General features: G+C 37.5%; 2 pseudogenes; both read left to right on the forward strand.

The window, feature by feature from the left end:
- Positions 1-2,737: 2,737 nt before the first annotated feature.
- On the forward strand, positions 2,738-5,897 carry LOC111152811 (annotated as a pseudogene).
- A 9,097-nt stretch (positions 5,898-14,994) lies between these two features.
- Positions 14,995-153,466, forward strand: LOC111152814 (annotated as a pseudogene).
- Positions 153,467-288,358: the final 134,892 nt, after the last annotated feature.

Here is a 288,358-nt window from a genome sequence, read left to right on the forward strand (position 1 = left end):
TTTTTTGACAGAGATCACAAGTAGGCAGAGAGGCAGGCAGAGAGAGAGAGAGGGAGGAAGCAGGCTTCCCACTGAGCAGAGAGCCCAATGCAGGGCTCGATCCCAGGACCCTGAGATCATGACCTGAGCCGAAAGCAGAGGCTTTAACCCACTGAGCCACCCAGGCGCCCCATCTTCTAAGTTTTTTTATCCTTCCCCATTAATCTCAGAGTGACTCAATTTTAATAACAATTTTCATGGGAATATTATAAAAGATCTCCAGGCATTTAATGTCAAGATAACTCTTATGAACATTCCTTCCCCACAAAATGTATTAGCTTCTTATTTTAGATATCTTGTGATCATTTACATGGTGGTCTCAGCCTCTATTGAACCTTCTCTATAATGCATTAGTTTTGGTCCTGACTGTTGATGTTGTCTGGAATGTTTGATTTTAGGAGTGGAAAAGGAGCAGTAGAGTGTAGTGGTGGCCAGTAGGTTTAGAATATTTTAAAATTTTGAATTAATTTCTGAAATTCATATGTTGGAGGATTTCATACAAAATATTTACATTTCTGAGATTTGTATCTTCTCTCGAACAATTAGAAGAGCTGAAAACATTTGCTTTGCATCCCACATGTCAGTAGTCTGTCAGAACTCTTCAGATGGGCCATGTGTTACACAGTTTGCCTCAGTCTGCACCTTGTCCCTTCAACCTTCTAGGTTACCTGTTTGACCCAGGTGGAAGCAAATATAAAAGGCTTAAATCCATATTAAGTAATTCTGAAATTCTCATCTCTTTATGTGTATACACCTTTAAACATCAATTTTAGTTCCTTCAGTCTCTGTTATTAATAAAATGGGACACAGAAAGCTAACCGGTAACCAAGAAAGGTGATGAGAGTTCAGAGTTTTTGAGTCTCCAGGTAAGGAGAGCCAATAACTCTCCTCTGCAGTCAAGAGAGGATACTGTTATAAAAATTGCCACGACCTGCTTTTTGCATTCATGACTGTGATAGGAAAACCATATTAAATCCATGAGCTTGTACAGACCTTTGTTTTTAAATGCTTCTTTCTTTTATGCACATATTTATCTAAAGATATACTAAGAATATTAAATATTAAACATTAAGAATATTATACATTTTGGAAAAGATATACCAGTCAATGAAAGGACCTAGTTATTCAGATTACATAGAGCAAAAACTTTTATACATGTGCTCTGGTCATGACAGGACTTCCCATGGTATGGAACGTGCCCTACCACCATGAACAATTAAAAAGTTAGAAAATTGAGACAGCAGGCAATCCAGGACAGTGATCCCTTAGAAATATATGAGCCCAATGAATGCTCTGTCTCTAGAGACAGTTTTCAAACAGTGGCAGAGGGAGAAGGAACTCAAGCCTAGCACATGATAACTTACTGATTTGAGGAGATAGAGACTGGGGGGCTGAAGCAGCTTGAATTCGAAAACAGAGTACAAGAGAAGAAAAAGCTATGGAGAGCAACATAGCTTCATGAACCTGCATAGGAGGTCCCTAAAGTCTTTGAATGAACACCTATCAGTGCATTTGTTTATGAAGTAGAAAAAGAAAATGTGTCATAAGAGGGCTATAAAATTAGAAACTTCAATAGCTGACACAAGGCAGAGAAATGACCAAATTCCACCTAGCCAGATTAAAGAGATCTCATTGAACACTTGGGGCAATTAGTAGAAACCTCAGAGGGGTCATGCCTCAATAACAAGGCTAAATTAGTCTGAGAGTAAAGTTCCTAAACCTGCCTTAACAAAACTGAAACAAAAAATCTTAAAAGGGGTAAGCTATCATTTCTGATTATTAAGACAAATTTCAAAACCAAAATTACCCACCACTTAACAGTATAATATTCACAATGTTCAGCATCAAAATTAGTAGATATGTGAAAAAACATGTGTGACCATAACCATGACTAGAGGATCAATCAACAGAAGCAGAGCCAGAAATGATAGAGATAATAGAACTAGTAGACAAGGACCTTAACATAGCTAGTATAAATATTTTTAAAGAATATAATAAAAGACATTGGGATGCCTGGGTGGCTCAGTTGGTTAAGCAACTGCCTTCGGCTCAGGTCATGATCCTGGAGTCCCAGAATCGAGTCCCACATCGGGCTCCCTGCTTGGCAGTGAGTCTGTTCTCCCTCTGAGCTCTCCACTCTCACACTCTGTCTCTCGAATAAATAAATAAACTTCTTAAAAAGAAAAGAATATAATAAAAGACATGAACACAATGAGGTCAGAAATGGAAGATATAAAAAAACAAAATGGAACTTTTGTACATTAAAAATATGTCGGCCCTTGAAAAACAAGGTTTTGAACTGTGTGGTTCTGTGTATATGTGGATTTTTTTCAATAAATTCAATAGAGTACTGAAAATGTGCTTTCTCTTCCTTATGATTTTCTTTCTTTCTTTCTTTTTTTTTTTTTTAAGATTTTATTTATTTATTTGACACAGAGAGAGAGAGATCACTAGTAGGCAGAGAGGCAGGCAGAGAGAGAGGGGGAAGCAGGGTCCCTGCTGAGCAGACAGCCCAGTGTGGGCTCTATCCCAGGACCCTGAGATCATGACCTGAGCCAAAAGCAGAGGCTTAACCCACTGAGCCACCCAGGCACCCCTCCTCATGATTTTCTTAATAACATTTTCTTTTCTCTAGCCACTTTATTGTAAGAATACAGTATACAGTACATATGAGATACAAAACATGTGTTATTCGACTATGTTATTGGTAAGGCTTCTGGTCAACAGTGGGCTATTACAGTTAAGTTTTTTGGAAGTTAAAAGTTACATATGGATTTTCAACTGTGTAGGAGATTGGTACTCCTCAACCCCTGCATTGTTCAATGGTCAACTGTAGATTTGAAATAAAAAAATCTGCAGGATAGGTTTAATAGGATCTTAGGTGCTGTGCTGCGTATGAAAAATTAGTGACCTTGAGAACTTGGAAATATAAAATATTTAAATTATAAAATGGAGAGAAGAAAATATGGAAAAAATGCTAAATAAAGTTACAGTGAGCTATGGAACAATATTGAGAAATCTAACATGCAGAGTGCCTGGGTGGCTCAGTCAGTTGAGCAGGTACCTTCCACTTGGGTCATGATCTCGGGGTCCTGGGATAGAGCCCCGCATTGGGCTCCCTGCTCAGTGGGGAGCCTACTTCTCCCTCTGACTGCCTCTCTGCCTACTTGTACTCTCTCTCTGTCAAATAAATAAAATATTAAAAAAAACCCTCCTTCTTCCCTCCCCCAGAAAAGAAATCTAACATGCATATAATTGGAGTCCAAGAAGAGAATGGGACAGAAGAAAAATTTAGAGAAATGATGATAAAGAATTTTCCAAATTTGAAGAAATGTACGGACCCACAGATATAACACAGTTAACAAATGGTAAGTAAAATAAACATTAAGAAAATAATATCAAGGCATACTATAATTAAAATGCTGAAAACCGGGGCACCTAGGTGGCATAGTTGGTTGATTTTCTGACTCTTGGTCTTGACTCAGGTAGCGATCTCAGGGTTGTGAGATGGAGACCTGTGTCAGGCTCCATGCTCAGCACAGTCTGCTTGAGATCCTCTCTACCTCATTATCTGCCCCTCTTGCTTGTGCTCTCTCTTTCTCTCTCTCTAAAATAAAATAAAATATGGGATGCCTCAGTGGCTCAGTTGGTTAGGCATCTGCCTTCAGCTCAGGTCATGATCCTAGGGTCCTGGGACTGAGTCCCACATCAGGTTCCTTGCTCAGCAGGAAGCCTGCTTCTCTCTTGGCCTGCTGTTCCCCCTGCTTGTGCTTGTTCTCTCTCTGACAAATAAATAAAATCTTAGTAAAACAAAATAAAATAAAATGTTGAAAACCAGTGTCAAAAAGCAAACTTAAAGAGAAACTAGAGAGCTAGATCACATTACATAGCGAAACAAATATAAAAAAGACTGTAGATATACAGCATAACCAAGTGGGATCAATCTCAGGTATACAAGGCTGATTCAACATTCAAAACCAATTAATGTAATCTATCACATCAGGAGACTAAAAAAGAAAAACTGCATGATCACATCAATGGATACAGAAAAAGCATCTGACAAAATACAATACTCATTCAGGATAAAAACTCTCAGAAACCTGGGAAGAGAAAGGAACCTCCTCAACTTGATAAAGAATATCTACAACAAATCAACAGCTCACAACATACTTAGCAATGAGAAACTAGAAGTTTCCCACTAAGATCAGGTACAAATAAAGGATGTTTCCTCCCACCACTCCTTTTCTTTTCTATTTTTTTTAAAGATTGTATTTATTTATTTTAGAAAGAGAGAGAGTGCACAAGCAGGAGGGAGGGGCAGAGGGAGAAGCAGTCCCCCTGCTGAGCAGGGAGCCGGAGAGACTCTGGGATTGATGCCAGGACAATGAGATGGTGACCTGAACTGAAGGTGGATGTTTAACCCACTGAGCTAGCCAGGCACCCCCCACAACCACTGGAAGTTATAGCTAATTCAATAAGACAAAAAAAAGGAAATAAAAGACACACTGATTCAGTAGGAAGAAATAATTCTGTCTTCATAGATCACATGATCATCTGTTTAGAAAATTTGAAAGAATTGACAAAAACCCCTGGAATAAGTGGTTATAGCAAGTGGCTATATAGCAAGGTTACACAGTACAAGGTTAATATGCAAAAGTGAATTGCTTCCCATACACTAGCAATGAACAAATGGAATTTGAAATTAAAAATATAATGCCATTTACTTTAGCACTCAAAGAATGAAATACATCAGTATCAATCTAACAAACTATGTACAAGATTTATATTTGGAAAATTACAGAACTCTGATGAACAAAATCAGAGAACTAAATAAATGAAGATACATTTTCATGTTCATGGACAGCAAGATCAATATTGTGATGGTATCAGTTTAACCCAACTTGATCTATAGATTCTCTGCAACTCCAGTCAGGTTCCCAGAAAGTTATTTTGTGGATATTGACAGACTGATTCTAACATTTATATGGATAAGCAAAAAACCCAAACATCCAACACAATAATGCAGGAGAAGAAGAAAGTCAAAGGACTGACACTACCTAACTTCAAAACTTACTAGAGCTCTTCCAACTGTGCTTGTCAGTAGGCTACCACCATGAGCCAGAATTCTGGAGGTAGAGAAAAGGTACCAGCTCAGTGTTCTACACCCATAGGAAGCTCTGCCTGTCTGTGCACTGGACTTTGCAGAGTGGTCAAGCTACATCAAGGGCATCATGAAGAACATCATTCATGATCCAGGCTGGGGTGTGCCACTCACCGAGGTAGTTTTCTGAGATCCATACTGGTTTAAGAAGTGGAGGGAGCTGTTCATGGTCGCCAAGGTCATCCACACCAGCCAGTTCATTTACTGTGGCAAGATGAACCAGCTCAACACGGGCAATGTACTCCTGGTGGGCAAATATGCCTGAGGGCATCATTATGTGTTGCTGGAGGAGAAGACTGGTGACTGGGGCAAGTTGGCCTGAGCCTCTGGAAGAAATACTGCTGTCATTTCTCACAACCCTGACACCAAGAAGACCCACGTGAAGCTGCCCTTTTGGTTCAAAGGAGGTTTTTTTCTTCAGCCAAGAGAGCTATGGTTGGTGTGGTGGCTGGAAGTGGCGGCACTGACAAGGCCATTCTGAAAGCTAGCTGAGAGGAATTGCTGGCCACACATGTGGGCCATGGCTATGAAACCTGTGGAGCATCCTTTCAGAAGGGGCAACCACCAGCACATTGGTAAACTCTCTACTATCCACAGAGATGCTCCTGTTGGCCACAAAGTGGGTCTTATTGCTGCCTGCCAGAACAGGGGTCCCTGGGAAACCAAGACCGTGCAGGAGAAAGAAAATGAGGGCTAAAGGACTCAATAAAGTCTGTCTTTCTGCCACTAAACAAAAACAAAAACAAACTGCAACAACAACAAAACCAACTTACCAGAAAGCTACAGTAATCAAGACAGTAGGGTATTGATAAAAGAATAGACAAATAGACCACTACAACAAAATACAGAGCTTGGAAATAGACCCACATGAACAGAGTCTACATCTTTGACAAAGGAGCAAAGGCTGTACAATAGAGCAAAGACAGTCTTTTCAACAAATGGTGCTAGAACAACTGGACACCCACATGGAAGAAAAAAAAAAGAATCCAGACACCAACCTTACACCCTTCACAAAAATTAACTCAGAATGGATCACAGGCCTAAATGTAAAATGCAAAACTACAAAACTTCGAGAAGATAGCATTAGAAAAAACCTAGATGACTTTGGGTATGATGATGACTTTTTAGATGCAACACCAAAGGCATGATCTGTGTAAGAAATAATTGATAAGCTGGGCTCCATTAAAATAAAAAATTTCTGCTCTGTGAAAGACAATGTCAAGAGAATGAGAAGATAAGTCATAGACTAGGAGAAAATACTTGCAAAGAATCCATCTGATAAAAGACCATTATCAAAAATATACAAAGAATTCTTAAAACTCAATAAGAAAACAACTTGACTAAAAAATGGGGCAAAATCCTTAACAGACACTCACTAAAGAAGATGTACAGATGTTAAATAAGCATATGAAAAGATACTCACATCATACGTCATCAGTGAAATTGAAATTTAAACAACAATGACATACAATTACACATCTATGAGAATGGCCAAAATCCAGGATACTGACAACACCAAATGCTAATAAAGATGTGTAGCAATAGAAACTCTTCTTCTTCTTCTTCTTCTTTCTTTTTTTTTTTTTTTTTAAAGATTTTATTTGTTTGTCAGAGAGAGAAATAGAGAGCACAAGCAGGGGAATAGGGGGCAGAGGGAGAAGCAGGTTCCCCGCTGAACAAGGAGCTCCATGGGGGACTCCATCCCAGGACCTTGGGATCATGGCCTGAGCCGAAGGCAGATGCTTAACCAACTGAGCCACCAGGTGTCCCATAATAGAAACTCTTAATTCATTGTTGGTGGGAATGCAAAAAGGTACAGCCACTTTGGAAGACAGTTTGACAGTTTCTTACAAAATTAAACATACTCTTACCATAAGATCCAGCAATTACACCTTTTGGTATTTGTCCAAAGGAGTTGAAAACTTATGTTCACACAAAAACCTGCACATGATGTTTATAGCAGCTTTATTCATTATTGCCAAAACGTGGAAGCAAACAAAATGTCTTTTAGTAGGTGAAAGTATAAATGAACTATGGTATATCCAGACAATGGAATATCGTTCAGTGCCCAAAAAATGAGCTATCAAGCCATGAAAAGACATGGAGAGAACTTCAGTGCCTATTATTAAGTGAAAGAATTCAATCTGAAAAGGCTGTATACTGGATGGTTGCAGTTATGTCATTGCAGAAAAAAACAAAACTGTGGAGACAGTAGAAAGATGAGTGGTTTCTAGAAGTGGGGATGGAGGGAAGGATGAGTAGATAGAGCATGGCGGGGATTTTTAGGGCATTAAAAACATTCTGTATAATACTACATAACGGATACATGTCATTATGCAATTGTCTAAATGCATAGAATGTATATTACCAGGTTAGAATGTGAAGGCATCAGTCATAACAAATATACTACTTTTGATAACAAAGGAGACTATGCATTTGTGTGGGCAGAGGACATATATGAAATCTCTGTACCTCCCTCTCAATTTTGTTATGAACCTGAAACTACTTTTTTTTTTTAAAGATTTTATTTATTTATTTGACAGAGGGAGATCACAAGTAGGCAGAGAGGCAGGCAGAGAGAGAGAGAGGAGGAAGCAGGCTCCCTGCAGAGCAGAGCGCACGATGCGGGACTTGATCCCAGGACCCTGAGATCATGACCTGAGCCGAAGGCAGAGGCCTAACCCACTGAGCCAGCCAGGTGCCCCACTACTCTTTTTTTTTTTATAGACAGCATTTTTTCCCTTATTAACATATAATGTATTATTTGCTTCAGGGGTACAGGTCTGTGAATCATCAGTCTTACATAATTCACTTCAGTCACCATAGCACATACCCCTCCCCAGTGTCCATAACCCAGCCACCCCATCCCTCCCCACTATCTCCCAGCAACCCTGTTTGTTTCATGAAAATAAGAGTATCTTATGCTTTGTCTCTCTCTCTGGTCCTATCTTGTTTCATTTTTTCCCTCCCTCCCTTGCCAGACCCCTCCCTCCCCTCCCCCCCAACTCCTCATTTCAGAGAGATCATATGATAATTGACTTTCTCTGATTGACTTATTTGAACTTGAACCTATTCTTTAAAAAAAAGTCATAGGGATGCTTGGGTGGCTCAGTCTTTAGGCATCTTTCTTTCTCTGGGGTGGTGATGGGATTGAGCTCCAACTCTGACTTGGGCTCCCTGCTCAGCGGGAAGCCTGCTTCTCCTTCTCCCATCCTCCCTGCTTGTGTTGTTGCTCTCACTGTCTTCTCTTGCTCTCTTTCTGTCAAATAAATAAATAAATTTCTTAAAAAAAAGTCACAAAAAAATGAAAAGGGGGCACCTGGGTGGTTCAGCCAGTTAAATGGTTGTCTGCAGCTCAGATCTTGGTCCCTGTGTCCTGGGATTAAGCCCTGGGGTCATCAGGGCTCCCTGCTCAGCGGGGAGTCTGTTTCTCCCTCTCCTCCCTGATTGTGCTCTCCTGTACTACCTCTGTTGCTATCTCTGTCTCTTTCTCAAATTAAAAAAAAAATCTTAAGAAAAGAGAATTTTTATTTTTATTTTTTTAAAAGATTTTATTTATTTATTTGACAGACAGAGATCACAAGTAGGCAGAGAGGCAGGCAGGGAGAGAGAGGAAGGGAAGCAGGCTCCCTGCTGAGCAGAGAGCCCATGACCTGAGCCAAAGGCAGAGGCTTAACCCACTGAGCCACCCAGGAGCCCCAAAAAAGAGAATTTTTAGAGTGGACATGTGTGATATTGCAATTTAAAATAATAATGTATTTGGTCTTCTATCTTTTCAGTCACAGAACTCCTACGTCCTTTGGAATTTCCTAAGTGTGGAAAGAGACAAGGTGTCTTTTGTTATGTTAATTTGGAAAGCCCTAAGAATGGGGGTTGGCAGCCAGTGGGGACCATGTGATTGAAGGGTTGGACCTTTCAGTCTCTTACTCTCAACCTTCTGAGAGGGGAGCGGAGCTGCAGATTGAATAACCAATGGCCCATCAGTTAATCGGTCACACCTTTGTAAGGAAGCTTCTATTAACACTCAAAAGACAGGAGCCCAAAGAGCTTCTGGTTGGTGAATTCAAGGGGGTGTTGGGAGAGCTGCCTGGTTGAAAGGGCTTTGGAGCCGGGCCAATACCCCCACCTTGCCCTAGGCATCTGTTCCATCTGCTGTTCCTGAGTTACATCCTGTTGTAACAGATCAGTGATCTAGTAAGTAAACTGTTTCTCTCAGATCTGTGAAATGCTTTAGCAAATTAATTGAACACAAAGAGAAGGTCCTGGGAAATTTTGATTTATAGCCAGTTGGTCAGAAGCCCAGGTAACAACCTAGGCTTGCAACTGGCATCTAAAGTTGGGGGAGTGGTGGGCAGTCTTGTTAGGACTGAACTCTCAACCTATAGAATCTGATGCTATCTCCAGGTAGATAGTATCAGAATTGAGTTAAATCGTAGGACAGCCAGCTGGTATCTGAAAATTGCTCATTGGTGTGGCATCTACCCCCTGCCTCCATATTGAAATTGGTACCGATTTAACATGGTTCAGAACAGCTGTGTTAGGAGTTAGTAAAAGATGAATTAATATACTATATCCCCAACTTGTTTCGTAGTATAGAGAGATATGGTTGTACTGTGAAAAAGTGGTTCCTTAGGCAAAAATTTTGAGAAATGGTTCATATGTAACCCCTACCTGGAAATCCCCACTTTATGTCTGGGTCTACTAAGTTCTGCAGAAAAGAGCTTAGCTTCATTTAAACCAGTGGTTTTCAAGCTTAAATGACTGTGGAATCTACCACTCACACCAAAGACTCATCAACATGTTCTGAGAATGCTTTACAGAAGCCACTTTGCAAAACATGCACTTAAGTATTGCTGAACTGTATAAAGGGCCTATCAAAGTTAGACAAGGTAGGCAGTATGATAGACTGTGTAGGTGGGTGTGTGACAGACTCTGTCAGCATCATGTTCTTCTACTTCCTGGTAATACTCTGCCATCCAGGATTCAGAGATGAGGAACACTGGCATGGTCAAGTGTAAGCAATTCCCAAAGTGGGAATGGTCATCTGTAAAATGAAAATGTCACTACCCCTTAGTGTCCATGGAATTGAAACAGGGTAGAGAGACAAACTAGATAGTAACGAGAAGCAGGAAAGCAGGGAGGCTGGTGGCCTTTATGAAGATGGAGAGCAGGTTTGGTAGAAAGGAGGGAGTGGGAAAGGTAGAAGGACCTGGACAGAGAGGGAATTTTGAGAGTTTGAGATCAGAAAGTAGTGACACCCTGAGTCCCATTCTTTAGATCCCACTGGAATTTTTAAAAGCATTGAAGTTGTTTATTTCAATATGCTATCAAAAATCATTTCTGTTGTCATTTTTATAGGGATGACTAGAAGTTTGCTGTAGAGACAGATTAGGCGGTTTTCAATGTGTGTTTGTTGTTGCTGTATCTTTAGCAAAGACCAAATGACATCTAGTCTGAGGAGGCTGACAGCAAACCTTAAATTATTTTGCAATGTAGGATCTGTGTATCTATAGACTGAGGACAATTGCTCATTACTCATATTGATTTATATCAGGCAGTGCAGTGAACATACAATTAATAGTTGACTTCATTGGCAGCCAGCTGTTAGTGCCATAATTTACTATGAGAATGGTTCGGTCCGGGGATGAACAAGAATTATACTGGGAACTGTATTTTTTAGCATTTTAAAGGTCAAACTCAACTCTTATTAATTTAGTCAGAGGTTTTGGTTGATTAAAAAAAAAGATTTTTGCTGATGCAGGTTCTCTCACATGCTAATGTGAGACTAAGCTTAGGAAAAGTCTCTTATTCTTTGATTAAAAGTTGCCTTTGATTTTAATGGCTAAAAAGCGAGATTTGGAGTAGGTGCAAAATATCTGTGCACACTCATGTAGAAGCTTTCAGAGTCTCAGAAATTCTGAAGTCCTATCAGAGCAGTCATTTGGCAGCACTAAATATTTTTTGTTTCGTTTAAGAAACACTTAAAGCTCCATCAAAGAGATGATCATAGCACAGGTGTGGCTAAAGTTAAAAATCACAAGCAGAGGTTTTCTGCGACCATCCTAATACTTTTTTGAAAAAAATCATATTTATTGTGTGCCTACTATGTGTCAAGTTGCCAAGCCAAGTGCTCTACCTGTGTGAACCCTTTCAATTCTTAAAAACAGTTCTGTGAAGTGTTCTTATTACTACTTCTGTTTTAGATGGAAAGAAACTGAAGCTTGTGGAAGGCAAAATCATACTACTTGTGAATGGAAGAACATGAATTAGAATCTAGGCAGCCTCACTCTAATTTCTGTGCAGAAGGAAGTTTGAGGAAGCAGCCATTTGAGTGTTTATCAAGTAGGGTTTCTGCCCACTCTTTAAGAATCTAAGACTTAGAGGCTCAGAGGATAAAATCTCCGGAAGCAGATGACCTGGGTTCAAACCCCAGTTTTCCCATTTCTTGGCTACTTAACCTCTGGGAGGTTTCCCCAGTTGTAAAATAGGCATTATAAAAATACTATATGTTTTATGGGTTTATTTTTTAAAGATTAAATGAGGTAACACATGGACAGTACTTAGTAATATGCCCAGAACACAGAAAATTCTTAGTAAATTTAGCCTAAAATTTATTATTAATTTTGTGAATGCACACCAATGACATATATAAGAAAGAACACCAGATATACAGTCCACACGGTAAGTTCTTTCAAAGCTGGGATTGGACAGGGCTTTAATGAGGGGTCACACACTATACCATTTTTGGGGATTTATTATTGTATAAAAGTACGATATGGCTCCTTCTGGGACAATCTGAGCATTTTAATGATCATAATGACTTTTACCCCTTGAATTAAACAGGTATTCATGAGACCACATTGATATAAACAAATGGGAAAAAGGAAAACTTCATTAGAGTAGAATGCCAAATGACACATACAAAAGGAATGATGGAGTTAGAAAATCACCATTTGCCCAATGTCATGGTAATATTGATTCCTGTAAGAATCATCAATACATGTTACAACTAGTTGGTAAAAGTTTGATGATGAACAGGATATTTATGTAGCCTCATAGTATCTTTCTACAAAGTAGTTACTAATCTTGAAGAAAAGTAGCTATTTGTAGTGGAGAAACCAAGTGATGAAAGTTAATGTCACAGTAATGGTGCAGACAAACTTCGTATACTGCTTAATATGATGCACTGAAGGGACTACAACACTACTTCGATATTAATACTGCAACATAATAGAGCTTTAATCTGATCATGAGGAATTCTTGGATAAAACCAAATCGAGAGGGCTTCTTCAAATTAATTTGCCAGCTTCATTAAAAATAGACTGGTAAAGAAAGAAAAATAGATGGAGGAACTATTGCAGATTAATGAGACTAAAGAGACATGGCAGCTAAATGTAATGTGTGACACCTGATCAGAGATTTTTTTCCCCTATAAAGAGCATTATTGGGATGATTGGTAAAATATGAATAACTTCTGCAGACTACATATTAGCATTGAATTAATATTATTTTCTGGGTTCTGATACTTGGTTACACCAGAGAATTTCTTTGTTCTTAGGAAACACACACCAAATTATTTATTTGAAAGGGACAATAAGTTACATTTAAGACCTGTGTCTAAGTTACAATGTTCCATGGGAATTGGATAAGCAGATCTTGAACTTAGAGGATGTTCCAACACAGACTTTGGAGTCATTGGGATACAGGTGTTTTGAAACCATAGAAATGGATGAGATTTCCTGGGTAGCAAGAATATTGGGTAAAGAAAGTAAAACTGGGAATTTCATTGCTCCAAAGTCTTTTTAACTAGATATATTTTGTGCTTCCATTCTTCCTTTTCTCCATTTTAGGCTCTGAGGATTATTTAACAGGAGAAACAGGTTGTGGGACTGGAGGAAGTCCAGCCTTTCAAATTGGAGTTGTGTCTGCTCTGATTTTGGTTTTAGAAACAGTAGTAGTTACTATGAAGACATCCAGAATGGCATTGTTTCCTGATTTCAGATTGGAGGGTGCCACAATCAAGAAAGAAAAGATCAGAGCTTTTAAAATTTTACTACACCGAGAAGAGACAATCTATTTTTATTGAGTAGGTGGAAGAATAACATGAGAAAACTGAATGATTCACACTGTCGTCTAAAAATCATTGTAACCAAGAGCCTAACAACAGTCTGGCTCGGCAAAAACAGAACGGGGCCAAGACAAATACCACCATCCCCCTGCCTTCTCTTCCAAGTGTAGGAGGACTCAGGAAAAGAAGGTGAATATGTGCAGAAAGGAAAACTCTGTTTTTACTTATCCAGAAATAGTTATGATACCAGGCAACAGTAAGATATTTCAAACTCCACCAGTTTAAAATTCCAAATGCCTTCATTGTTTGACTGAGACTGCCTTTCCATTACACTGCCCCTTAGGCACTTTTGATACCTGGCTAAAGGGAAGTTGATTCGGGAAATTGTTTAATTTGAATTTAATGGGATACATGTTGAGATTCAGAGTAACTTCCATGCATAGCTGAGTTATTCCTAGCAGTTCTGGGATAGGAAAGGATTCCAGGGATACTTCTACAGTCTATTAAATGGATATATATTTGGTGATGGGACGGTACAAGGCCAGCGATCATATGTCAGTTTGACCCATCCTACAGACCCTGCCTCGGGAAATATGTGGGTAATGAGGGAGAGAGAAGAGTTAAAACGTGCAGAACCAGAAGCCAGTTTATGGAAATTCTTCCAATCATCAGTTATGTAAAAGTCTAAGTGGGAATCTGGTTCTCATCAATGCCCAATCAAAGTGGACGTTCTTCCTTGTCAGAACTGTATTCAGTAATACAGTGCTCACAATTATAAACACACCATGACATATATTTTTTCTTTTTGATGGGAATTGTGAAAAATAGTTTTTCACAGAACTCTTGTTTACTCAGATATAAACTGTAGCAGAACTTCAGGCAGCAGGTACCTATCTGTGTGAAGTAGCATGTTTTATGCACCTGCCATTGATTGGATCATGTCTTAGCATATGTCACACATCTTGTACTGACAAAGTCTGTTGGTTCCAGATTAAATGGCACACAAAACAACGATCAGTGAAATAGCCTGATGCTTTTAAAATATTACCTCAAAAAAATATATTGTCTCAATAAACGTATACAGTTAAAAAAAAAAGAGGATCAGCCGTTTTTATTAGTGTGATTCCTAGATATTTTATACTTTGGGTTTCTGTGTATGTGTTGGTTTGTAAACTGGTCCCCCTCTACAGAAGGCAAGGAGAGAGAGAGGAAAGAGGCGGACCAGTCCAGTTTGGTAGGTGGCAGGTTTAATGTGGAGGGAACTTACTTACCAGGCTTGTTTTGGGTGGCGGCAAGACGAACAGATCTCCGCACCCGCCTGCCAGAATCGTAAACGTTTATACAGAGGCCTGAACCAGGGGTTCAGTCACGTATGCCGTACAGATGGTCTGAGCAACACATTACTCTCTCAAGGCTGCATCCTTGGAAACGATCCCCACTGGGGGAATGATGGGCAGAGCATCCATTCCAAGGACGGGGGATGCGGTGAGGAGACTCTGACTGCCCAGGTCCAGCTTGAGGCTCAGCCAGCGGTTACGTCTTTTCTGAGACCTCCTCAATCAGTACGATGGATGTCTTTTCTTCCACTAAACGGTAGTCTCCCCTTAGGCATGGTTTCAGCTCTGCCTTCCGCACTTTCGGTGACTCGCTGGCTGTCGACGTGGGAGGAAGCGGATGATTCTAACGAATCAGCTGAAAGCCAATAGTAGCCTAACTCTGCGCCAGGATGCAACGTCATTCCCCTCGCTTCATCTTATCAGGTAGGCTTTTTTTTTTCTTCTCAGGTGAGCCCAAGAAGTGTGAGTACCACAAGTTATTTTGAGAGAACACATTCATATAACTTTTATTACAGTACATTGTTATAATTATCCTATTTTATTATTAGTTGTTGTTAAGCTCTTCCTGTGCCTCCTTTATCAATTAAACTTTATCATAGGTATGCGGTACAGAAAAGAACATAGTGTATTTATTTGCTCAGCTCTCGGGTTTCAGGCATCCACTGGGGATCTTGGAATGCCTCCTCTGTGGATAAGGGGGACTACTATAATCAGATGTTTATTGTTAGTACATAGGCAATACTAATTTTAAAAATATCTAGCTACTTTAGCAAACTCTCAGACTGATGTTATCATTCTTTTTAACTAATTTTCTTAGGTTTTGGAAGTATTCACACTGTTGTTAAATTTGTAAATAGTAGTAATTTTGCTTTCCACTTCTGACTTTCAAATAGTTATAATATTTAGCTTTCACACACAACTCAATTATTGGTGGTGACAAGGATAGATTTACTTAAAACTTAAAAGTAATTTTAGCCTAATTTGTAAAGTTTTCTACCAAAATCTTTTATAATAAGTAAACAAGCCATTTATTATTTTGTCTTTCACCTCATTTTTTTTTCTAAGCCTAAGATAGGTTTCTTTCTTTCTTTCTTTCTTTCTTTCTTTCTTTCTTTCTTTCTTTCTTTCTTTTTTTTTCCTTTAGAATTTTGGACAGAAGAGATAGAAAGTTGGGATCAAAATCATAGAGAGAGAGAGAGAGTCAGCGGTGAAATGTGGCACTGTGCTTTTATCTCATAGTGCATTATTTTCTTTGTTGTATTGAGTTATTCATGAATATGTCTTCTTTTTCTTACCAGACTGTGAGATTTTCAGACTCGTTTCATATGTTTCTCTCCTGTTCCTGCTGTGTTCTGCAAAACATTTTGCACAAATAATGGGTTTATTGAATGGATTTTGTTTTCTTCCAACTGCTGCCATTCACCGTGTTTTTCCTTCCTTGTCCCTTGCCATCTTGGGTAGATTGCATAGCCTTTTAAAAAATGTTTTCAATTTTTAACTAATCAATTAATTAATATTATTATTTTAGTATTGTTCAATTATAAGAACACTGATTTTTAGTAAACCTAGTCTGGTATACACTGGAACTTTCATTTTACATCCAGTCCCAAACTTGCCCATTTCTTCTTGCTCAAGACTGGTTTGTGGCATAGGCACCTGAGTGAGAAGAGAGACTGGCATATTATTTCACTGTTCGTCCTGGCCCTGTCACGCCAGCTGTAATCCTGGTGCTGCCACTGCTGCTTCTGTGGTTGGATGGGGAGAAAAGAAGAAAGATAAAAGGAGCACAGGCAGGGGTAAGGGTTTGGTGGCATAATTTTGTCATGGTGTCCTGGAGTACCTGGACCCACATGCTGCGTCTCTCCTGGGGTGCGTTATGGGCTCTTTGGAAGCCTTCTGCGGGCTATCTACCCATTTCTCTGATGGGAACTAAGTATTTCCAGGCATTGTTCATGTAGCCTTCCCTTCAATTCTTGCTCCCAAGTTTAACTCCTGCAGGAGACTCTTCTGGAATCTGCTCACCCAAAGAGGCCACAAATAAACCCAACTTCTTTAATGCCATCCAGTTAGATTATAGGAAGTATAAAACTTTTCTCATGTAAATCCCTAAGAGTGTAGTTTGTCCAATTGCTGCTTCCTTTCCTTTCCTTGCTGTGGTTGCATATGTTGATTACTTTCTCCCTTCCAAATTTGCCAGGTAGGAAACTGATACCAGTCTAAATGTGCAATTCCTTAAATATGCTGATTTCTTCTTAGAGATTTCTCAGTGGGCTTTCTTTTACCCTTGTGTCATGGCTGAGGCTAAAAATACTGTACCTGGTAAAGGTCTCTCTGGGTGAGAGTAGGTTGTTCTAGTGATAGGGCTTGACAGTACTGGTTGATAGCAGCCTTTTAGTAAGGCTGGCCTTGTTATGATTCTTTGCTCTTTTTAGATTATGAGGGTACTTATTGCCTGTTCTTTTTAACTTTGGGGCTTCAGTTAAATTTTATGACTACAGAGATTAACCTCTTGAATGTTCTATATACAGTATTCATTCAATCAATATTAAAGTTTAATTATTGGTTGATTATGAATCAAAAGGTAAAATCTGTAGACAAATTTTGGTAGTAACTAAATTAAAACTGAAGTTTTGGTGTGGAATTTGATCTTTCTGGGGTAATAAGTTCATGTCTTTGTACTCCTTATTTTTATTAGAAAACTTTAAGTGACTTTAGGGGACTTCAGCTCTGTATTGAGGATACTAAAAGGTAAATCAAGGCATATTAACTTTTCTTTCCTTTTTTTTTTTTTTAGTTTAGTTGAATATGCATCAATTCAAATTGGGTAGTACCAAACCAAGGGTGGTTAGGAGCACTTCACTAAGAGGAGCTAGGGGAAGCAAAGCAAGAAAATTACTTCATTGGCTATAGCTTAAGTGATCATTTTATTTGGGAAAGTTTGGTTGACTGTTTGTGACTGGTTGTTCTTAGGTTGAATTGGAGTACTTTGATTCTGGCTTAAGTTTTGGTTTGCTTATGTAGACTTGAATTTTCTTGAATTGGAGTACTTTGATTCTGGCTTAAGTTTTGGTTTGCTTATGTAGACTACCAAAGCATCAGAGCCATCTCAGTCCAGTGGCTTCCTTGTTTAATTACATTAACAAAAATCTGCACATGTGAAAACAAGCTGAGAATAAAGCTCAGCTCATGAGACTCACACTGAGTCTCATGGTCTACACAAGCTAAGTGAGTTGCTGCATCTTACTCCCTCAAAAAAGTTTGATTCAAGTGCTTGCTTTAGCAAAACTTTAAATCATTGTAGATCTTAGACTGGTGACAGTTCTATAAAAATAGTCAGAACCACAACTGTCAAAGTCACTAATGTTAAAGTGAGTTTATTTTGCGAGTCTACTTTTTATTAACCTTATATTATAAAAACACAGGAGACATTTAATTTTAATTTATAATTATAATTTATATTATTTATAATATAATATTATATATATAAATATATAATATATAAATATATATTTATAATATATATTATTTTATAAATTATAAATTATATAATTTATAAAAAATTTATAATTTTTTCAAAAAGACAGCATAGTGTACCACTTATTACAATGTAATTTGAAGTGTTTAGAAAACATAGTTTTGCCATAATTAAACTCCTCTTCAAACAATCCTGTATTTTATCTTAGTATGAATAGCCAGTTGGTTGAAAATTGTAAGGAAAATGCAGATGATTTTGAAAGGTTGTTAGCAATGAATCTGATGAAATGTTAGAACAGTCCTGGAAGGAATTTTTTTTAAAGATTTTATTTATTTATTTATTTATTTATTTAAGGAGTGTGAGCAGTGGGGAGGGAGAGAGGGAGAGGGAGAGAGAGAATTTCAAGGAGACACCACATGGAGACCGATGCAGGGCTTGATCTCAAGACCCTGAGATCATGACTTAGGCTGAAATCAAGACTTGGACTCTCCACCGTCTGAGCCACCCAGGTGCCCATGGGAGGAATACTTAGATATGTCTTTTAAACACTCTTCAAATCATATTAAGTTGTCATGGGCGTACGGGTTTTGCTGTTCCTTGAGGCCTTCAGGCAAGAGACTATATTTTTGTGTTTAAAACTATTTTTTTTTTAAAGATTTATTTATTTATTTTAGGGAGAAGGATCAAGGGGAGAGGGAGAGAGAGAATCTCAAGCAGATGCCCCACTGAGCATGGAGCTCAACATGGGGATTGATCCCATGACTCTGAGATAATGACCTGAGCCAAAATTGAGAGTCAAATGCTTAACCAACTGTGGCACACAGGTGCCCCCCAAACCATTGTTTTTAAAAGTAGCTCAAAATTCAGTTGTTTTCTCCATGGGAATTTTGCCCACGGATAATGCCTGACTGTTATTAGGTCAAGAGAACTCCAAATATAGAAAATAAAGATCTTATGAATCAAATCTAATTTCTTAAGGAGGTTTGGCTCTTTAGGCCCTTTATTCAACAAATTAAACAAATATATTTATTGAATGCTTATAAATATTAGTATTTCTATCAATTCCTGGGACAACGAATGGATATCACCTTTATTCACTGCTAAGATTATTGTATTTTATAACTTGGAAAGAAGGCTTTTCAACCTTACATGCTGATTTTCCAAAATTATCCACTTGGCCTGACTGATATTTTCCCCATTTGTTCCTGCAAAAAGAGAAGAACCATTGCCTTCTTCAATCATTCGCTCATTCCTTTTTACATTTTCAGCCCTTAAATTTCATTGCCCTTCAAATATTTCTAAGTTAACAAGTGAAAACAGAAAAATTAGGATTTTAGTTTTGAACCTGATGGTCAGGTACTCCAGCCACTAGGAGGAGCTCCATATTCCCAACAGTTTATACACACACACCCACACCCACACACCCCCTGTCAAAAGAAATGCAGTTTGGCAGTTAGCTGGAATTTTTAGTAGGAAGGATAAAAGTATTATAAATAAAATTAAAAGCAGGCTGTGCCTTCTCCTTAGACCTCTCTTTGAAATTTTCTTTTCTTTTAGCCCAGTGAAACTTGTGGGTTAAGGTAGAGCTTCCAGGCATCTCTTACTTGGGCAATGCCTCCACTCTTGGAAGGCTAAGCTAGGCCAGTCTGGGGTTCAGAGAGAAGAGCACATTGAAGAGAAGCTTTGGCATTTTCCATTCTAGACCTTTGGAAGAAGGGATGGTGCTATTTTGTATACCTGCCTTCTTATAATGTTGCAGGTAGGTGGCCAAGATAAGCTATGTGTGCATGGGTGAAACTGGGCAGATGATTCTTTGTTCTGTTTCTGGGCTAGATCTTAAGCTAAAGTAACTGACTAAATCTGCAGGCTCCTACATGGTCCAGCCCAGTTCATCATAATAGGAGCCCCAAAAGCTTTGGTCTAAGGTCTACCTAGTAATAAATATCATGCACATACTTAGATGACTTTTTGTGCTTTACATCTCTCCTCAACCTACTGTAGTGGAAGACTACTGTTCAGTTCTGGAGTGTTCTATCCTAGCATCTCTTTTTATTAGGACACGCAAATAATAGACCTCTGTGCATTCGATTGAGCAATGATGTTCAATCATACAGGTGTCTATGGATAGCTAGTCTACTTTATGTTAGCAGTATGACATCAGGATATAAAGAGCATAAAAAATATATAATAAGTAATAATAAATGCCTGATAAGCACATAATGATTAAATCCTGGGGCTTACTCCTTTATAATTTATTCTAGTTGCGAAGGTAAATATGTTGCTGTAAATAATTTAGACAATTTAGAAATGTTATAAAAAAGCAAATGACCTCCATAATTTTAATTTTCACATTTTGGTATATGTATACATATATATTAAATATATATTATCTATATGAAATAAATAACAATGTTAATAATATATCTTGGACATCTTTTCATATCAGTTCACATGGACCTGCATCATTCTTTCTAATAACTGCAAAGTATTCCATGATATGTAATTAATTTTTTACTCATTATTTTAAAAACATTTTTATTGTGAATTTTCCTATATTATCATTATACGTATATATTTATACACAAATATTTAAGTATATTTGTATGATTAACTACTAGAAGTAAAATCACTGGGAGGCCCAGGGGTTAGCATATTTAAAATTTTAATAAATTTAACCAAATTTCTTTCCAAAAGGAAATGTAAAAATGTTTAACTTTTCTAACCCACAACTACATGGTCAATTTATTTTTGACAAAGCAGGAAAGAATACAATGGGATAAAGATATTCTCTTCAACAAATGGTGTTGGGAAAACTGGACAGCAACATGCAAAAGAATGAAACTAGACCACTTTCTTACACCATACACAGAACAAATTCAAAATTGATTAAAGACCTAAATTGGAGACCTGAACCCATAAAAATCCTAGAGGAGAACACAGGCAGTAACCTTTGTGACATTGGCCATAGCAACTTCCTTCTAGATATGTCTCCTGAGGCAAGGGAAACAAAAGCTAAACTATTGGGACTAGAAAGCTTCTGCACAGCAAAGGGAACAGTCAACAAAACTAAAAGGTGACCTACTAAATGGGAGAAGATATTTGCAAATGACATATCTGATAAAGAGTTAGTATGGAAAATACATAAAGAACTTTTCAAACTCAACACCCCAAAACCAAATAATCCAATTAAAAATGGTCACCCCCCCCCAAAAAAAAGCAAAAAGTGCAGAAGAGCATACCAGACAGTTCTCCAAAGACGTGCAGATGGTCAACAGACACATGAAAAGATGGCGGGAATTTAAACTGATGCAGCCACTGTAGAAAAGAGTGTGGAAGTTCATCAAAAAGTTAAAAATAGAACTACCTTACAATCCAGCAATTGCACTACTAGGTGTTTACCCAAAGAATACAAAAATACTAATTCAACAGGATACATGTGCCCTGATCTTTAGAGCAGCATTATCTACAATAACCAAATTATGGAAATAGACAAGTGTCCATCAATTGATGAATGGATAAAGAAGAGGTGGTGTTTACACAATGGAATATTACTCATCTAAAAAGAATGAAATCTTGCTCTTTGCAATGACATGGATGAAGTTAGGGAGTATTATGCTGAGTGAAATAAGTCAGAGAAACACAAATACCATGTGATGTCACTCATATGGAATTTAAAAATATATAATAAGTGATAATGATAAACACATGAACAAAGGGAAAAAAGAGAGGCAAACCGAGAAACAGATTCTTAACTATAGCGAACAAACTGATGGTTACCAGAGGGGAGGTGGGTGGGAGGTTGGGTTGAATAGGTGATGAGGGTTAAGGAGGGCACTTGTGATGAGCTCCAGTATAGACAAGTGTTCAGTCACTATATTATGTACCTGAATATGACACCTGAATATGGCACTGGATGTTAACTAAATGGAATTTAAATAAAAACTTAAACAAAAACAAAAATGTATATTTTTTCTGATAGCAAATGAACATTTTCTCATACCTTTAGACATTTTAAAGCTTTAAAAATTTAAAAATATTTTAAATAAAATCTCAAGTATTTGTTTTAATTTACATTTTAAGTAAAGTTGAGCCATTTAGTTGACTGTAGGTCTTTCTCTGACTTTTCTGGTGATGTCCTTTGCCAGTTTATACATTTTATTTTATCTTATTTTTGCTGCTTTGTATTAGGAAGTTTACTCTTTGATGTATATGTTAAATATTTTTCTCCCAATTGTCATTTATCTTTTGGCTTTGTTTATTTTGTCATTGCTATTGTTGTTATGTTGTTATTAATTTAAGAATTTTACTTTGTTCTTAAGTCTACCAGTCTTTTATCATTTTATGATAAATATGTCAGTCTTTTATTATTTTTAGCTTTCATGAAATGTATATAAAAAGGCTTTCCTTATCACCTTAAGATTATAAAAGAGCTTACTCACATTCTGTCCTATTATTTTTAGGATTTCATTTTTTGCATTTCAATCTTTGATTCAGTCCAGAGAGCAAGTTCTAAGAGAGCAGGACTCTTGTTTCTTTTATTTGCCTCTGTATCTCTAGTGCCTAGTTGTCAAGTGACGCATGAATGAGTTTAGTGGAAAAACAAATTAAATTGGCTTTTGGAAAATGAACTTTATGGAAATGTGAAAGGTTTAGAAAAGTTCTACTTTTATATTTCTGAAAAATATTTTTTTATGTGATCAAAAAAATGTAGTCTTTAAGGGGTACAGAAAATAGGATAAATTATTGGTAGCTTGAGAAGGAGGGACATCAATATAGACATTGTACTTCTCCACTGAGGGGCTATGTACAGGTTCTGAAACCTTATGGTTTCTTAATCACAGGACTCAAAACTATTCCTGAGGTATTCTTTGCTGGTGGTGTAAATGGTGAGGATATCACCACTGGTTTGAAACTAGGGCTGCTATTCTTTTTTTCCATTTTTCCTAAGTTTGTGGCTCATTCTTTAGGTGTGTATTAATGTGAAGTATTTGTGTAGAGAAATAGGAATCAAAAGTTGAAGTTTGACTACTCATGCTTTAGTCTTTCATACAGGAGATAGGTCACTTCTGTGGGAATTAGCCTGTTTCTGTCTGTGGATAATGCTGACTTTGAGGAATTCAGGCATAGTTGCATGCCTCCAGGGGAAAATGTGGGCCACTCAGTTTCCCAGTGAGAGTTGGATATTGGTATTCTGTCATACAAATGGATTTTAGAACTTGGGATATTACTTAGTGTGTATGTTTATATTTACTTTTTAACACACTTGAGTTCTTTACTACTGTTGGAGGAGGTAATCAAGAGGACATGACTGTGAGCTGGACCCAGGCAGAGGCTCCTCACTCCCTCCTCTTTTCTTGGAATGTGTGTACTACATGTCTTTCCCATGCCAGAAGCTGTCCCAAGGATACAGTCTTGAGACAGCAATATGTTGTTGAGACCATCTGGACAATATATGTGACTAAACACTATTAAGGCCCCTATATAAACTTTTAAGATTCTGGCAGATGGGTGCAGAAATCTACTTGTCTTGCAGCTGCCTAAGGGAAACCCTGTAAGTAAGTTCCCTTGCCTACTAATGTGCTACCTACAGATCTGGAGTGGTATGCTTCTTTCTTTGGTCTCCCTGCTTTCCATGGTTGGGGGCCAATTTAAGAACCAACAACTACCTATATAGATTTTTAACCTTATTGCTTCTAGGAGTATTATGTCATTACCACTTCTTGATGTTGTCAAGTATTCTTCAAACAGAATCATTTTTAATGCCTACATAATATTTCACCACACAAACCTACCATAATTTATTTAGGCAGTCCCCTATTTTGGGGGATTTAAATTTTCAGTATTTAACTTTTTCAGTAATACTTCAGTATACAGCCTGTACATAAATCTCTTAGCCATTTCTAATTATTTCCTTAGGATAAATTGTGAAATTACTAGGGCAAAGGTAATAGACATTTTAAATTCAATCCATAGTTTTTCTCCATAATGTCTTCAGCTGAAAACAAAGGATAACAATAACTGTCCTGTTGACTTAACTGATGTTGCCAGATGGTTTAAACTAATGTATGTAAAAGTGCTTTGTAAAACATATGGTGCTGTGCAAATACCAAGTATTTTTTTTATTGTAATGTATATAGGTGTTGCTCTCAGAAGTACCATAAAACACTTCTTTGGAGGCTAGGCATATTTGGATTATGTGGAGAAAAAGAGTATTATTTTCATTTAGGTATGTAACTGTGAAATAGGAAAGTATGGATATTTTATTCAAAGTGTCAAAATGTTGATAGTGTGTTATGTGATGATATTCTAAAGTGCACACCTTGTCCAGAATTCTTTATCCCACTTCCTCTTTTTAGTGCATCTGTACCAGATTGTAGACTTCCCTAAAGGTCTTAATGAGTGAATCACTATCTATTTGCAGGCATTTTGAAAGCTCTGGAATAAAGGGATGTGGAATTGCCAAAAGGAACTAATTCTAATCAATGTTCTGTAATTAATGCAGGGACGTGTTCCTCCATTCTTTTTGGTATTGATGGGGGGATCATGCTTAGTAATTGGAGAGATGGATGAACCTCTTTAGGTGGTTCTGTTGGTGGTGTCATAGATATTTCTGATTTCTGGTTATGCCCCTTTCTTTACATAGCAACGCATCTCTGAAGTTTTCATCATCAGGTGACTAAGCAAAGTGACAGCAAAATTCTTCACTTGGCTAGATTGCACCACCACTATCTCATGACAGTACTTAAGAGCCCCCCTTAGTCTCTCTATTTCATGCACTCGTATTATATATCTCCATTGTTATCAGCTCTATTCCCAAAACCTAGAATCCATCTACTTTTTTTTTACTGCACTGCTCTCACCCTAGTCAAAATGGCCTCATTTCCCACCTGGGCATTGCTGTATCCTTGTCTTGTCTTCCTGATTCCACACTCATTCCTTTATAATCCATTCTCTACTCCTTTGTGACTGGTCTTTTAAAAACATAAAACAGATCACTTCATCCTCCTGCTTAAAGCCTTCAGTGATTTTCCATCACTCTTCAAATGAAACCAAACCTTATAAAATGGCCTGCAACATCATGAGTGCTCTGGGTCTAGTCTCCCTCTGTAACCTCATTTTATACCTCTTTTTGCCTTTCTCACTGCATCCCAGCCACACTGGCCTCTCTTCTGGCCTTCTGATCCACCTTGCTCTTTTGTGCCATGAGACTTTCCTGCGTGCTGTTCTCTCAGCCTGCAACACTCTTTTGCAGCTTGTTGTATGTTTGCTTATCTTCACATTCACTTCAGTCTGAAGACACATACTTAGTTTTCTCTGACCACCCAACGTAAATTGGTTTCTCCTAGTGACTGCCTCTGACTTTACAACACTTGCCTTCATAGCACTTATTATAATGTGTAGTTCTACTTAAAACTTTTGTTTACTTGCTAATTACTCATGGTGATGACCCAAATGCTCAGCTAAGTACATGGCATGTAGGAAGTGCTCAATGACTGAATGAATTAAATTCAAATGTCTCTTATTCAACCATCTAAATTTGTTGAATAGGAAGGTAGAAGCAATAATAAGTGATAATTAGCTAGAATTTGTGAGAAAACAACGTGGAAAAGTAGAAAGGTTTGTGGATAGATTTGAGCTCTTGTTTGTAGTCTTGTAAATTTCGTGACTTCTATAAGCCCAACTTTTTACCTGTGGAAAAACGGTTTCTATGGGGTTTTCAAGCTCTCGTATTTATAAGGTTTTTTTTAAACAATCTTAAAAAAAAAAAAGATTTTATTTATTTGAGAGAGAGACACAGGAGAGCATGAACTGGGGGAGGGTTGGGGGGGCAAGCAAACTCCTGGCTGAGTGGGGAGCTGATGTGGGGCTGATTCCTGGATCCTGAGATCATGACCCTGGCCCAAGTTAGATACTTAACCAACTGAGGTTTTTTAGATACCTTAGGGGAGATCCATCTGATTTAGATACCTTAGAGGAGAGTCTTAAAGCTCTTAAGCTTTTGCAAAGAGGATACCCTTAGAATTTTGTGGTGACCATTCTGTGACCTTTAGAGGGGGAAATCCTTTTCAAAAATCCAGAGGTATAGTACAAAGGCTGGGATGGGGGATTTCTAAATATTATTTCCAACTTCAATCCTTTAGTGATTGTGAGGAAGAGATAATATCTCTGTGAATTATTCAGGGATTCTGAGGAATGAGAGTTACACATGCTAAATGGGAATGGAGGGATTGCCTGGAAATTTGGTTATCTTTTTGACTGGCTTTCTTAGTGTACATATAGAGAGTTTTGAACAAATTTCTTAAGAGAACTGCTCTCTGAAAGAATTTAAAACCATTTTTGTTTGTGTAATGTGGAATTTGAGTGTGAGGAAGAGAGACATCCTCTTCTGGCATTCTTGACATCTTAGATGATGAATTTCAGGAAAAAAGTTGAAATATGCTATAATAGTATTCTGAGAATATCTCTAAAGGGTGTATCAGAGTAAGATTTTAGGAATACTTGAACGTTATTGCTTTGCCAATTTTGCTCTCTCATTAGAAATGTGGATATTTCTCTATATCCTAGTTTAGATTTAATAAACTCTTTGAAAACAACCCAAATTGATGGCAAATAATTTCATACAGCTCCTGTGGTATTCTTACCTAACTAGACATTTTATGGTGACTTTATGATGATTGGTAAGGAATTGGTACATTATATACAAAACCAAGTTCCAAATATTTAATTGCCCATTCTTTGCTAGATCTTTCATTATCTCATATCTATTAATGTTTCCCCTGGGCTAATAAATTCTTAGATTACTAGCATTAGCTTTAATCTTAAACATCTTAAAGTCTCAAAGCAAGCTTTAGTCTCCAGATTAGATCTCAACATAATCAGTAATTTAATTCTGTTGCTCCCACTCTATGAAAGAAGAAATTGAGGCAAAGAGAAGGATGATGACTTTGTCATGCCCTTGAATGTGTCAGAAGTTAGGTGACTTTAGGTGACTGAGTTGCTCTTGTCAGATTTCAGATATTTTACACTCATACAGTGAGGAATTAATTGTTTCACCAGGGAAGACTATTGATTTAGATTTGTGGTCAGGATCAGGAGATGAAGTAGGAGAAGGTGTGGGCAATGGTGTGCTCCTTCAAACAGCCATGATTAATCTTGGAGACAGAAGAGTCCAGAGGGAATTGTTAAAGAAGAAGTAGAAGAATATGAAGTAAGGCTTGAGGGGCGCATGGGAGTCCTTCTTAATAACAGCTTTGGAATTTCTGAGTTATAATGTAAAAGGCTATATATGCATGCGCCCGCTCAAATGCACATACTCCCTTCTGCACCCTTCAGGGGTTTCTCTCTCTGTTCTATACTCATTTCGGTATGTTTTTGCCTCCTTAGCTAGTAGATGTGTACCCCGGGGGTGTCTATGCTTGTCACAATGTAGATGTCAAATACATGGTGTATTGTAGAAAGGATAAAAGTTCCTCAACAGGCCCAAGACTAAAGTAGTTTTTCCTGGGTCCTTTGGTGATAACACAGCCAGATTAAATAACTTGATCTGTTTAAGAAAAACCTACCTCATACCCATTACCATGGCTATTAATAAAAAAAAACAACAACAACAAACAAACAAAATAATAAGTGTTGGTGTGGAATGTGGAGAAATTGGAACCCTTGTGCACTGCCGGGGAAAGTAAAATGGTGTAGAGGCTATGGAAAATGGTATGGTGGTTCCTCAAAAAATTAGAAATGGCATTGCCTTATGACCTAACACTTCCACTTCTGGGTATATGACTCAAAGAATTGAAAACAGGGAATTTAACCAAGGAGATAAAAATGTGTATACTGAAAATTGTAAAACATTGATTAGAGATATTGAAGAAGACATAAATAGAAAGATATTCTGTGTTCATGGATTAGAAGAATTAATATTGTTACAATACTACTCAAAGTGATCCACAGATTCAATGCAATGGCATTTTTAAAAAATAGAAATAGAAAAAATAATCCTAAAATTTTTATGGAACCACATAAAAATTTTATGGAACCACAAAATACCATGAGTAGCCAGATCAGTCTGGAGAAAGAACAAATTTAGATGCATCACATTTCCTGATTTTAAACTATATCATGGAACTACAATAATCAAAACCAGTATGATATTGTATAAAAACAGAAACACAGATCAATAGAACAGAATAGAGATCCCAGAAATAAACTCATGCATATATGGTCAATTAATTTAAGACAGAGGAGCCCACAATATACAATGGGGACAGATAGTCTCTTCAGTAAATCGTGTCAGGATAACTGGACAGCAAAAGAATGAAACTGGACCACTATCTTATACCAAAAATTAATTGAAAATGGATAAAAAATGAATGTAATACCTGAAAATGCATGAAACCTGTAGAAGAAGACATAGAGGTGAAATTCCTTGATATCTGCCTTGACAATGATTTTTTAAATTTATTTTTTATTATTTTTTTTTAAAATTTATTTTTTAAATAAGCATATAATATTTTTTATCCCCAGGTGTACAGGTCTGTGAATCGCCAGGTTTACACACTTCACAGCACTCACCATAGCACATACCCTCCCCAATGTCCATAACCCCACCCCCCTTCTCCCAACCCCCCTGCCCCCAGCAAACCTCAGTTTGTTTTGTGAGATTAAGAGTCATTTATGGTTTGTCTCCCTCCCAATCCCATCTTTTTTCATTTATTCTTCTCCTACCCCCTTAACCCCCCATGTTGCATCAAAAGAAATGAAATCTTGCCATTTGCGACGACGTGGATGGAACTAGAGGGTATCATGCTTAGCGAAATAAGTCAATCGGAGAAAGACAACTATCATATGATCTCCCTGATATGAGGAAGTGGAGACAATGATTTTTTTGATTTCATAGCAGAAGTAAAGTCAATAAAAGCAAAAATAAACAAGTGAGACTACATAAAAAATTTCCGCACAGTGAAGGAAACCAACAAAATTAAAAGGCAACCTGTGGAATGGGAGAAAATGTTTGCAAACTACATATCTAATAAAGAGTTAATACCCAAAGTATACAAGGAACTCATACAAATCAGTAGCAAAAAACCCAAAGGACCTGAATAGACCTTTTTTCCAAAGAAAATATGCAAATGGCCAACAGGTATATGAAAAGGTGCTCAACATCACTAATTATGAGTGAAATGCAAATCAAACACAATGAGATATCACCTCATACATGTTAGGATGTCTGTTTTCAAAAAGGCAAGAAATTACAAATGCTGGCAAGGATGTGGAGAAAAGGAAACTCTTGTGCATTGTTAATGGGAATGTAAATTGATGTAGCCACTATGGAAACAGTACGGGGGTTCCTCAAGAAATTAAAAATAGAACTATCATATGATCCAGAAATCCCACTTCTGGGTATAAATCCCAAAGAAACAAAAATCATCTTGAAGAGAGATCTGTATTTCAATGTTTGTTGCAGCATTATTCATAATAGGCAAGATACAGAAACAACCTAAGTATCTGTTGATGGATGGATCAAAAAAGAAAATATGATTATATATAAGTATACACATATATACAATAAAATATTATTAAGCCTTGAAAAAAAGAAATTCCTGTTATTTGTGACAACATGGTTGATCCCGGAGGACATTATGCTAAGTGAAATAACCCAGACAGAGAAAGGCAAATACTGCTTGCTATCACTTATATGTGGAATCTTAAAAAAGAAAAAGAAAACTATTGAACTCGAAATAGAGGGTAGAAAAGTAGTTGCCAGAAGCAGGAGGGTAGGGGAAACAGAGGTTAGTTATAATATGAGTGGGGTCTGAGGTTCTAAAGTATAACATGGTGACTAGAGTTGATAATGCTTTATTGGATAACTGAAGTTTGTTAAGAGAGTCGTTGTTAAAATTCTCCACCGGACCAACCCCTGCTGCCAAAAAGGGTAACTATGTGAGGTGATTGATGTGTTAATTAACTTGATGAGGGGAATCCTTTCACAATGTGTATCTATATTAAATTGTCACATTGTACACTTTAGATATCTTTCAGCTTTGTCGGTTAATCAAGTTGAAAAAAAGAATTGAAAGAAGGGATTTGAATAGATATTTGTATATACTTATCATCAGAGCAGCATTATTCCCCATAGTCAAAAAGTGAAAGCAACCCAACTGTCCATCAGTGATGAATGGTTAAAAATGTGGTATATACATACAACGGAATATTATTGTTCAGCCTTAAAATAGGAAGGAAATTCTGACACATGCAACAACATGGATGAACCATTATGCTAAGTAAAAAGGAAAAATACTGAATGATTATACTAATGTGAGTTCCCTAGAGGTCAAATTCATAGAGACAAAAGTAAAATGGTTTCTCAGAGATGAGGGTAGAAGGGGAACAAGGCATTGTTCAATGGGTATAGGCTTTCAATTTTGAAGGATGAAAAGTTCTAGAAATGAATTGTGGTAATGGTTGCATGACAATATGAATGTATTTAATGCCACTGAACTGTACACTTAAAATGGTTGAAATGGTGAATTTTATGTTATGTGCATTTTACCAAATTAAAAATAGAGAAATTTAAAAAGAAAAAAATAAAAGGAGCTGGTGTGAGAGGAGCTGTTTACCTCTCCTTTTTAGGCTCTACATCTGATTACCTTTGTAATAGCAAAAGACTGGTGTTCCTACTAGACGGGTAATGTTAAGTGTACAAGGGGAGCCACACTTTGAGAACTGGTGTTCATTTTTGTTTCTGAAGAGGGATCCTGCTCTGGGTATTCAATTGTCATCCACGTTATGGTAAAAATCTCTCTCCAGCGTGGTTAAAATTGATCATAGCACTCAAACCCATCATGATCTCTATCACCCTTGCTCTGACAAAATCTGCCTTTATACTATTATTACAGAAAGTACTGATTTTTAGATCTTTTGTTTCTTTTTTTCCCTCTTTCATTTGCCAACAAAAGAGTTGTCAAAAGTAATGTTTATAATAATTTAACGGATTATTTGCTTATTAGATATTAATCATTCTGCTATGCCTAGGGCCCATGCTGGTGCTTTGCTGCTAGAACAGTGATTCTGATCTCAATTAGATTATGTCTCTCTCCTTTACCTCCCCATAAATCATTCCGGCAAACTGAAATTAACAGCTACTGGAGCGCATTAATAATCTGCCTCACACATTGGAAAATGCATTAGCCGGAACCCTCCCATCGCTCTGACTGTTAAGCACATCATTTTGTTTATGAAATATAAACATTTCATGGAAGAGCTCTCCCACATTTCTCTGGGCCTGTGACAGCTAAAATGATTGCACACAATTGCCAGTCAGTCATGCGCCCAAATAAAGTTTGTTTAAAGTCATGGTTCTATGACTGCCCCATTTTCTCAAGCATTTAAAACCTACATTTAAAAAAAAATCCCCTGTGATCATGAAAATAATAATAAAAATACTTTAAAATTGATACCTCACATGTGTATGGTCCTTTGCATAGTTTACAAAGCGCTTTCACTTTGTTTTGTTTGTGATCTAGCAGGATGCTATCATTATTCACATTTTATTTTCTCCTATAGGGAAACTAAGGCTGAGAGGTGATTTGATCAAGGTCACACAGCAAGCGTTGGATGAAGGTCTAGAGTCCAGGATTTGAATGTAAGTCTCATGTTCTTTTTAATGTTCTATGTACTTTACTATAAGCCACACTCTTTGTATATCTATGTTTACTCTATTTCTGTATGTTAAATATGTAATGCAGCTGTGTGTCCTTTCTAGAGAAATAAGTGATCTGCTTCTGTTCTTACAGATTAAAGAGCAGAATGAAGAAAAGGCAGAGGTAAATGGACCATTTTCTTTATTTTAATTTGCTGCAATTATGTATTTCTTCAGTTCTATCCTGCTGTACAATTTAGTGATGATGTACACAGGCACAGTAACATGGAGATTAGACACATTTTAAAGAGAAGTTTTTACTCCTATAAATAGCCTCTCTGGGTGATTCAAGCACTCAAATACCCTCTTTGCCTCAAGAGCAGATATCATGGTCTTAATTTACTTTGGTGGCAGGAAAAGGCAGATGGCAGTAAAGTTGATCTGTACTTTTTGTTGCTGTAATGCCCAAGCAGTCTTACTGTGAAGTTAAACTGATTACTATCCAACCAGTGTCTAAGATCATCAGAAATATTGACTGCAGTATGTTTTGGCTGATTTAATTGTGGCTGGTGAATGACAGTCTCAGGTACTGAATGGAAGAAACAAAAATATAAATTTTTTTTTTTTTTAAAGATTTTATTTATTTGACAGAGAGAGAGATCACAGAGAGAGAGAGAGGAGGAAGCAGGCTCCCTGCCTAGTAGAGAGCCCGATGTGGGACTCGACCAAAGCATCAGAGCCATCTCAGTCCAGTGGCTTCCTTGTTTAATTACATTAACAAAAATCTGCACATGTGAAAACAAGCTGAGAATAAAGCTCAGCTCATGAGACTCACACTGAGTCTCATGGTCTACACAAGCTAAGTGAGTTGCTGCATCTTACTCCCTCAAAAAAGTTTGATTCAAGTGCTTGCTTTAGCAAAACTTTAAATCATTGTAGATCTTAGACTGGTGACAGTTCTATAAAAATAGTCAGAACCACAACTGTCAAAGTCACTAATGTTAAAGTGAGTTTATTTTGCGAGTCTACTTTTTATTAACCTTATATTATAAAAACACAGGAGACATTTAATTTTAATTTATAATTATAATTTATATTATTTATAATATAATATTATATATATAAATATATAATATATAAATATATATTTATAATATATATTATTTTATAAATTATAAATTATATAATTTATAAAAAATTTATAATTTTTTCAAAAAGACAGCATAGTGTACCACTTATTACAATGTAATTTGAAGTGTTTAGAAAACATAGTTTTGCCATAATTAAACTCCTCTTCAAACAATCCTGTATTTTATCTTAGTATGAATAGCCAGTTGGTTGAAAATTGTAAGGAAAATGCAGATGATTTTGAAAGGTTGTTAGCAATGAATCTGATGAAATGTTAGAACAGTCCTGGAAGGAATTTTTTTTAAAGATTTTATTTATTTATTTATTTATTTATTTAAGGAGTGTGAGCAGTGGGGAGGGAGAGAGGGAGAGGGAGAGAGAGAATTTCAAGGAGACACCACATGGAGACCGATGCAGGGCTTGATCTCAAGACCCTGAGATCATGACTTAGGCTGAAATCAAGACTTGGACTCTCCACCGTCTGAGCCACCCAGGTGCCCATGGGAGGAATACTTAGATATGTCTTTTAAACACTCTTCAAATCATATTAAGTTGTCATGGGCGTACGGGTTTTGCTGTTCCTTGAGGCCTTCAGGCAAGAGACTATATTTTTGTGTTTAAAACTATTTTTTTTTTAAAGATTTATTTATTTATTTTAGGGAGAAGGATCAAGGGGAGAGGGAGAGAGAGAATCTCAAGCAGATGCCCCACTGAGCATGGAGCTCAACATGGGGATTGATCCCATGACTCTGAGATAATGACCTGAGCCAAAATTGAGAGTCAAATGCTTAACCAACTGTGGCACACAGGTGCCCCCCAAACCATTGTTTTTAAAAGTAGCTCAAAATTCAGTTGTTTTCTCCATGGGAATTTTGCCCACGGATAATGCCTGACTGTTATTAGGTCAAGAGAACTCCAAATATAGAAAATAAAGATCTTATGAATCAAATCTAATTTCTTAAGGAGGTTTGGCTCTTTAGGCCCTTTATTCAACAAATTAAACAAATATATTTATTGAATGCTTATAAATATTAGTATTTCTATCAATTCCTGGGACAACGAATGGATATCACCTTTATTCACTGCTAAGATTATTGTATTTTATAACTTGGAAAGAAGGCTTTTCAACCTTACATGCTGATTTTCCAAAATTATCCACTTGGCCTGACTGATATTTTCCCCATTTGTTCCTGCAAAAAGAGAAGAACCATTGCCTTCTTCAATCATTCGCTCATTCCTTTTTACATTTTCAGCCCTTAAATTTCATTGCCCTTCAAATATTTCTAAGTTAACAAGTGAAAACAGAAAAATTAGGATTTTAGTTTTGAACCTGATGGTCAGGTACTCCAGCCACTAGGAGGAGCTCCATATTCCCAACAGTTTATACACACACACCCACACCCACACACCCCCTGTCAAAAGAAATGCAGTTTGGCAGTTAGCTGGAATTTTTAGTAGGAAGGATAAAAGTATTATAAATAAAATTAAAAGCAGGCTGTGCCTTCTCCTTAGACCTCTCTTTGAAATTTTCTTTTCTTTTAGCCCAGTGAAACTTGTGGGTTAAGGTAGAGCTTCCAGGCATCTCTTACTTGGGCAATGCCTCCACTCTTGGAAGGCTAAGCTAGGCCAGTCTGGGGTTCAGAGAGAAGAGCACATTGAAGAGAAGCTTTGGCATTTTCCATTCTAGACCTTTGGAAGAAGGGATGGTGCTATTTTGTATACCTGCCTTCTTATAATGTTGCAGGTAGGTGGCCAAGATAAGCTATGTGTGCATGGGTGAAACTGGGCAGATGATTCTTTGTTCTGTTTCTGGGCTAGATCTTAAGCTAAAGTAACTGACTAAATCTGCAGGCTCCTACATGGTCCAGCCCAGTTCATCATAATAGGAGCCCCAAAAGCTTTGGTCTAAGGTCTACCTAGTAATAAATATCATGCACATACTTAGATGACTTTTTGTGCTTTACATCTCTCCTCAACCTACTGTAGTGGAAGACTACTGTTCAGTTCTGGAGTGTTCTATCCTAGCATCTCTTTTTATTAGGACACGCAAATAATAGACCTCTGTGCATTCGATTGAGCAATGATGTTCAATCATACAGGTGTCTATGGATAGCTAGTCTACTTTATGTTAGCAGTATGACATCAGGATATAAAGAGCATAAAAAATATATAATAAGTAATAATAAATGCCTGATAAGCACATAATGATTAAATCCTGGGGCTTACTCCTTTATAATTTATTCTAGTTGCGAAGGTAAATATGTTGCTGTAAATAATTTAGACAATTTAGAAATGTTATAAAAAAGCAAATGACCTCCATAATTTTAATTTTCACATTTTGGTATATGTATACATATATATTAAATATATATTATCTATATGAAATAAATAACAATGTTAATAATATATCTTGGACATCTTTTCATATCAGTTCACATGGACCTGCATCATTCTTTCTAATAACTGCAAAGTATTCCATGATATGTAATTAATTTTTTACTCATTATTTTAAAAACATTTTTATTGTGAATTTTCCTATATTATCATTATACGTATATATTTATACACAAATATTTAAGTATATTTGTATGATTAACTACTAGAAGTAAAATCACTGGGAGGCCCAGGGGTTAGCATATTTAAAATTTTAATAAATTTAACCAAATTTCTTTCCAAAAGGAAATGTAAAAATGTTTAACTTTTCTAACCCACAACTACATGGTCAATTTATTTTTGACAAAGCAGGAAAGAATACAATGGGATAAAGATATTCTCTTCAACAAATGGTGTTGGGAAAACTGGACAGCAACATGCAAAAGAATGAAACTAGACCACTTTCTTACACCATACACAGAACAAATTCAAAATTGATTAAAGACCTAAATTGGAGACCTGAACCCATAAAAATCCTAGAGGAGAACACAGGCAGTAACCTTTGTGACATTGGCCATAGCAACTTCCTTCTAGATATGTCTCCTGAGGCAAGGGAAACAAAAGCTAAACTATTGGGACTAGAAAGCTTCTGCACAGCAAAGGGAACAGTCAACAAAACTAAAAGGTGACCTACTAAATGGGAGAAGATATTTGCAAATGACATATCTGATAAAGAGTTAGTATGGAAAATACATAAAGAACTTTTCAAACTCAACACCCCAAAACCAAATAATCCAATTAAAAATGGTCACCCCCCCCCAAAAAAAAGCAAAAAGTGCAGAAGAGCATACCAGACAGTTCTCCAAAGACGTGCAGATGGTCAACAGACACATGAAAAGATGGCGGGAATTTAAACTGATGCAGCCACTGTAGAAAAGAGTGTGGAAGTTCATCAAAAAGTTAAAAATAGAACTACCTTACAATCCAGCAATTGCACTACTAGGTGTTTACCCAAAGAATACAAAAATACTAATTCAACAGGATACATGTGCCCTGATCTTTAGAGCAGCATTATCTACAATAACCAAATTATGGAAATAGACAAGTGTCCATCAATTGATGAATGGATAAAGAAGAGGTGGTGTTTACACAATGGAATATTACTCATCTAAAAAGAATGAAATCTTGCTCTTTGCAATGACATGGATGAAGTTAGGGAGTATTATGCTGAGTGAAATAAGTCAGAGAAACACAAATACCATGTGATGTCACTCATATGGAATTTAAAAATATATAATAAGTGATAATGATAAACACATGAACAAAGGGAAAAAAGAGAGGCAAACCGAGAAACAGATTCTTAACTATAGCGAACAAACTGATGGTTACCAGAGGGGAGGTGGGTGGGAGGTTGGGTTGAATAGGTGATGAGGGTTAAGGAGGGCACTTGTGATGAGCTCCAGTATAGACAAGTGTTCAGTCACTATATTATGTACCTGAATATGACACCTGAATATGGCACTGGATGTTAACTAAATGGAATTTAAATAAAAACTTAAACAAAAACAAAAATGTATATTTTTTCTGATAGCAAATGAACATTTTCTCATACCTTTAGACATTTTAAAGCTTTAAAAATTTAAAAATATTTTAAATAAAATCTCAAGTATTTGTTTTAATTTACATTTTAAGTAAAGTTGAGCCATTTAGTTGACTGTAGGTCTTTCTCTGACTTTTCTGGTGATGTCCTTTGCCAGTTTATACATTTTATTTTATCTTATTTTTGCTGCTTTGTATTAGGAAGTTTACTCTTTGATGTATATGTTAAATATTTTTCTCCCAATTGTCATTTATCTTTTGGCTTTGTTTATTTTGTCATTGCTATTGTTGTTATGTTGTTATTAATTTAAGAATTTTACTTTGTTCTTAAGTCTACCAGTCTTTTATCATTTTATGATAAATATGTCAGTCTTTTATTATTTTTAGCTTTCATGAAATGTATATAAAAAGGCTTTCCTTATCACCTTAAGATTATAAAAGAGCTTACTCACATTCTGTCCTATTATTTTTAGGATTTCATTTTTTGCATTTCAATCTTTGATTCAGTCCAGAGAGCAAGTTCTAAGAGAGCAGGACTCTTGTTTCTTTTATTTGCCTCTGTATCTCTAGTGCCTAGTTGTCAAGTGACGCATGAATGAGTTTAGTGGAAAAACAAATTAAATTGGCTTTTGGAAAATGAACTTTATGGAAATGTGAAAGGTTTAGAAAAGTTCTACTTTTATATTTCTGAAAAATATTTTTTTATGTGATCAAAAAAATGTAGTCTTTAAGGGGTACAGAAAATAGGATAAATTATTGGTAGCTTGAGAAGGAGGGACATCAATATAGACATTGTACTTCTCCACTGAGGGGCTATGTACAGGTTCTGAAACCTTATGGTTTCTTAATCACAGGACTCAAAACTATTCCTGAGGTATTCTTTGCTGGTGGTGTAAATGGTGAGGATATCACCACTGGTTTGAAACTAGGGCTGCTATTCTTTTTTTCCATTTTTCCTAAGTTTGTGGCTCATTCTTTAGGTGTGTATTAATGTGAAGTATTTGTGTAGAGAAATAGGAATCAAAAGTTGAAGTTTGACTACTCATGCTTTAGTCTTTCATACAGGAGATAGGTCACTTCTGTGGGAATTAGCCTGTTTCTGTCTGTGGATAATGCTGACTTTGAGGAATTCAGGCATAGTTGCATGCCTCCAGGGGAAAATGTGGGCCACTCAGTTTCCCAGTGAGAGTTGGATATTGGTATTCTGTCATACAAATGGATTTTAGAACTTGGGATATTACTTAGTGTGTATGTTTATATTTACTTTTTAACACACTTGAGTTCTTTACTACTGTTGGAGGAGGTAATCAAGAGGACATGACTGTGAGCTGGACCCAGGCAGAGGCTCCTCACTCCCTCCTCTTTTCTTGGAATGTGTGTACTACATGTCTTTCCCATGCCAGAAGCTGTCCCAAGGATACAGTCTTGAGACAGCAATATGTTGTTGAGACCATCTGGACAATATATGTGACTAAACACTATTAAGGCCCCTATATAAACTTTTAAGATTCTGGCAGATGGGTGCAGAAATCTACTTGTCTTGCAGCTGCCTAAGGGAAACCCTGTAAGTAAGTTCCCTTGCCTACTAATGTGCTACCTACAGATCTGGAGTGGTATGCTTCTTTCTTTGGTCTCCCTGCTTTCCATGGTTGGGGGCCAATTTAAGAACCAACAACTACCTATATAGATTTTTAACCTTATTGCTTCTAGGAGTATTATGTCATTACCACTTCTTGATGTTGTCAAGTATTCTTCAAACAGAATCATTTTTAATGCCTACATAATATTTCACCACACAAACCTACCATAATTTATTTAGGCAGTCCCCTATTTTGGGGGATTTAAATTTTCAGTATTTAACTTTTTCAGTAATACTTCAGTATACAGCCTGTACATAAATCTCTTAGCCATTTCTAATTATTTCCTTAGGATAAATTGTGAAATTACTAGGGCAAAGGTAATAGACATTTTAAATTCAATCCATAGTTTTTCTCCATAATGTCTTCAGCTGAAAACAAAGGATAACAATAACTGTCCTGTTGACTTAACTGATGTTGCCAGATGGTTTAAACTAATGTATGTAAAAGTGCTTTGTAAAACATATGGTGCTGTGCAAATACCAAGTATTTTTTTTATTGTAATGTATATAGGTGTTGCTCTCAGAAGTACCATAAAACACTTCTTTGGAGGCTAGGCATATTTGGATTATGTGGAGAAAAAGAGTATTATTTTCATTTAGGTATGTAACTGTGAAATAGGAAAGTATGGATATTTTATTCAAAGTGTCAAAATGTTGATAGTGTGTTATGTGATGATATTCTAAAGTGCACACCTTGTCCAGAATTCTTTATCCCACTTCCTCTTTTTAGTGCATCTGTACCAGATTGTAGACTTCCCTAAAGGTCTTAATGAGTGAATCACTATCTATTTGCAGGCATTTTGAAAGCTCTGGAATAAAGGGATGTGGAATTGCCAAAAGGAACTAATTCTAATCAATGTTCTGTAATTAATGCAGGGACGTGTTCCTCCATTCTTTTTGGTATTGATGGGGGGATCATGCTTAGTAATTGGAGAGATGGATGAACCTCTTTAGGTGGTTCTGTTGGTGGTGTCATAGATATTTCTGATTTCTGGTTATGCCCCTTTCTTTACATAGCAACGCATCTCTGAAGTTTTCATCATCAGGTGACTAAGCAAAGTGACAGCAAAATTCTTCACTTGGCTAGATTGCACCACCACTATCTCATGACAGTACTTAAGAGCCCCCCTTAGTCTCTCTATTTCATGCACTCGTATTATATATCTCCATTGTTATCAGCTCTATTCCCAAAACCTAGAATCCATCTACTTTTTTTTTACTGCACTGCTCTCACCCTAGTCAAAATGGCCTCATTTCCCACCTGGGCATTGCTGTATCCTTGTCTTGTCTTCCTGATTCCACACTCATTCCTTTATAATCCATTCTCTACTCCTTTGTGACTGGTCTTTTAAAAACATAAAACAGATCACTTCATCCTCCTGCTTAAAGCCTTCAGTGATTTTCCATCACTCTTCAAATGAAACCAAACCTTATAAAATGGCCTGCAACATCATGAGTGCTCTGGGTCTAGTCTCCCTCTGTAACCTCATTTTATACCTCTTTTTGCCTTTCTCACTGCATCCCAGCCACACTGGCCTCTCTTCTGGCCTTCTGATCCACCTTGCTCTTTTGTGCCATGAGACTTTCCTGCGTGCTGTTCTCTCAGCCTGCAACACTCTTTTGCAGCTTGTTGTATGTTTGCTTATCTTCACATTCACTTCAGTCTGAAGACACATACTTAGTTTTCTCTGACCACCCAACGTAAATTGGTTTCTCCTAGTGACTGCCTCTGACTTTACAACACTTGCCTTCATAGCACTTATTATAATGTGTAGTTCTACTTAAAACTTTTGTTTACTTGCTAATTACTCATGGTGATGACCCAAATGCTCAGCTAAGTACATGGCATGTAGGAAGTGCTCAATGACTGAATGAATTAAATTCAAATGTCTCTTATTCAACCATCTAAATTTGTTGAATAGGAAGGTAGAAGCAATAATAAGTGATAATTAGCTAGAATTTGTGAGAAAACAACGTGGAAAAGTAGAAAGGTTTGTGGATAGATTTGAGCTCTTGTTTGTAGTCTTGTAAATTTCGTGACTTCTATAAGCCCAACTTTTTACCTGTGGAAAAACGGTTTCTATGGGGTTTTCAAGCTCTCGTATTTATAAGGTTTTTTTTAAACAATCTTAAAAAAAAAAAAGATTTTATTTATTTGAGAGAGAGACACAGGAGAGCATGAACTGGGGGAGGGTTGGGGGGGCAAGCAAACTCCTGGCTGAGTGGGGAGCTGATGTGGGGCTGATTCCTGGATCCTGAGATCATGACCCTGGCCCAAGTTAGATACTTAACCAACTGAGGTTTTTTAGATACCTTAGGGGAGATCCATCTGATTTAGATACCTTAGAGGAGAGTCTTAAAGCTCTTAAGCTTTTGCAAAGAGGATACCCTTAGAATTTTGTGGTGACCATTCTGTGACCTTTAGAGGGGGAAATCCTTTTCAAAAATCCAGAGGTATAGTACAAAGGCTGGGATGGGGGATTTCTAAATATTATTTCCAACTTCAATCCTTTAGTGATTGTGAGGAAGAGATAATATCTCTGTGAATTATTCAGGGATTCTGAGGAATGAGAGTTACACATGCTAAATGGGAATGGAGGGATTGCCTGGAAATTTGGTTATCTTTTTGACTGGCTTTCTTAGTGTACATATAGAGAGTTTTGAACAAATTTCTTAAGAGAACTGCTCTCTGAAAGAATTTAAAACCATTTTTGTTTGTGTAATGTGGAATTTGAGTGTGAGGAAGAGAGACATCCTCTTCTGGCATTCTTGACATCTTAGATGATGAATTTCAGGAAAAAAGTTGAAATATGCTATAATAGTATTCTGAGAATATCTCTAAAGGGTGTATCAGAGTAAGATTTTAGGAATACTTGAACGTTATTGCTTTGCCAATTTTGCTCTCTCATTAGAAATGTGGATATTTCTCTATATCCTAGTTTAGATTTAATAAACTCTTTGAAAACAACCCAAATTGATGGCAAATAATTTCATACAGCTCCTGTGGTATTCTTACCTAACTAGACATTTTATGGTGACTTTATGATGATTGGTAAGGAATTGGTACATTATATACAAAACCAAGTTCCAAATATTTAATTGCCCATTCTTTGCTAGATCTTTCATTATCTCATATCTATTAATGTTTCCCCTGGGCTAATAAATTCTTAGATTACTAGCATTAGCTTTAATCTTAAACATCTTAAAGTCTCAAAGCAAGCTTTAGTCTCCAGATTAGATCTCAACATAATCAGTAATTTAATTCTGTTGCTCCCACTCTATGAAAGAAGAAATTGAGGCAAAGAGAAGGATGATGACTTTGTCATGCCCTTGAATGTGTCAGAAGTTAGGTGACTTTAGGTGACTGAGTTGCTCTTGTCAGATTTCAGATATTTTACACTCATACAGTGAGGAATTAATTGTTTCACCAGGGAAGACTATTGATTTAGATTTGTGGTCAGGATCAGGAGATGAAGTAGGAGAAGGTGTGGGCAATGGTGTGCTCCTTCAAACAGCCATGATTAATCTTGGAGACAGAAGAGTCCAGAGGGAATTGTTAAAGAAGAAGTAGAAGAATATGAAGTAAGGCTTGAGGGGCGCATGGGAGTCCTTCTTAATAACAGCTTTGGAATTTCTGAGTTATAATGTAAAAGGCTATATATGCATGCGCCCGCTCAAATGCACATACTCCCTTCTGCACCCTTCAGGGGTTTCTCTCTCTGTTCTATACTCATTTCGGTATGTTTTTGCCTCCTTAGCTAGTAGATGTGTACCCCGGGGGTGTCTATGCTTGTCACAATGTAGATGTCAAATACATGGTGTATTGTAGAAAGGATAAAAGTTCCTCAACAGGCCCAAGACTAAAGTAGTTTTTCCTGGGTCCTTTGGTGATAACACAGCCAGATTAAATAACTTGATCTGTTTAAGAAAAACCTACCTCATACCCATTACCATGGCTATTAATAAAAAAAAACAACAACAACAAACAAACAAAATAATAAGTGTTGGTGTGGAATGTGGAGAAATTGGAACCCTTGTGCACTGCCGGGGAAAGTAAAATGGTGTAGAGGCTATGGAAAATGGTATGGTGGTTCCTCAAAAAATTAGAAATGGCATTGCCTTATGACCTAACACTTCCACTTCTGGGTATATGACTCAAAGAATTGAAAACAGGGAATTTAACCAAGGAGATAAAAATGTGTATACTGAAAATTGTAAAACATTGATTAGAGATATTGAAGAAGACATAAATAGAAAGATATTCTGTGTTCATGGATTAGAAGAATTAATATTGTTACAATACTACTCAAAGTGATCCACAGATTCAATGCAATGGCATTTTTAAAAAATAGAAATAGAAAAAATAATCCTAAAATTTTTATGGAACCACATAAAAATTTTATGGAACCACAAAATACCATGAGTAGCCAGATCAGTCTGGAGAAAGAACAAATTTAGATGCATCACATTTCCTGATTTTAAACTATATCATGGAACTACAATAATCAAAACCAGTATGATATTGTATAAAAACAGAAACACAGATCAATAGAACAGAATAGAGATCCCAGAAATAAACTCATGCATATATGGTCAATTAATTTAAGACAGAGGAGCCCACAATATACAATGGGGACAGATAGTCTCTTCAGTAAATCGTGTCAGGATAACTGGACAGCAAAAGAATGAAACTGGACCACTATCTTATACCAAAAATTAATTGAAAATGGATAAAAAATGAATGTAATACCTGAAAATGCATGAAACCTGTAGAAGAAGACATAGAGGTGAAATTCCTTGATATCTGCCTTGACAATGATTTTTTAAATTTATTTTTTATTATTTTTTTTTAAAATTTATTTTTTAAATAAGCATATAATATTTTTTATCCCCAGGTGTACAGGTCTGTGAATCGCCAGGTTTACACACTTCACAGCACTCACCATAGCACATACCCTCCCCAATGTCCATAACCCCACCCCCCTTCTCCCAACCCCCCTGCCCCCAGCAAACCTCAGTTTGTTTTGTGAGATTAAGAGTCATTTATGGTTTGTCTCCCTCCCAATCCCATCTTTTTTCATTTATTCTTCTCCTACCCCCTTAACCCCCCATGTTGCATCAAAAGAAATGAAATCTTGCCATTTGCGACGACGTGGATGGAACTAGAGGGTATCATGCTTAGCGAAATAAGTCAATCGGAGAAAGACAACTATCATATGATCTCCCTGATATGAGGAAGTGGAGACAATGATTTTTTTGATTTCATAGCAGAAGTAAAGTCAATAAAAGCAAAAATAAACAAGTGAGACTACATAAAAAATTTCCGCACAGTGAAGGAAACCAACAAAATTAAAAGGCAACCTGTGGAATGGGAGAAAATGTTTGCAAACTACATATCTAATAAAGAGTTAATACCCAAAGTATACAAGGAACTCATACAAATCAGTAGCAAAAAACCCAAAGGACCTGAATAGACCTTTTTTCCAAAGAAAATATGCAAATGGCCAACAGGTATATGAAAAGGTGCTCAACATCACTAATTATGAGTGAAATGCAAATCAAACACAATGAGATATCACCTCATACATGTTAGGATGTCTGTTTTCAAAAAGGCAAGAAATTACAAATGCTGGCAAGGATGTGGAGAAAAGGAAACTCTTGTGCATTGTTAATGGGAATGTAAATTGATGTAGCCACTATGGAAACAGTACGGGGGTTCCTCAAGAAATTAAAAATAGAACTATCATATGATCCAGAAATCCCACTTCTGGGTATAAATCCCAAAGAAACAAAAATCATCTTGAAGAGAGATCTGTATTTCAATGTTTGTTGCAGCATTATTCATAATAGGCAAGATACAGAAACAACCTAAGTATCTGTTGATGGATGGATCAAAAAAGAAAATATGATTATATATAAGTATACACATATATACAATAAAATATTATTAAGCCTTGAAAAAAAGAAATTCCTGTTATTTGTGACAACATGGTTGATCCCGGAGGACATTATGCTAAGTGAAATAACCCAGACAGAGAAAGGCAAATACTGCTTGCTATCACTTATATGTGGAATCTTAAAAAAGAAAAAGAAAACTATTGAACTCGAAATAGAGGGTAGAAAAGTAGTTGCCAGAAGCAGGAGGGTAGGGGAAACAGAGGTTAGTTATAATATGAGTGGGGTCTGAGGTTCTAAAGTATAACATGGTGACTAGAGTTGATAATGCTTTATTGGATAACTGAAGTTTGTTAAGAGAGTCGTTGTTAAAATTCTCCACCGGACCAACCCCTGCTGCCAAAAAGGGTAACTATGTGAGGTGATTGATGTGTTAATTAACTTGATGAGGGGAATCCTTTCACAATGTGTATCTATATTAAATTGTCACATTGTACACTTTAGATATCTTTCAGCTTTGTCGGTTAATCAAGTTGAAAAAAAGAATTGAAAGAAGGGATTTGAATAGATATTTGTATATACTTATCATCAGAGCAGCATTATTCCCCATAGTCAAAAAGTGAAAGCAACCCAACTGTCCATCAGTGATGAATGGTTAAAAATGTGGTATATACATACAACGGAATATTATTGTTCAGCCTTAAAATAGGAAGGAAATTCTGACACATGCAACAACATGGATGAACCATTATGCTAAGTAAAAAGGAAAAATACTGAATGATTATACTAATGTGAGTTCCCTAGAGGTCAAATTCATAGAGACAAAAGTAAAATGGTTTCTCAGAGATGAGGGTAGAAGGGGAACAAGGCATTGTTCAATGGGTATAGGCTTTCAATTTTGAAGGATGAAAAGTTCTAGAAATGAATTGTGGTAATGGTTGCATGACAATATGAATGTATTTAATGCCACTGAACTGTACACTTAAAATGGTTGAAATGGTGAATTTTATGTTATGTGCATTTTACCAAATTAAAAATAGAGAAATTTAAAAAGAAAAAAATAAAAGGAGCTGGTGTGAGAGGAGCTGTTTACCTCTCCTTTTTAGGCTCTACATCTGATTACCTTTGTAATAGCAAAAGACTGGTGTTCCTACTAGACGGGTAATGTTAAGTGTACAAGGGGAGCCACACTTTGAGAACTGGTGTTCATTTTTGTTTCTGAAGAGGGATCCTGCTCTGGGTATTCAATTGTCATCCACGTTATGGTAAAAATCTCTCTCCAGCGTGGTTAAAATTGATCATAGCACTCAAACCCATCATGATCTCTATCACCCTTGCTCTGACAAAATCTGCCTTTATACTATTATTACAGAAAGTACTGATTTTTAGATCTTTTGTTTCTTTTTTTCCCTCTTTCATTTGCCAACAAAAGAGTTGTCAAAAGTAATGTTTATAATAATTTAACGGATTATTTGCTTATTAGATATTAATCATTCTGCTATGCCTAGGGCCCATGCTGGTGCTTTGCTGCTAGAACAGTGATTCTGATCTCAATTAGATTATGTCTCTCTCCTTTACCTCCCCATAAATCATTCCGGCAAACTGAAATTAACAGCTACTGGAGCGCATTAATAATCTGCCTCACACATTGGAAAATGCATTAGCCGGAACCCTCCCATCGCTCTGACTGTTAAGCACATCATTTTGTTTATGAAATATAAACATTTCATGGAAGAGCTCTCCCACATTTCTCTGGGCCTGTGACAGCTAAAATGATTGCACACAATTGCCAGTCAGTCATGCGCCCAAATAAAGTTTGTTTAAAGTCATGGTTCTATGACTGCCCCATTTTCTCAAGCATTTAAAACCTACATTTAAAAAAAAATCCCCTGTGATCATGAAAATAATAATAAAAATACTTTAAAATTGATACCTCACATGTGTATGGTCCTTTGCATAGTTTACAAAGCGCTTTCACTTTGTTTTGTTTGTGATCTAGCAGGATGCTATCATTATTCACATTTTATTTTCTCCTATAGGGAAACTAAGGCTGAGAGGTGATTTGATCAAGGTCACACAGCAAGCGTTGGATGAAGGTCTAGAGTCCAGGATTTGAATGTAAGTCTCATGTTCTTTTTAATGTTCTATGTACTTTACTATAAGCCACACTCTTTGTATATCTATGTTTACTCTATTTCTGTATGTTAAATATGTAATGCAGCTGTGTGTCCTTTCTAGAGAAATAAGTGATCTGCTTCTGTTCTTACAGATTAAAGAGCAGAATGAAGAAAAGGCAGAGGTAAATGGACCATTTTCTTTATTTTAATTTGCTGCAATTATGTATTTCTTCAGTTCTATCCTGCTGTACAATTTAGTGATGATGTACACAGGCACAGTAACATGGAGATTAGACACATTTTAAAGAGAAGTTTTTACTCCTATAAATAGCCTCTCTGGGTGATTCAAGCACTCAAATACCCTCTTTGCCTCAAGAGCAGATATCATGGTCTTAATTTACTTTGGTGGCAGGAAAAGGCAGATGGCAGTAAAGTTGATCTGTACTTTTTGTTGCTGTAATGCCCAAGCAGTCTTACTGTGAAGTTAAACTGATTACTATCCAACCAGTGTCTAAGATCATCAGAAATATTGACTGCAGTATGTTTTGGCTGATTTAATTGTGGCTGGTGAATGACAGTCTCAGGTACTGAATGGAAGAAACAAAAATATAAATTTTTTTTTTTTTTAAAGATTTTATTTATTTGACAGAGAGAGAGATCACAGAGAGAGAGAGAGGAGGAAGCAGGCTCCCTGCCTAGTAGAGAGCCCGATGTGGGACTCGATCCCAGAACCCTGAGATCAGGACCTGAGCTGAAGGCAGAGGCTTAACCCACTGAGCCACCCAGGCAGCCCCACAAAAATATAAATTTATTGGTATGGTAAAAAGATTTGTTGGCAATCCAAACTTCAGAGAGATTTGCATTTAAGCCTCATTATTACTATTTCTTATTGTTTTTATACTTCTGACTAGTCCCAGAATTGTCACTTCCTAACTGTGTGGTTAACCTCTCCAAACTTCAGTTTCTTTATCTAAAAATAAGGATAGTATACACCCTCCATATCTCAGACATAATGTGAAGATCGAATGGGGAAAAGTATGTGAAAATGCATTGTAACCAGAACATTCTTCAGGATTATATATAATTTTTAGCAATTATGTTATGGTCAAGCAGTTGAACGGATTCTCACAGATGTATTTTTTTTTTTTTCCTAAGGAGTTCAGATAGCTGAGGAAACATAGAGTCTCTTGACAGGTTATTGACTGACGCTCCATGCACCTTTCTCCCTTTGTTCAAACCCTCCCAAAGACACACATTCAGTTGTTTGTTGAGCAGAAACAAGAACTGAAATGTCTTTTGTCAAAATTTTGTAGTTTCATGAGTACATGTTACAGGCATATGATTAAATTTGAATGTTAACTTAAAAGAATAAAAATGTATTGATTGTAGGTGATAAAATCTTTGAGAACATGACTGGTATCTTTGTGATCCCCACACCCAGCACAGTATTTGGCCTGTCGTAGGCATGGAATATTTATTTCATGAATTGAAAAAAGTCACACATTCCCATCATGGTTCCATTCCAAAAAACATTTTTCCATATTCTGTTTTTTTTTTTTAATTTTTTTTTCAGCTTGGGCTTAAGGGCCACAGGAAAAAAGAATAACCCCCCAAACCAAGCCAGTTTTATTAGTTTATAGCTGAAACCAAGTTCGTATGCTAGCCTTATTTACATTTCAAAAGAGTTTGTCTACAATGGTCCCTGCACTTGTGGGGAGCATAGCATAGCATAATGTATAGAGTAGAATTACTAATTGTACACCTGAAACTAATATAACTTTGTGTGTCAAGTATATTCAAATAAAAAAATTAAAAAAATATTTTGTCTACTCCTAAAAGGCTTTGGATTTGTCATAGAGGTGATATTCAGATGACTTTGAAAAAGCTTTTTGATCACACATTCTAAACACATTTTGTTAAATGTGTGTTTTTACCAGTGTGTATTTTTACCACCATTTTTGTTAAGGGAAAGAAATACCATGTAGGTGAGAGTCAGAATGAATTAAGTTTTATTTTAAAATGAGCCTATTTAGACTTCATTGAAACCTGTATGTTTTTAAATATGTTGTAGAGCATGTGCAATATAATGTCTTCTTTGAATGAAACTATAATGGCTCATTCCTTGAGTGCTTATTAGACATTATCCTGATCCTAATTATTTTCTTTTATGCCTCTAGACCCTGTGAAGAGTTACCATTGTGGTTTTCCAAAAGTCTTCAGTGGCAGGGTATTTAAGGTCTTTCATCTAATATTAATTTGTAAGTAAATAATTGCTTTTAGAATGGTGCATGAAATTCAGTAATTTTTGCCTAATCTATGCTACTCTCAGTCAGTCTTTAATGAGTACAATATAATAAAACAATAATTGAATTGGTAATTTATTTGTCGTTCTTATTAAAAGCTATTTCCTCCTCCCAGCAATAGGAGAGGGTCATTTGGAAAGTGGGCATTAAGTATGCACGATACATACAATATTGCACAGTACTGCCAAGTATCTTTTGGAGAAGCAGCTTCTATGCATGTGTAATAACCAATCTTTAAATGTCAAAGTTGCAGCCATTTTAAGAAAGAAATCCATATTTTGGACTAAATGTCATTTCAGAAAAGCAAGCTATTTGAAAGCTCCACGAGGGTTTTTTAAAAAAAGGGGGGAAAAGCCAGATCCCTGTAAGCTTTGACTTATTTATTTTTGCATTTCCATAACTTGATAATGACCAAGCCAAACTTCCTAGAAAACTGAAAGCAAAATTGTGCTTTGAGCTGAGACCTGGTGATTCTTGTTTCACCCTGAAGGAAATCTTCAGTTTAGTTATAAATCCCTGAAAATCAGGTTTTATAATGGAAATGCTGAGAGGCTTTCTGCCATTTTAACAGCCAGAGCTAGGACTGCTTTAAAAGAATGTATATGCATATAATATGCATATATCAGGAGGTTGTACCTATTCTACCAGCGATAAAACATAATAACAGTCATACTCAAATATTACAACATAGTCACAGTAACAGTCATTAGTTTCATATAGTACATGTAGAATAAATTTAAACTGTTTCTCTTTAGACTAACTTACCTCCCAACAGGAAGGAAACAAACATATTTTCTTTTGCACCCAGGACTAGAACTCTATGGGCAGAGTCTGTGGCTTTCCTGCCTTATTTTTGTTTCATAGAGCACTTTATTAGATACCTGCAAATATCGATGCAGACTAGGACCCACCCAGCCTCTTTTTTTCTTTGTTTTATTAAACAGTAATTGCTTGGTATTTTATGAGTGAAATCTTACATAATTTTTTCTTAGAGTACATTCAGTGCAAATCCATATACAGTATGTCTCATACGTGTGGCAGATTTATGCACACTACATTTAAAGAGGAGGGCAATCTAGTGACAGGGACTATTGACAGTGTGGAAAGAAAACTTCACATAGGGAGAGGATTTGACTTTTAAATGTATCACCTACCATAGCCCTACAACATGACTGCTGTTTGCTTCTGTCTTCAAATTTTATTTAATTTTATAGAAAAAGATTCACTGTATTTTGGGACCAAAAAGAATTAAGAATCTAGTCAAGTAATGCTTTTCTATAAAGATGGGCAATGGGAAAGAAAAAACCCTTTTTTAATTCTTTTTATTTTATTTTATTTTTTTATAAACATATAATATATTTTTATAACCCTATTAATTCTTATTTCTAGTGCATCCCTTGTCCTTTTCAGGAGAGGCAATAAATCTTTGCTCCCCAAATGAACACAAAGAAGAAAAAATAATGTTAGGAGTACCTACAACTTGTCAAATCATATGTTAGTGAATCATATTTTGGAGGAAAGGATTTGCTAGAGAAGAGCTTCCTTCTTTCCTTCCTCCCTTCCCTTTCTTCCTCCCTTCCCTCTCTCCCACCTTTCCTCCTTCCTTCCTCTCTCCTTTCTCTTTCTCTTCCCTTCCTTTCTTCCTCCCTCCCTCTTTCTCTCTTTCTTTCCTTCCTTCTTCTTTTTCCTCCCTCCCTTCCTCTCTCATTCCCTCCCTCCACCTTCCTTCCTCCCTGCTCCCCTTCATTTCTTCTTCCCTTCCTCCTCCCCCTCCTTCTTTTTTCTATCCTTCTTGTTTTAAGGGACTTCAGAATAACAGTCATCATTGTCATGTTGTTTATGAATTTCATATTTCTCTTCTTCCCCTGTTTTCCAACACATAGACAATACTTGGGGATTGTAGACAAGTGGCTTCTTCGGGGAGTTAGGAACAGGCATAATGACAGTACCTACTCTGTGATGCTGACTGTGTGCCATGTATCTTTATGATGTCTCCAAAATCTTGCAGCTGGAATCTTGTGCCCTTGAGCAGAAAACAAAGTCATGATGGGACTTGGTATTTTTTCCCCTTTATTACTTCATGAGCATTATCTTCATTAACTAAATAGCATAACCCATTACTTCAAATGGTCAAGATATGGGGACTTACATGATTTGAAATTCAATTTTTTCACTTCCTTGCAATGCAGACAGCCCATTTTATTTTTTCATGAAGAAAGGGATGCCTGAAGGTGAATGATGGATGAATGTTAAATGGGTGGTGTCCAGTTTGAAAAAGCACCTGGAAGTTGGGCTGTTTTGCTGCATTCATATAGATCTTTATTATTACTTAGCATTCATACAGCATTTGGTATTTGCAAAGGGTTTCGCACTCATTTTTATAAGCTATTCTTCATACCAATCCTGAGAGGCAGGTTCATTTTCCTCAATATGTGGCTGAGGAGACTTGGCAGAGGAATAATTAGCCTCTTGTGTTAGGCATACGCCACCCTAAACACTGCAGGGTTTAAGACTGAGTACTCTATGCCATTGCATTATTAGGGCATATTGGCAAGTGCTTATTTTCGTAGCTGAATTTACTCATAAAGGACATTTTAATTTTACTAAGGCACAGCTTCCAGGGATGGAAAGGTTGATACATTGGATATTGTACTATGATAAAGTAAAGCATCATTTCCTTGGAATATTCAAGGATGTCAGATATTTACTGCTATGCCTAGGGCTTAAAGAATACTGGGAGACAGTGTAGGTGAAATAGGTTTTAGAGGACGTCATCTTTTTATAACCCCCCTTTTCACCTCTTTTCTTCTTTCCCTGTTTCTCTCTCATTCTTTTCCATTCCTTACCTTTTGGCCTGACCCGACCATTAATTCCTCATTTCTAAAATGTTTCTGTAAAGCCCTGCCTGAGATAACCCTGGTGAAATGCCTGGTAGATTTATCGGCACACAGTCCATTGGCATATCTCATTATATTGGTGATATTGTGTGTTCTGAGATCAGTGTTATTTTCAAATCTCTGGTCCAAATGAGGCTTTAAGCAAAAATAGGTATCCAAGATTTGCACAGAAATAAAGGGGAAGACAGGGTAGCTATCTTGGTAGATTAGGTATGTTGCTTCGTTTTCAGTTGTCTAGGTGATTTAGGCAAAAATCACTGCTAGAAGTTTCCATGAATTAATTTATTTTGGGGGCGGGGGTGGTTTGCTGGAGAGAGGAAGACTGAATTGCCTTTGGCATTATGAAGTAAAGAATGAAGTCTGGATGTGGAGAAAGCATCTTATGATACGGCTTCTAATACATCCATTGCTTTTCTGTCCATACGTTCAGCATAAATTTTATCAAGTGGCCATTGATCAGCACTTACTTTTCCTTCTCCCAATCCTCACTGTAACAGGAAGCATTTGAGAAATGACCTACAATTTATGATGCTTTATCAATGTTTTTACTCACTATGGAGGAAAGTGTGAGGAACATATTTCATGATGAAGTGGGTTTCTAGTTAACAGGACAAAATGAAAGCAAAGTCATAGATCAGTGTAATATGTCAAGCATGGAAAGGATTCAATTTATTGTAAATAATACGCAAGTTGCAAAAGAAATACAGCAACAGAAATCAGTTTATTCTATATGTGAAAAAGGAAAATTACCAGTAAGAGGTAATAGGCTCCATTTATTCCTTGACAGAAATTCATATTGTTTGTGCTTATCCCCTCTGGGAGATCAAGGACTCTATCTATCTTTTGAGATTTTAGAAGGGAGACAAACATATTAGACTTCCCGTGGCAAAGTTGTAATAACTAGCACCTTTAAATTCAAAACATTTTGCAGCTGGCATAGAAATGTATATTAGGGAACAGTCCACCATTTAAGATATGTTTCTCAAAGTGTGGTTTCAAGTTGGACTGAGATGGAATCTTCCATTGTGCTTACTTAAAAAGTGAGATTTTCTCATGATAGAACTATCATGAGATAGATATCATGAGAACCCATGATAGAACTATCAAATTCAAGTCTATGTTGTTTGGGGACTGAGAATCTACATTGTAAACATCCAAGTAATTCTTATTTCTAGGATTGCTACATTTAGCAAACAAAACAAAACATAAAAAAATAAGCAAACAAAACCCCCAAGATATTGGGGTGCCTGGGTTGCTCAGTTAGTTAAGCAGTTGCTGTCTGCTGAGGTCATAATCTTGGAGTTTTGAGATCAAGCCCCAAATTGGGCTCCCTACTCTGTGGGGAGCCTGTTTCTCCTTTTCCCTCTGCTCCTCCCTCCTACTTGCATTCTCTCTCTCTCTCTCAAATAAATAAATAAGATCTTAAAAAGAAAAACCACAACGCAGGATACTCAGTTAAATTTGAATTTCAGACAGAAAAACATGTTAAAGGATAAGTATATCCCATATAATCTTTGGAACATATTTGTACGAAAAAAATTATTGTTCTGAAATTCAAATAGAGGCTAGCATCCTGTTTTTTATTTGGCATCTTATTTTAGACACATTGAGGTTTGAGAAACAGTTATTTAGGGGATATCCATGTTCTGAGCTAGTGCAAAGCTCTGGCTCTAGCTGAAAACTTTTGGGGAGGTGAAAAGTGGCAGGGTTTTTGCTGATCTGACCCTGACTGCCTCAGAGGAGCTTTGTAAACTCCTAAAGTGTGCACATGTGGGGTCACTGAAGCTTTGCTTCCACCGTGTTTTACAAGGTAAGTATTTTCCCACAGGAAAAGCAACAACTTTAAAAAATCTGAGTGTTATTGGCACATACCCCATTATCTTTTTAAACCTTGACCTTTCAGCATTGGGTGGGGGTAGTGGGGAACAGGTGCTTCCTAGATGGGCATTTTCACTACCTTCTTTGAGAATCTAGGATGATTTTCTAAATATTGGGCCATACAATTTGCTCTTTGTTCACTTCTTTCCATGTTAGGGGAGTGAAGTTAATTACTTGATAAAATTAGGGTATATCTTTTTAAGGAAAGTTAATAGGACAAAATGAAAACAGTTTTGGAGTTTGGAATTTTAGAATTCTTTGTGCAAGTTCTAGTTTCTTTTAGAGGAGAATCAGGTTAAATGATTTTTCTTTTTTTAAAATACCTAACAATTTAAAGAATCTTTCAGGCCAAAAAGTGTGCAGAGTTATGAGAGAGTGTTTTCCTGGGTTATCTATGCTCACAGGATGTGCTCTCTCTTCAGGGGCTTGCTGTGATGTGACTCTGTCAGAGTGAGGCCATCTTTTAACTGTATGTGTTTGTATGATATGTGCTTAAAAGCATACTTTGTGAATGGACCGGAAGAAAATCCAATAAAGTCTGCTCTATGGTGGGATCAAGAACATTGATAGAACATTCCTTCTTTCGACCTCATTTTATTACAATTTCTTTCTAGTTGAAGGGAAGGGTTTTCATTGATTTTGACTGGCTGGGAGCATATTTCTAATTTACATCTCCTGAGTTTACAATTCACTGCAAAGAAGCTCAGATAAAGTGGAAGCAAACAGAGCCTGCTGGAGAAACCCTCAGCATGAATAATATACTGTTTACCTTAATGAAAGTGCTATCAGAAACCAGAGGGCTGACTCTTTTGTTGTTGCTAAACACAAACGGTCTGAAACCTGAAGGAATAATTGCTGCTCCATGTTCTGTCTGAACCTTTCCTAAATAATTTCAATTCTATTGACTTTTTTTGGCCTTTTAGCCAAGCCATCAGCTTTCTAGACAGCTTTGCCTCCATTTCTAGAAATCTATAGCCTATGGAAAGAGTGAGTGGCCCAAGACATTTTATAAACCTTACTTCATTAATCCTTTTCATAGCTTTGAGAGATAAAACGTCTATGAGTCCTAATGGTCCCAATTTTCACATATGAAGAACAAGGTACAGAAAGCCATTAAATGACATAGAAGCAGAGAGTCTTCTGAAGAACTAACAGTCTTCATACATTAATCTGTGGCTGTTAATTATAAGCATTGGGTGGCTCTAGTACTAGGATCTGTGAATAAAATAAAACTGCCGCTTTCCTGGAAAATATGTAATATATTATGAGATTTCATTTTGAGTCTGTATTCTTATCATGTTAGACTGATGCACAGAAACCAAGGTCTGCTGTCAATATTGCGTAAGTACTTTGACTTTCTCAAATGTATGTGCTACACTTATAAGGTGTGTATACAGGAGCTTTGGTAAGGTGAGTGCTTGTAGCCAACTGATCTAAACTTTCTTTGTCTTTCTAGGTCTGATCAAAGGGGTTTTAGAACCTAAATGATCAACGATTGTACAGTCTTTTCTGTTATTTGGATCCCTTGGTGGGATGGCAAATATTTCCCAGGTTAAGATAGATATCCTCTGAAACTCATACACTGGGTCCAAACCCAGATCTTGACCCCTTTGATCTAAAAGTCACAAGTAAAATTGTGGATTGGATGTTGGTGATGGTAGATCAGGGAACTGGTGAAAAGAATAGAAACAGAGAGGAATGCATGAACCTATTTGAATAAGGTGACACATGAGCCCTCCACCTCTGGAGGTTTGCAATGCACCAGTCTCACAGTCAGGGGTAGTTTAGTGGGGAGATATATGTGTCAACAACTTTTACGACTTTTACTCCTTAGTGGTAAAATTAGAGGACTTTTACTACTCAGTGGTAAAATAAGAAGGGTTAACGGTTGAGTTGCAGAGAAGGTCAGTAACTATGAGCTGTCTTCTGAACTCTGCTGTGTTTATTGTCTAAGGAAGAGACCTGTGTCTATTAGACACCTTTTGGGGAAAAGTGACAGGTCAGATTAGATGGGCTTGAGAGAGAGAGGACTGGAGGACTAGATAGAGAGAAATGGAGAAGGCAGGCTGTGTGCAGCCCTAGCAAGATTTATTTTAGCGCTTATAAATAAAAACATGAGCAGAGCCTGTCTGCAGAATTATTTACAGAAGAATTTTAAGCTACGGGCCCTTTCCAGGCTAAGCACTGAATGCCAAAGTTTATGATGTAGAATGACTTTGGCTACTGTGGCCCCAATTTGGACAAATCTGCCATTAACACCGGCATGGCAGTTATTTTACTGGGGGTGACAGATTGTGAGGTAGGGAGAGTAATTCAGACTATTACCCAGGTGAAGGCATGAAAGCTCAGTGATATATGAAGACCACTTAAATTCATTGTATCTTGTACATCACATCTTTGATAGATTATAGCTGTGGCATTAAAATGGAAATGGTTTCTCTGAGGCCTGACAGGGGCTGGGGTGACCTGTGACCTCCCTCTGAGGAATGTGACTGACCGAATTATCAGTTAAGAGAAAAATCTACGGGGAATAGACTCACAGTGATGGCGAATCCACCATGCATATATATCTATATTTTTTAAACCTTTGGTTTGATTGAAAGGCTCAGTACTCAAACCTTGTTTCCACCTCCTTTCCTTTGCCCTCCCCCAGTGCACCCTCCCCAACCCATGCTAACTTTCTCTGCCCAGATTTCAAACAGCAAGGCCCCTAATATTGATTGAAAAATTGTTATTAGAGATAGTAGGCCTCCTGCACACTGCCTACTGATTTAATTTGGAAAACATTTAATTTTATGAAGCGGTAAATGATGGTGCCACGCTCCCCTGTGTTAGGGAGCAGCTGGCTCTTTACCTCCTCACCCGCCCAAGTCCCAGGCGTCCTCTTGGCAATCATGTGCTCCCTTCCCCTTTGCTTAACAAGTTATTTCAATTTCTAAACGAAGGCTGAACAAGAGAAAGACAACATGCAAATTGAGATCCAAGCCGCCATTCACACGTGAAAAAGTTCCCCTGGAATTCCCTCAACTCAGCCCACCCCCCCCTGCATCTGTCATGAAAAAAACAGAGCCCTTGTTCTCCTCAGATTGTTTTCACCAATGACCTGACACCACCATCTATAATTAATTACATCATTTACATTAGACTATTGACTAAACAAATACATAAATCATAGGCAGAGTCAATAGGTGCAGACATATTTAATCATGTTCTAAATAATGATTACTGCTCCCATAATGCAATAATTATTTTCAGCAGCTGACTTGAATTAATCTTCTGTCAGTGTGCCATCTGAAAAAAGCAGAGACGAAGATGAAGAAGGCAACACTGATGATGGGGGAGCTGCTCTGTTTCTCTGGGTGTCTCTCCTTTTCATCCTTCCCGGCAGGCACCCTCTGTTCTCCCTCCCTTTTTCCATGACCCCTTCTCTCCTTTTTTCCTTTTCCTCCACTTTTCATGTTCCCCTTTGTCTTTTCCCTTATTCATGCCTATGCCTCATACTTTGTTCTTTTTGCCACCCGTCTCTGTTGCTTTTTCTCTTTATCTTTCACATGTAACTTTTCCATTCTTCTGCTTTTCCATTTACTGTGGGGCTACATGGTGCCCCTCGTGGCATCCAGTCCGGCTCTGTAGCCTTTCCCTGCTGGCCCAAGCCCCCTGCCCTCCCATCACCTTCATTTCTTAAACTCCAAGGACGGTTTAAATGCGAAAGACTCAAAGAACCAGTTTTCTTAATAACTTATCCAGATTAGATTTTCTTTCTCGTCTGTTTGACATCTTTTCCTAAATCATTTTTTACTTTGGAATGGCAAATTGATTAAAGATGTGGGTGTAGTTATAACACAGGAATACTATACAGATGTAATACTCATAATTTTTAGACTAATTTAGCTTTTGCCATCAGAGAGAAGAGAATAAATCAGTGTTTATAGGTATACATGGGTGGTTTTTTTTTTTTTTTTTTAACTTAAACAAAATCAACTCTCTGAAGTATTTTATTTGGGACAGAACATACTATAGTTAACGAATGCTTTGTAAATAAAATAATGCCTCCTGTTGTACTTCATATTTGGCTTTCAGTAGGCAGGGCCAGTTATTAAGAAGTGACAACTTGAGGAAAATATAACCATGCCACAATTAAAAAAAAAAATACGAGTAGTTTGTAATATTGACTCTAAGATACCATGTTAAAGATAAATGCAGAATAAAATGATATATACCATCTTGTTTGTAGCTATCCCTTGGTTTCTTTGTAAGTTTATAGATAATTGTTACATAGAAGGAAAAGTCCTTTGGGTCAAATAGTACGAAAGAATTGAAAATGTTTGTTCCTTTTAGCTGTAGTTAGTTTTAATGCCCTCTTCTGAAAGCTCTTCTGCAATGATCTTTTTAATGATTGTCCTCAGGGATTTGTGACCCAAAAAGTACTGGATCACTCTCCATGAAATAGGGAATACATTTCCTAATCTCTTTTTTCTGTTCTCATCCCAAAGGGTAAGTTATTTGTGATCCTGTGGACATTCATGTGATGTGTCTGTCTGGCCAGGCCCCTTTTAACCTTTTAAGCAATGACATTCTTTCTGGTTATTGTACATACTTGCTAATTTAAGGACCCTGTAATAGGACCGTAATTTGTCCTGATCAGTGGTATAAGGGAAGACTGAATTGGCTGGGAATATTTAGAATCAGAGGTAATAGAATATTTATTTATTAAAAAAAGTATTTACTGAGTTCTTATCTCTATCAGGTACTGTACTAGGTACTGGTTATCCAGAATAATCATGGCTCTGTAGTCATTAAAGCTTTTTTCTTGAGCTCCTGGTTAAGTTCCATACAGGTAGTTTTAAATGAATTCCTTTTACAGTAGCACACTGTCCAATTGTAATTATTGAATATGCCTGCTAAGATGAACTTTTGTGGTGTGCAGTGAGCCAGCTATGTTCCAAATAGTTCAACAAATGTATGAGACTAATGTGAAACTCCGTGGAAAAAATATCTGAAAGGGACAAATGTGGGGTTTGACTTTTTCCCATTTATCTGCCTGTTCCCTAATAAAAAAGTCAAAGAGGGTCAAGAAGGAGAGAGTTAAGAGAGACCTACTAAAGAGACACAGAATTTATAGTAAGAATAAAGTAATTCCCTACTGTTCAAGGACCAAAACCATAATGCAGTGTGAAGTGTTTACATTGAATAGGTAGCTTCTACTCCTGAAATAAGAGCACTAGTTTATCATTTCCACAGGGAACAAGGGGAAAGGGGACACATACCTTACATGAATTGTTTGAAATACCTATTTCAAACAATTGTTTGAAATCGTTTGAATACCTTTTCAACATAAACACTTCACACTGCATTATGGTTTTGGTGTCATTTGTATTGCTTATGGAGAACAATAAATAACTTATAAAAAAGAAAAGCTTGCAAAGCAAAATACAATTTCTTTATGTAAAAATAAGCAATATCTGCTTCATGGGGGACATTGTGAAGTTTAAATGGCAACATATTTATGAGAATGCAACGCACTTGGCAACAAGCCTTACACATGGTAAGGTCTCAGTTAACTGCCACTGACATTGTTATTACAGAATGGTCAAGAATGGAGTCCTAGGGTACTTGTAATTAAAGGATGGGTTGGTTCTTTTGAGGTAGTTTTGAGTAGAACAATCCTTTGCATGGTTCCGATTCACCAACAGAATGTTTTCATACATAATAATCCCATTGTTAGTGACTGGGTCTTTGATTAGCTACCAGACTCATTCCTTCAACACCTATGCATATTCTTTGTGTTAAAGAAATTCACATTCTATGAGTGGAGACAAATGCAAAAACATATAATTTTTATAAAACTATAAAATCTAACGTAGACAGTGTTTAATAATCATTGGTTCTTCACGTGATTGGAATTTGCCATCTCTATAGTGGTTCTGTATAGTGCTTAGATTGAGTATACTGTTAAACCAGATTTAATGTCAACATGGAGGTAAAAACCAGATTTTCCAAATTGGCATGGCAGATACTTCCTCTGCTTGTTCTGTGACTCAGCGGTTTTCTCTAACACACTAACCGTGGGCATCCTAGTTTGCTTGGGGAGGTCTGTTCTTGGTTGCAGTATAATCAGTGACATAGTTTCTATGTCTGAGCATCTTCTTAAGTGCGAAGACATTTGGGGAAGTTATAACAAGCACTTCTTCCTGTAGCAAAGAATTTGTAGTACTTTATAACCTAAGCCCATCAAGGAGCTTATACAAAAATGGAGGAATTGTGCATTTTGGCTACCCATTTGAAATATTTACAAAGGTAAATGAAACAGGAGCTCCTGTTATAGCCTGGTTAATATTGCATGATGAGTGAGCTATAAATAAACAATAAATAGAAATAAAAATAGTGAATATAAAAATAATTATTGATATAAATAATAAATGAATAAAGCATAAGGTTGGGGCTGAGATGGAATGGAACTAGATGTGAAATTTAATTGAGCTTGATTTTGAGTTTAAGAAGTCTTTCAGAACCAGTATTTCAGTAAGCATTTCAGGATTTTTTTCCTTTTAATTTTAAATGAATGTGCTCACAGCTCTTAGTTCGTTGGGTCAGTCAACCAAAGATAACTATTACTGTAATTCCAAATAGCTGCATGGGGGAAAGTATTTGGCCTTTGGATGGGTTTAGACCACAGGGACCAGAGATTCCTTTTTTTAAAAGGATCATCCCCTGCTCAAACATTTTTACCTGTCTTTTTAGAAGTCTTTTGGGAACTGCACATTAACTGCTTTTCTCAAGGAGAAAGCCGCAGGAAATTCTTTTCTTCAGGGTTGAAATTAGCCTGCTTGAGAGAAAGACTTCCAGATCATTAACCAAATGGGTTGTCAGAACCAAATTTTCTAAAAGAACTTGTTCAGGGGCGGGGAGGGGGAAGAAATTTTAGTGCTCTACCTGCATGGATTCATTTATTTAATGCTCCTAACAGTTTGATTCATTGAGACAGGCTGTAGGAGTTTACATCCCTGCTTTAGAGGTGAGACCCAGGTCGCTTAACAGATACTTGCTGTAGGTCGTTAAGTGATGGAACTGGCCTTGAGTTGGGCAGTCTCCAGGTGATACACTGAAAGAGGCTGGACACATGGGTGGGCAGAATCCAAATCTTATGGGGAATTCCAAGTTTGACCACCAAGAAACCTGAGATATAACCAGAGATAGAACTCTATTTTTTCATTTTCCCAATTAACTGACACTTCCCAGCCACCTTCCTCTTCTGCTTCTTTCCTGTGTTTTTTGGGATCCACTCTGCCTGCTGCCTGATGCTCAGTGCCCTTATGTCTGGAGCCTGGCATGGATTCTGGTATATGGAAGACAGTAAATATTTACTTCATGAACAAATGACTGATAGGCATGGTGCTTCTGGGTGTAGACATAGTGGTCAGACTTCTTGGGTCCTAGTTCCACCACAGTTATGCCTTGTGTCCTTGGCCAAAGTTTCTTCTTGTGCCCCATTTCCTTACCTATAAAATGGAAATAGAAGAATCCTGAGATCATAGGATGGTTGTGAAGACAAATTGACATTACATAGCAATAATGATTAAAGTGATGATGGTGATGACTCCTAATAGTTAAAAGAGACCTCAGGAAGAGAGTTCAGTTTGGTCCCCCCTCCCCCCAATTTTTTTATGGTAGAATTTTAGGAATTGTAAAATATTTTTTGGGTAGGAAAACCTACCCAAACTATATAGGATGTACTTAAAATTAGGCACATAAAACTATAGCTTATAGTATATTTTCTCTTGTGAGAACTGCTACTCAGTAATGTGTTTACTCAGTGCTTATTATAACAGCTAACATTCACTGACTGCTTACTATGCAATCAAGGTATAGAGAGGTTAAGTAACTTAAATAAGGTCACACAGCCATTACATAGTAGTCCTGAGATTTAAACCTAGGCAGTCCAGCTCTAAAGCCAGTACTCTTAACCCCTCACTGCTGAGCATTGTGGGTCTGAACAAGAACCTATTGTATCCAGGAGCCCATTGTGCTGCCAAGAGAAATGAGACTCTCCAGCCGATGAGACATTTCAACAAGTCACCAACAGAATGCTATCACTGACTTATGTAAGGCTATTTTCTTGCTTTCTAAAAAACCAAAAACTGGAACACCATATTGGGACAGGGTGGTATGAGATGACGGTGATAGGGGAAATTTTTATGTAATTAATGGATTTTGAATTTTTTTTTTAGAATTTTGTTAAGTAAATTTTTTGAAAGAAAGCACACTTATGAACTTTATTTTTTATTTTTAAGTTGGAGTAAGAATTTCTCTCTGCTGGATATACTATCTTCTTTACCAAAGACTCCTAATAATTATTCATTCAGATTTCAAAATGACACCAATTATGTACAGCCACACAGAGAGGTAGAGTCAATGTCATGAATATCTGGTCTCCCATTTTCTAGTACCTGATTTATCCAAAACCTTTTAGTGTGGCAGTGGCAAAAATAGTCAATTTAATTCAATTTAACAGTCATTTATTGAGTACCTACTGTGTGTCAAGTACTATGTGGTAAGACCTTGTTCCAGTTTTCAAGGAGGATAGGGAAGAAAGCAAACAAATTTATACATACATATATTGTTGACCCTTGAACAATGTGGGGCTAAAGGTGCCAGCCCCCAATGCCATAAAAATCTGCATATAACTTTGACTTCCCCCAACTATTAATAGCCTGCTGTTGCTCTGCAGTCTTATTGATAACACAGTTGACAAACACATATTTTGTGTTATACGTATATATACTGTATTCTTACATTAAAGTAATCTGGAGAAAAGAATATGTTAAGAAAATAAGGAAGAGAAAATAATATTTACATTGCTGGACTGTATTTATCAGAAAAAATCTTTATATAAGTGGGCCTGTCCTGTTCAAACCCATGTTGATCATGGGTCAACTGTATATACATATATATATGGATATAAGAATTTATACTTAGCTTAATAATATAAAATAATATATGATATAAATTTTATACACACATACATATTTTTAAATATATAATAAGACTGATAATAGGTACACATGTAGCTTAGAGTCTGGATGGTTGACTTCTCTTGACTTGAGAGGCATGAGAGTAAGCTTCTTGGTAGAGGTAATGTATATGTCTTCTTAAAAGTTTACCAGGTAAGCATTCCAGATGAAAGAGGAATAAAATAGAGGTATAAGAGCATTGTCTTGAAGATTGCAAATCAGCTGACAACTGGAAACTAGGAATCTGACACCTGTTCACATAGGTGGGGATTTTCACCATTTACTCTGCTGCATGAGTATAAAGCTAGATTGATGATGAGAGATTATAAAACTAATCTGTTGCTGGATATTTGTCAAGTAAATTCCAGAGCAAAATTTTATGTGGGATGTTAGTGAAAAAATAGTTCGAGTGATTGCTCATGGAATCTAGGTTAGAGAATTCCATACAGTCAATTCCAACAGGTCAATTTAGAGGTCTACAGATTAATCTTACCTATCACCTCAGAATCAACCCAGAAAAGATCAATCAACTCAGAAAAGAACACTGATATATATATATATCTTATATATATATATGTATATATATATATATACATATACACACACACATGCACATACATATATCAGTATATATGTATATGTATGTACACATACTCATACATACATACATGTGTATTTTTTGAATAACCTCATTGAGATATGATGAACACTAAACTTCATATATTTAAAATTTATACTTTGACAAATATATGCACCCATGAAACCGTCACCATATTCAAGATAGTGATCATATCCATCATGCCCTGAAGTTACCTGTGCTCTTTTAAATCCCTCTGTTCCTGTCTTCACCTTGGTAAACAGTCTGTGAGCACTTGACAAGAATGAGTATTTGTTGTTGAGGGGATTATTTTGTAATTGTCAGTTAGGTCAATTGATAATATTATTCAGGTGTTCTAGATCCTCACTGATTTTTCTGTGAGCTTGTTTTATCAATTATTGAAGTAAGAATATCTGACAGCTCCAACTATAATTGTGGATTTGTCTGCTTTTTATAGTTCTGACAGTTTTTGTTTTATGTCTTTAGAGGCTATGTTATTAGGTGCATAAACATATAGCATTGCTATGTCCTGTTCTTGACTTGACCTTCATCATCATTTAATAAGATTTCAATATAAAATTATTATAAATTCAATATAAAAATATTTTATCAATATTTTTTCTCTGAGATCTACTTTGTATGATACTAATATTGTCATTCTAGCTTTTTTTTTTCTTATTTAAGCGTGGAATACTTTTTTGATCTTTTTTTTCTTTTAACTTGTTTATTTCTTTATATTTAAAATATGTTTCTTTTAGCAGTATGTCATGGAGTCTCCCCTATTTTAATGCCGTTTGATAATCTCTGCAGTGTTTAGACCATTTACATTTTATACTGTTATTTATACGATTAGGTTTAAGTCTGTCATTTCACCATTTGTTTTCTGTTTGAACTGTGCTTTGTTTGCTTTTTTCCCCTTTCTTTTTCTGATTTATTCCGGCTCACACATTTAAAAAAATTATATTTTATTTCTTTTTTGGTTTATTAGGTATAATTCTTTTGTTTGTTATTTTAATAGTTGCTTTAGCATTTACAACAAACATGTTTAACTATCACTGTCCACCTTCATGTGATATACCACTTCATGTATAGTGTAAGAAACATACTCCCATTTCTCCTTTTCCTACCTTTATTCTATTGTCAGAATTTTTACTTTATCAACAAAACTAAAAGACAACTTATGGAATGGGAGAAGATATTTGCAAATGACATATCCAGTAAAGGTTTAGTATCCAAAATATATAAAGAACTTATGAAACTCAGCACCCCAAAAATAAACAATCCAGTTAAGAAATGGGCAGAAGACATGAGAAGACATTTTTCCAAAGAAGACATACAGTGGCTAACAGACACATGAAAAGGTGCTCAACATCACTCATCATCAGGGAAATGCAAATCAAAACCATGATGAGTGGTGCACCTGGGTAGCTCAGTGGTTAGGTGTCTGCCTTCAGCTCAGGTCATGATCCCAGGGTCCTGGGATCAAGCCCCTCACTGGGCTCCCTGCTCAGCAGGAAGCCTGCTTCTCCTTCTCCCACTCCCCCTGCTTGTATTCCCTCTCTCGCTGTCTCTCTCTCTGTGTCAAATAAATAAATAAATAAGATCTTTAAAAAAAAAAATGAAATACCACCACACACCTGTCAGAATGGCTAAAATAAATAACACAGGAAACAATAGATGTTGGCAAGGATGTGGAGAAAGGGGAACCCTCTTGCTCTGTCAGTGGGAATGCAAGCTAGTGCAGCCACTCTGGAAAAACTATGGAGGTTCCTCAAAAAGTTAAAAACAACTATTCTATGACCTAGCAATTGCAGTACTAGGTGTTTATCCAAAAGATACAAAAATATGGATTTGAAGGGGTATGTGCACCCTGATGTTTATAGCAACATTATCAGCAATAGCCAAACTGTGGAAAGAGCACAAATGTCCATCAACTGATGAATGGGTAAAGAAGATGTGCTATATATACACAAAGGAATATTACTCAGCCATCAAAAAGAATGAAATCTTCCATTTGCAATGACGTGGATGAGCTAGAGTGTATTGTCCTAAGCGTAATAACTCAGTCAGAGAAAGACAAATATCATATGATTTCATTCATATGTGGAATTTAAGAAACAAAACAGATGAACATAGGGGAAGGGGAAAAAAAAAAGAAAGAGAGAAAGAGGGAAGCAAACCATAAGAGACTCTTAACTATAGAGAACAAACTGAAGATTGATGGAGGGAAGGTGGGTGGTCTAAATGGGTGATGGGTATTAAGGAGGATACTTGTTATCATGAGCACTGGTTGTTATATGTAAATGATGAATCATTAAATTCTACTCTTGAAACCAATTTTACCCTATATATTAACTAACTTGAATTCCAATAAAAACTTGAAATAAAAAAGTTTTATTTTGCAATAACTCGACAATACATGATTTTTATATTTTGTTTAAACAGTTATTTTTTAGCATAATACTCTCTGGTTCCATCCACGAAATTGCAAATGGTAAGCTTTCATTTTTTGTTGGCTGAGTAACATCCCATTGTGTACGTATACACATATATCCATACACACACACACACGCACACACACACATACACCCCACATCTTCTTTATCCATTCATCTGTCAGTGGACATCTGGGCTCTTTCCACAGTTGGACATTGCTGCTATAAACATTGGGGTGCAGATGCCCCTTTGGGTAAATACTTAGTAGTGCAATCGCTGGGTTGTAGGCTAGGTGAAATAAGTCAATCAAAGAAAGACAATTATATGATTTCACTCATCTGTGGAATTTAAGAAACAAAACAGGGGATCACAGGAGAAGGGAGGGAAACATAAAATAATATGAAATCAGAGAGGGACACAAACCATAAGAGATTCCTTAACTATAGGAAACAAATTGAGGGTTGCTGGAAGGGAAGTGAGTGAGGGGATGGGTTAACTGGTTGATGGGCATTAAGGAGGGTATGTGATGTTAGGAGCACTGGGTATTATATTCAACTGATGAATAACTGAACTCTACCTCTGAAACTAATGATACAGTATATGTTAATTTGTCAAATTTAAATAAAATAAAATTTAAAAAATAAACAGTTATCCTAAGGGGATCTATATCACAAGAAAAGTCACATATTTACACATATAGTTATCACTTCTGATGCTCTTTCTTCTTTTATGTAGATCCATATTTTCAATGGCTATCATTTTCTTTCTGTCTGAAAGACTTCCTTTAACATCTTTTTTTAAAGTGTGAGTCTGCTAATGATGAATAGTTTCAGCTTTTATATATATGAAAAAGTGTTTATATATATGAAAAAGGTCAAACACTTTTTCATATATATATATTGATATATATATATCATATATATATCAATATATATATATATTTCTTAGAAATAAGAAATTTCTTATTTCTAAGAATATAAGAAAATATATTCTTACCATATATTTTCCTGGTAAGAATTCTAGGTTGTTGTTTAGTTTTCTTTGAATACTGTAAAGATAGTGGTGGCTTCCTCTTTGCATTGTTTCCTACAAGAAATCACCTTTTCTTCTGAATGGGAAGTGACTTTTTTCCTCTGGGTGCATTTTTTTTTTTTTAAAGATTTTATTTATTTTGACAGAGAGAGACACAGTGAGAGAGGGAACACAAGTGGGGGAGTGGCAGAAGCAGGCTTCCTGCTGAGCCGGGAGCCTGATGTGGGGCTTGAATCCAGGACTCTGAGGGGATCATGACCTGAGCCGAAGGCAGATGCTCAACAGCTGAGCCATCCAGGTGCCCCTCCTCTGGTTTAAAGTTTTCTCTCTATGGCTGTTTTTCCACAATTTGGTTATGATTTGCATTGGTATGTTTTCTTCATGTTTCTTGGGCTTGTGGTTCTTTGAAATTCTTGGATCTGTAGATTTATAATTTTAATCAAATCTGGAAAAAATTTTTTGCCATTATTTCTTCAATTTTTTTCTACCCTCTTCCTTAGCCTTTGGGCTTCCAAGTACACATATATTAAGCTGCTTGAAGTTATTCAAGTTCATTGATAGTCTTTTCATTAACAAAAAAATCTTTTCTCTTTGTATTTTCTTTTGGGTAGTTAATTTTACTATGTCTTCAACTTCACTGATATATCCTCTGTAATAGTTAATCCATCATTACTCCCATCAACTCTATTTTCTTCTTACCCACTATCGTTTACATAAGCTTCTAGAGATCAAATTTGGGTCTTTATAAAAAGTCTTCTATGTCTCTACTTAAATTTTGGATAATTATACAAACTGTTTTAATGACCTTACCTGTTAATTTTAACATATAAGTCAGTTTCAGGTAACTTATTTTTTTCTCTTATTATAGAGAGAATACATCATACTTTGTGATATCATTTTTTTGTTGTATCAATATATATCATATTTCTGTGCTTTTTTTTTTTTTTGCATGTCTGGTACTTTGGTTGAGTGCCAGATATGAAAATACTGTTGAACTTTATTCTGGGATACAGTTAAGATACCCTTGGGTCTTGTTTTCAAGATTTGTTAGTAGGACAAGAGTCATGTCTAGTCTGGGGCTAATTATTCCTCACTACTGAGGCAAGACCCTTCTGAGAACTCCACCTAATGCCCTATGAATTATGAGGTCTTTTTCTAGTCTGGCTGGTAACTACAAGCACTATTCTTGGCTCTGTGTGGGCACCAGGCACCGTTACATCTAACAGTGAACAAGGTAACAAGGGAAGACACAGTGCTATCCCTCATAGTTTGTTAGGAGTTAATGCTGAGTGGTAAGTGCTGAGTGATGAGACAACTATGGTGGTATATTGGAGGGAACCATAACCAAAGTAGAAGTACTAAGGGAGTTTTTTCAGAGAAAGTGGTATCTAAGTCAAGTTCTAAATGCTAAATATGTGTTATCCAGGCAAAAAACAGGGAAAAGAGCTTTCCAGTCAAAGGAAGTGATATATACACATGTCTAAGCAAAATAGAGCAGGGTCAGTTTGGTTTGAAGGATTGAAACAAGTCCTAGATAGCTCTAGTGAAGGGTGTGAGGAGTAAGGGCAGGAGGCTGGCATTTCAGTTGCTCTTAATAAGCAATATTCCACTAACAATAGAGGCTCCAGAGTCTGACAACCTTGGTTCAAATTTCAGCTCTGCCACTTACTAGCCTCAATTTCCGAATCTCTATAATGGGGTTGTTGATAACATTTACCTCTTATATGAAGATTAATTTGGGTTACATATAATAGAAAATCTAAAACATCAGTAACTTACAAAAAGATGGAACTTTATTTCTCTCCTTGTAAGAGATCTCATCAGAACTATCTAGGCTCCTTCTGTCTTTCTCTTCTAATGTCCTAATGCAAGGCCCAAGAATGGCTGTTGGAGCCTAGCCGTCGTATCTGTTTTTCAGACAGAAGGAAGGAAAAAATACAGAAAGGGCAAAAGCAAAAACTCTCTTTAAGTAACTATCTCTGAATCCCGAAAAACTCTTCTTCCTAAATGTCATTGGTTAGAAATTATTTCCATGGCCATTCCTAGTTATAAAGGAAGCTGAAACTATCTTTTTAGTTGGCAATGTTGTCACCATACCATGAATAAAATTAGTGTTTTGTTGCTGAGGACAAAAGGGAGAATGGATATGGACAAGCAAGAAGCAGTTTTCTCCCAACCTATATTATAGGTATAATGTAAGAATTAAATAAAAAATGCACATTAAACATGTGACATGATGTCTGTACTGTGTTAATTGCTCAGTAAATGTTATCTTCACCAAGCCAATTCAAAACACAACCCCTTTTCGGAAGCATTGTATAAGGGCAATTACCTGTAAACTAAAGGGTCTCTTACCTACACTCAGATGAACTGGTTTTTCTCCCTCATTGCTGTGGTGTAGGTGGAGCCTATGATACCACGCATATGACTAACAGCACAGGATCAAATAATAAGTCTCCTTCACACTGTATTGGTATAATGTACCCCACATCTAATTGCCCTTTGTTGACCTGAAGAGTTATTAATCACTGTTAGAAAGACATACTAATTGAACCTGATCAACCTGACAAAATAAGCAAATCATAAAGCCAACCAAGTAGAAATCAAACAGAGAGAAAATGAAATTTTTTTTGTTTGTAAGACTACCATATTTATTCATGATATGAAGTAAACAGTCATTTATTGACTCAAGTTCCTTCATTGACATCTTATCTCAGGCTGTTTGCTTTAATAGTTTAACACCCATCAGTAAGTAGAGAAAGCTGTCTGAATCTCATCTCATATGCTAGCATCAGCATCATCATCATCATCGCCAACATCATTACCTTCCCTGTGCTCATGATTACCCTCATGCAAGAACATTTTCACTAACCTACAATTAGCTTAGCCAGAGATGGTAAACAAAGAGGCACAAGCACAATTCCCCTTGGTCTGCCTGACTGGGGATGGATCTAGCTGGAGTGTTAACTAAGCACTGGGAGATAAGGCTATCACCAGCTGGGGAAGTGAGGCTGGGAGACAAGTCCATTAAAAACATGGGAGACTTATCACTACACGTGACTATATGCTTTTAAATGTCGACAACTTCTATAAAAATTCCATCTTCCTCACATGTGGTCAACTTGACTTACTGAAGTGAAAACTGGCAAGGTTCTGACCCTTCACATTTATCTCAGTCAGAGCCAGATAACCTTGCCCTGTAGTCTAAAAATACCCTGCTCTCCCTGGTTTTCTTTTTATCTCTCTAGCAATCATGACAAAAATGAGCCTGGGCCTTGGAAACGACGTGTAGACTTGGAAAACTGTGAATTCCCACCCCTACAAACCAAACACACTAGACCTTTGTTTTCAGGAATTGTGAGCACAGAACCTTGTGCCAAGGGGTGAGGTGAGGACACCTGCAGGTTTTCTCAGGCTCCTGCCTGTGCCCTGGATTGTAGCTGCTCCTTAGGTCTGCAGATCACGCTGCAGCTTGGCGGCACTTTCAGTAGCTTGTTCTTCCTGCATATTGTTCACTGGGGTAATAGAATTAGGAGTCAGAAGTCCTTGTTCTAGTCCAATTTTGTCACCACAGCCTGCTGGCCTTGAGAAAGCCACTCAGATTTTGGGTTCTCCACTTGCTCAAATGTAAACGAGAACAATTAATAAATCATTTACAGAATTTTCCAACCTCTACATTAATTGAGGTTGTATAAACTCCCCTACTGGTGGCTTTCCTTATTTAACACCTTCTTATATTTTCTCCTCTGTCTCCATCTGGGAAGCCAATTACACATACTCTGGGGTGGTCGGTAATTCAATGTGGTGAGCACCCATATCCTCCATGCTGAATATAAGCCTCCTGCAGTTTCATTAGTTTCCAAGGGTTAATCTGAGATAAACAAAATGGTGTTTTTGGCATAAGGTGGTTGGGACTACTGGTATGTTCCTGGCAGTGTACAAAATTATGGGAACAGAAAAGCTTTCCAATGTGGTCTTAGTAAACATTCCAGGAAACACAAAGCCAGCAGAAAGAAGCCTAGGTGCCTGATTTTGGATGTAATAGTGAGGCTTGGGACTAATCACCCAGACAGTCCTTTCAGTCGTGGTGAGAAGGGACAATCCACACTGTGCTTAGTATAATATGAGATTTAGGCTTTTGGAGGCACTGTGCTTGTTTGACCAACCCAAGTTCGACACTAATTTGGTTCTGGGGAGTGTAGTATTGACCTGACTGATTCGGAGTGTGTCTCCTGAATTTTGTTCCTCTGGTCAGAGCTGATGCAGGTTTGAAGTGAGCTGAATTTGGCCTCAAACTGATACTGTAGATGGAGCCCGAATGTTTTAAATGGTCCACAAGCAGATTGTTATTAATGAACTTTGTTAATTATCACCTTAAGCTGTATTTAAAAATGACCTTTTAAAGTGATGCTTCAGAAGCACGATCCATACCAATGTGAGCAAGCCTTTGACTTGATTAGATCCCAATACCTTTCTCTTGATGAAATTGCAACTTATTAACATTCTCAAATGAGATGGAGCTATAAATGTAAGTGGGTTTTAATACAATCATTTTTGAGGAAATGTCAAACTTCATTGCACACCTCTCCCTCCCGCCGCCTCCTTTAATGGCAGAGTTCAGTGAAGGACTGAGCCAGATTAATGAGCGAGGGACGGAGGGGATTTTGGAGCCAAGGAAAAGACCACATGGCAAATCAGTCTTTAATTTAATCATCTCAGTAGCCTATTCAGTGAGTTAGCGTTATTGAACTACCCTGATCGTATTTATGTACCTGTGGAAGGAAAAATGAGGGAGAAACTAGGGCTGTGTTTATGGACATAAGGGAGACAGGAAAAGAGCAAAATTGTCAGCCTGAGAAGTCTGTGATCTGGAACGAAAAAGCATAATTGGCTAAGTAAATCCACGTAATTGAATTAAATATGAGTAGCCACTGATTGAGAATTGCACCATGGACAGAATATGCTTGCTGTTAATGACCCACGATTTATTTACACCTTAAACACCGTGTTTCCTTACTGCTCTAAAGTAGTAAAATTGCCTTCTTCCTGGTGAAATTTATTGCCATTTAAACATGCCAAAAGGCCATTCTGGCAGTCATTACAATAATCTATCATTTCTGCAACTGCTGGTATCCTGTTCTGTGGTCAAATTCAATCTGAGAAGGGTCAACAGAATTTTTCCACCAAATGCTTCCCTCTTGACTATCATCAATTTACTTTTGTCAACAAAAAGGGCATTACTATGGAATGAAATAGAAGATCCCCTTAAGACCTCTGGCAAACACCATGAGCTTCTCTGTGTCCAGTGTCTTTTCAGTCTGCAGATCTGTCTTTTTGCATGTGCCTGTGTGCACAATTGGACCACCTGGTGCAGAGGCATGAGCAGGAATCCTGCCACTTATCTGTTTTTCTCTCCACTGACCAAACAAAACAAAACAAAACAAACAAACAAAAAAAACCCCCCAAAATCCTGACAGTAGCTGACGCTCTTTATAGTTTCTGGCTTCCAGTGGGACTGGCATTTTCTCTGCAGGAGGAACTTTTTGGGCTTTAAGGATGAATTGTTGCCATCGTTAGTCACACCTCTCTTTCATACTGTACCTCCTAACTCCTCTTTTTATCTTGTGTTATATGACAATTCTTGTTCAAGTCTCAGGTCACAACATTCCAAACACTACACAGCAGGGAATGCTGGCTCTGTAGTATAGAAAGGGAAAAAATTCCCTCTGGTGTTGAGGTAAGCATTGAGATTTTCTCCACTCAGAAAAAATGAGGTGGAAAATTAAAGAAAAAACTACAGTAAATTCTGGCAGTCCCCTGTATTTTCTCTGACAAACTTATTTAGAAAGGGTGTTGTTTCTTTTTATGGAAGCAAGGCGAGAAACCCTTTCTGTATTTTCTCTCTTGGTTAATGTTAGAAGATTTAGCTCCCATTCCAGCTTTTCTCCCATGAGGTCAGTTGTTGCCTTTTCTATGGATGGGAGGAAGCAGTAAGGCAGAACAAGTGACTCCCCTCTACATTATAATTACATAGTGTGACTGCATCACCTCTCAGCCATCACCCCTTCACATAGACTGGAAATAGGTTATGATTTATTATCACCAAGCTTAATCCTGAATGGTCAGACTGCAAACTTGAGGATGATATGGTGTTTACAGCGGGGAGAGAGGGGGTATAAAAATTAACTTTTTCTTTTTGTTGTTCTTAGTAGCAGCTTTTTATTTCTTTGGTTATATAAAATGTACTTTCACAGTTTATCACTTATCTGTATTTTTACAAGCCCAAGTAGCCTTCTTCTTTCTAAGAAAGGATTCCCCCCCCTTAGTTTTATTGGGATATAGTTGACCTTTTAATTATGTATAAGGACGTTAGAAGCAGAGGGTTGCTCTTTGGCCTTTAACACTTTTTTTTTTTTTTTTTTTGCCATTTATTAGGTTTTGGTTTATGTATCGTTTGTCAACTTCTGACTCTATATATTGTTTGGGAAAATTCAGAAATTGCGTTAATCCAGATATGCCCATTACTTTTGGTTAAAGTCTAGCTTGAATTTAGGCATAACAACAAATTCATGAATGTTCTATAATTGGATTAAGCTAAACTTAATGAGATATGGTATTTGACAATTCTCATTATCTAAAACAGTGCCAATCTCCTATTTTTAAACTTCTTTTTTTAAAAAAGTTTATTTTGTTTAGTAATCTCTGCACCTAATATGGGGCTCAAACTCACAACCCCTGAGATTATGAGTCACATGCTGTACTGACTGGGCCAGCTAGATGCCCCAATCTCCTAGCATTTTAGAAAATATTTATGTAACATATAGTGTTATAGTAGTTTCAGGTGTACTGTATAGTGATTCCATACATCACCCAGTGCTTATTTTTGATAAGTGCATTTCTTAACCCTATCACCTGTTTCACCCCCCATCCCTTATAATCATCAGTTTGTTCTCTATAGTTGAGAGTCTGTTTCTTGGTTTGTCTCTCTTTCTGTCTTTTTTTTTTTTAACTAGTTTTCCTATTACAAAAAATACATATTTATTGTAGAAAAAAATGGAAAATATAAATAAGAAAAAGAAGAAAATCATTATAAAATATCATTAAATCATTAATAATCCCACAATATAGAGATAATTACTATTAATATCTGAGTGTACATAATTCCATATTTTCCTATCTCTCTACCTAAATATATATATATTTTTTTTCACAGAAAAGTATATAGGTACACTATGAGTTTTATGGAAGATGTTTATGGGAATACTGTTCATAATAGCAAACACCTGCAGACAACCTGAATATTGATCAAAATAAATTGTATTTCATTTATATCACAGAATATATATAGTAGTTAAAATGAATACATTGAAGCCAGCAGCAAAAATAGCTGAATCTCAGCAATAGATTTTGGAGCAGAAAATATTAGTCCCCAAAGATTATATACAGTGTGATACCCTTTCTGTCATTAAGTCACAAACAACAAAATAAAAAATATTTTTACCTCTGCTTTAGGAATACAGAGGGATGTAACAGAAGTTGGAGGGTTTATGCAAAAGTGGGAATATAAATGGAGTAGTTGCCTGCTGTCCAGATATAGGGAAGAAACTTGGGGACTTTCAAACCAGTTTCTCTCTTTCCAGTTCCAATTCTCATCTCTGCTTGCAGGCTATTGGTATCTCAATCTTGGCACTATTGACATTCTTAACAAGATAACTGTGTGTTATGGGGGGCCATCCTATGCCTTGTAGGATGTTTAGCAGCAGCCCTGGCCCACAGGGTAGTACCTTTTCTCTGGTAATGATAATAAAAAATGTCTCCAGACATTGCCGTAGGTCTCGTGCTGGGCAGAATCACCCCTGCTTGAGAACCACTATGTTAGGAGAGTACCTATCAATTGTTATTGGCTCAAGAAGACTATAAATGATAAAGTAGTTTTTAAAATTAAAGTAGTTTTTAAAATTCTAAAAAGTAGTTTTTTTAGAATTCTGTGCTTTTAAAAAGTAGTTAGTCATCACTTAGGATTATTCATGCTACAAACACTACAAAATTTAGTTCCCCATTTGGTTTATTTTAGTTTGGTAGAGCCCACTGAAATAATATAACACAGGCAACTAAAATGACATGGACAGAAATGGATTTTATTGTCTTATTAAAAAGTCCTTTGTAAAACCCTCTGACATATTTTTGTTGGCTCCTATGGAGCTGCATTCTGCAACATCATTGATTCACTAGGCAGTATGGAAACTTCTGGTAGGGACCCCGTCCTGCTGGGTGACCTCAGGAAAGCCACTGTGCTTCATCAGTCCCATATGAGAGAGGAAAGAAAAGAGCAGTCATAACAATTAAACTGGCTAGCCTAGAAGGCCTTCTGAAGAAAGGTCTATGTGAGGACAAACTTGTAATATTTATTGTGATTATCAGCCCCTCAGGGGCCTTTTGAAGAATTCTGTCTGATTTATCAGGCAGCTGCCCCATGGATATACATGAAGCGAAAGGGGAAGGGATGGGGACGGGGAGAGAGATGGTGAACATGACCAGGTTGATGGCAGTGCTCCAAGGGTGACCTCATATTTACCCCCCAGATGTTCAGATCATTTCTAAATATCATCACAGTCCTGGTGTGGCGCCATTTTCTGTTCTTGCTAAACTTTGGGAACCAAGGAAGACTTCGGAATTTTAATGCTCACTTTAGCCTGTGAAAGACATGGTAATGCTCAAAAGCAGCCTGACCTTTTCATTGTTCATTGCTGATTGGTTGACTGACCATTCCTATTCCCTATTCCAACTGCTTCAGCAACTTCATTGTCTCCTTCCCTTCTTAGCACCAGGTTCATAATTCTGTTGAATTTTCAGTATATTTCTGGCCCTTTTCATATATTTCTTTGTCAAGATCTTGTTCATCTTACTCTGGCCCATGAATTTTCTTCCAAGGTGAGAACTAAATGGTGGAATTAAAGCTTAGCATAAAAGTAAAAATCAGTGAATGCCAGTATCTGAAATTACCCACTCATCAGGGAACTATGTGATAGGCTAGTTTATATTAGAAGCTGAGCATTGTCCTTACCTTCTAAGTAATTAAAATGGCTTTAAGGAGAAATACTCAGATTCTAACTAATTCCAAACAAGAAGAGGTTATGTACAATAAAATACTACTTTCAAATGTTCTTCAGACATCTCTTTTGCTATTATTATACTTATTTGGTTATTTAAGGCATTCTTTAAGTTTCCCTTTATCAGTATCATTTCCACTGTGACTAGATTTCCTATCTATTCTGACTAAAAATTTCTACCACTAGATTCATTCCTGCCCATTAATGTAGGAATATTTATCCTAGAGGCTATTACTTGAATTCACAAGGCTATTGACTTGAGTTCTACTTGGAAGGGGTAGAGGAAATTTGGACAAGAAGTACAACCATCTTCTACAAACACACTTCCAAAAAATTAGCATTAAACAGTTGATTAAATTACCCACTTTGACATCAGAAGCAGAGAACAAGTTCTAGGCTATGGAATAAAGGAAAGACAAACTGGAAATTAACCATCCTTTTCTGATATTGACTCTAAGAATGAGATATTAAATCCATTGTCTACTGCTGGCAAAATCCATCCTCAAACTGTTCCTGTTTCTCTGATATAGAATACGACATATTTGTGAAAAGAAGCTGGGGTATTGAATCCATCACCAAAGTAGTGACAACTCTGTCAGCATTAACTAGACAGAGGGAGCAATCGTTTAGTATGATCTTCACCACTTACAGATAAAGTAATCACTAAACACATGTTAGATGACACAAAGATGTCTCTTTGATGACACTTCCCTGAAAATGAAGAGCTGAGGCTCACCAGGCAATATGAAACACATGAACCAATACAAATGGAGGCTTTTCCTCCCCCATGTTAGACACTGTCCTGACACTTAACAAGTAGACTTATCTCTAAAGGGATTAACTAAGAAATAATTGCATGCAGCTTGCACCCTGCTGAGTTATCTTATACACCCTTATGAAGGATCACTTTGAAATGGGCAGAGATCTGCTGGGTGCTTTATAAGTAATTAGTACCATCAACTAAAGGAATTATAGTAAAGAGGTCCATTTGGAGTGACACTGAAAAAATGAAACAGTTATTCATTTTTTCCCCTTCATTTTAAGGGGAATAAAGACAGCTTGAGATTGTGAACTCCAAGAAGGCAGGGACTGAGTCTGTCTGCCTCATGCTGTGTCCCCAGCCCAGGATGTGCACGTTACAATTTGTAGAGTGAATGAATTAATGAACATTTTTTTTTTGCATTATATCAGTTTTCATGTACAATTTCAGCGATAAAGGGAATGATGGTCATGGGGTGCCTCAGTTGATTAAGCATCTGCCTTCAACTCAGGTCATGATCTCAGGATCCTGGGATTGAGCCCCACATCGTGAGCTTCCTGCTCAGCAGGAAGTCTACTTCTTTCTCTCCCTCCCTCTGCCCCTTCCCATTGCTCATTTTCTCTCTCTCTCAAATAAATAAAAAATCTTAAAAAAATAATTTAAAAAGGGAACGATGGTCAAATTGTGAATTTCTCCATAGCATTATACTTGCTAACATTTATTATTTGCTGTGCTCCAGACACTTAAAAATGCTCTGCATATATAAACACATATAATCCTTCAACAATCTTATATAGTAGGTACTGTTTTAATCAATTTACATATGAGGAAATTAAAACTTGGGGGTAAAGGTATTTGCCCAAGATCCTGTAATTGAAACCAGAATTTGAATTTAGGTCTAGCAAATTTTGATAGTCCACTCAGCTGTTTGAGTGCAGTTTAATTTACTAAAATTAATCAAAACTGAAATTAAAGAAAACTAAAAAAATAAAATTAAACTAAATTTTAGTTTGCTAAAATTAGTTCTAGACTTTGGGTCCGCTGCTCCAGTAAGGTACAAACCATTCTGTATCCCATCATTTCTCCTTTCCTCCTCCTTGCTTTATTCTTTCTTTCCTTTCTTTCTCACCTTCTTGCTTTTCTCTACCCCAAGGTAATAGATGACTTTTAGGAGTAGGGTCCAGGTTGTCAAAGAGAGTGACAGAAGAAATCATTCCATTCTTCACATAGTTTCCCTATTCTCCTTTTTATGTTGTTGCTTGTGGTAATAGAGGATGTACCATAAGTAAGTAAACCCCAAGAAAACAACTTAACTTTTAATGTCTGGGTCTTTGTTTTTATTTGGGGTTTTGAATCCTAGCTCCATCACTCACTGTCTCTCCACACTTCTCTTAGCCTCTGTATCTTTGTCTATGTCTAAGAGTTGTGGTGATGAAATTACAGGATATATACAGTTCTGCCATCTTGCTTTGCTCATACTGTGTGAATTCAGTCAGTGTTCTTTTTCCCACTGCACCTCTTCTTGGAAAACAATGATCAAGACATGATGTCAGAGAGTAGGGCAGTAGAAGGAATTCAAGGATGAAACAAGAAGTTTAGTTAGAGGTCCACCTGAACAAGCCTTGTGTATTTAATGCACTATGGTGCATTCCCTTGAAGAGTCTAAAACCACTTTATACCCAGGAAGAAGTCTTTCTTAGCCAGGTTGCACATGATGGCCCATGTTAGTTCCTCAGTAGGAGTCACTAAGTGAACCAGTGGCCTGTCTTCAGATTCTTTGGGTGGACTCTGAAGTTTGACTTTTTCAGGTCATTGTTTGAGTCACCTGATCCAGGACTCCCTGGAGCTATGCCCAGTCTGTGGGTTTTAATATTCCTGGAAGGAGCCATCTGGTTTCTGGTGCTGCAAACAGTAACCTGACCCTTTCTCCTTGATCAAGGGCTGGTGTCAAGGCATTTGAAAAGCAGAAAGCCAAATGAAGAAGACATCTGCCCACAATTATATCAACGTTGACTTTGTTTAGTTTTCAAGGAGTTACAAACAGGACACCATTACAGGAACAAATACAAGTTTTGGGGGGTGTGAAGCTTATATAATTTGGGGAAAACCTTTAAGAGAAAGTATTGGGACACCTGGGTGGCTCAGTTGGTTAGTGGCTGCTTTTGGCTCAGGTCATGATCCAGAGTCCTGGGATTGAGTCCCACGTCAGGCTCCTTGCTCAGCAGGAAGCCTGCTTCTCCCACTGAGTGCTGCTCCCCCTGCTTGTGCTTTCTTTCTCTCTCTAACAAATAAATAAAATTAAAAAAAAAAAAAAGAAAATATCAGAGTACTCCTTGAACATATTGCTAGGGCCTCTGGCAAGGCTTTGGAAGGAGCCTATACAATTGAGAGACTCTGCAAATAGACTTTATTAGCTTTATGTTAAATCCATCCGTGGTCATATGACTCACTGAATCAAGTAAAGCCTTTTTGGATCCTAACCAGGACCTCAGCTGGGCCCATTTTATTGGGAGCTCATGCTAACTTACTGTATGAAAAAATATATTCTCTTTCCTTTTCATTTTTACCTGTTTGAATGCAGTCAGCTCTTCCTTTCTTGGAATTATCAGAAGCTTCCAAATAATCACTATAAAGTTACCCTTGGCAGGCAGATTATAATTATTGATTTGTAACAAAAGCTAATAATTTTAGATACATGTGCCAGACTCTGGGATAAACACTTAATATGTAGTCTCCTATTTAATTCCCACACAGTCTTTGTGAGATACCTGTTCTATTATTTTCCTCACTCTGTAAAATAACTTGCTCATTCTCTTTTTGTTTCAACGGATGAAACAAGATTCAAACTTAGGCCTGTGTGATTAGATTATATTCCAAGTTGTCAACTATTTTGCTATAATTTTAGGATTGAATGTGAATGTGGTATGTGGATGATACCAGTTGTTCATTATGCCGTGGGAACAGTACACTTTTTAAAAAGCAGGCAGTTTGGGATCCATTCTCTGCCTCATTCTCCTTTCCTCCTGTCTTTATTACCAAATAACGGTTCGTCCATTAACAAATGAACCGAATGTTCCCACCTCCATATGTAAGAAATCTCTTCCCCCTAGCTGCTCTTAGGATACGCAACTAATGAATCATTAAACACAATATCAAAAACTAATGATGTACTATACAGTGGCTAACTGAACATAATAAAAAAGAACCAAAACAAACAACAACAAATGAACCTACTTTTTCTACACCTCAAGTGCCCCAGCTGTAAAATGGGATGATAATACTTTATCTGCTTGAAAGCTGCTAGCCATGTCATAAGTCCCTTGAAGTTCCTTCTTGATTTAAGCTCTATAATTACTCAACCACTGCTCAAGTTCCTAAACACCTGTCTCACTATTTGCCGAAATTCAGATCTTAAATAAATAACTGACATCCAAATGTTGTCCCAGAGTTTAGGAAGGAGCCAGCCATCAAACAGAAGTCTCCAGTGGAATGAGCCAGGGTTGAGACTTTGAAAAACAAAGATTAATCTGAAGTTCAAAGAGGGGAAGAAAAAGGTATGTTTCTAGTTAAATGTACCCATGTTGAACTGAAGACTCAGAAAAGTTCTTTTCATTTTATTTTACATTGGACTGACTTTTAAGAAAACAATCTTGGAAGTGTTTATTTTATAACTCTAACAGCGTCCAAGAAATTGTGGATAGCCAAACTCTGAAAGAGCACAGTTGTGAATAGAACTTATTTTCAGTAAGCAGAAAGCCCTTTCCTGTCCCAGACCTACATGACCATAGTGAAGCTATCCCCCTAAAAGAGGACAAAAGATACTGTCTACTGGTTAGGCCCTCCTGAGCTAAGAAGTCCTTCCTCTGATGCCTCTTCTTGAATTTTACTATTTGAAAGTTCATTCTTTATTGAGAAATGGGAGAGAAAGCATATCTCTTATCCTTTTAATTAGTTTTACAGCCTAGATTATGATTTGGTGATTTTGGGAAAAAGATGTTATCTTAGACCAGAGTAGACATGTTGTGTTGTACAACATTGATAATGTGTATTAGTATGGTGTTTCCACTCTCTCTGTGACTTCTTTGATATTTAAGTCATTTTAATCAGACAAACGTCTACTATCTAGATTTGTCCAAGATATAACTTTAGATAGTATAATGGCCATTGTGTGTGTGTGTGTGTGTGTGTGTGTGTGTGTGATGTATGTTGCCAACATCTAAAAAGCACAGAAAAGATCTGAAAATGAGTGAAGTGATAACACCAGTAGTTTTTTTTTTTTAAAGATTTTATTTATTTATTTGACAGACAGAGATCACAAGTAGGCAGAGAGGCAGGCAGAAAGAGAGGAGGGGAAGCCCCACTGTGCAGAGAGCCCGATGTGGGGCTCGATCCCAGGACCCTGGAATCATGACCTGAGCCGAAGGCAGAGGCTTTAGCCCACTGAGTCACCCAGCCACCCCCACCATTAGTTCTTAATACGTATATGCACTCTGAAATTTTTGTTGACTCTTTTTAATACTTTATCAAAATATTATATTGAAGGGCAAATCCTACTGCTGTTTATCTGTATTTAAAGTTTTGATGAAATATAGATATGGATATCTAAAAATATTTATCAGAGTTTAGATTGGAATGTTTTTAGACTTGTGTCCAGCTTGATAAAAAGTACAATGCTTTTGGCATTATTTGATAAGTATGTAACATTTACATCATTGCAAAAAATACTGCCATGAGTGTCTTACATATATTTAAGCTTGAAATTTTAAAATATATTCTTTCTTTCCTTTTTAATTTTTCTCTCTTTCTGGTTTGTTTTTATTACTGATATTAAACAGTGTAATCTTTGCAAGGATATGCTGGAGATTATTTTGGAGTATTTATTGCCTTACCAGAGATGTTAACAAGAAATGTTCTTTAGAGTAGAAGGACAGACTTGAAAAGAGTTCTTTGTTACTGGGGAGAGGGTGGTAGAAAGTAAATTTTACTTTCATCTCAATTTATTAAAAATCCATAACTGAAATATTTTATTTCAGAGGTCAGGAATTTTAGAATTTCAGATAGTACTTGCTCAGGAGTACATGCTACTCAAGATACTAAGAGAATAACAAGATTATGTAGATCTACTATTGAATAAAAATCTGTGTACTGAGGGTTGATGGAGGGGAGGCAGGTGGGGGAATGGGTTAAATGGGTGATAGATATTAAGGAAGGCACTTTTGATGAGCATTGGGTGTGATATGTAATTGATGAATCACCAAATTCTACTCCTGAAACCAATATTACACTGTACGTTAACTAACTAGAATTTAAATAAAAACTTGCAATGAAAAAAAAAAGAGTCTGTGTACTTGAACACATGTGTGAATCTTACATATCTGAAAGAAAGTGTTTTTAGAATGTTGCTTTTTAAAAAAGCACTAAAGGTTAGGTCAAGGTATATGGTTTGTTCTTATAGACATTTAGGTTTATCATGAAGATAAGGAAGGCATTGTGGGTCAAAAGCAAACACTTCTCTCATGTTATACATATTTTATTCCTGTTCTACTGGCTTTGTTTTCAAAATTGTAGTTGTAATATTAGTTTCCCTTTATTTGGTATTCTTGCATATGCTATTCATTCAATAAATATCACTTTCCCTGAAAAAGTGACAATGTTTTGATACTATATTTTTAAAAAAATTTTAAATTATTTTAGAGAGAGAGAGAGAGAGAGAGAGAGAGACAGACAGACAGATGATGGGGGAGAGGCAGAGAGAGAATCTCAAGCAGACTCCATGCCCAGCGCAGAGCCTGATAGGATGCTCGAACTTACTGCCACCCTGAATTCATGACTTGAGCCAAAATCAAGAGTCAGATGCTTAACTGACTGAGCCATCCAGGCACCTCAAAAGTGATAATGCTTTAATGAAAAAGAGCATCGGATGAGTAAGCTCTGAAGAACAGGTTCTAGTTTGAATTCTGTTACTACCTACTTATGTGACTTTGAGCAAGTCTTGCAGTATCACTGAATCTGTTTCTCCATTAGTGAATTAGGAATAAAAATATCTCCTTGAATCTCTCATAGGCTGAAGCAAAATCCAAATAAATCAATGTATCTATGGAATTAAGTGCTATGAAAATGGAAGACACCATTATTTCTTCAGATTTTAGCTTTCACACATAGAACATGTAAAGAACACAATTACATAGTATGAATGTGGCATTGTTTATTCTCATAGCAAGAATAGACTATTTCTCTAGTTTTCTGTCTAGACTATGCATGGAAATATGGTTATGATATCTATTCTGTAGATAAGAAGAGCCACTTAGAGATATATTGTCTAAGGAAATATATGACTTAACTAAAACATGGACTTCTGTCATGTTTTAAGAATTAAACCAATTCTTAAAAGTGCAGATGGCTGCTAGAAGTATTTAATTTAATACATATTTTAACCAGGTTATGCTTCCAAATAGGTGGTTTTCTAAAACTGCACACCTGAGGGTTCCTGTCTTGGAGACTTTCAATCCAGAAGGTCTGAGTGGGTGTGAACATTTGTAGAGTTGAGAATCAATGTATCTTTCTATTTATAAGGTGACCACTCTGGAGTGTAGTGAGATTAATGTTTTCCATTGGTTCTAGTTGAATTTTGCCAATGATATCACCCACATGGCACAAGTTGTCACTAACACCTAGTTCTCAGTCTTATGTTCTCTTCCCCTTGTGCACCTGCTGGTTAATCTTTCTTTCCTCCATCTCCTGAACTTTCAGCTTCCGCTCTAAACATGTTTATGACCTGCCCATTCATTCATGATTCAAGCCATCACAGGCTTCATCAACCAGAAAATCTTCCCTTACAAATGATTTTTATTTATTTATTTATTTCATTTGCTTTTTAAAGATAATATTTATTTATTTGACAGAGAGAGATATAGCAAGAGAGGGAATAGAAGCAGGGGGAGTGGGAGAGGGAGAAACAGGCTTCCTGCTAAGCAGGGAGCCCTATGTAGGGCTTGATCCCAGGACCCTGGGATCATGACCTGAGCTGAAGGCAGACACTTACTGTCTGAGCCATCCAGGCACCCCACAAGTGATGTGTTTTAAAACCAGCCTAAATCTTAGCCTTCCATGACACCTTTCTGGACTGTGTAGAAGAGAAATATGGATACCTGCCACCTTACCTCCCTGGATTTTATGAATAGGGAGTAGTATGATGAAAGCAGTATTTTCGAAAGAGTAAGCTGGTCATGTGGTGCAGAATGGATTTGTGGGAGGAAAGAGTGGAAGAAGGGCATCACTTGAATTTCACTGCTTTGGTTTGAGGGATGATGAGAGAATTGTGAAATTTCCTAGTTGACTGAAATAGGGATGATGATGGGAGTGAGGAACACAAAGGATCAAACTGGTTTGGGGAGAACAATCTTTTGGTTTTAAACATTCAAGGAGTTTAGTGATAATCATACTCTTTGTGCAATAGTGGACCGCAGATGCAGAGCTCACTGGTGCACAGTGTAGCAGAAAGAGCCTGCACCAGGAGAGAGAAAATTTTTGGTCTTGATTTTAATCTTCACTAGGCTGTATGTCCTTGGACTCCTCATTTACCATTTCTCTGCTTCATTCTCTTCCTCTGAGGATCATAACACCTGCTGTATCAACTACATGTGAGAACAGTGTGTAACATATATATCACACTTCTGGTTTTCTTAGGTGATAGGTGTTTGAATAAATCCCACTTGAGGAAGAAAGGATATCTGCAGATATGGTCCAGGGCATAGGAACTATGAGCACTGCAGCTCATTTCCACTTCTAGGTTATGCATTTTGCTCCTGGATTTTAAAAGCCATGTCCTTGCAGTCAGATTTCTCTGGACTTGTTAATAAATGACATCCAGGGAATCATACTGGCATTGAGATTTCTCCATTTAGGCAGGGCTTCCCGGAGTGAGCAGTTTGGTGCCCTCGACAGAGAACTCTGTTTATCACTTTGGAGATGCAATAAAAATAACAAATGTCCAGAGTAAACCTAATTCACTATGCTACTTAGTATTTGAAATACATAAATATGTCAAGCAAAAGACCTCTAATAGACCCTTTTATCCTGGTAATAGTGTACATATAATTTTCCTCTCATTAGTACAAAAACTACCTAGGGAACTCTTGGCCCATCCTTCATCCATTTAATCTGCATTAGCTTACTTTTACCTTGTGTTTAATCTGCTTTCCCTCAAGGTATTTTGAATAAATCAATAGGAATACATGATTGTTTAATGATTTTTAGAAGAGCTCCCTTCGACCACAGCTGCATGATTTAGAATGACTAATTCCACTTTTTACAATTGATCCTTCCCTGTGTGGACCATCTATTTCTGCCAGGCCATTGTGAGAGAATTCTACAGCAGACTGCTCCCTATTCCCGGGGCTCCTGGTGGGCTGGCTGGCTTGCTAGCCTGGCAGGACCCCTCCCTTGTCACTATCTGATTACGCATCACATAAAGGCTCACTGTCAGCCCTCTGCTCAGCTGCTGCTCACAGGCAATTTTTCTGGGAGCCCAGATATGTCCAATTTCCAGATTTCTTTCTTCCATTTCTCTCTTCATTGTGAATGCTTGAGAACTGAACTTTCCTTCAAATACACTCAGAATTTCCCGAGTATTCTGATAGAATAATGGGTGCAGATGTGACAAAGTAGCAGCAATTCACTTGCTAGAGACTCAGGAAAGCTGTCTAGGTTTACGTGTGTGTGTGCGTGTGTGTGTACCTTAGGATTCTTATTGTATTTCGTTGCTTTTGAGGATTGGAATTGGGACTGAGAGGGTCTCAACCTGAGTCAGAACTAGAATGCTGTGAGTAAGGAGCTGTGGATGTGGATGTGCTTGGAGAAGCAGAGAAAATTGATCAAAAAGAAAGATGAAGCAGAGAGAAGCATACACAGGAGACTATGTGGGGGCCCGTAAAGAGATCGAGAACTGAGAGTAGTTGCTGCATTCCTGCTAGATTTGCAGTCCCAGTTCTGGTCTCCTGAGAACCGGCTGTCTTCCCTCCCTGGGGTTCTCTCTGTTTTCTTGTAATAAATCACCTTTTTTTTCTTAGGTAAGTTTGGTGTTTCTGTTACGTTAACTCAAAGAACTTAAATTGAAAGACAATAATGTTGACTGAACTCTGATATGAGACTTAAAGTGACCGTATTTGCTTAGACTCCTATCCCTAGAATCATGGGGACATTCTTGGAGACGTTGAAGTTCACAGAAGAATAGCTCAACAAACTTTATTCATAATCTTCTGAAGTGATACCCAGTTATTAGAGAATGAAAATGACATAAATTGTCTGTATGCTGTTTATTATATAAAAATACAATGTAATATGTATTATTACTTAGTAGGTAACACTGCATTTTAACATGGATTTAGGTGTTGATTATCAGTTTATTCTTCCTCCTGAGTCTATTTTCTTATTTATTATATAAAATGGGGATAACAATTTCTTCTCAGGGTTGTTGGACAATTAAATGGGTAACATATGTCAAATGTCTGGCTCAGTGTTAATGTTCATTTCAGCACAGTGAACATTTATTGAGAGCCTCTGATGTATCCCAATAATAAGAGCAAAAACTTAAGAAGTGCTCACTCTGTACCAGGCACGACTCGCCACACACCGTTTTTTGAATTGACTTATTTAATTCTCATACCACCCCCATGAGGAATGTAGCACACCTGCAGGTGTCCTCCGTGTGCCCTCTACACTCATCCTTCCTGCCCACACAGACCTTTCAACTTCCAGCCATGAGCTCCTCCCACTCTCTGTCTGACCACATGGGCCGGCTGAGGCTGCAGAAGGGGAGGGAGGGCAGGAATGGCAGAACTGAGTCACACCTGGGCAGCCTGGCTCTGGAGGCCTCATGCCTAACCACCATGCTGCACCACCTTTCTAAGAATAAGTTGGATACATGGTGTCAAAGCCAAACCAAAAACATCTGCCTTCTTTCTTGGCTATAGGAGTCAGAGAATTGTGCATCACAGTAGTTTAGAACTTAGGTCCAAAGATATTCTCCTTCTTCTTCCTCTCCCTCCCTTCCTTCTTCCCTGCCTTCCTTCTCCTCCACCTCTTCTTCCTCCTTTTTTCCTTCTCCTCCTTCTTTTTCTTCTTCTTTCTCCTCCTCCCTTTCTTCTCCTCCTTCTCCTCCTCCTCCTCCTCCTCTCCCTCCTCCTCCTCCTCCTTCTCCTTCTTCTTCTTTTTCATAGGATAAAGGTAGTGCTCAGAGAGATGTAAAGACTTGACTAAGGTCACAGTACTCAGGGAAGATTAGAAATAGAATCAGAGATAACTCATTCAGAGCATTTTTAGGACAGTTTTAAAACTTCAAAATTTACATGTTATCATTTTGCATCACTTATATGACTTTATAAGAAAGTCATTTGTTAAGGTTGTATGTAACAGCAAGAATTGGACATAGAAGTCACCTGGGCTTCAGAACTGTAACTGCTCTGGCCAGTGATTGAGGTTGGTGATGGAGAAGACTGGCTAATCAGCTGGACAGGGTTGTTTTCCATAGCTCCCGTCCATAGTGCCCAGGACTCAGCTTGCCTCAAGCTAGAGTCAGTTTAGGACTCAGATGGACAGCTTTAAAATACAAGGATGAATCTTATTCTCATTTAAGATTATTTTAGAAATATACTGAGAGGAACAAGTGACAGGAAAGAATATCCATGGGAGAAAACAGCAAACAAAGTATTTCCTGTGCTGTCCCATCTGCATGGGCAGGCACCAAGTAATTGATCTAGGGAGCTTGCCTTTTAATGGACTGGTGTAACTCCTGGTGGTCTGAGACCAACAATGCTCCTTTCTCTCACCTCACCCCAGTTTTGTTCCTCCTTTCCAGCACGTTTCTACAAGGTCACAAACACCTTAGTGACCAGCCATGCTCTGGTTCCTACTTTTAGTTGCTTACCTTAACTGACATCAGTGAAGTAGGCACTTGGCTAAGCAAATTTTGAGCACTCTCTGATTTCATCCTCTCAAAAACCTAACAGGGTGGGTAGTCTTATTAATTCCATTTTAGAGATCAGAAAGATGAGGAAGCTGAGAATCATAGAGGATCTAAGGAAGGTAAGTGGTAGAGTTGGGGTTCAAACCTGTGCATTCTAACTAAACAATTCTATGTAAACCTTTTACTTTGGACATATTTGTCTACTTGAGACAATTGCTGAACATGAAGGTTTTTAAAATTTTTGTCCTGCAATCATCAAAAGGGAAACATGTGTTACGTTCTTTTTCTTTTAAAAACTTCATTTTTTTTCTCCAAGCAGTTTTGGGATTATAACAAAATCGAGAGGAAGGTACAGAAGTTTCCCATATACCCCCTACCCCATGCATGCATAGTTTCCCCCACTATCAATATCCCCCACCAGAGTGTGGTACATTTGGTACAGCTGATGAACCTATATTGACACATGATTTTCACCCAAAGTCCATAGTTTACCTTAGGGTTCACTCTTGGTGTTGTGCATTCTGTGGGTTTGGACAAACATATAATAACATCCACCCATCATTATAGTATCATACAGAGTATTTTCAGTGCCTAAAAATTCTGTGTGCTCCACCTATTCATTCCTGGCCCTGACTCCAATCCCTGGAAATCACTGATCTTTTTACTATCTCCATAGTTTTGCCTTTTACAGAATGTCATATTCAGTTGACTCTTGAGCAATTTACGTTTCAGCTGTGGAAGTCTACTTACATGTGGACTTTTTTGGATACACTATGGTACTATAAATATATTTTCTCTTCCTTATGGTTTTCTTAATAACATTTTATTTTCTCTAGCTTATTGTATTCATATAATAAATAAAACTTGTGTTAATTGACCATTTATGCTATTGATAAGATTTCTGGTCAATAATAGGCTATTAGTAGTTAAGTTTTTGGGGAGTAACAAGTTATACTCAGAATTTCAATTGTACAGGATGTTGGTAACCCCTCTACCCCTGCGTTGTTTAAGGTTCAACTGTAGATTGGCTTCTTTCTTTTTCTTTTTTTAAAGATTTTATTTATTTATTTGACAGAGATCACAAGTAGGCAGAGAGGAAGGCGGGGGGGGGGGGAAGCAGGCTCCCTGCTGAGCAGAGAACCTGATGCGGGGCTTGATCTCAGGACCCCGAGATTATGACCTGTGCTGAAAGCAGAGGCTTAACCCACTGAGCCACCCAGGAGCCCCTAGATTGGCTTCTTTTGCTTAGTAATAGGCATTTAAGATTTTTCCGTGTTGTTTCATGGCTTGATAGATCATTTCTTTTTAGCACTGAGTAATATTTGATTATCTGGATGTGCTACAGTGTATTTATCCACTCACATACTGAAGGATATCTTGGTTGCTTCCAAGTTTTGCCAGTTATGAAAAGAGCTACTATAAACATTTGTGTGCAGGTTTTTGTGTAGACATAAGTTCTAGACTCTTTTTTACACACAGCATTTAATCTGCCAAAATCCCATGAAGTACTTCCTGTGAGGTATTTCCTTCACATTTTGTAGATGAAAACACAGAGCTCAAACAGATGCAGTACTCGCCAGGAGCTGCCCACCTGGTAAGAGCCATGCTGGACTGTACACCCAAGTTTGCCTGGCAATTTTTTAAAAAAGATTTATTTATTTTATTTGGGAAGGTGGGGAGCGGCAGAAGGAGTGGGAGAGTGAGAGGAGAGAAGCAGACTCCCTGCTGAATGTGGAGCCTAACATGGGGCTTGATCCCACAACCCCGAAATCATGACCTGAACTGAAATCAGGAGTTGGGCATTCAACCAACTGAGCCAACCAGGCACCCTAGCGCAACTTTTTTTTTTTAAATAATTTTTTAATTTTTTAATAAACATATAATGTATTATTAGCCCCAGGGGTACAGGTCTGTGAATCGCCCTGGGCAACTTTTAACCACTCTACAGCACTGCCTTTTTAAATCTAGCGTTGACTCTGGATTTCTTTGTCTTTATAATTTTAAGAGGGCTTTCATATGTTGCTGATTAAGTAGACATACACAGGGGCGCCTGTGTGGCTTAGTGGGTTAAAGCCTCTGCCTTCGGCTCAGGTCATGATCCCAGGGTCCTGGGATCAAGCCCCGCATTTGGCTCTCTGCTCAGCAGGGAGTCTGCTTTCCCTTCTCTCTCTCTGCCTGCCTCTCTGCCTACTTGTGATCTCTGTTTGTCAAATAAATAAATAAAATCTTAAAAAAAAAAAAAAGACATACACAGCACTTTAGTTGAATTTATTGGGGAAGGCTCTGTAAACACTGTGTTGAAGGGGGAGGTCCTACACTCTAATGCTCTCCTGAGCATGGGTAATAGGCTAAGAAGGTACAGAACTCACGGAAGGGGGCTTTGAAGAAGTTTGCTCAGCTGGAGGAGAAGAGTTAAGGGAGTCATACTGGCAAATCAGGTTAGGAGAACTGAACTGACAGAGTGGAGACCCTGACTGAGTCTTTGTTAGTGTTTGTTAGTCTGGAGGGTACTTCTCTTCCTAGTGGGTTTCAGAGAGGGATTGGCTATTTCTGGAAGCAGTTTATTCAATAAAGAGCTGGGACAGGCCTGTCTTATTTGTAGCCCAGGGATGATACCTGTTTTTAAATTTCTTGGCAACTCTGAAACCCTGAACTTCAGTGCAGGACACATGGGGCTTGGGATCAATTAGAACTTAAGGGCTGGAAGTCATTGAGATAGAACAGTGTTTGTAATTTTTCTTCTAAGGACAAAAGAACTGAAATTCTGCTGTCCCTTGCCCTGCCTTCTCAGGCTAGTGCATCACTCTAACTTAGGAGGTTGCTCTCCTGCTATTTGACTTTCCAGCTGGAGGAAACCTTAGTTGAAGGTCCTCTGACCACATTTGGTCACTATCATATCCTGTCATAAGCCAGTTTATTCGTAGTGATTTTGTTAGGAAAACCTGGATCAGTGAATCAATGTGTGTGTGTGTGTGTGTGTGTGTGTGTGTGTAGACTACTCTAGGAGTAGTCTGGAGCTAGGGTATTATTTTTCCATTAGAATGGATGAAATATATATATATATATGTATATGTATGTATATATATATATATATGTATATATATATATACATATATATATATAGTAAAATAGAACTCTTTACACTGACCATGTCCATAAAGAGAGTCCAAATGACTCAAGGCAGACAAATATTATTTAGTAATTTCTTTAAAATACAGGAGCCACACCATTAAACCTCCTGGCTGCCTATTTCATAGTTAGAAATCTTGCCAGATGCTCTCTCCAGCTAGCTCACTGAATCAATTCTTCAGGTTGAGCAAGACCTCAGGGTCCATAAAGGCTGGCATTAAAATGTGGTGGGGCCTTATTTCTAGCAGCCATTTTCTTGTGATAATGTCCTGGGCATTTATCAGATTGGCAAGCACTGGGACACTCAGTAAGAAGTATAAAGATGGAAACGGTCATTTGGATATTTTAAGCCTCTAAAATTGTGCGGTTAATTCATATCCTAAAATTCTACTCTGTGAAAGAATTTATGGTCTGAATAGACCCCACTACAAATCATCCTTTCACGTATGATGGGTGGGTAGAATATGATGTCCGTTTTCCCTTTTTGGGTGGGAATGAGTGTGAGGTTCAGTGAAAGAAATGTTTAATTTTTTCTTTTCAACTTTAGATTTGCAAACAAAGAACATTTCCCTGGATTTGAAGTGAATATGTGTAATAAGCACATGGCATTGTTAATAGACTATAAAAATGTTCTTTTGCAAAGAAGCATGCATGAATAGGCATATATGTATATACATTTCTACATGAGATTGTTAATGGACTGTTTTAAACCCTTACATCAACTGTTTTTTAAACAAGCTTCTTTGGGGCATCGCTTAAAATGTTTGCATTTTGGTAGCTGATCAAAGTCTTGAAGGTTTTGTGTAAATCAATAGAGCTGGCATGACCAGTGTCGGATCTGAGGCCAAGAGAGGTTTTGTTTGAAGAATGGCACTGTTGCGGGGCTTGCCAGCCAGACTGTGAAGAATGCACTTCTGTTTTTGCCTCCCTACTGTACCTTCTTTTATCCTCTGCCTGTCCTCTAAGGACATGTGGAATTCTTCCCAGCCCCATTCTGTTTAACCTTGCTTCTGATCTTTCTATTCAGTCCTTTAAGACTCTCACACACATAAACATCTTTCTCTGACAATATGCCTGTATAAACTGATTCCAAGACCCGGCCTGGTTTGCATGCAGTTAGCTTGGCTCATGTATCCTGAAGGGGGCTGCCTTGGATTGGACACATAAAGCCCTTGAAGTCATGCCAAGCAAAAATGCTGGCAGTGTGACAAAACCTAAAAAGCTGAGTTGGCTACCTGTATGGTAAAATGTAGATGCATCAAGCCGCCTCGCCGCTGTCAGGCTCATTAGAATCTGACACTTGCCAGAGTGGAGAATTGCTAATATTCATTTCTCACTGTTTCTTGAAATGAAACTTTTGGGGTTAAATTTATTTTGGTCACAGTGTCCTAATTTTACCTTACGTATGGTGGAAGGTTTAAATGTGGAAGTCTACCTTTTCACCAATTTTGTGAGCAAACCATGGTAAAAAAACACATTTTAAAATGAACAAAAAAACCCACCCTGATGCACAACAATTATGTTTTTTTTTCCTAAAAGTAATGTTTAATACTTGCAGAATGATTCTTACTTGTTAAGAAAACATTTTCTTGTTTGTGTTTAATAAAATGAAGATGATAATCAAATGTGGGTTGGAAACTAAGTCCTCTAATGCAATTTTACAGTTGCTTCTAAAAAAATGATTAGAAACAATCCATTTGGATGTGAAATGGAGTCTCCACGATGGGAAAACATCCCAAAACTGGTAGCAAAATATAATAGTTACCATGAAGCAAATCATTTCTTTCTCTCTTGACACAGATACTAAGGACCCCTCGATGGATGAAAGTGATCTTTCTTTACCAGAAAAATAGGATACCTCCCAAGTTCAAGATGTTAAAATCTGAAAAAATTCATGCATTGAATCCTGGAAATCTGGTTAGTTGAACTTGGTCCTGGGGTAGAATATTTGGAAGTTTGTAGGGCCTAGACAAGTCCTGTTCTTCTTGTAATGAAGGATCCATGCCATCTATCCAGGAGTCCCTGGAAGTTGTATCCAGAGTGGAAGCAATATTTTTCAGGGGGTTTTCACAGTGTTGATGTCTTCAGTGGTTCTATATAGTCAGAAGCTCATAGGTGGTGATTTTGATCAAGAAAAGTGGGAATAGCAATATTTACTTCTTTGTATTGATGTAGAAATTAATTTGGATAAATCTAAAAGGTCTGGTGCTAAGTAGGAGCTTGATGAATATTAATACCTATCCCCTCTAATCTGCAAATAGGGAATATATTGAGAAATTTCACATTCTCTATTTACTTATGTATCTACCATCCTTCTTCACTCTGTGCCTCAGACCATGCCATCCACATATTTTCTTTTCTCCAGTTTCTAGAATATTGCTTATCATATGCTTAGTTATAAGCATAACAGATGCTTATAAAGTAATTGTTTTATTTTAAAAGATTTGATTTATTTGAGAGAGAGAGAGAGAGAGAGAGGGAGAGGGAGAAGCAGACTCCCTGCTGATCAGGGAGCCAGATACAGGGCTTAATCCCAGGGCCTAGGGATTATAGCCTGAGCTGAAAGCAGATGTTTAACTGACTGAGCTACCCAGCTACCCCACTTATAAAATAATTGTTGAATTGATGACTGGGTGTGGAAAATAATGTAGGATATATAAAATGGGATTAAATTATGAAAGACTAGATTAGAAAGCCACCAAAAGATGCTTTTTCATTTCCTATTATGTAAATACTCATCTTCTTTCCCCAAAACTTAGTTTGTAGAATCACCCATGTTCCTAGATTAGAATCTTTGAAGCTGTATCTATCTATCCTTTTCTAGCACCAAATCTTGTCATTTGTGACTGTAAAGTTGTGGATTCACATTTTCTTCTTTACTCATATCTTATCCCCTCTTGTCAAGATTTTTAATACATAGTTTATTTCAGTAGTATTCTCATTTCAATCCTGGCCTTTGGTTTCTTTCTCTTTTTTTCTCTTTAACCTCTCCATGTGAGTTGTAAGACTAATTTTTCTAGAACACTCATTTGGTTATTTTTTGACCAGATTCAAATTTATGAGCTTTTCCTTAGGACCATGTCTCTTTCTGCTTAGCAAAACAAGTCCAGATTTTTAATCTGGTGATCAGAACCTTTCGTTGCATGGAGCCCACTGTATTCAACCTATCTTATTTCTTTTCACATACACCATGAATGCTCTACTCCAACAGACTGCTATGCATATCTTTCTTCCTACATCTTTTCTCCTCCTCTGAGGATTAACATTTATTTTTACCACCACCCCATCTTTTGACTCTAACTACTTCTTCCTGCCCTTTGACTGTGGTCATTCTTTCCCCTTTTCTGAAATCTTTTCCCTTCGCTCCCATCACACTTTCCTGCATCCTATTCATATGCTGGAGTCTGTCTCCACCACAAAGTCTTCCCGAGGTTTCTTAGCTTATGCTGACCCTTTACCTAGTGTAAAAACCTCTGGAGTTGGTGAGTGTTGTGAAGTATGTTAGCCTGACGATTCACAGACCTGTACCCCTGGGGCTAATAATATATTATATGTTAATAAAAAAATACCCCCAAAACCTCTGGAGTTATTTTTTAATGGCTTTACAATGTTAGATTTCCTTTTCCTGCTTAATTGTATGGCTCTTGAGTCCAAGTACCAGAGCATATTATCTTTTGTGTTCTTCTCAACACAGGCTAGGAGTTTATCATAGGAGTTGAAAATTCTTTTCTGGTTGATGCACTGGATTAGAGGACCAGTTAAAATAACTGAGCAAGAAACTCTGTCCAATGATAGAAGTGGTTCTTAAGGAAAGTATCATGGTCCAGTGTGGACAGTGGAATATAATGGAGTGGAAGGGGGGGTAATGTGTATCAGGAATAAGCCCTTTTAGGTAAATTTGTGAATTGTTGCTGCAAGCTACCTGAATTTTACATCCAAAATATGTGGATGCTCAAGGATATAGCAAAGAAATACTATTAAAATCTCTTCAGTGTCTCAAGATGTAGATCATGTAATGGTGTGAATCCCTAGTTCATTTATACTTTTTGTCGAGATTTTCAAAACTGTTACATGAAACACTGTATTCTGTAAAAAAGCAACATTAAAAAAAAGTGTTTTAGGGTCAATATATTTAGGAAATATGATTAATCTAAAGATTTTTTTAATTGTAGGGGTTCCCAGTCTTTGGAATGCTATATATACCCTGTGAGTCTCCAGATTTATGACTATGAAACTTCTCCCCCTTTTATGAGGAATATGAAATGAACGCTGATGTTCCACAGAACATACTTTAGGAAACAAAGCTGTAAATGTCGAACACCTTTGAATTGTTTGAATAATGCTAGTCTTTCTTGTAATTTAATGTAAATAAATTTAACCTGTCCTAATTAGGATATGGTCCCTTCAAATTTCCCAAATGTGTATGACATTGAGATGGTTAATGAAAGTCACTTTGTTCAAAGGTAAATTCCCAATAAGCTCTTGAAATGGGCAAGTCAAACTCTTTTCTACAACTGTGCTGTCAGCCTAGCAGCTCCAATTTCAAGTGTAAAATATTGCCAGTTTTGCTGTTCAAATCCCTATCCTATAGCAATTGGATTTGCAAACTGGGAACTGGTAAATGGATGTTGGATAAAGTTCACAGTGGAGACGTAAATGCTTTTTTGGCATCATAACTTGGCATGGAAGGATGTCAAAGCTTATTTGGTCATTTTTCCCTAAATTGGAGGCATTTTAACCTATTTAAAGTTCTAGATTTTCAGAGTAAATGTTCTGTGAGTTCATTATAAAATTATACTATAATAACCTTCTGGAAAGCTTAGTTTTTTCCAATTCAGTACTCTAGGTCTATTCTTTTTTTTTTTTTTTAGATTATTTATTTATTGGACAGACAGAAATCACAAGTAGGCAGAGAGGCAGACAGAGAGAGAGGAGGAAGCAGGCTCCTTGCCAAGCAGAGAGCCCGATGCGGGACTCGATCCCATGACCCTGAGATCATGACCTGAGCGGAAGGCAGAGGCTTAATCCCCTGAGCCACCCAGGTGCCCCTAGGTCTATTCTTGTTTAAAGTTCCATATTTCATTATGGAAATAATCAAGCCTACCACCTTGGCCCAACAATGATGACCACCATCATTACTTCTACTTATGGTATTAATGATAATTACCCTTACTATGAGCCAGGCACTGAATTAAAAATATTATATGTATTGTTCCACTTAATCCACAATTCCTTGAGATAAAGTTTTAAATATGTGAGATAATTGAGTTTGAGATTGAATAACATTTGAACTCAGTTCTGTCAGATTTCAAAACATACACATTTAACCGCTGTACTCCATGAGTTTAGGCACAGTCCCTGAGGAATATATATATTATATACATATGTATATAAATTACATTTGTTCTTTGGTCCTTTGGTTATCTCTTGGCTAGGATGGTCACATCTTGTAGTGGTTAACTAGGTTCTCTTACCAGCTCCAGAAGGTGTGGATATCAAATATAATTAGTCATCACTTTACAAGGTTCTAATATGAATATATTTCAATTACTTGGTTTTCTTAAACAATAACAGTGCCCAATAGCATGGTTTAAATTTTAGTTAGCATGGTATATAAACTTTGAGTAGTTGCATAAAACATAAACTTCAGTGCTAGCTCTTTAGTCTGTAAATCACTATGTAAATGACACGTATTATGATCAGTGACCAATCATCACTGTTTTCAAACTCTGTCACTGATTGGTTATTGAACATCTGTTATTTGGGCTCATGCACAGACAACAAAGTGTGTTGTTGTATTGCCTTCTTGTTTTTTTTTTTTTTTTAATTTTTCACTATCTATTGCACACTCACTATGTACCAAGGCATCATGCTGGGTGCCAGAGACAAGTTGAAAGGTAGATGCATGGTGGATTTCAGAGACCAAGCCAAGTGGCATTTTATAGAAATGGACAATAGAACAAAGGGACTTGACCAACAAAGATGAAATTGCAACAAAGAAATGAAAAGAGATAATCCTGGAAGTGAAAATCAAATCAAACTTAAATGGAGTTATAGAAAAAATAACTGATAGAGAATGTTGACACTGTCCTTAAGCAAGCAACCCTGAACATGCAGTCTAAAGAACTTAGTGAAGGGAAACACACCAAAGTAAATGAGGAAAGTGGTTGTAAGGAAAAGGCTGAATAAGTACTGGATGAAGTGAAATTGGCAAAAAATTTCATATTAAAGGAACTTTCAGAGATAATTCATGACATTGACATCACAAAGGATAATAGATTGGAACCTGATATATACTTAGAAAGGAGGATGGGCATTAAGGAGGGCACGTGATGTGATGAGCACTGGCTGTTACACGCAACTAATGAATTACTGAACACTACATTTGAAACTGATGATGTGCTATGTGTTGGCTAATTGAACTTAAGTAAAAAAAAAACTAAAAAAATAAAGGAAAAAGTACAAAAGAAAGAAAGGTGTATGACAATTTATCAGTTATATAGAACTTATCATTTCTTTCTTTATTTGCATATTTATTATTTATTTATAATTTATCAGTTATATTTATTTGCATAGAAAAGATGCTCACTTGTATATGAGGAGGCAAGTCCTGGTAAACCATTCTTAGTGAGTTTTTTTTACAAAGGAATAAAACATTAATGTTTCTGAAGTTTTAAATTACAATGTACGGTTGACTCTTGAACAATGTGGGGGCTAGGGTATAGACTGCCCCAAACTCAAAAATTTGTCTATAACTTTTGACTCCCCCCCAAATTTAACCACTGATAGCTTACTGTTGATGGAAGCCTTATTCATAACTTAAATAGCTGACTAACATATACTATAGTCTTACAATAAACTAAGCTAGAGAAAAAAAGTTATTAAGAAAATTATAAAAAGGAAAAATACATTTACAGTTATGTATTGTTTTTATTAAAAAAATCCTCATATAAGTAGACTTGTGTAGTTCAAATCTGTGTTGTTCAAGGGTCAACTGTACTAAATAAATACTAGTTTTACTGTTCTTTATTTTATTATAATTTACAACTTACAGTCAGAGAATTTTGAATATTTAGACATAATTTCTGTATGCTATGGGCCATAATGATTTTTTGTTTTTGATTATTGAGATTTCTTTGCATGCTTTCAGCTAGTAAGATCTTTTTTATGGTATCATATATCATATTCTATACATAGTGAAAACTAGCTGCATATAAAAATGTGGAATTCTGGTCCATTTGAATTCTCTGGTATGCATATAAATACGATTTTCAGACACTATTACTTTGAATGGAAGGCTGTGGTCACTATCTCTGCTGGAATAAAGAATTCACCTGCTGAAGAAGACACTGAGAGCATATCCTGAAAAAAATTTTTTTTGCCATTGTTCAGTGGTTGATGAAAGTCAGATACATGGCACTGTGGTGGGTTTATAGAGTGGTATATAATAGATCAAAGACACTTTCTTATTGTTACTTGGATACCAAAATTACTACTCAAGATGTGGTAATTAAAGAAGCAGACTTGCCAAGCAACTAGGGAGGCAACTGAAGGCTAGTGGAAAATATTTCATGCTATCTCAACTAAAATGTAAGAATGGGAATGTTACTGTTAGGCTCTGGAATATTCTTTTTATTTTTATTTATTTTATTTTATTTTATTTTTTTTTTAAGATTTTATTTATTTATTTGTCAGAGAGAGAGAGGGAGAGAGAGCAAGAACAGGCAGACAGAATGGCAGGCAGAGGCAGAGGGAGAAGCAGGCTCCCCGCCGAGCAAGGAGCCCGATGTGGGACTCGATCCCAGGACGCTGGGATCATGACCTGAGCCGAAGGCAGCTGCTTAACCAACTGAGCCACCCAGGCGTCCCCGGAATATTCTTTTTAAAGTGAAGTTACCTTTTTAGTTTTTGGTTGTATTCAGTAAAGCCAGGCAGAGCTGGAATGAGGGTAGGGCTAGATAGGCAGATGCCTTGGGCTAGTTAGCTGACCATTCATTCTTTCATTCATTCAACTAGTAGTTTCTACCAACAGTTGCTACCACATTCAAGGCCCTGAAGTCACAGATGAATAACTCAGTCATCTCTGGTTTTGTTATGGGAGGATGTCTTTAAAAACATTTTTTTTTTTAATTTGAGTCCAGTTGACACATATTGTTATATTAGTTTTAGGTGTATATCATAGTGATTGAAGTTTTTGTTTTAAAGATTTTATTTATTTATTTGACACAGAGAGAGAGAAAGATCACAAGTACGCAGAGAAGTGGGGGTGGGGGTGGGGGGGAAGCAGGCTCCCTGCTCGAGCAGAGAGCCTGATGTGGGGCTCTATCCGAGGACCCTGGGATCATGACCTGAGCCAAAGGCAGAGGCTTAACCCACTGAGCCACCCAGTGCCCCTGATTCAACTTTTCTATATGCTGTTCTGTGTTTATCACAGGTGTAGCTACCATCTGTCACCATACAGTGCAATTACAGTATCATTGACAGTATTCCTTATGCTGTGCTTTTTATTCTCACGGCATTCATTCCATAACTGAATGTTCATCCCTCAACCCCCTCCCCTTTGGCAATCATCAGTTTGTTCTCTGTGTATAAATACAGAGGTCTGCTTCTGCTTTTCGCTTGTTTATTTATTCACTTGTTTTTTCATGTTCCATATGTGAATGAAACCATATGGTATTTGTCTTTCTCGGTCTGACTTACTTCAGTTAGCATAATACCCTCTAGTCAATCCATGCTGTTGCAAATGGCACGATCGCATCCTTTCTTATTGCTGAGTAATATTCCCTCATGTATATATTCCACATCTTCCTTGTTCATTCATTCATAGATGTTGCTTATGTTGTTTCCTATCTTAGTGATTGTAAAAAATGCTGTAGTAAACATAGGGGTACATATATTTTTTCAAATTAGTGCTTCTATTTTCTTTGGCTAATTATCCAATAGTGGAATTATTGAATCAAATATCATATGATATTTGATCACTATGATATACACCTAAAACTAATATAACAATATGATTTTTAATTTTAGAGGAATCTTCATATTGTTTTCCACAATGGCTGTACCATTTTACATCTTGGGAGGGTATCTTGACTATATGGATTGTATATTTGAAGTGTTAGCAGGGAAACTCCAGCTACATTGATGTAAACACTTGACTTAATGCAGAGGGTTGTTTAAGAGATGCCATTTTGGAAGGTAAAACAAACATTTTGACAATTCTTTCATTTGATCAAGATCTGGGGAAGATGTTCATCTTCATTGTGGAAACAGATTTAACTTGCCAGTTATACTACATTCAGTTGATGCATTGCTCCAGATCAGTTCTGTCCTATCGGCCTGTCCCTAACTCCCCAGTCCTTGACTGTTTTCCCTGCTTCCCAGCCAAGTCAACTCCCAGTGACAGCAGACATGTTTCTGTGAGTTGTAAAGCTCTAGTGCCACAGACTTATTTTCTAATTCCTGGGTTGTTTTAGCTTCCCATGTGGATGAGTCCTGGGCTCTGCCTTAAATAGTCTTCATCAATCCTGTAGAAAAATGCAACAGGTGAGTCACCATATTTTGATCTAACAAGACCCAGGGGTCTTTGGATCCCCCAGTGACTCCCTTGAGCGACCATGCAACACAGTGAGGAGCATTGGGTTGTTAACACCCCAGTGACAGAACTTTGATTAATTAAAGATAGAAGATAGAAAGGAAACAGAATGGATACTTGCTGGTCCTTCTTTCTTCTGAAAAACTTCTAAGACATAGTGGTTCCGTATGTCCCTATGTCCTCCTTATAGCTGGACTAAGCCTCCAGTGATTCTTGGTAACTTGGTAACTTGGTAACCTGTATATGCTTTCCCTCTTTTCCTGACTAGCTTCATTTTTTTTTTTTCACCTCACTCTTGCTTCCCTGGGATTATAGGCAGTATAAAGCATTAACACTAAGGTTTACCTTATGCTCTATTTACTAAGAGCAAAGGTAAAGATTGTCTGCTAAAAATTATCTGTTCTTAAGATATTCTGGTAGCCTTTTCATGGTTGAATAATATTCTAATAAATATATCTCACATCTTCTTTATCCATTCATCCATTAGTGGGCACTTAATGATAATTATGTGAAGTGATAGAAGAGCTAGCTAATGCTACAATGACAATCATATTGTAGTATATAAATGTATTAAGTCAGTGTGTTTTATACCTTAAATTTATATGAAGTTATATGTCAAATCTAGCTCAATAAAAAATATTTTGGTAGCTGATAAAGACACTGACTTCTGTCATTATTAGATATATTTTTACTAGCTCCCTGATCTGTTACAAAAATAAAACCAGCCAAACCCCAACAAACAACAAAACAAAACAAACATCTTCACACAAAAAAGAGTATGCATTTTTAATTCCTACTTTGTGTATCAAATGATTACACTAGTCCATTTAAACATTTAAGATGGCACCATCTTAGAAGTAATGTTCAACTATTAAACTTATGTAAACTAGCACCAAAATAACTTAATATGTTATACCTAAACCTTCAAAAATTTTCAAACAATGAATTAAATAGTTTGTAAAAATTTTTATTCTATTATTAAGGCCACCAATAGTGGTAATAAGAATTTTAATATAGTATTAGGAGGAGGAGATAGATCACTTCAAAAGTTAAGTTTTAGAAAATTGTTGATGTTACTCTAATCCTTACCTGCTTTTCTTGGGCATAAGACTGTACCATCAGGTGCCTGAAGAACTTACAGTGGGGAGGAATATAAATTACCGTAGTTAAAATTATTCAAAGTAATTTTCATTGGAGAAAGAAGTATCATTTTAAAAGATAGGGCAAGGCAATCAAGCTATCATTCTGTAGCACACAGCCAGCAAGGTGCACAGCCTTAAAAAGATGCCAGCACATAGCTGCCAGGCCACCTAGGATAGGTTCTGTTCCCTCTTACTGTCTTCTGGTCCCGAAAACCATTAATCCTATTAATTGCATATCAAAAGACTGGTAGCAATTCTACAAATGAGTAAACACAGAGATAAAAGTGTAATCATACTAGTCCAGCAAATTGGATTCAGGTCTTCATTGAACAATCCTGTTTCAATTCAGCAATTTTATTATCACTGTTACTGGAACAAATCACTTTATTAAACAGAAAGAGCTTTTGTGGAGAAATTTCTTCTTGTGGCCAACATTATGAAGCTCTCTAACATAAAAACAGCACTTATACTTGTCAAGGGATTTCTTTAGGCAATTCAACTAATGGCTTGTGACAGGTAGGACTTGAAATGTTCATTCAAGCCTTCCATTTTGCTATACAGCTGTATTTTTTTTTCATTCTGAGGGAAAAAAGCTCTTTTGATGCTTTTAGTGGAATTAATATTTTCAGTAAGAAGTTTGCTGACAAGAGGATCCCACTCTCTCTCTCCTTCCTTCTCCCTCCTCACTTTCTCTCCTCCTCTATTCCTTCCTCCCTCTCTCCTTTTTTGAGGGTAATGGAGTTTGAGGAAAGAAAACACTGCAGAATAAGATAGCATTTATTTGGATTTATTTGAGGTAGATCATTCCCTAGGAAATGTCACACAGGGACCCTTAAAATAGAACAGCTCATCCTCTCGCTACACTAGAAAATGGAAAAATGGAAATGATCAACCTTGATCTTGCTTTCTAAATTCCCTTCTTCCCCAGTAGGGGCCTGGGGAGTCGATACCAGGGGTAGGACTCTAGCTTGTTAGTTGTTGTGAGGCATAGAACTGAGGGAATCAATGCTAGAATCTTGAGGAGAAGGTAGGGTCAGGACTCATTAGACAGGTGTAGAACTTTCTGTGATAATGAAAGTGTTCTTTTTTCTGTGCTATTCAATATGGTAGCCAGTAGCCACATGTGGTTTGATGTTCATCACTTGGAAAGCAGCATGTATGAATGAAGAGCAGAAATTTAATCTTATTTAATTTTAATTAATTTGAAGTTAGGTGGCCATATGTGTCTAGTGGCTTTCATATCAAAGAGCACAGGTCTAAAGTATTAGAACAATGAAGTCTGAGCAGAGAGGTGAAAACTTCCTCCAAAGAGAAAGGTCTCTAATAAGGTTGGGTAAGATGTGGCAAATGTTCAGGAAAGTGAGAAAAGGTTGAAAGAAATCAGTAGAAACTAAAAAAATTCCCATATGAAATACTGACATTTTATCATTGATTAAAATAGACTTTTTGGGGGCGCCTGGGTGGCTCAGTGGTTAAAGCCTCTGCCTTCGGCTCAGGTCATGATCCCAGGGTCCTGGGATCGAGCCTCACATCGGGCTCTCTGCTCGGCAGGGAGCCTGCCTCTTCCTCCTCTCTCTCTCTGCCTACTTGTGCTCTGTCAAATAAATGAAAATCTTTAAAAAAAAAAATTAAAAAAAATAGACTTTTTGAATATTAAATATAGTTCAAAGGAGACAACTCCCATCCCTGAATATGATCTTAGGTGTTAAGAAAGTGAATATTCCTTAAAATGTTCTTCTGAAAACAACATAAAAGCTGGTCAGCCAAAACTATTGATCCAATACAAATTGCTGTAAACTTTATATCAATAGTCAAAAAACCTTCTTTTTCTTTTCTTTTTTTTTTGCGAATCAATAAATTTGGTAAATTATGAATTGAATGATTTTTTAGTAAATTAGCCATTCCACAAATCGGTTAATATGCAAAATGGCTTATAGTGAGGTATCTGTCCTCATCTCTCTGCTTCTCCACATGCTCTAATATACTCAAGCTGTGTGAAACAGTGCCTCAAATAGAGGAAAGCCTATCTCATCCCACCCTTTTCCTGGGAAACTCCTACACATCACCAAGATGTGAGTGAAGGTCACTTCTTCTATAAAGTCCTCTCAGATTTCTTCACCCCATGCCAACAGTCAGAATTAACTGCTAATTCCTGTGAGTTCCCAGAGTGATTGGCAGCTGTGAGGATGATGTAAGTGTAGAACTGCTGATGATATTTCTGCCCAAAAGGTGAGACTGTGAACAGAACGGGAAGGCTAGTTGAGAGATGGAGAAAGAGACAGATTGCATATGAGATCATCTTAACACCTGGACCTAGCCATGCCTATTCACTCTTACATTTTCAGTTACTTTTCATGGGAAATTGCCCCAGTTTCTTACAGTTTCCTTTTTTGATTAATTTATTTTGAGCTGAGTTTTTATTGCAAAGACTAATAAAATTATTCAAAGTAATTTTCATTGGAAAAAGAATTCTCACTTTAAAAAGGACTAGGAAGTTAGAGCATGACAATCTGTGCAGACATATCTGTGTTTAGAAAGTTGAAAGTCATACTTACTTGAAGTCTGCTTGTAATTTCTACTGGTTCCCTTAGTTCTGCATTTACTTCCCTATCCTGTTCAAGTGGAAGACGGTCACAAACCACAATGTGTTAGGTTACCTAGGATAAATGCACCCAGGTTCCTGAAGAGTCTCGTGTGATGCAGGTTTTTGATAGTGCTTAGTTAAGAACCCAGACCCTGTTGCCTGATGCTTGGGTAAAAATCCCTGCCCTGTCAGTTAGTAGTTGTGTGATCTTGGGAAAACGACTTACCCTATCCAGTTGTTGCACTTGAAAACAGGAGTATTAATGAAAGTGCTACTTTGTAGTGCTGTGGAGAACTTTGTGAAACATTAATAATCATTTGCTCTTTGGATTACCTTTCTCTAGCACTTGTTGTAGGGTGCCTCAGTGTGCTTAAGGTGGACCTTGTCTCATAAAGAGAGGCACAAGACAGAGCTGCATATCCTCTAGCTGTGGACCCACCAATTCTGAGCAGCCTGGTGCTGCTGTCAAAGCAAGGCAGGTTGCTCCACCCTGGTCAATGATGGATAGATTTGAGACAGTTTAACCCCAAGCTGTTAACTGTTAAAATGATTCAGATGAAGGAAGAGGTATGAAGGTAGCCTACTCTTAATGTGGAACACTTAAAGGAAAGTAAAAAGGGGAAGGTTACAGGACTTGCCTCCATTTGAAAGCACCCTTAGGTTTCTTATTTTTTGTATCTGGACTTCCTTAATTACCTCTGCTACTTCCCAAATTTTGTCATGTAATGGTAGCAAATGCCTTAAAACACACAAACAGGGATGCCAAGCTATCTCAGGGATATCTTTCCCAGAGATGCCTCAGCATTGTAAAAGATACTTAGCTTTGTGATTTCTCTATCTGGATTTCATAGTCCAGATCTCCTTCTTAAGCAAGATGTTTAACCTCTTTCTCTCACTTATAAAATAAGGTGGTGATAATACTACCTTGAAGAGTTGTGTGAAGATTAAATGAAAAAGAAGCAAAAGAAGCTATAAAAGCATTGTATGTGTTTATATTATTATTGTTTCCTATAGTTTTACTAATCTTTCTGTTCAACTTATTGTATATAGGCTTTCTATTGTATATGCAGTTTCTAACAGATTCTGCTTCTTGAATATAGCTACTCAGTGCTGATCCATGAGAAACATACAGGAGGAAAGTATAAAGAAGTTTCAAGTAGACATAAAGGAGGAAAGCAATAGGATTGTGGTAATTTGCACTAAAGTATGAATGATTATAGATTTCTCTTACTCTTCCCAGTGATGTTTACTTTTTTTGAGAGAGAATTGATATATTACATTATATTAGTTTCAAGTATACAACCTAATGATTCAATATTTTTATATATTACAAAATGATGACCATAATGGCTAGTTCACATTCATCACCACATATAGTTACAAAGTTTTCTTGGGATAAGAACTCTTAAAATCTATTCTCTTAGCAAATATGCAAAATAGTAATATTAACTATAGTCACTACATTGTACATTACATCCCATGACTTACTTACCTTATAACTGGAAGTTTGAACCTTTTGATGCCCTTCACCAATTTTGCCCTACTCATTCCCTGACCCTGGCAACCAACAATCTGTTCTGAGTTTGGTTTTGTTGTTTTTATTGTTTGTTTTTAGATTTCACATGTAAGGGAGCTCATCCAGTGTTTGTCTTTCTCTGACATATTTCACTTAGCATAATGCTCTCAAGGTATACCTATGTTATCACAAATGCCAAGATTTCCTTCTTTATTGATAGTTGAATAATACTCCATTTTCTCTGTCCATTCATCTGTTGATGGACGCTTAGATTGCTTCCATGTTTTGGCTATTGTAAATAATGTTTCAGTGAATAAGGGGTGCAGATATCTTTTTGAGTTCATGTTTTCATTTCCTTCAAATAAACATGTGAAAGAGGGATCGCTGGTCATATGAAAGCTCTATCTTAATTTTTTGAAGAATCTCCATGTTGTTTTTTATAGTTGTTGCATGAATTTGCATTCCCACCAGCAGTGTACAAGTGTTCCCCTTTCCCCATGTCCTTGGCAACACTCGTTTTTTCTTGCCTTTTGATAATAGCCATTCTGACAGGTGTGAAATGACATCTCATTGTGGTTTTGATTTGTATTTCCCTGACGACTGGTGACATTGAGCACCTTTTCAGGTACCTGTTGCCCATTTGTTTGTCTTCTTTGGAAAGAAATGTTTATTCAGATCCTCTGCCCATTTTTAAATTGAATTGCTTGTTTTATTGCTGTTGCTTGTTTGTTAGTGCAAATGCCTCTCTAACTTTTGAACTGAGCCCCGAGCCAGCCGTAAGAAAAAAATGCTTTTTCTTAAATTGTCCCAAAAGGCCATTTGTGTGTGTGTGTGTGTGTGTGTGTGTGTGTGTGTTAAGCTGGTCTTGAGAAGGGAAATAGGACATGAGTAGAATAATTGGCGTATTCCAGAACTGAAAGGTTAACTAGGCGGGAGAGTAATTTGCCCTGATTCCTTGCAATGATTCTGGATTCATTATTAAGAGAGATGAGGAATAACCTTGGAGATGAGAGGAAAACTAGAGAAAGAACTGGAATACCACCATTTCAACCCCATTTGTTCTTCTCTCTCACAGTGGAGAGGGGACAACACAGCCTCAAGCCCTGAGAGTTTGACACATCGGGTTGTGAGCACCTTTGATTCTCTTAGCTGGATTGCTGGGAAGACTCTTGTCTTTGGTGTTTGAAATCCAGCATTCAGAACAGTTTTAAAGAGTCATATTCTTGTTCTGATCAGATCACTTCTTCCCCAACTACAATCTGACCATAGAAATATTTGGTTTATAAGTGCAGTCAATTATGTGAACTCCATGCCTAATTTTAAGTCATTATAGCAACCATTCACTCATTCATTCATTCATTCATTCAGTGAAGTTTGGTAGACAAGCGCGTGCACGCGCGTGTGTGTATGTATGTACAAAGGAAATTAGGGGGTCATAGGAGAAATAGAGCACCTTGACTTCACTTTCAAATTGTTTAACTTTCAGTTTTGAAAGACTTCCAAGCAGTGTGTTATGCCGACATACTCAACCCATCTCTAAGCATCACTCCATCCAAGGACATGAAGTCAGGGATAATGTGAGGGTGAGAGGTATCTTTTGCACAGATTACTTGGCATTAAAAAGTGAAAGAAAGAAAAAAACAGCACCATTGTTTTTATTTCATTAAAATGTCTGTGTGTCCAAAAGCCAATGTCAATGTCCTCGACTGAAATGCTTCTAGTAGCATCAGTGAGTCGCCTACAGGGAGAACCCTGATCCTGGGATCTGCAATTTGAGAAATCATAGGGGTGGTGAGACAGGTAGCTATCTGTTCAGCTTGTCCTTATACTTTCTGGATTATTCCCTGAGTGCAACTGAGAGCTTATGCCCTGTGGAAGGGCCAAGGATTTCTTTCACAAATAATTGTTCAACATTTGTTAGTATGAGCAATGCAGTGAATCCACTGCTTAACTGAATTAGGAACATTACAGCTTAAAATACCAGTATTCACTGAGAGTAAGGTGACATCAAAAGAATTCATTCATTCATTCCAACAAACATTTACTAAGCACATACTTTGTGCCAGGCATTGATCTCCAGGTTATTTAAGGTCTCCTAGGTGCATTAAGTGCTTTTCATTCTAATGATACTAACAGTTTATTTTTGCCATCCTCAGACTTTTTATGTGATTTGTTCTTTGTCATAAATGTAAACCAGAACCTTTCATTTTTTCATATCTATCTCTTGCCAAAATTTTCCCAACAGTCCCAAAACTTAAATTTTCTTCCATCAGTTCTTTTTCCAGAAGTACCTTAGGTTCACTGAAGCTCTGCATTCAGTAAAGGGGCAAGAAATTAAACCAATTTGTCTGACTAGAGGAGCTTTTAAAAACTCTACTGTTTGGGGATAGTCGTATAATTTCCAGGTTTTCACAAACGGAATGGAATTAAAATGAAGGTCATCGTTAAATTGAAACAAAATTTACTCCTTTTGTACCTCATCAGCTACTAATTAATGAGACTCTCATGAGTACTGAACAATACTATAGATTAGGGGCTCCTGTCAGCAGGAACACTTAGATTGGAATCCATAAAAAGCCCACTCTTCCAGGGATGGCTGTGTAGCAGCCCTCAGCTTGCCAAGTCTCTGTTATTGAGGATTTATTTGAAGATACTTTTTAAAGCATTTCCTCCTACAATGAAGACTTTTCTGTGTGCATTTCAGTAGACATTTAAAACCCCATCCATAATCTTTTTGAAATCTTTCCCTCATTAAAATGACTTGGCTTGAGAGCTACTTGGCATTGCAGTCTCTGATTATGGAAGGAAAAGCTGAGAAGAAAAACAACAACAATTAAATCAAAATGGGTTTCCTCTGAAGATAAACACTTTGCCCTGAGTTGGGGTGAGTATTGAAATTTGGGGATTGGTGAGCGTGAGGCCTGAGAAAACAGATTTTCATTGACCATGGCTCCTTGTCCCTTCTTTGGAGTAGCTCCGGGGATTTGGAAAGGTAAGGGCTTGTCCTGGAGCTCCAAAAATGAACATCTCACTCTCCCTCATTCTGTGTTTTTGCCTTCTATGCCATTATTTCGATGTGTATTTTATGTACTTTTTAACTTTCCCTTACTTCTGCTCTCTGTTCTGGGATGCCGAAACAACTGAGTAAGTTTATGTTCTACAACATGATGATTTGATACATGGTACATATTGTGAAATGTGATCACAGTAAGTTTGGTTAATACATCTATCACCTCACATAATTATCTTTTGTGTATGTGTGTGTAGTGAGAACATTTAAGATTTGCTCTCTTTGCAGTTTTCAAATATACAATGCAGTATTGTTAACTGTAATCACCATCCTGTACATTAGATCCCGAAAACTTACTCATCTTATAACTGGAAGTTTGTATCCTTTGATCAACATCTCCTCATTTCCCCTACTAACCCCACCAGTCTGAGCAACCACTGTTCTACTCTCTGTTTCTATGATTGCAGCTTTTTTAGATTCCACATATAAATGAGATCAAACAATATTTGTCTTTTTCTGCCTGACTTATTTCACTTAGCATAACACCCTCCAGGTTCATCGATATTGTTACAAATGTCACTATTTCCTTTTTATTTATGGCTGAATAATAGTCTATTATATATAGTGTGTGTGTGTATGTGTGTGTGTGTGTGTGTGTGTGTATAATAAAGAAGTTTGTATACATAAATTTGAATACATATACGATTTTCTCTCCCATCTATTGATGGACACTTCGATTACTTTCATGTTATGGCTATTATAAATAATGCTGCAACGAACAGGGAGGTGCAGATGTATCTTTGAATTCATGTTTTCATTTCCTTCACATAAATACCCAGAAGTGAGATTACTGAATCACATGGTACTTCGATTCTTATTTTTTTGAGGAATCTCCATACTGTTTTCCACAGTGTTTGCACAGGTTTGTATTCCCACCAATAGCTCACAAGGGTTCTCTTTCCTCAAAGTCCTTGCCAGCACTTGTTATCTCCTGTCTTTTTGATAATAGCCATTATAGTATACAGTATAGTAACAGGTATGGGGTGACATATAGTAGCAGGTGTGAGGTGACATCTCATTGTGGTTTGATTTGCATTTCTCTGATGACTGGGGATGTTGAGCACCTTTTCATGTACTTGTTGCCCATTTGTCTATCTTCTTTGGAATAATGTATATTCAGGTTCTTTGCCCATTTTCAACTGGATTATTTGCTTTTTTGCTGAGTTGTACATCCATGACCTATAAAACTCCCTCTCATGGGCTGAAGTCAGGTACATGCTGGCAAGATGGCTAATGAGTCAGCAAATGTGGTAAGGTTTTGCCCTCCTTGTGATAGATATTCCAAGTTCAGGAAAAGCCCTGAGTCAAAGCACTGTAGATAATATTCTTTTTTTTTCTTAAAATCTTTCCATCCGTACAACTCTACATATGACTGTTAAGGAAAAGTCTGGAAGAGGATGGAGGCCACAGCACGAATTGCTAGATGGAGACCTAAAACAAGTCTGGGGAATGTTTGTCAAAATGACTGGGCAGGTGGGGAGTGGTGGTGAGGACAGAGTGAGAGCATGTTCTTTATTATTATTAGTATTATTAGTATTATTGTTATTATTTTTCACATTCTTTATCTTAAGGCTGTTGCACATGTGGATTAGCCTGGTGACAATATGAATGTAGAGTAGGAGAGCTCATTTTCTCAAGCAAGAAATGATAAGACTCAGTAATAGAATAAATAAAGGATTGAAGGAGAAGGAGGGAAAGATAGTACCTTATGTTTCTTTTTTGTTTTTATTTTTTTTGTTTGTTTTTATTTTTTGCTTTGAAGCAGGTGGTTTCCAATAAAGGAGAAGAAACAGTTAACCAGCAAGTCATTTCTTAAGCATCTACTCTGCATCTAATATTGTGCTCAGAGCATCAGGGGATGCAAAAGAAATGAAAGACCTATTTTCTGCCATAAGACACTGTAATGTAGTTTGAAATAGTGAAACAGTCCATGCACAGGAAAGTATAAGCTGATAATAATAATAATAATAGCAATTTCCATTTATTGTGGTTAATTGTGGGATGGGTCCATTGCTAAGTACTTTCTTCTTTCTTTTTCTTTTCTATTTGTTTTTGTCATATTCTTCATATAGACCTATGACAGCAAAGCTGTACAAAATTTATAAATTAAAAATTAATAAAATAACAATTCTCATGGAGTTATTTACTAAGAGACAAGGAGCTATGTTGAGCTTCACAGGAATGCCCATCCCTCTGAGACTGGTGCTTACAGTTGCCTATAAATTTCAAAAGAGGAAATGAGGCTTTGAGACAAGTTCCTTGTTAGGCACAAAGCTAATGAGCTTCTGGTAAGGGCTGGGACACAAACCTAGACATGCCTAATTCTAAAGCCAAAGTTGTTCATGTATAGTACATTGCTAAATTGTCCAGATCAAAAAGAAATTCTCCTTCACTCCTTAAATACATTTAAGATTTTTTCAAGGCACTGCCAAAGCTCTAGCAGATCCAGCATTCACGTAAAATTGCCTTACACTTATGGTCAAGCCTTATTCATGAGAGCTTTGTACCTTCCATTTCCTGTGTTTGTTTTGTTGACTCACAAAGGACTTTATTATTTCTAAATGGGCACAACCGATTGCTGGGAAGCTTTGCATTTACACATGCTATCTATGAAGATGCTATAAAGAGTCTCCATTTGCTATAAAGCGTAGGCTGTGCCGTTGGAAGTGAAGTATTGTCAAGATAGATCAGGAAAAAAAAATCCAAAACTGAAGGCTATGTTGGAAAGTATCTTAAAAAGCCTATGCTTAAGAGATATTTCCTTGGAATGCTTTAAAGAAACACAACTTGTTTAAAAGGATCAAGCCACCCTTTGCAGTCTGCAGCAGAAAATGCTCGCAGCTGGCTAGAAGTGTGTAACAAAGCAGTGCGGTGTGGTCCCATCTCAAATCCATAGGCTCTGTGGGTTTCTGAGTTTCCTTTTGTATATGGCATGGAGTAAACTTTCAAGAGAGTTAATATAAATCCTTACATTCTCATTCTGCATCTAGATGGCCGATTTTGGATAAATGGTCCCATATGCAAAAGGCTGTTGTGAGTTCAGTTCAGAGTTCTTCCAACAGCTCCATTCAGTTTTGGGGATCTCCAAACCATTCTTAAATTGTTTAATTCTGAAGGCAAATCTTTTAAAGTCTCTCTCGTCTCCCTCCCTCCACCAAGCAAACTGTGCTACAAAAGCGGAGGCCTCCCCTGGCCCTGTTTACTTAGAGAGCAAACCGTATTCAAGCCAGCGTTGTCAGATTAAAGGAAGAAAGGGGAGAGAAATCAAAGCGTTAAACTGCACATAAAAGGCAATCGCTGGCAACCAATCTGTTCAACTTCCAACTATTTGCACTTTATGAATAAAGGTCAATCTGTTATTGGCACCCAAATGTTAATGTTCTTATGAGGGTTTAAACTGCTTTAACAGCTGAATAAGTGAGAGTGAGCTATAGGGCCAAACCTAATCATTCAGGCCCAGCTGGGACAGGGGGAGATTCTCAAAAAGGCTAGAGATGCTGAGGGTATGAGTGTGGGGGGCTGGCTGAAGGGAGAGGGATGTGCCTTTTGTGAAGGGATACTGAGGGGTAAAAGGTGAAATTACTTCTATGTGATATACAGGTCCCTGTGCTTTTTCTCTTTCCATCCATTTTACATGCTGCTTGCTACCTATAACAGCTACCCTTGCCCTAAACTTTTGCAGCTTTATATCATCAGTGATCTTCTAATATGTATTTGATTTTCTCTTTTAGAGACAATACCTCCAAACATTTAATAGCTCCTCCTATCAGAGTATTGTCTGGGTGGATGGTGGAAAATGCAGTTACTAGGCAAACCTTTGACTTGTCCTGTTGTTAGAGCTGCCTTCCCCTAATTCGGTCTGCAGCCACACTCAGATACATAACCACACCCAAGGTGTGGAGTTTCCAGGTAACAGTAGATATGACTGAAAAATAAGGCTTGGTAATATTAGTGATAGTCATCGCTTTTTTTCTAATACATTTCTAGGTGGTAGATAGATATGGACACTTGAAGTGTATATGTTTATTTCTGTATATAGGCAGACAAAAGGTGTATACAAGTTAAATGCCACTGCAGATGCAGGCAGTGTTTGACTAGAAGAGAGATTTGTCTGTTCCCTGAGTGTGTGAGGTAAACAACCTCAGAAATTTCTGGCTTTTTTCTGAACTGAATGTCACATATACTTTCGATGCCTCAGTTTCCCCATCTGTGAAACGACAGTTTCCTTCAAAGTCCCATTCAGCTTTGCTGTCCTTTCATAGCTGGTTTTCCCAACAATGTATAAGGATATATTATTGTGAGAAGACCTTTTAAAAACTAAATTGTCATACTCATGTAAGACATAATTATTACAAATAGGACTATGTGAGAAATAGAGGGTATCCTCATGGCTGGGCCTTGGGAGGGACTGGGGATTACTGCTTGTCTTCACCTGCTGCAGTGTGACCAGAAGCAAGCTGTTTATATCCTCCTTAATTTCCCCTATCAAGCTTCTGCTGGCAGTTCCCCCACTTGGTATATCTTTCCCCAGTTCTAACCATCTGTTAATATGCAACTCAGTTGCACTGAGTTGAAATGACCCTCTTTCCATCTGGATTCTGTGATCTCACATATTCCATCCTGGATTATCAATGTTTCTGGGCATTTCTGTCTCCTCCTCAGTATAATAGACTCTTTGAAGTCTAGAGTTATGCTTTAGTTACCTTTATATCCCCTGCTCTGCCTAGGATGTTTCATAACATGCAGTAGGTGGGCAATACCTCTTTGTTAAACAAAGTTCACATACTTGCTCTCCTCATCTTTTGAATAAGCGGACTTATTTTTCAAATAGATAATAAATTCAAATGCCATAGCTGTCACAAATTACAAATTAACTCATAAAAAGTAATTCTCTTTTGCGCTCCTTTCTTCATGTAGGAAGCAACTATTACTTCTTGAGTTATTCTTGGACTATTCTTCCCTTCCCTTCCCATCCTTTCCCTTCTCTTCCCTTCCCTTCCCTTCCCTTCCTCTTCTCTTCTCTTCTTCAACCTTTATCCAAGACATCATAAGTAAAATTGAGGCCATATCTTAAGGAGGTTTGAATGCCAAGGGTGGAAGAATCTCACAAAATACAAAAACTCAGCCTAAGGAGACAGTACTTTTCCAGTGCAAACAACATTTGTCTCAATCTGGCAATCCAGGATCTAGAAGTGTGGAAGAATGTTATTAACAAGCTGTATCTTGTTGGGTAAGACCTTTAACTCTGGTTGTGCCCTTTGGGTTCATGTCTACCGAACCTTCCATCTCTATACTTCTCTGGTTGTTATCTAAACAAGAGCAATTTCGCAATATCAGAGAATCAGTGTTTGAGAAAATGAATTCCATATTAGCATTTTCAATCAGGAATTTAACTTTTGAGCTGGCAAAGTGGCTTTGCCAAATCAATCTATTTAGGAAATTAAAAATAAAATTAGGCACATTTATTGCAAATTAAAGTGAAATGAAATTGAACATCTCTAACTGGTGCCAGAAGAGAAATGTTCCTTTGAGATCTTGGTGCCAATAAGGGAACAGGGCCAATCCTGAGTGCTATGCATTTCTTCTGAAGCAGGGTTTTTATTCTTGCCTCCTTAGGTGGGCTTTGGGATGAGAGTGAGGGCAAGGGTGGGGCTGTAATATCTGTAGATTTGTGCCCAGTCTCTTATGTGTATTTGTGTTGAATCAGTCAGGATCCTGACAGGAAACAGATCTCTCACTTAAACCAGGTAAGGGAGTTTAATAATGGGCTATTTACAAAGAACTGGGAAGTATTTTGAAAATGAGGACAGGATAACCCAGTATCCTGAGGTTAGCAGATGGGAAACGATTGTCTCCCACCCTGTGACCTGAAGGGCAGGGGGCAGGAATGGTCAGGGAATCTAGAGAAAACAGCTGTGTGGGAGGGTTCCCTCAGAGTAACTTTCACTGGCTGCATCCATCTTTCTTCTGTTTGGGTATCTGCGGCTCATCCTTTAGGATTCCCTAGCTATCTCCTTTCAGGAAGGCCTTCCCTGAGTTTCCCAGACTGGGCTGAGTAAACGGCTTGGTTGCTGTGTAAGAATCATGTGAATATTTCTGTCATAGCACTTATCACACTTCTTTGTAATTGCTTCTTTATTTTTCTGTCTCCCATGTCTGCATGGTTCTTGAGGGCATTGATTCTGTCTTATTGGGCTTGTTTCCTTGGTATCCAGTCAAGTGTTCGTGGAATGGCAGGGAGGAAGGAAATGACAGTTTTGCCTCATCACAGCAGTGTCATGGCATTATTGTTTGGGGGCCTGGGCTAAACCTACATGCAGTTCTCTGAGTGCCCAGTGAGGCAGAAGAATCCTAGACAGGGATTTACTTGAAGCAATGAGCACACACTGGGGACATAATTTGCCAACTTGTGAAAAATCTGGAAACCTCCAGCCAACAGCTGTTGAGTTTATTTGATACCCGTTAAGGAGGCCGTGTGAGAAGGGTGGAGTGAGAGCAAGCCTGTGAAGCCGGCAATCAGAAGATCTAAGTCTTGCTCTAAATCTCAGTGGAAGAACGAACCCAAAGGAGATTACCAGCTGCATGTGAAAAAAAGGATGCTCAAGATTTTCATCATAGCAGTGTTTACAAAAGAAAAAACTGAAGTAACCTCAAGTAAATCAGCAAGGATGTGTTAATTAAATGATGGTACTTACATACAATGAAATGTATGTGGCTGTGAAACACGACGAGGTGGATAAATAAAAAGATGCTCATGACATATTGGCATGTGAAAAAAGCAAGCTGCCTACTTATATGATCACTATGAGCATATTTTTATAAGTAACCTTCAGAGTTGTATGAATTTGTCTGAATTACTTAATCCCTCCAGGCCCTGTGTTCCTCATTTATAAGTTACATCTACCTCACAGAGTTGTCCTAAAGAATAAATGCAAATATCCAAGATACCAAGGATAGTACCTGACTCATTGTAAGAAATTAATATATGCTAGCTCCCACTATTATCATTATTAATATTATAATAATAATATTAATATAAGGAAAGATTTATGAAATGATGTTTGTAAAATAGTTTTGGTAATTATTGGAACACATTTTACTTTCTTCTTTGTACATTTGTATATTATTTGAAATTTTTTCCTCAGTAATCATCTATTAATTTTGCAACAACACTGAGGTTTATTAGAAAAAGAAGGTTTTTGTGTTAATTCCTCCTCTGTCACTCACTAACTCTGTCTCTTTGGGAAAATAACTGGACACCTCTGAACTTTGTTTTCCTCAATTTTAAAACAGGAAGAACGTTTTATTTCTTTCCTACTCCAGAAGACTATGCTGTAGACCGCATGAATATTTGAATTTGTCTGTGGTCTTGGGAAACAGCAAAATACTATACAAATATTAGATTTTATTATTATTATTATTATTTAAAGATTTTATTTATTTATTTGACAGACAGAGATCACAAGTAGGCAGAGAGGCAGGCAGAGAGAGAGGGGGAAGCAGGCTCCCTGCTGAGCAGAGAGCCTGATGCAGGGCTCAATCCCAGGACCTTGGGATCATGACCTGAAGGCAGCTGCTCAACCGACTGAGCCACCCAGGCGCCCCAGGTTTTATTATTATTATTTGTGTTAACTTCATTAGGATAATTTCATTGGAATTTTTTTCCTGCTGCTTCTCTGGATGTTTTGTAGGAGACAAGTAGCCTTACGAAATGAAGCCTTAGAAAGTTCATAATCGTGGAGTTGTTTGTAATACCAAGGATCTGCTACCATCTCCATGATGAACTGAGAACTTCCAGCCACCAAATTATTAACAGTGTGAACTATTTTATGAGCTTACCTTTGCTCTGGTTTATTTTCATTGCATGTGGAGATCACTGTCTTTTCTTTTGGACATATGACTCTGCTTTCTGTATTCATTTGTCTGTTGCCTTGCTCGCTGCTGATTTGCAGTATTAACTTCATAAAAGTGAGAGATGAGCCTATTAGCAAACATTTGGTGAGTCTGGAAGAGGAAGGTATGGATTTGGGAGGTGAATCACTGTGCAGGTTCACAAGGTTGAACAGGCTTTGGGGAGTCACTGGGGATTTGGTAATATTTACCAGAGCTTCTGACGCATCATCTCCTTCCTCTTCACTCATGAAAGATGCAGACGCCTTCAGGGAGGAGGTCCAACTGGAGCTTGACAGCATTCTGGGAACACAAGGAAGGACCTGTAGTCAAAATGTGCAAATCTGAAGGAGGTCTTTGTGCACAGAAGCTGTCCTGCCTGTAAACGTCCAGGTCACCAGATTAGTGCCAATTTATTTTCCAGTGAAGACACCCGTGGTTTGGGGGGTGGGGTGGAGTTAGCAGGAGGGAACAAAAAGGAAAAGGCACATTTAGCACCCACCAAATGAGCCTCAATGAGTGTCCACGCAGTGAGTGTCTGCTGAGGTGGTGCTGATGCCCTCAGAACGTAACTTGGCGCACATGTGCTTTGGTGAATATTTGTGGAACAGATGACGAATATTCTGCTTTTGTGATACCTTTAAAAATGTGACTTTTTTTTTTTTTTGAGAGGAGGGAACAAAATGAATCCTGTGACTGAGCGATAGCTTTTTTTTTTTTTTTTTTTTTTGAGAGATGAACATATTTGTAGTGGGAAATGAACGAGTTTGAGTGTATTTCACTCTCCATTACCCTCCCACCCTCGGTGCCCCCCACCCCAATGGCTTTTGACCACACGTTTTAGTACATTTTGGGCTTTTGGCATGTTCAGGATTTAAGGCCTCCCTGAGAACCAGAGGGGCTACATTTACTCTCCCTTTTCCCACTGTTTGGAGGTTGCTGTTCAAGCTCATAAAAGTCATTTCCATTTTCAAAAGCAGAGTTGGTGAAACACTTTGGAAACTTTCCCTGCACCCTCCACCCCCCACCCCGCCCAACTCCATCTTCTTGTTCGAGAAATGCAAATCTAAAGCCGATCCTATTTTATGTTAAAAAGTGAAAAACATTTCAATGTATTCTTGTCTTGTATGACTGGCTGAGAGCCTCTAAATCCCCACCATTTACCAAATTAAACTAATTGAAAGTGCTTCCAAAAGCCACATCTGTAGGCTGACGTTTGTCCCTGCCTTTCACTTTCGGCTCGGGAAACTGTTCTCCATTCCATTGATCCCTGAATAGTCATGCCTGTCAGGAAGCCACATCAGCCATTATCATTCTAATTTTACTGCCTTTCTTGGTCCCTAATCTAATTTGCAATGATGCTTAAGCATTTCGCAAGGCCATAGCACTTTCTTCAGAATTTCAACAAGAGCATTAAACCCCCAATTTACATTAATGAAGTGCACATTTAATTAGGGGAGAGGGTAAATGGAGGGCTCTTCAGGAGCAGTTTGTGTGATATGATAAGCACTCGAGAAGGGAAGGAGATAGATCTGATAAAAGACTTGCCATATATCAGGCGGTTGGATTTCTTTCCCTCACCCCCTATCTGTTTCCCAGCCTCATCTTCCTTCTGCTCATTTCCACCCTTCCATCAGCTAACTCTACCTCTCTAAAATTTGCTTCAGAGCCACGACAATAAAATTATGAAGGCAGACCTGTCAACAGGGGAGGACCAGGCAAAGAACTATTTAAGAGGATCATGTGGTTTTCAGTTCCCCTGCTGCCCCCCAAAGGGGAGATTAACTTGTTCTTTTAAATAATGAGAAACATAGGAAACCATCTCGAGTCTCCTGTTTAATGAATGCATTAAGCACACAGGCTGAGCAGCACAGTGGTACCACACAAATTTGGCTTGCTGTTGCGGAAGGGGTGGGCAAGGGGGAGGGCAGGGATGAATTTCTGGTCGTAGATCCCATGCAATGAATTCATTACCACATATTACCCAAGATGCAGTGATGTCACACAGTTGAGTCTCTGCCATAGGCTCTGCTGGGCCAACCTTCTGACATGGGGAGGTTGAGTGTGTGCGTGTCTACGTCCACATGTGTATGTATCTTTAGACAGAAATCTTTTCCTTCTTTTCGTTTAGCCTTTGGAATATGAATTTTAGATAAGTATGCTTTTCTTTTGTTGTGGGACCACATATTTTCTTGTTAATCCATAGTTATTAGGTGCAAAGGTGGGGGTAAGACATATATATAAATTTTATTTTTGGAATCTTGATGTTCTTCCTTCAAGTTCTCCTTCTCTTTTATGTACTAACAATGATAAGGATTAGAGCCCTCTCAGAAATATAGTGATGTGAATACAAAAAGTGCAACTCACTTGTGGAATGTTGTTTTATGCTTAACATCTTCGCAAAGATTGATATGTTGGAACTCAAAATAAAAGCATTTGTTCGCGACAGGATTTTGTTTGCTTTTCTCACAAGCATAAACATTTTATTGCATGGGAAAATATGTATTTTACTAACTTACCAACACTAGTTAGACAGTAATGTATAGTCAAATACAATCCTTCTCTTTCTATTACCTTACTAAGGTACTTGATGACAGGTCACCCATCTTTGGGGACAAGCACCATTTTCAAGCACAGACAAACAAGCATTTTTCTAAGGGTCATACTTGTAATTAAGCAGGGAATCACCTGCCTTCCAAAAACATAGCTGTAGTCATTGCTACCATTTCTGTGCCTTCACTATGACTTTGAATGGCATGAAAGAAGGCCCTGAAAAATAATCCCCTAGTTGTATTTTTGGACCTGAGCAAAATAAGTAAATAAATAAATAAATAAGCAAGCCACCTGGGCAGGGGTAAACAATGAGGAAGAGAGGAAGAGGCAATTAATATGAAGGCATTGGATAGTGAATGGGAATTTGAAAAAAAAATGAAATTTGGATAAAAAGATTAAGGGGTGAGATAAGAATAACACTTTTACAACTTAATATGTAGGCTTTTAGTGGACCCTTCTTGGTTAGCTACATAACTTGGGTCAATGTACTTCATATGTGTAATATCTGACTTTCTCATTTGCAAAATGACAATAACAATAGTATTTCATAAAGTGGTTCTGAGGATTAAATGAGATACTGCACATTAAGCACTGGTGTCTAATAAGCACTCAATAAATGATGTTAAAGAGAGAATATAGAAAGCACTCAATAAATGCTACTAGAGAAGAAAGGAAAGATAGTTAAATTAACTGATGGAAATCTATGGAGGGTTGAGAAAGTTATGCAAGGGAATACATACTGAAAAGAAGGGATGATGAGGGCAAAGGAAGAATAAACTGTTTTGGATAACCAGGATTTTAGGTGTGGAAACTTGTGTCTTTTCTATGGATGTGTCCAAAAGAGGAAGAGGAGACTGCTGAAGACCATATCAGAGAGGGAGAAAATAAAATAGGTTGATGACACATTCAAGGATTCATTTGCATTGTAGGCTGACTATAGGAATTTATCTTTTCTGATAGCCATCTCAACGCAGGTTTTTGTTTTGTCTTGTTTTGTTTTGTTTTAAATGAACTGGGGAAGTTTTGCCTATGTCTGAAATTAGAAATGTCTTTGTTTTCTGTGTGAAACAAAATTGCATCTCTCTGAAAACGACAGCACCCACCCCTTTCTCTTTCTCATCTTCTGCCCCCCCCCCCCCGCCACCAGGGATAGAATATCAGTGACATCCTTTTCCTTAGCATCCACCTTTCTTCCTAGGGACAACCACTGTTACCAGGTGTTTTGGACTCTTCCAGAGGTAGTTTATGCATATACATGAGACTCAGTTTTAAATTTTGCTCTTCTTTAATCTCTTTGATACTGCCCAAGCCTGGAAGGAATCATGTAAAAGGTCAAACATTAGATTCTTTTTTTTTTTCTAGTTATAGAAATAATACCTGATCAATTATTAAGAAGTTTAGAAGAATGCAGAACTGTATAAAATCTGCCTGACTTTTTAGAGTATTTATAGTTCAGAAACTGACTGAAAATAGTCTTTATGAGGAAGATACAGAGAGCTGATTTACTTGCTCTGGACTGCTACAGGTGTTGTGGATATCTGGAAGTCACCTCCACTCAGGTCCTCAGTTCTTGCTATCAAACTCACTTCATGGGGTAGAAAACAGTGCAAGAGGAGGTAGGCTAAGAACTGGCCTGTGTCGTCTTTGTACTGGGTATAGAACTTGCTGGGGCACCACTGGTTTGGGAGCTCCCTGGAGCCAGGGCTGACTCCGTCCCTTGCCTGGGAAGTGCCTCAGGAACTTGATCTACAATTAAAACATTCATTCCTCATCTGAAAGGTGAAAGGGCTGCTGTATCCTGGTGGGGACTAACTCCTAATGAAACGGGGGATGGTTTTGTATTTGTGTATTTGCACAGCAGATGGACTGTGACTTTTTTTTGAGCAAAAGAAACTTGGTGCAGAAGCTGAAGGATGTGCAGCCAAGACTTGCTCTGAGTACTGTGGACTGTTCATAGAGTGGGCTGAACCTGGCCCTCATGTGGTCCACTCTGCCTCTATCAATGGGCGCCAACAGGGATTGCTATAACCTGGACTTGGAAGCTCACTCAACCTATAGCACATGTGGAAAAATATGTGAACAAAGGAAAAAAAATGTCTTCTAGTCATGATTTCTAACAATGCACTCAAGGCCCATCAGAGTAAGTGAGATTGATTTTTCATGTAATTATGCAATTTTCTCAAGCCTTCTTTAACCCAGTTTAATTAGGGAAGGGTAGACTGCAAATAGAATACAGTGCTAAGCAATTTTCTCTATAAAGTTTAGCTAAGAATATTGAAGGCATATTTGACTTTTCTCTAAATATACTACCTGATTGGTTGTGAGAATTAGGAACTTGAGATCTTCAGTGAAGAACTTAAACTGGTTCTTTCGTGGATTTCAGCCTGTGTACAAAACAGACAAAAGGAGGGACTGAAAAAATGACAAAGCTTTGAGCACACAGGCATCTTTTTAAACATGCTATACTTAGGAAGAAAACCCATGTCACCTAGCTATCTTAAAACTCTCAGAAATTGGCCAAGTTCTAGTTTTTTGAGAAAAAAATCACTGCAAAAGCTGCTGTAGCAACTTTGCAGTGTTCCCTGTAATCTGAGGTTGGTGGCGTTTTCCATACTCTGTAGGTGGAGTAATAGGGGCTCACTGAGAGATTCAGCAGTTGTCTGAAACTCCCAAGAAGCTGAAAATAGAGCCCCAGATGGCAGCCAAGTTTCCTGCCCTGAAAGTGAAGAGAGAGACCTAAAAAATAGGATTAGATTTAAAAGAGCATATATACTTTCCAGGGGCTTATCTGAACTGCGTCTCCTCTCTGACCCTCTTTGAGTTTACCCATCATAAGTAATAGCAAGACCTCTTCTTCAAGTCATTCAAAAATGCATTTGTTCTCCATAATAGAGAGAGAAGCTCCAGCCAAATTATATTCTAATGTATCATAGCCTTGAACCCAGGGACCATTTTGCATTGCTGACTAGGTGGCTGCTGAATACATTACTAGTCCTCCAGTGTTTGTGTCAGCTTTGTAAAGAGGCAGATTTCCCAGCTTGTCTCCAATATTGCTGTTGTTAGGGCTTTTTTTAGGGGGTGGGCAAAAATAAAAAGGAGAAAAATCTGAGTAAAATCTGAGTAAAAAAATTTTTTAGTAAAATCTGCTTTTGTGGCTAGGTAAATATAGCAGCCCCATAAAATCTTATTCCTATGTGAATAGATACAGTCATGTTGAAAATGAGCGTGGCTCTGACAAAATTGCCATGTTCCTAGCTGGGGCAGGTGTAGTCAGGTAGAGAAGGGCCAGAGAAACTCAAGGAGGTAAGTATTCTAAAGAAATGATTCCAAATTTCCAAGGCTTCCGCTGGCCTGAAGGATTTGTCAGTTATTCACCTAGTGACTTAGACATAAAGAGAAGAGTCCATAATACCTGATACTGCAGGTCCCCTTTTATGTGGAGAAAATACTGACACACAGTCTTCCATTTTAATTTAAAAGTCTGGACTTAGATTGGTAGAACAGGCAATCCAAGGAAAGCATAAAATGACTTACTGATGAGAAATATCTTCTTCCACCAGAACAGGCTGGAGCCAGTCAATAAGTGAAGCCTGTGCATAAAGTAATAAATGCAGCATTGTAGTTACCCAGCATTGTAGTAACTCACCTATAACCATAGCATCTGGATCCTTTGCCAGTGAATCTATGTTAGCCAGAACCCTGACACTGCATTACTCATACAGTGCATTAAACAGTCCCGTAATGGCTACACAGAGGGTGTTACTTCCCAAGTACTCTCTTAGTGCCACAGAGGAATAAAATGGGGGAAGGGAGGATGGAGTCCAGTGTGCTATTGGACACAATCCCATGCCAACTTGGCATTGCCATCATTTGGGAACCATGAATCCCTCAGGCCCAGGTCTTGGAGCAGTTTTCATGCATGAGGAGGGAAGTTGGCAGGGTCAGAGACAATGTTTTCCTTTGCCTGGAGGCCCCAGTGGCTGGATTGGGTATTTACACTGCCTGAGTTTGCCAGATTATCACTCAGTCTTCCCTTCTAGCCCACTTTGGGTGTGTAGACTCTGCCTGTGTGAAACTAAGAGGAAAAACTGCCTTCCCCCTGGTCCCCTGCCATTGCTTCTGCCAACTTCTCCATGCACATGTGAATTTGGCCACTTGGAACCTAGTGTATTCATGGCAAGGTGAAAGTCAGTGAGATAGGGAAAACTATACTGTCCAATAATCTTGGAAGCATCCACTTGCCGTCTTTCCCTGGCAAGCAGCAGTTTATCACAGACCAATTGGGAAGGATGAATATTATGTCTTCATGAGGGGTGATAGATGGGCTAGAAGGAGTAACTGGATGGAGAACAAGAACAGGTATAACTGTTTCTTTTATTTTTGTTTCTTACTTGCCAAGCTTAAGATTCATGTTGCAAAGAGAGTATGGTGAAGAAATCTGCCACCTGGGGCATTGCAGATCTTCATTCAAATCTCTCTTCTACCATGAACTAGCTACCCAACCATTCTGAGTTTCTTCCTAGGGAACATTGGAGGTTTGACCTTGATGCTGTCTTGAAAGTCCCTTCCAGGTCAGATGTTGGATAGTCCATCTGCATCTTTCTGTCTCATGGCTTCCCTATACCCACACCCAGCAGGACCTGTTCATTTGAATACTCCACTTGTTCAGATGACAAAAACGTGTTAAATCCTTTCTCTTCAGCTCCAGCTTCTTGAAAGTGGCCACAATCCTTCCCTTAATTTTCTTAAGGCTTTTGGAGGTGTTGGCTTTTCACAATGGCCACCCTGGCTCCACGAGGCTCCTAAATATGCTCCCTGACAAGCCAATGGCTTTTTCTCATCCTTTCTCAGCTTCCTCTGACCCTGGTGTGTTTGACAAGGTTGACTACATGCTCCTTCAAGAAATTCCTTTCATGTTTTGTTACCTCTGGGATACTCAAGATAGACTCCTTTCTATCTTCTCCTGTTACTTTGCCTCAGACTCCTTTAAATCTTCTCATTTCTCTTCCTGCCACTGTTTCTATTCTTGGAAGTTTTCTCTGGCTTTTTTTTTTTTTTTTTCATGTTCCTTGTAATAGTAACACCTCCCTCGGAATCTTCAGTTCCTACCTTCCTAGAGGTGACTCTCACATCTAGAGTGATGTCCAGAATCTTCTCCTGGGCTCTAGAATCATCCATTCAGCCATTGCTTCTTGGCCTTTTGGCTAAGATCAAGTGTAGAATCATCCATTCAGCCATGATCTGAGTTTTTCCATTTGGATATTTGACTAAACAACTCCAGTCAGCAGGTCTGAACCACATTCATTTTCTTGCTTCTGAAATCAGTTGCTGAAAATGACATTTGAATCCTAAAAAAAGTGCCAGCTTCTCGTAATCCCCTGACAAGAATACTTGGCCTTTCATTGTTTCCTATCTGTTATCAAGATATCTAAAAAGTTACTAAATCCTGCTGATTCCCCAAGCAAATTGACAATCATATGTCCCTTTCTTTTCTATTTATATACCCCACCCCTTGGTTCCTTTTCATTTAGTCAGTAATATTAACTGACTCCTGGGTGGAAGAGACTGCATGATATGCTGTGAGAAAGGCAACATGTGAAAGAAATGGCATTTTTTGAGGAGAACACAGGCAGCAACCTCTTCGACCTCCACCACAGCAACTTCTTCCTAGAAACATCACTAAAGGCAAGGGAAGCAAGGGCAAAAATGAACTGTTGGGACTTCATCATGATCAAAAGCTTTTGCACAGCAAAGGAAACAGTCAAGGAAACCAAAAGATAACTGACATAATGGGAGAAGATATTCACAAATGACATATCAGATAGAGGGCTAGTATCAAAATCTGTAAAGAACTTATCAAACTCAACATGCAAAGAACAAATAATCCAATCAAGAAATGGGCAGAAGACATGAATAGACATTTCTGCAAAAAAGACATCCAAGTGGCCAACAGACACGTGAAAAAGTGCTCAACATCACTTGGCATCAGGAAAATACAAATCAAAACCTCAATGACATGCGACCTCACACCAGTCAGAATGGTTAAAATTAACAAGTCAGGGAATGACAGATGCTGGCGGGGATGTGGAGAAAGGGGAACCTCCCTCTTACACTGTTGGTGGGAATGCAAGCTGATACAACCACTCTGGAAAACAGCATGGAGGTTCTTTAAAAAGTTGAAAATAGAGCTACCCTACAGCCCAGCAATCGCACTACTGGGTATTTATTCTAAAGATACAAATGTAGGGATCTGAAGGGGCACATGCACCTGAATGCTTATAGCAGCAATGTCCACAATAGCCAAACTATGGAAAGAACCTAGATGTCCATCAACTGATGAATGGATAAAGAAGAGGTGGTATATATATACAATGGAATACTATTCAGCCATCAAAAGAAATGAAATCTTTCCATTTGCAGTGACGTGGATGGATCTAATTAACATTTTTAAATGATCTGATCACCTCTTTTTTTTTAAGAGTGAATTTTTTTTAAAGATGTTATTCATTTATTTGACACACAGAGAAAGATTACAACTAGGCAGAGAGAGAGGGGGAAGCAGGCTGCCTGGTGAGCAGAGAGCCTGACGTGAGACTTGATCCCAGGACCCTGAGATCATTTCCTGAGCCGAACGAAGGCAGAGGCTTAACCCACTGAGCCACCCAGGCACCTGATCTGATCACCTCTTAACTCACAGAAATCACCAATGTTAGATAGTGGGTGGCCACTCTTTTTAATATTTTCTCCTCCACTGGGGAAGTGATTTCAGCCTAGTGATCCAAGCACCTTACAATTCTGACAATCAAGAAACCCTTTAAAGTCTTGTGCTCTAAATTTTCTCATTTCAGCATTGTTTGCCTTCCTTTTTTCTTTTTCAGATGCTTATGTTTACAATTTCTCAGAGTTTCAGTCAAAAGGGTGCATTTCCTCAGCTGGAAGAATCGAACCTTGAAAGTATTGCCTTCCTTTAACCCTACATTTAAAAATATAGATTAAAAAATAAGAATATAAGGCCTTCTGCATCTCTAAATATGCAAGCAAGGCAACTGATATTTTAAATAGAAAATTGTCAACCATGAAGAAGGCCACGAACAATGGCAAGATTGAAACTTGTAATCAGATGCTTCTAACGATTTGTGAATATGTCAGTAGATTCCTGAGTCATCAGATATTTGACATTATGTAGAGTTAGCTTGAGTCTAGGTCACTCATCCCCTGGAAGTGTTTGGGTGGAATGGACCTGAAATGTGTCTCGTGAGGTCCTTGTGCTAATATCTATAAGTGCACTGGGTGGGAAAGAGATGTGTTTACATGCAAAGAAATATCCTGCATTTGGAGTCATTTGTTAATAAACTGGTTGAAGGATCTAAAAAGTTTTAAAATGCTCAGCAACATTTTACTCAAAGAAATTTCTTTCCCTGATGGGAAGCATGCCAGGAAGAACAAATAGAACAAGCGAATGAGAAATGGGAAGTCAGAAAGTAGCAGAAAGATTTAGCCCCTGTAAGTTTCTTTGTACATTTTTATTTATATTTTAATTCATTTAAAAGTATTTACTGAAACATCTAGCTTATCTAATAAACTAGTTTTTCACACAATTAAAAGCCTAGAACAGGAGGATCATTGTGTCTTTGGTCACCATCAATAAGAAGAAAACTATCCCAAAGAGTGGGATTGGAATAGCAGAGCTAATGCCACACAGAGCTTGTAAATTAGAAATATCTCCTATTAAAACTATTTATTCTGTAAGGGATCTGGAAATAAATTTCAAATTCAGTTTTATCCCCAATGCTTGGTATAAGGCTTGTACATAGGGGTTGTTCAGTAACTATGTGAGGAAAAAATAGATTATTAGAAATAAAAAAAATACTTATTGTGTGCCTGCAGGATGCCACAATATGTTTTAAGCCCTTAAGTTATATCAGTAGACAAAGCAAACAAACAAACACCATCTCTGTTCTTATTAGCTTTCTTTAAATTTATACCATTGTGTTAAGGGGAATGGGCACAATTTGATTTTTTTGAGTGATACGTTTTTAAAATTGATTTTATTTTTTAGAACAGTTTTAGATTTGCAGCAAAACTGAAAACCTAGTTTAGAAAGTTCCCATGTATCTCATATTCAGGTTCTTCTTTTATTAATATCATATATCAGTATAATACATTTGTTATGATTTATGGACCAAAGTTAATACATTATTAACTAACACCAAGAGTTTTTTTTAGATTTCCTTAGTTATCTTTTTTTTTTTTTAAGATTTTATTTAATTATTTGACAGAGAGAGAGGGCAAGCACAAGTGGTGGGTAGTGGCAGGCAGAGGGAAAACCAGGCTCCCCACCCAGCAAGGAGCCTGATGTGGGACTCTATCGCAGGACCCTGGGGTTATGACCTGAGCTGATAGCAGATGCTTAACGGACTGAGCCACCCAGGCATCCCTAGATTTCCTTAGTTATCTAGTGTCCTTTTCCTGACCCAGGAATCCATCCAGGGTACCACATTACATCTAATCATTATGTCTCTTAAGGTCCTTTTGGCTGTAGCAGTTTCTCAGATTTTCCTTGTTTTTGATGACATTGACAGTTTGGAGGAGTACAGATCAAATATTTTGTAGGATGCCCAACTATTAGAATTTGTCTGATGTTTTCCTCATGATGAGATGGGTTGTTGGTTATTGAGAGGGAGACCACAGAGGTAAAGTGCTATTTTTATCATATCATGTCAAGGGTACATACTATGAACATGGTTTATGAGTGTTGATGTTGACCCTTGGTCACCTCGCTGATGTAGTGTTTGTCAGTTTTCTCCACTGAAAAGCTACTCTTTCTGCCCCTTTCCATACTGTGTGCTTTGGAAAGAAGCCATTATGTGCAGACCCACTCCTTCCTGTAGGGTGGTGTATCTACATAAATGATTTTGAATTCTGCAATGAAGATTCATGTTGTCTCCCATTTATTAATTTATTAAATTGTTATGTATATTACTATGGATACTTATGGATATTTATTTTATACTTTGTGCTATAATTCTATACTAGTTTTTTAATTATGCTGTTCAATTTTTTCTAGTTCTGGAAACACTTTTAGTTGCTTCTATGCTCCTTTTTTTGCCAGAGAAATTATAACAATTTTAATATTGACTCACCATATCTTGATGCACTCTTGATGGCACTAACACTTTAAAAACATATCTTTTTCAATTTAATAAGAGGAAAAGTTATGTATGTTTGTTATCTATTGCTGTGAAACAAAGCCAAAACTTAGTGGCTTAAAATAACATGACTTATTCTTTCTTATATTTCTGTGGGTTGACTGGACTTAAGCAGATAGTTCATCTGTCCAGGTGGTATGCCATGAGGGTCACTCATATATACAGTATGCTCCTTTGACATATCTCCATCCTTGTCTCTCTCTCTTTCTCTGTGTGTGTGTGTGTGTGTGTGTGTGTAAGTGTTAGCACTTTGTTACTTTCTGACACAAGATGTTTCAAGATCATCTTGTATGTTTCCTGTTCCAGTACTAGAATTGGTCATCTCTGTAAGGAGTCCTAGTTCCTTTCATTGGAGAATGGTATTAGAAACCAAGATATGGGGTGCCTGGGTGGCTCTGTGGTGGGTTAAGTGTCTGCCTTTGGCTCAGGTTATGATCCTAGGGTCCTGGGATCTAGCCCCATGTTGGGCTCCCTGCTCAGCAGAGAGTCTGCTTCTCCCTCTCCTTCTGCTCCTCACATCCTGCTTGTGCTCTCTTTGTCTCTCAAATAAATAAATAAAATCTTAAAAAAAAAAGAAACTAAGATCTGGGACCTAAGTATGCTTGTTGCTACAGGGATATCATTTCTTTTATGCTTCTTCAACTGACAGAAAAACCAATTTGATTAAAACATTGCTTGACTTTTATCACTTAGAATAATCTCCTCTAGTCTCATCTGTATTGATGCAAAAGTTAGGTATTCATCCTTTCTGATGGCTGAGTAATATTCCATTGTATATATGGATCACATCTTCTTTATCCATTCGTCTGTTGAAGGGCATCTGGGCTGTTTCCACAGTTTGGCTGTTGTGGACATGCTATGAACATTGGGATGCATATGGAGGACATTAGGAGAAGGAAGGGGAAATGAAGAGGGGTAAGTCAGAGGGGGAGACAAGCCATGAGAGACTATGGATTCCGAGAAACAAACTGAGGGTTTTAGCGGGGAGGGGGTTAGGGAGATGGGTTAGCCCAATGATTGGTATTGAGGAGGGCACATATTGCATGGAGCATTATACGCAAACAATGAATCGTGAAACACTACATCAAAAACTAATGATGTACTGTATGGTGACTAGCATAACATAACAAAAAAATGAATATTTCAGGCATTGCAGTGAGTTTAATAGTGTCCCCTCAAAACTTGTTCATTCACTGGAAACCTCAGAATGTAACCTTATTTGGAAATAGGGCCTTTTCATATGTAATTAAGGTAAAGATCAAGATGACTAGATTAATCAGGGTGGGCCCTAAATTCAAATAGAGTGTAGAGACAGAAAAGGACACACAGAGTCACAGGGAAGACCACGTGCAGAGATTCGGGTTATGCTGCTACAAGCCAAAGAATCCCAAAAGCTGGAAGAGACGAGGAAAGGTTCTTCCCTAAAGTCTTTGGAGTGAACATAGCCCGATGAAAACCTTGATTTTGGACATCTGAACTCCAGAACTGTGAGAGAAATAAATTTCTGTTTTTTTAAGCTACTAAGTTTGTGGTACTTTATCATGACTACCCTAGCAATGAATACAGGCAAAGATAGTATCTCTGTGTCTTCATCCAAGCTTGCATGCAGTAGAGACTTCCACGCTGGGAGGATAAAGAGGAGGAGGAAGAGGCAACTCATTGGAAGCAAGGATGCAGTATACTTCCAGAATAGGAAGGGCTGCTTGGTACTGTCCTTTTTCCCTGAACAGTTTGGGTTTCCAAGGTTTCCCAGGTGAAGTGAATAATGAGAAATTTTGTCCTGATGCTCTCTCTCTGTGCCTTTATACAGACACTCTAATAGGTTCTGACACTGGGTTTTGAGGGGGTAGGAGAGTACCATGGATTGAGTATCTAAAGTGAGTTAGGCTCTTCGCATGGGCTAACTCTGTTCATCCTAACAAGAACCTTGTAAAGCAGGCACAATTATTACCATGTTTTACAGATGAGAAAATAGAGTTGGAGATAGCTCTGGCCCAGAGCTATACTTAGTTATGTTGTGATGTAGTTTTACGAAGCAGTTTTACCTTTAATTCTTGAGATGCTTGTCTACTATACCACCTCGAGTTTCAACACTTTTTTGTTTGTTTTAGCATGGCCATCATCACTTCATCTGATTTATTTTATTATGTTCAGTTAACCAACTTATAGTCATCATTAGTTTTTGATATAGTGTTTAACGATTCATTATTGCATATCACACCCAGTGCTCATCACCACACGTGCCCTTCTTAACACCCTTCACCCAGTTACCCTATCCCCCACCCCCTCCCTTCTGTAATCTTCAGTTTGTTTCTCAGAGTCCAGAGTCTCTCATGGCCAATCTCCCTCTCTGATTTCTTCCCATTCAGTTTTCCCTCCCTTTCCCTGTGGTCCTCTACACTATTCCTTATGTTCCACATATGAGTGAAACCATATGATAATTGTCTTTCTCTGCTTGACTTATTTCACTTAGCGTAATTCCTTCTAGTTCTGTCCATATCAATGCAAATGGTAGATATTCATCCTTTCTGATGGCTGAGTAATATTTCATTGTGTATATGAACCACATCTTCTTTATCCATTCATCTATGAAGGGTATCTCAGCTCTTTCCCACAGGCTGTTGTGGACATTGTTGCTATGAACATTTGGGTGGATGTGCCCCTTCTTTTCTCTACATCTGTATCTTTGGGGTAAATACCTAGTAGTGCAATTGCTGGTTCATAAGGTAACTCTATTTTTAACATCTTGAGGAACCTCCATACTGTTTTCCAGAGTGGCTGTACCAGCTTGCATTCACATCAACAGTGGAAGAAGGTATCCCTTTCTCCACAACCTGGCCAACATTTATTGTTTCCTGTCTTGTTAATTTTTGCCATTCTAACTGGTATAAGGTGGTATCTCATTGTGATTTTGATTTGAATCTCCCTGATGGCTAGTGATGTTGAACATTTTTTCATGTGTCTGTTAGCCATTTGTATGTCTTCTTTGGAAAAGTGTCTGTGCATGTTTTCTGCCCATTTCTTTCTTTTTTTTTTTTTTTTTAAAGATTTTATTTATTTATTTGACAGAGATCACAAGTAGGCAGAGAGGCAGGCAGAGAGAGAGGAGGAAGCAGGCTCCCCGCCGAGCAGAGAGCCCGATGTGGGGCTCGATCCCAGGATCCTGGGATCATGACCTGAGCCGAAGGCAGAGGCCTTAACCCGCTGAGCCACCCAGGTGCCCCTTTCTGCCCATTTCTTAACTGGATTATTTGGCAAACACTTTTTTTTTTAAAGGTAAAATCTTCCCCTAATGTGGGGCTGAACTCATGACCCCAAGATCAAGAGTCTCATGTTCTACTGACTGAGCCAGGTGCCCCCCAAGCACTTTAAACCTACCATCTAGAGATGATAAAACTTTATTTAAAAAAAATGTTATTTTGGGGCCCCTGGGTGGTTCAGTTGGCTGTGTCTGCCTTAGGCTAGGGTCATGATCTCGGGGTCCTGGGATTGAACCCCAAGTTGGGCACCCTGCTCAGCGAGGAGTCTGCTTCTCCCTCTCCTTTTAAAAAAAATTATATTTAATTTAATTTTTTTCAGCATTCCAAAATTCATTGTTTATGCACCATCTCCAGTGCTCCATGCAATATGTGCCCTCCCTAATACCCACTACCAGGCTCACTCAACCCCCAACACTCCTCCTCTCCCAAACCCTCAGTTTGTTTCTCAGAGTCCACAGTCTCTCATGGTTTTCTCCCCCTCCAGTTTCCCCCAACTCACTTCTCCTCTCCATCTTCCAATGTCTTCCGTGTTATTCCTTATGCTCCACAAGTAAGTGAAACCATAAGATAATTGACTCTCTTTGCTTGACTTATTTCACTCAGCATAATCTCCTTCTCTTTCTGCCCCTTCCCCTGCTTGTGCTCTCTCTCTCAAATAAATAAAATCTTTTAAAATAAAAAATATGATTTTATGTGATTAAATCATACGTTTTGATTTGTGATCCACTCTTAAAATTTTTTTCATTTGGAAGTCTCATGAGTGTTTGATGCATCATTTTCCCCCCTTTCTTTTTTTATTACCTTTTGCCACCCTTTGGTTTGGATCTTTATTGCTTTTTAAGGGACAATCTCAAAAATGCCTTCACTGACCTTCCCAGTTATTTCTTGCCGGCATCCTTTCCTGCTCAGACAAACATACACAAAAACCATAAACCTGAGAAAGACTATTCCTGATCAATCTCATCTGCTTTGTCAGCCCTGTCTTTCCCTTCCTTCTATGTGTGTGCCTCCGCCATACTGCACTATTTTCTGCTAATTGGATGTGCCACGTGCCCTTTCTTGTCAGAAACTTTGTTTATGCAGTCTCTTTCACTCAGAGTATGTCCTTTCCTCCATGTCCACTTGTCAAAATGATTTAAGTTTCAGTTCAGAAGCTATCTTGTCCTTGAAGTCTCCCTTCAAGGGAGAATCATCTCTTTCATCTCTTTCTTTCCTCTGCCCTGAGGTATTTTACCTAGAGGATATGTTATATGTCCTAGATGAAAAGTTCCTTGAGGGCTGTCTTCATCACCATGTATCTCTTGAGCATCACATTAGTGTCTTGTTTAATGTTTGCTGAATACATAAGATAGATAGATAGATAAGGGGGGCATTGATGATGTATACAAAATTTACTTAATGCTAAAACTCCACAAACAATAACAGTACTGTATATCTGGGCATCACTGGATTTTCAAACAGTGGGATAATTAAGCCATCCAAAGAAAATGCAAATATTACTTAGTTAAATTGCCTTGTAGTCATTTCTATCTTTGCATTAAAAATAATCTGACTTGATTCTTGAGTTGTCATTAAAATGGTTTGGATGTTATGACAATAATACATAGGGAAAGTGGGAAAATAAAAACATAATGGTACGGATGAAATTTAGATTTATAATGACTAAAAATGTTGCATTAGGAGACACTGAAGGCATATTATGTCACTTTAATTTGGCTTTTGAGAAAGATTGGGAGGTGGCTGAGGAATTAAATAATAGAACAAAAAACAGAATATAACCATAATAGACTCATGTCCTTCCAGAGGAAAGCTTGTACTCAGCATGGAGCTGCATCAGATCTCAATTCAGAGAAGCTTAGGACTCCTGTAGTGTTTCCCTCTTCAAAGCCTTGTGCAAACATGAACGAAGTTAATCTAATTAACTTATTAGCTTTTTAAGCTAGTGGTACCAATTAGTCACCTCATCAGACTCTGGCTCGGGTCTCATTGCACAGCGCTTAGCTATAAAGGGGCTTTCATCAAAACCCCCAGGAGTGCAACACATGGCATTTGCGTGTGTTTTCCAGAGAATGGCAAAAAGAGCCATGTGCAAGGCAATTATAGGGAACCCTCTCTGGGAAAACCTTAATCACAAGGACCATTCTCATCACCTCTTTTTAGAAAGTACATCACATATTAGGTTTCATTCCTAGAAGTATGAACCCTTCCCTTAACCTGAGTCCAGAGAGTGATTATAAATCTTAGACTTAAATTTCTGGACACTCATTGGGGTAGAGAGCCCCATCGGCAACAGGGAATCTTAGAAGGTCTGGCAGTTTGGGTGGTATTTTTTTTTTTAAAAGAGGGAGAAAAGGGGATTCAAGCAGAGTGCAATGAGAATAGTGATCCCAAAATACAGCCCTCAAGGAAGACTTCCAGAGAGACAATGGGAAAGGAATAAATAAAAAGAAAGTTATAAATTCATCTATTTGCTCTTCCCTGACCCTTGCTTTTACTTCTCTTCACTGCAACTACCCTGGGAAAGGCACAATACTTTCCCCTGTCACAATATTGAGAAAAATTGAAACGGGGAAGAAAGACCACCAGATGCTTTATTGTCTTAGACGTTTCCACATAATTAGCTGGGGATAAAGGGCCTCTGCATGGTTTCATTGCATTGAATGAACTTGGATATTGCTACACAGTAGTGTGTTTTATGATTCATGCTCTGTTATCCTGTGGCTTTTTGAAAACTGCCAGCTACTTTATCACTGCCGGCCAAGCCTGGGCCCACCACTTAAAATGCAGCAATGCAAAGTTAACTGTGCATGACAGATGTCCATGAAATTGTTTAACACACACATACACGCTCACACAGAGCACAAAGCTGGCTCTGGCCCTCTTATGAGTCTTGCTGGCTCAATGTCCTTATTAAACATAAATAAAAAGTAATATAGGGCTAGGAAAGAAAGAAAAATTCATGAAATGACAAAAAAGGGAACATATTTTGGACTTTGGTTACATTGGATGCATTTAAAATTTCAAAGGCCCTTGAAAAAGTTAGAAATAATGAAGTCACAAGAGAAACAAAGGATTGGGGTGTCAGGGGTTAGGTTAAGAAATTGGATATTTGAGGTTATCTTGTTTTTTCTCAGAACTGGTATCACCAAGGTATTACTGTCTCCTCCCACCATCCTCCAGTCCTGGGTGCCATGGAAAGCAGTTTCTCAGGATGGTCTTCATCTGTTTTATCCCTTGGTATCCAGTATCCTAACCCTCCCATCCTGTGAGTCTCTATATCTTACGTTTCATTTTGACCTTACTGCACATTCCTCTCTTCATTCTTATACCAGGTCCTTTCACTTGCAAAAGGAATGTCCTTTTACAGAAGGAAAGTGCTTTTCCTAGGAAGTTACTCTCCATTCCACTTTTCATAGAACAGTTTTTATACTGTGACATATATTGGAATTGTAACATTTGATGTGCCTGTTTCCCTCAAGATTCGAAGCTCTTGCAGGCAGGGGCTGTGACGCACTCATCTCTGTCTGTCAGAGCTCAGCGTAGCAGCTGAGATACAGTAAGTAGATGCTTAACCAGTGTCTAGTGGACAGTGAAGTTGAATGGGAGCCAAGTTCATAATTTGCTCCCAGGGGAGGTGGGTAAGATGTAAGCTTTTAGTAGTTCCTTGAGTGAGGCTTTCTTCACTTTGATTTTGTATATGTTACTTTTTGGCAATGATGTGTCCTATTTCTCAGAAAACCCTGATGAAATACATTGTGGGAGTGGAAATCACTCAGAGGGGTTAAGGGGTTCAAAAGGATAGGAGGCTAGTAAAGATTGAGGTAGGTCAGGGTAGAGAAAAGACCCACCTCCAAACAATCCTGTCCCAGGGCATTCTGTGAAGGGATACCCCATTTTTTACAGTGGCATGCCATGCTCATATGTTTTACCATTTCTCTGAAATTTTGAGTCACCCTTACTTCACCCTGCGGTGTGTCTTAGTCAGCTCAAGCTGCCCTAACAAAATAAAATGATTGGGTGGCTTAAACAACAGAAGTGTATTTCCTACAGTTCTGGAGGCTCCTACTTCAAGATCAAGATGTCAGCAAGGTAGGTTTCATCTGAGGCATCTTTTCTTGGCTTTTAGGTGGTTACCATCTTGCTGTGTGCTCACACGACGTCTTCTTTGTGTGTATGGAGAGCTAGAGCTCATTTTCTGAGTTCTCTTCTTTTAAAGACACTAATCTTATTGGAGGAGGGCCCTATCCTTATGACCTTATTTAACCTTAATTATTTCCTGAGAGGTCCCAGTTTCAACTAATAGCCACATTGAGGGTTAGGGCTTCCACATATGAATTTGAGAAGGACACAAATATTTAGTTCATAACAGGGTGAAGCCCTTAAGTTGTGACTAAAGTTTTTGGCTAATTAAATAAAGCTCCAAGTAGAATATCATGTCTCAGCCAAGAGTTTGGGGTATAGAGACTTTCTTTAGTAGTTCTAAAATACCAAGGAGGTTGCATATAGCTCAGCTTGGCTGTCTTGGCATTAACCTCCTTGTATCTTCTCTTCTCCTTTATTCCTGGGGCAGGTTTCTCCTGCCATCCTCTATTCCCTACAGAGAAGCAAAGCTGGCTTGCTTCTAGGCACCTGTGCTTCAGGTCTTTAGGTTTTCCAACTTACACTTCATTCTGTTGATCACAGTTTACCCATCCTTCGTTTCATTAATTTGGGAACATCTATTCCGTACTTGTGGTTATTGGTGGAAGTGAATGTTAAAAACTTTGTTTTAATGCACTCTGAGGGTTGCAGATTTGCATTTTTGTTATCTATCTATCTATCTATCTATCTATTTTACTTATGATAATGGCTTATAGCTTTCTGGAGAGAAGGGACTCCAAGGGTGGAAATGTTAAGCACCAGAATAGGCCTCTGCATGAGTTTGATAGAGATGTGGAGATGAAAAGGAGAATTACTACAGCAGGCAGCCTTTTCCTGTGTCCACACATAGGGCTCTGCTCTTCTCTAAAACTCTTTGGCATTCACAACTGACAAACAACAACCAGAAAATGCCCTCAGAGAAAATGGCAAGGGGACCTACTCATGGTGCTGGAATAGAAAATGGGAAACTCTAAATATAGATATTGTACACTGTAAAGAAGCTACATTCAGAATCTTTAGAACTTTTTGAAATAAAAGCGAAGAACACATTGTAGAAATAAAATGAGAAACTTCAGTGAAATTTCCACTGTGAGGATTTTGAGTTTTCATTCCCCATTTTCTGTCCTTCTTTTCCCTTAACTTATGACACTAAGGAGAAAGGCAACTTCCCTTGAGCTGGCTGGCTGCCAGTAGTTGGGCCCAATTCAATCTGTGGGCATTGGGTGATGGGATGGGCAACTGCAGCTTCCTCCTGAAGTCTGGGTTTCAGCAAAGCTTTGCAATGGAGTTTAGTCTTTTGTGCTCTGACAGGCTAATCCATGCTTTACAAAGAGCTTCTTGATAAATCGGGATATTCCTGTATTCAGGGACCACAACTCAGAGAGAAGGGAGCTCATAGACACTTTCCTCCCAAACCCAAATGGTTAATGTGTATGTTTTGTTGACATTTCCCTCTGTTTATATATTGTTCTTTATGAGAGGTTAATATCTCAAAAAAAGTGAATATGCACCATATGGTGTTGTCATTTTAATCTGGAGTAGTCTAACTTACCTTGTAAAGCACTTTTTGGTGTGTTTTTAAGATTGTGCACCAAAGGATTGTTATTATATATGTGTGACTAAAAATACCTGAAGAAAAAAGAAAAAAACCCTAAACTCTTTTTTAACTTTTACATACCCTCCCCAATTTAATATATTCCTTATCATTATTAAAGGAATAAAACTCTATGTCTCCTTTTAAAACTGTTTACCCCTGTGGAGAAGCATAATGTATCTCACTGGGGTGCCAGTTAAATCGTGGGGAAAGTAAAGAAAATGTGTGAGGGTCCCAGATCTGGGTGTGCTCATGTCTCTGTTGTGACTATGTGGCAGTTGTGTGGGGATGTGACTGTGTATTGCGTGTGTGAATTGTGAGTGTGTGTGGACTGTATTTTCTGCATGTGTGGACTGTGTGTGTTTGTGTGGAGATGGTAAGTATGTGTGGGCTGGGTGTGAGTGTTGGGATTGTATGTGTCTGAGTGTATGTGTGTACGTGTGTTTGTGTGTGTGTGTGTGTGTGTGTGTGGACTGTGGGTGGCCTGCTCAACATTTTGGTGGATGTTTCATTCCCACCCCTTTTACTACGACCCTGGTCAGACCACTTTTATGCCCGTGACAGCTTCATGAAGCACAAAACATGGAGCAATACATGGCATGAAATTGGCAACAAAGCCGAGCAAAAGGAGGAACAATTCTCTGGCAGGATGTGTTCACAATATGGCTGATTGGATCTGGAAGCAGATGCCAGCAGCGGGTATTGTCCTGGTGACTGAAAAGACATGACCCCTGAGAAACCAAAGACAAGGAGGCTCTCCTCCCGAACCAAGGGGGAGGGGAGAAGAGGTGAAACCAATGAATAAATCAGGCAATGAAAACCAGGGAGAAAAGAAAATGCTAACGAGGACTTTTTATGGGGAAAAGGGGCAGTTCAGTATGCAATCGCTCCGCTCCCCAGCTAGCCGAACACTTTCTCAGACAATGGCTTTTTAACAGATGGGAGACCCAGTGAAAGAAGCCAAGTTTTGCGCAGTGGAGAATCCCTGTTTGTTTAGTCTGCTGCTGGGCAGGTGTCTGGAGAAAGGCGATCCAGCAGGTTAAGTGCCTGGATGCCAGTTTAATACAGAGCAGCCAGGATGTCAGACGCGACTGGTTTCATTGGGGAGGATTGCACTTCTTAGAATGGTTTGTGAAATTCTGAAGGAAGGAAGTGGACTGGAAGTTGCCTCCTGAAGTGCCAGCCCTCCCTCTCTGCCCCTTTCCCCTAGCCTGCTCCCTCACCTCTCTGTCACCAGCAGGGGCCAAAAACCTTGTCTGTCTGTCTGTAAAGTAAAGCTGTCTGTCAAGTAAAGGATGAGGAGGGATGGGAACACGACACAGTCCGCATTCTCAAACCAAACATCGTATTTCCAAACACTTTAAGCATATAAAGGCAATTAAGTGGGTTTAAAAGTGGGATGTAATCTTATCTTCATCAAATGGACTCTCTGAAATTGGACTGTGCTAGATAGTCTTTGCATTATCCTACAGATTCTAAAGCTATTTAGACTTGATCACTGCATCCGAAGTTCTTGTCTTGGCTTCTGAGAGTTTCCAGCTCTGTGGACTGGCTTGCAGACTTTGAGAAGGATAAGTTGGAGCTGTCCTTGGGAATCTGCAGATCTACTCTTCCAGTTCATTGGCCTTTTCTTCCGGAGATTCTCAGGAGGGTGAAGGTGCTTTTTCAGAGATGAGATAACTCTCGCAGAAAAAAAGCATGTGTGTGGGCCTTTTGCCTATAAAGAGGAAAGGTTCAGAAAATTCTTCCTCCTTATAGAAAGTATGTGTAATAGATGCCAAAGGACTATCCACATGAGGAACCTGGGGCTTAGTTTCCAGCCTTAATTATACCACGAGGAGGACATGTTAAAGGGTGAAGGAAGGATCTGGTTTGGGTAGGTGGCAGGGATTTTATTCCCTTTTATTTATGACACGTGAGTTGTATAAAATGCTAACACAATGCCCACCCCTCTCCTTACCCTTTACTACTAGCTTATTCTCATGAATCAGTAGTTTTTTTTTGCGATTTCAACCACTTTATTCATAGTGTAACAAAGGCATTATCATGTGGGCTAGTATTTGCCTCCTTCTGAGACATGATTCACCAGGGTTGCAAATTTATAATTCAAAAGCAGCTCTGGGTACAGGCATCCACAGGGCAGAGCTTGGCTGTTCATGAGACAACACTTTGAAAAGATTTGAGAGAATAGTCATTAGAAATTGTGAAAGGCAGTAAACTTCTCCTTACATGTTAATAATAGCGTTTAATACTTTATTTCTGTGCAAGCTCATGAAATTCATTTTATTTTAAAAGAATTTTTTAAAGGGATTATCTTTTTTTGCATAAAGTTATCAATTTGCTGTTAATAGCTTTGAAATATGTTGAATTTTTTCACATGAAAATTAAGTATCTTGTTACTATCATCAAAAACATTTAGTGAGCATCTCCTGTGTTCAAAGAGCTGGTTTGAAGAGTCGTAGGACAGAGTCCTATCCCAGGGAACTGATACTCTTGTCTCAATAAATCTTCATTCTTCCATGTCTTTCTTTGCCGTGGTTTAGATATCACCAAAGAGCATGTCTATGATGGGGGTGGGTGGGTGTTGAAGTACCAATAGGGAGGGGAATAATAATGGGACATTTTGTTGCACTGCCTTCCCTAAATAACAATGAGGATGACAAAATTACAACTGTCATTTAGTGGAAACATACAATATCAAAGCACTGCGCTAAGTGCTTTAATTGATTATTAAATTCTCCCAGCTACTCTTTGTGGTTTCTGTTTTTATTATTTCCATTTTATACATGGAGTCTGAGCTTAGAAACTCTAGTCTTTTAAGAAGTGGCACAGCTTGGATTTAATCACAGTCCTGTCTCACTTCAAAGGCATATACCTAACCATTTTGCCTTGTTGCTTAGTTCTGCTTGGCAGCAAATAAGAATGCATTTATTTGTTTAAAACTTATTATTTTATATAAAATCACAGGCAAGGTTTTGATTAAGAACTAGGTCTTAGTAGCGTCCTGTGGTGAAATACAAATGTAGTGAAATACAAAGTGAGCAAATCTTTATGTATCTTGTCAAATGCATGAGCCCGGGATGATGAGAGACAAAAAACATCAATAACTTTATATTCCACTTCCAGTTATCTATGTCCACTTAAGAGTTTTACAAAATCATTTCAGAATGTTGACAATGTGTTGCTTTTACTATCTCCTTCATCAATAAAACAATGACATCGGAGTCTATTTTAGTTTTTGATTTTTCTTTTAAAGACTCTTCATTAAGATTTAGAGTAAGGGTTATTAATGGTTGAAATTATTATTGAAATGCCAAAACCAAACTAAGGCTGAAAACCTCCAGGTAGGCCCTGTCAGCAAGCATCCACATGATTCTGCATTCATAAAGGGGTTTTTAGTAAAGATGAGAGGTTTCAGGTAGTATATGTCATTTCTATTAAGCTCATCAAGCAGTGGCCTCTCCATTGTTCCTGCATCTCATCTGACGTTCAAATTCAGTGTAAAAATGATTCAACTTGAATGAAATGAAAAAGTTATTTTATATCTACAGAAAAAAACCAGAAATGGAGTCTTCTACCATTTTTGTTATGTGTTTGTGTGGGCTGTGATTGTATAGTTCTTAACTAGTATGAAGACAAGAGAACCCAGAAAGGAAACTAGGGATTTTGTCTAAATGTCATTTGAGAGAAGAATGCTCAGGTCAAGTCTCTGTGTTTACCAACCACAATTTGGAAATAAATGATTTTAAGGTCCCTTTTAATTAAAATACAGTTTGAGAAAAGAACTTGACCTTTACAACCTTGATTCCATTCCGTTACACAGCAGGGATTTACACATATGCTTCTATTGGTGTTTTGTAAGTATGTATTAAATATTTGTTGAAAGAATGAATGAATGCACATCTTTTCTTCTATTAGTCTAGACTGTGTACTACTTAAAAGCATAGATCAGCTTATTCTCCTTTTTGTTCTCAGCCATCTGCTGCATACTCTATACTCCATACATATTTGTTGAATGAATACATTTATTATCCCCATTTTACAGACAAGGAAACCAAGACAGGGAAAAGTTAAATAAGCAAATGGTGGAGAGTCAGATCATAATGATAACATGTAACAAATTAAATATATCCGCAAATTCCTTGACATGTCTCTCATTTAGACTTGAGATCTTGGCCTTCCTCCCTTTGAGTCTGGGTCAGTTATGTGACTGCTTTGCTCAGTAGAATATGTAGGAGACAACATCATAATTGCTGAGCCTTGGATTTAAAAGACTGGTTGCTTTTACTTCCTATCTCTTTAAGGTACCTGGCCATGTAAAAAGTCTCACTAGGGCTCCTGGGTGGCTCAGTTGGTTAAGCAACTGCCTTTAGCTTAGGTCATGATCCTGGATTCCTGGCATCGAGGCCCGCATTGGGCTCCCCTCCTCAGCAGGGAGTCTACTTCTCCCTCTGTCTGTGCCCCCCGCCCACCGTGTGCTTTCTTTCTCTCTCTCTCTCTTTCATGCCCTCTCTCTCGAATAAATAAATAAAATCTTAAAAAAAAAAGAAGTCTGACTTGCTTGAGACAGTCATTTTGGAGAGGTCTTACAAGGGGGCCCCAAATGTGACCAGCCTTCCGGCCATCATCTCTAGAACGCCAGACATGCAAATAGAGTTATCCACTCTAACCCCTTTGCCAGCTGAGTATCACCAAGTGCCTTCAGTCAGTGCCATGTGGAATGGAAGAAACTTCCATCTGAGTCTGGAATTCCTGACCCATGAAATTGTGAGATACTTAAAAACAATTTAACAATGATGACAATGTTGGCACCACCACCAAGGATGTTATTTAAGTCACTAACCTTTTGGTGGTTTGTTATATATGGCAGTAGGTAAATGGGAAGGAAGTCTGTAATCGAATGCAAAGGTATGGAAATCCATAAAGGAAGTATATAATTGAATAAAAGTTATGAAAATCCATAAACATCAAGATGAAAGAACATCTGTGTGAGGAAAGAGAAAAATAGAATTATTATTGATCATCGGAAGTTACCATAAACTGCTTAGTCATATAGGTGACACATATCATGCTTTCTTGACACAGAGGCAAAATACAATAATGATGAATGACTATTCCATAAAAGTTGAGTATGTACATAATCTAGAGTCATTTTGCCAATAATTTAGTTGCTTAAATGGTAGAGGATGTAACAGAAAACTATTCCTTAATTTCAGGTTTCTACTTGGATGTCTCACAGGTGCCTCAAATTTAGCATGACCAGTACTAGACTCAAGGTTTTCATCTTTTTCTTCCCCAAACTACTTCTTTAGTTTTACACATCTCAACAGATGACAACCATATTTCTCAGGTTCAGAACTTTGGAGTTTTTGACTCTGCCCATATCCAATATTCAATCCAATTGCAATCTTATCTATATTACCTTCAAATTATACCAATTCTATGGGAAGGCAACAGGTTTTGTGTGAAGAAAAACAAAGAGATCCACGGCCAATTATAGTTGAAAAATTCATGAGGTTCTTTATTGTAAGATTTTTAAAAAAGAATTTAGGGGGGTGCCTGGGTGACTCAGTCAGTTAAGCATCTACCTTCAGCTCAGATCATGATCTCAAGGTTTTGGGATCAAGCCCTGTGTTGGGCTCAGTGGGGAGTTTGGTTCTTTCTCCACCCCTCCCCTCTGCTTGTGCTCTTGCTCATTCTCTCTATCTCTCTCAAATGAATAAATAAAAAATCTTAAAAAAAAATAATTAAAATCACCGCAGTTTAAGATAATGTGTTTTATGACTCAGGCAGTGTTTTTTTTTATCCCTGAAAATTATTTGATCAGGATTAGTGTTACATGGAACAAACTTGGGGAAAAGCGACTTCAGGTGTCGTATATCCTGTATTCAGTAAAGTATTACTAGTTTCTGTGATACTGTAGGGACATGGAAGAGAAATGTAGGATACATGAGAATATTGTCAGGTGGGTTTATGTCAAGCAAACATTTGTGAAGAATACTAAAAAGACCATTTTATTATAGATTTTTTTGATGGTCATGGCATTAATTAATGTTTTAATCATCATATTAAATGGCAATGTGGAAGCTTAGGAACTTTGTGAATACTCACAAAGTTGGGTGAGCTAGCCAATACACTGGGTAGATTCAAATGGAATGTAGAACTGAAAATATCAAATGATATTGTAGAGACACAGTAGAAAAAAATCTACATGCTTAATTTTCAAGGAAAGTGTATTGATTAAATATGATTGGGGTAGATTTGGCCTGACAGCAGAAAAGACAAGTTTGTGTAGTTACAAAAAATGCTTATGCAATATTAATCTGTATTTAAAGAGAAGTCTCGATAAATAGACTTGATAAAGAAATGTGTATATATCATAAACATGCTCAAGGCAAAATTGTATGTCATCTGTTAATTCCAGAATTCTTACCACTTTTACTCAGTCATGCTATTTTTTGTTTCTCTCTAGTCAGTGACCCTCCCATTCCCAAGCCTTGACATTTTCCTCTTCCTCAAGCCCTTCCCTCAAACCTTCCCACCTTCTCTTTACCTCCTTTTCTTCTGTCTTACTCAGGGTACATCAACTACTGTAAAACCCACACAAATGTCTGTATTAATCAGTGTAGGTATAAGCTATAATATAAAGCTCTCAAATTTCAGTGGATTAAAATAATGAGGTCACTTTTTTACCCACACAATAATTTAATGAAAGTGTTTCTTGTTGGGTAGATATCCTACTTCATTATCTAAATTCTGAGCCCAATATCTCTAGCAAAATTCTAGAATTAATTATTGAGCAGAATGTTCATAGAAGGGATAATGTTTATTTATTCTAATATTTCTAGCATTGAGCAAAGTGACAAGCATTCATTCATTGATTTAACAAATATTTATTGAGTGCCATCTTTGTATTAGCCAGTTTTCAACCCTGGTAAAGCTGATAAACAAGACAGAAAATATTACAGTTTTCATGGTGTTTGTATTATAGTGAGGAGAAAAGGTACTAAGCACATTATCAATGAATGACATAATACGACGGCTCTGGAGAAAATAGAATTGAGTGATGTGATGGAGATTGTGCATGTGCGGGCTAGTTCAGATTGATAGACCCTTTTGAAAATATGAGATTTTAATTGAAACCTGTCAAGATGAAGCCGACTCTACAATGTAAGTGAGAGGACATACCAAGCAGAGGAAGGAGTGGATGCAAAGGCTTCAAGCAGCAATCAGCTTGATGTATTCTAGTAGCTAGAAAAGGATAGAAGATGCATTTATAGACCTAATGGGGTTGGGGTATTATAGGGCCACATAGGCTGCCTTAAGGAGTTCGGATTTTATTCTGAATGTGAATAAAAGTCAGTTGAGGGGTTTCAGCAAGGAGTGATATGACTTGATTTACTTTTCTCAAAGTTGGTTCTGGCTGGTGCATGGAGACTAAATTTTGAAGAGGGCTAGAGCAGAAGCAGAAAGATTAGCAGAAGCAGGGAGTTGCAATAACACAAGCAAAAGACAATGGACCTGATTGAGAATGGTAACACTGAAAATGCATAGAAATGGACAGATGCGGGCTATGTTTTAGGGTGAGCATTCACAGGACTTGATAGATTTAGATTCACCATTGAGCATCTGGATGAGTGGTAGTGACATTTACTGAGATGGTAACCTGATTTGAATGCTAACTTTGAGGTACCAATTAAATATACAGATGGGATTATCAAACAGTCAGGTGGATGTACTATCTGAAGTATGGGGGAAAGATCAGAACTGGAGATATCAGGTTTGGGTCATTGACCTCTATGTGAAATGGCTATAGCAATCTCTAATCAAATCAAATCCCAATCAATCTAATCTAATCTAATCCCAATCAAATCTAATCCCAATCAAATAGGCAGAAAAGGGTCTTCCATGCTTTATCTGTTTCCAAGAGAGAGGAAAGTTCCTCAGATTTATCCTTATACTCTTGGCTAGAATTGCATCACATAGCACTGCCTAAGCCAGTCATTGGGAAGGGCAATGGGATCACCATATTTGGCTTGGTTAATCAGAACTGGTCCTTAGGCTGGGGATGGGGCCCACCTTCCCCAACATCTAAGGCAATACGGAGGAGGGTGGAGGTGTGGATAAATCAAGGGAAGGAGAAAAGAGAAGGCAGACACTGGGGAGGGGCAACCAACCTTCTAACGAAAGTCTGATTCAGTTTTCTCATCATTAAACAGGACAGTGAGTAACCTCACATGGTATGTGCAAGATCAACTGAGACAATGGTAATGAAAGCTTTATAAATCATAAGGCAGTATAAAATAGTTAAGTTCGTCTGAATCAGACTGTTGCTAACATTGCTCCATTTCTTTTACTCTGGGGTTGCCAGTGCTCTGGCAGTATTTCTTATTTTGTTGCTTAAATGTTTTTTCAAGGCTCTAGAAATGAATTGAAAATGAAAAATAAGTTTAGCTGCCCTTAACACTTTTTCTTTCCACCAGTAGATTCACATATGTTTTTCCCTTAATATGTATCACTGTTTTTGTCCATTCTTATACCTACAAACTCCTGCATATGAATCATTGTATTATTTCAAAAGTTATGAAAAGGAAGTGTTCATTAGTAAGAGTTTGCTGAACTCTGAGGCATTCATTTGCCCATTGGTAGAGAGCATCATGTAAGAAAGTGACTTACCTGAAGTTGGCTGCTGGCTGAGTTGAAATGACCATTTCTCAGTTAGTAGAGGCTTGCAAGGTGGTAGGTGCTGATCAGAACATATAATGTCATCCCTGATCTAGAATACAGGAATTCCAGTTCTAATTATAGGTTTAATGCACATTGTGTTCTACTTGCTTTTCAACATTTTTATATATATATTAACTTTTTTCACAAGTGTTTTTAGGACAAGGCACATGGCTATATTATGTATCAACATTGTTTTTAGCTATTTGTTCACTCTATGTTTTTGTTGTGTGCTAGATCCTATACTGGGGTTTTAAATAAAATAAGTAAGCTGTGCTAGACCCTATACAAAGGCTTTAAATAAAGGAAGTATGATCTTTTATTTTATAGAGCATATCCATTAGTAAGGAAGACAGTCATTAAAATAATAATCAGCTCTCCATCTGATATTTGTGGGGCCTGGGGCAAAAGGACAAGTGGATGCCATGTATCAGATATTTAAATATTTAGAAGTGATAAGCTCTGACTTTGGCCCAGTTCATGTTTTCTTCTAGAACCTCAGGGCTCAAACTCTGGGAATTTCCTTTCAACTTGGAGGTTAAAGGAGACCTGCTCTCTCCCAATTCAGTCCTTACAACTTTGACCCTGAGTGGCAACAAGGAGCTTCTGGCATAGGGCAATAAAGAAGGTGTGTTGTGTCCAGGGTGGTGACTGAATCAGAAACTGGCATAGGAACAGACATTGTGCAGGTGCCCAGGGAACTCGGCTGGGACTCACTTTCTCATCTTCTTTTAGGCAGCTGTAGAGGAGAGGGATAGAGTATAGTCATTTGGGAAACCCTATCTGCTTTGGGTGTTCTGAGGCCAACAACTTCAAACAAAGGGGGCTTCTTGCTATTCATTTCCCAGGGCAGAGGCTAAGGTTTTCTTCCTCCTCAACCAGCACAGTCTCCTTTGCTCTCAGCCTGGCATGCTTTGTCTTGCATGGTGTAGCTTGCTCAGTGCATCTCTCTTCCATAATTCACTCAAAAGTAGATTGAACTCTCAACCGTCTTTCTTTGGAGTCTAAAAAAAACCAGTGTATTCATTTTGATATTTTTGATATGTGTGGTTCTCTAAAGCAAGAGGCCTAGGATAGAATCCCTTTGCCTGCGTTTAAGTGCTGCTTGCTGGTAACCTTACACATGCATATGTAGTTACAGGCTGTGAGAAGGAATATGGAGGAAGAAGACTGAGGGCTAGCAGGGGGCATCTGTAGGAACCCTGTTTAGAGCAGTGGTGTGTGGTCTATGTCAGGGGAGGCCTCTTGGAGAAAGTTTTATGTCAGCTGAGACTAGAATGTAGGCCTCTGCTGACACCTAATTTGAGCAATGTTCTCAGGTCAACTAATATATTTCATGGAAAGTTAGAGAGGCTGCAACTTAGGTCTTTACAAAATGTAATCCTCATGTTCAGTTTCCTTTTATAAAAGCAGCAACTGTTCATTACAAATCAAGTAATATAGACATGTAAGGTTAAGAAAAGGACTGTTTCCCATAAATCTACCTCTCAGTAAATTTGAAATTAACAATGTGATTTAATTTTCTCCTAGATTTTTTTTCTCATACATACACTAATTTTAATGTGTATATAAAATAATCACTTACTATTTTGTAATCTTTCACTGCTCCAGTGTGGGGCTCTTTTTTATTTCCATTGTAACTGCCAGTTGACCAGTCACCTACTTTCCAGCCCTCAGCAGTAAGAGCCATAGGGAACTGAACATGTCCAATTTGTATTCCTTTCTATGGGGTAAATAAACTGTGGGTAATTAATTGCACCTAAAGCTAAGATCCATATAGTTTCTGTGTCTTTTCTGCATTAACCTGTCTCGTGGCTGTGGCCCTTCCAATAGGTTGGAAATAATTGCAACTTGGTTATTGTTTTCTTCCATCATCATCATCATCATCATCATCATCATCATCATCATTTGTTTCCCCTTCATTTTCAAAGTAATACCTGAGGTTGCTGTCCTTGTTCCGCTTTTAATGTCTGGGGACCATCTTCTTTCCCTTTATATTTGAAAATACATTCAAGCACAGTTCTGCAGGATATGGTCCACACGAAATAATGAACTCTCTCTTGGTCTTATTAGCTATTGTCTCTTTTGGTTCCAGGACTGAATTTAGAGAGTCCTAAACCTACATTCAGTTTTTGGTTTGGCCATTTATTGGTGGTGTGAACTTGGAGGGGCAACTCTACTTCTCAGTGTTCTTCTTGAAACATAGAATATCAGAGTTCACTCTGTTCTCCCCTTAGGGCTATTGAACAATTACATTGGGAGGTGCCTGGGTGGTGCTGTTGGTTAAGTGCCTGCCTCTTTGTTTTGGCTCAGGTCATGATCTCAGTCTCAGGCTCATGCTCAACACATAGTCTGCTTGAGATTCTCTCCCTCCCCACCCCCCACAGCCCTCTGGTACTATCTCTCTCTAAAGTAAATGAATACATCTTTAAAAGCAAAAGAAAGATTACATTGAGATGAAGTATGTGGAAGATCTTTGTAAACTGTAAAGTTTGTACCAATGCTTTCTAGAGTAAGTTTCTGTTTTAACTTTCTGCTCTTTTAATGACTAATGACTAATGAAAAATCCATAGTCTAATTCCCTAAGAAGCACGTCCTTAATCAAACAAGACAGAAGATAGAAGAGTGTGCTTATTTGAATTCCTCCAACATGAATATGCTTTCTTTTAAATATGGAAAAGTTTTACATATGTCTAGTTTTATATATAGCATCCTTTGTTTTAGTATATAGCCTAAAACTTATAAATAACCACCATACAAATATTTCCCAATTTCAAACATACCTTCTGTATGGAAATTCTGATAGTAAGATAAAGAGAACCTGCATTTATAATGAGTAGGCAGCTGACTTTTTTTATGGTTGATATAGAGTTATGGTCTATTATCTATAGTTTGTTACAAATAATGTCTAGGAAAGGTTTTAGTTGATTCATTAGGTGGTAATTTAAGTCCATGCATATTATTATTGTTAATTAATGATAATAAAAACAATCCCAATGTTGGTATAGGGAGAGGTGACATCAAGTTTGGTAGACTTTTCTGAGAAGGTTCCAAACACCCCATAGATTTGGGGGTTTTGTTTGAGCAGCTTTCTTGACCACTTTCATAATCCTGAAGCTGAAGCCAAGATGAGTTATTACTCATTTAATGTGTAGGCTGTTTCTTCCCCCACCACCCCTAATTGTAAATTATACAATCTCAACCTCTACAGCCAGCAATATCTGACTTTATTGCTTTCCATTTTATGAAAATTAATTACAGTTCACATTCTGACACTGAAATTAAAGAGTAAGCACTAAATCTTGTACACAACAATAGGAAATTAAGAGAACATTCTTTATTATCAAAATGACATGGTTTCTTGTTTTCCTTCTCTTAAGGCATGGGGCTGTGAGATAAAATCAGATTTAAACAAACATTGTTCCTCCTTAACTTGTGTCACCACAACATAAAAGACAGAGTAGAACTATGATATTTTAATTAAAAAACTCCAGCTCTTCCCATTTTCTCTTGAAGGACATTGTTTTATGATAGCACTATAGGCAATGAAACTCTGTCCCTGCAGACTCTGTCTTAGTAGAGACAATAAGGGACAATAATGGACCAAATCACTGGATTCTATGAATGCCTCCAAAAGAAAAAAAAAATTCTGCAAAGAAAAATATAAGTATAAATGACAAAGAGGTTGAGATGTAGGTATGGTATAAATATGTTCCCTGTGGTTTCCCTTTGGCCACAAATTTCACAAGGACAACAATCATATATAATATCTAGCTTTATAAGAATTTTACAGTTTGTAAAGTATTTTCAAATATAACATTTTATTTAATAATCACAATAATCCAGTGACAAAGTTATTTTATTTACTTATTTTTTTTCATTGAGGTATAGTGGACACACGAAGTTATGTTAGTTTTAGATATGCAGCATGGTGATCGACAAGTCTGTGTGTCATGCTAAACTCACCACAAGTGTAGCTACTGCCTGTCACCATACAATGCTCTTACAAAACCATGACTCTGTTCCCTGTGCTGTAGCTTTTATCCCCATGACTTACTCATTCCATAACTGGAAGCCTGGATCTCCCACTCCCCTTTACCCATTTTGCCCATCCTCCCACCCCCTTTTCTCTGGCGACCATCGATTTGTTCTCTGTATTTATAGGTCTGTTTCTGGTCTTTTATTCTTTTTTTTTTTTTTTTTTTGGATTCCATATATAAATGAAATCACATGGTATTTAATTTTCTCTGTCTGACTTATTCCACTTGGCATAATACCCTTTAGGTTCATTCACGTTGTTAGAAATGGCAAGATCTCATTCATTTTTATGGCTGGGGAATATATCTATGTATATATATAATTATCATATATCCATATATATCCATATATATGATATATTTTCATCTATCTGTGGACACTTGGGCTGCTTCCATGTCTGGCTATCGTAAATAATGCTGCAGTAAATATAGGGATGAAATATCTTTTTGAGTTAGTGTTTTCGTTTTCTTAGGGTAAATATCCAATAGTGGAATTACTGGATCACATGGTATTTCTATTTTTAATTTTTTGAGGAATCTCTTTACAGTTTTCCACAGTGGCTGCACCAATTTTCATATCCATCAATAGTGCACAAAGGGTTCCTTGTTCTCCACATTCTTGCCAACACTTGTTACTTCTTGTCTTTTGATTCTAGCCATTCTGACAGGAGTGAGGTGATATCTCTTTGTGGTTTTGACTTGCATGTCCCTAGTGGTTAATGATGTTGAGCACCTTTTCATATGTCTACTGGCCATCTGTGAGAAAGTTTTTTTTTTTTTTTAAATATATCAAGCAGTTGTGTTTACATAATACAATTCAGTAGTTTTCAAATATTTTATGGCCATGAATCCAATAAAAAACATTATGAGAAACTCCAATATGTAAAACTCCAATATATAAAACACATAAAAGTGGGGGTGAAAGGATAGAAGCTGTCAGGCACCTGTTCACTCAATTTTTCCTATTCTTAGCTACTTTTTTTTGAGGCACTTCTGTAGCAATCCGTGGAGCATAGTTTGAAAACTGATGGCATAAAATTTAAAGTGTTCAATAAATGTTGTTCAAACATTATTCACTGAGTCCTTCCTGTATACAACCATATAGTTACTGAGAAAGTTCTGTCCTTTTCTGTCCCTGGCCCAATCTCCTTCTGATAATAAACAGAGGGCATGTCTTTGAGAGGCTCTAAAATAAGCATGACACTGGCGTCTGTTCTTGCTTTCCTAGCTAAAACTAAAGGTGAGACCAAAAATCCTTGACAGATTTTATTCCCACCATTATGAAGACACTGCACTAGATATTTACATAATTTAGGGCAGTGCTTTTAGTGTGTGTACTGCATCTTGATACTCTTACGTTCAGAGGTATGTTGATATTTGCCAGCCCAAATAAGTCAATGTTAACTATATTTCATGAATCAAGTGGTGGTAACTGCAAGTTCTCTTGCAGTGTAGCTGATCATCCATGTGACCCTCCCACTGGAAAATACAATGTGTTGTAATGTTTCTGAGCTGCCAGGGTTTGAGTAACAGAATTTTTTTTTCCCCTCAGCAATATTCATTGACATTCATCTGACATTTTGGATAAGTAGTCTGAGTCAAAGATTATGGCTAGAAACCATCAAATGACCTCAGTTCTGTCTCCATGTTGGAATTACAATAGCTACTCTCCATAAATGAGTCTATGGGTTTAAATTCATTTAATTAATCCAGGTAAATCCATTATTTTCATTTAGTGTCTGCCATGTGTTGAATGCTATGCTAGCTGCTGCGGTAGTCAGTGAACAGAAGAGACATATACCCTGTCCTCTGTGAGTTTAGAGTCTGGTGAGGAAGCCATATAAATAAACAGACAGTTACCTGTGACTAATGTGAAAAATCCTTTGAAACAGCACAAGGTTGTAAGTTAAGATACTTTGAGGAGGGATTTAAGTCTTAGGAAATGATATTAAAGGAATTGGTGTTAGATACATGCAAAAATGGTAGGTATTGGAAAGGAACTTCTGGAATAGCAGAGGATGGTGCTAGCTAAGTCCTTTTCTCAAAAATCAATGGAAGAACTGGATGAATCTTTCAAAAACATCCATTTAAGGACTCTAGAAATTGACCACAGATATACAACAAATTTAGAAACATTTATCCAAGAAAAACAACTCAATCTTAAGTAACAGTAGGGTTTTAGCTCTTCAGCTCTATTGGCATAGAGGTTCTACCAGTGAAGGGTAAGGTGTAGGAATTACTTGAGGGGGCTGCTTGATTTGGAGCAGGTGCATGCGAATTATAAACAGTAGCAATCTCAGTGGCAATCAGAGAATTCCAGCTTCACAGCTAGTTTGAGTTGTCATTGAGTTGGGTGGGGTAAGCAACAGACCAACACACTGGCTAGAAATTCAGTAGGGAGATCTGGGTAAATGAGGTAGCCACCGTGAGCCTTGATAAGCTCTCACATATCCCTGGTGGTTTTGAGGATGCATGCTCATAAAAGGCTATGCACATTCCTAAGAGAGAGGAGAAAAGGCCTAGTTATTGTACTGGCCCCTGGCTCAATGTGAAGCCTAGAGAATGCTCAGGGGAGACATCTGAAGACCCAGCAGAAAGCAAAAGCAGGATAAATTGACTGAACTTTGAAAGTAATTTTATCTCTTTATGAATATTTTAGTCACTGTGTCATGCCTTCCTATAATTTTTTTCCAACTTTGTCAAGGCATAATTAACAAAAATTGTACAAAGTATATTTTCTGGACCAGTGCTATTGAATAAAAAATCAACAACTGAAAGAAATTTTGGAAGTATAGGAACCTATGGAAAATAAGAAAGAAACACATCTAGGTGTTTGAAATGGAAGCATGGGCTGAAGGAAGATGGCAGCTCTCCTGTGATGGCATTGCTCATACCAAGCAAAGCTGCGGTGGGGTGACTTTTGTGATGGTACTAATAAGGCAACTGGCAAAATTTCTTGTACAGCTTCTATGGAGTGGGACACACAGTGGGTGAATGGGTTTTCACTGCTTGGCCCTACAGCCCTTGGGGGTGAGGAGCTGCCATCAGACTCACAGAAAGGCAGTCTGTGCCTATAGCACAAGAGGTGCACAGTGTGCCAGTGTGCACAGTGCTACACTGTGCTCGCTGAATCTGTGCAACTAGTATGGGACCCTCATGGTCCCTCAGGGCTGTGGTCTTCTCCAGAGTCACAAATAACCTGGTTTGGGAAGCTCCCTTCCTAGCTGGCGTTGAAAGTTTGTTCAAACGTGGCCCTTAACAACTTTTTATTCTGTACTTCCTATGGGATTCCCTTTGGTTTCCATTTGTATTCCATTTGTGTGTACCCAAACCACCCTGGCTGCCTTCAGAGGTCATTTCTGCCTTTCTAATGTCAAAATGGACTGCTATCTCTTAAAAACAAAAGCTACAGCAAATGCATCTGAGATGGATATTCACAACTTCTTTCTGCCTGAAAAAGCTGCAGAACCTGAAAGAGAAGATAATGTTAAAGCCTACTCACTTAAATTCATGGGTGAAGATTCTGAAGGAAGTAACTCCTGACAGCCCAAGCCAGAAAACTGATTGAGAATCAAAACTTAAGTATCAGGGTCAGGCCTTATTACTATCTTCAATAACAGGTGCTGTTTGATCAATTCTCAAGAAAGACTGGCTTCAAGAATGGGTGAGAAATGTGGTTTATTATGATTACCTCTAGGCTGATTTCCTAAATGATTTGTGAAGCTGTTTCTAGAAGATGAAAAACTGAGGAGCCTTCTGTCCTGGTTTTGTAGCTGTTTCCCTTAAGAGCTTATTTTAGCTTGTCATTTTCATAAGTACCTATTTCTGAAAACGTTTTTTACTGTAAATTTAGGTTAAGAGGCCATGTCCCATGAATGCTGTGATGTAATGATGCATGGTTGTTATGAAAATAGAGTTGTATGTAATGTGGGAAAAAAAAAAAAAAGAAAAACATCTAAGTAACCCATGGGTCAAAGAAGAAATCACAAGGGAAATTGGGAAATAATCTGAATTGATTGAAATTAGAAACACAATTATGGTATAGCTAAAACAGTATTTAGAGGAAATTTTATAGTGTTAAAAACCTATATTAGTAAAGAAGAAAGATCACAAAAAATAACTTAAGGGACCAGAAAAAGAAGAGAGCCAACTAAATCCAAAGCAAGTTGAAGGAAGGAAATAAAACATCTATCAAAAAATGGGAAACAGAAAAACTATAGAAGAAATCAATGAAAAAGTCGGTTCTTTCATAAGAAAATTAAAAAAAAATTGCCAAACCTTTATCAAGAAAGACTGAGCAAGCAAAAAAAAGAGAAGACTCAAGGAAATCAGGAATAAAAGAAGGGGCATCACTACTATCCTCACTGAAATGAAAAAGATTGAAAGAAAATCCTATGAACATCTTTATATAATAGATCAGAAAACGTAGTTAAAATGATCAAATTCTTAGACACAACTATCAAAAATGACATATGAAAATATAGAAAATTTGAATAAAAAATTTGAATAATACCAAAAGTATTCCCACAAAGATAAGTCCAGGTTCAGATGGTTTCACAGATGAATTTTATCAAATAGATAAAGAATAAAGAATACCCATCATTCCCAAGCTTTTCCAGAAAATAGAGGGGTAAGGAACACTTCCCAACTCATTTTATGAATTGAGAATTATTCTGATATCAAAGATATCAGACAAAGATAGTACAAGGGAAAAAAAACCCTATGTACCATCATAATTTGTGAATGTAGATACAAAAATTCTCAAGAAAATATTAGCAAACAGAATACAGCAATGTATATAAAGATCATATACCATGACCAAGTGGAATTTATTCCAGAAATTCAAATCAGATTTCACATCCCATAATCAACTTTAGTGTAATTTACCATAGCAATACAATAAAGGACAAAAGTGACATAATCATTTCAATAGGTGCAGAAGAAGAATTAGACAAAAGTGAATATCCATTCATGATAAAAACTCTTAATGAACTAGGACTAGAAGGGAACTTTGTCAATCTGATAAAGGACATTTATAAGAAGTTTACAGCTATCTCATACTTAATAATGAAAGACTGAATGCATTCCTTCTAAGATCAGGAACAAAGCAAGCATGTCTGCTCTCACTACTTTTATTCAGAATTATACTGGATATTCTATCCAGTAGAGTCAGACAGAAAAAACAAATACATAAAAGGCATCTAGATTGGGAAGGAAGAAGTAAAACGCTCTTTGTTCAGAATGACATGATCCTATATGTTGAAAATCCTATGAATACACAAAGAAACCTCTTGCATGAAAACATGGAGTTGGTCAATTAGGACAGTTAGACAAACTGAAGGTAACACTCAAGTCTTTGCTAACCTAGCAAGCAAGAGGCAAAATTAGGCACGTGCTCTCAGTGTTCCATTTTCTTCATGGAATGGCCCTGGACAGGGGTCAGGTGGATAGAGTACAAATGGATCCTGCTTCTTCATGGACCCTTGACTCAGGAGAAAGGGAGAAGGGAGAAGGTAAAGAGCGAGGAATGGAAAGGTACTATGTCAAAATGGCCCAAGGTGCCCCAGCGAAGGCCTCTGATCAGGAGGTCTCAGAAAAGGTACAGGGAAAGTGAAGTGCCTCTTTCTAGGTCCCAATAAGGACACTTCTTTATGGAAGTACCTTGGTTAGGAACAGATAGGCATATGAGCATGGCTAGCTCAGATTGGGGAACTAAGTTTTTGACTGCAGGATTGAGAAAACTGCAATGCACTGGCTGTATACCAAGTTTGGTATGAGAATGGAAGCTGCCCTCCTCGAGGCCAGTCAGACAAAGTCTGTAATTATTCATGGTTCAGACTAAAAGATCCCATACAAGATTTTGACCTACAGTCAGAATCCTCAGAAACTACAACTAAGAAATGAGTTCAGCCAGGTTATTTGATACAAAACTCAATTATATTTCTATCTAGTATTAATGAATCCTCCATAAATGAAACTAAAGAAATAATTACATTAAAAATAATATGAAGAAGAATAAAATACTTCAGGATAAATTTAATAAAAAGAGGTACAGATGTGTACACTAAAGACTGTGAAACGGCTGAGAAAAATTTTAAAAGATTTAAATAAATCATAAGCTATCCCATGTTCATGAATTGGAAGACTCAATAATGTTAAGATGGCAATTACCCCTATATTGACATACACATTCAGTGCAAAAGCTATCACAATTCCAGCAGGCCCTTTTCTGCAGGAATTGACATATTCCTTTGTAAAATTCATATAATACATAAAATTCATATAAAAATGTAAAGACACAGAATAGCCAAAAAAATTTTGAAAGAGAACAAAGTTGGAGGACTTACACTTTCCAATTTCAAAATTTACTACAAAGTTCAGTAATCAAAATGGTGTGGTACTGGCATAAGGATAAACCTATCAATGGAACAGATTTGAAAGTCCAGAAATAAGCCCTTATATTTATGTTCAATTAGTTTTGACAAAGGTACTAAGCCACTTAAGTGTAGGTAAGGATAGTCTTTTCAACAAATGACTGTGAAACAATTGGATACCTACATGCAAAAAAGATGAATTTAGAATCTTACTGCCCACCATATAAAAAAGAAGAATCAACTCAAACTGGATTATAGATTTAAAAGTAAAAATAAAATTATAAAACTGTTAGGGGCTCCTGGGTGGCTCAGTGGGTTAAAGCCTCTGCCTTTGGCTCAGGTCATGATCTCAGGGTCCTGGGATAGAGCCCCACATGGGGCTCTCTGCTCAGCAGGGAGCCTGCTTCCTCCTCTCTCTCTCTCTCTCTGCCTCTCTGCCTACTTGTGATCTCTGTCAAATAAATAAATAAAAATCTTTTAAAAAATTATAAAACTGTTAATGAAATCATAGGAGAATAGTTTTGTGATCTTGGGTTTGGCAGTGAGTTTTCAGATGTAGCACCAAAACATAATTCATAAAAGAAAAATATTAATAATTGAACTTTATCATAATTAAAATCTTTTGTGCTTCAGAAGGGAACAGTTAAGAAAATGCAAAGGCAAGGCACAGGAGAGAAAATTTTTGCAAAGCATATATTTGATAAAGGACACTCATATCTGGAACATATAAATAAATTACTCTTATAACTCAATAATCAGGTGATAAAACTAAAGTAAAACAAAAAGGAGCTAAATACTTGAAGTTTTTTCACTAAAGGAGGTATACAAGTAGCTAATAAGCACATGAAAAGATGCTCAACATCAATAGTTCTAGAAATGCAAATTAAGACTATTATGAATACCAATGTACTAGATCCACTATAATGACTATAATCAAAATGAGACAATACCAAGTGTTGGTGAGGATGCAGAGAAACTGGAATCTTCACACACTGCTGGTGGGAATATATGATGGTAAGGCCACTTTGGAAAACAGCTGGGCAGTTTCCTAAAAAGTTAAATATTAATTTATCATACAACCCATAATTCTACTCGTAGATAACTACCCAAGAGAAATGAAAACCATCTATTCACACAAAGATTTTTACATGAATATTCATGGAAGCATTAGTTATAATAGTTGATTTGGAAACAATCCAAAGACCAACAACTGGTGATTACATGAACAAAAGTGATACATAAAATGGATATTGTATTTAGTAATAAGAGGGAACCAACTACTGATACATGATACAACACAGATAAACGTCAAAAATATGCTGAATGAAAAAAGACACAAAAGACTGCATATTTTATGATTCTGTTTGTATAAAAAGTCCAGAAAATGCAGAAGCAGTGAGCAGATTATTAGTTGCCTGGAGCTGGGCATGGGAATGGCAATTGAGTGCAAACTGCCAATCTTATTGAGTTGATCAAAATGTTCAAAACCAGATTTTGATGATGGTTGCAGAATTCTGTAAATTTACTAAAAATCATTGAATTATATACTTAAAGGAGAAAAAAATAGGTATTGGTCATGTGAAGATAGGAAAGGCAGAAGAATCAGAGCCACAAGGAATGGTATTTGCAAAGGCTAGGAGCCAAGAAAGTACTTTGTTGAGTTTGAGGCTCTAAAAGAAGTATAATATTGATTATGCTTAAAGTACAAGGGACACTGAAAAAGTAAAAGAACAGATTATGAGCCTTATAAGCCCAGTGAAGAAGAACAGACTTTATCCCCAAAACCACAAGGATCCTTCAATGGGTTTGTATACAGTTGAGTCTTGAATAATGCAGGGGTTAGGGGCATCAACCCCCTTGCAGTAAAAAATCCGCATATAATTTTTGGCTCCCTCAAACTTTACTACTGTTGACCAGAAGCCTTACCAATAACACAAACATTTGATTAACATGTATTTTATATATTAAACATATTATATACTATATTCTTACAATAAAGTAAGCTAGAGAAAAGAACATGTTATTTTAAAAAATCATGAGGATGGGGAAATACATATAAAATACTATGCTATATTGAAAAAAATCTGCATAGTAGCAGACCCACTCAATTCAAACCTGTGTTGTTCAAAGATCAACTGTAGTTAGATTTTACAGTACACCTTAGAGAAAGAACATGATTGTAGTAATTATTTAAGTAAATGTGTTAAGAGCAAATAAATATAAAAGCTCAATCTCCAGATGTATTGTGATTTTACAACTTTAAAAATAAAAATAATTCTTTTGACTATTAATAAGAGAGTTCCAAAAAAATGAAATTAAAACTCTTTCAGTTTCAGTTCCTATTTTATTTTTATTAAAGATAAGTATCTCTGTTGGTTTAGCTACTGGTTGACTATTAATCCAAAGCACAATTTTTGCAAGAAGTCAAGTTAAACACTTTACTGTATTGAAAAACTGAATTCTTTAATTTCAAAAAGAATTAAAATATTTCAAAGAAAGATCCAATTGAAAATATCTACTTGTTCAAAATTGATGATAGAGGCTGATAACTTTGTCAAAAGAAAAGAATTATCATATATATAATATATGTTATATTTTAAAATATATACATGTTATTTGATACATCAGTACCAAAGACACCAAGTCAGAGCATGTTTGTCACACAAAAACCTGGCTGAATTTAGATTTGGGATGTTTTTAACTTTTTGGTTCTTAAAGACTTAAAACTATAAATAACATTTTATAAATCTTAAAATTTTTTATTTTCACTGTGAATTTTTAAGTGTAAATCTCATTTCAGTCTCAAAAGAGTAAAGGAAATGAGCAGCATACTAAGAATTAGTGAAGGAGTAAAGCTCTATGTGAAGATGTGAATCCTGACATCAAGTTACAGAATCCATTGTTCTTCCCCCTCCTCCTCATCAAACCTGACCCGCTTCCATAAAGCACTACTGTCACCTGACTGGTAGTTGTCAGATTTCCTCTAAGTCAACTTTCATCCTCAACTCCATCTTGGTTTTTCTCTCACCTATGATCCCTTGTCTCTCTAGAGTAAAGGCAACCATGCTGAATAAAAGCAACAGGGTGATTGTGTGATGGGGACCAGTGGTTCCCAGACACTGGGTTAAGAGGCCACCAAATTGATTTCACTTGAGAGCAAATTCAGATCTGAACCCAGTTTTTCAGAGGTGAAAGAGATCTATTGATTTTCGTCACAGTCAGTTTAAAACTGAAATGATCGCCATTTTAACTGTGTCGGACTTAACAGATCTATTGGAAATGAGTATCATTGCTACTGGAAGCTGTTTTTCTTGCGACTGAATTCTATATTGTACATCTTAGATGAAAAATAAAGTAATAAGACAATGAAAAGTAGCTGGGAAATTCTGTGGTGGCTATTATTTACCTCTCCAGGTAAATGAAGCAGAGCAGGGAGGGAGAACAGTTAGTTTGCAGGAATGTCTATAATATCTGAGTCCTCCCTCAGTGGAAACAAGTCATCCAAACCACTGGCAGATCAGATTATGAGACTGAAATCATTTCTGTACACACCTCAAACATGTTAGGTTGTTGAAGTTCTTGAAAAGAATGAGCCCTCCCAGGGTATATGGAAGAAGCATCTCTGAGAATTGTAGGTTTTAAGGAATTTCTTGGCAGAATTTAGTTTGGAGCTTAATATTGAACTTTAAACAATCATGTCAAGTAAGTGTACACAAATATTAGACTGTTTCTGAAAAGTATAAATAGTATTAGGATGTTTTTGAATGAATCTAAAATTTCATTCATAAAAATTACATTTCTATGTTAGCCCTTCCTCTAAGAAAATGTTAGTGTGAAACGACTTGATAGCTCTTCAGTTGGTTGTCGTTCACAAGTGGCCATCCTTAGTTTCACCACTTGAGAAGTTTTTTTAGGTTGTTTCCTGGAGATTTAAATTTTCATAAAGTTAGTCTTTACCTAGAGAAAATATTTATTGTCTTGGTGTTTTGTAAGTAAACAAATAGAATTAACCGTTTCCTAAAAAAAAATTGAGCTCTGTTTCCTAGAGTATTCCAATATTAAACCATTCTGATAACTTTGTAACACCCTTTTTATCCAAGCAATGAATCTGTTCTTTCGATTATGAACAGATGATTTTTTTGTTGTTGCTGTAAGCTCCCCTTTCTATTCATCCTCTTGTTTCTCTTTTTTAAAACATTGTCATCAGGGGCGCCTGGGTGGCTCAGTGGGTTAAGCCGCTGCCTTCGGCTCAGGTCATGATCTCAGAGTCCTGGGATCGAGCCCCGCATCGGGCTCTCTGCTCTCTAGGGGAGCCTGCTTCCTCCTCTCTCTCTGCCTGCTTGTGATCTCTCTGTCAGATAAATAAATAAAATCTTTGAAAAAAAAAAAAAAAAAAAAACAAAAAAAAACAAAACATTGTCATCATTACCACCATCATTTACTCATCACTCTACATTTTTTGGCCACCACTTTATAAAGATATTTGTATATTTGTGTGTACATATGAGTGTATGTGTGCATATATGTGATACATTAAAATATATGTACATTACTGCCATTGGTGTGATCACCGTCTGGGTGGTAGTTGCAGTGGTGGTGAGCATAGGGAAGGGAAATAAAATCTGTTACAGTCCTTTTATCCATTAGACTTTGTTAGGCTATTTTTCTTTATGATATCTCAATCTTCACAACAGAAATGTGAGGTGTGTATTATTATTGCTCTTAACTTACCAATAAAGAAATGGTGATTCAAAAAGTCTAGGTAACTTTTTTGAGGCAACGTAGTTAGATTGCCAGCAAGTCTTTTGTAATAGTAAACCTCTGTTCTTCCTCAAAACTATGCTGCTCCAAGGTATACCTGCCAGGCATTTTGAGTACACCATGATGTCCTGACATTCAAAGGACATACCCACCTGGCAGGATAAAGATGTTTATATCTCAGCACTTCTTCACATGACAGTGGCTTCACCACTGCAGTGTGTACATCCCTAGGCTGTGGTTGAGTGCTCTCATGGAGAAAGTCTACAATTGAATTTTGTCAACCAAAAGTTATAGTTTGAGCTGTCTGGTAAATAGATCTGTTACTGAAACTATATAAATTAAGGCAGAGCTTAACACTTAAATTTATCCAGAAGTTACAAAAACATTCCCAGGAGTACATTAACAAGCATTAAAAATGTCAAAGCCCATCTCAAGTTCTTTATCAATGACTTGAAAGGCATTCCTTGATCATTTGAATGAGAATAATATATCTTATTCCCTCATGTACTACTTATGTACTACTTTCAGTTTATGGTTAGATTCTTGTTACTCTGAGTAGGTACAGAGCCTTTTGGAGTAATTTTTCTACATGAATAGAGTGAACAGGGAAAACTTCAAACCAGATTTTATAGCGAATGATCAGGCAAGGGATAGATTATGCCAAACCAAACATGGAAACCAGATGGATAGAAGGCTGGGTGCCATGGCTTGGTGAAAGAGTCCAGGAAAATTCATCTGGTTCTTTCTTGAATAAAGGTCAAGGTGGAATCTATAAGGTTCCAAATTTCAAAATTGAATAAGTTAAATTATATGAGATCTGCTTGGACTAGGCCAGTGTTTCTTAGCATGGCCATGCATTTGTATCACCTGTGGAATTTTTAACATATCCTGAAACTCACCGCAGCTCTACAGATTTGAGGTTTTGGACTCTGTTTAGAAAGCCCCTCCTCCCCAAAAAATTATGCAGAGAGAAAAGAAAGAAAAAAAAAAAAAGAGGATGAGGAGGAAGAGAAGGAGAAGAATAAAGCAACACTATGAAATCAAAGAGGATAAAATGTTAACGGTAGATAATAGGTAAAGGGTGGCAGTTCTCTGCTGGAGCTGGTGTGAATTTGCTCATGACTCTATCCATCTCTTTGCAACCAGTGATTTCACAATGGTAGCTTGAAATTGGCCATTTACACCATGAAATTCAGAAAATGCAACAAATTGGGGGCTTTTCCCCTTTTTTTCTGTAAAGGCCTACTCACCAGCACACCATTGAGTATGTGGCTGCTCTTTGTAATAATGATACTTTCTCTCAGAAAAAAAACAAACAAAAAGACCCTAAACACTCCTCTAGTGATGCTACTATAGCCTGCCTGACATCCTTCCAAATTGAGATTCGGAAAGTACTGCACTTAACAGTAAGCTTCCTGAGGGCATGGGCCAGATGTCTACTATATCCCAACTATATACCCAGATATAGTCTGGTGTCAGATATATGATGGACAGTAAATATTTATTGCATAAATGAATGAAATTCTCATATGAAAATATTTTATTTTACCCATGTGCTTCCTTAATTTGGGATGGATAGCAGAGACCAGGCCATAGAAGAAGATGAAAATACATTGTTAAAATTCTGTACAAAACTTCTATTCACTCCTGTGGGAAGAAGGTATTTAGCAAATGGAAAGCATAAGGTCCAAAATTAATCCCATTTTAACCTCAGGAAATGCATAAGGGAAGAAAATTCACATTACTGATTACACACCGCTACCTGACAGATAGAAATGAGATAATAAGTAGATATTGACTTCTGTTGAGGTGAACATCAAGATCTATTGACCTGAGAGGTAAATATTGACCGAGGTGAAGTCAAGGTCAATATTTGCCTCAAAGAACAGGAAATCTTAATGCTCACCAATGTATAAAGGTTATATGTGAATTTTTACATACATTTTCTAGGTATAACATCATGAAAGCTCTCTATTTTCTCAAGCAATTCACAAAAGCCTGTTTTAAAAGTTAAGTTCTATCAAATAGTAACTTTAAGAAGTAAGAATTTCTACTTTCTTCTCTTTTGTTGACTTTCGCTGAGCCATTAGTTAAGGTGATTTGATGTGGTCTGTTTCTGGTATAGCAAAGGTTAACAGAAACTTAATAGAACTCAAGCCATCCCTTAGGAGGGCACAAAGAACATCTCACCAAATCATCATGGTCACCAGGGACATTTCCTTGCAACTATCTTTACCAATCATGAGCTAAAATCTTTCTTTCTGTAACAGCGCATTTTTTTTTTTTAATTGTGTTATGCTAGTCACCTGTAACAGTGCATTTTAATCACAGAATCCTGAGCATTTGGGCCTGGAAAGTGATTCATCTAATTGTTGGATTCTAATTTTTCTCTTGGCTTCAAGATGAACCTATCAAAAGATGACTGTGGGCAGGTAAATCCTGACTGACCATCATGGATGTCTAAATGAAGTTATTGTATCTGCTTCAAGTGGTGGGGAACAAGGTGGGGAATCGTTGAAGGATTGGAGCATTTTCGTTGCTCTTCTCCTCTGTTCCTTGGAGAAACTTCCATCACTACAGCCAGAAACTTGAAACCATATGGAACCTAATAACCAACAACTGCTAATTTCCCCAGTACTAGAGTGCTTAGCCCAGGCCAGGAGGGAGCTCCTTCACAAACTCAATGACTGCAGTCACCCCCAGGTTACCATAACCTAGTGCTGCCTTTACTGAGGTAAGTATCGTATAATATCAAGCAATTTGAATGGAAGCATTTTTACCAAGCTTCCATTTGTTGTTCTGATCATTTCTTCTCAACCTAACCTTCAGACTAAGAAACAAAATTAGAAGCCCTCCAAAGTAAATAAAATGTCAATGTATTCCAACAACACACATTTGGTGTATCAGCTCCCTTTGAATTCTTTTTTTTAATGATAAAATTTTTTTCTTTTCTTTTTTTAATTTAAATTTAATTAGCCAACCTATAGTACATCATTAGTTTCAGATGTAGTGTTCATAATTCATCAGTTGTATATAACGCCCAGTGCTCATTCCATCAGGTGCCCTCCTCAATGCCCATCACCCAGTTACCCCATCCCCCCACTTATGTGCCCTCCGGCAACCCTCAGTTTGCTTCCTATAGTTAAGAGTCTCTCATGGATTGTCTCCCTCTCTGATGACTCCCCATTCTGTTTTTCCTCCCTTCCCCTATGGTCCTCTGCCCTGTTTCTTATATTCCACATATGAATGAAACCATATGATAATTGTGTTTCTCTGATTGACTTATTATGGTGAGCGAACTCAGTCAGTCCCTTTGAATTCTGTTAAGCTCCTTGAGGGCAGAGACAATGCACCATACTGCTTCATTCCTCTATGAGTATCTAAAGCTGCACTGGGGGCAGTAGCCTTTCTGTAAAGAAGTGCAGAAGGATCAAGTGAATGAGCAAACACGAAAGCCCTCCTTATTGTCTTCTTACTTACTCTCTCCTGCTACCTCAAGGCATTTGCAGAAATGTCAGGAGCATGGGATTAACAGCACGTATAGCCAATGTGTGGATTTTTAAATCCCCACCCATGTCCCTTCCTTCACTGGCTGGGCTCTAATATATGCATTGCCTGATTTTCATACATGCTGATTGCATAGCGATTTATTCTACAAGTGCCAAGGAGAAGAGTCACCCCTGGACTAAATGTAAAATCTTTATTCTCACCAATGTCTAAGTCATTGTTTTCTCGAGGCCGAGATCATGTGGCACACATTATTAATAGCTCTGGTCTCTCCACCACTTGACACAGCGCTCCAGCTGTCATTCTGCTCCCTGGCTCGTATGATTCTTGCACTGGTGAAGTGCCAGGCCTGGGCCTAGCCCATCAGTCACTGTCACCCACCACCCAGTGATGAATAGCCCGGCCGTCGCTGTGGCGAGGCCTGGGCTCTGATTCACACACGCCTGACTTTTACCAACTTCAGCACGCCAGCTGAGGCCTATCCCAGCTGAGGAAGGCCGCAGTGACCTGGAAATGGCACCGCCTCCACTCCCCAACACTCCCGCTCCCCTCCCCCTTCAGATTAGTTAAAAATGAAACAAATCCTAATGTGATCATGTCACTAATTATGCATTTAATTCAGTTATAAGGAGCTAATGGCTCCCTCAGTGACAGCTTTTACTGCTAAAAGGCAATTCATTCCTGAAACGGAGAAATCTAATTACACAAAATGCTTCATCCTAATCCTTTCAAAGAATAATCTTATTTGTAGACATTAACATCCCAGATGCTGCTGCTGTTTGTCCATTATGACAGTGTTTGTCCTGAATAATGTATAAATAGCTCTTTCTGGACAGTTGCATGTCACTAAATCAATACAATTTGCTGCCTTCTGTTACATTAAGTCGGCCTGGGCAGGCTGGAGAAAATTAACCTTTTGTTTTCCTCCCCTCCCCCTTTCTCAAAGGGCTTTCAGAATTAGAAATGAGAAAAGGATCAAAGGGGACTGGGGTGGAATTGAAAGGGGACAGTGGGGAGAGAGGGAGTGAAGGGGGACAGGTACAAACGAAGCTGCAGCTAAGGGAGGAAATGTCAGGTGTAGAAATGCCATGAGATGAACTGCAAATGGTAGGTGGGAGAAAATGACCCAACTTCTATGAAGATGATTTTGAAATTACTCCCCCAGGTGTGGACCTGGACTGAGTATTTTATGTGTTGAGCCTTGGTTATAGACTTCTTAATTTGAAATGATGCTTTCTTTGAAACGGTGCTTTGATACAATATAGAGAGCTCATGGGGGTGGGGAGGGGGAGGCAACTGATGTTAAGGGAAAGTCATAACTATGTGAATGAGTTCGCTGAGATATCCTTGCTCAGAATATCATGTACATGAAAAGCATTCTGGGCACTGCACTGCACAATAACAACAACTTATATTTTTGTAATTTATAATTCAATAAAGAATTTACACACGCATAGATAATTCCATTTGATTTATACAGCCTTGGGAGGCAGGCTTCAGAGTTCTAACTCTATAGGTGAGAAAGGGGAGGTTAAATGACTTGTCCAAGGTGATAAAACTGGGACTCTATCTTCAGCCTCTTGGTTCCAAGTTGAATCTTTCCATTATTATACCATTGACTCTCTGAGTATGCTAAGCCTCTCAGTATTCAAGAAGCTGTCCTAGCAAACATGTTTTATATTTCATTTTAGGACACCTCCCAAAATGTATGTGCAGGTACCCCCCCCACCCCCCACCCATTCTTTCCCATATTAAACATAGATAGGTAAATTTTAATGTGTAATTTTTCAAAGATTATAAGAATATCAAGTGTGCAAATGTAGCTTAATTTCTAAATACTATATGTCATCTTCTGAAGATTAGAAATAGACAAAAGGTAACTGTAAAGGGCCAGATGGTAAGTATTTTAGTCTCTGTATGCCATAATGTTTTTGTCACAATGGCTCACTTCTGCCATTGTAGAACAAAAGCAGCTAGAGACAACAAGTAGATCAATGGATATGGAAAAGGCTGGATTTGGCCCTTGGGCTATAGTTTGCAGATCCCTGGATCAGATGATAATATTTTCCCCCCAAATTAATCTGAGTAGTTCTACTTGACTTACAAATTTTGCCTTTGTTCCCTTCACATTATTACTCTTGCTTCTAGTCACTACTTTTTCTTCCTAATATTGTTTCAGAAGAATATGTACATCTGTCTTCATATAAATTCCAAGAAATCCACAAAGAGAGGGTCCTGAAAATAAAAGCAAAATTGATAAAGTGGATGAGAATACTTTGTATTCTTGCCCCTTTCAGATTTCTGTTTAGTTCACTCTGATTGCTTTTGAGTTTATGGGTCAGGATTCAGGTTCATACCTACACTACTGCAGGTGTAGCCTGGTTTTTGTTTTTGATTTGTTTTGTTTTTAGTGCCAGTAGTGGGTGAGGGAAGAAGAGTGCAATGTAGCTATTGAGGTGAGGTTCTACTGTTTGAAACATCCTGGTAAAAGCTTGTTTTAATGCACTTCAGCAAAGAAAATAAATCGTTATGTGGCAGGCTTGTTTTAAAAGGGGATTTAGATTGGTGAACTACTACTATTATGCTGAGGAGTGTCAGCATTAAGGGGATCCAAGGGACAATAGCATAGGGAAGTTTCACTGTAGAAAAGAAAAGTAAGGAAACAAATGAAGAACAAGGTAAAAATCAAAGATAAAAGCATAAACACTTATTTATTTGCTTCTCAGCCTCACACTACATAATGAATGACATCAGATCCTTACCACAGATAATTTCTTGATGATTGAAGGCATGCAGCATGGACTTGCTTTGAGGTCTGCCAGCTGACATATATTGGGGTATGCAGGGAGCTATTTTGGGTAACACTGTAAGCAACAATAAAAGAGAAAAAAATGTCTAAAGTTAATTCTGAGAACAAAAATCAAAGAAGAAGTCCAGAAAAGTGACAGAATAGTACAGCATTCAAGCCTGCCTTTTATGAAATTAAATGGGCACACTCTTGAGGTGGTGCGTGAACTGCACAGATTTAGAGAGATTCTTATAGAGGGGTTCAGAACCCTCTTTGCTTTTTATTTTTGTATAGCTCTGTATCTTGTGTTATATTTCTTACTGCTGTGCCAAAGTGTGATTTTTTTCTTGTCTCCTTCCTATTTCCATAACAATATATGTAAGATAATCTATTTTGATCATAAGCCTATACATAGTGCCATAAGTTTCACTCTTAAGAAAGGCTTCAGTGTCATATTCTTATATTAGCTTCTTCCAAGGAAAGTCTTGATTTTATGTATCATCTGGATGCGAGTTGCTGGGTTTGTTTGTAATGAGTTCTCCATCATCTAAGAAGCTATTATTAAGTCCTTGGCTTTGCAGCTTCTACATTTGTCAGACTTTCAAAAATGGTTAATATCAGTCAAACTGTCCATATTAATAATCCCATTTTGACTTGGAATACTAGATTTTAAAAGTAAAGTTAACCAGTCAGTACAGGCAAATGTTAATACCAGACATAATAATCAATTCTCCAGAAATGGGTAGGGCTTCTCCAATGGTATTGGGACTTATTGTGGAAAAGGAAATACTGTATGATCAGATGCAGAGCAGAAAGTATTATTTCTGGAAAGTAATTTATTTGGGGGTGCTCCTTTAAAGCATCAGGGCCAATGTCACTGAGGAGGGCTCAGATTAGCTGATCTGGTTGATTGGGCCTTAATCCATCACTGCTTGAGCCCCCTGAAATGTGTTATCACCCGGGATTTGTCTGGCTACATATGATTTCACACATCTGTCATCTAAATCACAGATCCAAATGCAAAGTCCAGCACTAGGAAACGTCACAGGCATTTCTGAAAATCCTTGGAGGAACTTGGGACCATAAATCAATGGATGGATTACAGTTCAATAGTATGACCTTCTCATTTATGATGAAATGATGTTGTCCACATGAATGCTTAGGTATTATGGTGATGAAGCTACAAAGATGTATTTGAGAGTAAATCTCTTTGGTTCTTCCTTGGACCAGTCTCTGAGTACTATCTCTAAGACAAGAACCTTTTTAATTAAGACCAACCTGAAAAAAAAATAATAAGCCATATGTAAGTTTATTAGGGACCAGCTTTGTGAATGAGTTAGATGAGTTAATTTTTTTCCTTTTTAGATTGAATAGTAGTAGTAATATGGTAGGAGAAACAAATATTTCTTCAATGTTTGCTGTTAACTATGCACCATTCTAATCACTTAATACATATAAAGTGTGTATTAATTGCACACAGTGCACACAGCTATGCATTCAGTGCAAAGAGCTAGAAATTGAACCTGGGTCTTTCTGATTCCAACTTTGTGCTCCATCAAAATTAAGGAAGCCCATATCAGACTTTGCTTGATTTTAGAAACAAAGTGGGAGGGTCATAATTTTAAAATGAGAGGTTTGTTATGTCAGATATTCTATTTGTTGGCTCCAAATGTTATAGAAAACACTTGAGCACAGAGAATCACTGAGAGTGCTTTCAGCCATGACCCAGCTTTCCCACTTCCCCACTGAGCATGTCTGATGCCAACATACTATAAATGCTGATATAATGGGTTAAAAACCAGTGGGCCTAGAGTGAGACAGCATGTCCTTGGAGCCATCCTGGAAGTGATACCTTTAATGGCAGGGAGCTTTAAAAATTCCCAGTGAGGTCCTATTTGGTCTGAATTTTCTCATTACACTGGAAAGCAAAGCAAAATAAAACAACAAAATAACACAAAACAAGAATACTCGGTTTGTGAGCATGGAGTTGCATTGCAAGCATCACCCTGATGGCAGGATCTAAAAGTATGTTCAGTTGTCTCTTGGGAAGAGGGGCCTCTATGAAGAAATTTTCATGCTCTTAGTTAACTTCCTTGGGAACAGGGAAGTTTATCCCTTTCATACTTCCCATAATTGGGCATTTACAATTTTTCCTGACTGAGATTGAAGTGAGACAGGCTGAGGAAGCTTTCATTGTCTGATGTTTTCATAGAAGGAAAATTTTATAGATCTTCATTCTTCAATTTTATGAAAATAGTAACTTTCCATGAGAATCTATATATTCAATGCCGATTTCTTTAAATAATTTCTCTTCCCAAGTTGAAATGCAAACTTATGAAACAGTACTTGAAGATGATATTTTTTGTTTTGACTTTGTCCTTTAAAGGCCTTTTTAAATTAAAATAGTTAACATTTACTGAGCCTTCATTATGCTCCCAGCACCATCTAAGTGTTTTATCTGCATTATCTCATTTATTTCTCACCAAAATCCTATGATGTCCCTATATTATCATCCCATGTTAGAGATGAAAAAACTGAGACTCCAACAGGCTAAATAGCTTGTCCAAGGATATATATATATATATATATATACCTAATTTGTGGCATGAGTTTCTGAACTCTGGCTGCCATCGAAGCCCTTTATCTTAATCACATTCTTTTACTTTTTAATATCTGAGAAAATTAATGTCTATAAAAAGTATGAAGGTTGAAAATGATTGTAGGTCTCACAGATGTTGTATAGCTGAAAGGAAGCCTGGAGATCGTTATTTGTTGTCTTTATTTTCTTAATAGATAAATGAAGATAGAAGATTATGGCTATGTCAATATGACATTAAATGCCAGTGTCAGTCTGGTCAAATAATCCATTCATGTTAATTATTTGGCATCAAACAGAAAAAAAAATGTTGTTTAACCCAAATTTCTACTTTTCAGTTGGTTATTCTGAGATAAAATGAATTCAACTTTAGACCTAAGACCAATATCTCAAAACAAATACCATTGTAAAAATAATGACTCAGATTGTTTTGGATTCCTACTATGTGCAACAGGATGTTCACTTATGCTACTAAAAGTGAAAAATGCCATCTTCTCCTCTTTACCCCTTTATTTATTTCAAAGGCCACACAATGCCAAATAGCATGATCATTTTGTTTTAACTGAATGGACTATGGAGACTGCCAAAGTTTGTTTTGCCCTTGAGTGTTGCAAGATTTGCTTTGGACATGGGCAAATGTGTCTGTTTTCCTTCTAGTTATTTTGAAGAAGTTATGTGTACTTACATAATAGCTTCTCTAACTTCTATGCTTTTGTCAATTCAAACCTCCGAGTCTTATAGCATCAAAAGATAGGGCAGACTGGAAACATCCATCTCTCACAGATCAGTCCTAGAATCAACCCTCAAGTGTTCCATTTCTCTGAAAGGTCTTTATGATCCTACACATTCACAATAAAGTAATGTCAGGTCGGTTCCTCCCTCCTTGCATCTCCCACCGCATCCCAAGGAGATCATTGTTACTGGAACTGATGTAAGAGACCAGCTACACACATCTCAGTGCTCAGATCTTGTGTTGACCTGACAGCACCATCATCTATGAAAAGCATTGCTTGACCTAGACACTGAGGCGGTTTGATGTAAAGGCTATTGACAGGGAATCAGCTTGAAAGCCCTAATACGCCTTTTCCGGAGTCACTTTTCATATTGCGACCGCAATTCACACGTATTTGCCCTGCGGCACCATCAGGCATTATGAGAGAGCCAGGAAACCTGGAACTCAGATGTTATGGGAAAATAAAAGGAAGTTATTTTATGTTGTTCAATAATGTTATGTCATTATCTATGTGATAAGCTAATTCATATACTCTACAGAAGAGTATTTATGAATTAATGGCCTGGGTTTCTAAATCCGACTTTAAAAAATTTGTAACTTCAGCTGATGGATTCAATTTGCAATTCAAATGAGTATTTTGTACATTTGCCCGGAGTCTTTAAGTGAATAGGCCAAATAAGTAAACAAAAACTTCTCCAATCATTTTAATAATATTCTCTTCTCTATCTCCCCACGAGAGACTATGGACTCTGAAAAACAACCTGAGGGTTTTGAAGGGGCGGGGTGGGGGTGTGGGAGGTTGGGGGAACCAGGTGGTGGGTATTAGGGAGGGCACGGATTGCATGGAGCACTAGGTGTGGTGCAAAAACAATGAATACTTTTATGCTGAAAAGAAATAAAAAATTAAAAAGAAAATAATATTCTCTTGGCTATAATACTCCAAGTCATGACTGGGAGTGACATCCACAATGTAATTATGCTCTTATTAGCCCAAGGTACTCTTTAAGCTAAAATGTGCCATACATATTTATCTTTTTGATACCATTTTCACCATGTAAAATACTTATAGGGAAGTTCTTTGTTCAGTTTTTTCTCTCTTTAATACTGTTCATTTTTTAAAAAAAGAATAGAATTTTAGACTGAACTTCTTTATTTGCTTAATTTATGGCAAAATCACTGTTTTTGTTTTTACAAAAGACCAAGAAGGTGAATATCTGGGAAAAACACAGGGTTAGACTCACAATAAAAATAGCAGCATCAAATTTTAGTTACCGCTGTGTTGCAGAAATTGGGATAGTTCAAACTGGCTCCTCAACTTTAAAAAATCTGAACCTCAAAAAATAGCTATGAAACATATATTCTAACTACTTCTGCCTGGCCCCTCCTAGCAGGCTCAAGATCAGGACTCCTGAGACTGGCAGCATGTTACATCATCATTTTAAAATTCATATCATAGCTCATAGAATGTTAGAGCTGGAAAAAAATATGTATTTCAAACCTCACTCACTAAAGATAAGTAAACTCTGGTCCAGGAAGATTAAGGTAGTAGCCTGAAGATTACAGTTTATAACAGATCTTAGGTACTTCCATTATGTCTTCTGCTTCCATAGCTGTTATGGCCTTGTGAGGTTGACCTATCAGTTGGCCTTCACTTTAGCCCTTAAGTCCATTCATTCTTTCATTTATCCTAATATGTACCATGCTGGTGCAAAGCTTCAAGGTACAGAAGAAAACAGGCAAAGCCCCTGACCTCTTAGAGTTGCTATTTTAGGAGGGAAGATACAAACTAAGTAAATGAAGAACATATTAAGTAGTGATTAGTATGCTGAAGGAAAAATAAAGTAGGGTAACATGTTTGAATTCAACTGAAAGGAGGCACCGTTTGATAATATGGTCAGAAAAAGCCTAACTTGATCAGAGCATATTTAAGCAAAGGCCTGAAGGAGGTAAGGACAAGAGCTATCCAGGTATTTGGGGAAAGATTGCTCCAAGCTGAAAGAATTAATGCAAAAGCCTTGAGGCAGGATGCGCTCACCTCTTGCTTCTCTAGAAACTCTTTTTGAATGGACTCTGATTTGCTTTCTGTATAGCCACTGTATTACATGTGAGCCAGTAGTTTACCTGGGAGGGCTGGAGCAGGACCAAACTGTACTCAGATTCAAAGTGATATTTCCTAAAGCCTTTGGTATTTACTTAGACAATGTTAGGCAGATGGGCCTGATTGTGTGTCAGCAGGAGAGAAAGAAAGAGAAAGAAAAATGCCTTAGGGGATGCCTATCTTTTCTGACTACCATTGATAAGAAGTTCCCCTGAACATCTTTCAACCAAATAATATTAAAAATTCATACTGTGAACAAGATGGGATTGGGAGGGAGACAAACCATAAGTGACTCTTAATCTCACAAAACAAACTGAGGGTTGATGGGGGGAGGGGGTTTGGGAGAGGGGGGGTGGGATTATGGACATTGGGGAGGGTATGTGCTATGGTGAATGCTGTGAAGTGTGTAAGCCTGGTGATTCACAGACCTGTACCCCTGGGGATAAAAATATATTATATGTTTATAAAAAATAAAATTAAAAAAAAATTTAATACTGTGATAAGGGACCTTTATTTAATTAATTTGTTTTCAATTGATCCCCCAAAAGTGCCTTAGTCTTTTTAAGGGTCCCTTGGGTCCATGAGAACCATGACACATTGATAACTATCTTCTTTCCCCTGATACCCAGTGTGTATCTAAGACAGTAGGGATGGACTTCCTCCAAGTCCAAGCCTCCTCAAATTGAAGAGGCATGCCACCAGGACTTGGGGCTTGTCCCATTAAGAAGGAATAGGGATGGAAGAAAAAGAAGGGGAGGGTGATTCCAAGTTAATTCTGAGGACTAAAAATGCTCTTCTATCTAGTGACAAAAAAAAAAAAAAAAAAAAAAAAAGAAAGAAATTAAAATATTGGGTGACTAGAGTTTAAAGAGATTATCCTAGTTTATAATTCTTGGGTGATAATTTTAAAAACATACTTTCAAATTATGCCATGGGCTGAACTGTGTCCCTCTAAAATGTTGGTCACATGTTGGAAACCTACCCCAAATGTAAGTGTACTTGGCAATCAACTCTTTAGAGGGTAATTAAGGTTAAATGAGCTCCTAAGAGGGCCCTAATCTGAAGAGATTGGGGCCTTCTAAGAAGAGAACACCTCTCTCCCTCTCTCAATTTCTCTCTCCCAACCATGTGAGGACACAGAGAAAAGGCAATTGTCTGCAAGTTAGAAGGGAATTCTCCTTAGAACACAATCTTGCTGGCACTTTGGTCTCAGACCTCCAGCCCCCAGACTGTGAGAAATAAATTTCTATTGTTTAAACCACCCAGTGTTGGTATTTTGTTATGGCAGCTCAAGCAGACTGAGGAAGATTAATATCTGGATGGCTTCCCTGTGATAAAAAGTGATATTCCTACCAAATGCTGAAGAATGCCAGTCTGGGTCCCAGAGGACTTTTGGCAATCTGGCAACTTAGGTTACCTTTCCAAACCTCATGGCCTCCTATGTCCTCATATCCACAAATTAAGTCAAGTTTGGAAACAGGAACTAAGGATTTGGCTAGGCCTGGCTCTGTCATTTAAGTATCTAATTAGCTTTTCTAATGTCTGTCACTAACCTGTTAGGTAAACTCAGGCAAGACACTTACCCTCTCTTTTTCATAGTTCTCCCATCTTATGAGGGCTTCTGAGGGCCACATGGTGTCAGGTCTGTGAAAGCACTTTAAAAATTCTGAAGTTTTAAACACAGACAAAGGCATTCACTGTTCAGTAGAAGTTCTATTCTATTGCATTTGAAGGTCCCCTGAAATTTGAAGCCCTGAAATTTGGGCTGTTCAGAGTTGGTAACAACTAGTATTTGCATGGCCCATTCAGTCATTCCCATACCTTATCTCACTGACTATTGAAGACAGAAAAGCCCTGACATGGATACTTTGGAGGCCTCAGGAATAGGGGCTCCCTCATTCAGCAGAGCTGGTCAGAACATGCTTTTAGTTGCCTTGTCCCTGGGCTCTGTGAAAGTTAGAGCCGCCTGTGAGGTCAGGCAGCAAGCCTCACCAGGCATCCGAGGCCTGCCACCCCTCCATCATTGTCAATAAGCGAGATGGAGAGACCTGTACATCATTTCATTTACTATTGCAATGATTACATAGCTCATTGCCTTCCCATTGTTTCAGTGATAGATTTAATTAACTTCCAATTAATCATAGAGGGTGATATTTAATGCTCAGCCCAGCACTGAGCACAGTGTCACAGACCAAAGAATATATTTTGAAGGCTTCAGTAATCAAGAGGTCATGGAAGATAGATGTTCTTCACTGAAGGAGAGGGAAGATAAATCTGTGTGTCCAGACCACTCTGGCTAACTGTTTTAGGATAATTGTTTTGCATCCAAATGATAACTTTCCATAAGGCCCAACCATGCACAGCACAGGAGAGATAGATGGAGGGAGAGAGAGATAATAGGGTTACAATAAGGAGAAGTCACTTGGCTATAATTCCCATCTGATGCCAACCAGACTGAGCTCACCAGGGAATTCTGCTTGGATTTGCAAGATTGCAAGTGCCATATAGGTCTAGCTTAGGACCCAATGCTGAAGAGACACTCTGTAAGTCCTTGTCCAATGAATGAGGAAGGAGACCCAGAGATCTTGGTTAGGTAGGTTTTTTGTTTTCAGTAATCAGGAGGGCATACTGACATTTTTGCCTATGATGTGATATCATGTATTTCTGTCTTCTGTTTCTTAATAAGAGGCAAGATTCACATATCTGAGCAATGAAAGGCCCAGATTCTTGAGACTAGCAGTATGGTGGTCACTCTCTGTGATATGTCCCCAAAAGGAGGAGATCCATGTAATAGCAGATCCCTGGGTTACAGCGCAGACATCTGAAATGTTTTTCATAAAATGGATCAAAATCTTTGAGGAAAAGATTCTAGAAGTTTCCTGAATGGTCTGTGAGAAACTCTGTTTCAACTCAGAACACAAAAACATACTTGAGAAATCAGTTATAATTCTTATATGTGTATCGATATTCCGGCAATGGCTTGGTAACAAATGATAGTACGAATTACAGCCCCTTATTCATTCTTTCTTCATCCATCTATTCATCCATTCATAATTACGTGTAAGCATTTTTTTATCAACAAAGTGGTAATTTCTATATTTTTTTCAAACAATGTCCAGAATAATAAAATCTGAGGATGAAAGAAAAACCTTAAACTATAAAGTCATTGTTGACAGTATTTGACCAGGAGTAAAATCCAATTTTTGGAAAATATATGGTTACCATTAGAGTACAAATTATAATTAAATAAAGCCCTTGATATAATACAGAAGTTGTTTGGGTGTGTTTATAATTTGGGAGAGAAAGTGTCCATACCTCTAAAACTGCTTTTGTGAGACAGAAAGGTTAAGAACCCCAGTGTTGCAGGCTTTTATCCCAAAGAAATATGTATGTGCCAATCTAAAAAATAATATGGGACACTGTATCTGGTATCTACAACAAGTTTATTTAAATTTTTCTTCAGTTAACTGTTCAGAATAAGATTTCAGATTAGGGTACATATGAACCAGGCTTTGGAGATGCTATTTGCTTTAAGCCCCAGGAGAGCTGCGTTTGACAAATAGCATACTTATGGGCTAAATACGCTTGTGATTGTTATTGGAGTGTGTGTGTGCACGCACACACATATGCAGCAGGACCCAAAGCTCTAGAAATAACTTGAAAGATAGATTAAAGCATGGGAAGGTCAACTCCATCCACTTTACTGCCCACACTGGGAGACAAATGCAAAAAGAGAGGCACATGCCTTGTTTCATGATGGAGACACCCCTCTTCACTTTGCAGTGAACAAATTGGAGGTGGAACAAGAATGAACTCTTATATCATCTACCTGCCCTTCCAGTCAAGAGGTTGACATCTGAGCAGGGCCATGAGATTACAGTCATGACCCAGTGTAAAAGAATGAGAGACATTTGCCACTCTTGTTTCAATTCTGATCGTAAAAATGCATTAAGTTTGGTGTGAGTTTCTGTTCTTGTTGAAAGTGTCATCATAGGAGTGCAAAATCAGGATAAGCCCCCGGAGGATTCCCTTGGATATATCATAACCTATATCTGGTCTGTGCTCTTCAACTAAGGACTTGAATAATTTCTCCCTTTGATCTCAGGAGGCCTCTAGGATATACCTATTTGGGCATAAAAATGAAGATTCCCTTTTAAGACAAATGCCCCCAACAAAGAAACTATGAGATACTGGCTATGTGAATATAATCCAACCATTTGAGTAATTCTACCCAAGGAAAACAATAGCAGAAACCTATAATGTAATCTCTCAGGACAAATAATAAGTAATATGGCATGGCTCATTGGTCTACTAGCTCCCAGCCTGTCTATTCCAGTGGGAGCCAGCGTTTCCTAATGCTTTGTGCCTTCTTCAGACCTTTAGCACAGACTTTGGTGCAGATATGTTGCATACCTTCCCTCTTTAGGTATCATTCATCCCAATCTCCTCTTCTTATCAAAATCATCCAGTTCTCTATCTCATTTCCTTAGGGCTCTGATATCTTCTATGCATTCTGATAATTTAATCCCTATGAAGGGGCATATGTGTCCTAATGGTTTGAAGTCTCTAAACATACTTGCATTTTAGCAGTCTTTTCAGAGAACCCTGTTTTAGCTCAAAGGAATAAATCTAATTTGTTGTAAATCTCAGTTTGTCTCAGAGGCCAAGATATTTGGAAGTAGGGTAGAAGAAGAATGAAGAAATTAAATCATATTATATATGCCATTGTGTAGTTTATTATAAAAATATCCAGTTTTTAGCTGGTGATCAAGGAGGTATAATTCTCTTCAAAACACCCCACCTATATTTGTCTGTAACTAAAAATGGGAAATTTCAAGGGTACTCATCCTATAATCACTTTTCATAAGTTCTTGATAGTGTGGAGTTAGGCTTTGTAATCCTTCCTTGTTCTTGCATTAATTTAAAATGTATTTATAAAGTGTTTATTATGTGCCAGGCCTAGTGGTTGGTGCTGGGAAACAAAGATGAAGAAGCACAGTCTCTGACCTTAGGGATTTCAACTTAGTGTTGCAGACAGGTAAGTAAGCGGGCAGTTTTAATACAAGTGGTATGCCCTGTGATGGCGTCACTGTGAGAGGAACCTCGCCTGTGTAAGGAAACAGGGAACAGTTCATGGGAGAAGCAACAGATCACTGGAAACCTGGGAAATGAGAAAGTGTGGGGGGGAAAAAAGGTTTCTCTTATTTAGAAATATTATTTAATATTGGCAATAAATGGACTTCATAGTATAGTGACTTAAGCAGGATAGACATGAATTTATTTCTCATGAAAATCTAGAGATCAGAGGCTTGAGTAAAGCAGCTGCTCTCAGCAAGTGCCTTTGCTTTTAGGTCTAAGAGAGCTGCTCTTGCTGCTGCCATATCCTTGCTGGCAGGAGTGCTTAAACGGCCAGGAGCAAAAGAGAATGGCAAATTGGGGAGACTCTCAGTAGTTCTCTATGCTGACATAGAGCAGGAGGTTAAGAATATAAGAGGCAAGAGTGGAGTGGCCATGTAAGTTCTGCTCAGAAATTTGGACTTTTCTATTGAGAGTGAGGGGGAAGCCTTTTTAGGGTTTCTTTTTTCTTTTTTTTTTTAAAGATTTTATTTATTTATTTGACAGAGAGAGAGATCACAAGTAGGTAGAGCAGCAGGCAGAGATGGGGGGGAGTAGGCTCCCCGCTGAGCAGAGAGTCCGATGTGGGGCTCAATCCCAGAACCCTGGGATCATGACCTGAGCCGAAGGCAGAGGCTTAAGCCACTGAGCCACCTAGGTGCCCCCTTTTTAGGGTTTCAAGAAAGCTAACAACCCAATTAGATTTTAATTCTAGAACTTTTATTTTTTTATTTTTTTTTATTTTTTTTTAAAGATTTTATTTATTTATTTGACAGAGAGATCACAAGCAGGCAGAGAGGCAGGCAGAGAGAGAGGAGGAAGCAGGCTCCCTGCTGAGCAGGGAGCCCAATGCGGGGCTCGATCCCAGGACCCTGAGACCATGACCTGAGCCGAAGGCAGCGGCTTAACCCACTGAGCCACCCAGGCGCCCCTAATTCTAGAACTTTTACTGTGGCTGGCTGAATCATAGAGAATAGATTGGAATAGATGGCGAATAGATCTTCAATTATCAATAACTTTCAGAATTTCATGCAGCTCAATTTCTACATTGGAGTACTCTTACTGGTGAATATAGAGAGAGCAACAGATTAAAATTCTTTTTCTTCGGGCGCCTGGGTGGCTCAGTGGGTTAAGCCTCTGCCTTTAGCTCAGGTCATGATCTCAGGGTCCTGGGATTAAGCCCCTCATTGGGCTCTCTGCTCAGCAGGGCGCCTCCTTGCCCCTTTCTCTCTGCCTGCCTCTCTGCCTACTTGTGATCTCTGTCTATGTGATAGACAAATGCATAAATAAATAAAATCTTTGAAAAATATTCCTTTTCTTCTAACAAGAGCCCACATTGCATGTTTTCCCCCCAAATGGTGTAAGTTACTGAATACAAGAAGTATGGTAACTACCTATAAATGTATAGAAAAATATTTTAAATTTACTATCATATAAAGTTTCACATGCTACTGAAAAACAACAGATAAATGAAGGATGCTTTTCATGGCCTGATCAAAAAGTAATTCAGGTTCATTGTTGGAAATTTAGAAATACAGAAAATATTTTTAAAATACAAATGTAATGTTGATCTAGGTAGTGTGCACCAACTCTTCCAAGGAGGGCATATAGAAAAGTGGATGAAATTTTTGTTGAAGGGCATTGGAGAGCTCACAAGGTGGTAAGAATTACTAATCTGATATCTGGGACACCAGCATTTAAAAACGGAAGCTCAGCTTTTACCTACAGTGATTGCCAATCTTATAAATGTGGCTGAGAGTACCTTCTGATGGCCTTGTGGGTTAGGAGCACAGAAATTGGAATGTATGGTCAAGAAAGATGGGGGATCTGGTAAACCCTGGTTTTGGGTTTGGGATCCAAAGGGTTGTTGTTACTAGAAGTAAGGATAAACCTGAAGAAAACCAACATTCACATAAACTATGGCTGAGTACAGATTATCCTGTTAACCTAGAATAATGTCAATACCTGAATTGCTAATACCCACGTGTATCTTTCAGATTTCTAATGCCCACATGTATCTTTCAGGAACAAATGATAATCCGCTCTGAAAGAAGATAGCACTAGTGGGTATTTACCCCAAAGAAACAGATGTAGTGAAAAGAAGGGCCATCTGTACCCCAATGTTTATAGCAGCAATGGCCATGGTTGCCAAACTGTGGAAAGAACCAAGATGCCCTTCAGCGGACGAATGGTTAAGGAAGATGTGGTCCATATACACTATGGAGTATTATGCCTCCATCAGAAAGGATGAATACCCAACTTTTGTAGTAACATGGATGGGACTGGAAGAGATTATGCTGAGTGAAATAAGTCAAGCAGAGAGAGTCAATTATCATATGGTTTCACTAATTTGTGGAGCATAACAAATAGCATGGAGGACATGGGGAGTTAGGAGAAGGGAGTTGAGGGAAATTGGAAGGGGAGTTGAACAATGAGAGACTATGGACTCTGAAAAACAATCTGAAGGGTTTGAAGAGGTGGGGGGGGTGGGAGGTTGGGGGAACCAGGTGGTGGGTATTAGAGAGGGCATGAATTGCATGGAGCACTGGGTGTGGTACAAAAACAATGAATACTGTTATGCTGAAAATAAATTAAAAAATGATAAAAAAAAGAAGATAACATTATTCCTGACTTCAAAGATTTGTATAAGAAATTTTTAAAATACAATAACTGGCTCACTAGATTGACCTATTTTTCTATCTATCTATCTATCTATCTATCTATCTATCTATCTATCTATCATCATCTATCTAGGCACTTACCTAGTTCAGTGTTAAATGCCTCAACTGTGTATTTTAAAAATTCAATAATGTGGGCACCTGGGTGGCTCAGCTGGTTAAGCGACTGCCTTCAGCTAAGGTCATTATCCCGGAGTCCTGGGATTGAGTCCTGCATCGGGCTCCTAGCTCTGCAGGAAGTCTGCTTCTCCCTCTAACCTTCTCCCCTCTCATGCTCTCTCTCTCTCACTCTCTCTCTCTCTCTCTCTCAAATAAATAAATAAAATCTTTAAAAAAATTCAATAATATGCGGCAACTTTATATTCAGACTTAGATTGGATATTATCACAAATGAAATAGAATATGCTTCCTTGACATTTTTTCCCTCTTCATCAGTGAGTCTAAAATTTGCAAACTCATCCAAAAAAGAACATATTTAAGGAGAGGAAGGGGTCTCAATAATACACTGAGAGGATCCAGCCTTGAGATAAAGTCAGATTGTTTCTGGAAATATGTTTCTGGAAAAAAAATCTGAGTTTTTTATTATAATATGTGATGTTTTCTGTCTTTTTTACTTCTTCCTTCTTAAAATATATGCTGTGGAGAAAAGTTTAAGTAAAATATTTTTTAAGAATTGCAAATTTAAGGGGAGAGCTAAATAGGCAATGCCGTATTAAACTGGGAGTGGTAGATGCTAATACAAGTTCATAGGCTTCTCCTTCCTGCTCTGCCTTGCCTTTTCCCAAGGACTTATAGTAAAATACTGTGTATTTTACACCTAAAACTAAGATACAGATTTATTTCTCCATTGCCTTCAGTAAATATTTTCCCCTTTATGGAATAATTCATTTTTAACTATGGTATTTACATTTCACCATGTAGTGAATTTTAGAGAATAACATAAAATAACCAAAATTTAAAAAAAATCTACTTTTCATAGCATTTAAGTGCAAAAATAGACTGAGGACAGAACGAAAGAGGTTACTTTAGATCAAGACACAAGTGGAAAATAAAATAGCAGCATCAAGTTCCAATGATTAGAACTCAGAGAGAAAGACCCATTTCCTTAGAGCCATGTACCTTGATTTATCGTAATAGGAGAGGGTTTTAGCCCTAATTGGTTAAAAATGAAAGCTAAACCAAAGTAAGACAAAAATCAAAGATTCCTGGGTTTCTGACAATTTTGTGTATTGAGAAATGTGGAATTTGGGGATTTTATCTGAGGGGGTGAATAGAAGCCATCTTTCGGAGTATTAGACATGATATAATGGTTTTAGGTTTTGAAACTCAAATGAATAGTCCTTTTCCCTAAAATATAGTTAATAGTCAGCACAGGGATGGGTGTTTAGAGAGAAGAAATGGAGACCTCACAAAACATTGTCTCTTTCATAGAATTAGATAAGACGGGGCATTGCCTAGTGAAGTGATTTACTCAATTTTATAATTGCCTGTTATATTCATAGAATTCACAGTGAAAAATATCTAGTGGTATGGAAAGAGCATTATGTTCAACTTAGATGGGCCAAGAGAGAGAGTCTTTGGCTTTCCAGAAAAAAGGGATTTAGATGATACATTGGTCCAGGTCAGTGAATTTATTTCCAATAGCGAGAGTGTAATACTGAGCTTGAAGTAAAGCATGTTCATTTCTGCAAAATGTGGTTCTTTTCTGATGAACTGTTTCTGTCTCTGATCAAGAGACTAGAATAGTACACTGGGAGGATCCAGGTCATGCTCCCAGGAGCCCAGGCAATAACTCAATCAGAAACAGGTAAGAGCTAAGTTGAGAAGGTGCTGTCAGTCATTGCTCAGTTAGATTGAATTGACAATGGCTTTCAGTATGGCTTTGCTTGGCAAACATTTAGAGTTCTAATAGAAGGAAAAAAATATATATACACACATACACCTATGTTCTCAATGTCAAATTCATTTTGGTCACTTGTCTAAGACTCCTCTGGAGAATCCCAACAAGAATGAGACCTTGTTTTGCTATTTAGAAAGATAGACTTTGGCTCGATGTACGAGCAGTTCTGCATGGTTGCTTCTATCACCAATTTCTTTGAGAAAAACTTTACCAAGTGCTGCACATCCTTTCTCTTGCCTAACCCATGGAAAAATCCAATCAGTTTTCAGTTGCTCTTCTGTGACTAAATTTGCCCAAGAAAATATTTTTCACACTTCAGTGAGCAGGAGGAAAGGATTTTGGGATGAGGGATGGAGAGGAGCTACAAAGCAAGGCAAGAGAAGGTCCGGAGTTAGAAATTATATGTGACTGTTTCTTGGGCTCCTCCCCGTCATTACCTACATAGCTGCTGGGGTAAGCTTGTTTGTCCAGTTGTGGTTACAACATGTAAAAAATGAATTCTTAGGAAAATATTGCTTATCCCATGTGCTTTAATACAATCTCCTCCATATCACAACCCTAGACGCCTCAACCTACCTTATCAACAAGTTTCTTGATTCCTCCTTCTCTTTCAACTTCTCTATACAAACAACCAGGCATTATTTTAACACTTAGACAAGCCCAATTAAACTGAAACTGTTTTACTTTTTACAGTTTTTCTTGTTTTTTTTTTTTTTTTTTTTTTTTTACTAACGTTGTCATCCATTCCTACCCAGCTATTCAGTCATATCTTCTTCAGTTATTGAAAATGAGTGGCAGTGGCCTGGGAGCCAGGATCCTGAGTGTCTTTGACTAAGCTGACCTGGTTTTGCCATGAACTGGTGTTGTGATTCTGGGCAAGTCATTTGTTTTCCCTGTTTTTTAAACAAAGAAGTTGGACAAGATGGTCTTCATAGCCCCCCATGGCTCTAATAGCCATTGATCAAACTGCAACGCACTGCAACACACTGCTTCTCTCGAGGCCTAACTTTCAGCTCCTACAGCTGCCAACAACATCTTCTCACTCCTCAACTGCTTCTGGTCTCTAGAAAGATTTCACCAAACTAATTTTGTCCTATTCATTAATTAACAATATAAATATATATGTTTAAATTAACAACTCCTCCAAAAACAGTGAACCATTAATAATAAAATTTTATAATCATCATAAAACCGTCCAGAGCACAGAAGATGGTGTAATAACTCACACCTAATTGCTTTCAACCTTGGGCCCACAAACACACTGGTTGGAGAAATGAATTCAGATACTATAATTCATTCTAGGTCATGTTTTATTATTTAAGTCATCCCTGATTCTTAAAAAAAGGAAGAAGAAGAAGAAGAAGAAGAAGAAGAAGAAGCAGCAGCTGCTGCTTTCGGTGCTCAAATAATCCACAAACTTAAAATGCCACAAACTACATGGGAAGCTAGAGAAATTCCACATTTGCCTATATTGTGAGCCCTTCAGATGGGAGATACATCTAAATCTTGGTATTTTCTATAAGCACAAAGATTGTTTTACTTAATAATAGAAATAATTTACATAATATAAACTATAATCTTAATTGAAGGATTAGAGTATTAAGAAAATTTTTCATTAAAGTAAGAAAGGTAATCAGTTATGCAGCTCACAAAGTGAATAAAAATAGCAATTGACAAACCAGGCTGTAGAATGAAATCATAAATAAGAGCACAAATTCTAGAGCCAGACTGCTCAGATTGAAACCTTGGCTCCACCAAAACTTACTATTTGTGTTAAATTACTTCACCTCTCTGAGCTTGGGTAAATTATTTTACCTGTCTGAGCTTCAGTTTCTTCATCTGCACTAGGGGAAGATGATAGGAGGATTATATAAACTAATACAAGTAAAGTGTTTTGGGGGATGTTTTGTACTTAGTGAGACATGTGTGTTATTAGCAGTGTTAGAAACATAGCCTCCTTTCTTGCAGGCTTATAAAGGCACATGTCTGCTTTGTATATATATAGCCTGGGTCTCAATTATATATGCATTGCTGCTTAAGATGGGTGCATCTCCTCTGAAACCTGTTTGCAAATTTAACATAGTTAACTAAGTCCAGGGTAGCTTCAGTTTAAGATACACTGAAGCTGTTAATTTGAGTGAGGAAAATAAGAGATTAAAGGGAAAAAGTCAAGACTGGGGGGATATTTGTGTATTTTGACAGTTACAAGCACTCAGATGGATTTTTATAAACTCAACAATTTGGGTATTTCTGCTAAGACTGTTAGTGATACAACCATTATTTCTCTTTGAATCCCTATTAGAGACAGAGCGATTTTTTGACAAAGAATACATCATGCCTGGGAAGAGAGACACTTTTATTGATTTTTCTAGGGCACAAATGCATGGTCTGCTGAGTGAGCATCTGAGAACACTTTGCTGTACCTCCCGTATGTGTTTTCCTTCTGGTCCTCTGGTATAGGAGTTCTGCCCTACAGCTTACAGGCTGTCAACTGAACTAAGACCTATCACGACTGAAAACTTGTCAAAACCAAAAAGGTAAATGCATTTCTCTATGTTTAGGTGACTAACTCCCATAGCAGATCATGAACACTTGGGAGAGCATCTGTTTAGATTTTGTATCACCCTACTTTTCCCTCATTGTCCATTAGTTCTTAGGGCCCATTTAATATATGTTTGCCTTGCTCAATAGATCCCATTATCAAACAAAAGATTCTGCCTGCTTTCAACTTGAAGTACAAATCAGAGACTGGATTGAACTACCCAAAGAGATTGACTCAGTAATACCATTGAACAGGAAGATCAGAGTTCTAAGTCCGTGTCTCCTCTAGGAGAGCATTTAATTGCTCTGTGATTTCCTCATCTGTAAAATATAGAGATTGGATAGATGATCTCTGATATGACTTCCATTCAAAGAGCCTATGTGTTTTGTTAGCTTCAGGAATCTCAAAGTGGATCTATTGACAAGGGTGTCATGAAGCCGTTATGTTTATGGATTCAATTGGAGATGTCTGACACCTCTTCTTTCTCATGTACAAGTGATGTTAATTATTTCATATATTAATTAATATTTTAAAGCAATTAGAATATTCCAGGCACTCTATTAGGCAGTGGGGATATAACAGTTTTTTTTTTTTAAAGATATACACCCCACTTTCAAAAAAGGTGATCATTCATTTTCCCAAGGAAAAGATACCTAAAATAATTTAGGGAGCAAATTTAAGCTTATAGAGAAAAGAGTTCTCTCTCTCTCTCTCACTTTCTCTCTCTCTATATATGTGGTATTCATTTATAATGACATTCAGAGTCATGTCATATTAATAATGTTAATGTAGAAATAGTATTTCATCCACTCTCACACCTAGAAAATAGTATTGTTCAGACTATTCAGAAGTGTCTTTGCTTTCATAGAGCCCCTTTCAGAGTCATGACAACAGTTTGCTAGAGTGCATCATCTTCACTCTCATCGAAATTGTTTGACTTACATACTTTAAAAAAATTCATATATCTTATATGTTCTCCTTGGAAATTCTATCCCAAGCCACATTTTGATGTGTGCATGTGCATGTGTATGTGAATGTATATTTTAAGTAGTTTTTTAAAGGCTTTTTTTGTAACAGTATCTAATAATACTTGCAGTTGGGAGAATATTCCCCCAAACAGTGACAAACTGTATTAAATTTCTTTGGCTTTTTAAATTTAGTTTTCCATTAATTCAGTAAGGTATTGTGAACATCCAGAACTAGTATTGATTGAGGTAATTTCAGGGTAAACGTCTTTATAAAAATAATAAGTTTTTTGAAATAATTGAGAGGGCACCCTAGATAGGAGATACTTTTAAAAGTTTCTAAATAAAGTGATTCTTTTCTTTTTTTCTTTTTAAAATTTTTTATTGATATGTAACTTAAGTATACAAATCATTAGTCTACAGCTAAATAAATTTTCAAAGAATATACAACTGTATGCCCACCACTCAGATAAGTAAAACATTAACAGCACTGCAAATGCCACTTCTGTCTCTTCTAGTCGTTAACACGCATATACCCTTAAACTGAATGTGATACAGAAAGGAAAATGGATTAATTGTTAGATTATGCTGAGTGACATAAGTCAAACAGAGAGACAATTATCATATGGTTTCACTTACTTGTGGAGCATAAGGAATAACAATGAGGACATTAGGAGAAGGAAAGGAAAAGTGAAGGGGGCTCGGAATCAGAGCGGAATACGAACCACAAGAGGCTGTGGACTCTGAGACACACAGTGAGGGTTTGAGAGGGGAGAAGGATGCGGGGATGGGTGAGCCTGGAAGTGATTCTTTTCTTGAGAACAGAAATTTTTAGAAAAAACTTCCTCCCATGTATATTGGCATATATGATGTTTTGAGAAGGCATATATTCCCCAATCTTTTTATGCAGGTGAAAGTGTGGGATGGATAACAGAGAACTAATCTCTATATTCTTTTTCTTTGAAGAATTTATTTATTTATTTGTCAGAGGGAGAGAGAGAGCACACAAGCAGGGGGAGCAGCAGGCAGAGAAAGAAGCTGGCTTCTCACTGAGCAGGAGCCCAGTGTGGGACTTGATCACAGGACACTGGGATCGTGACCTGAACTAAAGGCAGATTCTTAACCGACTGAGCCACCCAGGTGTTCCTCATCTCTATATTCTTTACAAATCTTGACCTATAAAACCATTGCTCACTTGACCTATAAAACCAGGGCGTGTTCACCTCATAGTAATATCACATATTGTAATAATGAATCATGCAACATTTCTTAGTGCTGGATTCTCACAGACAATCGAAAGAAATGATGACCATATGAAGTTTATGATATATCTCTGTGGCTAAAAGCAACATTTTAAAAATGAAACAGAGTGTTCATCAGAAATCAGCAGTGTAGGAAAAACTGGTAAATGAATAAAGTTGTAGCTACACACAAGAATGCCAGGGAAGACATGAAAACAATGAGGTGAGTTTTTATAATCATTGTAGAGACTAGTCACACCAATTTTTCAACTTCTGTTTTGAAAACCTGTTTTACCAGATTCATTTCTGCCAAAATGAGGGTGATTTTCCCAAGGCAAAAAGCCTCTAATTGGTGGTAAATGAATCAATGCCCATCAGTTTCACAGGAAAAAGCATGCTAATCAGATTGGTTATCAATGGATTAGGTTTCTATATTGTTGGATCTTTATGTCTTCCTTTAGCTTTGGAAAGGAACTAAATATTCTGAGCCAAATTGTGTGGTCTAAGCTGGAAGCATGCAATGCCATATTGATCTGGACAAAGAAGAATGTCTTTAGAAGAAACAGGTTTCCTAGATATGTAAAACACACACACACACACAAATCCCCATAAAAAAACACTATTAAAAAGATAACTATTAAAAAATCTTAATGAAAACCTTCTAAAATACACACATACTTCCTTATTAAACAGAATTCCTCAAGAATAAATGAGTCTTTTTGTTGGGTTAAGGTCACCATTTCATGGACATCAATTACTGTAATAATCATTGTAATACCAGTGATATTATGAACCACCCTGCCTGGTCCCCTCTATGACTGGCTGATTTGAGTGGTTTCATTTCAGGCCATGCCACCAGCTGTCCCTTCTCACTATAAGAGCCTCTAGCAAAATTCTTCTATCTTCTTGTTATCTGTTACCTGTTGGCAATTATGATGGCATCCTCATATGCTAGGGAAAGTTCAATAACCAGCTTTGGGAAACGGTAGTGCGGCAAATTTTTTTTAATCCTTACTCTGACACTTATTAGATAAGTGAGGCTGAGCCAGTTTATTTACTTTTCTAAACCTTGGCTTCCTTACCTAAAAAAACAGGATAATGCCTATTATAGCTGTAATTATAGTTATAGGTTATAGTGAAACTTAATGAAATAAAAATAAGTTCCAAGGTCAGTACTTGGGTATGTAGGAGCTCTAAAAGTGGTAATTTCCATCTGAATGTCCCAAACCTCCCCTAATCAACAATAGTAAGTGAATAGGTACTGTCTTCTCTCTCTTCCTGCTGAGGAAACCATTTTGGCTACTTTTTAGTGCCTTTGATATTGCTAGCTCTATGTGAGGTTTTAAGAAAAAGATGGTGAGAAAAGCTGACCTCACTCCTGCCCTCATGAAGTTTAGTGAGTCTAATATAGAAGACAAACTGGAAACAAATAATTACCCAACAAATTATGTAATTCCAATTGTCTGAATACTGGAAGGAGAAGAACAGGGTACCCATGGGATGTAAAAAGAAAACGTGTCTTTGTTTCCTCTTTACAATACTGGAAAGTCAGGAGAAACTTCTCTGAGATACCTCATCAGGATAGGGCCAGAGGGATAACAAGGAGCGTGCTGGAAGAAGCACAGATGAGTGTTTTCAGGAGAGGTATTTCTGCAGGCTTTACAGTTTGGGATTTCAGAGAGCTGGGGAGTGAAGATAAGATGAGGGATTGGAACTGAGATAAAGCTGGGGAAATGAGGCTGATGCATGGTCCACGTCTTGGGAACTATAGCAAAGTTTTGCACTTCACTTGAGAGAATTGGGTGGGGAGGCACCAAAGGGATTGAAGTAAGGCTGATGATCTAGAAGTTTGTGACCATTGGCAAAATCTTGAAATGTTTTCATATTTCTGGGTAAGTAACTTATACTCTGGGCCTCCTACCACATGTAACCCCTTCTCATACCCTCCCCCTAAGTCCACCTGCTGAGTTTAGAAGGAGGCCTCTAGGACCTTTAAGCATTTTTTCCAATTGGTTTGGGGCCCCGACCACGTAGGTTGCTAAATATGTTAAATATTATATCTGGTTTCAAACAAGATTCCCTCCTCCCCCAAATTTTCTCCATTACTTATGAGTTTACAGTTGAGTTCAAGATTGTTAAAGATGACAAAAAGTATTACAATTTATTGGAGTTAGAATATTTAAATGATTTTAGGGCCATTTTTCTAGTTTCCCCTTCCTAACCACCACTGTGAATTGAATTTAACACTGAAGTCTATTGATTTTACCTCTGAAATGTCTCTTAAACATATCCATTCTTTGGCCAAAATTAGCAAGACAGGAAACAACATGTGTTGGAGGGGATGTGGAGAAAGGGGAACCCTCTTACACTGTTGGTGGGAATGCAAGTTGGTGCAGCCTCTTTGGAGAGCAGTGTGGAGATTCCTCAAGAAATTAAAAATAGAACTTCCCTATGACCCTGCAATTGCACTACTGGGTATTTATCCCAAAGAAACAGATGTAGTGAAAAGAAGGGCCATCTGTATCCCAATGTTTATAGCAGCAATGGTCATGGTTGCCAAACTGTGGAAAGAACCAAGATGCCCTTCAGCGGACGAATGGATAAGGAAGATGTGGTCCATATACACTATGGAGTATTATGCCTCCATCAGAAAGGATGAATACCCAACTTTTGTAGCAACATGGACGGGACTGGAAGAGATTATGCTGAGTGAAATAAGTCAAGCAGAGAGAGTCAATTATCATACGGTTTCACTTATTTGTGGAGCATAACAAATAGCATGGAGGACATGGGGAGTTAGGAGAAGGGAGTTGAGGGAAATTGGAAGGGGAGGTGAACAATGAGAGACTATGGACTCTGAAAAACAATCTGAAGGGTTTGAAGAGGTGGGGGGGGTGGGAGGTTGGGGGAACCAGGTGGTGGGTATTAGAGAGGGCACGGATTGCATGGAGCACTGGGTGTGGTACAAAAACAATGAACACTGTTATGCTGAAAATAAATTAAAAAAATGATTAAAAAATGAAAAAAAAACATATCCATTCTTTTCCATTACTACTGATCTTATTCAGTCCCTTTCACCTCTCTCTGGGTTGCTATAATAATTCAGCAGTTCTCTGTCTGGCATCCACGTTTTTATTCCCTCCTTGGCACAAACTACTCTTCACATGGGTGTTAGTGTCAAGATAGTATCAATTATAGAGTTGGTGCTCAGCATATGTGTTTTGAGTGAATGAATATAAAACACATCATGAGACCATGGACAAATGACACATACACATTAAAAAAATGGAAAAGCCAACCAATTGTTCTACATTAGTGCTTCCCAAAGTGTGATTTTAGTTGCCATACTGACATTTTTCCTTTTACTAGTTATACGTATGTATTTAATATGTGTAAGAAAAATACTGATAGCATATTAAACTTATGTCTTCGTATTTAGAACAGATTACATGAAAAACTGAGACAAATTAAAATTGATTAAAACATAGTTAGCTAATATTTGCTCAGTACCGTTCAGACATGGAAAAAAATGGTATAGATGTTATATAATTAAAGTTTGGGAAAAACGGGTCAACACAAGGCCCCCAAACCAAGTAATTTTTATGACTTCTTCCCTGAAGCAGCATTGGCTGGTTGAATTGTCAGGGTCAAGCAGTCCTTCAAACACATGGTCCATAGACTCTGGTAGGCACCAGGCACTCCTCATGTAAGTCATGTTAAAAACAAACAAACAAACAAACTGAAAAGATAGCATTGAGAATGTGTGCTTCACAAGACTTTTGAGGTGCAGCAAACAGTTGCAGTTTTTCAAAAACCCTGAGAAATCTTCCCACAGATTGAGAAATATAAGACAGATTGAGTTTTATCCCCCAGAGCTGAGAACAGTGTGAAGTCATGGAAAGAGGATGGATTTTGCAGTTAGATAAGTGTTCAAACATCAGCCATTTGATGTTAGGCAAAAAATACTTATGTGCCTTTGAGTTTCTTTTCTAGTGGAACAGGCAAAATAATTGTGACCTTTTGGGGGCTGCCTGGGTGGCTCAGTAGGTTAAGCCCCTGACTCTTGGTTTCAGCTCAGGTCATGATCTCATTGTCTTAAGATCGAGGCCGGTGTCGGGCTCTGCATTCAGCATGGAGTCTGCTTGTCCCTCTCCTTATGTCCCAACCCCCCACTCTCTCTCTTTCTCTGGAATAAGTAAATAAAATCTTAAAAAAAAAATTGTGACCTTGGAAAGAATATAACACTTCATGGAGACTTGGGCTAGCACAGTTTCTGGCACATAGTTGGCATTTACTAAATGCATTCTCTCTTTTTAACTCCCCTAAATATAATTTGCCTAGAAATAAAAGCAAAAATAAAGTAAAATAAAAACAGACTGTGGGAAAAATAGGGGAAACATGATGAAAAAGAAAGTAATTTTCAATGGCATTGAACTATTCCCCTGAGTCTTTAAAAATCTCTGATTGAAATGAATGAATATGCAAGTGTCACTTATTGATGGCCTCCTCCCATAAGCAGTGAGCTCCTTTGAAATCATGTGGAGGTAATTGTAAAAGAAGTTATATGCATAAAATTACTTCTCTGGTGCAATAAGGATCATAAATCAGTTCACAATCAATCCATCTGCAACTCCTTCAGTTACACTGATTTCATAGATTACAGAAAAAAATAAGTTGAGGATGAATAACTGAAAGGTAACGGAGAGACCCTGGGGATCTCGCTCACAGCTTTCTTTGTGATAGAGCCTGGATGGGGGTGAAAGAAGGCAATGAGGGTTCATTATGACATCAGCATCCCCTTCCTGGCTCTTTTTGCTTTCTTGAGAAGAGAGCTTTGATCTCCTCAGGGGCAGAAGGTGTTCATCACCTCTTGCCATGCCTCCTACTACATTCCTGCTGGCTTAGGATGGTCTAGCACTTAAGGCCATTGATACTTCATATGGGTGCTGGACCTAATTGTTTTGACCTTTAGAAGCTGTTCTGGCTTGCATATAAACTATGAAAACCCCTCGGAGAATATTGTTGAGGATTTGGTCTATAAGGAGAAGTTCTACTGGCTTGTCTCCAAAAGACTAACTATGGGACTACATGTAGGAAGGTACCTGCCTTTATGTTCCTTGGAATTTTTTTTAAAGGATTTATTTATTTATTTATTATTTAAGAGAGAGAGAGAGGTTGCATGGGGGTGAGGGGTGGCTTGACACGAGGCTTGACCCCAGGACCCTGGGATCATGACCTGAGCCTAAGGCAAATACTTAACCAACTGAACTACCCATGTGCCTCTTACCTTGGAATTCTTAAGTAGCAATAAAACACTTTATTTTGTCTTCAGGAGGACCCAAATGCTGGCAAGTCCTCCAAATGCTTCCCTCTTGGTGGTGCTTCTAGCCAGTCATGGCAGGAATATTGATTGAGAATAACCTAATGAAATACGAGTGACAGTAGATGTGTTGGAGAAAGAACAGACCCAGTCTGTGAGAGTTATATTAGATAAGAATTGGGCCCATTAGGTGCCTTGTTGAGTATTCAGGGGAGACAATTCTTGCTTTATAAAATATGCTTTGGTTTGCCTTATGGAATATTTATTGTTCATTTATTTGATGTACTCCTTTAAGAGGTCAACTTTGACTTTCAGTGCTTTCAGAATTTATTCTTTGCTCCATTGTTCCTTACAAACAATCTTTATTGAATTTCTTTGTTCATTTGAGTTGTCAAATAGCCAAGGTACTCTCTAACCTGCTTTATACAATTAATAGATATTTTGGGTTTGAGGCAGGCTGAAAATCAGACATATTTGTACTAGTACTTATCAGCATAGAGAGGGCAAATTAATTAGCCTCCTGTTTTCAGAAATAAAATATGCCAAAGCCAATGCTTCCATACCCATATAGGTCAGCTAACTGGGAAATTGTTGGATCATCAGTATTGTAATATTGTGAAAAAGGTCTAGGCTCTGGACATATTGTGGTGGGACTGAGAACTTTTAATAGGATTGCATTTCAATAACTAGGAAAACCTATAGGAAGGAAAGGGATTTAAAATTTTTTTTTTAATTTTTAAAAATATTTTATTTATTTACTTGACAGAGAAATTACAAGTAGGCAGAGAGGCAGGCAGAAAGAGGAAAGGAATCTTTAATGCCGTGTCTTAATTAGACTCCATTTGATGATCATTAGCATGGCCAGCTGATATGTAAATTTTAATTCTAATGACAAAGTTCGGTTATTTAGCCACATGGTTTACTTGAAATAGCCTGGATATCCTTAAAGAAACAGTGTTCACAGCATCCAAAACTGATCTTAGGACAAATTGTTCAATGTTGGTTCCTTCCCCACAGAATAGGGAGAGCTGTTAACACTGTGGTTCAGAATGACTTTTTCAGCTGATCCTGTGTGATGGCATATGACCAGTAGTTTTTATTTTCCCGTTGAGATAACTGCTCCAAGTATATTGAGGAAGAGTTGACCAAACTAAGCTCTCAGTAGAAAATCTTTCAGATAACATGGTTCACTCATTAGATTTGCAAATGAGGTTTTCTACAATCTTGGCCAGGTTACCTTTCCAGCTTCATTGTTTGCTTTCTCCCATTTTCACTCTGAGTCTCAGCTGTGTTGAAGTATTTCCATTCCCTCCAATTCACCAACTTGTTTTGCTCATACTGTTTCCTTGACCTAGAATATTTTGTCTATTTTCTCCTTTAGTTTTCTCAAACTGATGTTTACTTGAAACAATTCTTGACCTTCTCCCAACCTCTAGTAGAAATGACCATTTTCTCTTTGTAATCCCATTGTAACCTGCTCTGATTTCTCAACATGATTACAATACTGTTCTACATATTATTTGTATATCTGTCTCCTTCTACAAATTACATAGTCTTGAGGCCAGGAATCATATCTAATTCATCTTTGTAATTCTGAGCACCTGTATAATGCCTGGCACAATGAATGAGATAATGAACGAGAGTGAATGAATGAAAATAAAATCCAGTGATGTAAATATTGGCTTTATAACCTAAAGCAGAGATAGCAAAAACGTTGTTCAAATGCTATACTTCCCCTTCCTTTGTGCAGAACAGACTTTCCTGATTAACTATGGGCCACTGAGACTAGGTCTAGGCTGAACTAAGACTTCTGAACTTAGCTTTTCTCTAGTATAATCTTAGTATCTAGGGAAGTTATTTAGAGCAGTGGTATCCTATCTTTTTGGATTATACAAATGAGTAACCCTATTAGTAAAAATGACTGGAGGCATATCCTCTATGGATAGCTTCTGTATACCCCTCCAGGCCACATGGGGAGATCCATATGGACAATTTCAATGGGCTCTTTTATCCTGACTTCCCATGGGTTTGGCAGGAAACCCAGGGGACAGGAGAGGGTGAAGACAGGGTACTATTTCTTTTTTTTTTTTTTTTTTCATTTTTTTAAAAATTTCTTTTCAGCAAAACAGTATTCATTGTTTTTGCACCACACCCAGTGCTCCATGCAATATGTGCCCTTTCCAATACCCACCACCTTGTTCCCCCAACCTCCCACCCCCCGCCCCTTCAAGACCCTCAGGTTGTTTTTCAGAGACCATAGTCTCTCATGGTTCACCTTCCCTTCCAATTTCCCTCAACTCCCTTCTCCTCTCCATCTCCCCATGTCCTCCATGTTATTTGTTTTGCTCCATAAATCAGTGAAACCATATGATAATTGACTCTCTCTGCTTGACTTATTTCACTCAGCATAATCTCTTCCAGTCCCGTCCATGTTGCTACAAAAGTTGGGTATTCATCCTTTCTGATGGAGGCATAATACTCCATAGTGTATATGGACCACATCTTCCTTATCCATTCGTCCGTTGAAGGGCATCTTGGTTCTTTCCACAGTTTGGTGACCGTGGCCATTGCTGCTATAAACATTGGGGTACAGATGGCCCTTCTTTTCACTACATCTGTATCTTTGGGGTAAATACCCAGTAGTGCAATTGCAGGGTCATAGGGAAGTTCTATTTTTAATTTCTTGAGGAATCTCCACACTGTTCTCCAAATCAAAAGCTTCTGCTCAGTAAAGGAAATAGTCAACAAAACAAAGAGGCAACCCACGGAATGGGAGAAGATATTTGCAAATGACAGTATAGACAAAAGGTTGATATCCAGGATCTATAAAGAACTCCTCAAACTCAACACACACAAAACAGATAATCATATCAAAAAATGGGCAGAAGACATGAATAAACACTTCTCCAATGAAGACATACAAATGGCTATCAGACACATGAAAAAATGTTCATCATCACCAGCCATCAGGGAGATTCAAATTAAAACCACATTGAGATACCACCTTACACCAGTTAGAATGGCCAAAATTAGCAAGTCAGGAAATAACATGTGTTGGAGAGGATGTGGAGAAAGGGGAACCCTCTTACACTGTTGGTGGGAATGCAAGTTGGTGCAGCCACTTTGGAGGACAGGGTACAATTTCTGACTCACACTCTGCTCAGTGGCTGTGGGTTAGTTTATTTCCTCTCCTGAAAGCTATAGCTCCTGCCACATGGCCCTCTTCATACCTCTCCCTTTGGTTCTGGTCCTGATTCCCTCCTTTTGCTCCTCCGCTCCTCCCTGCAGTTACTTGTTCAGAATGTATCCTCTCTTGTAACTTTTACTAAAACTTGGTGCTTAAAACTTATTCCAATTATTCCTTTATTAAACTCTTTTGAGTTTATTTAATTTGAAGATATCTTCTGTTTCCTGCTGAGATCCTGACTGGTATTCCTCCAAGGCATTTAATACTTTGTAATATATTATACACATGTACTAGTCACCATCCATATAGTAAGTACTGGTAAAGCTTAAGGAGATTAAATTTTAATATTTTCTCCTCATGCTCTGGTTGATCATTTTTGTTCTCACACTTAGGAACCCACTGATTTAGAAACCAGTTATCTAAGTCTTTCTACCTGCTTTGATAGAACAAGGCTCTGTTGAGTGTAGCTTTGAAGATGCAAGAGCAGGGACTGGTTTCTGCAGGATTTATGTACTTAGAGAAAAAAAAATGATGCACGTGGGATGTGCTTACTACTGTTGACTTTTCTATTTCCCTCAGGGCCTCAGAGTCTGCAGATCCACTGCCAGCCAGAGAGTAATAGCATCTTTCAGTCCCACAGGCAGCTAGGAAAGTGAACCTGGAGATATTACACTGGGACCAAATAATTCTTGATTAGAAGTCTTTCATTTTAAAAAGATTTGTTTTCAAATAATGAATGAAGGCATCACAAACCTTTGGCTTTGAGACTTTTAATTCTTTATTCTTTACTATAGAATGCTTCTAGCCCCCTGTCTCCACCCAAATCAAAATCCATGTTCAGGCAATGCCTATGGCCAGAATCTGTAAGCAATCTGATTCTGACTTGTGGTTGATTCTATTTTCCGAAAGAATTTTCTCTATCTGATACCTCTCGGAAACAATTGAACACTAGTTTTGTGATTTATGTTTATTTTCACAGTTGTGGACACTTTCAAGCAAATGTTTACATTCCCTATGTGTTGGTAAAATCACCATAGTTATATCTTGTGTCATCTAAGTTTCTTTCAGGGCTCTCATATGCACCACAGATATTATTTCATTAACTCTCCAAGAAAATTACAAATAGTGTTGGTTTCATTAGCAATAGGTCTCATTAACTTTTGTTAAAATTAAACATCTTATGAATTTGAATTGTTAAATCTCTTGATTTAAATTTAAATTTAAATCTCTTGATTTCCAGAGCATTAATAAATTTTTCTTCCTTATTATGAAGAGACTGTTTTTTCCCATTTTGATTAAAACCTTAAATAAATATGGCATAATGATAAATGGAAATATTAAGAGAGACAGCCTCATTGTTTAGGCTGTTATGAATCATTTTGCTGTGACATGGTTTCTAATTTTAGGGGGAGGAAAGCTGAAAGTCCAGAGTAATGCATCTATTAAGTAATGAATTAGCCACGTAAACTAACTCAGTACCAACTCAACTCAACTCAGGAGTAACTCAGTACCAAGCCAAGAGGTTGAAACCAGGATGGTTATGAATTTGGGGGAAAAGAAAAAGATGCTAGATATGATCAGGTCGGGAGAGAAAATTTATGCTATGACACAGAACACGTTCTGCCTTTATCAGATCTTTGGGGGTCCTTATTTAGGATTCTTCTTTAGGAAATGAAATTCTAAAGCAGGAGCCTGATCTTTTGGTGCCAAACATTAGTAATATAGATACTAATAGAATATTAGAAATAGAATTTGGGATACTCTTAATGTTCAAAATCATTTGTTTACAAGCGAATAGACTGAAAACCAGAGATCTGGGGTGACTTCTCCGAGGAACTGGAGAACCAGAGCTATAACCCACATCTGTTGACTCCCCCACCCACCCCTGGTCTCATGTAGTTTCCACTAGGTCACATATCTTCCAATAATTAAGCTTATGTTTTAGAAATAGAAGGGACCTGGAAAACTTTTGTTCAAAGTGTTTGACTTTGTAGTGAGGAAACACTCCCAAGTGATACATGAAATGAGCCACAGAACAAGAACAGAAGCTAAACTTCACAATTCCTAGCATACTGCTTTGTCTATGACACCAGCATTTATTTACATGCCAGATACTGTGTTAGGGCCAAAGGTAAAAAGACAGATACAGTAAGATCTCTGCCTTTTCAAGGAAATTTCAACATATAACCCCAATAGAAAACATGTATTTTCCTGCATTCTCATATGCATTGAAGCTAAACAGAAGCTGAAAGGTCACAAAGCACATGGTGGTGCATGATTTTTATAGAAAAGTAGTAAAGGGCCTTATGTGAAAAATAAAACTCAAGTCATTTAGATGTGAGTTCCATATCAGCAGGGATTGTTTCTGTCTTATTTATTGCTGCTATCCCAACTATTAGCCTGGCACACACTGAGGGCTCAATAAATTTTGTATAAATGAATGAATGAATATCTGCCTGGTATATGGTAGGTGTTTAATACATTTGAATGAATAAATGAGTGAATGTGCATGTACAGTGCTCCAGAATCTGAAATGATGACCTTAGAGGTCATAATTCATAAAACTTACTTTATGTTTGGAGACAAGTTAATTCCATACTGTCGTAGGTTCTGGAAGATTTGAAGCTCCTGAGTTTGAATCGTGGCCCTTTCAAGTAACCAATTTCCATTTCTTCCTGGGCATATAGCCAGACTACATCTCCCAACTTCCCTTAGAGTTGGACACAACCTTGTGATGGGTTCTGATCAAAGGAATATGGACAGAAGTTATGTATTCCTTAGGTCTGGACTTAAAACCCCTCTTCTACAATATTCTGTTCTCCCTTGCCTCTCTGGTGACGAGTCACAGAAATCCGGCAGAGGCCTCTGAGGTTCTAGAGAATGTGTCACAAGACTCAAGAGGCCTGGATCCCTGAATCACACAGTGGAAGGCCACCCACCCAACTCCTTCATTGAATTAATATGTTAGTAAGCCATAAACTCTGTGTTAGGCCATTGAGAATTTGAGGTTGTTTCAACAGTTATCTTACCCTGTTAATTCCTTTCTGATTGTGTAACCTTAGACACAACCTAGGCTGTCTGAGCCTGGGCTTTCCTACTTGCACAGTGGGTATCAATGCAACCTGCCTTTTCGTGTTATGAAATTTATCAATGTGAAGCCCTTGGTGTAGTCCTAGGAGCCTGATAAGCACTTGATATATCATAGCTATTTTTATACGATTTTTAGCATCTCATCTTTGGTAGCCAGAGAATAGTAGTTTATAAAGATGTTTCAATGAACATCAGACATATCTTTTCTCTGTTTATTTTTGGCTACTGAGGCAAACAAATAATCCTCTAGAACCTTATACTAATAAGTTTCAAATGCTTTTTTAGAAATAGAATTCTTATTTTTTCCTAGTATGATTTTTATATGGATGTGAGATAATAAAGCAGAGTTGGTCTAGTTGTAGGATATCCCCTAAATCTCATTGGTTTGCCTTTCCTCAGGTCATGCATTGGGTACCTCTACAGGATCCCTGGGCTAGAGAAGGCACAATCTGAATAACACTGCCTTGGGTAAATACTATCAGGGAAATGCAGTGTTATACAATTACCTAATGCAATGCACGATCCACTCTCCACACAACTGCCAACATTCTCAATCCTCCAGCTTTCTCTATGCAATTTTTTGCTTTAGTGAAGAAACTGCACAGTAGCGGGGCTGTGGTAAATAAGGACTTTTTCTTTCATTTAAAGTAGATTGGTGGCTCTTTTCAATAGACTATTAGGAGAGTAACTGCTATGTATGATTTAAAGGGACTCTGAACTTTGACTTTTCTGTATGATATATGAATGGCTTGAAGCTTTGGGGTCAAGGGTTAGAAGTAATGAATTTATGGCTAGATTCTGCCTCCTCTCACTTTTAAAAAAGATGGTATATTTGTAACATTAAATTATAAATATATTTTTTGTCTAGAAATGGTCTTAGAGAAATGTACTAAATCAATATTTTCCAACCCGAATCAAACTATCTCATTATTTACCATGGGCTTCAAGAGTTATTAAAAGGTAAAGACTAAAGACAGCCATTGTTGCTGAGTTTAAGATTAGGAGAAGGAAAAGACAGGCGTCAGTAAGATTTTTTACTTGCTAAGGCCTAGGTAAATAGGAAATACTGCAGATTTTAAAGTATCAGAAGGCATCTTAGGTGAAAATGTGCTGGATACTAGTGTAAGAGAAAGTATTTCAAAGAAATTGGCCTTTTGGTGATTGTATCATCATGATCTATAAACGTGAAATTATCCTACTTCACCTAGAATTATTCTATGGTTGACATAAATATCTGGATATTGAATGAGCTCTCAAATTATCCTGAAGTGTTAATAGGTTAGGACTAATGACCTTGCTTTTGGAGTTGAGGCCAAAGGAAAGAGAATGCCTTAAAAAGTTCATAGATCTCAAGCCAAGTTTCAAATCAGATGTGGGGTCAGAGGCTGCTGTTTTGTGGATAGTCATGTTCAGATATTCCAACTCAGGCAAGCCTTTTCTTCCTTATGAAGTTCTTGGTTAGCCTACTCAATTCTTCCTTGGGAATATTAGGAAAAAATCAGAAGATTATTGGTGGTCCACACAGGTCCTTAATTAGAATGCCTTGGTAACCCATTTGTCCATGTGAAAACGTTAGTGATAATTTGGTTCTTTTTACTACCCATTCTAATCTCAGGAGACATGATACCCACTTTACAGATGAATCTCAGGCTAGTAAGAAAGAGGGCCAGGATTTGAATCCAGCTCTACTGGACTTTAAGATCACCATTTAATTCTACCTCTGATAACCACTTTCAGCAATACATAGTGCACCTACGTTCCCCTCACCCTGCCCCAGTATGTAATCCGAAGGAACTTTATATCAGTATGTTAAACTATCTGAATTTCTTCTTGTTGAAAATGTATTAAATATGACATTGGCATTTTTATTGAAATGAAGCATGCACAAAGCAGGTTAAATGGGAAATAGCATGAATTAGTCAAATTGCATTGCTTTCTTCTTAAAGCTTGTTTGAAATCAAAATTCTGAAGGAATGGGAGTTAGAATAGAGAATTGTTATTGCAAAAGATATCATTATGACACATGGGAAACTTGCGCGAAACTTATAAGCCTCAGTGAGATGTGGCAGTTGTTTGTAGGGGTGAACTCTGGGTAGTAAGAGGGCAGCATAGGCGTTTAAGTGGGTAACTGTGAAAGGACATGGGAAGATATATGGGTATACAGCAAAAAGGGGGTAGATGCAGCACAAAGACAAACTTCATTCATTTTGCTGTTTTCCCAATGCCCAGCCCCACTTGCACTGGGGAGAGAGTGGGGCTGGGATTAAAATTTTATCTGGAGGCAATTTTATATGTAATTCTCATCCTGTCACACAGATAACCTTGCATGGCTGTATTCTAATTTTCCCCCATAGCCTACTCATATATCGTTATTCAATGAAGTAATAATGTTAAAAGCAAGACAATCTATAATGCACTTTCAATAAAACTCTGAAAAACAGTCATGATCTTTCCTTAAGTCAGTTACCTACCCCCAGCTGCCTTATTGCTCTCATTGTAGAGGTGGTTAAATGACCAAAGATACTTAATATGTAAGTTATGAAACATTTCCACTTCCTTATTTACCACTTAATGGTCATTAAAAGAGTAGGAACATCATCCTTTTCCAGGTGATGTAAGATGGATCCTGGCTTGAATAGAGTACTCATTTATCAATAATCAATTACTCAGTTAACCATTAAAGATAATAATCATTTCCACCACACTTACAATAAAATGCTACAAACGTCAATGAATCATTATTTTACCTTAGGGAAGACCTTAAATCAATTTCTTATTACCATTCATTTTACTTCTGCAATTGTGATGGACATTCAAAGGGCCAGAACATAAGAAAATCTTCAAATAGCTAAGTGGTTGGGAGAAGGGAGGCCTGGGAGGTGTGATTTGTGGGAAATCTATGAATTTTATCCAGAAATAACATCCAAATGGCTTTGATCCACAGAATTTTGCCTTGAGCTTCAGGTTCATTCTTGTGCCTTCCCATTGTCTACAGGAAGGTTGATTGGGGGTTTCTAATTTCAACTTGTTCAGGTCCCACTAATTACTTTCTTACTCTTGCACCAGATTTAGTCCAATATTATGTTGCATTGAATGTGCAAAGTGCCAGCTGGGATGATGGTGGGAAAGTGTGGTAGAAGTTCAATATTACTCTTCAGGGGCTTCCTCTTGTTCTTAGAATAAAGCAAAACTCCTTAACAAGACCCTGACAGGGCCCTGAACAATCTAGTCCTTCCATACCTCCCCTACTCATCACATGCCTCATGCTCTATTCTTCTCTTGTCTTCAGTGAATCTGTCTTCTTTCAGTTCCTTGTACTCCATGTGATCTCCTCGCCACAAGACATTTGCATATATTCTTTCAGCCTATAAGTCTACCAACTCTCCTCCCCACCCCATTTTCACCCTCTTAACAACAATTCTTCCTTCAGCCTTAAGATGAAATTTTGCTTATCCGGGGAAGTCTTTCCTGATCAGCCCAATCCCTGTTGTATGCTCTTAGAACACCATTTCCTTCTCCTCCATAGCAGTAACACAGCTTCAGTTTTACATGTGATTGGGTAGTTGGCTGACAGATGTAGTCTCAGTGTCTCCCAACAAACTGTGAGCTCTGTTTGGGCAAAATTGTGTCTATTTATGCTCACCACTGTATCCCAAGTGATTAAGATGGTGCCTGGTCCATAGTGGGCTTTCAACAAATGTCTGTTAAACAAATTTCAAGCTGATTAAGGAAGGGTCCAGGAAAGAATTAAGCCTTGAGTGTATGAGATGTTGACAGCTGCTGTGAGAAGTGCCCCCTGATCCTTACAGAGTAGTAAACAGCATTGTACATTCTTTTAAGGTTATGAAGTTTTAGTGATGCAATTATTTCCAGCTGACTTATTTTTCTAACAGATCCAGGCTTCTTCTATCTTGGTTCCATTTCCTTTCAAGGGTCTTGTGGTCTCTGTTGTTCCCTACAATTTTCTGTCACTGTCCCCTCTATCAGTGGAAACACCTGGAACTTCCTTGGACTAATGCAAGCCCCACGTTCCTATGTCTTCTTAGAGCCTCTTGAACATACCTATGCAATAAATCCCCCCTACACAATCTTTGATCTGAATGAAGACACGACCATTCAATCAAGTCTGCCAGTGAGTAAGGTATTTTGTAGTCACTAGAATACAGAGAGGGAGTGGTAATGTGATTATTTCAAGTCTGGTTATTTGAGAATATGGATCTATTTTCAACAACAGTTTTTATTCCATTTGAGCACTTGATTTAATTTGAAATTATACCTAACTGGCCCAACTGATTAAGAAAAGGGCAACTTAGATTTAAAGGCCTCTCCAAGCATATTGAGGGCTTGTCTGGATAAATTATTCACTAATGCATCTTCTTTTTTTTAAAAAAAATTTTATTTAAATTCAATTTAGTTAACATATATTCTATTTTTAGTTTCAGGGGTAGAATTTAGTGATTCATCAGTTGCACATAATACGCAGTGCTCTTTGGAACACTGAAAAAAAATTAAATTAAATAAAGATGTGAAAAAAAATACTCAGTGCTTCTTACATTAAGTGCCCTCCTTAATGCCCATCACCCAATTACCCTATTTCCCCACCCACCTCCCCTCCAGCAACTCACTCACACATCTTCTAATAGTTCTGGGGGCATTTAGACTTTTTTCTTTTTATAGGGAAGATAATGGTGGAAATAGTCATTATGCACAGAGAAGTAACTCCAAGAGAAAGTGTGAGGGAGAATAAAGACAGAAAGACTTCAGAGTAGATCCTCAGGTGACCAAATAGTTGTGAGTGATTCAATCACACATAACAAGAGGAAATGCGGTTATCAGGTATATAAAGTATATGGAGCAGAAAACCCCTAGGATAATTTCTCAGCAGCTGAAAGAAGAAAGAGTAAAGTCAGTATTCTTGGCCACCATAGTTGGTTGATACTTAATATTTATTGTGCACTACTGAGTTTGCAATTTTATCAGTCCAGACCATCTTAAAGTCTACTGAGTTGGGTTTAAATCTCAAAACCCTGATGGAGACTCATTAATTAATAACAAATTTATTGGAATTCTCATGTGTGTTCCAGGCACCATTCTAAGTACTGGTTACCAAAGCAAACAATTGGTGGGACAGACACCAAAGAATGAAAGCTCACATCTATCAAGTGTTCACTCTGTGCCTGCCTCTACTCTAGCACTTTATTTTTGTTAATTAGTGCAGTCCTCTCTCAAATCCTGTGATGTAGGTAAAATTATTATTCCAATGTTTAGAGGAAGAAGCTGAGACATAGAGCTTTCCCCACAGCTATCAAGTTGAAAGACCAGAATTCCAATTCAGGCAGCCTGACTCAGAATCTGCATTTATAAGGTCTACCCTGATCTTACTGTCTAACAAATAAACAAGGACACTATCAAATGATGATACCTTCTCTGCAGTATAGTATAGGATGTTGTGATAGAGAGTGGATTGGGTGGTCAAGAATGGTGCCTGAAGGGAGATGTTGAAACTGAGTCCTGAATACCAAGATACCACACAAAGTGTTCCAGGTTTCTTCTCATTTCCTCCATGATGAATATTATTTCTTCAAGATTATTTTAAGACATAAATTAGAACAAGGGCACTGGCACTTTTAAAAAGCGTTTTTTAAACCTTATTCTACTTCTGTTTACCCAGAAAATAAAAAAGGAGATGCGAAGGGGAGGAGAAGTATTTCAACCTCTTTTCTTGCTCTTGGCTTACTCAGTCTTGTTGCAATATGGCCAGAACCATAGATGATAGTCTAAGCATCTTTTCTAGGCTTATAGGCCAACTTGTCGATAGTTAGGTGTCGGTATCAGAATTCCCTAGGAGGTGAGCTCTGAAACTTTCCAGGTTGGGTGGCTTCCTGAATGTTTTTTATTTCCTTATGTGTGTATGTGTGTGTGTGTGGTGTGTGTGTGAGATTTCTGAGGCCATAGCTGTAAACCTGAACTATAAACCTGCAAGACTGAACTTGAAGAAAAGGGGTGTGGAATCATTCCTTCATTTGTGTGTGTGTGGAAACTTTCCTTTCATCTGTCTGCATTGCACTCTAGGGGTTCTGAATGGACGTTGGTTTTATGTGTGTTAGATAATTTTTCTCTGGGTGCAATCTCAGGTCCCAATTTACAATGAATATGTCTAGTTAATGCCTATCTCTGCCAGTACTTTAGGCAATTTATTGAGGTAAACTTTATGTATATATATATGTGTATATATACACACATATATGTGTCTGTGTGTATATATATAGATATATATATCTATATATATATACACCTTCTACTATAAATACCTTAATGAATACAATTTTCACATAGAACAATACTTAAAATATTTTCATGTAATTTCTGAACTTGAAGTGGAGTTAGAGGTGGGAAGACTAAGGGAAAGGGTTCCAGTGAATTAAGGATTATCTATAAACCCTTTCCTATATATGTCTGAAGTTTAGTTCAATGAATACAGAGTCCAGTGAATATTACCCTCTAAGAAAACTCCTCCTATAAATGAGAAGGTTCATTGCTCCCATGAATTCAGTTGCCATTTTGAAAAACAGGCTCTAATTATAAGTACCAAATTAAATCAGTCATATAATGAGTGAGAACTGGTGTTGAAAATGAATCACTCACTTAGAATTGTATCAGTCAAGAAAAATCACATTAACATTTCATTATACACGAGACATGATAAAATTCTCTATGACTTCAGAAGGTTTGATTGAAAGGCCATTTCTTTCATGAGGTCTTGATGATATGATGTCTATAGAAAAGATCTCCAAAAGTTCCCTGTTGGGATTGTAATCTTATCTTATTCCATCTAGTCCCAAAGGCTTTCATTCTTTTTAACCCATAAATTTAAAATTAAAAATTGTATGATTCAGCTTATTATAATGTCTTGCTCTGGGAGAATTAATATAATTTCTTTCTACCTCCTTCCTGCATTATATTTTAATGTTAAGGAATCTAAAATTGTTTCCTATTGTATATACATAAAAACTCTTTAATATACTGAATTACACACTCATTTTAAATATCAAACAGTTGTAGAATTAATCCCAAACCTATTTTACATGGTAATAGACCACATGTTTTTAATCATTGCACCTCTTTTAATCAGTGCATAGCTTCCCTGAATAATTATATATTGTAGCTACACAGGAGGAATATATAGTATTTTCGATTTATTGGTTGTCTAGAATACCTGTTTGACTTAATTATTAATAAAATAGTGTAATGAAATTTAACATCTCTGCATACATTTAACCTGTATACTTATCCAAAAAGACTTGAACCTATTTGATTTTTTAAATTTAATAATAAATTTGTATGGCATTTAGTGGGATGGAATTATTTTAAACTGTCTTAAATAGTATCCAGAATTTACCTAAATAATTTCTGTTTAATAACTAATTAGTCTGTGCCAGGGAAGCATTATGATAATTCAATTAAGCTATCATCTCTCAACTTGCAGATATAGATAAGATTGGATGGGGAGAATTTGACATTGATGAGTAATATTGAAGCTACACAAAGGCTACAGTGTCACAAATTCATTCCCAGACTTAAAGTCTGCAGAAGCAGTCCATAAGCTTTTTGGTCTCTGAAGCTCCTTACACTCTTTTAAAAATATGTATCTTTTAATTCCAGTATAGTTAACATACAGTGTTATATTAGTTTCAGGTGTACAATATGGTGATTCAGCAATTCTATACATTACTCAGTGCTCATCATGATTAGTGTACTCTTAATACCCTTCACTTATTTCACCCAACCCCCTACCCACCTCCCCTCTACTAACCATCTGTTGTCTACAGTTAAGAGTCTGTTTTTTAGTTTATCTCTTTTTTCTTTGTTTTGTTTCTTAAATTTTACGTATGTGTGAAATCATATGGTATTTGTCTTTCTCTGACTGACTAACTTCATTTAACATTATAGTCTCTAGATCCATCCATGTTGTTGCAAATGGCAAGATTTCATTCTTTTTATGGCTGTGTAATATTCCATTTTATATATATATATATATATATATATATATATATATATATATATATATATATACATACACACATATAGGTGTGTGTGTGTGTGTATATACACCACCTTTATCCATTCATTTATCAATGGACACTTGTGATTTGACTATTGTAAATAATCCTGCAGTAAACATAGGGGTGCATATATCTTTTCAAATTAGTGTTTTCAAGTTCTTTGGGTAAATACCCAGTAGTGGAATTACTGGACAATATGGTAATTCTATTTTTAATTTTTTGAGGAATCTCATACTGTTTTCTACAGGGTCTGCACTAGGTTGCATTCCTACCAACAGAGTATGAGGGTTTCCATTTCTCCACATCCTCGCCAACACTTACTGTTTCTTGTTTTTTTATTTTTTAATTTTCGCCATTCTGATAGGTGTGAGGTGATTATTTCATTCTGTTCATGCCTTTTGCCCATTTTTTAATTGTATTATTTGTGGGGTTTTTTGGTGTTGAGTTGTATAAGTTCTTTATATAATTTGGATACTAACCGCCTATTGGATATGTCATTTGCAAATACCTTCTCCCATTCAGTAGGTTGTCTTTTAGCTTTGTTGTTGGTTTCCTTCACTGTGCAGAAGCTTTTTATTTTGTTGTAGTCCCAATGGCTTATTTTTGCTTTTGTTTCCATTGCTTCAGGAGACATATCTAGAAAAATGTTGCTATAGCTGATGTCAGAGAAATTACTTCCTATGCTCTTTTCTAGGATTTTTATGGTTTCAGGTCTCACATTTAGGTCTTTAATCCATTTTGAGTTTATTTTTTTGTGTGGTGTAAAAAAAGTGGTCCAGTTTCTTTGTTTTGCATGTAGCTTTCCAGTTTTCCCTACACCATTTGTTGAAGAGACTGTCCTTTTTCCCATTGGATATTCTTGTCTCTTTTGTTGAAGATTAATTGACTGTATACTTGTGAGTTTATTTCTGGGCTCTCTATTCTGTTCTGTTGATCTATTTATCTGTTATTATGCCAGTTGTATACTATCTTGATTACAACAGCTTTGTAGTATATCTTAAAATCTGGGATTGTGATACCTCCAGTTTTTTTGTTCTTTTTCAAGATTGCTTTGACTATTTGGGGTCTTTTATGGTTCCACATAAATTTTAGGTTAATTTGTTCTAGTTCTATGAAAAGTGTTGCTTGTATTTTTTTTCGATATGTTCTAAGTATTTATTTATTTATTTATTTTTTATTTTCAGCATAACAGTATTCATTATTTTTGCACCACACCCTGTGCTCCATGCAGTCCGTGCCCTCTCTAATACCCACCACCTGGTTCCCCCAACCTCCTACCCCCTGCCGCTTCAAACCCCTCAGATTGTTTTTCAGAGTCCATAGTCTCTCATGGTTCACCTCCCCTTCCAATTTCCCCCAACTCCCTTCTCCTCTGTTGCTTGTATTTTGATAGGGATTGCTTTATATCTATAGATGGCTTTGGGTAATATGGGTATTTTAATAATGTTTTTCTAATCCACGAGCATGGAATATCTTACCATTTCTTTGTGTCATCTTGAGCTTTTTTCATTAGTGTTTCATGGTTTTCAGAGTACAGATCTTTCCCCTCCTTAGTTAAGTTTATTCCTAGGTATTTATTAATTTTGGTGCAATTGTAAATGAGGTTTTGGTGCAATTGTAAATGTAAACATATGTTGTTTTCTTAATATCTTTCTGCTACTTTTAAAATATTGTATAGAAATGCAATGGATTTCTGTATATTGGTTTTGTATCTGCGACCTTAACTGCATTCATTTATGAGTTCTAGTAGATTTTTGTGGAGTCTCTAGGGTTTTCTATGTATATTATGTCTTCTGCAAATAATGAGAGTTTTATTTCTTCCTTAATAATCTAATGCCTTTTTTTTTTTTTCCTTTTCTTTTCTGAATGCTGTAGCTTGGCCTTCCAGGACTATGTTGAATAAAACTGGTGGGTGTGAACATCCTTGTCTTGTTCCTGACCATAGGGAAAAAGCTCTCAGTTTTTCACCATTAAGGATTATGTTAGCTGTGGGTCTTTTGTATATGGCCTTTATTATGTATTACTTGACAGAAAGAGCACAAGCAGGGAGGGTATCAGGCAGAGGGAGAGGGAGAAGCAGGCTTCCCCACTACAGCAAGGAGTCTGATGCAGGGCTCAATCCCAGGACCCTGGGATCATAACCTGAGCCCTAGGCAGACACTTAACTGACTGAGTCACCCAGGTGCCCCTAGTTTTGGGTCTTGTTTATTCTACTTTTTCTAGTTCATTTAGGTGTAAGGTTGGACTCTTTATTTGAGATTGTTTTTACTTCTTGAGGTAGGCCTGTATTGCTATATACTTCCCTCTTCAAACTGCTTTTGCTGCATCCCAAAGATTTTGGATCATTGTGTTTACATTTTCATTTGTCTCCATGTATTTTTTGATTTCCTCTTTGATTTTGGTTGACCCATTCATTGTTTAGTGGCAATTTATTTATTTATTTATTTATTTTAGTAGCATGTTATGTAATTTCCATGTATTTGTGCTCTTTCTTGCTTTTTTCTTGTGGTTTCTAGTTTCATGGCATTGTGGTCAGAAAAGATGCCTGGTATGACTTCAGTCTTTTTGAGTTTGTTGAGACTTGTTTTGTGTCCTAACATGATCTGTTCTGGATAATGTTCCATGTGTACTTGAAATGAATGCATATTCTACTGTTTTAGGGTGGAATGTTCTGAATATAGCTGTTAGATCCAACTGGTCCAATGTGTCATTCAAAGCCGCTGTTTCTTTATTGACTTTCTGTTTGGATGATCTGTCCATTGATATATAAGTAGGTGTTAAAGACCTCTACTATTATTGTATTACTACTGATTGTTTCCTTTATATTTATTATTAGCCACTTTATGTATTGGGTGCTCCCATATTGGGTGCATAAATATTTACAGGTGTTATATCTTCTTGTTGGAGTGTTCCCTTTATTATTACATAGTGTCATTCTTTGTCTCTTGGTATGGTCTATTTTGAAGTCTATTTTGTCTGATGTAAAAATTGCTATTCTGGCTTTATCATCATTTCCATTTGTATGATAAATGCTTTTCTCTCCCTCACATTCAATTTGCATGCATCTTTTAAGTCTGAAGTAAGTCTTTTGTAGTTGGCATATAGATGGATCTTGTTTTTTTATTAATTCTGTCACCCTATCTTAATTTTCAGGGGCTCTTTGACCCATACGTGGTTGTGTAACATCATTATTAGTTATCTGGAATATATTCATTCACTGAGTTTTGTAGATATTCCAAATATTTATCCATTTATTAAACCATATGAAATATTACAGTGATTAATATCATTACATATCTTATCAGAAAAGTCTTTAGACATTGGTAAGTTGTCAAGCTTATGGTGGCAAATACAAGTTTTCCAAAATTCTAAATTTCACTTGAAATTTCAAGTTTTAGTATGGGCAACAAATACAGTCAGCTGTTTTCCCCAAAGTCACAAACTGTACTTGTTCAAATATCCAAGTTTGTCAAGTATCTGAGTCTGAATTAGTCAATTATTCATTCAAGTGAAAATGATATTCCTTTAAAAGAACACCTAGCTCAGCTCTTCTGTCAAACAATCACATATCACTTTTTCTTGAGGTAACCACCTTACTTCATATGCAGCAGAAATGCTTCATGTTTCCCTCATTTCATTGCACAGAATATTAAAAATGATACATACTCAAGGGTTGAGAGCTAATACATTTATTAATAAAAGAAATGATTAAAAATACAATTAATAAAATTAAAGTTTCATTAAGTTTTATTAAAGTTTTTATAAAACTTTAAAGTTTTAAATAAAAACTTTAATAAAACTTTTAATAAAAACTATAAAGTTTTTAATAAAATTAAAGTTTTATTAAGACATTTTTAAAAGAAACTGGCATTCAAAAAACTTTCAAGTACATGGTATTGAAGAATATAATGATGACTAGTACTTTTGTTGTTAGTACTTTGATAAATCATTAGTCTTCCACCACTGCTTTTGTACCTTTAGTACAAATATCAACCACTGTGACAAAGACAAACAATATCTTTGTGTTATTATGAAAATAATTTTGACCTTACAAACACTTGGGGATCCCCAGGGGTCTGTGAACTATATTCTGAGAACTACTGTCCTAGAGAAACTCTTGTACATGCATAAAAAGAGATATATAAGAATGATGGTGTTGCAATATTATGTAATAGCCAAGAAAAAGACAAAATGCTTGAAATGTTCATTGATAGGAGAATGGATGAATCTATATGAATGAATGAATGAATGACTCTGTGTGTGTATATATATATACATATATATAATGTTATATATATATCAACATATCAACATATAGATCAACATGTCTGTCTATATCTATCTATCTATCGATATCAATGTTATATTTGTGGTACAGTGCTAACAATTTGGTAGTCTGGATGAAGGAATTTGGGAGTTCTTTTGCCCAGGTTTTGCAAGTTTTTGTAAATTTGAACCATAACAGAATAAGGAAAGATATCAATTAAAATTGTAATTATAAGATTTAAAAAATAATACCAAACAATTTAGGGACATGTATTTCGCAGCAACATGAGGAAGAAGGCATGTGGCGGTTTACATATCTGCATCATTTGCATGGTTCTCTGAATTAATGAACAGAGAATTAAACATCTAGAGAAGCATTAATTCATAAAATTAAAGCTTCAAGATCAACTGTTAAGAAATTGCCATCTCAGAGATTAAGGATGTGCTTCAGCTAACATAGGTGGAGGTAGTCAGCCTAATAGGAGCTTTTAGGGATGTCAGTGTGAATCAGCAGAAAGCACACCATCATAATAATGGCAAAATAAATATGACAGCATGCAAAATTTTACAGAGCCCAAAGGACACCAGGTTTCAAAAATAGATTAGTTAAATGATACTAGGACCATTTTGTAGCTATGTGAGTATATTATTTGCAGCTATTGCTTGGATCTACAGTTAGATTTAAATTTTCTGTTTAATGAGTTGTTTATAATTTGTTTCAAGGAATGATTTCAGTAATTCTGAACTTGAACCATTCAAATGCAGTTAATAAGTCTTATGCTAAAAATAATCCTATCAAATATCTGACCAACATGAACTCAACCAACATTTGTATTCAAGACCCTGGTTCTCTGAGTGGACAGACCAAGTAAACTGTGTCCATTATAGAATGCTGTCTGGACGTGGCCTATTTTCTCTGAGTATATTTACTAGGTATATTTCTCATGCCTAATTGCTCACAGTCCTTCTGATGGAAGCTGCTCCACCCATAGACCCCATACATGGAGTAGCAGTGGGGATGGTGATTTGAACAAGGAGTATAATTAGATTTAAAGCAAATGGTGAATTCAGAGATAAAGTAAGATGAAACCCATAGTGGCTTACATATAAGTAAAAGTTATAAAGGAATGGAATTTATCAGAAGGCAGAGTCAGGTGGTAATAAAAAGAATAGGTGAGATGTGCAGAGAGAAACAGAGACATCATGAAACAGGGAGAAACCTTGTGGTACTTGAAAGAGACTATATAGATTAGCTTGTCTTCACAGCTATTGTCCACATTCCTGATAATTTTGAAGCCTGTTCCAGTTCCAATATCTTCAGTGAATGGGTTTCTGCCCATACAACCGAATAAGTCTAGCAGTGCACCACTGACTCCAAATAGATTTTTGGGTTTATTTGTGGTTTAAAATTTTTATATAAACAACAGCATATGACTTATATTCACATATTGTTTAAAGAGCATACTGTAGTTGCCTATAAAATTTCTTATTGGCCTAAAATAGCAAAAATCTAGAAAAAGCAACCTTTTAAAATAAAAATACAGAGTGAAGTGATGATTAGGAGAGATGTGGACCTTCTTAGTTTAAAAAGAGACACTAAAAAGGAAGTGGCTGTTTATCTAGTTTCTGGGAAAATAACTAAATCCTGGGTTTTGTTTGTTCAGCTGAGTGATTAGAGCAGAGCTTGCTACTGCCATTGGACAGGGATTGTCTTCTTTGTACATTAGTAGTCGCTGCACTCCAGGTGCTGTCTTGAGCTTCTTAGGGACTTTACACTGGGAGAAGCTTTACTTTCTTCACAAACAAATTCAACTAATATATCAAGTTAAAATGCTAGGAGTAATACTAGTGGCAATGATGTTTTACCTCTAGGCAGTTTGAAAGCAACTTCAAATTGGAAAGACATTCAGGAAATGAATGTATACGCTGTCACTATTAGTAGGTAGTGCCTATGACTTTTCTTTAAGGCTCTCATCACTGCTTATATAATACAGCAGCAAATGCTTGCATGCCATATGTATTACCCCTTAATTGATTGAATCCTTCAACAACCTTATGAGATAGATACTATTGTTTCCCCTATTTGAAAGATGAGAAAGGTTATGTAGCTTCCCAAGGCCACACTGCTTATAGAGGGTGGAATAGGAATGAACCCAGGCGGTTGGGTTCCAGTCATACTATAGCCATTACTATGATAGACTTTGTTTACAGGTTTGATCCATCTTTGTATTTACTTAGAATTTAGATAATTTGTTTCCTTATTTTTCCACATGCATGTTAGTCTTTAATGCTGTCACTTGAGAATATCCATTGCATCAGTCATTTTGTAGAACCATAAACATACATAGCTACTTAAAAAAAATTTTTTTTTCTTAATGACTCCTTATGAAACAATGTTAAGAATCAAGAAAAAATTATATAGCTCTTTTGGATGTAAAACGAAAGGTCAAAACTTAACTAATAGTCAGAAATATGATTTTTTTTTTTTTATTACAAACTGACAAGATTAGATTTCTCATCTGGAAGTGGAGAATCTTCCCCTCTCACCTATGAACTGTTCTTTGTAACTTGTATCACAATATCTCATCTCCTCAGTTTCCTATACTGCAAAGCACTAATAAAACTAAGATACTTAATCACTTACCTGTTTCTAAGATAAATTATAAAAAATGTCAAGCAGGCTTTCTCTCTCTCTCTCTTTTTTTTTCTTTTTCCAAACCTATGTGTTGTGAAACTTAATTTATTTCCATGATGGAGACTGAAGATTTTGGAGCCAGAACCTGGTCTCCTGGCCCCTCTCCTCTTTAGCCCAAGAAAGCGGGGCTTTTCAAGAGGGCCAGCTGAGGTCTGAAGAGGTCCAGAGGCTTTCTCTTTTTTATGTATATGTTGATCTGTGCAAAAATATTCATCAAGAGTTATTAACGCCATGTCTTGGTACATTTAATAAATATTGGCAAAACACTAATATCTGTGATTTTTTGAGTGCTTGGTATATTCCAGGCACTTTGCTAAGTGCTTTGACTACCTTATTTCACTGAATCTTTGCAACACCTTTATGACGCAGGCACAACTATCCACATTTTATAGATGAGGAAACAAATACTCTTTAAGTAGCAGTGTCAGGATTCCAAATCCTGTGATCATCATACAGACTATACTGCTTCTCTCCCCCACTTTTTAAAAAAATGTTTTCATCTGGAATTAGTTTCCTTCAGTCTAAAAATGTTCCTTCAGTATTTCTTGTAGTTCAGGTGCAGTTCAAATTCTTGTAGTTCAGATTCTCTCAGCTTTCTTTTAGTTGTTCAAAATGACTGTAGTTTGCTTTCATTTTTGCAAGGTATTTTGCTGGATATAAAATTTTGGACTGACAGCATTTTTTTCCCCCTTTCAGAACTTTAATAATGCTATTCCAGTATCTTCTGGTTAATGTTATTTCTGAGAAGTCCGTGATCGTTCTGATCTTTGTTCCCCTACGCATAGGGTGGCTTTAATTTTTTTTTTCTCCTTATTACTTGATTATGATATGCCTCAGTGTGGTTTTCTTTGTGAAATCCTGCTTAGGAGACATCACTTTTGAGTCTATGGATTTGTTGCTTTCATGTAACTTGGAAAATAATTTCTTAAAAAATTTCTCCTCTAGTCTCTTTTCCCTCTCTTTCTGGGACTCCAGCTATATGTGTGGCTGCTTTATATTCCCCCTTGTTTGGTTAACTTCTTGTCAGTCTCTTTCCCTCTTGTCAGTCAGTTTGGGTAACTTTTATTTCTATGTCTACAAATTCATTGACATTTCCTTCTACAGTGCATAAATTTCACCTAATGAAACTTTATTATACAGAACATTTCCCATTTTATATATTGTAGTTTTTCTTCTCCTCATGTTTATGCTTTCCTTTGACCATATTTATATATAATACTGATTAAAAGTTCTTTGCCATTAATTTTATCCACTTCTGTTTCCATGTTTATTGACTGATTTTTCTCCTGGCTTTAGATCCTGTGTTCCTACTTCTGAGGGCATGCCTAGTAGTTTTTGATTGGGTGCTGAAGGTCATATATTTTAAGTTGCTGAGTATCTGGGTTTCATTGTTTTCTTTTAAAGTTTGCTGCACTTTTGCCTAGGCAGTTAAGTCATTTGCTGTTCAGTTTGATTTTTTTGAGGATTGTTTAAAGTTTTGATAGGGCAAATCTAGAGTAGCTCATGTTCTAGAGCTGGTTTAGTCCTATTTCCAAGGCATGGGTCTTCTGGGGTGTGTACCGAATGCCTCAGATAGTCAATGTGGACTTTACATTTTAGCTTGTTAGCACTCAGGTATCTCCCAGGCCTACCTGAATTCTGGCAATTGTTTGGCTTCCGACAGTGCCTTGATTGTGGTCAGCCTAGGTTCATGGGGTTTTTATCTTGTATAAGTATAGCTTAATGTTTAGCAACAAACTTGAGTAAAGAAAAAAAAGAAAAAAAATTTTTTTGATAGTTTCTTCTTTTCTAATGCTATGCCCCACAAATCTTAGCTGCTTCAGCCTCCCTGAATTCTAGTCCCTATTTCTTCAACTCAGAAAGGCCATGATAGTCTACTCGTTTTCTGCTTCCCTATAATTTAGTCTGAAGGTGCCTCTAGGAAGAAATCCAGGGTTCTTGCGGGGCTCAGTTGATTTACTTCCTTTCTTTCAAGATTACAGTCATATGCTGATTCTTGCCCAGAATCTGTAAGAGCTCTTTTGTATATTTTATCCTCTTCTATAGTTTTTTATAGCAAGGAGAAAAATACAGTATTAGTTACTCTATATGGTCAGAGGTTTCTTCTTAAGGATGGTGAGATTTGTGTGTGTGTGTGTGTGTGTGTATCCTAAATCCTGTGTGTGTGTATACACATACATATATATATATCCTACATCCTAGAAAGATTATATATGTAATCTTTTTAGAAATAAATCCATTGAGAAAAGTGAGGTATTGAATATAAATTTGTATTCCATAAATAAAGAAAATGCAAAACAATGAGATATGTCAAATCTATTCATTATTAACAAATAATAATGGTTAAAATAAAAATAAACTCTTCTGAAACCAGAATTTGTCAGGAATCAGGCAGTAACATAGTTTTCCTTGGGTTTTAAATCATTCTGTTTTCAAGAAAAGAGACAAGTTATCTAAATTCTTTTATATACTAGCAAACTTGGCATTCCTGCCCATGGGAATCTAATGATGGCTGGGTTTAATAGTGTGAGAAAAATTTTCTTTTTTGGGCATTCTGTTAGAAGTGGGGAGAGTTAGTTTGGGCTTTGTTTTGTTTTTCACATAGAATGAGGGTTTAGAATGTTGTTTATTTATTCAGGTTTTATTTTAATTCTCTTTGCTACTGGCTAGACCTTGGGCAGCAGGATAGTGTGGGAGTTGAGTTACCATCTTTTAAAAACACATAAGTTAAAATGACAGAGCCTATTTAAAGAATTCAAACTCAAAAATCCTTATCCTCCAACCCAACAACTATAACTACTTTCTCTAGAAGAGATCCCTGGCTTCTTTTTTCATTAAAGAATTACTGATTTTAATAGACTATGGGCTCTTTTCCTAAACTACCTCCTGGGATGGGAAGGGGAACACATCTCTAATTTTCTTTAAATTTCTGTAATTCATCCATTTAAAGGATTCAAAACAATTTTTTATTCTTCATAAAGGATGGTGTTGCTGATGCTACATCATTAGAATATGTTCTTGGGGCTGTTTTCCTGGACTTGGCATGGGTTTGTGTTTACCCCTCTGCACAGTTTCCTGGAGTTACTAGAGGCCAATGCCATATTTCAGGGACACCTCTGGTGTCTGGCAGAACATACTGGGGGCACCTCAGAATTCTGCCTATCAAGTGGGCAACAAGGTTTCATTTTTCCAAAATATTGTTGTGCATATGTGTATATGTGTATATGTTTGTGTGTGTGTGACTGAAAAAAGATTTTGTAAGGTACATACCAAGGTGCTAATACTTATCACTGAACAGATAAGAGAGAGAATGCTTATTTTCATCTTTTTAGTTATCTGTATTTTTGAACATTTCCATATAGATGCATAAAAATATGAGTTATTTTTAAAAATATTTAAGTAGTAACATTAAAATGATAAGCCCCCATGACACAAACAGAACAAAATGCTGAGAGTATTTCCGAAGTTATTGACTTTCTCACCAGTTACACTAACTTTACTTAGTATTTATTTAAGGCAGAAGCAGTTAATGCAGAAGTACACAAACGGCACTTTTCCAGTCTTGCTTTGAGATCTCCAAAAGTGGAAAGGTAGGTAAATGACAGGGTACTCATTATGGAGCTCATAGGGAGGATGCTTCCTTCCAGCAATGAATTACTCATGAAAAAAAGTACAGAAGATTCATGACATTGCTCCTGACAGCATTGAAATTCGTTTTAATGGGGGTATGACCTAAAACAAACCTCTGATACCTGATCATGATGATGGGATGTTTATTTATTTCTTCTCCTTCATTTCCAACAGGGGAAATGATTAATGTACCTACCTTTCTCACGATGGCCTCTATGGACAAGGTGTGTCCTTGAAGGACATTCAATGTTTTAAAGTGCTGATCCATCGCATTTCTTCTTTCCAGGCTGTCTATGTGGGGAGTATACTAGCAGGAACCCATGAGGATAGCCCTTCAACCTGTGCAGGAAAAAAACAATCAAATTGAGAGCTCAGAGAGAATCATTGTTTAAATCTCAGGTAAGGGATTTTCCAGGCTATCCATACCTTGGTGGAAAATAGATACAGCTTTGTCTGGGCAAAATGGTGCCAGGTAAGGAAGGGCAGCTGCCTTACATGTGGAGGCCTTTCACAAAAAGAACAAGACAAGCCAAACAGCATTCTAATTGTTTATCATTATTTTTTATTGAAAAATATACATAATACAAAATTTACTTATAGTACATTCACATTGTTGTACAACCAATTTCCAGAACTTTTTCACCTTGCAAAACTAAACTCCTTATCTTGTAAACAACTTCCCATTTCCCCTCTCCCCAGAACCTGGCAATCATCTTTCTACTTTCTGTTTCCATGAATTTATCTACTCTAGATAAGTGGAATTACATAGCATTTTACATATATAATGTATTTTGTGACTGGTTCATTTCACTTACCATAATGTCCTCAAGATTTATCCATGTTGTAGCATATGTCAGAATTCCCTTTCTTTTAAAGGCTGAATAATATTCCATTATACGTATATGCCACATTTTGTTTATCCTTTTATTTATGGATGGATACTTGGGTTTCTTCTACCTTTGAGCTATTGTGAATAATGCTGCTATGAACATGGCTGTGCAAATATCTCTTTAAGACCGTTCTTTCAATTCTTTTGGGTATATACAAGAAGTGGGATTTCCAGATCACATGGCAATTTTACTTTCAATATTTTGAGGGAATGGCATACTATTTTCCATAAAGCTTGCATAATTTTACATTCCAATCATATTATTTTGTTACTTCTATAATTTTTCTGGTTCTACTTTATTATACATTTTACTAACTCAGACCACTATTAGACTATTACTAGATTTTAAGTAACTTGAGGGCTGAGATGGTTTCTTAGAATTTAGGGTATTTTACAATATGTTCATCCTTGTGGTATAGTGCTAAGGACATAGTATGTGCTGAATACTTATGGATATTCCAAGTCTGAGGGCCAGTAGTCCCATGTACAGTAAGTTGCTTAGCCCTTCAGTGGGAAGTGAATGTCAGATATTTAGGAATGGGGATTTTGGTGCAGGAACATTAGGCTATAGGGATCACCTTGCAATCCTTTAAGGCCAGTTACCCAATGTCACCATTTTGAAGACACGTCCTTTGATAGAATCTGCATTACTGACAGCAATAGAGAAAGAATGGGCAAACTGAAGGATCTGGCAGATGTTAGGTATCTGCCCATAGGAAGTGAGACTGATAATGGGCATATAAAGAAGCACATCGTATTATGAGAATAAAGAGGAAAGAATGGTAGTTTTCAAACTTCAATGAATTTAGGAATTTTTGAGTTGCCTTCTGGAATAAAGATTCCTAGACCCCACTCTCAGAAGGTCCCATTCAGTTAGGTCCCATACAAGGTTCAAAAATTTACATTTTTAATAAATATTAGTGAGATATAATTGGAAATAGATGACCCCAATAAAGTTAAATGCTGTCAGGTGATAAAACCAACTCTTGCTTGCCTTTGTTAAGTAACAGAGAAAAGTATAGTGTCCTGAATCAAGGATTCTCAAGTGCTGGACTGCACTGTTGTAACTAGTGCTGGACTGGCTGCTTCATCACTTGGAGAACTTGCTACTTTAAGAGAGTTTTGGGCTTGAGCTGAGTCACTCTATAATGACAGGTGTGCTAACTCACTCTCTACCTCCAGAGGCTGGCAATTTTGGAGAAGGTCCACTCCTCCCAGTTCTAGGATGATGATTAAATCATCATCAAGATACAGCTGAGTATTTTGGTTGCAAAAACCCTGGTGGGGACCCTTCTAAATGCTCTCTGACCTTCCCTGACTCTTCAAGTTTTAGGTAAACTTGACTCAAATCCAGTATCGCAGTCTTTACGAGTATGGCCTCTTTGATTTGATTGGTTCAAATTCTACAGTATAGTTCCGCCAGGTGCCTCTGTTATTGGGCAGCTTCCATGGAGGCCCTCTTGGTTGAGCTCTATCCCAGCAAATTAAAAAATGTTAACCCATTTAAGATTTTTTAAAAATTTAAATTCAATTAGCCAACATATAGTACATCATTAGTTTCAGATACAGAGTTCAGTAATTTATCAGTTGCATATAACACCCAGTGCTCACCACATGATGTGCCCTTTTTAATGCCCATCACCCAGTTACCCCATCCCCCTACATGTCTCTCCTCCAGCAACCCTCAGTTTGTTTCCTATAGTTAAGAGTCTCTCATGGGATGTCTTTGATGACTTTCCATTCATTTTTCCCTCCCTTCCCCTATGATCCTCTGTGCTGTTTCTTATATTCCACATATGAGTGAAGCCATATGATAATTATCTTTCTCTGATTGACTTATTTCACTCAGCATACTACTCTCCAGTTCCATCCATGTCAATGTAAATGGTATTTACCTTTTCTGATGCCTGAATAATATTCCAGTATGTGTGTGTGTATACACACATCTTCTTTAACTGTTCATCTGTTGATGGACATCTTGGCTCTTTACTCCAAAGATACAAATGTGGTGATCTGAAGGGGCACCTGCACCCCAATGTTTATAGCATAAATGTCCACAATAGCCAAACTATGGAAATATCCATGATTTTTTTTTTAATAAGAAACTTAGGGCCACCTGGGTGGCTCAGTCGTTAAGCAACTGCCTTCGGCTCAGGTCATGATCCCAGGGTCCTGGGATCCAGCCCCACATCAGGCTCCCTGCTCAGCGGGGAACCTGCTTCTCCCTCTCCTACTCCCCCTGCTTGTGTTCCCTCTCTCGCTGTGTCTCTCTCTCTCAAAAAAATAAATAAAATCTTTAAAAAAAAAAAAAGAAACTTACTTATGGAAAGACAACTATCATATGATCTCCCTGGTATGAGGAAGTGGAGATGCAACATGGGGGCTTGGGGGGTAGGAAAAGAATAAATGAAGCAAGATGGGAACGGGAGGGAGACAAAACATAAGAGACTCTTAATCTCACAAAACAAACTGAGGGTTGCCGGGGGGAGGGGGACAGGGAGAGGGTGGTGGGGTTATGGACATTGGGGAGGGTATGTGCTATGGTGAGTGCTGTGAAGTGTGTAAACCTGGCGATTCACAGACCTGTACCCCTGGGGCTAATAATACATTGTATGTTAATTAAAAAAAAAAAGAAATTTACTCATGAACTTTTTGAGGTTAACAACTTTGCCAAAAATCTGTGATGTTACCAAGAGATACTGTATTGCTACATGGCAGCCCACCATTTTAAATTTCTTCATACCAACTTCTGTTGCATTTCAAAAAAAAAAAATCTGTGTGCCTAACATGTGTTCTCTCTGGGTATGCAGCTCCTTGGAAACTGTCATAGAGACTTCCATTTTCTCTGTGGCTATTGCTATACACAGACCATCACCTTCATCAGAATTTTAGTGAACTGGAAGGAAGTTGCAGTAGCCAATGTCAAAGAGGTTACTGCCTATGTTCCCCTCTAGGATTTTGATGGATTCCTGTCTCACATTGAGGTCTTTCATCCATTTTGAGTTTATCTTTGTGTATGGTGTAAGAGAACGGTTGAGTTTCATTCTTCTGTATATGCATAGCACAGGAAACAGCAAAACAAAGAGGCAATCCACAGAATGGGAGAAGATATTTGCAAATGACACTACAGACAAAGGGCTGATATCCAAGATTTATAAAGAACTTCTCAAACTCAACACTCAAAAAACAAATAATCAATTCAAAAAATGGGCAGAAGATATGAGCAGACACTTCTCCAAAGAAGACATACAAATGGCTAACAGACACATGAAAAAGTGTTCATCATCATTAGCCATCAGGGAAATTCAAATCAAAATCACACTGAGATACCACCTTACAGCACTTAGAATGGCAAAAATTGACAAGGCGGGAAACAACAAATGTTGGAGAGGATGTGGAGAAAGGGGAACCCTCTTACATTGTTGGTGGGAATGCAAGTTGGTGCAGCCACTTTGGAAAACAGTGTGGAGGTTTCTCAAAAAATTAAAAATAGAGCTACTTTATGACCCAGGAATTTCACTACTGGATATTTACCCCAAAGGTACAGATGTAGTGAAAAGAAGGGCCATATGCAACCCAATGTTCACAGCAACAATGTCCACAATAGCCAAACTGTGGAAAGAGCCAAAATGCCCTTCAAAGGACAAATGGATAAAGAAGATATGGTCCATATACACAACAGAATATTGTGCCTCCATCAGAAAAGATGAATACCCAACTTTTGTATCAACATGGATGGGACCAGAGGAGATTATGCTAAGTGAAATAAGTCAGACAGAGAAAGTCAATTATCATATGGTTTCACTTATTTGTGGAACATAAGGAATAGCATGGAGGGCATTAGAAGAAGGAGGGGAAAAATGAAGGGGGAGAAATCAGAGTGGGAGACGAGACATGAGAGACTATGGACTCTGGAAAGCAGAGAATTTTAGAAAGGAGGGTTGGGGGGATGGGTGAGCCTGGTCATGGTATTAAAGAGGGCATGGATTGCATGGAGCACTGGATGTTATACACAAACAATGAATCATGGAACACTACATCAAAAACTAATGATGTACTGTATGGTGACTAACATAATACAATAAAAATAAAAATAAAATTTTTAAAATACATAGAAGGAAAAAAAGAATTTTAATAAACTTAATTTTTTCTATTTAATTTCTAACAAATCTCTTGGGGAGGGGAGGAAAGTTGTGTTAATGCTTGTTTAATATATTTTCTCAGGACTTGGGATCTTGATTCCAAACTATGGAACCACCACCAAAGTCATATAAAGACCCTCAGGATGATACAGAGAATGATATGATCAAACTCTCTCAGTTTGCCCCAAACTCTCTTTCTTTTGTCTTAAATCAAGAATAATTTCCAGTGGTACAGGCTGTAGTGCACAGAATCATGTGACTCCTTTAGCCAGGAATAGGCAGCCCTTAAACTGTAATCAAGAAGGTTGAACAATATTTTTGATTTATTTCTCTTTAAGCCTATATTCAGATCTTAGTCACCAATGTTTTTTAACATTCAGATGGTAGATCACCCTGAGAAATAAAGAGGAAAGAGAGTGTTTGCCCCAGTAGTGATTTGTTTATATTATTTTTGTTGACAGTTTAGACACTGTAAGTATGCTAATTAATATCTTTGGACTTAACCTACCCATACCATCACTTGAATTCTTTTTTTTTTTTTTTTTTAATGAGGTATATAGTTGACATACAATGTTACATCAGTTTCAGGTGTAAAGCATAAAGATTCAACAAGTCTCTATATTATGCTATACTCTCAAGTGTAGCTACAACCTGTCACTATACGATGCTATTACAATACCATTGATTATATTCCCTATGCTGTGCCTTTGATTCCCATGACTTATTCATTCCACAACTGGAAGCCTGTATCTTCCACTCTCCTTCACACATTTTGCCTATCCCCTGTCCCCTCCTTTCTGGCAGCCATCAGTTAGTTCACTGTATTTATGAGTCTTTTTCTGCTTTATCACTTGAATTCTTGAGGCAAGGGAGTAGGGTGATTAGATTGGAAAGGAATCCTAGCTCCTTCAAGACCCATTAATCAATCTCATCAAATTTCCATAATAGTCAATTCCTGATATCAAAGGAAAGCAAAAGTAACATTTTTCTAAAAGTTGACTTTCATCTTTCCCCATATTCCATCATCTTGATCTCTGAATTTGCAGAAAATAGGAATTTATAACCAAGATTTGAACTTGATTTCTATTTAATTAAGATAGAGCCAGCATTGGTCACTTTGGGTCATTCATTCAGATAGTACATTTTGTTAAGCAAAATACTAATTTTATTGAGTATTATATACTCACTGTGTTAAGCATTGAATATATAATTGTGAATAAGACTTACAGAGTACTTGGTATGAAAACCTCTATGTAAACAAGTAAAATAAGTACAAATTGTGAATAAACATTGAGAAGAAAACAATAAAAAAGAACTGAGATAGGGTATAAGAGGTGTGTATACTAGCTAAAGCAATCTCGAGAAAGAAGAATAAACCTGGAGGTAACATAATTCCAGATTTTAAGGTATACTACAAAGCTACAGTGTTCAAAACAGTATGGTACTAGCACAAAAATGGACAGATCAATGGAACAGGACATAGACCCCAGAGGTAAACTCATGTTTATATGGTCAGTTAATTTACAGCAAAGAAGGCAAGAATATACAATAGGGTAAAGACAATGTCTTCAATAAGAAGTGGTGTTGGGAAAACTGGATAACTATATGCAAAAGAATACAGCTGGACCACACCATCAACAAAAAGAAACTCAAAATGGATTAGAGACTTAAATGTGAGACTGAAACCATAAATCCCACAAAGGCAAATGTGGGAGTAATCTCTTGGACATCAGTCTTAGGAACATATTTATTGATATGTCTCCCCAAGCAAGGGAAACAGAAGCTAAAAAACTATTGGGAGCAAATCAAAATAAAACTTTTTTACAGAGCAAAAGTAGCCATCAACGAAACAGAAAGGCAACCTACTGAATGGGAGAAGATATTTGCAAATGATATATCTGATAAAGGGTTAATATCCAAAATATATAAAGAACTCATACAACTCAACATCAAAATAAATAAATAAATAAATAAACTATACAATTAAAGAAAGGGCAGAGAATGTTAATAGACATTTTTGTTTTTCAAAGAAGACATGCAAATGGCCAAGAAATACGTGAAAAGGTATCACTCATCATCAGAGAAATGCAAATCAAAACCACAATGAGTTATCACCTCCTACCAGTTAGAGTGGCTATTATCAAAAAGACAAGAAATAACAAGTATTGGTGAGGATGTAGAGAAAAGGGAACCCCATACGTTGTTGGTGGGAAAGTAAATTGGTGCCACTACTGTGGAAAACAAAAATTAAAGACAGAAATACCATATGATCCAGTAATCTATTAGATTTACCCAAGGAAAATAAAAACACAAATTTGAAAAGATAAAAGTACTTTTATGTTTATTGCAGCATTAATTCAATAGTAAAGATATGGAAACCACCTAAGTGTCCAGCCATAGATGAATGGATAAAGAAAATATACTGTATGTATACAATGTAATATTGCTCAGTTATAAAAAAGAATGAGATGTAATGAGCACTGGGTATTATATAAGACAGATGAATCACTAAACTCTACCTCTGAAACTAATAATACATGATATGTTGATTAGTTGAATTTAAATAAAGAATGGGAAACAAAGAACAGAAATGCTTAAAAGAAAAAAAAAAGTCTTATTTTCTGGGCAGATTTGTTTTGCTATGTTGTGAATGTGGGATAAACAGATATATTCTAGGATTTAATTATGGAAATAAAATGTGAACCTAGACAAAACCAAAAAAAAAAAAAAAGAAAGAAAAAAGAATGAGATTGTGACATTTGCAACAATATAGATGGACCTAGAGAGTATTATGCTAAGTGAAATAAGTCAGAGAAAGACAAATACCATATGATTTCTCTATGTATAGAATCTAAAGAACTTAACAAATGAACGAACAAACAAACAAAAACCAGACTTTTAAATACAGAGAACAAACTGGCATTTGCTAGAGGGAAGTAATTTGGGGGGGGGGTTGGGTGAAATGGGTAAAAGGGATTTAAAAAAGTGTGTGTACTTTATATACAGGGTCCTGAAAGGACCCTGAAAGGATCCTGTATATAAAGCTTCAATAGCTGAGACCCAAAGGGTGGGGAGAACCATGCTGTGTAAAGAGATGAGAGGTGGGATAATGGGGTTTCCCAGGCAGGGGCTCAGAGGGGAAGGAATTATAATAGGCCACGAAACTGGCTGCAGCAGTGTGAGCTGGGAGGGAGTGGCAGGAAATAGGGTGGCAAGATAAAGTTCTCAATACACAGGACCTCCAAAGGTGATAGGGAGGAGGTTTGAGCGGTCTAGACGGGGGATGGGAGAGGAACAACCCTGGAAGAAGGAAGGCCTGTTAGAAGCTCATTAGCTCCTCTGCACCTAACAGTTCAGCGTTAAATAAATATTTGTTGAGTATATGGATGTCTTCCAGGCTCAATTAGCTTGAGAGGCAATCATGCTGTTCCCCAATACCTAGCAGAATGCTGTGCACGGGATACACATGAAGGATTAATTTAGCGGTTTGGAAGAAGGACCACAAAGCAAAATTTTATCTGCTATTTTCTCTTACTTTATTGTATGATGTTACCTGGATAGAGTTAGGGCCCCCCCCCCCTTTTTTTTTCTATGGATTATTCATTTTGTCACATGCCCTATAAAACATCTAATGTCTCTAACCTTTTGGGACCATGAGGTTCCCCAACCAGTATTGAGACTAAAATCTCTGTGGTAGCACTTTACTGATTTACCCCCTCAGCTCTTTTTCAGTTCTTGGCTCGTGTGAAGAAGGAGGCCAGAATGCTCTTCTGGGAATGCACAACATGGATATATATTTTTTACTATCGCAGCAGAATTGTTTTGAATACACTTTGGCCATGAGGTTAAAGCTCTCCACAAGGAATACTACAGCAATAATTCTGCCGCCCTCTAGCTGAACGCTGAAATCCCTCTGGAATGTAGGCATTACCCTTCAAGAATCGCTCTGAAATGACTTTACTCACTTGTTCAGCCTTTCTCTTCCTTTTGAAATTCTTCTAGAATGCGCAAAGTAACCTTCAGTCAGACACCAGAGTAACTTTTATGTTCAAGAAAGATTTCTGTAACAATTTATTATGCAACACAACACAAACTTACTTTTTGGAGTCCAGGTCTGATGGGAGCCGCTAGTCAAAACAGTCCTGATGGATATCCTGGGGCGAGGTTTTTTCAGCTTTACTGATAACGCTGAGAAATTATGTAAAGGGATTGTGAGAAAATTAGCACAGTGTGCAGATGAAAGGGTTGGATTTCCTCCTTAGAGTCTGCTGCCACTACTACTCTTCCTTCTACTGCTATTACTTTTTCCCTCAGTTATTATATTCATAGAGACTGGGCCTTGAGTCTTGGTCCAACACTTACATTGAATAAAAGCCAGTGTGAGCTGGTCAGAAACAAAATGTATTCTTATGAGCTGGCCCCAAACTTGAACACGCAGAAATCAAATTATTTTCAAAATTCAAATGCATGGAACTATCTATATTTTTCATTCATCTATTAATTCATTTAGTCTGCAAATATTAACTAAGTACCTACTATGTGCCAATACCTGGGAAGACAATTTAGACATGGAGTTTACAATCTAGCAGGGGTGTGTTATTTGTAAATTCATTTGGAGATAGAATCAGGATCAATGTTTTTCAAATTGCCAAACATACAAAATCTATGCTCTGTGTTGTATTAGTTTTCTAGTTGTGCAGTGACAAATTACCACCAACTTGGTGGCTTAAAAGAACCTGTATTTTTTTCTCTCATAGTTCTGGAAGCTAGAAGTCCAAAATAAAAGTGTCAGCAGGGCTGCACTCCTTCCAAAGGCTTTAGAGGAGAAGGCTTTCTTCCCTCTTCCAGCTTCTGGTGGCTCCTGGTGCTTCTTGGCTCATGGTAGCATGATTCCAATCTCTGCCTCATGATCTTATTCCCTGTGTTTCTTTACATGGTCTTCCTACAAAAACGCTAGTCATCAAATTTAGGACACATTCTAATCCAGTATTACATCATCTTAATGGTTGCATCTGTAAAGCCCTTATTTCCAAATAAGGTCACATTCTGAGGTTCTAAGAAGACATGAATTTTTGAGGGACATTATTCAACCCAGAAGAACAAAGGTTCATTTCATTAAAATAATTAATTTAAAGGCTTTTCCCCATGCATTTGTTTATATGTACATTCATATGAATGTGATATATTTGTACATAAAAGTGTACATAAGTATATGCATATAAATATGTGAATTTGATTTCATTACATTACTTCTTTTTAGTGTATTTTTTTCTTCTTTTTTTCCCCTTTGGTTCCTTCTTCCTTCTGTTCCCTTGAGCTATTCTATAACCCCTTGTCTTGAGGTAACCCACTTTAACAATCCAGCGTATCTTCTTATATTTTGTTTCATTTTCATATAGCAATATACAAATATACTGACATATATAGACTCATGTATATATATGTAGTGTTTTGGAAAACTGTTTATTTTTTTTAAAGTGAGAGCATATTATTTAAATATTTCTCTCACCAATAAAGTATTGTATCCAAGTATATTTCTAATTCTTTTTTTAATATTTAATATTTCATAGAAAAAATTACTGCAACATAGTCAGCCATTTCTCAGTTGATGGACATTCCCTGTTTCTCCAATTTATGTTTTTTGTTTTTTTTCTTGTCACTAAGAAAGGTTGCATAATGTAATAAATATCCTTCTGTATTGGTGCTTATCATTCTGAAAGAGACTATTCTGAGTCGGATTTCTGAGTGTGTGTGTGTGTGTGTGTGTATGTGTGTGTGTGTATAATTTTAATAGATTTTTGAAAGGTTGCTGTCCAAAAAACTGTAATAATTTACATTTTTATCAGCCATCTTTGTGGGCATCTTGACCTTTCCTGCATCTTAACAGTAAAATCTTTTTTCCTTCCAGTATAGTGAGTCTACAGTGCTATCTCACTCTTACTTTAACTTGTACCCTTCTGACTAGTTTGAAGATTGTTTCCTGTGTTCATAGCCATTTGAACTGGCTCTTCTGTGAATTGCCTCTTTATGCTTTTTGCCTATTTTTCTATTGGGTTGCTTAATTCCTTCCTGGGAACTTGCATCATAAACATCGCACCTGTGTTTGTGTTTTGTTTTGCTCCAAAAAATGTTCACACTTTTGTTCACTGGCTTTCTTCATGGTTTCTTTGATACACAAAATTTTTGAATTTTTAAAAGAAATTTTTATAGAGGAGGGAAGAGAGGGGCAAAGGGAGAGAGAGAATCTTAAGCAGGCTCCAAGCCCAGTGTGGAGCTCTATAGGCTTGATCTCATGACTCAGTGATTACAACCCCTGTTGAAACCAAGAGTCAGATGCTTAACTGACTGTACCACCCAGGCACCCCAAATTTTGAATTTTTATATAGCTAAATGTATGCATATTTTCTTTGATAGCTTCTGGATGTCTAGTCTTGATTAAGGTCTCTCCTGCATCTCTCTAAATTGTATATATAATATATTTCCTTGCAGAAAAATGTTTTTTGGGGGGACTTCAAACAAACCACAAGTGCCTGCCACCTAGAACAACAAATGTCAGCACTCTTTCTCATTTATCTCATATATTTTCTTTTCCTTTTAAACCTCTACCTAATCCAGTTCCCTGCCTTGAGCCCTATATCAGATAGCTCCCTTTTAATTGTTTAGATTTGGCTGAATAACAAACTACCCCAAGAACTTAGTGATTTAAAACAAGTATTTACATAGTTTACAATTCTGCAAGCCAAGAATAAGTGCTGAGCTCAGCTGCATTGTTCTTCTGGTCTTGGCTGGGTTCATTCATGGGTTAAGGTCAGCTGCCAAGTTGACTGAACACTGGTTAGTTTAGGATGGCCTCAGCTGGGCTGGTTGAGTTCTGGGCCACATGGCTTTCATACTCCAGCAGGCCAGCGCAAGCTTGGTTATATGGGTGTCTGGGTAAGGTTCCAAAAGAGAAGGCCAAAGCATGCAAGCCTCTGGAGTCCTAGACTCAGAAGTGGTGCACTGTGCTTCCTATTACATTTTATTCCTCACAAGAGTTTCAATTTTTGTTTGTAAATTATACCTCAGTAAATGTGGGAAAATTTTCATTTCTTACAGTTACTTTATTTTTTCTATCCTATCATCTCAAGTACATATTCTTTTTCTTTTTTTCTATTTTGATACAGTCATTCTAATTTCAGTTAATCAATGGATAGTATAATTCACAATGAATCATTATCCAAAGCATAGCCAACTCTTTGGCCTGAAATTCTCTATACATGGAGTTCAGTAAATTCAGCATAGAACATTATAGAGGAGCTTAATTTTATATTTTGAAAATCAAGGTATATTCATAGTGCTGACCTTGCTAAAAGCTTTGAAAAAGTGGCCTTCTTTTGAAGAATGTATTATAAGGTGTATCCAAATACAGTGACCTGAAAGAAATTGTTAATGTGTCAATTAAAAGAATCCTGATTAAATTCTACAGACTGATAATTCCTAAAAGCATAATTTATTATTATTATTATCATTTATTATTATTATTATTATTACCAGTGATAGGAGGCAACATTGTTTCACATATGGGGACAATGGAACAAACAGATTTGATCAACACTTAGACCTCTTTCACCTTTTCAATATAAATTTTTTCTTAGTGGTCAAAGACAATACACTTACTTGAAGTAAGGTATATGGATGGCTTATCTTTCCCTCATACTGAAAAAGTTACAGATGGTAGCTGAATTAATAAGGAAGCAGGTCATATATTTATGGCAACCAAGATGTGTTGAAGAATCTTAAATTCAAATATTTTGACCGGTTGTTAAACCATATATTAAAACAAAGCTTAATGGTTTTGGAAATATGGGTGCTGAAGCACTAATAGAAGAATCCCTGGCTCAAAATGCATGGGTTCAGGTACTAGCTTTCAGTCCTGATTGCTGAATATTTTGAGATGCTTGTGGGTAGTTTAATAGAAACGCGTGTGTTTTGTAAGTCAGATGGGGCTGGTTTCAAAAATTTAGATTTTCTACCTGCCTGTCTTTAGAAAAGTAAGTTTTAAAATTTCCTGAATGATTATTTTCCTATCTGTAAATTCTGAAAGATTGCCAAGACCTCATGAGATTTAAGGACAGAAGGAAATAACATGGATAAACCTCTGGCTCAAAGCCTGGCATATAGGAAGTATTTAATGCTTCCATGTTCTGTGCTTCCATTTTTCTTTTTCAAAATGAAGACATGGTACTCATGGTGAAACACTGCAGGCTAGTGTTGAAGAGCATGAGGTTTGAGTCTGAAGAATCTGGGTTAGACCTCCAGTGGTGGTACTACAAAGCTGTGCAACTGTGTGTTCTAGGTCAGAGTGGACTAATGTTCTACTTTTGGCCTTAGATTTTGGACAGCCAGTTAACTAATATGAAATTCAATGTCACTTCTGATATCTTGGATTTTGCCCATCATCAAATAAGTTACCATCACATATAGTCAGCAAGATAGTATTATTTACATAAGCAAGGTATATGTTTCAAATGTATTGCTAATTTATGTGACAGTTTGGATTACTATTCAGCAAAATTCACTCTTCTCTCCTCCCGTACGTATGGAATATACTTCCTCTTCCTTTCACTGTTGGGCTTGCCATGTGATGTGCTTTGGGCAATAGGATGTCAGTGGTTGTGATACAGGCGAAAGCTTGAATGTGCTTGTGCTGTTGGGCTTGCCATGTTCCGGCTCAGCCACTGCCATGAGAATAGCTCCTGAGCAGCTGCTTCTCCATTAGCCTAAGATCCAGAATGCCCACCTGGCCAGTAGACCCAAGCACAAGCTGCACTGAGGAGCCAAGTCCAGCCGGTCCTGTGGCTTGCATCAGTCACCCATCCTACATTGGCTGATTTTCAGCTGACCTACAGATACATGAGGAAGACTAAATAATTGTGTGTAAGCCACTGAATCTTGGGGGTGGTTGCTTACATAGCATAGCTGCCTAATACAGCTTGTGAATAGACAATTTCAAATATAGGCAAGCATTTAAGATTTAGCTTAGAGTGAAATATTTCTCAACAGCTTTATCCCATAAAATTCTGTTATTCAGTTGATGTATAAAAGCTTGTTATTGAAATAAGAACACTATAATAATTAGGGATTATGAAAGCTATTGATTTTTTTAGAAATCTTTCTTTAGAACTTCCAAATATTTAAATAAGGAAAAATTTACAATGTGAATATTAATAGAGGGTTCCTTAGTGAGATAATTTTATGGAAAATATAGTCTTTGATCCAACAAATTCTTATAAAAGTTAAAATAACAATATTAGGCCAAATAATAGACATTAGATTATATTATAAATCCAATCTTCATAGAATTGTTTGGTGTACAGGTATTTTGTATGTCAACTGATTTAAGTTAGAACTACTTGGTTCCAGAGAAGTTATCTGAATGACTGAGTGTCATACTTTTAGAATGACTTGAGCTTTGGTAAAGAAGGTTTTTGTGAAGTCTCTTGAGGTATTTGTTTTATCATTATCGTCTTTATCATTATATCTTCATAATCATTGTATCAGCTTAATTTGGTTGAAACTTTGGTTGAAATGAATAGAAACAGTCTCTGGCTGCTTAAGTAAAGTCTGGCAGTTCAAGGTGGGGGCAGGGACCTACAAAGAAGGAATTTCCCATAAGTCTTTCCAGGGTGCTTCTCTTGGAGTGGCTGAGCTCAAACGATTTTCTAATTGTTACTTTTTAAGATTTAAATTATAGGGAGTGAGCAACTGAGTCACCTAGCCAGGAGAGGATAGAGAACCACTGGGAATTTGGGGGGAACTGTCATTTCCACCTAAGATATCAGGAAGCTAGTGCCAGAGAAGTTGGAATGGATACTGGTCAGCCAAAAGATACTACCTCACCATTACATTTTATTATTGTTATGAATATTACCATCATAATTTTATTCTCAATTGGTAGAAAGTTGAAGGAGAAGATCTATGCCTGAGACCTATCTCTAAAGTATGATGTGAGAACTCAGGGCTAAGATGGAATTTATTACCATGCCTGATCAAATAGAGAAGTTCCTGGAAAGAAGTAGAGACATTCCAGGTATGGACCAATTTGAGACACCTGTTCATATGTGACAGAACTGAAAACTAGGACTGTCTTTCCTAATGGAGAATGGTTGGTCAGTTTATAAAACTGGGTTTTTCCAAGAGGGTTTTATAGATTCCTATGAGGTCTCTCATTGGATGAGAGGTCTCTCATCTCAACAGGATGAGAAGATTCTCCTTTCTTCCTTGCTGAAGGAGGGGTGTTTCACCAAACATTTTACCTTGCTTCTAGCCAGTATCTCCATATTAGGACCTTATTCTTTTTTTCCCCCAAATACTTGTAAAAATCACTTCAATTTTCTGGTCTTTGCTATCATTTACTTAAGCAGTCAATTACTATGCCCTGTGTACTTTAGTATGTTTGTAGAAAAGACAGGACAAAAGAAATGCCCATGCTTTGAAGCTTAACAGGGAAATAGATTAAGCAAATATTATGTAAATAATTACAGTTTTGAGAAAAACGCCTTGAAGAAGATATGCAAGGTATAGTGGCAGTGGAGGCCTGGCTTAAATGTGGACAGTCGAGGAAGACAGTACTGGAGTTTAGAATCAGACACAGAAGTTGATTAGGACTTAGGGAGCTTAAGAAGGGTGGAATGAAGGCAGTAAGCATTGGGGGCAAGAGCAAGTATGAGGGCCAGGAGGTGGGAAGTTGCTCCTGAGAAATCTTCAGAAGACCAGTGATCCTGGATTACAGTGAGTGGAAGGGATTGGTGAGAGAGAAGATTTCCCTTTCTTTCTCTAATGCTCAGGGCAACAATTTTCAATATTTGAAAATGTTTCATCTTATCAGGTGTGCCAATCTTGACAACCTTTTACGGAGGAAGTGGAAGGGGAAAATAGAAATATGAAAGAAGATACTGGCTGATTTTTGTGCATGCTCCATAAAAGCCTTGGAAAACTACAACTCTGCCTGTCTCATTTCAACTCAGTCTCTCACCTCTTAAGCTGCAATGACTATCAGAGATGCAAATAACAGTTAATGTTTGAATTGTCCTTGCCCTTTTGAAACCCATTTGAGGACTGGTCATTTTTTCTCTGTTAGATGCTTAGAAAATGTTCAGAAAAACAAGTCAGGCAGATCGGTGAAACCGGTGTGTGCACACATTCCCTCTGGCCTGGTGTTTCCAGTTCAGGGGGCCAACTCTCACTCATCATATTGAATCCTTTATTACAACAAAATATTATTTTAAAGCTGCACTAACAGTAATTAGAAGCAATTGAGTTTTATCAACTAACACAAACTGTGGGATTTCGAACTTGGATCTTAGCTGGTATTTTAATGAAGTGTGTGTTAACAACCCCAAATCTTCTGTCAGTCCAGCAGCTGAGTTGCGTATACAGACCTTTGATGGAGGGACCATGTGTTAACGCTCAGAGGCGTCAGGCTCGTGTGTTGGCTCCTCACATCCACACTTCACAAATCTGTCTCCCAGGCCAGTTTTATTTTTCTCCTTCTCCTAATGAATATTCTGGTAGTCCCCACATTTGTTCTTCTAAAATTTTCAAATTAAACGTGATCATTCCCATGTGCACATTTTAATAATAGATATTTAGATGTGAGTAATGATTACTTAAATGTTATCTTTGCTCAACTGTCTTCTTTTAGCCTGAGATGCTAAAAGGACACATGGTCCAGAGTGTTAGAACTTACTTAGTGAGAAGTAAAAGGTTGAGACAGGAGAGAATGAAAGAGAGGAGAAGGATGCTACCTAATTTGGAATGAGCACTTTTAGTGGAATAAATATCTAGAAGAAGCAGAGCGGCTTCTCTTTTTTAAAGAGAATCTTCTAACCTTGGCTAAAGGCCTTTTCAGTTGGAAATTTTCAAAGAATAACCTGAAATTTACTAAAAGTCTCATACAACCAAAGCTAGGGTTGTATAAATCATGGCAGAGCTGAGCCTTTTAAAAAGATGAAAGGAATACTCCTATCAGGACAAAACCTAGAACAGAAAAAAATTGATCATAAGCTTTGCAGACAGACTTTACCTAATGTGGGTACAATTCAAAATAAAACCTAGAACTTTTAACTTTCTATTGACTTTCCTATCCTGACTAATGCCAGAAAATGTATGGAGACAGAAGATGCTATTTACCTAAAGAAGATAATTTACCTAAAGAAGATAATGGAATTGCCCCTTTTCTGTTGGGTTTTATACTAGCAAGGGAAACTGCTCAGGGCTTCCTGGATGTTCATAGGAACCTGCTCAGTACTTAAGCTTACACAACCTGTATATGTGAGGGAGTTAATACCTATAGGGCATCCCTTGACCAGCAAGAGATGGGAACTGATGAACACATGCTTCCCCATTTCACCACCTAGGCTGATAGTCTGGACAGACATTTTATAGGAATCCTCAGATGGTCCCATGGAATTGAGAATCAGTAGCCTGAAGTAGTGGGTCAATACAATAACACATTTTTGTGTGGACTTTCCTTCCTTCCCTGTCCCCTCATCCTAACATACCTGACCCTGGAATCAGATTCTTAATAAACTACCTATCTCAGGCAGGACTTTCAGAGGACCTCAGGCTGAGAGAGTTGGTTCTGGGAGAGTTCCCAGAGCGCAGATCCTTAGGTTGGGATTTTTGAGCTGGATCCCTCACTAGTCAGATGGTAGCAAAAACTCCATTGTCAGTTGTAAGTGAGTGGTGATCATAGCCTCATAATTATTCAGTACTCACCTATAGCGGATTGAGATGAGGTGCAGGCTTATACAAGGCTGTAGCAAGTGGATGTTATAGAGTTTTGGTAACCATAAGAATTGTGTAGTTGGTTGGCATTTGTTAACACCTTAAAAAGCTTTGAAAAGAGAAAATATCAGGTATGATATGAAAGTCAGAAGGCCTTTATAGCAATAATTAAGGAGACCCTTATCTCTTTTAGCCACTGAAAATTAGGTCCAGGATCTACTTGTAAGGGTAACCAAACTGCAAAGAACCCTGAATGTACAACCTTGACAGATCTCTCTCTCTCCCTTTTTAAAAATAATTATTTATTTGGGAGAGAGAGCGAGAGAGAGCGCACAAACGGGGAGCGGCAGGCAGAGGGAGAGGGAGAAACAGGCTTCCTGCAGAGCAGGGAGCCTGATGCAGGTCTTGATGTGGGGCTCGATACAGGGCTCCATCCCAGGATGCTGGGATCATGACCGAGCCAATGGCAGATGCTTAACTGATGGAGCCACCCAGGCACCTCGCCTTGACAGATCTTACATGAGAAAGTCAGGACCTTATAGTGGAAGAGAGGGATCTTGAACCCTGATTTCAGAATATTTGGGTAGATAAACCTGAAAATATTAATTCTCCAGGTTCCCCTGAATCTTTCAGCCTGGCAGAAATAGCCTTTCCCCCTCTCATAAGAAGATACCAACTTCTGCTTGCCTGGAGACCCTGCAAAGGACTCATCTGAAGCAGGTGTCTTACAAGATGCCATTACACAGCTCATGATCTGCCCTTATCTCTTCCTTTATTGTCTCTAGACCAAGAAAGAATGTTGGATTTTGACACAGCTCTGGCTGGAAAGTACTTTCTCTATTCTGTGAGGAAATGGTTGAAACACCAAAGACCTGCCCATCCTAATGTTCATGAACTTGAATAACATTTGTGGAGCAGGTATCATGTTGGATGGGGGTGGTGGGGAATGGGGATAAAGTCTGTAGCTAGAAAGAGGAAAATGTATTGACATGCAAGCACTCATGGTGCTCTTGAAGTTCAGGGTACTGGCAAGGACACCTGGAACTGTTCCTACTATGACTCTGTGTGGCTCTCAGATGCTGGGATATGCTGAGGAGGTGGGGCCACGGACTGCATTGGCAAGGTATTGCAGGTAGAGTCAGAAGCCCAGCAAGGTGGGAATATTGGAATGGGTTCATATGTGAGAACAGAGACTCCACCACCCTATTCTGGTTTCTGGGAGGCCATGGAGGGCACTACTTACACTGAAGCAATGTGGAACTCACTGGTGAGACGCCTTCAGTATCTTAGAGAGGCTCACTTGTAGCTTCATTTGCAGACTGCATGAACAGTAAAAGATGCTACCGTGAATGGAGTTCCCTGAAACACAGAAGGCACGTGATAACACTTAATCACCTAGGCTTAGTAAATTATCTTAATGTGTAGTAAGCCCAGAGATCTGGGATGATAGCTAATTAATCAAGGCACATAAACTGTTAGATGCTAGGGGATCAGTAGACTTATAAAAACAAAACTAACTGATAACTGGTGATCAAAATCCTGACCTCAGTCAAAATAATGGAAAGTTGCAGACCTTACCATTTCCAGACCGTGGACCATGGACATTTATACTCTGGGAGGTCTCTTGGCCGCTAGCTGGCTTCTCTTGGCAGCATCCCATCTGCAGCTTTTCCCTTTAAAAATGGAAAGTAATGAAGAGAGATGCTTTTCTTGGGCTCTAATAGCTTGGATCAAGTATAGGATACCCCCAGCAAGTGAGTAGATTGAAAAGTGAATCAGCATTGACGTCACCTGGGAGTTTATTAGAAATGCAGAAGGAACCCCAAATTGTAATGATACAATATTTTAACCTATGTAAGCAAAGTTTTTTTAAAAAATAATTCTCATTATAGGTAAGACCTTGGTAAAATGGCTACTCATATATTGCTGGTTGGGCATAAACTGTTACTATTTACATGGAAGAATTTTATGGTATATATTAAGATCACATGTGCATTCAAATCTTTTGTTCTTAATTTCATATCTGCAATCTCTCTTAGGGTAATTCTTTGAAATGCGAATAAAGATTCTTACACCCAAATCATCATCATTGGTGACTTTTATTGAGTAGTTAGTATTATCAGGCAGTGTGCTAAACTCAATATGAATTATTTAATTTAATGTTCACAGCAATATAATGTTGTAGGTATTTTTATTATATCCATTTACAAATAAGAAAACTAAGACTCAGAAGGTTATATTAGTTTTCCAAATTTACAGAGCTAGCACAGATGTTACCATGTTTCTTTAAGATGTTAAAAAAAATTGTGTTCTACATGAACATTGAAATATTATACAGCCATTTAAAATAATATTTATAAAGACCTTTGATACAAGTCTAGATTAAAAAAATGCAAAATAAAACATTTTCAAATATATAAAAATGCAAAGAAAAAAATACTCGGAGGATATATTACACATTAAGAGTTATCCCAGGAGATGCCTGGGTGGCTCAGTCCGTTAAGCGGTTATCTTCTGCTCAGGTCATGATCCAAGAGTCCTGGAATAGAGTCCTGCTTCAGGCTCCCTCCTCAGCGGGGAGCCTGCTTCTCCTTCTGCCTGCTGCTCCCCCTGCTTGTACTCTCACTCGCTCTCTCTCATGTGTGCTATCTCTCCTTAGTTTAAAAAAAAAAAAAAGGTTTATCCCTCGTGGTGGGATTTGAGTGACTTTTTTCTGTACTTCTAATTTTTTTTTTCATCGAGCTTGCATCTTTTTACAAACAAACAAACAATAACACTTTTTAAATGTCGACTAGACGTGGTTGTGTTTTTTTTTTTTTTTTTCTTTCAGGAATACCAGTCCAGAGGTTATAGAAAGCAGGCATACCCCCACTAACAAGAAAGATGTGTGGATTATTGTATGCATACCCTGAGCCACTCTTGAGCAAACAAACACTTTTGGGCCCTGAGAATGGTGGGTTGTCCAGGACATGGAGCTAGATCTCTGCTCATCATTACCAACCCCTTTATTTTATATGTAAAGATACATAAAAATATATGTATATTTTCTGTACAAATGATCTTCGTTGATAACACTGAGGAGTTACTATGTAGCAGGCAATGTGTTAAACTTTCTCTATGGAAGGATATATATAGATAGATCTAGATCTAGATCTAGATCTAGATATCGATCTAGATCTAGATCTAGATCTAGATATCCTTCATAACTTTGAAATTACCCATACCAGTTTCTGACTTCACTGATTTTTCAAAAGCTTCTAGAAGTTCCTTCCTCCATCCATCCTTCCCTCCCCTTCCTTCCCCCCCTTCCTCCTTTCCTCCTTCATTTCTCCCTCCCTCCTTCCCTTCTTCCTTTTCCCTTCCTTCCTCCTTCCCTCCTTCCCATCCATCCATCCTTCCATTTAACCAGTGAAATTCTCTCATACGAAAACTTTTACTCACCAAATTGCACATTCAGCTTAGACAAAACTTGAGAAAATTGTGTCAGATAAAGGCCCCTTTGGAGAAAAGAAATCTGACTAAAACAAAGATTTAGAACAGAAATATCATGTGAATATGATCCATTGGATTTCAGCACCATCACAAGCAGATCTTATTTAAGTAGGATGCCTGTTTTTTTTTTTTTTTTTTTTTTTTTCCTTTTCCCAGTGAAATTATCATAGCCTTTCATAGAGGCCGTTAACTTCTCCTTCATTTACACACAGCTTCTCTCTCTTTCTGTCTTATTTTGCATCACTTAACCCAGTGGAGTGTTTTCAGACAAAGGCTGCCCAAAAGCTGAGGCCTATATTGTGGCTCTGTGGCATTCACGGTCAGTATTGTTTTTGGAGACCATCTGCCTGTCATTTGTTTGCTGATTGAGTTAGTGCACCTAATAATATTTTTTTTATTGGGCTGTGCTAGCCAATGAAAAGGAAATTATACACTCAACAGATGGGTCACAAACCTTTCTACCTTAGTGCAGCTACTCGAATTAGTTAAAAGCAATCATGAAAGCAGATTGTAAATGGAATAATAGCCTTTATATACATGGTTTTCACAGTGGTTACTGGTTGTGGTGCCAAACATGATGGTATAAGGGTTTCCCCTCTTTGCTGTATAGGTTTTCCTTGTACGAACACTCTAAGCAAGGCGGGATATGGAAATGAAAAGAAGAAAACCAGCTGAGGGTCCATAAGGATCATAATGCAGGCGACCATATGTAAAGGGAGTGGACAGCATCATATTAGTTTAATATAACATGTGTTATCCAGAAACAAACTGTAGTCTGTGCCGGAGGGACGTGGTGCTGTCACTCTGCTTTTACCTTGTGGGTAAAAATGGGGCAGCAAAGTCTATCACAAAAGCACCCCAAATAGCCTTACTTTATACAGGTGGAACAATGGAGGTACTGAGAGTTAGTAGCACTAGACATCATGTAAATAAGCAATGGAACCCAAACCTTCTTTCAGTGTTCTTTTCAAAGACTGATAACTTCCTTTCCTTGGAAACTCTTCCTCGTGACCTTACTTCATGAAAATTCACTTTGCCTTCAAGAGGAGTGAATCCTCAGACAAGGATGCTATTAAGTCAATTGGAGGTATATAGAAAGAACATGAGAGCAAATCTCATCATCATGGAGAGGATTATTTTATTTGCCTCTGAACAATGAAGTCACATCTCCTATTGAGGACATACACTACAGTGACAGACTTCAATTTTGCAAGCATAGACTTAATTTCTGAACATTATACCATGTGAGAAAGCATGCATTGTAAAGATCTGACTTGTTCTGCTTTAGAAACAGGTTCTGCTTTCATGAGTCAAAAAATCTAGAGAGCACAGTGACTGCTTTGTGAATCGCTGTTGTAATTGTGCATGTGAATTACTAACTCATCTTCTTTTCCCCCCATAGTCTTTGGCCTCTTGCCTCATCCTAACTTCAAATCTCAGATGGGTTTTTAGTAACATGCTTGCTTTGATTTTGGTATAAGGACAATTATGTGTATTACCGAGGGTGGTGGGATGGGAAGTGATGGCAGTGTGGATATAGATGGGAGAACACTTAGAGAAGTTGGGATTCCTGGAACTGTGGATGGGAAGGAGGAAGACCAGGTGTTGCTGAGAACCTCCCATCATTCATAATCAATGGTCCTCTACATTTTGACAATTGATGAACATCAACAAAATACTTTAATGCTACTCCCTGGCTTCCTTCAGCATCCTGAACCTGAAAGTTAGTTGTTTTCCAGAGCTTATCTGATACTAAAGCTTTTCAGGAATTTTTTTTCTTTCTTTATAGATTGCTGGGGAATTCTGGTAAGATGCCACCATTATGGGGAACCTGGGGGGTTGGGAAGGAGTCAGTGCCAAGGGGTCAGTTTCCTGTGATTCTTGGTCACTCTCATTGTCTATACCCAATAGGTTCCAGTGTAGCTAGATGTTTGCTCAGGTGCTGGCTCCCTGGAAGAGGTGGAGCTCCTCACATTAGCCTCAGGAGGATCCCTCCCACCTTCTAGATACCTTCCTGCAGCTCACCGATGCTTGAATCCCTATACCAAGAGATCAGTTCCTTTGTCAGTTTTGTCTTATGTTAAAATGCACAGTTCTGGGAGTGTTTTCACCTGTAACCTCATCAGTCATTTGTGATTAGGTATGAGTGACTTTTTGGACATATCCCTGAATTTTAGGAGAGGTATGTATGATTGTAGGAACACACTGGAAACCTAAGACAATGGGAGATGGCCTTAGGAAAGGGAGCAGGCAATGGCCTAAGAATGAGAAAGTGTTAAGAGTGAGCAGACAACTTTAAAGCCTGCTCTCCCCTTCTCATTATGACCTAAAAGGGATTTTAACTCCAATCCATCACTTTTTAGGGCCTATTGGCAAGTCAGCCCAGAGGAACATTTTGACCATGATCTCTAAAATCCCTGAAGCCTTTTGAATTGGTTATGACTTTCTTTCTTCACAAAATCTGCATCCTGACCTAGTTACATGGGCAGGTGATTCAAAGACAGATGTGTTCAGAAAGACAACCATACACAATAAATCCCCACCTTTTTTAGCTTCTCCCCCAGGTGTCTGCAACCTGTCAGGGCTGCTCCCTGCCACCTTTCCTTCCAGGCACTTAGCAGTCACCCCATGCATGCCATTTCATTAGGACGCATCAGGTTAGGAAGCTGCTTCTCTCTCCATCTCACACCTAGCTCTTCTTTCAGTTTGATGTTGCAGGGATTTAATTCTGAGCAGGATTTAAATAAAATCAGAATCTGTCTGTGCTGGAGGAGACGTGTTTTCTGGGAAATAGAATTTGTCGGCTAGGTCACTTGCTAGTTAGCCCCATTTCCCTCCAATGTTGGGACCCAGGGAAATGATATGCTAACCTCCTTTTCCAAACCATTCATGCACTTTCCAGGGAGAGAAGTTGGGGGACCATGTCAGTAGTAGGAGAGAGGCACAAAGTTGAATTTGATTACTAACTTTAATGCTTTGGCCTCAAAACATCTCTACTTTTTAGATTTTTTTTTTTTAAAGTGTTTCAAGTTTACATGAAGAATTAACAATGCCACCTCTTTTAATCAGGGTGCATTTGATTGTAAGGAACCAAGCCCCACACAAAAAGCTTAAGCAAAGAGGGGATTTATTGAAAGGACATCAGGGAATATTACAGAAACTAAGAGCAGAAAATGCAGGGTGGGGCTTAGGAAAGGTGGAAATCATCAGGCAACCCCTCAGCAGGTCTTTACTGTGTGTTATCTGCCATGTCAGTTCTCCCTTCATCTCTGCAAACCTGCTTCTTTGTAGTCTCTTAGTACTTGCTCCCCATAATGGTGTGTTATGCATGACCTTGGCTTTTCTTACCACACATTCTGGCTCACTATGACTCTATCCTTGACTCAATCCAGTGCCTGATTTCTATCAGGTAATTAGTATTTTCTTTTGGAAAGAATGAATGATTCTATATGACCTTTCAGTGTAAGTGCCCATCATCACTTAGTGGAATTTTGAGTGTTATAGTTCAAAATCTTTTTTTTTTTAAGATTTTATTTATTTATTTGCCAGAGAGAGAGACAGAGAGAGAGCACAGACAGAGGAAATGACAGGCAGAGGGAGAGAAAGAAGCAGGCTCCTGTTGAGCAGAGAGCCCAATGTGGGACTCGATCCCAGGACCCTGGGACCATGACCTGAGCTGAAGGCAGAGGCTTAACCCTCTGAGCCACCCAGATGCCCCTATAGTTCAAAATCTTATGAGAGAGGATATGATGGGCTCAGTTTGTCCTATGAGATGGGTGATCACTCCTGGTCCTGGGCAAGGAGTAGGATTACTTAGGACAAACATGCTGCTCTTTAACACATATGACTTAATTTTATTTTTTATGATAACTGTGAGGTAAGTAAGCCTAGAAGCTGTGATTTCTCTCCATTTTGTAGAGGATAAAACTGAGGCTCCGATAAATGAAGCCAATGGTTTCCAACCTTGGGCCTTATGTTCATGTGGAGTTTGAGAATACGGAAATAGAAAATCAGAACTAATTTTAAATATGTCAAGAAGCCTAAAGAAATCATACAGTTACCCTCAGTCAAGAGTCAAGCTACCTAAGATAATTATAACTTCAACTTTTGTTGCTTTGTGGCTGCTTAGTATAGGCTGTCTGGAATATTCATTTGATGGGATATACACTCAGTATAGATTGTTTATTAAGGAAAAATGAAATAAAGATAAATAAAGATTTAATTTTCTACTTTGTAAATAGGTTTGGCAGACCTAATTTTTCCAAAATGTGGTGAAGGAATTAAAAATAATAATAAAGTATTCCTGGTGGAGAAGAGATGGTCTGAAATGGTACATAGGGCTAAGTCAGAAGGTCTTCTAATACCTGGCTCCATCCGACTACTCAAGGTAGGACTAATTTCTCCTTCTGCTAAAAGGGAAGAACATCTCTCACAGCATATGTTTCTCTTGATAGGAAGAAGGGGTCACCAAAATACCCTATATGAATCCAGATCCAGTCATCATTGCAAAGATTTTGGTATACTCAGACATCTTTTTGAAGCTGGTGTTAAAGTCCAAAGACATGGATAATAACCACATTCTTTTAGGAAAAAATGACTGGACTTACTCCACTCAACAGCCAGGCAGTGGTAAAGTAAACCTCACACAAACAAAAGAAAATAATTTTTAAATGTCCACAGAGACATAGTCACAAAGCCGTGCTCACCTAACAACTCCAGACCTAAGAAACCTGGTACCTTTCACAGTCATGAATTCAGTTAAATGTGGGTTTCAAGAGAAAGGGCTAAAATAAACATTACTTTAAAAAAATAAACATTAATTTAAGTGACTCCTTTTCCCCCTACAAGAGTAGGAGGTGCAAAAGTCATAATGAGATAGAAGTAAAAGGATATTAACAAAAATATAAAGATAAGTATGTAAAAGAAGGGATTTTGTTATTTTTGTCAAAGCATGGCAACAGAGAGGGAAGAAAATATCTCTCTTGGCCTGAAGCCATAAAACTTAAGATAAAACTTTTCTTCCTTTTGCAGAAGAAAGAAATCCCCATTAACAAAGAAAAATGTCACCTGAATCTGAGTTAAGAGCAATACAGCCATGTTTATCTTTAGTTTGGGATGCTGACATCAACAGTGGCATTTGCATGTTAACCCAATGCCCTTATCAAGATAGAGGAACACTTTCATCACTTTCTTCCTACTTTTATTTTGGATTAGCCCCATTTCTTAGCTTTGGTGAACTTGAATTAAACAAAAGGCAATAGAAATTTAACAAGAGTTAGAGTACATTTTATAAGACCAAAATCCATTATGTAAATCCTGATTTGGGTCCCGTGTCAAAAAATGCCTTTAGGATCCTAAAACTATTCCAGCAACTTTTGCATAGTACTTTAGCACTAAATGTTTTAAGAAGTTATTGGGGATTTTTGAAAAATCTCGAAACAGTATTTTATTTGTAATAATGGTATCAACTGTTAACAAAATAAATATGGTTGCCAGCCTACCCAGAAAACAGAATATGAGACAAACAAACAAGATTAGTGAATGCATCTTCTGGATGTATGATTAGGTTTTTAGGGCAAGCTTAGAATGTATTCAATTTTTTAATTCCCACAAAAGTGAATAGTACTGCAAGAAAGCCTAAAAACAATACATGTTTTAAGAAATGAGGCGTTACTGCTAAACTTCCTATTCCTAATTTAGCACAGGCTTCAAGCTGAAATCAAGACAATATGTTTTCTTCAGCTGTGTTTATGTGACTTCCAATATCCTTGTTAATTCTTTTTTGGCTTTCATTTAGATGATTTTGGAAGAAAGCTGGCCCAGGGCTAAGTAACTTCATTTACCCACACTAAAAAGTCGGGTGTTTCAGAAGTGCATCAAGTGGGACTACACTGTCTGCATTTATTGTTCAATAAATATCATTATATGAATAAACAGATGCTAAATAATAGAATCTCTAGTAATTTAAACCAATTATCTCTGTTTGCTACGTAAATCTCAATAAGTTTCAAAACTCTCCTCTAGAAGAGTTTATTTTTTATATTTCACATGTGACTGTGTTCAGGTGGCCTGATCAAAAGCATGAAGGGATACCACAGAAAAAGAGTTTTGATTTCTGGATTCTGTCTGTGCAACTTCTGTGATACACCGTCCTCCTCCAGCAAATAAATAGAAAACTCTTCATTCCGGATGACAGTACATCATGAATGTGATTCAGCATTAGGCAGCATAAACATGAATTCAGATTCTGTCCCCACCCCTACCATTTTATTGTCCTGTGGGCGAAACACAAGTTATTTGGAAGAGCCAGGTGGCTACTTTTTTCAAGCTCATATGACCTAACAGAAAGAGCTCTAATTTATTAGCGGGGAGTTGAGTCCATTAGCTATTCTTTTTAGACTATATGTGTTATCTTGGACATTTGTGTCTCAGTTTCCTCTAGGTACAAAACTAGGGTGACAAATAAACTTGCCTTAACTGCATCAGATGGAGAGGAAGGGTAAAGCCAACTTGTCAACAATTTTTAGTTCAGGATTGACTTTTGTGTGTGCTCTGGTGATTTTAGTACTTATGAGCCATATCTGCCTTTGATTTGACACCTCAAGTTTGGCCTCAGCCTGGAAGGAGAAGGAAACTTAAGGGGGGCCAGTATTTGTTATGTGCAGCTGGTTTGCTGTTGCCCAGGATCCTCTACTTCTCTCTGACTGATTACTGAAATGGAAGACATACTAACATCTTCAAAGCACAGCACAGCATGGCTTGCAAAGGCCAAAACAGTACCCTCTCCAGAGCTCACACCCATACTCAATTTTATTTTTTTTTTCTCTCTTCAGAGGAAGGAGATCTACTCAGGCCTCACCTTGGATTGTGCCCTAAAGTAAAAGATGCTTAGCAGCTTAACAAATCACTAGCCATAATTACAGTTAGAGCTATCCAAATAGGGGGAAGGTTTCAGTGAGGGAAGGTATCAGGAATCAATGATACTAAGACAACAGCAGCTGTAGAGCCCCTAAATGGAGTCAGCTGGGGCTGGTCCTACCCGGAAAACAAAACAAAACAAAAACTCTTAGTGATTCCTAAAAGTGAACATGTGGGGCACAATCCCATCCATGTTTTCAGTAAGTGTAGCCATCGCCTTGGAAGTCAGGCAATGGGCAGCAACAGATGGAGGGGTTTCTACGGCAGCCAGCTTTTATTTACGTATGAAGGCTCCCTCTTGTGTGAATGTCGACAGGCCATCTCCACTTAAACAATCCCTTTGCAGTGAATGGTTGTACTACACATAACACCTCCTTTGTCTACAAGTCTCCCAAAAGCTAGCTGCCTGCCTGCCCTCTGCCTGTGCATTTTTATGGTGATGATCAACGCAATTCCTTGCTTCCAGAGACACCCCAACTTGGTTGAAAGGGTGGCCTTTATCCATTGAAAACTAGGTTTTCTTGAGTAATTGAAAACTAAAGGGAGTCCTAGTGAATTGTTTCAAGCTTTAACAATGAATTTTGTCTATTTATGACTTTAGAAAGTCAGAAATTTTATCTTTATGAAAAGTTATAGTAAGAAAATGAAAAGGAGAAAATAAGGTGAAAGAAGATAGAAAAAGAGAGTTTGGGTAAAACTCAAGAGGTTCTTTAGGTGTGCTACTGTTTTCTGTATCTAAATTGAATAGTCTCATGGCCATTTTTCTTTCACTTTTCTCTGGAGAGGTTGGAACATTTCTCATTTGATTCTGTCCCTTTACATGGATGTGATCTCAGGCAGGTTTATGCAGAACCTGGTTCAGAGATGTAACGTTTTTGCCATATTGGGTTGGGGCAGGCGACAAGTGAAAGTAGAAATGATTACTCCTCATGAACCAGTGGTTGCTATCCCCAACTGGTTCAGCTCTGCCCACCCTTAGGATCCTGCCACAGAGGTACCCCACAGCCAGAACAACACCTACAGTCACACATCACCTCTCCTGGAAGCTGATTTTATCAGAAAAACTTAGCAATGTGCTTGACTTTTAGATACCAAAAAGAATGGTAGTGAAGGAGGACCTATAATATGTCCATTGGAACTGACATCTTACAAGGAGATTAAATGAGATAATCCATTCAACAGCCTGATGTGAGAGATGTTTTTCTTCTAATTTTTACAGATGAGGAAAGAGGCTCAGAAGTTCAGGGGCCTTAATCCTGGATGTGAAAATGTAAATATCAAATGGCCCTTAGAATCTGAAATCTGCCCCTTCCAACTAAAATCCTTTTTTTTTTAAACACATGAGCCATGAATTAATGAACAAGTAACTAAATTCTTAAACAAATACATTTGATTTAGTTGTGTGTGTTTCTCTGTTTTGTTTTTATACTGATTGAATTTAGGTTAATGTTAACCTTAAATTAAGACGAAAAGAAAAAGACTTGAAAAGCTCACTATTGCCCCATCCCAAGCTTTAATAGGAGTTAACTTATTTTTTTTAAAGATTTAAAGAAATGTTTTTATTATGTAGGAGTAACTTATGTATAATACAATTCAATGAATTTTGACAATGGTATATAGTCATGTAAACGTCATTGCAATTAACATATAGAGCATTTCCATCTCTATAAAACATTCCCCAGTGCCCCTTTGTAGCTGAATCCCTCTCCTAACTCCTAGGGTCAGATAACTACTATTCTGCATTTTATTGTTCTTATTTTGTCACTTCCCCCCACCCCAGTTTTCCTTTCCTGCCTCAGGACCTTTGTACATGCTGTTCTTTCTGCAAGAAGGCTTCTCTCTCATATCACATTTCTTCCCCTCGCTAATGTCTGTTCACCTTTCATATTTTAGTTTAAGTGTCACCTCTGCAGAGAAATTTCCTTGGTCCTCTTTCCTTACCATATTCAAACTAAAAGATTTATTGCACTTCTTTCTTCCCTTCCATGTCATATATATATGTATATATATATATACATATATATGTATATGTATATATACCACATATATATGTGATTACCATCTGTCCCCTCACTATACTTTAAGTTCCATGAATGTAGGAAGCATATCTATTTTGCTCATCATTATATTCTCAGTTCATTGTTTATCATCACTCATACATTACCTATGTTCTTGTAACATAGTTGGTGAACCTCACAAATTTTTTAAATGAATTGAAAAAATGGTTTTATCTACATAAAAATTCTGTCAAGTCTTTCATATTGCCACTGGAAACTCTACTTCCTTGTCACCTTCACCTGTTTATCCAAGTCCTACCTACTCTGCACCTGAGGTGCCCAACACATACCTCACAGTCCAAAAGCTCTGGGGTTCATTTTGCTTAAAATTTTTAGGCAACACAATTAAAAAGAAAAATCCTGCCATGAGGTAGCACATATGAGCCATAGGTTGATGTAGAGTAACCTTTTTACAAAATGGCAGGAGATGGGGCATGAAGACTTGAAGTGTGAGTATGGCTGTGGGGATGGAGGAAAAGATGGGGAGTATGGCTTAGGATTCTGGGTGTGTTGCATAAAACCACTGGTGATGACGATGATAATGATGTTGGTGGAGGTGGTAGAAATAGTATAGGTATCAGAAGGAAAAGTTACACTAATGTGTGCATTTGACATGTTAAAATTCCTCCTCCATCCATTTCATCCATGTGTTTTTATCATCCCTCACTCTGCACAAACTGCATGCTCTGACATCCATTTTCATGACCCAGGTCAGACACCTATAGAAACCAAGCTGATAGTAAAGTAGGGGTGAGAAGTGGATGACCTTGGGGGATCAGGACTGCTGTCTCCTCAACCCTGGGACTGGATGCAGAGAAGTTCCCTTTTGGGTTTATAACAGTTTGCCCTTTGGCCATAGGTGGAGAATTGGGGTCCTCATGGTCATCATTATAATGATTATGATCTAGAAGCTTTAACAGATTGCTGGAGAGCAGTAAAGCAAAAGTGATGTGGTTGGAGGAAGCATAACTATAAAATTGTGCCCAGGACAATAAATCAGTTCATGGGTGACCTCAATACTGTAACTCATAGAAGAGCTTTGCTCCTGAAGGAGACTTGAGTCATTTATTACAGATAGCTGGGCCTAGGAAGCTAATTTGGCCACACGTTCTCTGCAAGGTTAACTACGGCAATGGTATTAGTGAGTAGTAGTTCAGACCCCTAGAACAGCTATGTACTCACATTACTCCATTTCCTCCACCTGCCCACTGGGGGTATCCCTTGCCAGTGAGTAGGTTATAGCCCAGAATCACCACTTTGTCAGTGTGTTGCAACTATGAAGCTACTCCTTTTCTTTCCCACTTTATAGAGGATTCCTTTAGCTGTTAACAGCTGCCATTCTCTTGGTGATCTCATCCAAGCTCATGACTGAAAATACCATCTATACACTGATGCCTCCCAAATTTGTATCTCCAGCCCAGACCTCTCCCCTGAGTACTTCAGGCTGCCTCTTTGACATCTCTGCTTGTATGTCAAATGGTCATTCAAAGCCAATATCCAAAATTCAGCTGCTGATAACTGTTTCCAAATCTGAGTCTTCCTTATCCCAGTTAATTGCCACCCCATTTTCCAGCTGCTCAGGCTTCAAGTCTCTTTCTCTCCCACACATATGCTCTTTCAGCAGATCCTGACAAGTTCACCTTCAAAATATATCCAGAATCTGAACACTTCTTACCACTGCTAGGAGCTTTGTCTAAGCTGCCATCATTTCTTATCTAGTTGTTATGATAGCTTCATACCTAAACTCCCTACTTCTACACTTGCACTCTTTAAGTCAAATTTCAATACAGCATCCAGAATACACCTGTTAAAACATATCAGGTCACACCACATCTCTGCTCTGTACCCTTTGATGGCTTCCTATCTCAGAGTGAAAGCAATGTTCTCACAGTGATGTGTATGCAAGTACTACATGAACTTGTCATTGCTACCTCAAGAATAGCCTCCCCTTTCCACTCCACTCTCTACCAACATGCCTTAAGCCTGGTTGGCTTCCTTCCTTTTCCTTGAACTCCTGCCTTAGGGTTTTGTACTTCATATTCCCATAGCCTGGAATGCTTTCCCTTCCAAGTATCTCTGTGTTTTTCTCTCTCAATTTCTTTGGCATAAAATATCAAGTTACAGTTTTAGATAAGGAAAATAATCAAGAGGGGGTAAATGGAGATATATATGATGAGTTTTAGGTGAGGAACCATGAGTCTTTAAGAAAAGAGTATATTCTAGGTAGAGGGTACAGCAAGTGTCAAGATCCTGAGTTAAGCTGATGCTTGGCTTTTTTCAAAGAAGAGCAAGCTGACCATTGTGGCAAAAAGGATAGTGGTAAGAGATGAAGTCAGATTTGGTAGGGAGCCAGATCATGAAACACCAATTACTATTGGCTTTCATTGTGAGCTAGGAAGCCACTGGGGGAAGAAGGGACGTGTTGAACTGGCGAATGATATGGTTTGACTTACCTTTAAGAGAATATCCTTGGCTTCTGTGTGTGGAAGAATAAACCACAGGGTATCATTGGAAGCAGAGATGAGACAAGATTGTTGATATGGTTCAGAGGAGAAATTATTGTTCTTGGATCACAGTTTAACATTAGAAATGATAAAAGGACTCATTTAGATTCAGCCAACAGGATTTCCTAATGGATTAAATGTGAAATGTAAAAGAAAAAGAGGATTCAAAGATAATTATGTTTCACTCCATGCCTTCATCTCTTGCCTGTAGCATCCCCCTCACTGTTCCACCTGTATATGTTCTTGTCCACTCTACAATCTATAACTACCCTTGTCCCCTCAATAATCGTTTTTTTCACACTGTAGACCAGTGATATTTTCAAAGCACAAAAGCTGTCAGTGGATTACTATTTACTTTAGGAAAAGGACAAAACTCCCTTACATGGTCACATCATGGTCCTTCTTTCCTCTCTGGTCTCATCGTATGCCTGGTCCCCCTGCTCATTCTCTGCACTCCACATATCCTGGCTTTTGTTGGTCATCTCATTATTCCTTCCACAGAAAGGCCTTTGTTCTTGAGATTCTTTTACCTCTCCTCTTCACTGAATTAATTCTTACTTATGCTTCATATCTTAGCTTAATCATCATTTTCTCAAGGAAACCTCTGATCCCCCCTGACAAGGTCAAACTCCCTTTCAGAGAACCATGATCTGCTCTTTGGTAGAAAAGACCACAGTTGCAGTTTTCCCATTTAATTTATTTTTCCTCCTCTCTAGACTCTAAACTTTAAGGGGGCAAGGACTATATATTTTTTTCCCTCACCATTAAGCACCGCATTCCCAGCACCTGGCATTGTGCCTAGGGTAGTACATTTGTTGAGTGGGTGAATGAATGAATCTTTTCTGTGCTGAAATGGGAACATTTATTTTTAATGTTTCTTTAAACATTGGTCCTATTTCCCTCATATTTCTTTATCCATGACCAGCTGTACTGCTCAGGCTCCTGGCTCTAGTCTGCAGAGTGGCCTCATTCCTTCATTCTTGCTATTTCATTATAGGTCTCAGTTATGCCAAATATATGGGCATGAATGACTGTGAGATACTGAGCAGAAAACTTTGGCAATAAATTTGGGTGGCTTTTGAAAGGACTGCTTTCCAGAGGGTTTTTATAATTTGATCCTTATAGCAAATCCTATGAAGCAGAAATATAGGAATTCTATCCATGTGATAAAAAAAAATGAATGAAGACATCTTTATTACTGGTAGAAGCTTCTTTGCTACTGAGAAAGGGAATAAAATTCTCTGATGAGAAAATTAAGGCATTACTAACTGCAATATCCAATATAGTAGCCACATGGGGCTGTTGAGCACTTGAGATGTGGCTAATTCTAATTGAGATGTATTGTAAATTATAAGTGTGTGTGTATATATATATATATGTATGTATACATATATATAATATTTTATATGTTCTATGTTGTCTATATCATTTATATGTAGTTTATAGTATATTTTATATCATTTTATGTAAATATATAATTATATATACATGTATGTGTGTGTGTGTGTGTGTGTATACACACACAGATTTGGAAGACTTAATGTGAAATATTGCTTACCCATTACAATGATATTATTTTGGATATATGGTCAAATAAAATGTTGAAAAATGGACCCTAACATATCAGGTCCTAGTTTTGGGAACCTGTAAATGTTACCTCACTTGGAAAAAGAATCTTTGTAGGTGTGATTAAGTTAAGGATCTTGAGATGGGGAGATTATCCTGTATTATCCAGGTGTGCCCTAAATGTTTATTTTTATGAGATGAAAGTGGAGGGAATTAGACATACACACAGAGGAGAAGGTGATGTGTAGATGGACGTAGAAATTGGAGTGATGTGGCCATAAGCCAAGGAACACCAGTAGCCACCAGAAGCCACCAGAAGCTGGAAAAGGAAAGGAGTGATGTTTTCCTAGAGGCTCCAGAGGGAGTATAGCCCTACTGATATCTTGGTTTTGGCCCTGTGATACTGATTTTGGACTTCTGGACTCCAGAATTCCAAAAGAATAAATGTGTGAGGAATGGGCAGAGGGACTGGGAGATCCCAATGCAGATCTAGATCTTGATCTCTCTAAGATCATGACCTGAGCCAAAATCAAGAGTTGGATGCTTAACTAACTGAGGAACCCAGGCACCCTGAGAATAAATGTGTTGTTTTAAGCCACCAAGTTTGTGGTGATTTGTTGTAGCAGTCACTGGAATCACATACATTATTAAAATTGATTTCACCTATCCCATTTCACATTTTTTAAAATAGCTATTAGCTAATTTAAAATTGTGTATGTGGTTCATAATATTTTTCCCTTGGATGGTGCTACCTCAGATCATATGAAGGATAATTTTGAAGATGGCAATGAACAGCTGTTCTCTAAATCTGTAGTGGGCAGAATAAAAGCTAATGGGCTTAGCATGCAAAGAGAGTTTAAATATATGAAAAAGGAAAAACTAGGTTTAATGGCTATTAAATATTGAAACTGGCAAACAGGGGCCCTGGAATGTCCATGCCTACCAATCTCAGAAAATCAGATCTATAGCTATATGTCAGTCAACCTTGCTATAGTACTGTCTGAAAGATGGGAGTACTATTAGGGATTTGAAACCTTGTTTCACATTAAATGATTGACATTATAGGTATTTTCAATGATTGACATTATAGGCATTTTCAATGATAAAATTTAAATCCCACCATTTCTACTTCTGTCCGGAAATTTCATCTTTCTCAGTGGTGCTGAATAAGTGGATTGAGAATAATGAAGCCAAGAGCGAACTAAAGCTAGTTAGAGGTACAATATAAAGAGTGAAAACACTGAGGTGCGATGGAGCTTGGGTTTGTCAAACTACTCGCAGGACTGGGACCTCTGCATGAAGAACTTGATCTCTCTGAGCTTTTTACCATCTATAGAATGGATGTAACAGTATCTACCTTACATATTGTTCTAAGGATTGGAAATAATATATGTAGAGTACATGGCACATAATAGGAACATAGTAAATGTAAGTTCTCAGTTATTATTTTTTGGGGGGCTTTTCACATTGATATCAGTCAATGAGTAGAGGTAATTATTTCAAATGGGACTTTCTTAAGATGGCATATTTTCTGGTGTGGTAAGAAGAGGTAATCATACAGCTTGTAAAAGTTGTAAATCAGCAGTTTCTGGATTTGTAAGAGGCTGACATTGCATCTAGAATTGGCAAGAAGTACAAAAGATGAAAACTAAATGTTTTACATCTAGAATTCAAATTTTTTGATCTGCCTGTAGGAGCGTATATTCTAGGAGTAAAGGTCTTTAAGTCTGTTTAGAGAGAGGAGATGATGGTTATTGTTTATTAGAAGCTACCATTAAGGTATTCTCTAAGTACTTTTAATGAGTAGATGAACCCATTCAATCTTTATAACAACGCTATGTGGTAGATACTATTATTACAACTTCCATTTAATACACAAAGAATTTGACACACAGGCTGATGAAGCACTTTGCCTAATATAAACAGTTATTGAAGTCTAGTGTAGGCATTTGAACTCAGGCTATCTGGCTTTAATACCCTTGTTCTTATAACAGTGTACTATATACGTTGCCTTTCACAGAATATAGATCTTCTAAGGCAGACCAAATCATTTGCAAGTGCTCATTGCTGAAGGCTTCAGTTCATCCACATATTAATAATACATTCAGAACACATTTATTGGACACCGACTATTTGCAGCATATTGTGCAAGACTTTAAAGGAATAGAAAGACAAATAGGACAGCATCTGGCTTTGAGGATTTTACAATGTAACAGGGAAGATGGTTATGTTAGTAATAAACTATGAGGCAAGGAAAATCAAAGTGACTGTGAGCCAGAAGTATAAGCAACTGCTGTTGGAAGATAGTCTCTCCCATGGGCTCTCAAGTCCATGTGCACACCTTTATTGAATGTATCATGCTCAAAAGCAATCATCTGTCCAATTGTCAGTCTTCCTCACTAGACTGTAACAATGGAGACTTTGTCTTATTCATCTTCATTTCCTAGGTATCTGTAAAATTCCCTGGCATGTAGCAGGTTCTCAATAATTTTTTATAGAATGCATAAATAAATGGAGAAGTGGGTGCAGAGGAAAGAGAGATCAAATATGACTGGGGGTATCTAGCAAAACTTGACTGAAATATTGGCTTGTGAAAGGCAGAGTGTAGGATAGCTGAGACAAAAGGAACAGTATAAACAGAAGCTTGAAGATGTAAAAGTGGTTTACTGGACTTAGTGTATTGTTCAGTGGTTTGATGACCAAAACCAAGGTTAAGGGCAGTGCTGACATAGTTTTCTAGATAATTCAGGCAAATCTCCAAACAACTTGGTATGAAGAAAAAGAGCTTGATGTGTATTTGAGTTGTTCTAAATGATAAACACAATATCATTCTTTGAGTACTTACTGCATTTCTGATATTTCACAGATATTAGTTGATTCTCACAGACATTAGTAGATGTATCTGCTTATTTTACAAATGAAGAGAGAGGGTCAGTGCTAATAATGACTGCCCACATAGCTGTAAGAGGTGGAAGCAGGTTTTGACATTCAACTTCTTCTGACTCCAGGGCCCTTGTCATTTTCTTTATGGTGTGGCCTTAATGCAGTTTGTGTACATTTATCCAAATTAAGTTGAGTATTTATCTTTCATTTCTTCTTTCACTTGTTCCTAAAATCTGCATTGGTTAGTAAAGGTTTGAAAATGCTTGAGGCTGAATTTGATTGAATCAGGGAAGCAAGATTTCTTTTTGTATCCCTTCAGCAAAGCAGGAGGCTGCAGCTCATTGGAACTCATCTTCCTATATACTCAAGTGCCTCCAGAGAATTCTGAAAGCTGGGCATGAATATGTAGACATGCGAGAAATGAGCAAGGCAGATGTTATGCTGATCTCTACTGGGCCATTTTAGATCATAGTAGCTAATATGCAGCACCTTTTTGGGCTGCCAACATTTTTTTTGTCCCTGTTTATCAGTCTCCTTTCCTCCCTCTCCCCACTGCCAGACCCCTGCATTTACATCTTTCTCTCCCCAGAAGAAGTGTACTTTTGATTTTTTTTTTTTACAGAACATATTAATTCAAGCCTATCCAAAAAATGAATCTAGTTGGCAGAAGAGCTCATTGGTTTCAAGCTGCTCTGACATGTGAGTGCTCAGTGCCCCTGTCCCCCATCCCATCGCTACCTGTCCTGGGAGATTTCCTTGGTAGCTTGTGCACTGTGGGTAACTTGATGGCAATTTCCTTTAGAAAGTCACGGTTGGTCAATGCATTCTCTTTGCTTATCTGAAATCAGTGCCAGGGAAGTGTCAGTACGGGGTAGCTTACCATTTTTTTTTTCCCCTTCTTGATATAGAGGGTACTACTGAGCTCCTGCCAGAGGGTCAGGTTCTCAAGATATTTTTTCAGCAGTAATGATGAAGTAACCCATTCCATGTATGTGTTTGGATTCAACAGGGTCCATCTGTTTATCCATCCATCCATTAATTCCTCAAATATCTATTGATTAGTAACTATGTGATAAACATTGTATGAAATGATAGGTTTATGATGGTGAGTAAAACTGGTCCTTCCATGCAGGGAACCTGTGTTCATGTGAGGAGTCAAAGAGTAAAGAAGCAAACCACTTAACATTATTACAGATCAACACAACTGCTGTGACAAAATAACAAGGGAGGGAATAGAAAGGATCTGTGGAAGGCCTCATGAGAGAGCTGGCCAGTGAAGACCCTTCTGAAGTGGTGACCACTGGGCTTAAGACTGAAGGGAAAGAATAAATTGGCCCTGAGGAGAGTTGGAAAGAGCATTCTAGAATAACACATGGGAAGTTCTAGTAGAGGAAATGGGGCATTTAAGGAATTTAAAAGTGTGTCAATGTGGTTAGAACAGAGGGAGCAAGGGAGAGGAATATAGTTTTTGAGGTTAGAGAGGTCAGAAGGTGGTATAACCCATAGGACACGGTAGGTCATCGCAAGCAATTTGCCTTTTATTCTAAGAGCAATGGGATTTATTAAAGAATTTTAAGCAAGCAAGTGACATAGTTACATGTGCATCCTGCCTCTCAAAACAAAATTTGATTCTGTGAAGATAGAACAGGAGGGAAGGTGATTTTGTGTTCAAAATAGTTTATTTTGTAAAGATTCCAGTAACATGGTCTAAATTAGAGATAAATGTCTGGGCCTTGTTTTGGTGAGGTCACCTGTGGTAGAGAGAGCTCATGGTCCAACAAAATTTATACTCCTTTTTCCTAGTGTGGAGCCATCGGTGGAAGGCAGTTGCTTAACCAGGGACTGCATTCCTTTGAATCCATGTGTAGCCATGTGACTACTTTTCACTAATAGGTTGTAAATGAAAGTGATGTCTAATTTAGAGGTTGGGACTTTCAAAAAAATAGATGGAATTTCTTTGTGCTCTCCCCTCATCTATAGATAGATTTAGATAACTCTGGAACCCCAGGAAAATGGTAGATCTCAAGGTAGGAGAAAGCTGCCTTGAAATCTGGAGTAATAAAATAATTATTGTTCCAAGAAATGTAAGGGATTTGGGTTTTCAGCAGCTAGCATTTCCTAACTCAGTTGAGATCCTATTTGATGTCCCATTTTTCTTCTAAGATATCCGAAGTATGTATCAAGTACCTAGATCTACTTTTTAAGAGACAGAGACTACTAGCTATCCAACACAAATCAGACCCCACTTTTTTGGGTACAGAGCTAAATTTCATTTCTTAACCTCCTTTGCAGTTACATGTGAGTCAGTTTTTTTTTTTAATAGAATATGGGTAGAAGTGATGTGTGTTACTTAAAGGCCTAGCCTGTGAAAACCTTTCTAATGTACTCCTCTGTGTTCCTTCCCCTTTTGGAGTGATTAGGATGTGGACCCACAGGATGCTTTAAGACTCACATGTTGAAGATAAAAGAGCAGCCATCAGGGGCACCTGGGTGGCTCAGTGGGTTAAAGCCTCTGCCTTCGGCTCAGGTCATGATCTCAGGATCCTGGGATCGAGCCCCACGTCAGGCTCTCTGCTCAGCAGGGAGCCTGCTTCCCTTCCTCTCTCTCTTTCTGCTTCTCTGTCTACCTGTGATCTCTGTCAAATGAATAAATAAAATCTTAAAAAAAAAAAAAGAGTAGCCATCAGCCTGGGTTTCTGAATGATCCTTGGAGGAGCAGCTGTTCTGATAAGGACACCACCAAACTAGGATAGTTACAGGAACAAGAAAGTAGTGATCCAGGATAGACAGCAACTGGGCTATTACTTCGGAAGAGGCCTTTGAGGCAAATGACAAGAAGCAGCCAACCATGCAAAGAGTTATGAGAGAAAGCATTCCAGTCAGAAAAAGTATTTATGCAAAGGCTCTGTGGTAGGAAGAAGTTTGGTGTGCTGAAGATGATAAAAGGCCAGAGTGTCTGGAACATATAAAATAAGGAGAATGAAATAGGATGTCGTAAGAAAAGTAGACAGGGAACAAATCATGAAGTTTGGATTTTTAAGTGTGTAAGTGGAATTTTGCTGCCTAGTTTTTTAATTTACTTTACAAATGTGAAAAGTTTCTCTGGCTACTTTGGGCAATGGATTGTGGTGATTAAGACTGGAAGCTAGTAGGCTCATCAGAGACTATGCTTTTGTCCAGGTGACTTGATGGTGGCTTGTACTAGCTGGTAGTTGTCGAGATGGAGAGACAAGGACATGTTTACAACATATTTTAGAGGAGATGTCAGCAGAACTGGTGGCTTAGAAAGCATCAGGTGAAGGAACCTGATAGGGTCATGTACATTGTTTGGTCCACTGGGTCACACACATGGCGGAGTATCTACATAATCTGGAATTTGGAATTCTGCATGGAAGATTTATCTATTCTCTTTCACTTATGTATTAATTCGTTCATTTATTCATTAAGTTATTTTTACCAATATACATTTATGGGATTTATTTTCCATTTTGGGTTATATCTAATACTACATTATCCCCAGTTTGGCCCTTGGGAACTATTTCAACTGGGTCCTATGTCCATTCAATATACCCCCATCCGTGTGATAGTTTTTGTTTGTTTTTGTTCTTATCTTTTTTTAACAGTTCCTAACTTTTTGTCAGGCTCTGGACTCATTTTGAATGTTTCTATCCCAGTCCTAGAATCAGCTATTTTTCTAAAGAGCCTTGGTTCCTTTTACTGAAGGTTCATATTAGAAACCAACATCTGGGTTTAAGGAGTAGTTGTTGCCACTGGGGTGTCATTGTTTTTATGCCCTCAACAGCCTTTTATCTAGCTCCCAATTCCATACATCATCCATGAGCTGGGTTCATCAGGGTGATACCTCTGGTCTGGATCGAATTCAGTTGATTTCAGCTTCTTATACATATATAGTCATCAGATGGGTTGTCACAAGTCTTTATGAGAGACTTGGCTGGGACACCTGGGAGGACTGTGACCTCATTCTACATGGTCTCTCATCCTTCAACACACTAACATGAACTTGTTCACATCGTTGCAAGATTCAATAGCAGCAAGAACAAAAATGCACAAATAATCTTGAGAGTTGGGATGGAAACTCACCCAATAATGATTCTGCTACATTCTATTTGCCAACACAAGTCAGAAGCCTGCCCAGATTCAAGGAGTGGAGAAATAGACTCCATTCATTGATAGGAGTATCTACAAACAATTGTGGCTATTTTACAATTTTCCACATACAGTTTCTATATACATGGAAAATATCCCGAGAACTAGTCTTGGAAGCAAAGACGGAAACACAATCAGAATGGGAATAAGCCTCAAAAAAAAAAAAAAAAAAAAAGGCAGAACTTCTGCGAAGAGACTAGTATTGTACCTAGTAATGATAAAAATGAGGTTGGCTTCTTGTTAAACTTCCCAGCTTTGTTTGGACTGAAAATGCAAATTTGTGGGTAAGAAGAAACAAAGTAGGAATAGCAGGTGGGGTCTGCCTCTTCAAGAATCCTAGATCCTAAAAAGGACAGCATGTAGTCATAGTTCTGTACAAAGCACAACCACGGTCATAATTGGCCAAAGTGAAGGAGGAAGAAGGGACAAAGGACATGATGTACCTCACTGATTCAGGAGATGTTCAAATATTTCCAAGACTTCATTTTTTACATAATCACTTGAAGAATTATCTCTGTCCATCGATAACCATCCCATTTTCACATCTTTTCCTTTCATTTCATTTTGAATATTTTGTAAGGTCATTCATGATCTACTTGGTAATGTTTGTCACTAAGAAAGCAGTGAGAAATATAAGTAGACTGGCTATTTGCTGTCTCCCTACCTTGACATGAATTATCATTTAATATTCAGAGTATATAACATTTGCTTAATGAATACCAGACTTGCTTCTAAACCAGTGACCTGGGACCCCCAAATCCTTATTACACTTCCTATCCTTATTGTATTTTCATAAAGAAACTGTATTTCAAGGAGAATTTATCCTTGAGATGTCATTAAATCTACCATTATGTGATTACTCCTAAGATAGTGAATATATTATAGGCACTTGTATCTAGTATATACTATTCATATGGAAAACCACTTGTGCACAGAAGATTTTACCAGTGGTGTTTTAAAATTAGCATTGAAGATATGCTGAAAATTGACGTTCTGAGTACATATAGCCATGAGCCATCCGAAACCCTTATCTGCCAAGATATTAGAGCTTTCCCTGGAAGAGACATGAACTCTGGTTCCCCTCGTATGACTGCATTGTAACCACCTGAGTGTCTCAAAGCTGCTATGTAACAATAATAAAACTATAAAAGAACAGTGTCTCTTTTCTATTAACAGCCATTTTGGATCACTGCATGGTTGTTTGAAAAACTGGGTGGTCATGAGTAATCCATACCAGGACTAGCCCAGAGACTCTCTATTTTTTTCTGTATTGTCTTAATCTCTCCTACGACTCAGTTTTTTAAAAATATATGATTATATTTATCTCTGAGGGTCCTAAATTTAAAATGAAACAACTAAATTTATAAATAAATAATTTTGGAGGGGAAAAAGAAAGGGAAATTTACGTTTTAGATTTCTGGCTCATCCTGACATTGAACAACATGGATTTAACTCCATTGCCTCCCCAACTGCAACTGAATGATAGCTGAGAAAGGAATTAGGAGAGGAGATAAGAAAATGAGAGCTGAAAACAAAATTTTGAAATATGGAAAATCAGTGGGCAAGTGGAAACTAAACTAATCTGCTCATTTCTTTTGTTCAGCTATGCTTTTTGCTTCACTAACTGTAAATCAGCAGACTAGAAAATGATTAAATTATGTTTTCCTTAGAAGCCCTTCAAAATCTGCAATATCACCCATATTATAAATGGGAAAATTGAGCCACAAACAGTTTGAGGAATTATAATTACAGAGTGTCAAAATACTTATGGCAGTTATAGAAGTTTTATTACCATTACAAAAGTTATGATTTTGACTATTTTTGTATGTAGACACTGAGTAGGTATGGACTTGGCTTGAACTAGGATTCAAATTTAGGTATCAGAGGCAGTAAAGAGAATACTAGAGGAAGTTAATTGTGTGGTTCAGAGGTAAGTTTGGTGTGTGTAGCTGCATTAAGTATGATTCAATATTAAGAACTTCTTAACAGTCAGAGCTTACCTAAAATGGAGTGGCTGCTTTCTAGGGTATTGGGTATCTAATCACTGGATCTGTTGGAAGGTATTGTGATCAATGGGAAGAAGGACTGGGTGACCCATAATATCCTTTCCATATCCATTGTTTAATTCTAATATAAATGATAAAATAAATACTTGAACTTAGAGTTTCTAATTTGTCCTGCAGAACATTTCTCTTATGTCATCCTGTCTCTTACTTGACCATGTGATTTAGTTTAGAATCCCAAGGATTATGGTATAGAACTTTCTCCCAGCCTTCTGTATATGACTTAACGGTGTGGCACTGATTGCCTATTACCATACCCATTTTTCTTGTTCCATTCATTTTCCATCTGATTAGCTCAGGTCAAAGACTTAAGAGGCATCCTTGATTCTTCTGTTGCCTTATTCCAACATCAGTTCATAAGCAAATCCAGTTTTTCTTACCTTGAAATTAGTCTCATGTTCATTTACTTAATTTCATTTCTATTCAAACTGCCATCAGCTCTTACCAAAACTACTGTAATGGACTAACACTCTGACAGGACTCCTTACTCAACTCCCCTTCCATATAGCCCACCTCCACATAGAAGCAAAAGTGACTTATAAGAAACAAATATAATCATCCCCTCCAACTCCTGGGTAATTAATCTTACAGTGAAAATTCAGTTTAAAAGGTTCTGCATGAACTGGCTCATCTTTTCCTCAGCAACCTCCTCCTGTGTTGCTCTCTTGCTTGGTCACTCTACTTTAGCCACATTGGCCTCCTTTCAGTTGTTCTAATCCTTGCCTATCTTGGCCAATGCATTTTCTCTTTCCTCTATGTCTAAAACATTCACTGCTCCCCCCTCTTTCCAGCATTCCCATCTTTTATTTATTTATTTATTTATTATTATTTTTTTTACTTGATCATTTTCATCCTTTAGGTCTCAGCTCACTCTAGACTTAGTGAAATTCCATTTTTATTCATAGATTTTTACTTTGTAGGGATGCACACAATTTATGTCTATTGGAACAGATAACCCAAGATAATGATGGCCTGTTGAACATTAGCCACTCTTATATCCAATTCAGCAATCATGCTAAAATTCCTTTGCAAAAGTGCCTTAAATACTCTTGATCTTTTTTCTAACTTTACTGAGATATTATTGATATCCTCTGAGATATTATTTACCTCTTCTGAGAGGCCTTTCCCTAATCACTGATCTACCATAACCTCCCTCAGTTACTCTAGCTCACCAGTTTATTTCCTACATAAGGAAATTTATGGTGTATTTGTTAATTTGTTCATTTATTTGACTAATTTTTGATTAACCATTTGAATGTGAACTGTAGGAAAACAACAATCTTGTGTATCTCATTTAATGATAGATTTAGTAAAGTGCCTGGCATATAATAAGCACATATATGGTGTTTATATGTAGTTACAGGTCATTTTATAAACTTAATCTCATAGTCCATCTCTTGCTTCTAACTCTGTTGTGACATATTTCTGAAGCATTCTTTACTTCCTTCTAAAAGATAAAGCTTTTCCAAATGCAGCCTTGAATGTTTGTAGATTAATTTGGGCTGGGTAAGAGAATAGATAAAAAGAGATAAAGAAAAGGCACTTGGCTGGTAATAACCATACATCTGAAATATTAGTCATTTTAAAGATCTCAGATGCATTGGAGCCCGCATCTGTATTTTATTTTCAGTATTCTTTCTAACCTGATTGATTTTACCTTCATTGCTTAATTTTCATCATTATCATTACTTCTTGTCTTTGGACAGAGAATGGTATCAGCACAGCAGTTTGTACAAGCTGCTGTCTACTGTCAGATTCGTTAATGTTCTTATTACAGGCATATAAAATCTTCATCCTCCACTGAGCTATCAGAGGGCTGCTATCTGTCAACATGTCATCCAGAACAATGTGACAAAGTCTTCATTCTTGTCTTACAACTTGAAAAGCCACTTAATATTGAACAATCCACTCAGCCTGTATGCTTTGTTTAAAATCTTTTTCCTTTACTCCATTTTTAAAAAATTTAACCCCTTCTGTGCCTCTAGATATATGGAAACCTCAGTATGTTCTCCAAAGATGAGACTCACAGGGAATGAATGCCAATCAATCCTTCCGTTGATTTGTTTAAGCATTCCCCTGGAGATTTTGGTTTACTAACAATTTTTGTAATTATACATAGATAATGCAAATGCAAACTTCAGTCCTGTCCCTGTGCAAATAATTTAACACTGCATTTTACTGGCTTATTATTTAATAAAGTTTCACTGTATTTTTGTAGGCAGACTTGGAAGAAATAGACATTCTAAACATAAGCCTTCACAATTCTTTAACTTTTTAAAAAAAGAAATGCCTCTTGATTTACATTGATGTGGATGGAACTGGAGGGCACTAGGTTAAGTGAAATAAGTCAATCAGAGAAAGACAATTATCGTATAATTTCACTTATATATGGATTATAGGAAATAGCACAGAGGATCATGGGGGAAGGGAGGGAAAAATAAGGAAGGAATCAGAGAGGGAGACAAACCATGAGAGACTCTTGACTCTGGGAAACAAACTGAGGGTTGTGGAAAGGGAGTGGGTGGGGAGGTGGGGTAACTGGGTGATGGGCATTAAAGAGGGCATGTGATGTGATGAGCACTGGGTGTTGTTATCACTGAATACTACATCTGAACCTAATGATGTACTATATGTTGGCTAATTGAATTTAAATTAAAAAAAAAGAAATGCCTCTCATATCTGAGCAACCACCTGATACAAGGAAATCTTCAGATCTTTAATCTCATCAAGGAGTGAATTGCTTTATTTTATGGGAATTTTCAGTTTGTTGAGTGCTAGCTTATTTGTGCACGTTTTAATTTTTAATATTAACTTAATAACAAATTACAAAACATACTTAATTTTTTGTGAACTAAAGTATACTGGATATAAATTGATCTTTATTTGAGATTTACAATCATTATTAAGATGGATTCTTTTTTTTTTTTAAGATTTTATTTATTTATTTGACAGATCACAAGTAGGCAGAGAGCAGGTAGGGGGGAGGGGGGGAAGCAGGCTCTCCAAGGAGCAGAGAGCCCGATGTGGGGCTTGATCCCAGGGTCCTGGGATCATGACCTGAGCTGAAGGCAGAGGCTTTAACCCACTGAGCCACCCAGATGCCCCAAGATGGATTCTTGACATATGTTTTTTTAATAATATGATAATGCTCTCAGGAGCTACCGAGGAATTTAGGGCTGTTTGCCTTAATATTAAATGGGTAATCAGGGTGTCTTTAAGTTTCTTTGTCTGACTTTTGTAATTTCTTCACATTCATTACTGTTAAGTTGCATTCTCCATTGCTGTCTTTATGATTTTTAGTAGCATTCTTCTTTCCCTTATTATTTAGCTGCTTCTATCTTGTAAGGACTTTAGATACTTGTTAGAGAGGAGTCAAACTAAATGTATAGAGGTAGTTGAGGCAGAGCTCCACAGCTTCAATTAAAGTGTTAGTGCATAAACCCTGGTAGGGTGTTTGTGAGGATAAGTGAAATCTAAATGTGAAATGCTTAGCGCATTAAGGGTGGTCAGTAACTGTAAGGTTCTTCTTTCGGCTTCCTTAACCTTTTATTTTTGCCTCAAGTCCAGATCTCTCCTATCTTAAGCTCTTAGTGAGGTCATTGACCAAAAAGAGATTTTTTTCCCCCTCAAATGTGGTAAGAATGATCTCTGTCAGGGCATCAGAAGATGTTGATAAATATGTCAACTAAACTCAAAGAAGCACCTGACCCAGACTCCACAATTGAGGTGGGTGTATGCTTGTGCACATGCATGTGTGTGTCTTAGTCAGGGGCATGACTCTTGGCTTGAATCCTAAAGAATGAGTAAGAGTTATCTAGGTTAAAGTCAGCTGGAAGATTATAGAAAAGACTTCATTTTAGGTTTAAAAGAGGCTTAGAAAGTTCTTAAATTGAATAAGTGATTTTTTAAAAATTTCTTATTTTTTTATGAACATATAATGTATTATTAACCCCAGGGGTACAGGTCTGTGAATCGCCAGGTTTACACGCTTCACAGCACTCACCATAGCACATGCCCTCCCCAATGTCCATAACCCCACCACCCTCCCCCTACCCTCCTACCCCCAGCAACCTCAGTTAGTTTTGTGAGATTAAGAGTCTCTTATGGTTTGTCTCCCTTCCTATCCCATCTTGTTTCATTTATTCTTTTCCTACCCCCCAACCCCCCGACATTGCATCTCCACTTCCTCATATCAGGGACATCATATGATAGTTGTCTTTCTCCAATTGACTCATTTCACTAAGCATAATACCCTCTAGTTCCATCCACATATTGCAAATGGCAAGATTTCATTTCTTTTGATGGCTGAATAGTATTCCATTGAATATATAGACCACATCTTCTTTATCCATTCATCTGTTGATGGACATCTAAGTTCTTTCCATAGTTTGGTTATTGTGGACATTGCTGCTATAAACATTCAGGTACACGTGCCCCTTCGGATCACTACCTTTGTATCTTTAGGGTAAATACCCAGTAGTGCGATTGCTGGGTTATAGATTTTAGATACTAGCCCTTTATCTGATATGTCATTTGCAAATATCTTCTCCCATTCTGTCAGTTGTCTTTTGGTTTTGTTAACTGTTTCCTTTACTGTGAAAAAGCTTTTGATCTTGATGAAGTCCCAGTAGTTCATTTTTGCCCTTGTTTCTCCTGCCTCTAGTGATGTTTATAGGAAGAAGTTGCTGTGGTGGAGGTCGAAGAGGTTGCTGCCTGTGTTCTCCTCAAGGATTTTGATGGATTCCTTTCTCACATGGAGGTCCTTCATCCATTTTGAGTCTATTTTTGTGTGTGGTGTAAGGAAATGATCCAATTTCATTTTTCTGCATGTGGCTGTCCAATTTTCCCAACACCATTTTTGAAGAGACTGTCTTTTTTCCATTGGACATTCCTTCCTGTTTTGTCAAAGATTAGTTGACCATAGAGTTGAGGGTCTATTTCTGGGTTCCCTATTCTGTTCCATTGATCTATGTGTCTGTTTTTGTGCCAGTACTATACTGTCTTGATGATGACAGCTTTATAATAGAGCTTGAAGTCTGGAATTGTGATGCCACCAACTTTGGTTTTCTTTTTCAATATTCCTTTGGCTATTCAAGGTCTTTTCTGGTTCCATATAAATTTTAAGTTTATTTGTTCCATTTCTTTAAAAATGAATATGTGATTTTTGATACACTTTATATTTTGTTTGGTTATTTGTTTAGATCTTGCTATTGCCTTTTGATTTTTCTTTCCTTGTGTTTTACCTTTGATTATTTTATTTTCATAATATTACTTTAGGAAATAAAAAATTTAAATTACAAAATAAAGGAGATTAATCCACTTTTAGGCCTTTCCATGAGAGCCTCTCACATGGCAGGAGAAAACTAATGAAACATGCGGGCAACCCTAATTTAGAGTACATTTCTATATCTGTAAAATGGGAACAATATAACTAGACTGGCAAGGAATAAGAGGTTAAGCTCTGTAGACAGACTGCTGTGGTTTTTCTCCTACCAGTGCGATCTTGAATACATTAACATCTATTTTTCTCATTTCCCTTATCTGTAAAATGGGGGAAAACTATTTTATAGGACTTATTGTAAGGAGGGATTGATATTTGTAAATCTTTGTCTAGCACCCAAAAAAGGCAATAAAAATTATTAGACATTATTTTCATTTTTATGACCTTACTGTATGTGAAGAACCTAGCCCAGTGCCTAGCACATAATAATGACTGTCTTCCTCCTCTTTCCCTTCCTTCACTTTCTCTTCCACTTTCTCATTATTATCATATCTTTTTGGATGGATCTTTTTAGCCAATATTTTGTCCCTTCTCTCCTAAAACAATGAAAGCATGGCTCAGCATAATAGTTTAATGCTGAATTGCTCTCTGATTCTTTGTTGAATTTCTCCCTTTCCTTCCCAACACACTACAGATTACTTGAGGATAGGAACCATGCTCAATACCTATAGTATACAGTGCTGAGAATATATCAGATGCTCCATAAATATTTGTTGAATGGGATAGGAGGAGCAAGATGGCAGAGGAGTAGGAGACCTAAATTTCATCTGGTCCCAGGAATTCAGCTAGATAGTTATCAAGCCCTTCTGAACACCTACAAACTCAACAGGAGATTGAAGAGAAGAAGAGCAGCAATTCTATAAACAGAAAAGTGACCACTTTCTGGAAGGTAGGATGTGGAGAGATATGAATCCGAGGTGATATATATGGAAAGATAGACCTTGGGGGGAGGGGCCAGCTCCTGGCACGTGGTAGATCAAGAGAGCACAAAATTGGAACTTTTAGAAGTCTGCTCCACTGAGGTACATCACTCCGGAGGCTAAGTGAGGCATGGAGCCCTCACTAGGACAGTGTGGTCTCAGGTCCTTCTGGGTTACAGAAAGACTTTGGGTGACTGAGTGTGGTAGAACACCCAGGTATTGGAGCAGGGAAGCCAGCTGCAAAGATGAAACTGAGGGGTGGGCTCTCAGCTTAGAGTTGCCATAAACCATGATCCCCAGCACAGTCAGGCCACTGCTTTTTGAGCAGGGACCCCTCAAGTGGCAGATCCAGGGAGTTCCCCCTTCCTCCACTGGGAGGAGCAGTGTGAGAGTGTGCTGCAGGAATCTGGTGGATTTGGAGACTCCAAATGTGGCCATGCTCCAGAGATAGAAATGCTCAGTCACAGGCCAGGTGAGCTTGGAGTGTGGCCAGAGACCAGGGAGACAGGAACGATTGACTGCTTTTCTCTGAGGGCTCACTGAAGACAGGGCCTCTGAGCTCTGAGCTCTCAGCCACCATTTTCGTTCCTGTCCGCCAAAGCTATATGGAAAGCATTCAGGGAACAAAAGCTACCGAGAGCAAAACCAAGCATATCACTTAGCCTGGCCCCTGGCAAGGGCAGTGCAATTCTGCCTTGGGCAAAGACATTTGAGAATCACTGCAACAGGCTCCTCCCCCAGAAGATGAAGAAGAACATCCAGCCAAGACCAAGTTTACTGATCAATGAGAATTGCAAAACTCCAGAGCTAGGGGAATAGAGCACATAGAATTCATGGCTTTTTTCCTATGATTCTTTAGTCTTTCAAGTTAAATTTTTAAAGATTTTTATTTTTTTTATTCTACTTTCTAAAATTTTTCCTCTTTCCTATTTTAACTTCCTTTAAATATTTTATCTTATCAATACATTTCAAAAAATCTTTTTAAATTTTCATTTTTATAGTCATATTCTATCCCTTCATTGTATTTAACCTTATTTTTTGTATACATATGTTTTTCTTTCTTTAAAATTTTGGGTTACAGTTTCCTGTAACAGACCAAAACATATGCTAAAGCTAGTGTATGGCTTTGTTATAGTCTCCAGACTGATCACATTCTCTCCTTTTTTTTTTTTTTTTTTTTACCAACTTCATATCTTATCAATTACTTTTTTAAAATCTCTTTTAATTTTCATCTTTACAGTTATATTCCATCCCTTCATCATGTTTACCCTTATTTTTTTATATATAAGTTTTTCTTTCTTTAAAATTTTGGGAGGTAGTTTCATCTAACACACCAAAATACACCCCAAATCAAGTGTGTGGCTCTGTTTTACTTACCAGTCTAATCATACATATAAGATTTCTGCCCCCCAGTTTTGGGTCTCTTCTGATTTGGTTAGTGTATATTTTTCTGTGATTGTTGTTTTCACTTTAATATTTTGTTCTCTCATTCATCTGTTCTTCTCTGGATAAAATAACAAGGTGGAAAAACTCACAAAAAAAACTCAAAAAAAAAAAAAAAAAAGAACAAGAGGCAGTACTAACTGCTAGGGACCTAATCAATGTGGACTTTAGTAAGATGTCAGAACTAGAATTCAGAATGATGACTATAAAGATGTTAACTGGGCTTGAAAAATGCATAGAAAATACCAGAGAATCCCTTTCTGGAGAATTAAAAGAAAAAAATCTAACCAAGTTGAAATAAAAAAAGCTTTAATAAGGTACAATAAATAAATGGAAGCTCTTACTGCTAGGATAAATGAATCAGAAGAGAGAATTAGTGATATAGAAGACCAAATGATGGAGAATAAAGAAGCTGAGAAAAAGAGAGATAAACAACTCCTGGATCATGAGGCAAGAATTTGAGAGATAAGTGATACCATAAGACAAAACAATATTAGAATAATTGGGATCCCAGAAGAAGAAGAAAGAGAGAGAGGGGCAGAAGGTATATTGGAGCAGATTATAGCAGAGAACTTCCCTAATTTGGGGAAGGAAACAAGCATCAAAATCCAGGAGGCATAGAGAATCACCCTCAAAATCAATAAAAATAGGGCAACACCCCATCATCTAATAATAAAACTTACAAGTCTCAGAGACAAAGGGAAACTCCTGAAAGCAGCTCAGGACAAGAGGTCTGTAACCTACAATAGTAGAAATGTTAGATTGGCAGCAGACCTATCCAAAGAGATCTGGCAAGCTAGAAGGGACTGGCACGATATATTCAGAGCACTAAAGGAGAAAAATATGTAGTCAAGAATACTATATTCAGCTAGGCTGTCATTGAAAATAGGAGAAATAAAAAGATTCCAGGACAAACAAAAATTAAAAGAATTTGCAAACACCAAACCAGTCCTACAGGAAATATTGAAAGTGGTCCTCTAAGCAAAGAGAGAGCCTAAAGGTAACAGACCAGAGAGGAACAGAGATAATATACAGTAACAGTCATCTTCCAGGCAATATAATGGCACTAAATTCATATCTTTCAGTGTAAATGAGCTAAATGTCCCAATCAAAAGACACAGGGTATCAGAATGGATAAAAAAAAAAAACAAGACCCATTGATATGCTGTCTGCAAGAAACTCATTTTAGACCCAAAGACATCTCCAGATTTAAAGTGAGGGGGTGGAAAACAATTTACCATGCTAATGGACATTAAAAAAAAAAAAAAGAAAAGCTGGGGTGGCAATCCTTATATCAGATGAATTAGTTTTCAAGCCAAAGACTATAATAAGAGATGAGGAAGGACACTATAACATACTTAAAGGGTCTGTCCAACAAGAAGATCTAATAATTCTAAAATCTATGATCCTAACATGGGAGCAGCCAATTATATAAACCAATTAATAACAAAATCAAAGAAACACATTGACAATAATACAATAATAGTGGGGACTTTAATACCCCCCTCACTGAAATGGACAGATCATCCAAGCCAAAAATCAAAAGGGAAATAAAGGCTTTAAATGACACACTGGACAAGATGGACATCACAGATATATTCATAACATTCCATCCCAAAGCAGCAGAATACACATTCTTCTCTAGTGCACATGGAATATTCTCCAGAATAGATCACATCCTGGGTCACAAATCAGGTCTCAACTGGTACCAAAAGATTGGAAATCATTCCCTGCATATTTTCAGACCACAGTGCTTTGAAACTAGAACTCAATCACAAGAGGAAAGTTAGAAAGAACTCAAATACATGGAGGCTAAAGAGCTTCCTACTAAAGAATGAATGGGTCAACTAGGAAATTAAAGAAGAATTAAAAATATTCATGGAAACAAATGATAATGAAAACACAACTGTTCCAAATCTTTGGGATGCAACAAAGTCAGTCCTGTGAGGAAAGTATATAGCAATACAAGTCTTTCTCAAGAAACAAGAAAGGTCTCAAATATACAACCTAATCCTACAACTAAAGGAGCTTGAGAAAGAACTAAAAAGGAAGCCTAAACCCAACATGAGAAGAGAAATAATAAAAAGCAGAGTGGAAATCAATGAAATAGAAACCAAAAGTAGAGTAGAACAAATCAATGAAACTAGAAGCTGGTTCTTTGAAAGAATTAATAAGATTGATAAATCCCTGGCCAGACTTATCAAAAAGAAAAGAGAAAGGATCCAAATAAATAATATCATGAATGAAAGAGGAGAGATTACAACCAACACCAAAGAAATACAAACAATTATAAGAACATATCGTAAGCAACTATACACCAGCAAATTTGACAATCTGGAAGAAATGGATGCATTCCTAGAGATGTATAAACTATGAAAACTGAACCAAGAAGAAATAGAAAACCTGAACAGACCCATAACCAGTAAGGAGATTGTAGCAATCATCAAAAATCTCCCAACAAAGAGCCCAGGGCCAGAAGGCTTCCCAAGGGAATTCTACCAAACATTTAAAGAAGAATTAATACCTATTCTCCTGAAACTGTTCCAAAAAATAGAAATGGAAGGAAAACTTCCAAACTCATTTTATGAGGTCAGCATTGCCTTGATCCTCAAACCAGACAAAGACCCCATCAAAAAGGAGAATTATGGACCAATATCCCTGACGAACATGGATGCAAAAATTCTTATCAAAATACTAGCCAATAGGATCCAACAGTACATTAATAGGATTATTCACCATCACCTAGTAGGATTTATTCCTGTGCTGCAAGTTTGGTTCAACATCTACAAATCAATCAATGTGATACAATACATTAAGGAAGAACAAGAACCATATGATACTCTCAATCGATGCTAAAAAAGCATTTGACAAAGTATAGCATCCTTTCTTGATCAAAACTCTTCACAGACCTCAATGTGAGAAAGGAATCCATCAAAATCCTTGAGAAGAACACAGGCAGCAACCTCTTCGACTCAGGCACAGCAACTTCTTCCTAGGAACATCGCCAAAGCCAAGGGAAGCAAGGGCAAAAATGAACTATTGGGATTTCATCAAGATCAAAAGCTTTTGCACAGCAAAGGAAACAGTTAACAAAACCAAAAGACAACTGACAGAATGGGAGAAGATATTTGCAAATGACATATCAGATAAAGGGCTATAAAGAATCTATAAAGAACTTAGCAAACTCAACACCCAAAGAACAAATAATCCAATCAAGAAATGGGCAGAGGACATGAACAGACATTTCTGCAAAGAAGACATCCAGATGGCCAACAGACACATGAAAAAGTGCTCCACATCACTCAGCATCAGGGAAATACAAATCAAAACCACAATGAGATATCACCTCACACCAGTTAGAATGGCTAAAATTAACAAGTCAGGAAATGACAGATGCTGGCGAGGATGCGGAGAAAGGGGAACCCTCCTACACTGCTGGTGGGAATGCAAGCTGGTGCAACCACTCTGGAAAACAGCATGGAGATTCCTCAAAATGTTGAAAATAGAACTACCCTATTACCCAGCAATTGCACTACCAGGTATTTACCCTAAAGATACAAAAGTAGTGATCTGAAGGGGCACGTGCACCTGATGTTTATAGCAGCAATGTCCACAACAGCCAAACTATGGAAAGAACCTAGATGTCCATCAACAGATGAATGGATAAAGAAGAGGTGGTATATATACACAATGGAATACTATACAGCCATCAAAAAATGAAATCTTGCCATTTGCCATGACGTGGATGGAACTAGAGGGTATCATGCTTAGTGAAAGAAGTCAATCAGAGAAAGATGACTATCATATGATCTCCCTGCTATGAGGAAGTGGAGATGAACATGGGGGACTTGGGGGGTAGGAAAAGAATAAATGAACCAAGATGGGATTGGGAGAGAGACAAACCATAAGTGACTCTTAATCTCACAAAACAAACTGAGGGTTGCTGGGGGTTGGGGGATCAGGAGAGGGGGGTGGGGTTATGGACATTGGGGAGGGTATGTGCTATGGTGAGTGCTGTGAAGTGTGTAAACCTGGCGATTCACAGACCTGTACACCTGGGGATAAAAATACATTATATGTTTATAAAAAATTAAAAAAACAAAAATAAAAAATTTTAAAAAACCCTCTTCACACTGTAGAGATAGAGAGTACATACCTCAATATCATAAAAGCCATCTATGAAAAAACCACAGCAAATATCATTCTCAATGGGGAAAAACTGAGAGCTTTTCCCCTAAGGTCAGGAACACATCCGGGATGTCTACTATCACCCCTGCTATTCAACGTGGTGCTAGAAGTTCTAGCCTCAGCAATCAGACAACATACATGTAAATTGGCCAAGAAGAAATTGAACTCTCACTCTTTGCAGATGATATGATAGTTTATGTGGAAAACCCAAAAGACTCCACTTCAAAAATGCTAGAACTCATACAGGAATTCAGTAAAGTGTCAGGATATAAAATCAATGCACAGAAATGAGTTGCATTTCTATACACCAGCAATAAGACAGAAGAAAGAGAAATTAAGGAGTTGATCCTTAATTTGCACCCCAAACCCAAAACAGTTGCACCCAAAACCATGATACCTAGGAATAAACCTAACCAAAGAAGCAAAGAATCTGTACTCAGAAAATGATAAATTACTCATGAAAGAAATTGAGGAAGACACAAAGAAATGGAAAAATGTTCCATGCTCATGGATTGGAAGAACAAATATTGTGAAAATGCCTATGATACCTAAAACAATCTACACATTTAATGCAATCCCTATGAAAATGCCATCAGTTTTTTTCCAAAGAAATGGAACAAATAATCCTAAAATTTATATGGAACCAGAAAAGATGTCGAATAGCCAGAGGAATGTTGAAAAAGAAAGCCAAAGTTGGTGGCATCACAATTCAGACTTCAGGCTCTGTTACAAAGCTGTCATCATCAAGACAATATGGTACTGGCACAAAAACAGATACATAGATCATTGGAACAGAACAAAGAGCCCAGAAATGGACCCTCAACTCTATGGTCAACTAATCTTTGACAAAGCAGGAAAAATGTCCAATGGAAAAAAGACAGTCTCTTCAAAAATGGTGTTGGGAAAATTGGACAGCCTCATGCAGAAGAATGAAACTGGACCATTTCCTTATACCATACATGAAAATAGACTCAAAATGGATGAAAGACCTCAATGTGAGACAGGAATCCATCAAAATCCTTGAGGAGAACACAGGTAGTAATCTCTTTGACCTTAGCTCTAGGAACTTCTTCCTAGAAACATCACTAGAGGCAGGAGAAACAAGGGCAAAAATGAACTACTGGGACTTCATCAAGATCAAAAGCTTTTGCACAGCAAAGGAAACAGTCAACAAAACCAAAAGACAACTGAAAGAACGGGAGAAGATATTCACAGATGACACATGAGGTAAAGGGCTAGCTTCCAAAACCTATAAAACACTTATCAAACTCAACACCCAAAGAACAAATAATCCAATCAAGAAACGGGCAGAAGACATGAACAGACATTTCTGCAAAGACATCCAAATGGCCAACAGACACATGAAAAAGTGCTCCACATCACTCGGCATCAGGGAAATACAAATCAAAACCACAATGAAATACTACCTCTCACCAGTCAGAATGGTTAAAATTAACCAGTCAGGAAAGGACAGGTGTTGGCGAGGATGTGGAGAAAGAGGAACCCTCCTACAGTGTTGGTGGGAATGCAACCTGGTACAGGCACTCTTTTTTTTTTTTTTTAAGATTTTATTTATTTATTTGTTAGAGAGAGAGAGAGAGAGCAAGCACAGGCAGACAGGCAGGCAGAGGTGGTACAGGCACTCTTGAAGACAGAAAGGAGGTCCCTCAAAGAGTTAAAAATAGAGCCATGCTACAACCCAGCAATTGTACTACTGGGTATTTATCCTAAAGATACAAATGTAGTGATCCGAAGGGGCAGGTGCACCCTAATGTTTATAGCAGCAATGTGCACAATAGCTAAACTACGGAAAGAGCCTAGATGTCCATCAACAGAAGAATGGATAAAGAAGTCGTGATATAAATATACATAACGTTTTATATATATATGTGTGTGTATATATATATATATATATACACACACACACACCACATATATAACATTTATATATGTATATATATACACATGTATATATGCATAAATATATAATATATATTATATATAATATATAAATATACATGAATAAACATGCATATATGTATATGTATATATACATGTTGGAATACTATGCAGCCATCAAACCCCTGAAATCTTGCCATTTGCAACAACATGGATGGAACTAGAGGGTGTTATGCTAAGCAAAATAAGTCAATCAGAGAAAGAGAATTATTATAAGATCTCACTGATTTGAGGAATTTGAGAGGTAGGGAAGGAGGTCATGGGAGAAGAGAGGGAAAAATGAAACAAGGTAGGACCAGGGAGAGAGACAAACCATCAGAGGCTCTTAATCTCAGGAAACAAACTGAGGGTTGCTGGAGGGGAGAAGGGTGGGAGAGATGGGGTGGCAGGGTTATGGACTTTGGGGAGGGTATGTGCTATGGTGAGTGCTGTGAATTGTGTAAGACCGGTGATTCACAGACCTGTACTCCTGAAACAAATAATACATTATATGTTAATAAAAGAAATATTTATTGGTGGATTAACAAATAGTTCAAATTAAACAAATATTCTTAATTATTTACAAATAGGAAAATAACATATCACTCATGAAAGTGTTGTGATATTTTATGTGCTGAGTAATCATCCAAGAGTTAAGAGTGCTTCAGGACCTGCTGGAAGGTTTCCAGGTTGATAGCTTAAGTTTTTATCTACACCTGGTAGAAACATTGGTCCTATCTTTAAAATGAAATGTTTTCTTCATTCCTAATATTCTTCTTTAAAACACAGGTATTTGCCTTCACTGTAGTTTTTATTATGCACTCAGAAAATAAGGACTTCGAAGATGTTGTAATTTTATCTATAATGTACATGTTTCAATGAGTTCTTATTTTGTGGATTAGTAAACTCAGTGTTGTTATCACTAAATTTAAGTGATTTATAATTCTTTTTCTCTCAGATGCCTGTCCCTACTTTAATTCCACTCATCTAACTTTCTTCTTCTTTTTTTAAAGATTTTTTAAAAAAATATTTATTTGACAGAGAGAGAGATCACAAGTGGGCAGAGAGGCAGGCAGAGAAAGAGGGGGAAGCAGACTCCCTGCTGAGCAGAGACCCCCCCCCCCCCATGCGGGGCTCGATCCCAGGACTATGGGATCATGACCCAAGCCAAAGGCAGAGGCTTAAACCCACTGAGCCACCCAGGTGCCCCTAACTTTCTTCTTATAAAGACAATTCTGTGAAGAAAGTTTTCCAGAAGTATTTCACACGAATATCTGCATAGTCCTATGTTGAATTAAGTCAGCATCAATTATTACTAGTTCTGATTCCCATATGAAAAGCAAAATAGATGATTGATATGGACAAAACTGCAGAATTAGGGGCTGAACATCTCCTTGTTCTTCTTACTTGTTCTTCACCAGATTTCTGAACTCAAAAGACTTTGTGCTTTGATGCTTTCCATTTTCATTTTTTACAGGTAATCATTGTGATCCAGCTTGGTTTGGTAGTTGGTTTTCCTCTCTACCAGCTTCTCAGGTGTTGATAGGTTAGAAATGATTACTTCCAGGTGTTTCAGATATCAAATCCCTCAGATCTTGCTTAATAATTGCCCATAGAGTTGCCCAGTGTAATTGTCTAGTTCCAGTCATTGCTTCTTCTCATCCTGATCGTAATCACTCTTCCTGTTTTCTTGGCTCTCACTTTAAACTTTGTGATGTTTTTTATTCTTAAAATCTGCTCTTGAAGACCTATTTAGACTTTCTGCTTTGGATTTGGATTCCTTTATGTCTTCCATATGGCTCTTGACTCTACACATCTCAGATTTTGATTGCCTGCAACTTTAAGTGAAAGACGCACAGCCCCTTAGTTCTGCTCAGGGAAGCCCTGATTATCTTCCACCCCATCATAGGAGGATTTATATATGTTTGTTAGTCTTCTTAGTTGAGTGTCTATGCAGCTAAGTGGCCAATAGCACTTTTTAACTAGTCATAACCTTTGAGACATAACTGAAAATTTTATCACAATTTCTTTTTCTAATTTTTGCTTTTATATACAAGCTAAAAATTATATCCATGTATGCAAATCATTTAAGTGCTTTAATGAGTTAATAAAATTAGGTAAATTAGTAGAAAGATAATAGTATTTGTTCTATGACATTAAAGTGATAAAACAATTGGTGCCTTACTGATTAAAAAAAAAAGCTTTAACTTAGCTGTATGTGAAGTCTGTGTGGTCAGATAGTCATAAGCATATATAAGTGAGCTCATAATTTTAATAATACAACTTTTTCAGGGATATCTTACCAATAACTGATTGTGATAATTTTAGTATTCACATGTTTTTTGGTTTTTGGTTTTTGTTTTGTTTTGTTTTTTGGTTTGTAATTTTGATAGGAAAGGGCTTAATATTTCTATGGAAACATACAGAATGATAAATAGTTCAAATATATGGTGGGATTTTCTAAAACAGTATTTTAATTGACAAAACCATTGAAGGGATATGAAGAAACTGGAGGTCTATGAAGCTATATTCTAAGATTTTTTTCCAATAACATTAGAACACAATTTTTTTGCACGCATTGGAGTAGCATTGTGTATTTTAGGTATACATTATGTATAGATAGAGAGATAATAGGATTTTTTCCCTACTTGAGCTATTTCACTTCAGATACTAATTTCAGAGGTTAGCATTTTGTAACTCACTTAACCTATCCAAGGAAAATATAAACTATGGGCTAATGCGTATGTTTGGAGGGGAAAATGTATTTTTTTTTCTGAGTAAGAAGGAGAAATTGACACCCACTGAGATTTAAATGACAGCATGTGACAGTAGATGCTGCAATTAAAAGTCATTATGGACTGGTCAAAAGACACTCTTAGGAAAACATTAACAAAGCTGTATGTGGATGCGTGACTTGATCTAGAGTGTGGGTGTGATGAGGGTAGGTAAGAAGAGGCACAGTCCTTTACTCAGAAAGCTAGGAAGAATAGCTTGAAATAGCTGGTTTGCACATAGGTGGCCGGCATCTTTTATTTATTTATTTTTAATATTTATTTATTTGTTTGAGAGAGAGAGGAAGAGCAGGGGGTGGGGGAGAGGGAGCGAATACCAAGCAGAGTCCCTATGAGTTGTGAGTCCAGTGTGGGGCTGGATCCCACAACTCTGAGATCAAGACCTGAGCCAAAAATTAAGAGTCAGATGCTAAACCAACTGAGCCACTCAGATGCTCCAGGTGTCTTTTATTAAAGGAAATCAAGTGCTATCTTCTGCAATATTAGAGTTAGAAGTGCTGTCATTTCAGGGAAGCCTGGATAACTCAGTCAGTTAAGTGTCCAAGTCTTGATTTCAGCTCAGGTCATGATCTCAGGGTTGTGAGGTGGAGCCCGGCATGGGGTTCTATGCTGGGCTTGGAGCCTGCTTGGGATTCTCTCTTTCCCTACCCACACCCCCACCCGCCAAAAAAAAATGAGTACTGTCATTTTTACTTTTTAGCTTAGGAACTTGTAAACTATACACTTGAATTCATTTTGCTTTTACTATCTTTGACTTCATAGAAAATACCTGAGAAGTATTTAGGAGTATGATTAATGCTGGATAGCTTTATAGCTGTAAATTTAAATGATGTACAAAAGACAACATAACTAACTGAAGAAATAAAAAAATTAATCGTACCCTTGAGTGGCTATGGTTTTGGAGACGTGGTAGGGTAGTTTTAAAGTACCAGTTAACTGAAGAAATGGGATAATATGACCAAATTCTATCAGGCAGGCATAATTTCACAGTTTTTATTTGGAACTAGTTTCCTTTCTTGAAGTCTGGAGGGATTTTACTAAAAGAAGACAACTTTGCTTAAGTTTAATGCTGAGAACATGCCGGTACTTTCAGATTTTCTTGGTATCAATGCATTTTATTGATTTCCATTCTTATTATGGTATCACTATAGTATTACTATTTTTATTATCTTGTATTAATAAAAACATTCATCATTGAAAAAAAAAAGTGCTCAAATATGTCACTCTTAGTCTATCTGTAAAGATATAATTTATCCTCTTGTTCACCAGATGCCTAAGTATTGTTTGTGAAACCACATATCTTGGCAGTGGTTGAAGTATGGCTACTTTTTCTTGGATATTCTTTAGTTTCTTAATCTGCCAAGATTCTTCTGCCAAGGGAACAGTGTGACAATCAATCTTTGTTATTGTAGTTTCATACAATTTCACAAGGCTTACTGTTTAATTACTGTATATGTATCTATTATTTAATAGCAACAACAGTTATTATGGATTCTTGTTATCCTGTATAAGGAAGAGAGCCTAAGGTGAATAACTCTTTTTGTTATCTTGGCTTTTTATTCTTAACCATTTTTGCCTCAGAGACCACTTGGACCATTTGGATGAAGTCCTGAATTCCCTCTTTAGAAAAATATACATGTGCTCATGTATGCAAAATTTGAAAGATAGTTTCCAAAGGTTGGTAGATCATTATATATCCAATCATGGCTCAGTGGACTTCAGTTTAGGAAATCCTGCTCAGTGGGTTTGAGGCTCCACTTATATCCCTTCTACACCGACCACTCCAAGTTCACAGTTTCTTCCTATAACTTCCTATGAACTCTTTGCAGAATAGTGTTCAGCCCAGTGTAAGGCAGGTCAGATACCTGGATGTTAACACCCTAGAACACTTCTCAACCAATGTTAGATGAAGGTTAACGGATAAATACCGTAGTTTCCTTATCCATCAGGTACAACAACTTGGAAGCATTTTCTACATAATCTTCCAGAGGTCCCTAGCAGCAAATGGGGCCCAATTTGAGCACAGTTGTGATTTACTCACTGACATACCCATACTGGATTTCTTTCCTTCCCTTTTCTCCTCTCAAACTGATGCTTCCCAAGATCAGCTCTTAAATAATCTTCTCGTAATTAAATCCTAATCTCAAGGTGTGCTTTTGGGAGAACCAAACTCTTCCAGTTATTACTGCCATTATAGTAAAACCACAAAACATATTGGCATAAAACAAGAATTTATTATTTTATTAAACTTACATATTCTTTGGGTTAGGAATTCAAGTAGGGCACAGAGGTTGGATTATCTCCACTCTATATTGTCTGAAGCCTCAGGTGGCAATACTCTAAGGCTGAGCGTCTGAAATCACCTGAAAGCTCCTTATGCACATATCTGAAGCCTGGGTTGAAATAACTCAATTGCTGAGCTCAGCTGGAAATAGTGTGACCTGGGATCCTAGAGGTAGCATGGAAGTCTCAAGGTAGCGACTCTCCTTCCATGGGTGCTAGCTTTCCACAAAATGAGTTTCCCGAAAGAGCTACTTATAGTAGAAGCTATAAGTCCTTTTGGGCCTAGCCTTTGAACTTCTGTGGCATTACCTTTTAAATTGAAATTTAATTTATTGAACATACAACACAGTATTAGTTTCTGGAGTCGAATTCAGTGATTCATCACTTACATACAACACCTAGTGCTCATCACAAGTGCCAACTTTAATACCCATCACCCATCTAGCCTGCCCCCACCCATCTCCCTCCATCAACCCTCAGTTTGTTCTCTATCATTAAGAGTCTCTTATGGCTTGTTTTCTTCTTACCCCCCCATATGTTCATCTGTTTTGTTTCTTAAATTCCACATATGAGTGAGATCATATGGTATTTGTCTATCTCTGACTGACTTATTTCGTTAGCATACTACATTCTAGCTCCATACACATCATTGTAAATTGCAAAATTTCATTCTTTTTTGATAGCTGAATAATATTCCATTTATCTCTATCTCTCTCTCTCCCTTTTTTAAATTTTTTATTTTTTATAAACATATAATATATTTTTATCCCCAGGGGTACAGGTCTGTGAATCGCCAGGTTTACACACTTCACAGCACTCAGCATAGCACATACCCTCCCCAATGTCCATAACCCCACCCCCCTCTCCCAACCCCCCTCCCCCTAGCAACCCTCAGTTTGTTTTGTGAGATTAAGAGTCACTTATGGTTTGTCTCCCTCCCAATCCCATCTTGGTTCATTTATTCTTCTCCTACCCCCTTAACCCCCCATATTGCTTCTCCACTTCCTCATATCAGGGAGATCATATGATAGTTGTCTTTCTCTGATTGACTTCTTTCACTAAGCATGATACCCTCTAGTTCCATCCACGTCGTCGCAAATGGCAAGATTTCATTTCTTTTGATGGCTGCATAGTATTCCATTGTGTATATATACCACCTCTTCTTTATCCATTCATCTGTTGATGGACATCTAGGTTCTTTCCATAGTTTGGCTATTGTAGACATTGCTGCTATAAACATTCGGGTGCACGTGCCCCTTCGAATCACTATGTTTGTATCTTTAGGGTAAATACCCAGTAGTACAATTGCTGGGTCATAGGGTAGCTCTATTTTCAACATTTTGAGGAACCTCCATGCTGTTTTCCAGAGTGGTTGCACCAGCTTGCATTCCCACCAGCAGTGTAGGAGGGTTCCCCTTTCTCCGCATCCTCGCCAGCATCTGTCATTTCCTGACTTGTTAATTTTAGCCATTCTGACTGGTGTGAGGTGATATCTCATTGTGGTTTTGATTTGTATTTCCCTGATGCCGAGTGATATGGAGCACTTTTTCATGTGTCTGCTGGCCATCTGGATGTCTTCTTTGCAGAAATGTCTGTTCATGTCCTCTGCCCATTTCTTGATTGGATTATTTGTTCTTTGGGTGTTGAGTTTGCTAAGTTCTTTATAGATTTTGGACACTAGCCCTTTATCTGATATGTCGTTTGCAAATATCTTCTCCCATTCTGTCAGTTGTCTTTTGGTTTTGTTAACTGTTTCCTTTGCTGTGCAAAAGCTTTTGATCTTGATAAAATCCCAATAGTTCATTTTTGCCCTTGCTTCCCTTGGCTTTGGCAATGTTCCTAGGAAGACGTTGCTGCGGCAAACGTCAAAGGTCAGAACGTGAGGTTCCTAGGAAGACGTTGCTGCGGCAAACGTCAAAGGTCAAAACGTGAGGTCAAAGAGGTTGCTGCCTGTGTTCTCCTCAAGGATTTTGATGGATTCCTTTCTCACATTGAGGTATTTCATCCATTTTGAGTCTATTTTCATGTATGGTGTAAGGAAATGGTCCAGTTTCATTTTTCTGCATGTGGCTGTCCAATTTTCCCAACACCATTTATTGAAGAGGCTGTCTTTTTTCCATTGGACATTCTTTCCTGCTTTGTCAAAGATTAGTTGACCATAGAGTTGAGGGTCTATTTCTGGGCTCTCTATTCTGTTCCATTGATCTATGTGTCTGTTTTTGTGCCAGTACTACACTCTCTTGATGATGACAGCTTTGTAATAGAGCTTGATGTCTGGAATTGTGATGCCACCAACTTTGGTTTTCTTTTTCAATATTCCTTTGGCTATTCGAGGTCTTTTCTGGTTCCACGTAAATTTTAGGATTATTTGTTCCATTTCTTTGAAAAAAAAATGGATGGTATTTTGATAGGAATTGCATTAAATGTGTAGACTGCTTTAGGTTGCATAGACATTGTCACAATATTTGTTCTTCCAATCCAGGAGCATGGAACATTTTTCCATTTCTTTGTGTCTTCCTCAATTTTTTTCGTGAGTACTTTTTAGTTTTCTGAGTATAGATTCTTAGCCTCTTTGGTTAGGTTTATTCCTAGGTATCTTATAGTTTTGGGTGCAATTGTAAATGGGATGGACTCCTTAATTTCTCTTTCTTCTGTCTTGTTGTTGGTGTAGAGAAATGCAACTGATTTCTGTGCATTGATTTTATATCCTGACACTTTACTGAATTCCTGTACAAGTTCTAGCAGTTTTGGAGTGGAGTCTTTTGGGTTTTCCACATATAGTATCATATCATCTGCAAAGAGAGATAGTTTGACTTCTTCTTTGCCGATATGGATGCCTTTAATTTCCTTTTGTTGTCTGATTGCTGAGGCTAGGACTTCTAGTACTATGTTGAATAGCAGTGGTGATAACGGACATCCTTGCCGTGTTCCTGACCTTAGCGGAAAAGCTTTCAGTTTTTCTCCATTGAGAATGATATTTGCGGTGGGTTTTTCATAGATGGCTTTGATAATATTGAGGTATGTGCCCTCTATCCCTACACTTTGAAGAGTTTTGATCAGGAAGGGATGCTGTACTTTGTCAAATGCTTTTTTCAGCATCTATGGAGAGTATCATATGGTTCTTGTTCTTTCTTTTATTAATGTGTTGTATCACATTGATTGATTTGCGGATGTTGAACCAACCTTGCAGCCCTGGAATAAATCCCACTTGGTCGTGGTGAATAATCCTTTTAATGTACTGTTGAATCCTATTGGCTAGTATTTTGGCGAGAATTTTTGCATCTGTGTTCATCAAGGATATTGGTCTGTAGTTCTCTTTTTTGATGGGATCCTTGTCTGGTTTTGGGATCAAGGTGATGCTGGCCTCATAAAATGAGTTTGGAAGTTTTCCTTCCATTTCTATTTTTTGGAACAGTTTCAGGAGAATAGGAATTAGTTCTTCTTTAAATGTTTGGTAGAATTCCCCCGGGAAGCCATCTGGCCCTGGGCTTTTGTTTGTTTGGAGATTTTTGATGACTGTTTCAATCTCCTTACTGGTTATGGGTCTGTTCAGGCTTTCTATTTCTTCCTGGTTCAGTTGTGGTAGTTTATATGTCTCTAGGAATGCATCCATTTCTTCCAGATTGTCAAATTTGTTGGCGTAGAGTTGCTCATAGTATGTTCTTATAATTGTCTGTATTTCTTTGGTGTTCGTTGTGATCTCTCCTCTTTCATTCATGATTTTATTTATTTGGGTCCTTTCTCTTTTCTTTTTGATAAGTCTGGCCAGGGGTTTATCGATCTTATTAATTCTTTCAAAGAACCAGCTCCTAGTTTCGTTGATTTGTTCTATTGTTTTTTTGGTTTCTATTTCATTGATTTCTGCTCTGATCTTTATGATTTCTCTTCTCCTGCTGGGTTTAGGGTTTCTTTCTTGTTCTTTCTCCAGCTCCTTTAGGTGTAGGGTTAGGTTGTGTACCTGAGATCTTTCTTGTTTCTTGAGAAAGGCTTGTACCACTATATATTTTCCTCTCAGGACTGCCTTTGTTGTGTCCCACAGATTTTGAACCATTGTGTTTTCATTATCATTTGTTTCCATGAATTTTTCAATTCTCCTTTAATTTCCTGGTTGACCCATTCATTCTCTAAAAGGACGCTGTTTAGTCTCCATGTATTTGGGTTCTTTCCAAATTTCCTCTTGTGATTGAGTTCTAGCTTCAGAGTATTGTGGTCTGAAAATATGCAGGGAATGATCCCAATCTTTTGATACCGGTTGAGACCTGATTTAGGACTGAGGATGTGATCTATTCTGGAGAATGTTCCATGTGCACTAGAGGAGAATGTGTATTCTGTTGCTTTGGGATGAAATGTTCTGAATATATCTGTGATGTCCATCTGGTCCAGTGTGTCATTTAAGGCCTTGATTTCCTTGTTGATCTTTTGCTTGGATGATCTGTCCATTTCAGTGAGGGGAGTGTTAAAGTCCCCTACTATTATTGTATTATTGTTGATGTGTTTCTTTGATTTTGTTATTAATTGGTTTATATAGTTGGCTGCTCCCACGTTACGGGCATAGATATTTAAATTGTTAGATCTTCTTGTTGGACAGATCCTTTGAGTATGATATAGTGTCCTTCCTCATCTCTTGTTATAGTCTTTGGCTTAAAATCTAATTGATCTGATATAAGGATTGCCACTCCTGCTTTCTTCTGATGTCCATTAGCGTGGTAAATTGTTTTCCACCCCCCTCACTTTAAATCTGGAGGTGTCTTTGGGTTTAAAATGAGTTTCTTGTAGGCAACATATGGATGGGTTTCGTTTTTTTATCCATTCTGATACCCTGTGTCTTTTGATTGGGGCATTTAGCCCATTAACATTCAGGGTAACTATTGAGAGATATGAATTTAGTGCCATTATATTGCCTGTAAGGTGACTATTATTGTGTATTGTCTCTGTTCCTTTCTGATCTACTACTTTTAGGCTCTCTCTTTGCTTAGAGGACCCCTTTCAATATTCCCTGTAGAGTTGGTTTGGTGTTTGCAAATTCTTTCAGTTTTTGTTTGTCCTGGAAGCTTTTAATCTCTCCTTCTATTTTCAGTGATAGCCTAGCTGGATATAGTATTCTTGACTGCATGTTTTTCTCGTTTAGTCCTGTGAATATATCATGCCAGCTCTTTCTGGCCTGCCAGGTCTCTGTGGATAAGTCTGCTGCCAATTTAATATTTTTACCATTGTATATTACAGACTTCTTTTCCCAGGCTGCTTTCAGGATTTTCTCTTTGTCACTAAGACTTGTAAATTTGACTATTAGGTGACGGGGTGTGGACCTATTCTTATTGATTTTGAAGGGGGTTCTCTGAACCTCCTAGATTTTGATGCTTGCTCCCTTTGCCATATTGGGGAAATTCTCTCCAATAATTCTCTCTAATATACCTTCTGCTCCCCTCTCTCTTTTTCTTCTGGAATCCCAATTATTTTAATGTTATTTTGTCTTATGGTGTCACTTATCTCTCGAATTCTCCCCTTGTGGTCCAGTAGCTGTTTGTCCCTCTTTTGCTCAGCTTCTTTATTCTCTGTCATTTGGTCTTCTATATCGCTAATTTTTTCTTCTACCTCATTTATCCTAGCAGTGAGAGCCTCCATTTTTGATTGCATCTCATTAATAGCTTTTTTGATTTCAACTTGGTTAGATATTAGTTCTTTTATTTCTCCGGAAAGGGCTTTTATATCTCCTGAGAGGGTTTCTTTAATATCTTCCATGCCTTTTCCAGCCTGGCTAGAACCTTGAGAATTGTCATTCTGAACTCTAGATCTGACATATTACCAATGTCTGTATTGATTAGGTCCCTAGCCTTCGGTACTGTCTCTTGTTCTTTTTTTTTGTGGTGAAATTTTCCGCCTTGTCATTTTATCCAGATAAGAGTATATGAAGGGTCAACTAAAATACTAAATGTGTGGCAACAACCCCAGGAAAATATGCTTTAACCAAATCAGAAGAGATCCCAAATCGTGAGGGGGGAGAAAAGAGATAAAAAGAGGTTCAGAAAGAGAAAAAAAAAAAAAGAAATAATTATAAAAAACGAATAAAGAAAAAATATATAAAAGAACAAATATATATATATTAGATAAACTAGTTAAAAAACGTTAAAAAAGAAAAGGGTAAAAGTTAAAAAAATTTAGCAGAGAAGAGAAAAAAATTGAAAAAGAAAAAAAAATTAAATTAACTGTAAGACTAAAGAATCATGGGGAGAAAGCCATGAGTTCCGTGCTTTGCTTTCTCCTCCTCTGGAATTCCACTGCTCTCCTTGGTATTGAAACTGCACTCCTTGGTACGTGAACTTGGTCCTGGATGGATTTCTTGTTGATCTTCTGGGGGAGGGGCCTGTTGTAGTGATTCTCAAGTGTCTTTGCCCCATGAGGAATTGCACCGCCCTTACCAGGGCCCGGGCTGAATAATCCGCTCGGGTTTGCTTTCCGGAGCTTTTGTTCCCTGAGCACGTTCTGTAGAGTTCCAGTGGATGGGAATGAAAATTGTGGCCTCCCAGTCTCCGGCCCAGAGGAGCTGAGAGCCCGGGGCCCCACTCCTCAGTGCGCCCTCAGAGAACAGCGCCCAATTAGTCCTGTCTCCCTGGCCTCTGGCCACGCTACAAGCTCACCGAGCCTGCGACTGGTTTAAGGTAAACCTGAGCTGAGAGCTCACTCCTCAGCTCTGTCTCTGTAGCCGGCTTCCCCGTTCTAATACCTGTAAGCTCTACAACGCTTAGACACTCCTGATCCTTCTGTGACCCTGCGGGACCTGAGGCCACACTGACCCCACATGGGCTTCACCCCGGTTTAGCCTCTGGAGCGATGTCCCTCAGCGGAACAGACTTTTAAAAGTCCTGATTTTGTGCTCCGTTGCTCCACGGCTTGCCGGGAGCCGGCCCCTCCCTCCGCAGTCTATCTTCCTGTCGCTTTGGATTCACTTCTCCGCCAGTCCTACCTTTCAGAAAGTGGTTGATTTTCTATTTCTAGAATTGCTGTTCTTCTTCTCTTCGCTCTCCTGTTGGATTTGTAGGTGTTTGCAATCTTTAGATAAGCTATCTAGCTGATCTCCTGCTACCTGAAGTAGTCTCAGCCTGCTACTTCTCCACCATCTTGACTCTTCCCCCCTCGAGGATTTGGTTCTTAACAAACAACATTCTCCTTGCTAAAGCTTTAGTAAAAAGTTATGAAAATTTACAAGTTTTGTTATTTTATCATTTTACCAGGTTGATAATTTTTATTTGCTTTTGTATAGTTATAAATCAGCTGAGAAGTTGTATAGCAAATTCATTTTTGTTATTGTAATCTAATTTAGAATATGCTGAGAGAGTGCATTATTTAAATAAATATTTCAGTAAATTATTTTTAATGGGAATAATAAAGTGAGTTTACTTATATAGGATTTTCTTGGAGCTAATCATACATGTAATTGCACTTCTGAACATCAGTTGTAATTTGGTACTTTAATACATTTAAGTCTGGTCTTGAATTTTAAGTTTAAATAAACAGGGAAAACGAGAAGGAAATATGGGACATTATTTTATGATGGATCAGGGATAATCTACAGAGATCTTATGTATTTAGCTGTAGTAAGTTCATGTCAACAGAAGCTTAGAGAATTGCTTCCAATTTTGATAGGAAAATTAAGGATACATCATAATATCATATAGTATCTGAGCTGAATTAGGACTTGAAAATTCTTTTAGTTCAAACTTTTAACCTTTTTTTGGTGTCTTGAGAGATTATGTATGTAGACTTTTCTTTTTTCTTTTTTCTTTTTTTTCTTTAAAGAAAGGCAGGCTGCCATGTGCAGTGCCTCATTTGGATGTGTCTGGAGCCTTGGAAGCTTGACTACCCTATGTTCTCTTACAAATGGACCTTGAGACCTTGTTTGGAGGTTCTAGCAGGGGAGAGCAGCTACTTGTATACCCCTGACTGAAGATCGGTCCTCTCCTCTATTGGGAAAGGTCATCCTCTTTGACCTCGCATGAAGCTTCTGGAGGGACACACATGGAGCAGTGAGGGAGGAAGGGGACACCCGCCTAGCCAGACAGATCAGCTGAATCAACCCTGATGATCAATGGGGTGACAGACGTTGCAGCCAGATTGCCCTCACATCCTACATAATCTAGGTGCAGAAATTTTGCAGTTTGCTTATCTGTAATGATCAAAATAGCTGGACAAGGTAAAACTCTAAAAAGAGTAAAATGATCAGTGGTTGTCAGGGATTCAGCAGGAGGAATGAGGGATGAATCATGAAGCATAGGGGATTTTTAGGACAGTGAAATAATTCTATATAATAGTATAGTTCTGAATATAAAATATTACACATCTGTCCAAATCCATAAAAGTATATAGCACAAAGAATTAACTTTAATGTGTACTACTATAGACTGTATTGTGTCCTTCCCCATCAAGTTCATATGTTGAGGCCCAAGCCACCAATATGCCTACACATATAGAGAGAGCCTTTAGGACATAATTAAGGTCAAATGGGGTGACAAGGGTGGTGCCATATTCCAGTAGGATTGGTGGCACTATAAGAAGAGGAAATAAGAAGAGGAAAAGAGAGCCATCTCTCTGTGTACACACTAAGGAGAACCATGTGAGGACA

Source organism: Enhydra lutris, unplaced genomic scaffold, assembly GCF_002288905.1.
Source record: "Enhydra lutris kenyoni isolate GAN:26980312 unplaced genomic scaffold, ASM228890v2 scaffoldscaffold3, whole genome shotgun sequence".
Taxonomy (NCBI): Eukaryota; Metazoa; Chordata; class Mammalia; order Carnivora; family Mustelidae; genus Enhydra; species Enhydra lutris.